The following is a 288,358-nucleotide window of genomic DNA, read 5'->3' as shown; positions in this document are numbered from 1 at the left end:
GAAGAAGAGAGGTATGTGAGGGATGATCAGCAGTCTATGGAGGAGGATGGAATAACGGGGACATTTATAGAGGAGGACACTCCTACAGAGATCAGCACAGGTGGGTCATTAACACTAAATACATTCCTCCACCCAAAACAAAATTCCTTCCTGATCCCCCCAACAGATATTTCCTGTATCAACTTTACCTATAAATATTATTATCCATATTATGTGTATTTAGGAAATAATCCAATATTTCTTTTAACCACTTCCCGAGCGCCGCACGACGATGTACGTCGACAGAATGGCACGGGCAGGCATAAGGGCTTACATGTACGTCCTTGCCTGCCCGCGGGTCGGGGGCCTGATCGGGCCCCCGCCCGGTGCCTGCGGCGGTCGGTATTCGTTCGGGAGCGATCCCGGACGAGGGGACGGCCATTCATTCATGGCCACCCCCTCGCGATCGCTCCCGACGAATGAAAATGTCCGGTGACATCACTTCCTCTCCTGTAATGTAAACACAGGAGAGGAAGTGATGTATTCTCTCCTCCGTGTCGGTATTTTTCGTTCCGGCACCGAGGAGAGAGCATCGGTGAGTTGCACAAGCACTACACTACACAGTAGAACATGCCAGGCACACTCACACCCCCCCTTTACCCCCCGATCACCCCCCAATTACCCCTGCCCCCCCAGTCACAGTGACACCAATTGCTTTTTTTTTTTTTTTTGCATTGGTGTCATTTGTGACTGTAATAACTGTTAGGGCGGTTAGGGTTAGCCCCCTTTAGTTCTAATGTGCCCCCCTAACCCCCCCAATAAAGGTTTAACCCCGTGATCACCCCCCGTCGCCAGTGTCACTAAGGCTGGGTTCACATTGCAGCGGTTTATGAGAACAAATGTGATTCGCACCGCACTGCAGTGCAAATCACATCCGATCTCTGTGCGATTCGAGTTCAGCCATACAGATAGTATGGCTGAATTCGTGTCGCACCCGCCGCAAATTCGCACGGGACCCTTTTTTTGGCCCGCAGCAGAATCGGATCGCATGGGTGTTCACACCATGCGATCCGAGTTTGCAGATCGCACTGCGATATGCGAACTGATCTGGGGGTGTCATTAACATTTCACTGACACTCCCAGCAGTTCGCATAGGGCAGTGTGAACTGCCGCCGGGAGGCATGCGATGCGGGAACCCGCCGCGGATTCGTGGCGTTCCCGCATCGCTCCAGTGTGAACCCAGCCTAATAAGCGATCATTTTTCTGATCGCTGTATTAGTGTCACAGGTGACGCTAGTTAGGCAGGTAGGTATTTAGGTTCGCCGCAGCTTTTTATAGCGCCAGTGACCCCCATATACTACCGCATAAAGCCCCCTGATTGCCCCCTAGTTAACCCTTTCACCAGTGATCACCATATAACTGTTACAGGTGACGCTGGTTGGTTAGTTATTTTTTTATAGTTTCAGGGCACCCGCCATTTATTACCTAATAAAGGTTTAACCCCCTGATCACCCGGCGGGTGTCATTTGTGACTGTAATAACTGTTAGGGCAGTTAGGGTTAGCCCCCTTTAGTTCTAAGGTACCCCCTAACCCCCCCAATAAAGGTTTAACCCCGTGATCACCCCCCGTCGCCAGTGTCACTAAGGCTGGGTTCACATTGCAGCGGTTTATGAGAACGAATGTGATTCGCACCGCACTGCAGTGCAAATCACATCCGATCTCTGTGCGATTCGAGTTCAGCCATACAGATAGTATGGCTGAATTCGTGTCGCACCCGCCGCAAACTCGCACGGGACCCTTTTTTTGGTCCGCAGCAGAATCGGATCGCATGGGTGTTCACACCATGCGATCCGAGTTTGCAGATCGCACTGCGATATGCGAACTGATCTGGGGGTGTCATTAACATTTCACTGACACTCCCAGCAGTTCGCAGAGGGCAGTGTGAACTGCCGCCGGGAGGCATGTGATGCGGGAACCCGCCGCGCATTCGTGGCGTTCCCACATCGCTCCAGTGTGAACCCAGCCTAATAAGCAATCGTTTTTCTGATCACTGTATTAGTGTCACAGGTGACGCTAGTTAGGCAGGTAGGTATTTAGGTTCGCCGCAGCTTTTTATAGCGCCAGGGACCCCCCATATACTACCGCATAAAGCCCCCTGATTGCCCCCTAGTTAACCCTTTCACCAGTGATCACCATATAACTGTTACAGGTGACGCTGGTTGGTTAGTTATTTTTTTTATAGTTTCAGGGCACCCGCCATTTATTACCTAGTCTCACTAGTGTACCCCTAAATTTAGGGGTGTCTACTTTCCAAAATGGGGTCATTTGGGGGGGGGGGGGTTTGTGCCATCTTGGCATTTTATGGCTTTCAAAACTGTAACGCCCTTAGAAATCCTGAAGGCAGTGCTTGGTTTTCGGGGCCCCGTACGCGGCTAGGCTCCCAAAAAGTCCCACATATGTGGTATCCCCGTACTCAGGAGAAGCAGCAAAATTTATTTTGGGGTGTCATTTCACATATGCCCATGGCATGCTTGAGCAATATATCATTTAGTGACAACTTTGTGAAAAAAAAAAAAAAAGTTTGTAATTTTCCCGCAACTTGTGGCAAAATATAAAATATTCCATGGACTCAACATGCCTCTCAGCAAATAGCTTGGGGTGTCTACTTTCTAAAATGGGGTCATTTGTGGGGGTTTTGTGCCATCTTGGCATTTTATGGCCTTCAAAACTGTAATAGGTAGTGAGGAGTGAAGTCAAATATTTACGCCCTTAGAAAACCTGAAGGCGGTTCTTGGATTTCGGGGCCCCGTACGCGGCTAGGCTCCCAAAAAGTCCCACATATGTGGTATCCCCGTACTCAGGAGAAGCAGCAGAATTTATTTTGGGGTGTCATTTCACATATGCCCATAGCATGTGTGAGCAATATATCATTTAGTGACAACTTTGTGAAAAAAAAAATTAAAAAAAATTATTTTTTGTCATTATTCAATCGCTTGAGGCAAAAAAATAAAATATTCAATGGGCTCAACATGCCACTTATCAATTTCCTTAGGGGGTCTACTTTCCAAAATGGGGTCATTTGGGGGGGTTTTGTACTGCCCTGCCATTTTAGCACCTCAAGAAATGAGATAGGCAGTCGTAAACTAAAAGCTGCGTAAATTCCAGAAAACGTACCTTAGTTTGTAGATGTGACAACTTTTGCGCAAACCAATAAATATACAATTATTGACTTTTTTTTACCAAAGACATGTGGCTGAATACATTTTGGCCTAAATGTATGACTAAAATTGAGTTTATTGGATTTTTCTAATAACAAAAAGTAGAAAATATCATTTTTTTTTCAAAATTTGCGGTCTTTTTACGTTTATATCGCAAAAAAAAAAAATCGCAGAGGCAATCAAATACCATCAAAAGAAAGCTCTATTTGTGGGAAGAAAAGGACGCAAATTTTGTTTGGGTACAACATTGCATGACCGCGCAATTACCAGTTAAAGCAGCGCAGTGCCAAATTGTAAAAAGACCTCTGGTCATTTACCAGCAAAATGGTCCGGTCTGAAGGTGGTTAAACAGTCTACTGAATTGGACAGAACCGGTGTTCTGGCAGATAGTGTCCTGCCATCATATAGTGTCCGCCCCGTACTGCACATGCGCAGTACGGAGCAGACGAAGCTTCGGAAAATCTCAGAAGATGAACGGCGCCTGCGCCGTGAGTGGAGGTGGTAGCCCCACCATGCAAGTGGACATAGGGTTGTGAAAATTAGAGGGCCCCTCACGGGCTCGGCCTCGATGCGCTTGGCTCTTTTATATTCCAACTCTATGTTCACTTGGATGGTGGGGATAGAACCTGGACTCACGGCCCAGGCGCCGTTCATCCTCGGCTATTTTCGGAATCTGTGTGTGCTGTGTACTGCGCATGCGCAGTACACAGCGGACACTATCCGATGGGGGACAGTATATGATAGGACACCGGCTCTTTAGAGAGTCTTTTCCACTTTTTTCATAGAGAAGAAGAAGCCTTTCTGTGTTTGGAGGTTAAATCTCTTTTCAGTTCACTATATGTATTTATACATGGAGATCATATCCCCCCCTTATGCATTTATACATGGATATCATATCCCCCTTATGTATTTATACATGGAGATCATATCCCCCCTTATGTATTTATACATGGAGATCATATCCCCCTTATGTATTTATACATGGATATCATATCCCCCTTATGTATTTATACATGGAGATCATATCCCCCTTATGTATTTATACATGGAGATCATATCCCCCCTTATGTATTTATACATGGAGATCATATCCCCCTTATGTATTTATACATGGATATCATATCCCCCTTATGTATTTATACATGGATATCATATCCCCCTTATGTATTTATACATGGAGATCATATCCCCCTTATGTATTTATACATGGAGATCATATCCCCCTTATGTATTTATACATGGAGATCATATCCCCCTTATGTATTTATACATGGTGATCATATCCCCCCTTATGTATTTATGCATGGAGATTATATCCCCCTTATGTATTTATACATGGAGATCATATCCCCCCCTTATGTATTTATACATGGAGATCATATCCCCCCCTTATGTATTTATACATGGAGATCATATCCCCCTTATGTATTTATACGTGGAGATCATATCCCCCTTATGCATTTATACGTGGAAATCATATCCCCTCTTATGTATTCATACATGGAGATCATATCCCCCTTATGTATTTATACATGGAGATCATATCCCCCCCTTATGTATTTATACATGGAGATCATATCCCCCCCTTATGTATTTATACATGGAGATCATATCCCCCTTATGTATTTATACGTGGAGATCATATCCCCCTTATGCATTTATACATGGAAATCATATCCCCTCTTATGTATTTATACATGGTGATCATATCCCCCCTTATGTATTCATACATGGAGATCATATCCCCCTTATGTATTTATACATGGAGATCATATCCCCCTTATGTATTTATACATGGAGATCATATCCCCTCTTATGTATTTATACATGGAGATCATATCCCCCTTATGTATTCATACATGATGATCATATCCCCTCTTATGTATTCATACATGGAGATCATATCCCCCCTTATGTATTCATACATGATGATCATATCCCCTCTTATATATTCATACATGGTGATCATATCCCCCCCCTTATGTATTTATACGTGGTGATCATAACCCCCCTTATGTATCTATACATGGTGATCATATCCCCCTTATGTATCTATACATGGTGATCATATCCCCCTTATGTATCTATACATGGTGATCATATCCCCCTTATGTATCTATACATGGTGATCATATCCCCCTTATGTATCTATACATGGTGATCATATCCCCCCTTATGTATCTGTACATGGTGATCCTATCCCCCCTTATGCATTTATATATGGAGATCATATCCCCTCTTATGTATTCATACATGGAGATCATATCCCCCCTTATGTATTCATAGATGATGATCATATCCCCTCTTATATATTCATACATGGTGATCATATCCCCCCCCCCCCTTATGTATTTATACGTGGTGATCATAACCCCCCTTATGTATCTATACATGGTGATCATATCCCCCTTATGTATCTATACATGGTGATCATATCCCCCTTATGTATCTATACATGGTGATCATATCCCCCTTATGTATCTATACATGGTGATCATATCCCCCCTTATGTATCTGTACATGGTGATCCTATCCCCCCTTATGCATTTATATATGGAGATCATATCCCCCTTATGTATTTATACATGGAGATCATATCCCCTTATGTATTTATACATGGAGATCATATCCCCTCTTATGTATTTATACATGGAGATCATATCCCCCTTATGTATTCATACATGATGATCATATCCCCTCTTATGTATTCATACATGGAGATCATATCCCCCCCTTATGTATTCATACATGATGATCATATCCCCTCTTATATATTCATACATGGTGATCATATCCCCCCCCCCCTTATGTATTTATACGTGGTGATCATAACCCCCCTTATGTATCTATACATGGTGATCATATCCCCCTTATGTATCTATACATGGTGATCATATCCCCCTTATGTATCTATACATGGTGATCATATCCCCCTTATGTATCTATACATGGTGATCATATCCCCCCTTATGTATCTGTACATGGTGATCCTATCCCCCCTTATACATTTATATATGGAGATCATATCCCCTCTTATGTATTCATACATGGAGATCATATCCCCCCTTATGTATTCATAGATGATGATCATATCCCCTCTTATATATTCATACATGGTGATCATATCCCCCCCCTTATGTATCTATACATGGTGATCATATCCCCCTTATGTATCTATACATGGTGATCATATCCCCCCTTATGTATCTGTACATGGTGATCATATCCCCCTTATGCATTTATATATGGAGATCATATCCCCCTTATGTATTTATACATGGAGATCATATCCCCTTATGTATTTGTACATGTTAATGATATCCCCCCCCCCTTAATCTCTTATTCTCAGGAGATAATAAATTCAGCCCCTCTAATCTTTCCTCATAGCTGAGCTCCTTGATATACTTTTTGTGAATTTGTACCCAAAACTGAACCGCATAATTAATTTAAACAGATTTTTCCAAACCTGTAGACTTTACCTTACACATTAGCCATGAGTAGCCATCGGAAATTGTGGGGCCCTTAAATACCCCCCCCCCCCCCATCACCCTCCAGTGCTTCTTCAGGCTCTCCTGGAGAAAGAATCCGCTGCCGTCGGATGAAAAGCGTAGAGATTTGCAGTGACCAGATGGTCAGCAGTCATCTCTTTGACCGTTGGAGGCCTGGGTGCGACATTATGACATCACGTCCAGGCCGCGATCTCAGCTGGAAAGCATGGGATCGTTCATTTATTTATTTTTATCTGATGCTTTTCAGCTTATAGACCCAATATCGCTCCATAAAGTGGACCTGTCAAACACCAGTCCTATTACAAAGGATGTTTACATTCCTTGTAATAGGTATAAAAGTGTTAAAAAAAAAATAGAGAGAAAGTGTAAAAAAATAAAATAATTTAAGTAAAATAAGCAACAAAAAAAAGTAATCTCCCCCTGTCCCCATGTGCACGCACATAGAAGCAAATGCACACGTAAGTCCCGCCCACATATGTGAACGCAGTTGAAACCACACGTGAGGTATCGCCACATGCGTTAGAGTGAGATTAATAATTCTAGCACTAGACCTCCTCTGTAACTCTAAACTGGTAACCTGTAAAAAAAAAACTAAAAGCATCACCTATGGAGTTTTTAAGTACCAAAATTTGGAGCCATTCCATGAGCGTGCAAAATTTTTAAGCGTGACATGTTGGGTATCTATTTACTCTGCGTAACGTCATCTTTCACATTATACAAAAAAATTGAATTAACTTTACTGTTATATTATTTTTAGAAAGAAACGTGTTTAAAAAAAATTGTTGCGCAAATACCGTGCAACATAAAAAGTTGCAATGACATTTTATTCCCTAGGGTGTCTGCTAAAACAACATATACAAGGCTACTTTCAGACTGGGGTATTGTGGGTGTTGGCGGTAAAGCGCCGTTAGATTTAGCACCGCTTTTCGGCCGCTAGCCGGTGGTTTTAACCCCCACTAGCAGCCAAAAAAGGGTTAAAACCACCCGCGCTAGCTGCCCCATTGTTTTCAATACACCTCTCGTACAGCGCTGCAAAGATACGGCTTGCAGGACTTTTTTGACTGTCCTGCAAGCGCACCGCTCGGCTTTCACACTGGAGACACAGGAGATGCTCTTTACAGGCGCTACACAAGCGCTATTTTTAGCGCTGTAGCACCTGTAAAACACCTCAGTTTGAAAGTGGCCTAATGTTTGGGGTTTCCGAGTAATTTTCAAGCAAAAAATGATGATGTACGAGAGAAGTGCCAGAATAGGTCTGGTATGGAAGTGGTTTTAAACACATTGCTAATTTTAAAGTTGGGGGAGGGCCTGATATAGGACCCCCCCTTGGTGTCAAATGCTCTAAGTACATTCCTGCACTTCACCCTACCCTTCCTTTACATGGCTGTTTCATTCCAATCCAGCAAAGAGGCAGCCCAATCCAGAAAAGAGACATTTCCATCCAGCAAAGAGACAGCCCATTCCGTCAAAGAGGCAGCCCAATGCAGCAAAGATACAGCCCAATGCAGCAAAGATACAGCCCAATGCAGCAAAGATACAGCCCAATGCAGCAAAGATACAGCCCAATGCAGCAAAGATACAGTCCAATCCAGCAAAGATACAGCCCAATCCAGCAAAGAGACAGCCCAATATAGCAAAGAGACATCCCCTCCAGAAATAAGACAGCTCAATCTAGCAAAGAAACAACCCAATTTAGCAAAGAGACATCCCCTTCAGCAAAGAAACAGCTCAATCCAGCAAAGAGACAGCCCAAAACATCAGCTCAGCTCATAGGCATAGTAATTGTGCAGCACCAGCAATGTAGCACCTACTCATTCAGTGGGTGGGTCGGTCCACAAAAGCTCCCCCCTTACTCTTCACTGTACACCAACTCTGATCCCGATACGAAATGCGGCCCTTTCCTCAGTTTGCCTGAAACGTGCTTCACCACTATTCACATGAACCCCAGCGCAACTGGTACTATTCCTATCAGAGACACAAAAAATGAGAAACAATGGCTTTGAAGTGACAGCTCAATTCTTTTAGAATCAATGGGTGGATGCCATCTGGTCCAGGTGCTTTATCCACCTTTATTCTGTCTAAATATTTCTGGACCATATCAATTTTGAGCCATTGTGGGTAATTTGGGGCTGTGTCACTACCAACCCCATTATAGCCATGAGCTCCCCCATTCTTTGTAACATTTAAATGATGATAGTGTTCCTTCAGTTTTATATTCTTTTAAACTCTTTCTTTTATAGCTTTTATAACTTTGGCCGTGAGCCAAATGTTTTATTTTTAGCCTTTTAAACGTATTGCCCATGGGAATATACCTTGTAGTGAGATCACATACAGTCTTTAGCAAGAATTCCCATTTCTGTTCTGTGTTCATGGATGCCAATATTCCCTCCCAGTCTTGGAGAGCAGCCCTCATCCTTGTGAAATTTGCTAACTTGAAGTTAAGTGTTTTCATCTTTCCCATATGTGTTTATTGCTTATAAAGAAAATAAACCGCGCTTGAGTAAAACAATAAAAAATGCACAATAATCTAAAATGAAGGCCGCAGTTATAAGTAAGATACACACACCCAAAAGCAATAGAAAAATTTCAAAAGCTGCGCCAAAAAAAATAAATAAAAAAAAACAATTTATATTAGCTACCCTAATAAAATATAAAAAATGAAAAATTTTGAAATTTATAAATAAATATCACATTCACTATACATTCAATGACAAAGACTAACGAATATTGTGATTTCCCAACTAAAGAGGAAGGAACGAACAAAGTTCATCAAAAGTCCATAAGAAATCCTCAGTTGCGATCCTTATCAGAACACCACGGTGATTCCACTCAAAAAATTGCACACAAGTGCCCATCACCAAGAAGTGAGTGCGCTTACCAGATGGAAGCTTAATCAAAGCCTTGTATGCAAATCCTCAGTATCCTCCTCCTTACAGCTTGTGTTCATAGATCAGCTAACCACAGTGAAAGGCAGCGTTCACACAAATATATGTCTCGTTCAGCGATCCCAAAAAAATGCTATCAGTGGCTCCAAAAAGAAGAGGAAACCCACATAGTATAACACAGTTTGGTAAATTTATTTTAAAACATAAATATTGCACTTACATGGGCATCCATTCAGATACAGCATGAAAAATAAAACATAGAAAGCCGGCCGGCATTCGGGAGCCCGTCCTCCCCTCCTACAACGTGATGGCGTCACTGCGTGCCTTCCCAGACGCGTTTCGTCACAAATGACGTTGTGAATGGGGAACGTTTCCATTTTTCTATGTTTTATTTTTCATGCTGTATCTGAATGGATGCCCGTGTAAGTGCAATATTTATGTTTTAAAATAAATTTACCAAAACGGTGTTATACTATGTGGGTTTCCTCTTCTTTTTGGAGCCACTGATAGCATTTTTTTGGGATCGCTGAACGAGACATATATTTGTGTGAACGCTGCCTTTCACTGTGGTTAGCTGATCTATGAACACAAGCTGTAAGGAGGAGGATACTGAGGATTTGCATACAAGGCTTTGATTAAGCTTCCATCTGGTAAGCGCACTCACTTCTTGGTGACGGGCACTTGTGTGCAATTTATTGAGTGGAATCACCGTGGTGTTCTGATAAGGATCGCAACTGAGGATTTCTTATGGACTTTTGATGAACTTTGTTCGTTCCTTCCTCTTTAGTTGGGAAATCACAATATTCGTTAGTCTTTGTCATTGAATGTATAGTGAATGTGATATTTATTTATAACTTTCACAATTTTTCATTTTTTATATTTTATTCGGGTAGCCAATATAAATTGTTTTTTTTTTGTTTTGTTTTTTGGCGCAGCTTTTGAAATTTTTCTATTGCTTTTGGGTGTGTTTATTGCTTACAGCTAACATTTAATGAAATCATGTTATGGTCACATCTACTCTAGATGTTCTTTTGTATGAATATTGGTAATAAGTTCCGCATGGTTTGAGACTACAAGGTCCAGAAGAGCGTCTTTCCTATTCAGGGGCCTCAATAGACTCCACTATAACATTGTTTTGTAATATGTTTGTACATTTGTGCCCTTTAACTGTTCCAGCAGTGCCATTACTCCAGTCAATATTTAGGTAGTTACCATCCCCCATTATGATCACTGTCCCAACCCTTGCAGCCATTTCTATCTGTGCAAGGACCTGGGACTCTACCTCCTCATTAACACCAGGTTGCCTATACCAAATTCCAATGATCACCTTTGTAGTACACAGCCCCATGTACAGTTCTACTCGTAATGCTTCAGACTCATCACACTCTCCATCAATTAGGTCCTCTTTTATACTCGCTTTGAGATGACTTCTCACATAGAAACAGACACCTCCACCCCTCCATTTTACCCTGTCTTTCCTGAAAGAGAGCATAGCCAGGAATATTAATAGTCCAGTGGTGAGAAGAATGAAGCCAAGATTCAACAATACCAAATTAAATCATTGTTCTCTTTGTGCACCAGAGCTTCAAACTCACCTGTTTTACCTGGCAGACTTCTGGCATTGGTGAACAAACACTTTATATTCATTGTCACATTTTGTACACTTATGTTGCATATTTTTCTTTTACTTTAGTAGAAATAGTACCACTTCCAATGGTTGTTTTAACGTGGAAACGTTTTTAATCACCTGTCACAGCCCCCCCCCAACCTTTCCCCATTCCACCCACCAATAGGGACTGAGTCCTGTCTGACCTGTCTGCACCATTATAATCTAATTCTCGCTCCCCTCAATCCTAGTTTAAATACTCCTCCAGCCCTCCCATACATTTCTCCCTCAGCACAGAAGACCCCATTCCATTTAGGTGCAAACCATCTTTAGCATATAGGTTGTACCCCAATGAAGAGTCAGCCCAGCGCTCTAGAAACCCAAATCCCTTTTTCTTACACCAGCTTTTTAGCCGTGCATTCAGCTCTCTAATCTCCCCCTGCCTTTTCTGTGTTGCGCATGGCACAGGCAATATTTCAGAGAATATCACCTTGGAGGTCCTTCCCTTCAACCTACAGCCTAGTTCTTTAAATTCATTCTTAAGGAACCTCCACCTTCTATGTATTCTGTCATTGGTTCCAACATGGACCAAGACAGTTGTGTCATGCCCAGCCCCTCCCAGTAATTTATCAATCTGGTCTAGCACATGCCGAACCCTGGCACCATGGAGACACCAAACCATTCAGTTGCGATGATCCTGGAAACACATTATTTTATCAGTCCTTCTGACTATAGAATCCCCTATTGCCACCAACTGTCTAGGCCTACCTGCACTCCTCTCACCACCCCTACTCAATGAGCTGCTCTCCCGGCTGTTAGGGGTAGCAGTGACATCTAGGGCTGCCAACTCTGAGCTTGCCATCCCCACATCTTCACCCAACTTGGCTTCAGGATCATTCCACTCTTCCTCACTCTCTGACTAAGGTCCATGAATAAAGAAATGATCTGGTAGGAGATCAGAGGACCCATTTACTAGTTACCTTGAGGGGGGAATTGTAAGATCCTCAGAGACAAAGCTGCCTGATGTGGGCGGGGTCCTGGTTTAGGGGAACCAATCAGCTCATGTCTAGTAATAATCTTTGTGTTTCTATTTTAGTAGATGGACGGGAGATGAGGAAAACCTCAGAGGATTGTCTCACTTTGTCTCCAGACTGTAAAGTAGAAGATGAGGACATCACACAGTATAGTCCAGGAGAAAACCCGACTACCTCAAATGTCCATCCGGCACCACACAGTGTAGATGGACCATCGTATTCCTCTTATCCTGAGGAACCTCAGACTGTGAGGGACGGTGCCGTCCTTCCAACAGAGAAGAGGTTTTCCTGTACTGAGTGCGGGAAGTGTTTTCATTATCAATCCAAACTTAATGTACATAAAAGATCTCACACAGGAGAGAAGCCGTATTCCTGTCCTGAGTGTGGGAAATGTTTCCATTTTCAATCCAAACTTAATGAGCATGAAAGAGCTCACACGGGGGAGAAACCGTATTCCTGTCCTGAATGTGGGAAATGTTTTTCACAGAAGGCCAGTCTTTACACACATCAGAAATTGCATACGGGGCAAAAGCTGTATTCTTGTTCTGAGTGCGGGAAATGTTTTTCACAGAAGTACAGTCTTTACACACATCTGAGATCTCACACAGGAGAGAAGCCATATTCCTGTTCTGAGTGTGGGAAATGTTTTTCAAGAAAATCCAGTCTTTGCACACATCAGAGATTGCACACGGGGGAGAAGCCGTATTCCTGTCCTGACTGCGGAAAACGTTTTTTACAGAAGTCCAATCTTTACACACATCAGAAATCTCATACAGGGGAGAAGCCGCATTCCTGTCCTGAGTGCGGAAAATGTTTTTCACTGAAGTCTGATCTTTACAGACATCAGAGATCTCATACAGGTGAGAAGCCATATTCCTGTGCTGAGTGCGGGAAATGTTTTTCACAGAAGTCGGATCTTTACAGACATCAGAGATCTCACAAGGGGGAGAAGCCACTTTCCTGTCCTGAGTGAGGGAATTGTTCCTCACTGAAGTCCTGTCTTCCTGTACATCAGGGATCCCACACAACCCTCGAGGTGTATTAGTGCCTTGAGTGTGGGAAATGTCTTCTATATGAATGTTGCTGGACATCACAGCTCTCATGTGGGGAAGAAGCACACCCTGATATACACCTCAGATATACTCCATGGCTGATCTTCATCATGTAAGAAACAGTTGATAAGGAGATCAGAGATCACCAAAGACATGGATGAAGTGTTGTACCGTGTTGGCCATTGATAGCAGGAGAAAAATAAAAACGAAGTCATTACTTTTCATTAGCCGAGTACATTTTGTGGTGTAACCTTTCACAAACACTTAGAGGTATAGTTTTTTTTTAAATTACTATTTGAACAAATGTGACCAGCATTCACCCAGCTGTGACGAGTTTTGGCCATATTTTATTTCATATGATCATTGACTCCATCTATTGGCCATAATTTCGTATTGCACTATTTTTACATATGGAGGTATTTCAGGAAAAATATCACATAATGTCCACTAGATGGAGCTAAGGCCTCATGTACACTGCTGCTGGTAAACATACTTTATTATAATTTAGGAGCAGTTGGGTATTTTTTTCAGCTGCTCCTGAACTCTCCTCTGTGTTATCTTATCAGTACATGTACATGGGGTCGTTTCTAGGCAGTTGAGTTTAGAGGCTTTTTTTGGAACCCCCAAAAAAAGGGTTCAGAAGCTGTGTTTAGAGGCATTTCAAGAGCTAAATGCGGCTACCCGCGTTTCGGCATATTTTCGTCTAGAAGCGCTTTTAAAGGGAAACAATTTATTTATTACTTTTGAGCCTGGAAAATGCTAAAAACACACCAAATACTCAATTATCACTGCCTGCAAGCTTGATATACCATGTGATAGTCCCCTCATCGGCCAATTATGCTGTACAATACATGACTTGCATTACTTGACGCTGAAGTTTAGAGTCACCAACAGACGTTCCCCTGGTAGCACGCTTTTCCTCATGTTGGTTTCCATGCGAACTAGATGGGGTCTAACCTTTTCCAAGAGAACGTCAAAGGTGGTCTGCCCTATATTCTCTGCAGAAATGGGGGCCTAAGGTGTTAGTGTTGCCACAACACTGTAAGCCCTCAAAGTGACTCTTGGTGGGCGCTGGAGCGCCCTGCTGTGAACAATTATATCAAGAATTGTAATTACATGCCATTGTTGAACAGTGGTAGAAAAATTGGGTCTTTGGTGGTTGTGGTGGTGGTGCTGGTGCCACAACACTATAAGTCCTCACAGTTACTCTTGGTGGGCACAGGAACAGGCCCTGCTGTAAAATATATCAAGAACTGTAATTACATGCCCCTGTTAAACAGGGGCTGAAAAATTGGGCCTTAGGCACTGCTTGCTGGTGCCACAACACTGCAACCTATCCCAGATACTCTAGTTGGAGTGCAGGAATGAGCCCTGCTGCAAAGCATTGCATCAAAAATTGTATTACATGCCCCTGTTAAACAGGGGCTGAAAAATTGGGCCTACACACTGCAACCTCTACCATATACTCTAGTTGGAGTGCAGGAATGAGCCCTGCTGCAAAGCATTGCATCACCCAGAACCAAAAATGTTCTTCCAAGATATCAGCGGAGGAGGAAGAGGATAGACAGTCAACATAACAGGACAGTCACTCAGCATAGGCAGTCTTGAAGGGATGTGATATTTCAAAAAAAATTATTTGGTTACATCAGCTTCAGGTGCTTGGTAGTTGGTGGTGATCCAAGACATTCATCTTTATGAAGGTCAGTCGATCAACTGAGTCGGTGGACAGGCACACCCTCTGATCAGTTACAAAGCCACCAGAAGTACTGAAGGTGCGTTCCGAAAGTATGCTGGATGCAGGACAGGCCAGTAGCTCAATTGCATACTGTGCAATCTCTGGCCAGTGATCCATCCTCAAGACCCAGTAAGCCGGAGGATTTTCGGTGGGAAAGGTGTCCAAGTCTGACCTTGCCCCTAGGTATTCCTGTGCCATGTAAATCAGACGCTGGCGATGGTTGCTGAAACCAATCATACCTTGGGGCTGCGGACTAAAAAATTGTCTGAACGCATCAGTCAGACGGCCACCACTCCTTTTGACCGAAGCCTCAGCAACACGTTGTCCAGGACCAGGAGTTTGTAATCTGGCAGTCTCTGGGAACGCGTTGCACAGACCTTTCTGCAAGGCCTCCCGGAGATGTCTCATCTTCTGCGACGGCAAGATAAGGTCCGCAACCTTACCCTTGTACAGTGGATCAAGGAGAGTGGCCAGCCAGTAATGGTCCCTCTCCTTGATCCAACGAATACGAGGATCCTTCCACAGGCTTTGCAGGATTAGGGAGGCCATGCAGCATAGGTTAGCTGAGGCACTCGGTCCGGAGTCCTCTGGGTCACTAAGGACAAAATGATCCGCAGCCACCTCCTCCCAGCCACATACAAGTCCACGGGTTTCTTGGGACTGTAAATCATCCCTACAAGACTGCTGATGCTGAGTGCCAGGCTCCACCTCCATGCTGACACAATCATCCTCCTCCTCGTCCTCTTCCTGTGTGATAGGTGGGACAGCAGGAACACTGGATAAAGGGGGTCTTGAGAAGCAAGGAAGTCCTCCTCTTTCTGCCTCAAGTGCCCTGTCCATTCCACGCAGCGTATGCTCCAACAGGTGGACAAGAGGTACAATGTCACTGATGCATGCACTGTCACTGCTCACCATCCTTGTGGCCTCCTCAAACGGTGACAGGACAGTGCATGCATCCCTGATCATGCCCCACTGGCGTGGTGAGAAAAAACCAAGCTCCCCTGACCCTGTCCTGGTGCCGTAGTCGCACAGGTACTCATTGATGGCCCTCTGCTGCGTGTGCAGCCGCTGCAGCATAGCCAACGTTGAGTTCCACCTGGTGGGCAAGTCACATATAAGGCGGTTGTTGGGCAGGTTCAACTCCTTTTGGAGCTCAGCCAGCCGAGCACTGGCATTAAATGATCGGCGGAAATGCACACAGCGGAGAGGAGGTTGCTGCCATTGTCACAAACCACCATTCCTGGCTTAAGCTGGCGTGGCATCAACCACCTCTCGGCCTGCCCCTGCAGAGCTGACAAAATATCTGCCCCAGTGTGGCTCCTGTCCCCCAAACAAACCAGCGCAAGCACGGCATGGCATCTTTTTGCCTGCGTACTTGCGTAGCCCCTTGAATGCCTACGGAGCACCACTGTTTCCGAGGACAGAGCACAGGAAGAGGCCATGGAGGAAGAAGAAAAGGAGGGGGTGGAGGAGAGAGGTGTGTCACAACCAGTAGTAGCATTTTGGAGGCGTGGTAGCAGAACAACCTCCAACACTACTGCACCTTGTCCTGCATCCATCCCAGCTGCCAGAAGAGTGACCCAATGGGCCGTGAAAGACAGGTGACGTCCCTGTCCATGCCTGCTGGACCATGAGTCAGCGGTAATATGCACCTTACCGCTGACCGCCCTGTCCAGCGAGGCAAGGACATTGCCTTCCATATGCCGGTAGAGAGCCAGAATCGCCTTTCGTGAGAAAAATTGGCTATGGGGACCTGCCACTGAGGAACCGCACATTTCACAAACCCACGGAAGGGGGCCGAGTCTACTAAGTGAAAAGTCAGCAGTTGAAGTGCTAGCAATTTAGCCAAGCTAGCATTCAACCCCTGGGCCTGTGGATGGCTGGAAGTGAACTTCTTTCTACGGTCCAGCAGCTGGGGCAGGGAAATTTGCCTGCTACAATCGGACGTGGGTGTACTGCTAGCAGAGTGCCCACAAGCAATTGGCTGTGACACACCTTATTCTACACCTTCATTCCTCTCAGTGCAGGTTTCAGAGAGGACTGAAGGTCTAGTGGGGTTTGAGATCCCAGCTCATGAGGAGCAAGGAGAGGTCCGCTTTGTTCTTTGGTGTGGGTCTTTAAGGTACGCTTGCCAATGAGATGCAGGTCAACATATGTCTGGTCAAGCATATGGTGCCCAAGCGGCTGATGTTTTGGCCACGTGAGATACGCTTGAGACATATGTTGCAAATAGCAGCGGTGCATTCTGATGCACTCATCTCAAAAAAGGCCCACACCAAAGGCCCACACAGGCGGAGCAATGCAGTGTGATTCAGTCGGTGTGCTGCTCCTAAGCTGGCCCCGTGGGCATTCTGCCTCGTTGGAGATGTGCCTCCTCCTCTCTCCTACCAGGCACCCACGTGGAGTCAGTGACCTCATCATCCCCTCCCTCTTCATCACTGGAGCAAATCTGGCAGTATGCTGCAGCTTGTGGAACATGACTGCCAGATTGCTGTCCTTCTTGAGCATCCCCTCTATCTGTGCTCATGCTACTGCCTTCCTCTAGCTGAGTATCATCATCAGAGCCTTCAAAACACTGGGCATCCTCCTGGAGCATGTACCCAACACTGTGCTCAAACAGTTCGGGGGACTCCTCAGGAGGACATGGTGGGTCTAGGGAAGGAGTGACTGATGATGACATTGAGACGAGGGAAGAGGATGCGTTGGCAGCTGCTTTGCTAGTACCCTGAGCCTGGGTGAGAGAGGATGAGGAGGATGAAGAGGGCTTGGTCATCCACTCTACCAAGTCTTCGGCAAGATGCGGTTCAACACGTCCAGCTGCCGAAAATAAGGACAAGCGTGTCCCGTGGCCACGTGCTGATGACTATGCACCGCTTCCATGACCAGCACTGTTGTCTCTAGACACAGAGCCTGCTTGGCCTCTTTTATTGGCTCGTGCCTGTCTGCCTCTCCTTGTTGGCCTTCCAGACATGGTAATGGCCTACAGGGAGATGGGAAAATCAGCAATTGGGTAGTGTATATTGTGCTGGAGGCACACAACACCCACTAACTACTGCAGATGCCTGTATGATAGAACACCAGCAATAAAGGCTAGATACAGGTGTATACTGTGCTGGAGGCACACAACACCCACTAACTACTGCAGATGCCTGTATGAGAGCACCAGCAATAAAGGGTAGATACGGGTGTATACTGTGCTGTGCTGGAGACACACAACACCCACTAACTCCTGCAGTTGGCTCTATTTGAGAACAGCAATAAAGGGTAGATACAGGTGTGTACTGCGCTGGAGGCACACAACACCCACCAACTCCTGCAGATGGCTGTATTAGAGAACACCAGCAATAAAGGGTAGATACAGGTACATATTTTGCTGTGCTGGAGGCACACAACACCCACTAACTCCTGCAGATGGCTGTATTAGCAAACACCAGCAATAAAGGGTAGATACAGGTGTATATTGTGCTGTGCTGGAGGCACACAGCACCCACTAACTCCTGCTGATGCCTTTATTATAGAACACCAGTAATTAAAGGGTAGATACAGGTGTATACTGTGCTGTGCTGGAGGCACACAACACCCACTAACTCCTGCAGATGGCTCGATTAGAGAACAGCAATAAAGGGTAGATACAGGTGTTTACTGCGCTGGAGGCACACAACACCCACTAACTCCTGCAGATGGCTCAATTAGATAACAGCAATAAAGGGTAGATACAGGTGTATATTGCGCTGGAAGCACACAACACCCACTAACTCCTGCAGACGCCGGAACACTACACAAGGCCGCTGAGCTGGCGGCCTTATATAGCGTGGGGCGTGTACTAAACAGCCTGTGGCCAATTATGGCTCTCCTCGCTGCCGGCACTGTGATTGGCCAAGCATGCGGGGTCACAGTGCATGCTTGACCAATCATGAGCCAGCAATGCACTGCGATGGTGCAGTGCATTGTGGGCCGTGAGCTGCACACAAATTTGGCGCGAACGGCCCACAGAGTTCTGGCTTCGCCGAACGGGCGAACAGCCGGTGTTCGAATCGAACATGCTTTCGACTCGAACACCAAGCTCATCCCTAATCAGGAGTATTTCCTCACACATCAGGAGCATTTCCTCACACATCAGGGGCATTTCCTCACACATCAGGAGCATTTCCTCACACATGCTCATCAGGGGTAGTGATGGACGAACTTCCGACAGGACGTTTCGCAAACACGGCCCGTAACGTTTGCGGCGGGCCCCATTGACTTCAATGGGAGGCGAACTTTGCAAACCTACAGGTCGAATTTGCAGCCACAAAATAATTACTAGCTGTGCAAACATAGTCCCACCACATGGCCAATGACATAACACATGTATGAGGGGAATCTGGGATCGACAACTACAAGCATTCTTTTTTTATATGTGAAATTGTTGTGACAATTCAGGACTGTGGAGCGCATGAAGGCAATGGAGGAGAGGGAAGGTCAGGGTAGGCAAAGAAGAGGGTGCAGGAGATGATCACCAGCAGCGTGACATACAGCAATGACACCTGCACCGTGATAGAGAGCACTGACATCAGCAGCGTGACATACAGCAATGACACCTGCACCGGGATTGAGTGATCTGACAACAGCACCGTGATAGAGAGCACTGACATCAGCAGCGTGACATAAAGCACTAACACCAGCACCGTGATATACAGCACTGACACCAGCACTATGATAGAGAGCACTGACATCAGCAGCGTGACATAAAGCACTGACACCAGCACCGTGATATACAGCACTGACAGCAGCACCGTGATAGAGAGTAGTGATGGCCGAACGGTTCGCCCGGCGGTCGTTTCGCGGCGAATTTCGCAGTCCGCCCGATCGGCGGACTATTGCCGCTGTTCGCCCGGCGGACTTCCGTGTTTACTGTGTAAAAGAACTTTGACCTATGATGACACATCCATCATGGGGTACAGGACAGCCAATTGAGACATTACAGCACATGGACACTTGGACATTCCCCCTAACTTATAAATAGACCCGATCCGGCGGCCATTTTACAGTCTTTCTTCTGTCACTATAGGGAGAGGTTGCTGTGTGGAGCAGGGAGAGATTGCAGTGACCCAAATCGCTAGCTATTTGGTACACAAAAGTTCTTTTCAGGACTGGTATAGGTGTTAGGTGTAGTTCAGGATATAGGTTTGCTGTGCTACTGATTGTTGCAGCAGCCTGAGTGTCTTTTGTCAGTTTAGAGAAAGGGACAGGATGGTGTGTGCTGCAGGGACAGTCAGTTTAGTCATTAGCTGTTACTATCAGGTCCACAAAAGTGCTATTCAAGTTATTTTTCCAGCAGCCTCTGTTTTGTCAGTTTATATAGGGACAGACAGGAAGCTGTGTGTGAGGCAGTGAGGGTCAGTTTAATCAGTAGCTGTTACTACTATTAGGTCCACAAAGGTTCTTTTCAAGACTGGTATGGTAATAGGCTTGTACACGTATAATATTCTTTCTTCCAAATATAGAAAGAATATTATACTTGACGGCTGCCCTTCTGCTGCAGTCTGCTAATCAGTCACAACCTACTTGTTCCACAAAGGTCCTTATAAGGACTGGTAAGGTCTAGGGTGCTACAGTACATAGGGTTGAGTGAGGTACAGTCTGCTATTCGTTAAGGACTGGTATAGGTCCACAATACATAGGGTTGAGGTGCACTACTGCTGACTGCTGCCCTATACTGCAGCAGTCCTTCATTAGTATAGGGACTGACGTACAGTCTGCTAATCAGTCACACACAACCTACTTGTCCCACAAAGGTCCTTATAAGGACTGGTAACTTGGTCTAGGGTGCTACAGTACATAGGGTTGAGTGTGGTACAGTCTGCTATTCTGTAAGGACTGGTATAGGTCCACAATACATAGGGTTTAGATGCACTACTGCTGACCACTGCCCTATACTGCAGCAGTCCTTTATCAGTATAGGGACTGACGTACAGTCTGCTAATCAGTCACACACAACCTACTTGTTCCACAAAGGTCCTTATAAGGACTGGTAACTTGGTCTAGGGTGCTACAGTACATAGGGTTGAGTGAGGTACAGTCTGCTATTCTATAAGGACTGGTATAGGTCCACAATACATAGGGTTGAGGTTCACTACTGCTGACCGCTGCCCTATACTGCAGCAGTCCTTTATCAGTATAGGGACTGACGTACAGTCTGCTAATCAGTCACACACAACCTACTTGTTCCACAAAGGTCCTTATAAGGACTGGTAACTTGGTCTAGGGTGCTACAGTACATAGGGTTGAGTGAGGTACAGTCTGCTATTCTATAAGAACTGGTATAGGTCCACAATACATAGGGTTGAGGTGTACTACTGCTGACCGCTGCCCTATACTGCAGCAATCCTTCATCAGTATAGGGACTGATGTACAGTCTGTTAATCAGTCACAACCTACTTGTTCCACAAAGGTCCTTATAAGGACTGGTAACTTGGTCTAGGGTGCTACAGTACATAGGGTTGAGTGAGGTACAGTCTGCTATTCTATAAGGACTGGTATAGGTCCACAATACATAGGGTTGAGGTGCACTACTGCTGACTGCTGCCCTATACTGCAGCAGTCCTTCATCAGTATAGGGACTGACGTACAGTCTGCTAATCAGTCACACACAACCTACTTGTTCCACAAAGGTCCTTATAAGGACTGGTAACTTGGTCTAGGGTGCTACATTACAGGGTCTAGGGTCTGGACTACTGGGTGGGCAGGCTTGACCTCTGGCCAGAGCGTGCCCAATTTGCAATCGAACTGTTGGCTTGCCCCTCATCCAGTGTCCTGTCCGAAAGGACGTTCAGCGCAGCAGAGGGGATCGTGACCGATAAGCGTACTCGCCTAGCTCACGACAGTGTTAACTACCTCACATTTCTAAAAATGAATGAGGCATGGATCTCGGAGGAATTCAACACATGTGACCAGTAGACCATGTATATGTCTATAAACAATTTTTTTCATCGAGCACACAGACCTTCTTTCTTCATTTGGCTCACTTCCTTGTCCAAAAAAAGCACACCGTACTATATGCCCGTACCCTACTCTTTGAAGAGGTTGAGCGGTGTCATATTTCTACTGGGGCTGCTTATTATGAGGGGCTCCCACCATCCCTGTGCTGTGCTGACTTCCTCCTGGGGCTGTACCTCTGCTGTGCATATTATGAGGGGCTCCCACCATCCCTGTGCTATGCTCATTATGAGGGGCTCCCTCCATCCCTATGCTGTGCTGACTTCCTCCTGGGGCTGCTTATTATGAGGGGCTCCCACCAGACCTGTGCTATGCTGACATCCTCCTGTGGCTGCTTATTATGAGGGGCTCCCACCATCCCTGTGCTGACTTCCTCCTGGGGTTGTACCTCTGCTGTGCATATTATGAGGGGCTCCCACCATCCCTGTGCTATGCTTATTATGAGGGGCTCCCACCATCCCTGTGCTATGCTGACTTCCTCCTGGGGCTGCTTACGGTGCAGGTGTCAGTGCTGTATATCACGGTGCTGGTGTCAGTGCTTTAGGTCACGCTGCTGATGTCAGTGCTCTCTATCACGGTGCTGGTGTCAGATCACTCTATCACGGTGCAGGTGTCATTGCTGTATGTCACGCTGCTGATGTCAGTGCTCTCTATCACGGTGCTGGTGTCAGTGCTGTATATCACGGTGCTGGTGTTAGTGCTTTATGTCACGCTGCTGATGTCAGTGCTCTCTATCACGGTGCTGGTGTCAGATGACTCTATCACAGTGCAGGTGTCATTGCTGTATGTCACGCTGCTGATGTCAGTGCTCTCTATCACGGTGCTGCTGTCAGTGCTATATATCACTGTGCTGGTGTTAGTGCTTTATGTCACGCTGCTGATGTCAGTGCTCTCTATCACAGTGCTGTTGTCAGATCACTCTATCACAGTGCAGGTGTCATTGCTGTATGTCACGCTGCTGATGTCAGTGCTCTCTATCACTGTGCTGGTGTCAGATGAATCTATCACGGTGCAGGTGTCATTGCTGTATGTCACGCTGCTGATGTCAGTGCTCTCTATCACGGTGCTGGTGTTAGTGCTTTATGTCACGCTGCTGATGTCAGTGCTCTTTATCACGGTGCTGCTGTCAGATGACTCTATCACGGTGCAGGTGTCATTGCTGTATGTCACGCTGCTGGTGATCATCTCCTGCACCCTCTTCTTTGCCTACCCTGACCTTCCCTCTCCTCCATTGCCTTCATGCGCTCCACAGTCCTGAATTGTCACAACAATTTCCCATATAAAAAAATAATGCTTGTAGTTGTCGATTCCAGATTCACCTCATACTTGTGTTATGTCATTGGCCATGTGGTGGGACTATGTTTGCACAGCTAGTAATTATTTTGTGGCTGCAAATTTGACCTGTAGGTTTGCAAAGTTCGCCTCCCATTGAAGTCAATGGGGCCCACCGCGAACGTTCCGGTTCGCAAACTATCGGCCGCGTTCGCGAAACGTCCTGTCGGAAGTTCATCCATTACTAATAGAGAGAACTGACATCAGCAGCGTGACATAAAGCACTGACACCAGCACCGTGATATACAGCAGTGACACCAGCACCGTGATAGAGAGCACTGACATCAGCAGCGTGACATACAGCAATGACACCTGCACCGTGATAGAGTCATCTGACACCAGCACCGTGATAGAGAGCACTGACATCAGCAGCATGACATAAAGCACTGACACCAGCACCGTGATATACAGCACTGACACCAGCACCGTGATAGAGAGCACTGACATCAGCAGCGTGACATACAGCAATGACACCTGCACCGTGATAGAGTGATCTGACACCAGCACCGTGATAGAGAGCACTGACATCAGCAGCGTGACCTAAAGCACTGACACCAGCACCGTGATATACAGCACTGACACCTGCACCGTAAGCAGCCCCAGGAGGAAGTCAGCATAGCACAGGGATGGTGGGAGCCCCTCATAATGAGCATAGCACAGGGATGGTGGGAGCCCCTCATAATATGCACAGCAGAGGTACAACCCCAGGAGGAAGTCAGCACAGGGATGGTGGGAGCCCCTCATAATAAGCAGCCACAGGAGGATGTCAGCATAGCACAGGTCTGGTGGGAGCCCCTCATAATAAGAAGGCATAAGGTACGCTCCATAAAGAAGGCATAAGGTACCATGTCACTGATGGCGCCATGGCTGCGACTGACCAGTTTGGTGATCTCCTCAAATGGCCGCAGAAGTCTGCATGCGTCGCGCATGAGCAGCCACTGGTGCGGTGAAAAAAACCCCAGCTCCCCAGAACCTGTTCTGCCGCAGAGTTCATACAGGTAGACGTTAACTGCACGTTTCTGCTGGAGCAGCCTATCAAGCATAAAGAAGGTTGAGTTCCATCGCGTCGGGCAATCGCAAATAAGACGACTGACCGGCAGATTGTGTCGCTGCAGAATGTCAGCAAGGCGAGCCATGGCCGTGTAAGATCTTCTGAAATGGGCCGAGATTTTCCTTGCCTGCCGCAAGATGTCCTGGACCCCAGGGTATTTGACAACGAATCGCTGCACGACCAAGTTTAAGACGTGTGCCATGCATGGCACGTGCGTGATTTTGCCCTGTTTCAATGTGCTAAGCAGATTGGCACCGTTGTCACACACCACTTTACCAACTGTCAAATTGAGCGGTGTTAGCCACTGATCTGCCTGTGAACGCAAAGCTGAAAGGAGTGCCGGGCCAGTGTGGCTCTTGGCTTCCAGGCACAACAGACGCAGCACGGCATGGCAACGTCTCACCTGGCATGTCAAATAGGTTCTGGGGAGCTTGGGCGGCGCAGCGGAAGAGATGCTAGCAGCGGAAAAGGAGGAGTCAGCCGAGGAGGAGAGGGAGGAGGATGGAGTAGGAGGAGGATGAGAAGAAGGGCCAGGCCTGCATGCAATCCGTGGTGGTAAAACCAAATCTACACGGGTGCCACGGGTTACATGCTTGACGGCCGTCAGAAGGTTCACCCAGTGGGCAGTAAAAGTGATATACCTTCCCTACCCATGTTTGCTAGACCACGTGTCTGTGGTCAGATGTATCTTGGCACCGACACTGTGTGCCAGAGATACATTCACTTGCCGCTGAACATGGCCATATAGCTCTGGGATGCCCTTCTGTGAGAAATACTTCCTTCCTGGGACCTTCCATTGTGGTGTTCCAATGGCCACAAATTTGCGAAAGGCCTCCGAGTCCACCAGTTTATATGGCAGTAGTTGGCGGGCTATGAGTTCTGACAAGCCAGCCGTCAACCATTAGGCAAGAGGGTTATCCAGCGTCATCATTTTTTTGCGCTCGAACATTAGGCCCACGGAAGCCTGCCTTTTTGCAGAAAAACATGAGCTTGGCGTGATGGAAGGTGGAGTGGAGGACAATTGTGAGGAGAAGGAGAAGACGAGGCTGGACGGTGAGAGCCTGGAGTGTGGCTTTGTGTGTTCCGTTGCTCCCACTGGGCTCGGTGATGGCTGCTCATGTGCCTTCTTAAGGCGGTCGTCCCTAGATGAGTGTTGGGCTTACCGCGACTAATGCGTTGACTGCAAAGATTGCAGATGGCAACACTATTGTCAGCAGCCTACACGTTAAAAAAAGCCCACACTGTGGAGCCATGTGCCGGTGTCCTGGGAGCGCCAGATGTGACCGTACATGGTCGATGACTCGCTCCTGATACATTTGCAGTCTGCTTTGTCCCTCCTGTGCAATGTAAGTTTTTCCTGCTTCTCCTCCCTATCTGCTGGTCCATATCTCCCTCTGAACTCCCCTCCTCTTCCTCTCTTGTGGGCACGCACGTGACATCACTAGACACGTCATCATCGACGTCACCTTCCCCACAGCTATAAGTAGAGAACTCGGAGTAGGCAGCAACACCGGGGACCAACCTCCTCCTTAGGCTGATCTGGGTACTGTCGTCAGACTGCTGAGTAGCGGTTGTTGCTACCTCCTCTTCCTGATCCAATACCAAGAGTGGCTGCGCATCAGAAATGTCTTGATATGGATCGTAAAATAATTCCTGTGACTCAAGCGGAAGGTATGTGGTGGTGGTGGTGGCGTTGTTGGTGGTAGTGTCTTTGGGGGTGCACATAGCAGAGAGTGAAGAAGAGGGTGCAGATCGAGAGGATGAGGAGGGTGCAGAAGAGTAAGGCTGAGTGAGCCACTCAATCAAGTCTGGTGCGTCCTTTAAATGAATTGAACGCACCTTATGCAACTTCCCACTTTGGCTCAAGCCTGTTGCTCCTGCCCTACCCCTACCACCCCTGCGGAAGGGCCTGCCTCTTCCTCTGCCTGTCATTTTTTAAATGACCCTGTGACAAAACTCTCAGTCCCTATACTGATAAAGGACTGCTGCAGTATAGGGCAGTGGTCAGCAGTAGTGCACCTCAACCCTATGTATTGTGGACCTATACCAGTCCTTACAGAATAGCAGACTGTACCTCACTCAACCCTATGTACTGTAGCACCCTAGACCAAGTTACCAGTCCTTATAAGGACCTTTGTGGAACAAGTAGGTTGTGACTGATTAGCAGACTGTACGTCAGTCCCTATACTGATGAAGGACTGCTGCAGTATAGGGCAGCGGTCAGCAGTAGTGCACCTCAACCCTATGTATTGTGGACCTATACCAGTCCTTACAGAATAGCAGACTGTACCTCACTCAACCCTATGTACTGTAGCACCCTAGACCAAGTTACCAGTCCTTATAAGGACCTTTGTGGAACAAGTAGGTTGTGACTGATTAGCAGACTGTACGTCAGTCCCTATACTGATGAAGGACTGCTGCAGTATAGGGCAGCGGTCAGCAGTAGTGCACCTCAACCCTATGTATTGTGGACCTATACCAGTCCTTACAGAATAGCAGACTGTACCTCATTCAACCCTATGTACTGTAGCAACCTAGACCAAGTTACCAGTTCTTATAAGGACCTTTGTGGAACAAGTAGGTTGTCACTGATTAGCAGACTGTACGTCAGTCCCTATACTGATGAAGGACTGCTGCAGTATAGGGCAGCAGTCAGCAGTAGTGCACCTCAACCCTATGTATTGTGGACCTATACCAGTCCTTACAGAATAGCAGACTGTACCTCACTCAACCCTATGTACTGTAGCACCCTAGACCAAGTTACCAGTCCTTATAAGGACCTTTGTGGAACAAGTAGGTTGTGACTGATTAGCAGACTGTACGTCAGTCCCTATACTGATGAAGGACTGCTGCAGTATAGGGCAGCGGTCAGCAGTAGTGCACCTCAACCCTATGTATTGTGGACCTATACCAGTCCTTACAGAATAGCAGACTGTACCTCACTCAACCCTATGTACTGTAGCACCCTAGACCAAGTTATCAGTCCTTATAAGGACCTTTGTGGAACAAGTAGGTTGTGTGTGACTGATTAGCAGACTGTACGCCAGTCCCTATACTGATGAAGGACTGCTGCAGTATAGGGCAGCGGTCAGCAGTAGTGCACCTCAACCCTATGTATTGTGGACCTATACCAGTCCTTACAGAATAGCAGACTGTACCTCATTCAACCCTATGTACTGTAGCAACCTAGACCAAGTTACCAGTTCTTATAAGGACCTTTGTGGAACAAGTAGGTTGTCACTGATTAGCAGACTGTACGTCAGTCCCTATACTGATGAAGGACTGCTGCAGTATAGGGCAGCGGTCAGCAGTAGTGCACCTCAACCCTATGTATTGTGGACCTATACCAGTCCTTACAGAATAGCAGACTGTACCTCACTCAACCCTATGTACTGTAGCACCCTAGACCAAGTTACCAGTCCTTATAAGGACCTTTGTGGAACAAGTAGGTTGTGACTGATTAGCAGACTGTACGTCAGTCCCTATACTGATGAAGGACTGCTGCAGTATAGGGCAGCGGTCAGCAGTAGTGCACCTCAACCCTATGTATTGTGGACCTATACCAGTCCTTACGGAATAGCAGACTGTACCTCACTCAACCCTATGTACTGTAGCACCCTAGACCAAGTTACCAGTCCTTATAAGGACCTTTGTGGAACAAGTAGGTTGTGTGTGACTGATTAGCAGACTGTACGCCAGTCCCTATACTGATGAAGGACTGCTGCAGTATAGGGCAGCGGTCAGCAGTAGTGCACCTCAACCCTATGTATTGTGGACCTATACCAGTCCTTACAGAATAGCAGACTATACCTCATTCAACCCTATGTACTGTAGCAACCTAGACCAAGTTACCAGTCCTTATAAGGACCTTTGTGGAACAAGTAGATTGTGACTGATCAGCAGACTGTACGTCAGTTCCTATACTGATGAAGGACTGCTGCAGTATAGGGCAGCGGTCAGCAGTAGTGCACCTCAACCCTATGTATTGTGGACCTATACCAGTCCTTACGGAATAGCAGACTGTACCTCACTCAACCCTATGTACTGTAGCACCCTAGACCAAGTTACCAGTCCTTATAAGGATCTTTGTGGAACAAGTAGGTTGTGACTGATTAGCAGACTGTACGTCAGTCCCTATACTGATGAAGGACTGCTGCAGTATAGGGCAGCGATCAGCAGTAGTGCACCTCAACCCTATGTATTGTGGACCTATACCAGTCCTTACGGAATAGCAGACTGTACCTCACTCAACCCTATGTACTGTAGCACCCTAGACCAAGTTACCAGTCCTTATAAGGACCTTTGTGGAACAAGTAGGTTGTGACTGATTAGCAGACTGTACGTCAGTCCCTATACTGATGAAGGACTGCTGCAGTATAGGGCAGCGGTCAGCAGTAGTGCACCTCAACCCTATGTATTGTGGACCTATACCAGTCCTTACAGAATAGCAGACTGTACCTCACTCAACCCTATGTACTGTAGCACCCTAGACCAAGTTACCAGTCCTTATAAGGACCTTTGTGGAACAAGTAGGTTGTGTGTGACTGATTAGCAAACTGTACGCCAGTCCCTATACTGATGAAGGACTGCTGCAGTATAGGGCAGCGGTCAGCAGTAGTGCACCTCAACCCTATGTATTGTGGACCTATACCAGTCCTTACAGAATAGCAGACTGTACCTCATTCAACCCTATGTACTGTAGCAACCTAGACCAAGTTACCAGTCCTTATAAGGACCTTTGTGGAACAAGTAGGTTGTGACTGATCAGCAGACTGTACGTCAGTTCCTATACTGATGAAGGACTGCTGCAGTATAGGGCAGCGGTCAGCAGTAGTGCACCTCAACCCTATGTATTGTGGACCTATACCAGTCCTTACGGAATAGCAGACTGTACCTCACTCAACCCTATGTACTGTAGCACCCTAGACCAAGTTACCAGTCCTTATAAGGATCTTTGTGGAACAAGTAGGTTGTGACTGATTAGCAGACTGTACGTCAGTCCCTATACTGATGAAGGACTGCTGCAGTATAGGGCAGCGATCAGCAGTAGTGCACCTCAACCCTATGTATTGTGGACCTATACCAGTCCTTACGGAATAGCAGACTGTACCTCACTCAACCCTATGTACTGTAGCACCCTAGACCAAGTTACCAGTCCTTATAAGGACCTTTGTGGAACAAGTAGGTTGTGACTGATCAGCAGACTGTACGTCAGTTCCTATACTGATGAAGGACTGCTGCAGTATAGGGCAGCGGTCAGCAGTAGTGCACCTCAACCCTATGTATTGTGGACCTATACCAGTCCTTACGGAATAGCAGACTGTACCTCACTCAACCCTATGTACTGTAGCACCCTAGACCAAGTTACCAGTCCTTATAAGGATCTTTGTGGAACAAGTAGGTTGTGACTGATTAGCAGACTGTACGTCAGTCCCTATACTGATGAAGGACTGCTGCAGTATAGGGCAGCGGTCAGCAGTAGTGCACCTCAACCCTATGTATTGTGGACCTATACCAGTCCTTACAGAATAGCAGACTGTACCTCACTCAACCCTATGTACTGTAGCACCCTAGACCAAGTTACCAGTCCTTATAAGGACCTTTGTGGAACAAGTAGGTTGTGACTGATCAGCAGACTGTACGTCAGTTCCTATACTGATGAAGGACTGCTGCAGTATAGGGCAGCGGTCAGCAGTAGTGCACCTCAACCCTATGTATTGTGGACCTGTCACGTACCTGGTGATGGAGCCTGATATGCAGAGGACGGCCTCTCTTACAGCTCTGACTTGGAGTCCCTGATAGAGCCGACAGGAAGCACCGAGATGCAGAGTCGCACGAGTGCCTGGTAGGATCGCTGAACCTGGAGCTGGATCGGAGCACTCGGCCGGGCTGTAGAGGTGTCTGTAGAAATCCCAGAGAAGTGGTAGGCAGGTAGCTGGAACAAGTAGACAACTGATCCCTCCAGGCAGGAGTGCAGATGCAGCAGAAGGGATGGTGGCACCCTCAAGGTTGAAGAGAAGGCAAGTACAGGCAGGCAGGGTCATACACAACGGGCACGTCAGGAACAGGGGCTGAAGCGAAAGCAGAATCAGATTACAAGCCGGGTCGTCAACAGGCTGGCAGCGGAGTGGCAGAAGGAGCAGGCAGGTGCGGAGTGGGGGACGAGCTGGGGTCAGATGCAGGCAGGAAACAGGAACGTCAGGAAGCAAGGCGGGTCACAACAGGAACAGAAGTCAGGTAGCTAATTGCAGGTTACACAGGGAACGCTGTAGAGCAGACAGCACTGAGCCTGGAAACTGGCTGAGTTTAAATAGCCCGTTTGGGCGGACCAAGCTGTCACATGGTGCATGCACACCAATGGCATCCTGACAGGGGCAGAGGTAATAGGTCATCTTCTTCTGCAGCCATCTTGGGTGCTGGAATGCCCTTCCTGACATGAAGAGGTAACAGGTCGTCTTCTTCGGCAGCCATTTTGGGTGCTGGCATGCCCTTCCTGACACTGCCCCCCCCAAAGGGCAGCCTCCGGATGCCCAACTTGGCCCACTTGTCAGGATGGGAGTTCTTAAAAGCCTGAACCAAATCTTGGGCATGAATATTACCTTCGGGTTCCCAGGAGTTGTCCTCTGGCCCATATCCTTTCCATTTTATCAGGAACTGGATCTGATTTCTTCTCTTCCTGCAGTCTAAGATTGTTTCTACCTCAAACTCTTCCTCCCCGTCAATAATTACAGGTTCAGGCGGGCCAGAACTTCGTCCTGGAAAGGGGTCAGGAATGGCAGGTTTCAACAAGGTTATGTGGAACACAGGGTGGATTCTAAATGACTCAGGCAACTCTAATTCATACGCAACCTCATTGATCCGTCTCTTCACCGGAAAGGGTCCTATAAATTTAGGGCCCAGTTTCTTCGAGGGACAGGCCAGTTTCAAATTAGTAGTTGCTAGCCACACTTGGTCACCAGGGTTCAAGATCAATTCTCCTCTTCTTTTCCTGTCGAAAACTTCCTTATTGTATGCCTGTGTCTTGGCCATTGTTTCCTGTAGTAGTCTGTTATTGGCGTTGAAGAAATTTATAGTTTCGGAAACAGCTGGTACAGGGGAATCTGGAATTGTATTAGACAAAAAAGAAGGGTGGAAACCGTAGTTTGCAAAAAATGGAGATTGCTTTGTAGCAGAGTGTACTGAATTGTTATAAGAAAACTCGGCCAGGGGAAGCAGAGAAGCCCAATCGTCTTGAGAAAATGAGGAGAAACATCATAGGTACTGTTCGAGGGTCTGATTAGTCCTCTCTGTTTGCCCATTTGTTTGTGGGTGATATGCAGAAGAAAATGAAAGTTCAATCCCGAGCGAATCACATAAGGCTCTCCAGAATCTGGATGTAAACTGCACCCCACGGTCGGACACAATATTGGCCGGAATCCCGTGAAGCCTTACGATCTCCTTGACAAAAATTTGAGCTGTTTCTCGCGCAGATGGTGTGCCCTTCATGGGCAGGAAGTGTGCCATCTTAGACAGCCTATCGACAACTACAAAAATGGTGTTGTGGCCCTCAGATTGGGGGAGTTCTACAATAAAATCTATTGAGATCATCTTCCAAGGTCTACTGGGAACTGGTAAGGGTTTTAGAAGACCCCAGGCTCTGGATCTGCTGGTTTTATTGCGGATGCAAGTGGTACAAGATTCTACATATTTCCTACAATCCTTCTCCACCCCCGGCCACCAAAATGTCCGTTGTACTAATTCAGTTGTCTTGCCAATGCCAAAGTGACCTGCCAGCACATGATCATGGCATCACCCCAGGATGGCCATTCGGAGGTCTTCTGGCACAAAGACCTTGTCTTCGTGCCAAAGTAGCCCATCCTTTGCCAGTAGAGAGACCCCAGCTGGTGAAGGGTTCCTTACTAGAGTTTGTTTAATTTTTTTTATTAACTCTCCTTGAAGCAACATGAAGTTCCCAGGGGATAGAATGGTATCAGGAGATGAGATTTCTTCAGGTTTGCTGAACATGCTTGATAGCGCATCGGGTTTTGTATTCTTTGATCCGGGCCTGAATGTTAAGTGGAAAGTGAATCTAGAAAAGAATAGTGCTCACCTGGCTTGTCGGGGTTTCAATCTTTTTGCTGTTCTTAAATACTCGAGGTTCTTATGATCTGTATAGATCAAGATTGGGTGTGCAGCCCCTTCTAGCAGGTACCTCCATTCCTCCAGAGCGGCTTTGATGGCCAAAAGTTCACGGTCCCCGACGTCATAGTTCCTTTCAGCATTAAACAGCTTGCGGGAAAAAAAAGCAACTGGATGCAGTAGAGCCTTAGCTCCATGCCTCTGAGATAATATTGCTCCGACCGCTGTTTCTGAGGCATCCACTTCCAAGACATAGGGTAGGGCTGGATCAGGGTGTTTCAGGACAGATGCAGATGTGAAAAGTCTTTTTAGGGTGTCAAAAGCTTTCTGAGCTTCCGGAGACCAAGAGAATCTTGTACCTTGCTTGGTTAAACTTGTAATGGGGGATATGATTGCGGAAAAATTTCTGATGAATTTTCGATAAAAATTTGCAAACCCCACGAAACGTTGGACACCCTTCCTATCACTGGGAGCAGGCCAATCCAGGATGGCTGTAACCTTCTGGGGATCCATCTGGATGCCTTCAGTGGAAATGATTAAACCCAGGAATTGGATGCTTTGGCGTTCAAATACGCATTTCTCTGGTTTTGCATAAAGTCCGTGTTGTCGAAGGCGACTCAATACATTTTTGACGTGACTACGGTGGTGATCTACAGAGGGAGAGAAGATTAGTATATCATCAAGATAAACGACAACAAAAAGATCCAGGAAATCTCGAAAGACATCGTTGATGAAGTGCTGAAAAGTAGCGGGAGCATTGCAAAGTCCAAAGGGCATTACGAGGTATTCGAAATGCCCAAACCGAGTGCGGAACGCCGTCTTCCATTCATCCCCCTCTCGTATGCGAACCAGGTTATAAGCACCCCGAAGATCCAATTTTGTGAAAATAGTGGCCGTACCGAGTCGCTGGAATAGTTCAGGCACAAGTGGAAGAGGGTAACGGTTTTTCACAGTGATCTTATTAAGTTCACGGTAGTCCACACAGGGGCGTAATGAGTGGTCCTTTTTTTCTACAAAGAAGATCCCCGCACCAGCAGGAGACGTGGAAGGGCGAATGAACCCCTTTTTAAGGTTCTCATCAATGTAGTCTTTCAAAGCAGCAAGTTCGGATTCAGATAGAGGAAAGATCCTGCCAAAAGGAACTTCAACCCCAGGGAGGAGCTCAATTGGACAGTCATAGGCCCTGTGGGGAGGAAGCGTTTCTGCCCCCTTTTGGCTGAAAACGTCCAAAAAGTCATGGTATGCCACTGGAACAACTTGGCGAGCTTCGGACTCCACATCGATGCACAGCAGGGGAGATTGGTTCTGATGATTCTCTTGCCAGCAATGCTGAAGGCAATAGGGGGAAAGAAACTTGATTTCTTCCGTAACCCAATTAATGTGAGGGTTATGAGCTTTTAACCACGGCATACCCAGAATGATTGGGAACAGAGGGGAGGCAATGGCATCTAGGCGTAAAAGCTCTTGATGGTTCTTGGCAATGGTGGTGGATAACGGGATGGTTTCATGAGTAACCAATCCAGATTTAATTGGTTACTCATGAAACTCATGAAACCCTACCTGCGGAAGGGCCTGCCTCTTCCTCTGCCTGTCATTTTTTAAATGACCCTGTGACAAAACTCTCAGTCCCTATACTGATAAAGGACTGCTGCAGTATAGGGCAGTGGTCAGCAGTAGTGCACCTCAACCCTATGTATTGTGGACCTATACCAGTCCTTACGGAATAGCAGACTGTACCTCACTCAACCCTATGTACTGTAGCACCCTAGACCAAGTTACCAGTCCTTATAAGGACCTTTGGGGAACAAGTAGGTTGTGACTGATTAGCAGACTGTACGTCAGTCCCTATACTGATGAAAGACTGCTGCAGTATAGGGCAGCGATCAGCAGTAGTGCACCTCAACCCTATGTATTGTGGACCTATACCAGTCCTTACAGAATAGCAGACTGTACCTCACTCAACCCTATGTACTGTAGCACCCTAGACCAAGTTACCAGTCCTTATAAGGACCTTTGTGGAACAAGTAGGTTGTGACTGATTAGCAGACTGTACGTCAGTCCCTATACTGATGAAGGACTGCTGCAGTATAGGGCAGCGGTCAGCAGTAGTGCACCTCAACCCTATGTATTGTGGACCTATACCAGTCCTTATGGAATAGCAGACTGTACCTCACTCAACCCTATGTACTGTAGCACCCTAGACCAAGTTACCAGTCCTTATAAGGACCTTTGTGGAACAAGTAGGTTGTGACTGATTAGCAGACTGCAGCAGAAGGGCAGCCGTCAAGTATAATATTCTTTCTATATTTGGAAGAAAGAATATTATACGTGTACAAGCCTATTACCATACCAGTCCTGAAAAGAACCTTTGTGGACCTAATAGTAGTAACAGCTACTGATTAAACTGACCCTCACTGCCTCACACACAGCTTCCTGCCTGTCCCTATATAAACTGACAAAACAGAGGCTGCTGGAACAAGAACGTGAATAGCACTTTTGTGGACCTGACAGTAACAGCTAATGATTAAACTGACTGTCTCTGCAGCACACAGCGTCCTGTCCCTTTCTCTTCACTGACAAAAGAAAGGGTGCTGCAACAATCATTAGCACAGCACTGCCTCAAACCTATATCCTGAACTACACCTAACACCTACAGTGGTGTGAAAAAGTGTTTGCCCCCTTCCTCATTTCCTGTTCCTTTGCATGTTTGTCACACTTAAGTGTTTCGGAACATCAAACCAATTTAAACAATAGTCAAGGACAACACAAGTAAACACAAAATGCAATTTGTAAATGAAGGTGTTTATTATTAAAGGTGAAAAAAAATCCAAACCATCATGGCCCTGTGTGAAAAAGTGATTGCCCCCTAAACCTAATAACTGGTTGGGCCACCCTTAGCAGCAACAACTGCAACCAAGCGTTTGCGATAACGTGCAATGAGGCTTTTATAGCGTCCTGGAGGAATTTTGGCCCACTCATCTTTGCAGAATTGTCCTAATTCAGTTACATTAGAGGGTTTTCGAGCATGAACGGCCTTTTTAAGGTCATACCACAACATCTCAATAGGATTCAGGTCAGGACTTTGGCTAGGCCACTCCAAAGTCTTCATTTTGTTTTTCTTCAGCCATTCGGTGGTGGACTTGCTGGTGTGTTTAGGATCATTGTCCTGCTGCAGAACCCAAGTTTGTTTCAGCTTGAGTACACGAACAGATGGTCGGACATTCTCCTTCAGGATCTCTTGGTAGACAGCAGAATTCATAGTTCCTTTTATCACGGCAAGTCTTCCAGGTCCTGAAGCAGCAAAACAGCCCCAGACCATCACACTACCACCACCATATTTTACTGTTGGTATAATGTTCTTTTTATGAAATGCAGTGTTCCTTCTACGCCAGATATACTTGGACACACACCTTCCAAAGAGTTCCACTTTTGTCTCATCGGTCCACAGAATGTTGTCCCAAAAGTCTTGGGGATCATCAAGATGTGTTGTGGAGAAATTGAGACGAGCTTTGATGTTCTTTTTGCTCAGCAGTGGTTTTCTCCTTGGAACTCTGCCATGCAGGCCATTTTTGCCCAGTCTTTTCCTGATGGTGGAGGCATGAACGCTGACCTTAACTGAGGCAAGTGAGGCCTGCAGTTCCTTGGACGTTGTTGTGGGGTCTTTTGTGACCTCTTGGATGAGTCGTCGCTGCGCTCTTGGGGTAATTTTGGGCGGCCGGCCACTCCTGGGAAGGTTCACCACTGTTCCATGTCTTCGCCATTTGTGGATAATGGCTCTCACTGTGGTTCGCTGGATTCCCAAAGCTTTGGAAATGGCTTTATAACCCTTTCCAGACTGATAGATCTCAATTACTTTCTTTCTCAATTGTTCCTGAATTTCTTTGGGTCTCGGCATGATGTGTAGCTTTTAAGGATCTTCTGGTGGACCTTACTGTGTCAAGCAGCTCCTATTTAAGTGATGCCTTGATTGTGAACAGGTGTGGCAATAATCAGGCCTGGGTGTGGCTATAGAAATTGAACTCAGGTGTGGACAACCACAGTTATAGTATGTTTTAACAAGGGGGGCAATCACTTTTTCACACAGGGCCATGATGGTTTGGATTTTTTTTCACCTTTAATAATAAACACCTTCATTTACAAATTGCATTTTGTGTTTACTTGTGTTGTCCTTGACTATTGTTTAAATTGGTTTGATTTTTCCCGAAACACTTAAGTGTGACAAACATGCAAAGGAACAGGAAATGAGGAAGGGGGCAAACACTTTTTCACACCACTGTATACCAGTCCTGAAAAGAACTTTTGTGTACCAAATAGCTAGCGATTTGGGTCACTGCAATCTCTCCCTGCTCCACACAGCAACCTCTCCCTAAAGTGACAGAAGAAAGAATGTAAAATGGCCGCCGGATTGGGTCTGTTTATAAGTTAGGGGGAATGTCCAAGTGTCCATGTGCTGTAATGTCTCAATTGGCTGTCCAGTACCCCATGATGGATGTGTCATCATAGGTCAAAGTTCTTTTACACAGTAAACACGGAAGTCCGCCGGGCGAACGGCGGCAATAGTCCGCCGATCGGGCGGACCGCGAACAGCCGAAATTTGCCGTGAAACGACCGCCGGGCGAACCGTTCGGCTATCACAACACACGAACGGATTTCTCGGCCCGGTGAAGTTCCGGTGGAAAAATGTAAAACATGTTCTATTTCTAAAGTCCGCCGGATTTTTGGCAAGCAAAGGTCCGATGGAGCCCACACAAGATCGAATTGTCCGACGGACTCGTTCCATCGGACCTTGGCTGTCAAAAAGTCCGGTCGCGTGTACGCGGCATTAGAAAATCATATGACCAACTGTAGCAGTAACTCGTTGAACAACCACAGTAAGCTAGAAGAACATGTAAATACTTTGGTTTCTACTCAGAATGTGTACATGTGAAAGGGAACTTATAAGATTCAGTTCCTACTAGACCTAGATTCTGAATACCAGTTTATGAATGGGCACAAGAGGATCTTAACGCTGGCAGGTCAAAGGGGGCTTCCTAGTCATATAACCACTGAGATTGGCTATTTAACAAGAAGTGGGGTGATAGTACAGATAGTTGATATGTGACATCACAGCGTAAAAGTTGCATAATACGAAGTGTGTCTATTAAGTAACGAGAGTGATTAAATAACTCACCTTTATTTATATGCATTACAAATGTAATGCTTGTCCGCTTCAACATATTCCCCATTTGCCCTAATACATTGCTGTAGTCTTGTTTTCCACTGCTCAAAGGTATGGAGAAAATCAGTTTCTGTCAGCTGTTTCAACACATCCATCGTTTTCTTCTTTACCGCATCAACTGACTCAAAGCGTGTCCCTTTAAGCACCGATTTAACTTTTGGTGAATTCATACTAGCGTCCCTCGCGGAATCTTTTGTGCCACTCAAACACACGCACGAGACAGGCCATCATTCCCATAACAATGTAATGCCGCGTACACACGACCGGACTTTTTGACAGCAAAGGTCCGACGGAATGAATCTGTCGGACAATTCGATCGTGTGTGGGCTCCATTGGACTTTTGCTTGCCAAAAATCCAACGGACTTTACAAATAGAACATGTTTTAAATTTTTGCCGCCGGAACTAGTTCCTAGTGGGAAACCCGTTTGTCTGTATGCTGGTCCGACGGACCAAATAAGACAAAAGGGCAGCTACAGCACCTGCCCGCGAGAATATTTCTCGCTGGTTCTCTGCGAAAGGGTACTGTACATCTCGCGCTGGCTGCAATAGGAAAAACACATTTTTTTAGAGGGAATGCCCCTCCAAGGGCATACTAGGCCCTTAGGTCTGGTATGGATTTTAAGCGGAAGCCCCTACGCTGAAGAAACGCCATGGGGTCCCCCCAAAATCCATACCAGACCCTTATGCAAGCATGCAGCCCGGCTGGTCAGGAAAGGGGGTGGGGACGAGTGAGCACCCCCGAACCATACCAGGCCACATACCCTCAACTTGGGGGGTGGGTGCTTTGGGGAAGGGGAGCGCTCTGCAGGCCCCTCACCCCAAAGCACCTTGTCCCCATGTTGATGAGGACAAGGGCCTATTCCCTGGGCGTTGGTTGTCGGGGTCTGCGGGCGATGGGCTTATCAGAATCCGGGAGCCCCCTTTAATAAGAGGGCCCCCAGATCCTGGCCCCCCACCCTATGTAAATAAGTATGGGGTACATCATAACCCTACCCATTCACCTGGGGGAAAGAAAGTCAATAAAAAAACACACTAGACAGGTTTTTAAAGTAGTTTGTTATGCAGCTCCAGGGGTTTTCTTCTGACTTCGGGAGTCTCTTCCGACTTCTCAGCGCTTTTCAGTTCTTCTCCCACTCTCTGGTCTCTTCTTCCGCTCTCTGGTTCTTCTTCGCGCTCTCCGGGTTCTTCTGCCGGGCACCTCCGCTATCTTCTTCCAGCTCTTTTACTAGCATTGGCCCGGTCTTCTCCTTCGTCGCCATCTTCTTCTTCCTCCTTCTGTTCTTCCAATGTTGACACAACGCTCTCTCCCGCTGTAATGCTGTGGACACGGTGCGCAACGACTTATATAGGCATAAGGGGTGTGGTCACTGGTGATGTCACCTGGTGACCCCACCCCTTATGACGTCACAGTCCCAGCATGCCCCGGGACTGTTGGCCTCATTATTACAATCTGGATGATTCTTACTGAAGGATATAGCCATCAACCATATCTGTGTGGAACTTACCATAAGTTTTGTCAGTTGGTATTATGACACCTTTGTTTGGAGAGCCCATTCCATAGAGAAGATTAAACTTATACTGTATACAGAACTTTTGACAATCACCATGGACTTTGTACTGCTAAATGCGTTCCCAACCAGTGTCGTATTGGGATATAAGATCAGAGGATTACCAGAAATATTGACTGCTCAATAAAGTGCAGGGAACACACATAAACAGCATCACCCTCAGGGGACAGATGTTTCTTCTTAGTAATCCTTGATATTTAGGACTCCAATCATAAATCCAAACAATAAACTAATATAGTGTAATACTGCTTTATAAGCGATAATCACACCCAGGTGAGTATAATGGACAATACATACAGATGAGTGTGCAGTCACCGGTCACCAGCCTTCACCCCCAAGTAATGCACCCTCACCGCCAACTGGATTTTTAAACAGCGGTATGGGTGAAGTAGGAACTGGTAGAAGGCAAACTCCTTCCCAGACTCTCTCCTTTCTCCGAGTAGTGCTCCATTCATATGACCCAAAGTACCATGAGCAATAAACAAAAAAGGTACTTCATAGTGTAGTATTTATTGCAATACTTGGAAATACAGTCAAAACATCAGGATAAAATCCAAATGCATAAAAACAACTAAAACAAATAAAATGGATGACCGATTAACTCACATCAAATGCCGCCACCTGGTACAATGTTGTGGTGGCCTGGCGTTCACGCTATAGGACCCTACCCTTTGCGATTCACACTAATGTGTGTCTTCCTCTAGGGCTCCATAGTTTGTAAGGTTGAATAAAGAAACTAGTCCATCCAGTGCAACCTGAGTGAGTGTCTACCCCTATCCCTGTACATTGCACACTCACATTGGCCCCTACCCTCAAGGAGCCCACAATCCAAGGTCCCCATTCATATACTAGGGCCAATTTTGGACAGAGGCCAATTAACCTACACGCATGTCTTTGGAGTGTGGGAGGAAACTGGAGTACCCGGAGGAAACCCATGCAGGCACAGGGAGAGCATGCAAACTCCAGGCAGGTAGTGTCGTGGTTGGGATTCGAACCAGCGACCCTTTTTACTAGGTGAGGTGAGAGTGCTAACCACTACACCACTGTGCTGCCCATATTCAACATGTTTCTTAGGCTTTTCATGGAATACCACCACCACTACCAATCATAGCTGCTTGCTTCTCTCCACATTCCTGTTTTAGGCTAAAGCCAATCCTGAGCTGCTCTAAAATGTATCCATGCAATGGGGTCCCCCCCTCACATACAACATGGATTAAATGCTAATTTGGCTAAGAAGGGAAGGAGTAGGTACAAGTACTTACCTTATTCCTTGTTCTTGTTATTTTCCTTCTCAATGTGTGACTTTGAAGCCACTTCTCTTTGCCACAATTTGGGCTTTAAACTTCACATGACATTAAAAATGTTTATGAAAACAGCAGTTGGTCATCAGCAGTTGGATTTGACAGCTGCTGAGAAGTAGATGAAGATGAAAACAGCAGTTGGTCATCAGCAGTTGGATTTGCCAACTCCTGAGAAGTGTGCCTATTTACATCGACATATCCATTCTTCTCCTCAATGACTCTCCTGCCGCGTACACACGATCGGAATTCTCGTCGGAAAAAGCTCTGATGGTTTTCCCGACGGAATTCCAACGGAATTCCACTAAAGCTGTCTTGCCTACACACGGTCACACCAAATTCCAAACGTTTGGAACGCGGTGACGTACAACACGTACGACGGGACTAGAAAAAGGAAGTTCAATAGCCAGTAGCCAATAGCTTCCGTCTCGTAGTTGAATCTGAGCATGCGTGATTTTTGGCGTGTCGGAATTGCATACATACGATCGGAATTTCCGTTAGAAAGTTTTTCTGTCTGGAAAATTGAGAACATGCTATAAACTTTTGGCTGGCGGAAATTCGGACAGCTAAATTCCGATGGAGCATACACACGGTCGCATTTTCCGATGAAAAGCTCTCATCAGTCTTTTTCTGGCCGGAATTCCGATCGTGTGTATGCAGCATTAGGGGTTCATTTACTAAAGGCAACTAGACTGTGCACTCTAAACGAGGTGAAGCTTCAATTTGCAAAGAACACCCAATCACATGCAAGGAAAAATAAAAAAAAAAGTTCTGAAGCACATGCATTTTGGATTTTTTTTAGTTCAATAAACCTAATATTTGGACTCTAATACCCCGTACACACGATCGGATTTTCCGCCAACAAAACCGTGGATTTTTATTCGAAGGTTGTTGGCTCAAACTTGTCTTGCACACACACGGTCATGCAAATGTTGGCCAACAATCACAAACGTGGGAACGTGGTGACGTACAAGACGTACGACGAGCCGAGAAAAGGGAAATTCAGTAGCCAGTGCGGCTCCTTCTGCTTGATTCCGAGCATGCGCAAACTTTTGTGCGACGGACTTGTGTACACACGATCAGACTTTCTGACAACAACAAAGTTTTGTTGGTGGAAAATTGGAGAACCTGCTAGCAAACATTTGTTGGCAGAAAGTCTGACAGCAAATGTTCTATGGAGCATACACACAGTCGGTCTTTTTCCGACAACAAGCTCACATCCAACATTTCCCGTCGGAAAATCTGACCGTGTGTATGCGGCATTATGTTGGGTGTGGTGCTACATTTTTATTCAAATTTCAATGTGAAGTGTTTCTGTAGAACAGGGGTCTCAAACTGGCGGCCCGCCAGCTGTTGCGGAACTACAAGTCCCATCGTGCATTTGCCTATGGGAGTCATGTGTTCAAACGGTCAGCCTTGCAATGCCTCACAGGAATTGTTGTTCTGCCGCAGCTGGTGGGCCGCCAGTTTGAGACCCCTACTGTAGAACCTTCGTTATATGTGAGCTGCCTACCCAGTGCTCATTGCACCTTGTTACCCCAAATTACACGCAAACCCCCGGGGGATGAAAAATCTACAATTGTGATCAACTTATCTTTTCATTGATACTTATTGCCAATGGCAACAATGAACAAAGACTGGTTTTGGTAATGATTTACCCGACATTGTGGACGAGATTCTTTGTGATATTGATGTGGACACTACGGCTCAATTCCACACAACCAAAACGTCCATGGAAATGTATTCTTGTTACTGACAGTGAACAGATGTGCATGCTCATGAAATGTTTCTTCTGATGCCGCGTACACACGACCGGACTTTTCGAGGGACTAGGTCCGACGGTATTCCGACTGACTTTTGGCGGAGTTCTGAAGGACTTTCCGAATGAACGGATTTGGCCACACACAATAACACCAAAGTCCGACGGATTCTAACGTGATGACGTACAACCGGACTAGAATAAGGAAGTTCATAGCCAGTAGCCAATAGCTGCCCTAGCGTCGGTTTTTGTCCGTCGGACTAGCATACACACGAACGGATTTCTCGGTCCGGTGGAAAAATTTAAAACATGTAAAACATGGCCTCTTCTCCCACTCTCTGGTTCTTCTCCGCGTTCTCCGGGCTCCTCCGCTATCTTCTTCCAGCTCTTTTACTAGCGTTGGCCCAGTCTTCTCCTTCATGGTCATCTTCTTCTTCCTTCTTCTGTTCTTCCAATGTTGACACAACGCTCTATCCCGCTGTAATGCTGTGGACACGGTGCGCAACGACTTATATAGGCATACGGGGCGGGGTCACGGGTGATGTCACCCCGGTGACCACGCCCCTTTTTATGTCAGTCCCAGCATGCCCCGGGATTGTTGGCCTCATTATTACAATCTGGATGATTCTTACTGAAGGATATAGCCATCAAACCTATCTGTGTGGAACTTACTATAAGTTTTGGCAGTTGGTATTGACACCTTTGTTTGGAGAGCCCATTCCATAGAGAAGATTAAACTTATACTGTATACAGAACTTTTGACAATCACCATGGACTTTGTACTGCTAAATGCGTTCCCAACCAGTGTCGTATTGGGATATGAGATCAGAGGCTTACCAGAAATATTGACTGCTCAATAAAGTGCAGGGAACACACATAAACAGCATCACCCTCAGGGGACAGATGTTTCTTCTTAGTAATCCTTGATATTTAGGACTCCAATCATAAATCCAAACAATAAACTAATATAGTGTAATACTGCTTTATAAGCGATAATCGCACCCAGGTGAGTATAATGGACAATACATACAGATGAGTGTGCAGTCACCGGTCACCAGCCTTCATCCCCAAGTAATGCACCCTCACCGCCAACTGGATTTTTAAACAGCGGTATGGGTGAAGTAGGTACTGGTAGAAGGCAAACTCCTTCCCAGACTCTCTCCTTTCTCCGAGTAGTGCTCCATTCATATGACCCAAAGTACCACGAGCAATAAACAAAAAAGGTACTTCATAGTGTAGTATTTATTGCAATATTTGGACATACAGTTAAAACATCAGGATAAAATCCAAATGCATAAAAACAACTAAAACAAATAAAATGGATGACCGATTAACTCACATCAAATGCCGCCACCTGGTACAATGTTGTGGTGGCCTGGGTTCACGCTATAGGACCCTACCCTTTGCGATTCACACTAATGTGCGTCTTCTAATGTTCAACTTCTGAAGGTACACATTAGTGCAAATCACAACGGTTAGCGAATAGCAAACCATATTATTCTGTCAGCCACTTGATCAGGGGGACAGATGTTACCCTCCCCCAGATGTTACATCTGGGGGAGGGTAACATCTGTCCGTTTAATGAACTGGCCGACAGAATCATATGATTATCTGCTCATATTCATCAACAATTGTTTTGTAATCGCGTCAACCATTTTAAACTTTGTATCATTTTAATTTGTTATAATAAAGCTTTATGGATATTTTATACATGTAGTTGTTGTTTATGCACTTCAAAGTCCTACTAAGACAGTGGTTGTCAACCTGGGGGTCGGGATCCCCTCGGCAGGGCTGGCGCTCCCACTAGGCGAACTAGGTAGCCGCTTAGGGTGCACTGCTGTCTAGCCGGGAGAATGCAGGCCAGCCCAGATAGATTATCATGTGAGCGTGGCATGTCAGTCCGCGGGGTCTGGCGGCATAGTGCTACCCCTGTGTGTCCTGATTCTGTGCATTGCTACTGACCGTCCAGTGTGCAGACATCATGGTCTGCCCAACCAGCGCTGTCTGTGTCTGCCAATTGGATAGGAGGTGACACCCCCGCCCGCCCGACCCCACCAATACCTATCACGATTACATTAAGGCTGCTTCCTGGCTGTGCCCGGGACAGGTGCCGTGACAGCCAATGAGGCGCTGAGCATGGGCGTGGTGCGCCGCACCACCTCATTGTGACATCATTCCCTCCTCCAGTCCAGTCCCACCCACAATGGAGAAGAGGAGCCCGTGCAGTGCCTTGGCTGGCTGTCCCACACGGTCTGCACTGTTTGGTGGAGGCTCATGCTGGAGCTGAGAAGAAGGTACAGTCTCAAACAGTCTGATGTGTAATAGTGTCAGTGTGGCCTGTAATTGGTACACACGGTGTGTCAGTCAGATAGTGTGTACTGCAATAATTGCTGCCTGGCACAAGCTGTAGACAGACAGTATTGCACACAGTCTGCAGCTGCAGAAATTATATTCAGAATTCACAGTGTACAGTATATAGAGAAGTCCGTAGCAAAAGACGCAGGAATAGGCGCAGGGCTGGCATGACAGGGTAGCAAGCCCAGCTAGTCAATTAAGGGTTAACTGGGTGTTTTTAAGTTGGTCAGAGTAGAGTAGAGGGGGTGGGCAGAATAGTATGCAGCATAGTTAGGGAAGGTCAGTGTCTGCTGGTCAGTTGGAGGTCACCGGAGGAAGAAACAGCTCCCACCCTCCCACCCTGTTGTCTGTATTATATCTGGAACATTTGGCATTTATTGTTGTAAGTTATAGCGGTTGAGATCTTTGGAGGCCTTCTAAATTAAGACCGGTATGGCATAGTGGGGAACCATCTTGCTATGGGATCCTCTGGAAGATGCCAGTTAACTGAGGTTTACCTGGGCATTTGGATACGGGTATCAGCGTTGGAAGTCGAAGAAGTGGTATTGTCCCCGAGACGGCGTGCTGTGACTGGGGGACCTGGTGTGTCACGCTGATACGATATAAATTTGGGGTCTTTTCAGTGCCTTCAAAGATCTACAGCATGGTTATGATTGATCTGAAAAAGTACTGTTTTTAAATGATGTGTTTATTGGTAATAAAATGGCTGGTACGGGCAAGTTTACTCCAAAAGGGTGTCGTCTGGTTATTTAGGATGGTAAACATAATAGTAGGGTATGTGCAAAGGTATCAGGCCAGCTTGTATCGGTCTTACCATAGTCATGGCATCATAGACATATTTATTATAGTATGGACAAATACTGGATACTGTATTGTGGGAAACATTGGCAAAACCCAAGGCATACTGCAAACAGATACAGATAGATAACATCAAGGGGACTTTAGTTACCATCTCTGCCACTGCCCAATGTCCTTGTTTTTGCTCCTAACAGTGGGACTATTGTGAAGGGCTTGGCAAAATGAATAATCCAGCCTTTGTGGGCACTTAACCCACCTAAGCGCAGAAAGTAGAAAAGATGATGATCTAGACGAGAGACGAGATGGGGACGGACCAGTGTGCAATGTCAGTAAATTATATAAGCAGCAGTCTTGTGTGCCATTCCCCATTATTTATTTTAGCATAAAAATATAATATATACAAAAGCAGCAGTCCTGTGTGAGCCCCAATATTATATTAATATATACCAGCAGTAAATATAATATTATAATAAAAGACTGACGCTTTTGTATATATCTGCTGCCAAACTGCCCCACACACATATACTGTCGCAGGGCAGCCCTTCAACACGAGATTATGTACCTGTATGTCTTTTTTTTTCCAGGACTATGGTGCCCATGCACGCCCCGCTGAACTGCTCCCATCGTGATTGGACACAGCAGGAGGCAATCAACAGGTCCAGTGGACCTGATGTCCGTTGGGACCCCCGATCGTTCCTGAGGCAGACAGAACAGCGGTCTACCTATATAAATAAGGCAGATCGCCATTCTGTGCGAGGGGAAGATGGAGATCTTTTGTTTCTGCTAAGCAGGAACAGGGATCTCTGTCTTCCCCCAGTAAAAGCACCTCCCCCACAAAGAAAGCACTCCCAGGGAACATATTTAACCCTTTGATCGCCCGTGATGTTAACCCCTTCCCTGCCAGTGTCATTAGTACAGTTTCAGTGCATAATATTTTTAACACTGATCGGTGTCACTGGTCCCAAAAAAAGTGTCAGATTTGTCCGTCACAATGTCGTTAAAAATCTCTGATCACCACCATTACTAGTAAAACATTTTTTTTTAATTCCATAAAAATATTCAATAGTTTGTAGACCCTTTGCACAAACCAATCAATGTACGCTTATTGGGATATTCTTGTACCAAAAACATGTAGCAGAATACATATTGGCCTAAATTGATAAAGAAATTCGATTTTTTAAATTTATTGGATGTTTTATAACAGAAAGTAAACAATATATCTATTATTTTTTCAAAATTGACGCATTGTTTTGTTTATAGCACAAAAAATAAAAACCACAGAGGTGATCAAATACCACTAAAAGAAATCTCTATTTGTGGGGGAAAAAAATACATCAATTTTATTTGAGTACAGCATCACAAGACCGCACAATTTTCAGTTAAAGTAACGCAGTGGCGTATCGAAAAAAATAAATAAATGGCCTGGTCAAGAAGGGAAGTAAACCTTCAGGATCTTAAGTGTAGTGCTGAAACAACTAATCGGCATAATCGATTACATTATTTTGCCTCCAAACTCCTTGAAAGTTTAGTCTACAACCGACTGAGCGACCCCCTCATTGAGAATAACCTTCTTGATTCCTTTATCAGTCTGGATTTCACCCTCAGCACGCCACAGAAGAAACTGCCCATCTAAAACTCACAAACGACTTACTAACAGCTAAAACCAATGGTCATTATTCCGTATTCTAATGCCGCGTACACACGACCGGAATTTCCGGCAGACTAGGTCCGACGGTCTTTCCGATGGACTTTCGGCGGAGTTCCAACGGACATTCCGAACAAACGGACTTGGCTACACATGAACGGACTGAGGCCGCGTACACACGGGCGGACTGTTCGCCCAACCTTGTCCGCTGAACAGTGTTTGGGCGGACAGTCCACCCGTGTGTGGGCTTTCAGCGGACAGTTTCAGCGGACAGTTGGACGGACAAAGTCTTTCGGAAATTCCGAAAAACTGTCCGCTGAAACTGTGTTTGAGCGAACAGTCCGCCCGTGTGTAGGCTACTTTCGAAATGAGCAAACTGTTCCCGCTCGGAAAGTCCGCCCATTTCGAGCGCGTGTACAGGTAGGCGGGGCCCGCGAAGGAGACGTCGCGGGCTCCGCCGCCTGGAATGGGCTTAAAGGGGAACCCCAACGCCGAAAAAATCGGCGTGGCGGTTCCCCCAAAGTCCACACCAAACCCTTGTCCGAGCACGCTACCCGGCCGGCCAGGAAAGGGGGGCGAGCGAGCGCGCCCCCCCTCCTGAGCCGTACCAGGCCGCGTGCCCTCAACATGGGGGGGGTGCCTTGGGGAAGGGGGGGCCGCGCGGCCCCCCCCCACCCCAAAGCACCTTGTCCCCATGTTGATGAGGACAAGGGCCTCTTCCCGACAACCCTGGCCGTTGGTTGTCGGGGTCTGCGGGCGGGGGGCTTATCGGAATCCGGGAGCCCCCTTTAAGAAGGGGGCCCCCGGATACTGGCCCCCCCACCCTATGTGAATGAGTATGGGGTACAATGTACCCCTACCCATTCACCTGTGAAATAAAGTACAAAAAAAAACACAACACAGGGAAAAAATATTTTATTGCACAGCTCCGGGGGTCTTCTCGCCGGACTCCTCCGCTATCTGTGTGTAGCTCTTTTACTAGCGGAGGAGTCCGGCTTTCTTCCTCCCCGCCGCCGGCCTCTTCTCCCGACTTCGGGGGTCTTGTCCCCCTCTTCGGTTCTTCTGCCGGACCACCGCGCCTTCTTGTAGCTCTTTTGCAGGCGGTGGCCCGGTCTTCTGTCGCCGCTGCCTTCCGTTCTTCTGTCGCCGCCTTCGGTTCTTCTGCCGGGCCACCGCGCCTTCTTGTAGCTCTTTTACAGGCGGTGGCCCGGTCTTCTGTCGCCGCTGTCGTCGCCGCCGCCTTCCGTTCTTGTTCTTCTTCTTGTTCTTCTTCTTCTTCTCCTGGAGATGTTGACTCGACGAGCTCTCCGGCCGGAATGCCAGAGCCGCGCTGTGCGGTCACTTATATAGTGACAATGGGGCGGTGTCACATGGTATATGTCACATGGGTTGGTCACATGGGTTGATGTCACATGGGGACTATGACATCGTAAGGGGGCGGGGTCACCATGTGACCAACCCATGTGACATATACCATGTGACACCGCCCCATTGTCACTATATAAGTGGCAGCGGAGCGTGTCCCTGGCATTCCGGCCGGAGAGCTCGTCGAGTCAACATCTCCAGGAGAAGAAGAAGAAGAACAAGAAGAAGAACAAGAACGGAAGGCGGCGGCGACGACAGAAGACCGGGCCATCGCCTGTAAAAGAGCTACAAGAAGGCGCGGTGGCCCGGCAGAAGAACCGAAGGCGGCGACAGAAGAACGGAAGGCAGCGGCGACAGAAGACCGGGCCACCGCCTGCAAAAGAGCTACAAGAAGGCGCGGTGGCCCGGCAGAAGAACCGAAGAGGGGGACAAGACCCCCGAAGTCGGGAGAAGAGGCCGGCGGCGGGGAGGAAGAAAGCCGGACTCCTCCGCTAGCAAAAGAGCTACACACAGATAGCGGAGGAGTCCGGCGAGAAGACCCCCGAAGACGGAAGACCCCCGGAGCTGTGCAATAAAATATTTTTTCCCTGTGTTGTGTTTTTTTTTGTACTTTATTTCACAGGTGAATGGGTAGGGGTACATTGTACCCCATACTCATTCACATAGGGTGGGGGGCCGGTATCCGGGGGCCCCCTTCTTAAAGGGGGCTCCCGGATTCCGATAAGCCCCCCGCCCGCAGACCCCGACAACCAACGGCCAGGGTTGTCGGGAAGAGGCCCTTGTCCTCATCAACATGGGGGCAAGGTGCTTTGGGGTGGGGGGGCCGCGCGGCCCCCCCTACCCCAAGGCACCCCCCCATGTTGAGGGCACGCGGCCTGGTACGGCTCAGGAGGGGGGGCGCGCTCGCTCGCCCCCCTTTCCTGGCCGGCCGGGTAGCGTGCTCGGACAAGGGTCTGGTGTGGACTTTGGGGGAACCCCCACGCCGATTTTTTTCGGCGTTGGGGTTCCCCTTTAAGCCCATTCCAGGCGGCGGAGCCCGCGACGTCTCCTTCGCGGGCCCCGCCTACCTGTACACGCGCTCGAAATGGGCGGATTTGCCTCCTCCTTACGTGGGCGAGTCCGTTCATTTCAAAAGTTGAGCGAACTGTTTGGCAAACAGTTCGCTGAAACAGTCCGCTCGTGTGTGGGCAAGTCCGCTCATGCAAATTTTGAGCGGACTGTTTGCCGAAACTGTTTGACGAACAAGGTTGGGCAAACAGTCCGCGCGTGTGTACGCGGTCTAAGTCCGTTCGTTCTTGAACGTGATGCCACCTCCTCCCTTGGTCACTTGATAATCGCCCATGGCTTCCAATACCACTTATTCGCCGATGACACCCAAATCTATCTGTCTACTCCTCACCTCATTCCTTCAGTCTCCTCTCGCATTACTAACTGACATATCAGCATGGATGTCGCACCACTTCCTTAAACAAAATCTCTCTAAAACTGAGCTATTAATATTCCCCCCGCCCCCCTCCATGACTTTTCCATCAAAATCAACAATGCAACCATCAGGCCCTCCCGTCACGCCAGGGTACTAGGTGTAATCCCAGACTCTGACTTGTCATTTCAGCCCCAAGTCCAATCGTTGTCAAAAGTTTGTAGAATTCACCTCCGTAATATCTCTAAAATTCGCCCCTTTTTAACAAATGAAACCAGCAAGTTCCTCATTCACTTCCTTGTTATCTCTCGCCTTGACTATTACAACTCCCTTCTCATTGGCCTACCTCTCCATAGGCTATCTCCTCTTCAGTCTATCATGAATGCTACTACCAGACTTATCCACCTTACCAACCGCTCAGTGTCTGCCAACCCTCTCCCCCAATCCCTACACTGGTTTCCAATCACCCAGCGAATTACTGCGAAATACTAACTGAAGGGATATTTAGCTTAACCGCTTTCATTCTTTAAGAAAATCGGTTTCCATTTTGTGTCTCTCTAACATCCACTTCACAAATAGAGATGCTCAAGTTTTGCTAATCTAGTTTTGTTTCTCATGTTACTGTTATCTTATTTAGTTGCTTTGTTTCTTGGAAAGCACATGATTTTGAGGAATCACTAGTTTCACTTTTGTTGTAGGCTGTTGAATAATCTGTATGACACGTTCAAAGGACGGTACTTTCTGAAAGCCCCCTTTAAATATTCACACCAAAGAATAAAAGATTAGATTTGCTCGGAGAGACTTTGTTGTTTTGTGTCATTGTCTCGATGGGCTAATCTCACAGGCCTGTGTGGGGATTGGACATCACACTTTAACAGACATCGAAGGGGTTAAAAAAACACCTCTAGACAATCTATGTTCCTTTCACTAACCACAACATACAAAGCCATTCACAACTCTGCCCCAAGCTACATCACCAATCTTGTCTCCAAATATCACCCAAACCATCCTCTCCGCTATTCTCAAGACCTCCTACTCTCAAGCTCTCTCGTCTCCTCCTCCCATGCTCGTCTCCTGGATTTCTCCAGAGCCTCTCCCGTCCTCTGGCACTCACTACATCCACTGGTCCAGCTATCCCCTACTCTTGCTACCTTCAGGCGATCCCTGAAAACTCATCTCTTCAGGGAAGCCTACCATATCTCCAACTAATCTCCTACCACTTCCATCAGCTCATTCCCGACAGTTATAACCTTTTGTACCACCGGCCCCACCCTATTAGATTTGTATTTTATTGTAACTGTATTGTCTTCTTCTATATTGTAAAGCTCTGTGTACACTGTTGGTTCTATATAAATCCTGTATAATAATAATGTACTTGGCCAATGAAAGGTAATAACATTTTTATTTTTCTCCTGCTATCAAAGGCCAACCCGGTACAACACTTCATCCATGTCTTTGGTGATCTCTGATATCCTTATCAACTGTTTCTTACATGACGAAGATCAGCCATGGAGTATATCTGAGGTGTATATCAGGGTGTGTTTCTTCCCCACATGAGAGCTGTGATGTCCAGCAACCTTCATATAGAAGACATTTCCCGCACTCAAGGCACTAATACACCTCGAGGGTTGTGTGGGATCCCTGATGTACAGGAAGACAGGACTTCAGTGAGGAACAATTCCCTCACTCAGGACAGGAAACTGGCTTCTCCCTGGTGTGAGATTTCTGATGTGTTTTAAGACTGGACTTATGCAAAAAACATTTCCCGCACTCAGGACAGGAATACGGCTTCTCCCCCATGTGAGATCTCTGATGTCTGTAAAGATGGGACTTCACAGAAAAACATTTCCCGCACTCAAGACAGGAATGTGGCTTCTCTCCTGTGTGAGATTTCTGATGTGTGTTAAGACTGGACTTATGCGAAAAACATTTACCACACTCAAGACAGGAATACGGCTTTTCCCCTGTGTGAGATCTCTGATGTCTGTAAAGATGGGACTTCACAGAAAAACATTTCCCACACTCAAGACAGGAATGTGGCTTCTCTCCTGTGTGAGATTTCTGATGTGTGTAAAGAATGGACTTCCTTGAAAAACATTTCCTGCACTCAGTACAGGCATAAGGTTTCTCCCCTGTGTGAGATCTCTGATGTTTGTAAAGAACAGACATCCGTGAAAAACATTTCCCACACTCAGAGCAGGAATATGGCTTCTCACCTGTGTGAGATCTCTGATGTGTGTAAAGATGGGACTTGAGTGAAAAACATTTCCCACACTCAGGACAGGAATACGGCTTCTCCCCTGTGTGAGTTCTCTGATGTCTGTAAAGATGGGACTTCTTTGAAAAACATTTCTCACACTCAACACAGGAATACGGCTTTTCCCCCGTGTGAGACCTCTGGTGTGCGTTAAGATGGGACTTGAGTGAAAAACATTTCCCACACTCAGAACAGGAATACGGCTTCTCCCCTGTGTGAGATTTCTGATGCACTGAAAAACTGAATTTCCTTGAAAAACATTTTCTGCACTCAGGACAGGAATATGGCTTTTCCCCAGTGTGAGATCTTTGATGTTGGATTAGACTTGACTTTTCTGAAAAACATTTCCCACACTCAGAACAGGAATACGGCTTCTCTCCTGTGTGGGATCTTTTATGCACGTTAAGGTTGGATTTAGAACGAAAACACTTCCCGCACTCAGTACAGGAAAACCTCCTATCTGTTGGACGGACGGCACCGTCCCTCACAGTCTGAGGTTCCTCAGGATAAGAGGAATACGATGGTCCATCTACACTGTGTGGTGCCGGATGGACATTTGAGGTAGTCGGGTTTTCTCCTGGACTATACTGTGTGATGTCCTCATCTTCTACTTTACAGTCTGGAGACAAAGTGAGACAATCCTCTGAGGTTTTCCTCATCTCCCGTCCATCTACTAAAATAGAAATAAAAAGATTATTACTAGACATGAGCTGATTGGTTCCCCTAAACCAGGACTCCGCCCACATCAGGCAGCTTTGTCTCTGAGGATCTTACAATTCCCCCCTCAAGGTAACCAGTAAATGGGTCCTCTGATCTCCTACCAGATCATTTCTTTATTCATGGACCTTAGTCAGAGAGTGAGGAAACAACGAGAACTGTCTTTTATAGGAGTGACAGTGATGAGGGGATTATAGGACGAGTGTCCCCTCCCCCTCTATCACTCATTGCCATCTTCCCAACACAAGAAGTCCTGCACTTCCTTATTTAGTCCATGATTTAGTCATGAATAACAGCGGGGCTGAGCCCCACCAGAGGTCAGAGAGTGAGGATGGGGGGAGAACAACCAAGATGAAGACTGGTGAAAAAGAGGGGGTAGTTACCCGGTATGGAAAAGGACCGGGCAAGAGGTTACTTTTAGCAACAAACATTAGATCAAACAACAATTATCAAAAAAAAGGTTACTGTGTTTATTTCATTAACAGATGTATATTAGTTCATGTATCAAAAGATTTTAAATAAGAAATGTGCAGTATCTTAAAAGCTAATTGAAGGTATATTTACCTTAACCGCTATCATTCTTTAAGAAATTCGGTATCCATTTTATATCTCTCTAACATCCACTTCACAAATATATATGTTCAAGTTTTGCTAAACTAGTTTAGTTTCTCATGTTGCTGTTATCTTCTTTCAGTTGTTTAGTTTCTTGGAAAGCACATGATTTTGAGGAATCACTAGTTTCACTTTTATTGTAGGCTGTACTTGTATATGATTGGATAATCTGTATGACACGGTCAAAGGGCGGTACTTTCTGAAAGCCCCCTTTAAATATTCACACCAAAGAATAAAGATTAGATTTGCTCGGAGAGACTTTGTTGTTTTGTGTCATTGTCTCAATGGGCTAATCTCCCAGGCCTGTGTGGGGATTGAACATCACACTTTAACAGACATGAAGAGGTTAAAAACCACCTCTAGACAATCTACATTCCCTTCACTAATCAAATCCAATGTTGGACAGTGGAGAAATTACCATAAACAAGATCATCAATGTCCAACATTGGATTTGATTAGCTTTTAAGATACTTTTTCTAATTTAAAATCTTTTGATACATGAATTCATATACATCTCTTAATGAAATAAACACGGTAACCTTTTTTTGATAATTGTTGTTTGATTTAATGTTTGTTGCTAAACGTAACCTCTTGCCCGGTCTTTTCCATACCAGGTATCTACCCCCTCTTTTTGTATATATGCTATATGGTTACAGCAACAACACCTATTAAGGTGAATGATCTAACTAGTCACGTATTATACCTGACGAATATTAGGTTATTGCTTGTCCCTTCCCCCCCCCCCCCCCCATTTTCCCTTCCCCCTTTTTTTCTATATACGATTAATGTGATCTTTTTATGGTCACTTCTTGCAAGCTCACCAATATGATTAATTATTGTAGTTTTCTATAGGGTCTTGTGTGTGCCCCCTTGGGGAATGGCTTTTACTGTATGTTGGGGGAGGATATCGACCTTGAAATTAGGACAGCCTTCCAGAGCGACACTCCCCAAACGTTTAATCAAGATGATAAAATTAAAAATAAATTCAAAGAACAAAAAAAACTCTTGATCCGGCATCTAAATAGAAAGTGGGATGTGTCGTCTCTGGAAACGTATATATATATCACATCGAATAGTCCCCAGAGGCTTACGGGATAGGATTATACCAGCCGAGCATCTGCATACTGATAGTTTTTTACCCAAGTGGAAAGAACTTTTGTATCAATCATGGATTAGTCGTGATGGGGTTAATTGTTGAAGAGGAAAAAACTTAATTGAGTGCAATACAAGAACTAATAGAGGAAAGTGCTCATGGTTTAGAGGCATTACAAGATCTAGAGGAAGAGAGGAGCATGCGTGGCAGCTCCTGAAATGGACGTGTAGTCAGGGAGCTCCGTCCCAATCCAGCCGTCCGAGGCACTGAGCGCCGCGAATAACCCTATTTTATGCCTGGATCACCCCCCCACAGGCAGCAGAAGTTCCAGGGACCCCCCGCAAGGAGGGTCCGCAAGGAGAAACCTAGGCACCGCATTTGGGACCGAAATATCGCGGCCTCCCCATCCCAAGATGGCGGCCGCTCCTCCACACACTGCCTGTGCACAGACCGCCGCTCCTTCTTCCTCACAGTTGATGGACATAAATGTGAGTACACCATCTCTATGTCCTGTATCCCCTGCCTCCACGGTGTCCCTGATTGATCAAACCCTGGAGGAACTGGGCATCTCCCCCATGGAAGCTAGTCCTCCTCAGCCACAGCTGGTACTACAGCCCGGGGATTTGGGCCTAGTCCTCCCAGTGACAGAGGCAGACATGTTCACTAAATTTGCTGAACTACTGGGCAGGGGCCTTCACAATACTGCCACCAGGATCACAAATGACATTAAAGCAGATAGGATCCCACATAGAGATCATTGAGAGCAATTTAGACACCACCATTGCAAGAATGAATCTATACTAGAATACTAACTGCAAGAAAAGAAGGGGCGGGGTTAGTAGGACTTTATATGAGGTAACGAATGGATAACTTCATCTACCTCCATCCCTGTTATATGCAAGGAATTTGCAACATTGGCAAAAAGAATGTTGGGACTTTATATGAAGCGCAGGTAAGAAAATAAAGATTAAAATAACGTAAACATTACGTAAAAAAACCCATAGTAGTATGGTTCGATAGAATCTGAGTAATTTAATTATACATGATAATGACATATTTCATAGCAAAAAATATAAAATAATAATACAGAATGGTAGTTATCGTAATATAAAATTCATGAACAACATGATTAAGTTGATAATGGTAAAATATAAAACCAGTCTATGGGTAATAGAAACATTGGTACATAATAATGTAATTATATTAATTCATAAACAACAATCATGTTATCAGTAAAAAAGATAGATAAATAAAGTAAATGAAAAATAAAAAATAAAAATAAAAAGTGATAATAAAATTATTAGAGTACACTCTTGCCTTTCTTTCCTTTTTGTCCAGCAAAGGTTCACCTTGTAATTTTCTACCTTTTATCATAGATCGTTGCACTTGTTTACTGCGCCTGATGAGTGGGAGTCCCCACGAAAAGCGTAGAGCCTTAGCCTTATGCTACATCTTCAACATCATGTGATCTTGAGACTGCAATTAGTGATATTAATTTTATTATCACTTTTTATTTTTATTTTTCATTTACTTTATTTATCTATCTTTTTTACTGATTACATGATTGTTGTTTATGAATTAATATAATTACATTACCGTGTACCAATGTTTCTATTACCCATAGACTGGTTTTATATATTTTACCATTATCAACTTAATCATGTTATTCATGAATTTTATATTATGATAACTACCATTCTGTATTCTTATTTTATATTTTTTGCTATGCAAGAAGAACTCGAGACTGCTAATGCGAAAATTGACGACCTCGAGAACAGGAACAGGCGCTATAATTTCAGGGTTAGAGGACTCACAGAATCTTATAAAGATGTTCCTGATGCAATCCGCACCTTTCATTAAAGATCTGATTTCTGATATCCCTCTCCACAGACTGGAGCTGGACCGTGCCCATAGAGCTCTGAGGCCACTGAGATCTGATGGCCTCCCAGGGGACATAGTGGTAAAGCACATTTCTATTCTGTCAAGGAAGAGGTGATGCGCAAATCACGAGCAATGTCTAAGCTATCGTCTCAGGGCCATGAGCTCGAAATTTTTCGCCGATCTGCTGCCTTCCATCACTCAAAAGAGGAGAGCCCTCAAACCACTGCTTAACATCTTAATAGAAAAAGAAATTAAATACTGGTGGCTTTTTCCTTTCCAACTCAAGCTCATCTTCAAGGGCAAGCCTCACTGCAGGAGGGTGAAAAACTTTTTCGCCTCGACTGAGGCAGACCCAAGAAAGTGTTGCCCCTAGAGGCTTACCAGTTTGATTTTTGCCCATTCGCACTGCCATTACCCACTGAGTGGCGGGGGGGTTAGTCCCCCCCTCTACAGCCTCCTTGTTCTAGACCACCTGTTGGAGTTGGCATGCTCCTCCATCTTCCCCAGCCCCCCCTCTTTCCCTCTCCTGTTTCTCCCTATCCCATTCCTGCTCTCCCGCCCCCACCTGACCCTTTCCATTTTCCCCTTTTTTTGTATTTTTTTCTTCTTCACAGGACCCAGAAGGTCGTGATGATCCAGGATATTGTTCAAGTTTTTGGTTATAATAATATGTTTATTAGGGGTGCTCGATCTGTTCGAGGGTACTAGGCCCTCTTTACCTACCTTTATCTGCATGTTAAATTGGCCTCACAGGTGGAGTGGTGCTCATGCTTCCTGACTAATGACACCACAAAGCAACTCATTCACTCCTTGATTATTTCCCGCTTTGACTACTGCAACTCTCTCCTTAACAACTGTCCCCGAACCCCCCCATCAAATCATTCTCTGCAGCTATTACCTTTTCTAGCACCACCCCCTCCCTTTAGAATGTAAGTTCTACGAGCAAGGCCCTTCCGTACCTTTTGTATTGTACTGTAATTGTGTTGTCCCCCTATACATTGTAAACTGTTGGCGCTATATAAATTGTGTAGAATAATAATTCTACTGCCAAGGAGATAGAATAGGATCTATGCTTGGGTAGGCTCACTCCGAGAATTCGATCCTTTGCTCTCCCCAAAATTTAAATTAGCGGCGGCACACTATCCCAGAACCCTCAACGCATTATGGAGGAATTCCAAACCTAAAATCTCTGTATAGTGGGGTCGATCACCCATCCCAAAACACGGTGGACTAATTCCTTGATAGTATCCAGATCCCCAGATTAGAAGATAGACACCGCCTGAAATTAGAAGCCCCTATATTGTCAGAAGAGGTATGCACGGGTATTAAAAACTTAACACCACACTCGGCCCCTGGCCTGGATGGATATTCTTTCCCATATAAAAAACCTTCTCCATAACACTTGCACCCTATATGGATCGCTTCTTTAACTCTCTATGACAGGGAGACCCACTAGAGAATGCGAGTAACTCAGCTTATATTTCTGTTAACCCTAAACCAGAATAAGACCCTAGTTCAGTAAGCAACTACCGACCGATATCGCTCATAAATAACGATCTGAAGATTCTGACTAAAATCCTTGCGGACCGCTTATCCTCTTTCATCAGTTTGTATGTCAATAAAGACCAAGTGGGCTTCATCCCTGGGATCCCTTCTCAACTCTAACTGGGATAATGACTCTCCACGACAAGGTTGTCTCCTCTCCCTAGACCTCCAAAAAGCCTTCGACTCTGTCTATTGGCCATATATTTTCACCACCCTGAAGCGTTGGGGATTTGGAGAATCCTTTATCAACATTATACATGCTCTATATTGAACCCCAGAGGCTCATGTGCGTCTGCAGGGATTTTACTCAGAATCCTTCCAAATTTCCAGGGACCAGACAGGGTTGTCCACTTTCACCCTTGATCTTCGCCATAGCCATCGAGACTCTAGCAATAGCTATTAGAAACAACTCGGATATTCACGGCATTAAATGTTACTCTCGGTCCCATAAATGTTCACTTTGACTTACTCCTCTTTGTCTCATCCCCTCTAATATCCCTCCCCAACATCTGCCAGCTTTTAGATGACTTTGGAAAAAAATCGAGACTACTGGTCAACTTCAATAAATCCCAGGCGCTCAACATTAATATCCCAGATACTCTGCTCACCAGGATTAGGGAGGACTTTAGATTTACCTGGAGCAACAAATTCATCACGTACCTGGGGATCAAGCTAACCTCCAAAATGTAACTCCTCTACCAGGCCAACTACCACCAGCTATACCAAAAACTAGAGGCAGACCTCTCCAATTGTTCGCAGTTTTCTCTATCTTGGTTGGGCAGAATTAATGCGATAAAAACAACATTACTCCTTTAGGGCACTTCCTATCCCCCTCTTCAAGGCCCATCTAAAACAATTCCAAAACAAAATTATTACATTTGTGTGGGGAGGAAGGGGTCACAGTCTTTCCAAACTGATCCTATTCTGGTCAAGGGAGGAGGGAGGCCTGTGCCTCCCGAACTTACTTCGGTATTTTCTAGCGGAACAACTTGCCCAGATCTCGGTGGTCTACTCCCATTGGGAACTACCTGACTGGATACACATTGAATTTATTTTGGTGGTATTTATTCACGACTCACTTTTTGTGATATAAGCGAAAAAGGAGTGGAAATTTGGAAAAAAAAACTATATTTTCTTATTTCTATTTTATAAGAAATCCAATAAAATCTAATTTTGTCATAAATTTAAGCCAAAATGTATTCTGCTACATGTCTTTGATAAAAAAAAAAAAAAATCAGTTAAGTGTATAATTATTGGTTTGTGTGATCACGGACATATGTACGCAAATGATTATGTACAGATGTGTGCAGGTGATAACGGACATATGTGTGCAGATAATCAACGGACATGTGATTTCAGTGGGACATATGTGGAGGGCATGTGTTTTTATTATTTGGGGACATGTGTGGGGACATGTGTGTGTTTACACTAGGTTGGTGATCAGTGAGTAAAAAGCTGTAAAAACAGCTCATACCCACTGATCACCAGCCGGCTGCAGCGATCTGCTCCCCTCTCCTCAGCGACAACTTCCGTGTGAGGAGAGGAGAGCTGATTGCCTAGCAACCGGCTGTTTGTTTACATCACATGACGGCTGTGATTAGGAGGGCCAATCACAGAGCGTCCAGGTGACACGAGCACGTCGGGATCGCGCCGCTGTGCAGGCGCACGTGCGCGCGTGTTCCCCCTTCCTTCTGAAGGATGTTCCTGAACATCCACTCAGAAGAAGAGAGCTCCCACCCGGCCGTATATGTACATTGGCCGGGTGCGAAGTGGTTAAGGGACAACAAGCAGCTGACATAGCCCATTACTCCTCTAAAACACTTATTCCAGAACCCGGCGTTCCCTCCACGATTAAACACGAGGGCCTTCAGATGGTGGCTTGATAAAGGTTTGTACAGAATAGGGCACTTCCTCAGACCCATGGGCCCACACCCTAAAACATATTACATTAACGACCTGGACATGCCACCATCGGAGCTCTTTCGCTATACCCAGATTTCCAACTTCCTCCACATTTTATGGAAAGCACATCCTGATAGTCCCCAAATCACATCATATGAACAATGGTGCGGTCAGGCCGATAAGCGGGGGGGGGAATCACAGTAATCTACAGGGCACTATCCTCCACTTGCTCCAAAACATCCTTTATGCTGGCTTGGGAGGAGGATCTTTCACAACAGTGGAAAATGGAGACTTGGAATAGAAACTTTTTGCAGTCATACAAAGGTATACTCAATTCTAGCCTTGCGGAGGCAAGTATAAAAATAATCTCCCAATGGTATTTAGTTCCCACGAGACTGGCCAAGCTATACCCGGCTACATCCCCACTGTGTTTTCTGGGGTGTGGCCTTAGAGGAGACATGTTATATGTATGGTGGGGTTGCCCCAGAATACGGAGATTTTGGAACAAAATTTTCTCCTGGATACGCAAGATTACCAAAGCCCCCATTCTGACTTTTCCCCTAATTGCTCTCCTTAACTTTCTGGTGAGGGCGGTGTCCAAGAGTACACAACGCTTGATTTTCTTTATCCTCCTAGGAGCCAAGCTAACTTTAGCTAGAGCTTGGAAAAAGCCAGCTGTTTCCGCCCTACTAGCAAAGAAAAAGATTTCCTGGATTATGACGCAAGAGAAAATAGCAAGTGTACTCCTGGACCGCTCAGAGAAATTTGACCAAATTTGGGATCCATGGGCCACCTTTATTAAAGTCTCGTTACACCCCGACCCCAACCCATCCTCTCTATCTCCAGCTCTTCCCTAGTCGTTCTCTTTCTCTATCACCTCCACTATCTTCTCTTCTTTTTTCTTCTTTCCTATTCTTTCTATTCCTCTTCTCCAAGGGTTGTGGACTTAGGCCCACATCCTCACTGACCCAGCCAATCCCGATGGTGGGTCAACTAGCAATAATTACCATGAAGTGTCCACATATGTTGTTTTGTTTTACTGATACTTCGGCAGGTACAACTTCTCACCTATCCATCTAAATGATGCTGTGTGCCTTGACATAACCTCTGAGTTAACTCAATTGGACTGCTTTGGACCCAATTACACCTCAGAGCCCTCGAAATAGGGGGGTAAGATCTACAGCCACAGCGTGATCCCTTTTGGGGTGGCAGGAAGGCTCTGTGGAACCCCTGAATCAGACTATTTCTTTAAAATTTTACAGGATGCATGGCTCTTAGTTTTCGCACCACAAGCTACCGTATATAATTTTACCACAAAAAAATGGGAAAACTAATTGACGAGTATAAGACTAGGGTTAGAAATGCGCAGCTACTGTAAGTGGAAAAGAGGGTCAACAATGCTCATTTGCAGCCTCACTGTGTCCATTTGCAGCCATAGGTCCCCCAAACATCAAACTTGGTAGTTAAGGGTTTCTAGATCCCCCCTAGTTGCAGCCACAATTTGGGGTCTCTGAAATGACATTGCTGCAGATGGAGACAGTTGACTGACTTTGGGGCCATGTATCTCGGGGCCACTTTGTGCTAGGAACCCCAGCTATGGATATGTTGTAGTGCTAGTTCCACTGGATTTGCACACCAAATTTAGGGTTCCTAGTACCAAGTGGCCCGGAGATACGAGGCCCCAAAGTCGGTTTGGAAAATGTCAAGCACTTTTCTGCAGCAGAGAATGACATTTTCCAAACCGACTTCGGGGCCCCGTATCTCGGGGCCACTTGGTGCTAGGAACCCCAGCTATGGATATTCCTAACACCAAGTGGCCCAGAGATACAAGGCCCTAAAATCGGTTCGGAAAATGTAATTCTCTGCTGCAGAAAAGTGCTTGACTCCAGTATAAGCCGAGGGGGGCATTTTCAGCACACAAAAAAAACATGCTGAAAAACTCGGCTTATACTCGTGTGTGTATATATATATATATATATATATATATATATCATTAACAATATATATATTGGTGATGGTATATTCCCGTTTCCTTCTTTCTCTTTAAATTAATCCCATTGTATTTTTCAACTGATGGTTTAATCCCTCTTTTAGCCACGTTGGCTTTCGCAGGACAAATGCTCCTACATTTGCTTTTGTAATGTGTATTCTCTCTTTAAACCAATAAAAATGTATTGAAATATAAGATGTAGAGGAGTTCACTAAACAAAATCACATTTAGAAAAAAAGAAATTGAAAAAGTTCAATTGAATTTAAAAATAACCAAACAAAAGCAAATTTAGACGGGATATAGCCGATTTAGAGAAGGACGAGGTATTTGACTTGACTATCCGACGAGGACGGAGCAAATCACAGGGAAGGGGACAACGTCAACAATCGAGATAACCTCAAACTAAATCCCATAGCAACTCAGATGACGAAATAGCAAAGACCGTCATTTTTTTTTAGCTCAGGAGGGGGTGGAGCCGATTATCGATCAGGCAACACCTCCAAAAATAAAAAACAAAAACTAGACCAAAAAACAAGAAACAACTAAAATCCACCAACAAACGAACCTACACGAGGAGTAAAAAAAAAAAAAAAGACATTGACAGCCTTGTCCTCTATGCATGTTGCCCAGAGAATAGACAACTTGAAGTGGTTACCGTAATTTGTCCGATCTTGACCTTACCCCGGATCAGGGCCATTTTTAAGGCAGGGCAAAAGGGGCAGCTGCCCTGGGCCCTGTAATTGTTGTGGGGCCCAAAGCAGGTGCCTCATACTTGCCAACTGTCCCAGTTTAAATTCCCTGGACCCTTGAAGTTTTAGCCATGTGCTGTGTCCCGATATCTCAGTGTGAAGTGCTGCTACTAATGCTGCCCAGCTCTGCCCTATTAGTACAGATGACTCACCTGCAGACCCTGTGTTTACATGTAAATAGCAGTGGTATTCATATGTAAATACCGGCGGCATTGATATGTATATCATGCCCCCCTGAGGTTATATTCACAGTAATCTCCAGTAACCAATCAACAAGCAGAAATCATGTGCTGTAACCTCTAGTAAGTAATCAGCGAGCTGTAATGTGTGCTGTAACCTCTAGCAACCAATCAGTGAGCGGTAATGATACACTGTAACCTCTGGCAACCAATTGCAATTGCTGCCTGATCTGATTCAGTAAACTGATTTTGAGTCTAGCTGCTATTTATTGTATGTCTCAGAGCAGGTGGAGAGCGAAACTGCATGGGGGGGGGGGGGCGCCCAAGAAAACTTTTGCCCAGGGTCCAATCAATATTAAAGACGGCCCTGCCCTGGATCATGTGAGACAATCCTGTCTGGTCCATGGTATACGTTAATCATATGTTTTGTTGATTCGGATTTAGTTCCTTCATGAACTCATGTAACTTGACAGGAGTACCCCTCCAGATCATAAGAACATCGTCGATGTACCTTAACCACGTATGTACGTGGTCACATCTTATTATTTATTATTTTATTAAAAAGATTTAAAACTACTCACAAGCGAAGTACATAAGACAGACAGCATAAAGTTTAAACCGGATATGGGCGTCACTTCCGGGTTCCTACGCGTTACGTCGTGGAGACTTCAAGTGCTTCCTGTCATGGTTATGCAATAGAGTTGTTCTGCTTACCTGTCTGCATGTGTTCATTTCTAGAGACCAGCCGAGCTTCACCTGACTGCTTTTATTTCCTTCCTCTGGCATGGCTCCCAGTTGAAGTCTCCACGACGTAACGCGTAGGAACCCGGAAGTGACGCCCATATCCGGTTTAAACTTTATGCTGTCTGTCTTATGTACTTCGCTTGTGAGTAGTTTTAAATCTTTTTAATAAAATTTATACATGTTTGAAATACTACACTATGGCGGTCCTCTTTAATCCATTTCCTTGAGTCTACCTGCCATTCATGAGGAAGTTAGAGAAGTCTCCCAAAGATTGTGTTACACAGCCGTTTCTGCAATCATCTTGATGTCCATTACTTATTTTGCTGTTTACCCACAGCAGTGAGGTAATTACATAGCATTTGCACTTTCTGCACGGACCATCACGGATGGATTGACTACCCAGCACGTTGCACGTTTTATTTAGTGTGTCTACCGAATTGCACGATTTGATCTGATTGTGTATGGGACATTTTAATCACGTTGGTCACTTGGATTTAATATTTTATATATATTTTTTCCTTCTTTTTTTGTACCTGTTTTTTTGCTCCATTTTATACCTTGCAACAAGTCTCACCCACTTTATATATATGTATTTTAGTCTATATGATAAACTTGCGCCTGTTTGCACATAAAGTCACTTTATGGTTTATGCACTAGTTATCACCTTAACTTATGCACAGATATCTGTCTTTGCTCCACTTTGTACATATTGTAATAAGTTTACACACTCTATATATGGATTTTAGTCTATATGACAAATTTGCGTCTTTTTGCACATAGAGTTATCTTATACACCAGTTATTACTATAAATATATGCACAGGGGCATTTTTTGATTTATTTATGCACAGTTGCACTTTATATGATTTTATAATCGCAGATTTGTGGCTTACTGCGATTATTGTATGGTTTGAAATTAGCGCATCACATTTTTTATTCTAATGTACAATATAAATTACTGTATATAGTGTAAGGGTCAGGACTCATAATATTGGTATTCAGTAATCAGTGGAAGATGAAATGTTTACATGAGACAAGTTGCAGAGGTCCCACACCGCTGCCTCCCATCTCCTGAGACTGCACTCAGTGACTTGGGTCTGAGACTATACAGACATATCCCTCCACCCGGCACAGCCAGCAGACAACAGAGCAAGTAACCCTAGGATAATTGCTCTGTCAGACATCATGCTAGACCTGGGCATGATGCAGAAGACCCACAGCACATGCCCAAGGTGCCTAGGTAGCGCAAAATGTATGGTGAAAAATCAAAACTTTGCCTCCAGCTGAACCCCAGAACCTCCATGAACCCAGTCTAGATACATAAATTGTGTCTGCAGCACAGAGAAGGAAGATTATCGGAGAGAAATCCAGGAATACAGGACGGGGAACACAGCTCAGGAAAGTGACCAGGGGATTACAGGCTGATATCACCCAGTCCTCACCCTACTCTGGACCAATCAGTGAGCAGTATGGGTGGAGGAATGTATTTAGTGTTAATGACCCACCTGTGCTGATCTCTGTAGGAGTGTCCTCCTCTATAAATGTCCCCGTTATTCCATCCTCCTCCATAGACTGCTGATCATCCCTCACATACCTCTCTTCTTCTTCTGATTTCACCTCAAATTCTATATCGATTGGATCTCCACTCTAAATCAAGAAAATGAGAGAGAATATCATCTGTAAATTATAAGATTTATTATTATGACATCACTTAAAAAATACACACATCATCTCTAGCAGTCCATGTTCTAGATGCTCCACCCCACCAACCTTGCAATAGTGAGGGATGGTGTGATCTTCCTGTGTGGAATCCCGGGAATACAGAGGACGGGGACATCTCTCTGGTGGGTTCCTGGTATTAGGTGGCTCCATCATATCCTTGTGTCCTTCTGAAAACTCCTCCATCACTCCATACTCCTCATCCTCCTCTTTATACTCTTCTTTAACATCAATATTATAATCCCTGAGGTTTCCACTCTGAATATATAATAAAACATTCATTGTAACAATCATGCTGTATATAAATCAGAACTACCAATAATTGTCAATCACCTACCTGATGATGGTGGGGGATGGTGTGATCTTCCTGTGTGGAATCCCGGGAATACAGAGGACGGGGACATCTCTCTGGTGGGTTTCTGTAGCTGGATGTCTCCACCATGGTGTCCTGGTACAGATCTTTGTGTTCTTTTAGAGACTCCTCATCCTCATCATCCTCCTCTTTTATCTCTTTTTTACCCTCAACTTTAGAATCTCTCAGGTTTCCACTCTGAATATATAATAAAAATGACATCAATGGTAACAATGCAGATAATGTACAGATCCTAATGATACTATCAGTGATTGTTCCTCATCTACCTGATGATGGTGGGGGATGGTGTGATCTTCCTGTGTGGAATCCCGGGAATACAGAGGACGGGGACATCTCTCTGGTGGGTTCTCCTTACTGGATCCATCTGTAGGAAACACACACACTGACTGAATACATTGTTTCTATGTGTTTATCAGATGATGGGGGATCTAGGTGGAGCCTCCGTACTGCTCTCTCCTTTACAATAAAGTCTCCTCTTACCCGGTGATGTGAGGGGCGGCTGATTGTCCATCATGACGTCCTTGTAGAGATCCTTGTGTCCTTCTAAATACTCCCACTCCTCCATGGAGAAATAGACAGTGACATCCTGACACCTTATAGGAACCTGACACACACAATGATACAGTCACCATCCAGACACATCCCTTGTCTGTTACTGGATAATGTCCCAGAATTCCCAGAATCCTCCTCACCTCTCCTCCATCATCTCTCTGGTGACTTCTAGAATCTTCTTTGTATTTCTCTATTCTATCAGGGAGGGAGGTGGAGGCAATGTGATGGTCATATGATCTCCAGACTTCACAGGAGGAAAACTCTAGATCTGAACACAAATAGCAAAATCAAATGATATTCCCAGAATCCTCCTCACCTCATCATTCAGGTTTGCATTATATTAAGGCCCCACTTCAGACTGAGGTATAATTTACCCACACAGGACCCCCACACTATGCAGGATAAAAGCTTGTTGCAGACATTCTGACATCATTACATACAATGCAGGACCAACAGTCCTACTTTGCTAGTGAGGATGCCAAGGGTCCGCCCACATCCTAAGAGCACAAGGAAAAAAAACAAAACAAACAGGTAGAGAACATTAGGAGGAGGAGTTGTGAGGTCAGTGTGATGTCATAGTGACATATAGACTCTGGATCAGGGAGGATACAAAATCAATGATTTTTTTTTTTAAATAATCAGATTTGTTTTATTTAAATCATTTTTTTAATGCTTATAAAATGTATTTTAATAAAATGCATTTGGTGTAAAAATCTAAAGATAGTTTTCCATATAAGATACATTTAAAATGTTGTTTATTTAGCATGGAATGGAGCTTAGTTAGGTAGCATGAGGCTGTATATTCTGCAATATTTTCATTTTTGGTGAACTCATTCAATGAATCCAATTTCTGCAAGCTGAGATAACATGCACTGCATCAATGCATTCACACAAATTCACAGTAACCATGAAATAAAACAACGTTCAGGAACATTACTTCATCCCATTGTTTTACAAATCTATGTACACTACAAACTGTATGATTGAATCGGTTCTGATATCACCATTTTACTAACCCGACAGCTTATTATTCTAAATGGGAAACTTTCTTTTTGTTTGCAAATATTAAAGAGCCCCTGTCACTTCAGATCCATCATGGCGGCGCCTGTTAGCGGCATCCACTCACCTGCTGCCTCCACGTCCCTCACCTTGTTGTGTCACTGCCCCATCACCAGCCATCCCATTAAAGTGAATGGAACTGTCGTGAGCCAACAGCAGGTCAGAGGAGGAGCCACTGCGGGACGGAGATGACAGTTACTTTTTAAAAATTATGATTTAAATCAAATCCCCCTGCTCTGGATGGAGGAACATTGGGAGGAGTAGCTGTGAGGTCAGTGTGATGTCATAGGACATATAGACTCTGGATGGAGGGACATTTGGATGGGGAGATTTGAGGTGTCCTCTGTATGAGGTTCCCATGCAAACCAAATCATTGTTCCTGGGTGTGTCCTTCCTCTCCTAAACTGAAGAGTGAACTCTGACCTTTACCATACAGAAATCTGTCAGGAATGTGTGAAAGTAAGCTCTCATGTGATCAGGTGACGTGCGGAGGAATGGAGTGTAAATAGCAGACAATTTTCTCCAGAGATCCTAATGGTGGGGATGGATTTTGCGGAGTTCTGGTGCCAAGTTTTCACCCCCCAGGATCACTGCAGGTGTGGAGAAAAGCTGTGTAAGAGGATATGGAGGAGAGATGTGTGGATGGGGGAATCACTTAAGTTTTTTCTTCTCATCCCACTGACTCAACCACGTATGGCCAGATTTGGAAGGAAGATATATTAATCATTATCTGATCCCCATGAAGGGGTTAATTTAAGTATTACCTCCTCTGCCTCCAGATCCAGCAGTATCTTCTCTCTACGTCCTTCCAAATGGGATGTCTGCCAGTACCTGACATCACTTCCTGTCTGTATTCCATAGAGACTTCCTGTCTGGGTAGAGGTGAGATCACCATCTTGTGGAGCTCAGAGGAACTGCAGCTCAAGAAACATCTCATAGTGTGAACATGGCCTTGTGCTGTGTGTATGTACTGTATATCCTTCCCCTTCCTCTCCTCCCTGAGTGTGTTTGAAGAGGTGGAGCTCTGAGTGTGTATGAAGAGGCGGAGCTCTGAGTGTGTATGAAGAGGCGGAGCTCTGAGTGTGTATGAAGAGGCAGAGCCCTGAGTGTGTATGGAGAGGAGGAGCTCTGACTGTGTATGAAGAGGCGGATCCCTGAGTGTGTATGAAGAGGCGGAGCTCCTGCTGGAACAGCGGTCAGAGGAGGAGGAGCTCCTGCTGGAACAGCGGTCGGAGGAGGAAGAGTCTAGGAGGGAGATGAGAGAATGCGCAGCAGACTTGCAGGAGTGAGCGAGGAGGATCCGGTTCCTTTGCCATCGGAGGTGAGGAGAGTGTGAAGGATGTTGGTGATTTTGGTAGATGAAAAGCTACCAGAGTCACCAACTCTGCCAGCTTAGTGTATTTGTGATGATTTATGTGCACACACAATAGGACAGCGCTGTGACACATAATGCTCTTCTAGTTGATAAAGGGAATACTTACCTTTGTTACAGCAGCAGTCTGGTATAAGTTATTTCTGTAGGTATTTGAGTTGTTACACATAGCGCGGGTTTTATTCTATTTATATTGGGGACATAATTGGCCAAATTTGGGGATCAGGAGCCATTTCCACCCTTTACTCTCAGTTGGGGCTCTTTGTATCCATATAACAGATGTTCTACATGACTAAATCTGACATCAATTTTACTGCAAAATCAAAGGGGCCAAAATGTCTCCCCCGAGCAGTAATACATTTCTATTCCCCTTGGTGGGAGTGGAGATGACCCATCTATAAGGATATACAGTACATACACACAGCAGAGATTTTTTTTTCCGGGGGGGGGGGGGGATTGCAGTTCCTCTGAACTCCACAAGGTGGTGATCTCACACCTGCCCAGACAGAAAGTCTCTATGGAAGACAGGAAGTGATGTCAGGTACAGACAGGAAGTTCCGAGTGAGAGGTGAGTCGGGAGAAAGTAGAGAGGAGACATTACTGGAAGTGGCAGCAGAGGAGGTAAAAGGATCTTATTTTCTGTTTACACCCAGTAACCCCCGTCATGTCCGTCCTCTTCCTCCATAGTCACTGTGATGTCTTTTATCTCCAGCAGATGATGATACACACATATATAGTGTGAAAATGTAGACTAACCCCTTCAGGGGGAATCAGTTGATGATGAATATATCTTCCTTCCAAATCTGGCCATACATGGTTCAGTTTTATCGTTCATCCAGCGGGATGAGAGGAAAAAACTGAAGTGATTCCCCCATCCACACATTGGAGGGCGATGGGGGAATCCTCCCCGCTGCACTATTGTATTCTGACAATGGGGGGCGCTCCTCCGCTCTCAGAATACACAGATCAGTGATGAAGCTATTGGCTGCAGCCGCTGATGGAGTGACTTTTATCCGGCAGTGACCACACATGGATGGAAATGTGACCGATCCCTGCTGAACCAGCTGAATTTCCATGTCTCTATGATCACCATAAGCAACTTCCTCCCCTCCCCCTGATCTCCTTCCTTATTTAAGTCATGCTGAGATCATCTCCCATTGGCTGAGCAATATTCTCATTTGTCTCTGAGCTCCTTCTTGCTATTCCTCGTCCTGCCTGTTGTTTCCTTGGATCGATTTTCTGTGTAGTGACCCCGGCTTCATCTCTTGGATGCGCTCGTCTGTTGCTTGTCCTGACCTTTATCCTGATTCCTGGATCTCCTCCTCATCTCTCCTCCATATCCTCTTACACAGCTTTTCTCCACACCTGCAGTGATCCTGGGGGGTGGAAACTTGGCACCAGCACTCCGCAAAATCCATCCCCACCATTAGGAGCTCTGGAGAAAATTGTCTGCTATTTACACTGCGTTCCTCCGCACGTCACCTGATCACATGAGAGCTTACTTTCACACATTCCTGACAGATTTCTGTATGGTAAAGGTCAAAGTTCACTCTTCAGTTTAGGAGAGGAAGGACACACCCAGGAACAATGATTTGGTTTGCACAGGAGCCTCATATAGAGGACTCCTCAAATCTCCCCATCCAAATGTCCCTCCATCCAGAGTCTATATGTCCTTTGACATCACACTGACCTCACAGCTCCTCCTCCCAATGTCCCTCCATCCAGAGTCTGTGTCCTATGACATCACACTGACCTCACAGCTCCTCCCAATGTCCCTCCTTCCAGAGTCTATATGTCCTATGACATCACACTAACCTCACAGCTCCTCCTCCCAATGTCCCTCCGTTGGGCTTTTTTTTACTGATGCAGTCTGACTGGAGATAACTACTGTTCTGCTCTTTTAAAGATTGCCTTTAAGTCTATCGTTGCTGGGGAGCACGTTGCTGGGGTTCTCACCTTTAGTGTTTCTTTCTCCAAGTGAATCTTTATACTTTGATTGATATGCACTTCAAGCTCTGCCTCATCTGAATGTTTAATCTGAAGATTTCTTATTTTTCCCTCCACAGGTATGTCCCAGCTGAGTCACATCCACCCATAACTGGAAAACTGGAAACTTTGCTGTCACTGTGTCTGTGTGTATTTTGTTCTGTCGCCTTCACCATCTGTTCCCTGTCTGCATCATTATGATGTTTGTGTTGCTCTGTCGTGTCTTACCGAAGTTTTATGTGCTGATCTTATCTTTACATCGCTGCTGGTCTGACTTTAGGATGTTGAAGGCCTGCTCTGATTGTCAGCCATCCTTATGTTATCTCGTGATCTATTAATTAACAAAAAAAACACCCCAACCTTAACAGTATAAAACTAGAGCACCCTTATGGGGTCAGCACATTGCTGGGGGTAATGTTGTTGTGGTTCTTTCCTTTAGTGGTTCTTTCTCTAAGTCAGTGATTCTCAACCAGGGTTCCTCCAAAGGTTGTTAGGGGTTCCTTCAGAATTGGACAATTTCTGCCTCTCAGATTAGTTCCCACCGACACCATTGATCTTTTTAGCTATCTGTAAAGAGGTAACTCTTCCCAATGACTGCAAGTGTAAGGACCATTCTTCCCAGTGACCATCACACTAATGTATCACGAGTTAAGCCCTTGTACACACGGTCGGAAATTCCGACGGAAACTGCCCGATCGGACCATGTTGTCGGATAATCCGACCGTGTGTGGGCTCCATCTGACTTTTTCAGTCGGAATGTCCGACCAACAACGTTTGAGAGCTGGATATAAAATTTTCAGACAACATGATCCGATCGGACTTTGTTCGATCGTTTGTAGAGAATTCTAATCGGACAAAGTGCCACGCGTGCTCAGATCAAATTACGAGACCAAAGCTATTGGCTACTAGCCTGAGCGTAGTCCCGTCGTAATGAACGAACGTCATCACGTTCTGAACGATCGGATTTTCCAACAACTTTGCAAAGCTATTGGCTACTAGCCTGAACATAGTCCCGTCGTAATGAACGAACGTCATCACGCTTCGAACGATCGGATTTTCCGACAACTTTGTCCGACCGTGTGTATGCAAGACAAGTTTCGGAAAAAATCCATCGGATTTTGTTGTCGGAAGGTGAGACCGTGTGTACAAGGGCCTATAGATTTCAAATTTTTAGCAGGGGTTCCCCTGAGACCGACAAACCATTTCAAGGGTTCCTCTGTGTTGAAGAGGTTGAGAAAGGCTGCTCTAAGTGATTCTTTATACAAGTGAGATGCATTTGAAGCTCTGCACTTCAGTGATTGCACAAAGCGAACATACATAGCAAACTGCGCTGAAAAGCACCAAACAGGCTGTGGGTGACCCGTCTCTCTATTAAACGCTCCTTCCACTCTGTAACATGTGTTCTCTACCACTTCTGTCCTCCTTTCCTCCACCCCTCTGCTTATAAATATATATATATATATATATATATATATATATATATATATATATATATATATATATATATATATATATATATATATATATAATCTCACCCTCCTTTCTGCCCTCTCCCTATTACTGCACTCACCAACTCTTGCTCATTCTACACCCACATGCTGATAAAGCCTCCAGGACGCTGGGGCATGTCCCTTCATATAAATCACACTCCCGCATTACTTCTCTCACCCTTCTGCTTCTCCTAATCTCTGGTAACCTATCCCCAAACCCTGGGCCTCCATTTAACTGTGCCCAACGCTCCCATCACCCCACACCCTCTGGCAGCAGCCGCAATCCACAGAACTTGGTTTCCATTTCTATTCTTCCTAAACCAGCCTCCCTTCTCCTGTAACAAAACAACTGGCCACTGCCCACACCTATAACTGACTTTTACAGTGAGGAGCACATGGAGGGCATATACATATCTTCTCCTGCGCCCTCTGGAATGCCCGCTCTGTCTGTCACAAACACACCTCCCTCCACAACCTCTTTATCACAAATTTCTTTACCCTACTTGATATTACCGAAAAACTGGCTTCATGAATCTGACACTGCTTCTCCTGCCTCCCTCTCCCATGGTGGCCTTCTCTGGACTCACTCCCCCAGACCCAGTGGATGGAAGAGAGGTGGAGTGGGAATCCTTTTAGCCCCTCGTCTACACATCCACCCTGGGTCAGGTGATAGCCTCCCATGGCTTCCACTACCATTTATATGCTGATGACACCCAAATCTATCTCTCTACCCCTCAGCTCACCCCATCAGTCTCCCCACACATCACTGATTTACTAACAGACATATCAGCCTGGCTGTCAAACAATTTCCTCAAACTGAATCTATCTAAAACTGAGCTCTTAATATTTCCTCCCCCATGTGCCCCTCCCCTGACTTCTCTGTCAAGATCAATGGCACATCTACCAGTCTGTCCCCACATGCCAGGTTGCGGCTCCCTGGTTAGTGCTTGCCTCGACTACTGCAACTGCCTCCTCATTGGATTACCTTTACATAGAATATCCCCCCTTCAGTCCATAATGAATAAGTTTTTTTTTTTACCTTGCTATTGGGGCACTTGGAAAGGCAGGAGGAGGCAGAAGGGTCGGTGGGGGATCAGAGGAGGATCAGGGCTGCTCTGCCCAAAACTGTTACACAGAGCAGGTAAGTATAACATGTTTGTTTAAATATAAAAAAATCCAATGTTTACAATGACTTTAAGGGATCTGTGCAGGGAAGATCATATATATGAGCAGGGCTGTCCCAGGAGCCCCCAGCCGCCCATTCAGTTCACGGGATGGGTGGGGGGGCAGAGACTAGAGGTCAGCTGACTGTTGAGGAATGTGAAGTGGGAGGGGCTGGAGGAGACCCTATCTCCTGATTTCGGCATAGGTGTCACTGCTGCGAGACACCACGAAGTCTGAGACACAGTGAAGCCTGAAACACAGTGACCCCCCCCCCACCAGCACTGCCGCTGATCCCATCTCCCTCCGCCCCCCCCACCAAGTAAGAGAAAGAATAAGAGAAAGAACAAGAAAGAGGGATGGGAAAAAAGAAATTAGGATAGAGAGAAATAAAAGGGAAAAAAAGGAGAACAAAGAGAAAGAGTGGTACCTCCTAAAATGTACCATAAGGGGTTTTAACCACTTAAGCCCCAGACTATTTGGCTGTCAAAAGACCAGAGCACTTTTTGTGATTCGGCACTGCCTCACTTTAACCAACAATTGCGCGGCCGTGCAACGTGGCTCCCAAACAAAATTGACATTCTTTTTTTTTACCACAAATAGAGCTGTCTTTTGGTGGTATTTGATCACCTTTACGGTTTTATTTTTTGTGCTAGAAACAAAAAATAGCAATTTTGAAAAAAAAAAGCAATATTTTTTACTTTTTGCTATAATAAATATCCCCAAAAAATATAAAAAAAACATGTCTTTTCCTCAGTTTAGGCTGATATGTATTCTTCTACATATTTTTGGTAAAAAAAAAATCACAATAAGCGTTTATTGATTGCTTTGTGCAAAATTTATAGCGTTTACAAAAATAGGGGATAGTTTTATGGCATTTTTATCAATATTTTTTTTTTTATTAGTCATTGCGGCGATCAGCGATTTTTATCGTGACTGTGACATGGCGGACACATCAGACACTTTTGGCACGATTTTGGGACCATTCACATTTATACAGCGATCAGTGCGATTAAAAATGCGACTGTCAGTGAAGGGGTTAACCACTAGGGGCTGCTTTAGGGGTTAAGTGTGTCCTAGGGAGTGATTCTAGCTGTGGGGGGAGGGACTATGTGTGACACGAAACTGATCACCGCTCCCGATCACAGGGAGTTGTGATCAGTGTCCTGTCACTAGGAAGGATGGGGAAATGCTTGTTTACATCAGCATTTCCCTGTTCTTCCTCTCCGTGAGATGATTGCGGGTATCCCAGTGGAAATCGAGTCCGCGGGACCCGCGATCACTCTCATGGAGCTTGTGGCGGTGCGCCGGTAAATCGCTTCTTAAAGGGCAACGTTCAGGTATGTTAAAGCGGAGGTCCACCCTAAAGTGGACCTTCCGCTCATCGGAACCCTCCCCCCCTCCGGCGCCACAATTGGCACCTTTCAGGGGGGAGGGGGGTGCAGATACCTGTACAGTACGGGTATCTGTACCCACTTCCGGGATAGCTCTCTGCGGAAAGGGGCGTATATTACGCCCCTTTCCGCAAGTGCCTGCCCCTTCCCGCAAGTGCCCCGCTGCCTGCTGGGAAAACACACAGATCCCAGAGGCAGCGGGGACCGTCCTTATTGCGCAGCGCGGCTCGCGCATGCGCAGTAGGGAACCGGGAAATGAAGCCGAAAGGCTCCATTTCCTGATTCCCATACCCAAGATGGCGGCGGCAGCACCCGAGATACGATCTACAGATCGGCTTCGGGTGCCGCCATCGCGGGCGCGCTGGACAGGTAAGTGTCACTATTTTAAAAGTCAGCAGCTGCAGTATTTGTAGCTGCTGGCTTTTAAAAAAAAAAAAAACGCGGAGTCCTGGCAGACTCCCGCTTTAATATGCCTGTACATGCCCTTCTGCCAACGTATACTGGCGTGAGCCAATCGGCAAGTTTACTGTTTCTTTTTTTTTTTTTCATTCATTGAAGTGTATTTTTCCCCAAGAATTGCGTTTGAAAGACAGCTGGGCAAATACAGTGTGACATAAAATATTGCAGCAATTGACATTTTATTCCCTAGGGTCCCTGCTAAAATATATATAATGATGTTTGGGGGTTCCAAGTAATTTTCGAGCAACAAAATTGGATTTTTTTGTATTGTACCGTAAATCCCTTTCTCTGTAATTCACCGACCGACACAGCTCCTCTCTGTAACAAAATGGGTTGTTAGCCCTATCACTAGGAGATACTAGGCCAGTGAAGGCGAACCTTGGCACCCCAGATGTTTTGGAACTACATTTCCCATGATGCTCCACTACATTGCAGAGTGTAAGAGCATCATGGGAAATGTAGTTCCAAAACATCTGGGGTGCCAAGGTTCACCATCACTGTACTAGGCAAAGTTGTAATACACCACTTCAGAACTCTTAGTTCCGCCCAGGGGGGAGGTCCCTCAGGCTACAATCCCCCACACTCTGCACCAGCAGCCTCAGTACGTCAACAAGTAGTATAAAGTAAAGAGAAAAAGGAGGGGCGGGTGCTGTGTCGGTCTGTGAATTACAGAGAAAATGATTTTACGGTGAGTATAAAAAAATCCTATTTTCTCTTATATTCACTGACCGACACAGCTCCTCTCTGTAACAAAATGGGATGTCCCCAAGCAGTGCTAAACGAGAGGTGGGGAAAAAAAACAGCATAAAAATCCACCATGGCAAGTGGGAACTAGTGAAACTATACCCACAAAAAAACACAGCAGTGCATGAAAAAATCATCATGCACAATGGGGTATCCTCAACAGGCGTGATCCCCAAGACCGCAGCGAATGCGGAAGTAATGCAAACAGTGCATTCATTTAACAGTACTGCGTTTTTATCGAAAAGCCAGGAAAAAAACATGGATTGCATAGTCAATTGCAACTACACGGCCGCCTGCAAAACTTTGCGGCCAAAACAGGCATCAGCCGATGCACTGACGCCTACCTTGTGGAACTTGGTAAACGTATGGACAGACGACCAGGTCGCCGCTTTACTCACCTGAGCGACAGACGTTTGGTGTCGGAAAGCCCAAGACGTTCCTATTGCCCTCGTAAAGTGGGCCGTGACCGGAAAGGGAGGCACCTGCCCCTTCAAGGCGTAGGCTTGGACTACAATCTGTCTGATCCACCTGGAAATGGTGGCCGACGAGACCGCCATACCCTTCTTTGGACCAGCCACCGAAACAAACAATGAGTCTGACTTCCGAAAGGGAGCCATGGCAGAAAAATACACTTTCAGAGCCCTAACAACATCTAGAGTGTGAAGGGCCACCTCCTTAGGGTGCTTCAGCTTAGGACACAGAGAAGGTAATACAATGTCCTCATTGATATGAAAAGCCGATAACACTTTCGGTAAAAAGGACGGTTGCGGACGCAACAACACCTTATCCCTATGGATAACCAGATAGGGCGACTTGCAGGACAAGGCCGCCAGTTCTGAAACCCTCCTGGCCGATGTGATTGCCACTAGGAAGACCACTTTCTGGGAAAGAGTCAACAAGGGAATCTCGCTGATATTTTCAAACGGTGGTCTTTCAAGCGCCGACCAGGTTCAAATCCCAGGGGGGTAACGGTGGACGCACCGGAGGGACTACATGTCGTACCCCCTGGACAAAGGTACTCACTAAGGAGTACGAAGCCAGGGGTCGTTGAAAAAAGACAGCTAAGGCTGAAATTTGTCCTTTGATGGTGCTTAACCTCCCAGGCGGTATGATTCAGTCTGGAATTAGGTGCTGAAAGCGGTACAATTATTTTGCATGGAAATCTGGCGTTTTTATTTTGTAGTCCTGTAATTCTTAGGAATAACGCTCTTAAATCTCTTCAAACCAGAGTCTAGCAGACATCCCGGGTATGATAAAGTTTATAATATAATAAAGAATAATAAAAATGATTCAATAATGTAATCAAATCCTAAAACACTGAAAAAGGGACACTTTTTGGTTGCTATGGACAATCTCCAAATTCCAGGCAGAAAAAACTGTATTTATAATATAAAAGTGCATGCAGGGCATTGCACAGACCACTAGGGACAAAGGGGGTGTGTAATTTTTAATACAGCACTGTAATCTGTAAGATTACAGTGCTGTGTGTGTTTTGTGTCTTTTTACTTTTTTGAATTTGCCGCCGTTCTCCGCTCCAGTGCGCTGTAACGCCGCAGGGAACGGAGCTCGGCGGCATTCGGCACTGTGAATCAAGCGGAGGACAGCTTGATCACACAGCGCGGGGGACATCGCTGGATCCAGGGAACAAGGTAAGTAACTCTCACTGTGTCCTCCTCTGCATCCAGCAAAGCGATCCCAAGTCTGGCTCGGGGGTTACCGCTCCTGTTAGTAAATTCCCAACCTGAGCCAGACTCGGGATTACCGCCAGGGAGGTTAATGACAATCTCTGGCCAACTCCTTGCTGGAGAAACAGCAGGATCCTGGATATGGCAAAGGAGCGCGGATGCCATCCTTTCTCCTCACACATGGAGATGTAGGCCTTCCAGGTACGATGGTATATCTTCCGAGAAGATGATTTCCGTGCCCTCAGCATAGTTGGAATCACCGAGTCTGACAGACCCCGGTTCCTCAACACCTGGCTCTCAATAGCCATGGCGTTAAAGCCAGCGATGGTAGGCAGGATGGAGAATTGGACCTTGAGATAGGAGGTCCTCTCGCAACGGCAGTCACCAGGGAGTGTCTGCCACCAGGCGCACCAGGTCTGCGTACCAAGGACGCTGGGGCAACTAGTATTACTGGGATCCCCTCGGCTTCCACTCTGCGAAGCAGACCTGGCAACAGTTTCAGTGGAGAAAAGGCATAGATCAGCTGGTACTGATCCCACAGAGCCACCAGCGCGTCTGACGTGTCTGCCCGTGGATCTCTTGTCTCCTGTACATGAACCTCGGCACCTTCCAATTGAGACGGGTAGATCCACATCTGTTGTGCCTCACTTCAGGCACAGCAGCCTGACTATCTCTGGATGCAATGCCCATTCTCCTGGGTCCAGCATCTGTCGACTCAGATAGTCCGCCTGCCAGTTCTCCACTCCTGGGATGTAAATAGCCAACAGGGCCAGTACGTGTGGCTCTGCCCACCGAAGTATGTGAGCAACCTCCCGTCCAGCGGCTGAGCTTCTTGTTCCCCCTTGGTGATTTACGTACGCCACAGCCGCGGCATTGTCTGACTGTATCCTTATTGGACGCCCTTGAAGTCTCATTGACCATGTGTGGAGACACAGCCTGATTGCTCTCAATTCGAGCAGATTGATCGGCAGCTCGGATTCTTCCGTCGACCAGAGGCCCTGAGCCGACTGAACCCCCATCACTCCACCCCAGCCGGATAGACTGGCGTCCATAGTGATCACTGTCCTTTTCAGAGGAAGGAACGATTTTCCGGACTGAATCACCGGGGACCTCAACCACCAGATCAGTGAGTCCCTGACTGGCTGGCTCCCCTGGATCTGTCGATCTAGGGACAACTGAGATTTGTCCCATTTTGACAAGATCTCCTGCAGAACTCTGGTGTGGAACTCGGCATAAGGTACTGCCTCGAAGGAGGCTACCATGAGTCCCAGTACTCGTATGCAAAACCAGAGCGACTACCACTTGCGGTTCATCAGTAGTTTGACCGCGGATATGAGAGTCTGCAACTTGTCTGAAGGGAGAAAAACTCTCGCTTCCCTGGAGTCCAACAGCAAACCTAGGTACTCCAGACACTGGGTTGGCACAAGCACTGGCTTCTTTAGGTTCAACAGCCATCCAAATTCTTGCAGGGTCTGAATGGTGATTGCCACATCCTCCTCTAATCCTGAGGCGGAAGATGCCCTCAGGAGGAGATCGTCTAAGTATCCCACGATCGCGATCCCACGTTGTCGCAGCAACGCCAAAACGGGAGCCAGTACCTTGGTAAAGACTCGGGGGGCTGATGCCAGACCAAAGGGAAGAACCACAAATTGGTAATGACGCAGAAACTTTTGATGCCAAAGGCATATGGGTATGTGCAGGTACGCATCCTGGATGTCTAAGGATGCCAGGGAGTTCCCGTGATGGAGCGCAGCAACTACTGAGTGAACTGATTTCATTCTGAACCTCTGCACTTTTACAAAGTGATTGAGGGCTTTTAAGTCAAAGATTGGACATACTCCTTCTTGGCAACCACAAACAGATTTGACTAGAACCCCTGGAAGCGTTCCGAGTCAAGAAACGGTACAATCACCCCGTGATTCAGCAAATCCCTTACCGCCCCCAACAGGGCCTCCTGGCAAACCGGGGATACAGGTATGCTGGAGGGGAAGAATCTGCTTGGCGGCCAAGGGAGAAACTCTATCTTGTAGCCTGTGGAAATCAGATTGCAGACCCATTGGTCGGATAACCGGGAGGACCACCGGGCTGCAAACTCCCGAAGGCAATGTCTCGGGTGGGGGCAAACCTTCATGCGGTAGCACTTTTGTTCGCAGGCTTATTAGGCTTGCGGTTCCAGGGACGTTTTTGAAAGTCCATGGGCATCCTGTCGTGCTGGGGACGTTTTGTCGAAACTCCTGTTGGACGAAAAAGCAGTTTGTGAGCGGAAAAAGAGGGCCCTTGCATACGGCGTGGCTCCCTAGCTTTCCTGGCCTGTGGGAGCAGTGTACTCTTACCACCTATGGCATTTTTAATAATGTCATCTAGAGAGGCTCCAGAGAGCCGGTCACCAAGGAAAGGAAGATCCATCAGGTCTTTTTTGGATGCCTGGTCAGCCGATCAGCATTTTAGCCAAATTAGGCACCTCAGCACCACAGCTGACACTGAAGCTCTGGATAACAGGGGGAGAGTAAGCAGGGCCACGTCACAGACGTACTTAAGGCCTTGCACTAGTTGGTCTGCTAGTTGCACGCAGACAGGGGAAGTCTGTTGCTCTCCCAATTTGAGGTGCAAAAGTTTTGCCGACTCAGTCAGTTTCTGCGACACAAGTGTGGATGCCAGTACAGGTCGCACGGCTGACCCCACAACCGTAAACGAGGAACGAGCCACCACCTCGGCCTTGCTGTCCGTGGGATCCTTGAATGCAGGAGTCCCCTCAACCGGGATCGTGGTTACTTTATTTAACCTGGGTACTGGGGGGTCCACTGCCGGAGGAGCCGACCATTTCTCGAGAAGGCTTTCCTCAAAGGGGTAACTCACCGCCAGGTATTTGGGGACCGGAAAGGTCCGTTGCGGGTGACCCCATTCCTTGTAAACGAACTTATCACAATAAGTCAGATACAGGAACACCTTAGGTGAACGTGCTGGCTTGCGGGACCCAAAAGGGGCCGGTACATCAACAGAGGGATCCGCTGGCTCCTGAATCTTCAGGGTATCACACACAGCTGTGATAAGTGCTCCAATAAGCGCTTTGTCGCGCACGGACCCAGACATGGACTCATCCTCAGTGTTCGAACGGCCCTGGTCAGCTTCATCTGACAAGACAGAGCAGAGGTCACCAGCCTCAGCAGGACCCAAGTCTGCGTCAGAGCTCTCCCCAGAGGATGGGGGGCAGGGGCCGCTTTTTAGCACCTTTTTTCCCACGCACCGCCTCCATCTTGGCAATGAACGAATTGAGGACCGCCGTCAGGGTGTCCATGGGGACTGCACCATCCACAGGTGACCCGGTTGCAATTGCCTGGATTTCGGGGGAAGAAACACGAGTTTCTGAAGCCATGCTGACTCTACCCTGTCTGCCCCCAAAGGGGACTTAGGATAGTGACAGTCCCACTCTCCTTGCTACCGCTGACTGAGGGGTTCTAACCCGCCGGACTCACTGCCCTGAGGAGTTCCGCACTGTTTACAGCAGTGCCTGTAGATCCCTAGCGCTCCCAGATGCAGAGGAACCAAAACTGTGTCTGTGGCAGTCTGTCAGAACGATCGCTGAGCGATCTGAGAAACGTGCTCAGACTACCTAGAAGGCTGTCCAGCACTCAGTAATGACAAACAGGAAGCTGAGGACACATGAAGCTGCTGCTACAGCACAAAAACATGGTCCGACTTCAAGAAAATGGCCGCCAGTGTCCTGAATAGGGAATCACCAGGAAAATGGGCGCTTAAAGCCCAGAAGCATGCTGTCCTTTGCCCACACTGAAAATGGGCACCAGCCAGCGCCATGAGAGACAGAAACAAACATGTGGCAGAGACACAGCGCAGCACCGCCTCACAGGCACCTCCTGGGAGTTTAAGAACTCAGGATCCAGGCACCCCAATCAGCCAGAACCCAGGTGAGAGCCCAGGGGCACACACACACTGCTCAGTACCCATGCACAGCCTCCCCGTGAGGGGGGGAAGGAGGGGAGATAGGGACAGAGGAGAGAAGAGAGGGGGGTGAGGGGCCCCCGAATCGACCTCCCAGGGAATGCCCAGCTGCTCAACCCTGCCAAGACAGGGAGAGCTGTACTTGCCAGTCCTGAAGAGCTGGGAGACATTCCATTGTAGCCAACTCCTGATCAGTACAGGGAAGGTTACTGGCCCGGCATACTGTGACGCAGACATCAGTAGCCCGGTCATATGTATGCCCCGGAGCATAAAAGCTCACCGACCACCTCTCGTGGCCTGCCGAGCCGTAGATGTGACCTGCACACGCTCGATGGCCGGACAGGGGAGACTACAAGGATAAGTGAACCAGCCTGTCATCCAGCCGGCTGTTGATTGAAGATCACAGGATCATTCATGTTGCGAAAAAAGCCAAGCTTCTGCATCAAAAAACACGGACCTATGGGCCCGCAGGGTTCCTAGGTCTATCTCCTTCACTAGGCAAAATAAAACTGAGGCTGCTGGTGCAGAGTGTGGGGGATTGTAGCCTGAGGGACCGCCCCCCCCCCCCCAGGCGGAACTAAGAGTTCTGAAGTGTTGTATTAAAACTTTGCCTAGTATCTCCTAGTGATAGGGCTAACAACCCATGTTGTTACAGAGAGAAGCTGTGTCGGTCGGTGAATATAAGAGAAATATTGATTTTAACTTAAGAGAGAAGTGTCAGAAAAAGATTTAGACTTTAAGTGGTTACACTTCCTGCATTTACATGTTTAAAAACTTGGCTGACCGCCTGAATTATTTTCTTTACACGCAGAAGTTTATCCCTTTGATCTGAAGGAAGTGTTAGTTACAATGTTTCATTTTAAAAACTTGGCAGACTGCCCGGATGTTTTCTTTTGACAGAGTGAGGAGATAAGTCTCTCCACTTTTTATATGAAAGAATCGGCAAACTCTACAATAGAGATCGTCAGGGGGGTTGAATCATGCTCATGATTTTTTAATGATTAATTGTGCAGCTCTACTACGAACATAATTTTACTGTTCCCCCCACAACTTGGGAAATTTTATCAAGGGTCACGGCCCTAGAAAGGTTGAGAACCACTGATTTAAGAAGTTTGTTTGGTTTAGTGGTCTGTATTTAGGGATGTGGTCATGCACTCTTCCCCTTTTACGATAATTGTCCTGTATATTTTTTCCAACTTGGGACTTGGGAACGGTACTAAAATCTCGATTGCAGCCCGCATTTTGGTCCCGCTACATCTGGCCCACTCTGGTTTCTGACAATCAAATTAGTCTTTCTTACAGCCATTACAACAGCAAGGAGGGTGTCAGAGTTGGCACCTCTATCCTGCAGAGAGCCATTGTGCATCATTTATCCAGATAGGGGGATCCTGTGTCCCTCATCGGCCTTGGCCACTAAAGTAATCTCCAAATTTCACATAGACTGGGAGGCGGTGTTAGCCACCAGAAAAGACGAACCAAAGAGTAATATGGTGCACTCTGGATATGGCCAAAGCAATATAAAAATGGGGGGATTGGGTTATTTAGTAAGGCAATGATTCAAGTCCATGACAATTAGTCCATATAAAAATAGTGATAGCTAATGCTGTCCTTGGAAGGCCACCCAGCTGTAAAGCTAGAAGGAACTCTGGAACATACAAAGGAACAAAAGCAGCGCCTTCTATGTGTAGCCACAAGATTTTTAATAAATAAATTATAATCGGATGCACTCACAAACAAGCGATAAAATTCCAGCATGCCGTTATGTAAATCAATCAGCCACGCTGTCCCGGGGAGAGGGGAGGTGTTGTTTGGTCTCACTGGCTGGATGCAGTGATTCGTAAACCGGCCGCACTGGTGGTGTCCAGCACTTCCGGAACGATGGGATGACGATCAGTGGTACACAGGGACACTCCAAGATGACGTCACGTCTGGGTACAGGGTCAGTGGGCGGTACCATCTAGATCTTAGACCACTGGATATGGTCAGCCTAATGCAAATATATCTACAGCGGGCTTAGCAGACACGTAAGTCTGAGAACCTATTTATCCTCCCTTGTAGGCCTAGAAAAGGGGAGGCAGCTTCATTAAGAGTTCTGGCTACCTGGATCACAAAGGTAATTTTCTTGGCTTACAAAGAACAGGTCCTTGCTCATCCGCAGTGTATAAGAACTTGCTCGACTAGAGCCTCGTGGGCATCTGTGGCAAAAGTACTGGTTGAAGACATATGCAGGACCTCTAGCTGGAGACTTTTGCTCATCACTTTAAAGTAGACATACAGTATCTTAAAAAGTGAGTACACCCCTCACATTTTTGTAAATATTTTATTCTATCTTTTCATGTGACAATTCTGAAGAAATTACACTTTGCTAAAATGTAAAGTAATGAGTGTACAGCTTGTATAACAGTGTACATTTGCTGTCCCCTCAAAATAATTCAACACACAACCATTAATGCTTAAACCGCTGGCATTTCCCAGCACTTTCTTAACCCTCTTGATCACAGAGTTCACCAGAGCTTCACAGGTTGCCACTGAAGTTCTCTTCCGCTCCTCCATGACGACATCACAGAGCTGGTGAATGTTAGAGACATTGTGCTCCCCCACCTTCCGTTTGAGGATGCCCCACAGATACTCAATAGGGTTTAGGTTTGGAGACATGCTTGGCCTGTCCATTACCTTTTACCTTCAGTTTCTTTAGCAAGGCAGTGGTCGTCTTGGAGGGGTGTTTGGGGTCGTTATCATGTTGGAATACTGCCCTGCGGCCCAGTCTCTGAAGGGAGGGGATCATGCTCTCCTTCAGTATGTAACGGTTGGCATTCATGGTTCCACTCATGCAGCCCCAGACCATGACACTCCCACCACCATGCTTGACTGTAGGCAAGACACACTTGTCTTTGTACTCCTCACCTGGTTGCCGCCACACACGCTTGTCACCATCTGACCCAAATACGTTTATCTTGGTCTCATCAGACCACAGGATATGGTTTCAGTAACCAATGTTCTTAGCCTGCTTGTCTTCAGCAAACTGTTAGTGGGCTTTCTTGTGCATTTTTAGAAGAGGCTTGATGCAGTGTGTGGCCTATGGTCTGAGCACTGACAGGCTGACCCCCCCCACCCCTTCAACCTCTGCAGCATTGCTGGCAGCACTCATATATCTATTTCCCAAAGACAACCTCTGGATATGACGCTGAGCACTTGCACTCAACTTCTTTGGTTGACCATGGCGAGACCTGTTCTGAGTGGAACCTGTCCTGTTAAACCACTGTATGGTCTTGGTCACCGTGCTGCAGCTCAGTTTCAGGGTCTTGGCAATCTTCTTATAGCCTAGGCCATCTTTATGTAGAGCAACAATTCTTTTTTTTCAGATCCTCAGAGAGTTCTTTGCCATAAGGTGCCATGTTGTACTTCCAGTGACCAGTGTGAGAGAGTGAGAGTGATAACACCAAATTGAACACACCTGCTCCCCATTCACACCTGAGACCTTGTAACACTAACAAGCCACATGACACCGGGGAGGGAAAATGGATAATTAGGCCCGATTTGGACATTTTCACTTAGGGGTGTACTCACTTTTGTTGCCAACGGTTTAGACATTAATGGCTGTGTGTTGAGTTATTTTGAGGGGACAGCAAATTTACACTGTTATACAAGCTGTACACTCACTACTTTACATTGTAGACAAGTGTCATTTCTTCAGTGTTGTCACATGAAAAGATATAATAAAAGATTTACAAAAATGTGAGGGGTGTACTCACTTTTGTGAGATACTGTACGTTATGCTAGTTCTTCTTTATTTGGAATGATTGGTGGTATCAGCTTCTTTGTTAAGGTAATTTAAAGTATGGAAGCATGGAATCTGGCAAATTTTGTCTTTTATTTCCCACCTATATTGGCTAGGGTTTATCCCATAGTGTACCGACAGGAGCACAAGTAGGAAAGAAGAAAACTGTTGTCAATACTCACCTTAATTTTCCTTTCCTGGTCAGGCCTTACGTCAGCACAATTTGCCTTCCCTCTTTAAGTTGGCTCTCACCGCTACACAAAGAACAAGAGGGGGAGGGGAGGACCTAACTTTACTAAATTGGGAGAAGGTGGTCCTAGAGGTTAAAAGGAGGATGATCCTTCACCCCTCTCTGCCAATCCCTCCACTGACCTTCATTCAGTATCCTCCACCCCTCTCTGCCAATCCCTCCACTGACCTTCATTCAGTATCCTCCACCCCTCTCTGCCAATCCCTCCACTGACCTTCATTCAGTATCCTCCACCCCTCTCTGCCAATCCCTCCACTGACCTTCATTCAGTATCCTCCACCCCTATCTGCCAATCCCTCCACTGACCTTCATTCAGTATCCTCCACCCCTCTCTGCCAATCCCTCCACTGACCTTCATTCAGTATCCTCCACCCCTCTCTGCCAATCCCTCCACTGACCTTCATTCAGTATCCTCCACCCCTCTCTGCCAATCCCTCCACTGGCCTTCATTCAGTATCCTCCACCCCCCTCTGGAAATACCTCTACTGGCTTTCTATTGCCCAGGAAATACAATTCAATACACTAACAATAACATAGCCATTTACAACTCTGCCCGGAGCTACATCTCCAAATATAAAAAAAAACTGGCCACTGCCCACACCTATAACTGGCCTTCACAGTGAAGAGCACATGGAGGGCATATACATGTAAGACAAAAACAATTCCATAGCTCAACTCACCAACCAGTCTGCTGACCAACCAAATTAACCTGTCTAACCTTCTATTAAAGTGATTGTAAACCCTTACAACACACTTTCATTTACAGGTAAGCCTAGATTAAGGCTTACCTGTAGATGCTGTAAATATTTCCTAAACCTACATGGTTTAGGAGATATTTACAATTCCCCTTACGAGGATTCCTTCTGAGCATGCGCCAATGTATTTGGCGCATGCACACTTTAGAAGGGTCACGGCATGCCGTTTTCATTAAAGGACATGCCGTGACTGGCGGCTCACGCGCAGGAGTGACGTCACGCCACTCCGGCCAGTCACAGAGCCGGAGTCCGTGACCCCGCAAAGAAGATGGACGCTTCCAGCCGGCAAGGAAATCGTGGACATCGCAAGCTCCTATGTGGGCTATTATGCGATGCATAATAGCCCATTATGCTTTACCTTTGCAGGGAAACAAAGAGGAAGTAAACTCATCAGGGTTTACTTCCTCTTTAAAAGCAGGGGTTTAGTTGCAGGGTGTCCAGTGTGCTTCTGTTCCTTTAAGGGGGCTTGGGCAGCCTCCAGGCTCACCTGTCCCACATCTATCCATTCCATGCATGTGCTTCCACTGTGGAGACACTTATAAATTTGTAGTTAGGACTGAAAGCAACGCATGGTGCCGTGACAAGGCCTTGCAGCTTTCACATGCGTTTGCAAATGTGTGCTAACTAAACCCCTGCTTTTAACAGACGGTATCTGAATTCCGTCCAGAAAAAGACTGATGAGAGCTTTTCATCGGAAAATGCGACCGTGTGTATGCTCCATCGGAATTTAGCTGTCCGAATTTCCGGCATCCAAAAATTGATAGCATGTTCTCTATTTTCCCAACGGAAAAACGCGCCAAAAATCACACATGCTCAGATTCAACTACGAGATGGAAGCTATTGGCTACTGGCTATTGAACTTCCTTTTTCTAGTCCCGTCGTACGTGTTGTACGTCACTGTGTTCTAAATGATCGGAATTTGATGTGACCGTGTGTAGGCAAGACAGCTTGAGCCGAATTCTGTCAGGAAAACCATCAGAGCTTTTTCCGACGAGAATTCCGGTCGTGTGTAAGCGGCATTAGACAGGCTAATTTGGTTGGTCAGCAGACTGGTTGGTGAGTTGAGCTATGGAGTTGTCTTTGTCTTATACATCTCCAAATATCACCCAAACTGTCCTGTCTGCTCCTCCCAAGACTTCCTGCTCTCTATTTCCCTTGTCTCCTCCTCCCATGCTAATCTCCAGAGCCTATCTCATCCTCTGGAACTCGCTACCCTAATCTGTCTGGTTATCTCCTACTCTGTCCACTTTTAGACAATCCCTGAAAGTGTATCTCTTCAGGGAAGGCCTATCCTGCCTTCAGCTAACAACCAAATCTTCTACTTCCCTCATCAGTTCATCCCTCACAGTTACTACCTTTTGTTTCACCAGCACCTCCCTATTAGATTGTAAGCTCCCAGGAGCAGGGCCCTCCTAACCCTCTTGTTTCGAATTATATTTTTGCCCTTTATATTGTAAAGTGCTGCACAAACTGTCGGCGCTATATAAATCCTGTACAATAATAATAGATTGGGATTAGCTGCAAATTCTGCTGCCGGTGGGGAATTGGTGGGTGGGGCAGGGGGTAAAACAAAAGAATGCAGATGGGGGAGTAAGGAAATGCCACACAGTCCCGATCTCTCATGTAAATAGAAGCTGGTAGCTGTGTGTACAGACACTGACAGGAGGGAGGAGCTATAGGGAGCGAGAACTCCGCCCCACCCCATCTCATCTCTCTCTTCCTCTCATTCTCCAGCACTGGACTGTGGCGGTTGTGCTCACCCCTCTTTCCAGTACAGCTCCTGTATTCCTGTGATTATCGCTGCTGGCTTCTGAACATGGGAGGGGAAAAGAGAGAGCACAGGCTCCCGGATCTCTGCTGCTCTGCCTGCTACTCTAAGCACTTGGCTGACAGGAGTGTTGATGCTACTGTCACTACTCCTGTCAGCCACATAGTCAGAATGGTGGTACCCTGCAGTATAAAAATGCACCCAGAGCAGTCCCCACTCCTGCCCACCCCTGACTACAACAGATGTTAAACTCACTGGCTTGGATTTGCCAGCTTCTACCTTGCTGCCCTTCTTGTGGATAGCTACGATATTAGGTGTCTGACAATCATGGGGACTTCTTCTGTTAGAGAGAAATTGATTAAAAAGAGCTGTTAATGGTCCAGCAACTATATCTCGCCAGTTAAAGTAGTGCAGCGCTGAATAACAATAAATTATTTTGTCATGAAGGGCGTAAAACCTTTCTGAAGCTGAAGTGAATAATTAACAAATTAATTTTCCAAGATTGTCAGTGCCATCTATTGCCCATATTGTAGATTTTTTCCTGAAATACCTCCATATGTAAAAATAGTGCAATACAACATTATGGCCACTAGGTGGAGCCAATCATCACAGGAAATAAAATATAGCCAAAACTCATCACAGCTGGATGAATGCTAGTTCATGAATAGTTCATTCAACTATTTAAAAAAAAAAATAGATCTCTAAGTGTTTACACCACAAAATGTGCTCAGCCAATGAAAGTCAATGACTCAATTTTTATTTTTCTACTACTGTCAATGGCCAAAATGGTACAACACTTCCTCCATGTCTTTGGTGATCTCTGATCTCCTTACAAACTGTTTCTTACATGATGAAGATCAGCCATGGAGTATATCTGAGGTGTATATCAGGGTGTGCTTCTTCCCCACATGAGAGCTGTGATGTCCAACAACATTCATATAGAAGACATTTCCCGCACTCAAGGCACTAATACATCTCGAGGGTTGTGTGGGATCCCTGATTTACAGGAAGACAGGACTTCAGTGAGGAACATTTCCCTCACTCAGGACAGGAAAGTGGCTTTGTGTGAGATTTTCGATGTGTGTTAAGACTGGACTTCTGTGAAAAACATTTCCCGCACTCAATACAGGAATATGGCTTCTCCCCTGTGTGAGATCTCTGATGTCTGTAAAGAATGGACTTCCTTGAAAAACATTTCCCGCACTCAGTACAGGCATAAGGTTTCTCCCCTGTGTGGGATCTCTGATGTTTGTAAAGAACAGACATCCGTGAAAAAGAATTCCCGCACTCAGAACAGGAATATGGCTTCTCCCCCGTGTGTGATCTCTGATGTGTGTAAAGATGGGACTTGAGTGAAAAACATTTCCCACACTCAGAACAGGAATATGGCTTCTCCCCTGTGTGAGATCTCTGATGTCTGTAAAGATGGGACTTCTTTGAAAAACATTTCTCGCACTCAAGACAGGAATATGGCTTCTCTCCTGTGTGAGATCTCTGATGTGCGTTAAGATTGGACTTGAGTGAAAAACATTTCCCGCACTCAGGACAGGAATACGGCTTCTCCCCCGTGTGAGATCTCTGATGCATGGAAAGACTGGATTTCCTTGAAAAACGTTTTCTGCACTCAGGACAGGAATACGGCTTTTCCCCAGTGTGAGATCTTTGATGTTGGTTTAGACTGGACTTTTCTGAAAAACATTTCCCACACTCAGGACAGAAATATGGCTTCTCACCTGTGTGAGATCTTTTATGAACATTAAGATTGGATTTAGAACGGAAACACCTCCCGCACTCAGTACAGGAAAACCTCCTATCTGTTGGACGGATGGCACCGTCCCGCACAGTCTGAGGTTCCTCAGGATAAGAGGAATACGATGGTCCATCTACACTGTGTGGTGCCGGATGGACATTTGAGGTAGTCGGGTTTTCTCCTGGACTATACTGTGTGATGTCCTCATCTTCTACTTTACAGTCTGGAGACAAAGTGAGACAATCCTCTGAGGTTTTCCTCATCTCCCGTCCATCTACTAAAATAGAAATACAAAGATTATTACTAGACATGAGCTGATTGGTTCCCCTAAACCAGGACTCCGCCCACATCAGGCAGCTTTGCCTCTGAGGATCTTACAATTCCCCCCTCAAGGTAACTAGTAAATAGGTCCTCTGATCTCCTACCAGATCATTTCTTTATTCATGGACCTTAGTCAGAGAGTGAGGAAACAACGAGAACTGTCTTTTATAGGAGTGACAGTGATGAGGGGATTATAGGACGAGTGTCCCCTCCCCCTCTATCACTCATTGCCATCTTCCCAACACAAGAAGTCCTGCACTTCCTTATTTAGTCCATGATTTAGTCATGAATAACAGCGGGGCTGAGCCCCACCAGAGGTCAGAGAGTGAGGATGGGGGGAGAACAACCAAGATGAAGACTGGACTGATCCTGAAGACCCCCGTCATTGGGTTATTGACTCCTCCCTCATTATCACTTTCTGTTTAAGGTTCTAAAGTTTGATGATGCTATCACATTATTATCAACAAGTAAAAGTCTGTGCTCCAACCAAATCATCAGATATAAAATGTCCAGCTGGTAGGAAATGAGTGTAACAAAAGAGAATACATATTGTGTGTATATATAGCAGTGGGGGGAGGGGAGAGAGCAGAAGTCAGGACTATGTAATGTACAACATATTGTATAAGATACAACAGATAGGACTATATAGTATCAGAATGATGTAATGTACAACATAGAGTATATAGTGCAGGGGTCAGGAGTATGTAATGTAGAATATAAAATATATAGTGTAAGGGTCAGGACTCATAATATTGGTATTCAGTAATCAGTGGAAGATGAAATGATTACATGAGACAAGTTGCAGAGGTCCCACACTGCTGCCTCCCATCTCCTGAGACTGCACTCAGTGACTTGGGTCTGAGACTATACAGACATATCCCTCCACCCAACACAGACAACAGAGCGAGTAACTCTGGGAGGAGCAAGTGAGATGGGCATTCCAATCTATGCCACATTTCAAATGAATGAGCTACCAACCACTGGAAATCATTCACAATGGGCATGAGTGTGGACGTGTGAGCAAGTCTCTTGCCCGAGCTCCCATGAGGCCTTAAGTATACTAGGCATAGCAAGCTGAGACCGCCAATGGATTTGGGGCAACGTTATCAATAATCAGCTAGGTGATCAGCCTTCAGCTGAACTTACTAGCAGACTTAAAGATAGAGTGTAATATGCAAACAAAGGGAAAATGGCGCTGTTCACAAAAGAATACACTAAAGCCCCATACACACTATCAGTTTTTCTGCAGAGTTTTTCCTTCAGATTTACCAAAACCATATAATATGAGGTCAAACCTTAGGAGTTTCAATGTGTATGCAATCAGGCAGGCCCTCACACTACATGGTTTTGGTAAACCTGAAGGAAAAACTCAGCAGTAAAACTGATAGTGTGTATGGGACTTTACACTACATGCACCATGTGCAAACAAGAAATATAGTCAGCCCACACCTGTGTATAAAAATAATTATATATCTCTATAGTGTTAGTGCACAATATAAAAAAAACAAAAAGCAGATCAAGTGCAGAAGAATGCATAAAAAGACCAATGGTGTGTAAACAACAAAAAATAAATTAAATAAATACTTTATAAATAAATACCTATATATCTTCCTACAGTGCACATGAATTTATGAAATTTTAAGTTTTAAAGAATGAAATAAAAGTGCCTAAAAATGTAAACTTACATCCACAAATATAATTATAAAGTGCAAATAAATATGAAACTGTCCAAAATAAATAAAGTGTCCAAATATATGAAACTCCAGATACTAATAAAAAAAAAATTGACCAAGAGGGGTATGGAAATAGAGACAGAGATGTGCAAACAGCAGATACCCTGACATTAGAACATAGCCCCCCTGAACTCACAAATAGAACAGCACTGGATGTTCTATCTCTAAAGGGGAATCCAGAGACAGTAGAGAAAGGAGCCCCACTACCGAAGGAGGAACTAGCAGTGAGGGAGAAGAACCAATCAAGGGCGGGTCCTAGCTATGGCCCTTGGATACAAGGAGAAAACCTAAACCCACAGGCCAGAAGCCCCACAAACCCATTATTGGAAGAGGGGGAGAAATGGATTTCGATGTTAGAGGGAATGCAGAGATGGAAATCAGGGAACTTTTGAGGGCCTTTCCTACAAAGACTGACATCTAGCAGCTAATTAGTGCGGTGGAGCAGGCTTGCCAGCAAGCAGTAGAGGACTTAAGAGAAGACACATGGGCACTGGGACATAGGGTGGAAAGTGTGGAAGAGAGTCAGGAGGTAATGGTACAGGCAGTGGCGGAGGTTCAAGACTCGATTAAATATCACGAGGATGTCCTAAACTTGTATAAAGACCAATTGGATGACTATGAAAATAGAGACAGACGGCAGAATATTCATATAAAAGGGCTCCCTAAACAATTCAGACACCCGAATTAGCCTTAGTTGTCCAAAAAGTGTTTGGTCAGATTATGGGGGCCTCTGCACCTGAATGTATTGAGATAGATCGGGTACACCAGGTACCCACATACACTACTCAAAATATGGAGAAACCCAGGGATGTTATATGTTGAGTACATATATATACAGTAAAGGAAACCATCAAGAAAATGGCCCGTAGTAGGCCTGAAATCTCCTTTGAGGTCACAAATCTATCACTGTACTCAGACTTAACACGCAGGAACCTGTACCAACGCCTAGCAGTTTGGCCCCTGTTGAAAGCCCTGCGCTCAAAGGAGGTTAATTATCGTTGGGGGTTTTCATTTAGTCTGACGGCCTCTAGGAATGGCAGAACAGCAACTTTACGTACTAAAGACGATCTGCAGCTTTTTGTTGAAACATTGGATCTTCCATTAGTAGACTTTACAGACTGGAGGACACAAAGTAGGGACCTCCCTACAGCGGCCTGAACAGTGGCAACAAGTTTCCCCTAAGGGCCAACGCAGACATCGTCAAGGGAGGCATAAACCCACATAAGAGATTAGACGGCCTAACAAATGGTTTACTGAATGAGGAGGAAGAGGAGTTTTTCCAAAGCTCCTAAGGATGGGGCCTTTTTCTCTCTCTTGGTTTTTGGTATATGTTATGTGTGTTATATATGTACAGTAAATATGTGCACGTGGAAGAAACTATTTGTTGCTGCAGGGGGAAATATGTATTTAGGCCATTATTATAAGTTACAGTACAGGAGGGAGGATATAGAGGGAATCTTAGAAAAAGGGTTTCTGGATATTACAGCTAGAAGACTCAGATACTTGGAGAATATAAGAAAATAGCACATGGGGAGGAGGGAACTAGAGTGGGGTATTTTGAGCTACCCTGTCTTTTTAGGAAGGTCCCGATATAATGGGATTGGCTGAACTGGTATCAGTGAGGGGGTGGAGAGGACCGGGTACAGAGTGTGTGCGCGGACCCCTCTACCAGTTAGTTGGGATGCTCCGAGGGGGAGATATATTTGGCGTATCTTCGGGGGGGGCGGGTGTTATAGAGTTTTTTTCCTGGGGGTTCTTTTCTTTTGGTCAAGGGCAAAGAGTACAAGATATGGTTGGCATTTTGAGAGATGGCTACACTATTAAAAATTGTATCATATAATGCGAGCATAAAAAGGGGCCTTTGGCATGAATTGCACCATTATTCAGCGGACATAGCTTTTTCTACAAGAAACGCATTTCAGGGAGAGGTCTATACCTAATATGCCTGGACACATGTTCAACCATTGGTACCATGCAACATTGCCTATTGCAAGAATAAGGGGGGGGGGGGGGGGGGTTACAATTGCTTTTAAGAAAACTTGCCCATGGGTATTGATGTCTGTACAAGCAGACAGAGAAGGTCGCTTCCTGTTTGTTAAAGGTATAATACATAGCCAGCGATATACATTTGCTGCAATTTACGCACCAGACACAGGGACAATTCATTTTCTCGCTAAAATGTTGAAGATGCTGGAGAAATTTAGGGAAAGTTGTTTGATCTTGGGCGGAGATTTCAATACTGTGCTGGACCCAAGTGTGGACACAACATCAGGGAAATCATCTCTATCCTTCAGAGCTTTAAAGCACTTAAAACAACTTATATGCACCCAACACCTGGTAGACAGCTGGTGGGTAATGCACAATGGCGTAAAGGAGTACAGTTATTACTCTAAAATACATAAAATCTACTCACGTATCGATGTATTCATGGTGGATCAATTTTATTTATAAAAGGTCTGAAAAACTGTACCATTGAGTCCATAACTATCTCAGATCATCCCTCAATAACTTTGACACTCTCTCCGATCCAGGCAGGTTACATAGAACAGACTTGGCGACTGAACAAATCCATATTAGATAACAAAAGTATAGCCGAGGAACTGTTAGTTAAAGTAAGGGATTATTTTGAGAGGAATACATCAGGCGAGGTGTCAGACCAGGCAGTGTGGGAGGCCCATAAAATGGTCATAAGAGAAGAATTAATAGCCTATGGTTCCCACATCAAGAAAGAAAGAAGGAAGGAAGTGAGAGAGTTATTAGAGAAAATGAATGCACTGGAGATCAAACATAAAAAAAATCTCGACCCTTAATATATCCAACAACTAGGGAATCTTCAAGCAGAACTCGCACAACGTCTCGATCGAAAAATTTATAATAAATGTAGATACTTTGCTCATAGGTTCTACGAGCAAGGGAACAAATGTCCAGACCCTCCTCCATTAGTACAGGCCCCCCAGGACAGACCCCCCCCCACCATTAGTACAGACCCCCCAGGACAGACCCCCTCCATTTGTAAAGACGCCCACTCCATTAGGTTACATAAACCCTGGCAGCAGCTGGAGAGGACAGTGTGCAGCCACACCGCCTGGGTGGAGAACAGTTCACAGCAGGCAGGAGTGAGAGACAGAGAGGAGAAGGAGAAAGTGTCAGGCATGGAACCCCCCCCCCAGTGACGTCACTGCACGGCTGGTCTCTCTCCACATAGAGACCAGCTGCTCCACCTCTGATCTCATCTCCAGCTGCTCTCCTTCTCTGACAGGAGGAGGGAGGGGCTTGAGCAGGAACCACAGCGCCGCCTTTCTCGTCAGAACACCGGCGGAGAGAGCCGCCTCTGGACACGAACAAGAGGAGGAGGGAAGGGGGCACTCTGGCGCTTCAGTGCCCCCATTTCTCTGGCACCCAGGTGCACTGCACCCCGAACACCTGCCTGGGATCGGCCTTGTTTTACGCAGAAGCAAGGCAGAGGGAGGAATGGGGCTGCCAGATATATCAGTGTACTATGAGCGGCACAGTGGTGTAGTGGGTAGCACTTGCACCTAGCAGTAAGAAGGATCACTGGTTCGAATCCCAACCACGACACTACCTGCCTGGAGATTGCATGTTCTCCCTGTGCCTGCGTGGGTTTCCTCCGTGTACTCTGGTTTCCTCCCACACTCCAAAGACATGCTGGTAGGTTAATTGGATCCTGTCTAAATTGTTCCTAGTATGTATGAATGTGAGTTGGGGACCTGAGATTGTAAGCTCCTTGAGGGTAGGGACTGATGTGAATGTACAATGTATATGTAAAGCGCTGCGTAAATTGATGGCGCTATACAAGTACCTGAAATTAAATAAATAAAAATAAAAATACTATAAGGCAATGTCGCTGGTTCGAATTTTGAACTGGTGCCATGACTCCTCTAGTAAAATGTGGGTCCCACTAGAAAAAACAATGGCGGGGAGGAACTTAGCAGGGGCCCCTTGGATCCCGAGTACATCAAGAGGACTCTCGAAATGGACATCTCCCCTGACATGGAACTCTTTGTCAATATGGGACAATCTGAATAAAACAGGAGGGTACTGGTTCCCCTTAGCTCCGCTGGAGGGATTCCCATGGTTCCCACCGGGGGAGAGAGGGGGATTTGACGTGTGGTAAATTTTCCCCACGGGGGACCTTAGCAACCTACTCGGAATTGATAACAACTCTAGGGAATATACCCACATCAGGATGGAGATACTATCAAATGACAGGCTTCTTTAACCACTTGCCGACCGCCGCACGACGATATACGTCGGCAGAATGGCACGGGCAGGCATATGGGCGTATATATAAGTCCCTGCCTGCCCGCGGGTGGGGGGCCCGATCGGGCCCCCCCCGGTGCCTGCGGCGGTCGGCATTCCTTCGAGAGCGATCCGGGATGAGGGGGCGGCCATTCATTCATGGCCACCCCCTCGCGATCGCTCTCTACGAATGGAAATCCTCTGTGACATCACTTCCTCTCCTGTAATGTAAACACAGGAGAGGAAGTGATGTATTCTCTCCTCCGTGTCGGTATTTTTCGTTCCGGCACCGAGGAGAGAGGTTCGGTGAGTTGCACCAACACACCACACATACAGTAGAACATGCCAGGCACACTCACACCCCCCCTTTACCCCCCGATCACCCCCCCAATTACCCCTGCCCCCCCAGTCACAGTGACACCAATTGCTTTTTTTTTTTTTTTTTTTTGCATTGGTGTCATTTGTGACTGTAATAACTGTTAGGGCAGTTAGGGTTAGCCCCCTTTAGTTCTAATGTACCCCCCTAACCCCCCCAATAAAGGTTTAACCCCGTGATCACCCCCCGTCGCCAGTGTCACTAAGGCTGGGTTCACATTGCAGCGGTTTGAGAACGGATGTGATTCGCACCGCACTGCAGTGCAAATCACATCCGATCTCTGTGCGATTCGAGTTCAGCCATACAGATAGTATGGCTGAATTAGTGTCGCACCCGCCGCACCCGCCGCAAACTCGCACGGGACCCTTTTTTTGGTCCGCAGCAGAATCGGATCGCATGGGTGTTCACACCATGCGATCCGAGTTTGCAGATCGCACTGCGATATGCGAACTGATCTGGGGGTGTCATTAACATTTCACTGACACTCCCAGCAGTTCGCATAGGGCAGTGTGAACTGCCGCCGGGAGGCATGCGATGCGGGAACCCGCCGCGGATTCATGGCGTTCCCGCATCGCTCCAGTGTGAACCCAGCCTAATAAGCGATCATTTTTCTGATCGCTGTATTAGTGTCTCAGGTGACGCTAGTTAGGCAGGTAGGTATTTAGGTTCGCCGCAACTTTTTATAGCGCCAGGGACCCCCATATACTACCGCATAAAGCCCCCTGATTGCCCCCTAGTTAACCCTTTCACCAGTGATCACCATATAACTGTTACAGGTGACGCTGGTTGGTTAGTTATTTTTTTATAGTTTCAGGGCACCCGCTATTTATTACCTAATAAAGGTTTAACCCCCTGATCACCCGGCGGGTGTCATTTGTGACTGTAATAACTGTTAGGGCAGTTAGGGTTAGCCCCCTTTAGTTCTAAGGTACCCCCCTAACCCCCCCCCGTCGCCAGTGTCACTAAGGCTGGGTTCACATTGAAGCGGTTTATGAGAACGAATGTGATTCGCACCGCACTGCAGTGTAAATCACATCCGATCTCTGTGCGATTCGAGTTCAGCCATACAGATAGTATGGCTGAATTCGTGTCGCACCCGCCGCACCCGCCGCAAACTCGCGCGGGACCCTTTTTTTGGTCCGCAGCAGAATCGGATCGCATGGGTGTTCACACCATGCGATCCGAGTTTGCAGATCGCACTGCTATTTGCGAACTGATCTGGGGGTGTCATTAACATTTCACTGACACTCCCAGCAGTTCGCATAGGGCAGTGTGAACTGCCGCTGGGAGGCATGTGATGCGGGAACCCGCCGCGCATTCGTGGCGTTCCCACATCGCTCCAGTGTGAACCCAGCCTAATAAGCGATCGTTTTTCTGATCGCTGTATTAGTGTCACAGGTGACGCTAGTTAGGCAGGTAGGTATTTAGGTTCGCTGCAGCTTTTTATAGCGCCAGGGACCCCCATATACTACCGCATAAAGCCCCCTGATTGCCCCCTAGTTAGCCCTTTCACCAGTGATCACCATATAACTGTTACAGGTGACGCTGGTTGGTTAGTTATTTTTTTTATAGTTTCAGGGCACCCGCCATTTATTACCTAGTCTCACTAGTGTACCCCTAAATTTAGGGGTGTCTACTTTCCAAAATGGGGTCATTTGGGGGGGGTTTGTGCCATCTTGGCATTTTATGGCCTTCAAAACTGTAACGCCCTTAGAAAGCCTGAAGGCGGTGCTTGGTTTTCGGGGCCCCGTACGCGGCTAGGCTCCCAAAAAGTCCCACATATGTGGTATCCCCGTACTCAGGAGAAGCAGCAGAATTTATTTTGGGGTGTCATTTCACATATGCCCATGGCATGCGTGAGCAATATATCATTTAGTGACAACTTTGTGAAAAAAAAAAAAAAAAAAAAAGTTTGTAATTTTCCCGCAACTTGTGGCAAAATATAAAATATTCCATGGACTCAACATGCCTCTCAGCAAATAGCTTGGGGTGTCTACTTTCTAAAATGGGGTCATTTGTGGGGGTTTTGTGCCATCTTGGCATTTTATGGCCTTCAAAACTGTAATAGGTAGTGAGGAGTGAAGTCAAATATTTACGCCCTTAGAAAACCTGAAGGCGGTTCTTGGTTTTCGGGGCCCCGTACGTGGCTAGGCTCCCAAAAAGTCCCACATATGTGGTATCCCCGTACTCAGGAGAAGCAGCAGAATTTATTTTGGGGTGTCATTTCACATATGCCCATAGCATGTGTGAGCAATATATCATTTAGTGACAACTTTGTGTAAAAAAAAAAAAAAAAATTATTTTTTTGTCATTATTCAATCGCTTGAGGCAAAAAAATAAAATATTCGATGGGCTCAACATGCCACTTATCAATTTCCTTAGGGGGTCTACTTTCCAAAATGGGGTCATTTGGGGGGGTTATGTACTGCCCTGCCATTTTAGCAACTCAAGAACTGAGATAGGCAGTCGTAAACTAAAAGCTGCGTAAATTCCAGAAAACGTACCTTAGTTTGTAGATGTGACAACTTTTGCGCAAACCAATAAATATACAGTTATTGACTTTTTTTTTACCAAAGACATGTGGCTGAATACATTTTGGCCTAAATGTATGACTAAAATTGAATTTATTGGATTTTTCTAATAACAAAAAGTAGAAAATATCATTTTTTTTCAAAATTTGCGGTCTTTTTCTATTTATATCGCAAAAAATAAAAATCGCAGAGGCAATCAAATACCATCAAAAGAAAGCTCTATTTGTGGGAAGAAAAGGACGCAAATTTTGTTTGGGTACAACATTGCATGACCGCGCAATTACCAGTTAAAGCAGCGCAGTGCCAAATTGTAAAAAGACCTCTGGTCATTTACCAGCAAAATGGTCCGGTCTGAAAGTGGTTAATAAGATGAAACCCTTATGAGGAGACCATTAAACTCAATTACGGTGTTTGAGGGCCAGTGTGTGCATTTAAGGGACGTTAGACATCTGTTGTCTCAGATGTACAGACTGATACTCGGCGCCCAAAAGAGTACAGTTTCATACTTTAAATGGGAAAGAGAATTAAATAAGGAGCTGTCAGATGAACAAATAAAAAAAAAAAAGATTAAATCAACATACTCAACATCCATAAGTTCATATGTTCAGGAAATGGCAAGGTGGTATAGGACACCAGTAAGATTAACTCAGATGTATCCAGCAGCAGATGCCCGGTGTTGGAGAGGGTATGAGCAAAGGGGTACATTTCTCCACTTGTGGTGGGAATACCCCAAGATTAAAGCATTTTGGGTAGCAATTACACCATGGATTGAAAAGCGGACACCTAGACCTATGGAGTTCACACCTCTTTGCTTCTTATGCCATGGAATGCCCGGTTCCATTGAAACCTACAGGAAAAGCATCAGACCACACTTATTGAACGCAGCTAAACTATTAATCCCCAGATATTGGAAACAGCGGAGTAAGTTAGGAGGGTTGTTTACATGTAAATACAGTTGATAATATTTCATCACATGATATAATTATTTTATTTTTGACAACATGGCCATTAGTGGCCTCTTATATTATATGAGGTTTTGGTAGAGGGGGAATCCAAAAACACGTGGAAGTAGGAGAGGGGATTACCCCTCCCCCCCCTTTTTTTTTTCTTCTCTTGGTTTGTTATTTAACCGGTTCCCAACCGGTGCACGCCGATGTACATCGGCAGAATGGCATGGCTGGGCAAATGGGCATACCTGTACATCACTTTAAAATTTGCCGCCGTGCCATCTCGTCCGAGCTGCTGGCGGCACGTGAGTCAGGTCGCAGGTCCTGGTATCACTGCGGGGATACCGGTGATCCACTCACAGAGAGGAAGAACAGGGAAATGCTAATGTAAACAAGCATCTCCCCGTTCTGCCTACTGACAGTGTGATCGGGAGCAAAGATCAGTGACGTGTCACACGTAGCCACGCCCCCCCCCCACAGTTAGAAACACGCCCCTAGGACACACTTAACCCCTATACTGCCCCCTAGTGGTTAACCCCTTCACTGCCAGTGTCATTTACACAGGAATCAGTGCATTTGTATAGCACTGATTGCTGTATAAATGACAATGGCCCCAAAAAATGTGTCAAAAATGTCCGATGTGTCCTCCATAATAAAAATTGTTGATCGCCACCATTACTAGTAAAAAAAAAAAAATATATTAATAAAAATGCCATAAAACTATCCCCTATTTTGTAAATACTATAACTTTTACGCAAACCAATCAATAAACGCTTCTTTTTTTTTTAACCAAAAATATGTAGAAGAATACAGAAGAATATAGATAGAAGAATATCCCCAAACTGAGGAAAAAAAATATTTTTTTAATATATTTTTTGGGAGATATTTATTATAGCAAAATGTAAAAAATGTGTTTTTTTTTTCAAAATTGTCGCTCTTTTTTTGTTTATAGTGCAAAAAAATAAAAACCGCCAGGGTGATCAAATACCACCAAAAGAAAGCTCTATTTGTGGGGAAAAAAAGAACGTCGATTTTGTTTGGGAGCCACGCTGTATGACCGCGCAATTGTCAGTTAAAGCGACGCAGTGCCGAATCAAAAAAAAAAAAAAAAAAAGTGCTCTGGTCAGGAAGGGGGTAAAATCTTCTGGGGCTAAAGCGGTTAAAGAGTTTTTTTTTTTTTGACACAGAAGGACACAGTAGGAGAAAACATGATTCAAAGTAGAAGGAATGGAATGGGAAGGGGGAAGGAGTGAGGAGGAGAGGAGGGGAGGGGTGAGGAAGGGAGGAGAGAGGTGAGGAGGGGAGGGGTGAGGAGGGGAGGGGTGAGGAAGGGAGGAGAGAGGTGAGGAGGGGAGGGGAGACAAGAGGAGGGGTGAGGAAGGGAGGAGAGGGGTGAGGAAGGGAGGGGTAAGGAAGGGAGGAGAAGGGTGAGGAGGGGAGGAGGAGGGGGAGAGAATTAAAATTTTTCTTTTTTTTTCTTTTTTGAGGGGGGAGGTAGTTTAATTGGTATAAATTTTCGACAAGATAATTTTGCACTCAGGTCCTTCTTGTAAGGTTTATTTTGGTGTTTTTAATGTAAAACTATGGAATACAAGAATGTAAAATGTTGACTGGAAATGTTGAAGTTTATAATAAAATTAAAATTTGATTGTAAAAAAAAAAAAAAAAAGGGAACTCTGGGAGAATTGCTCTGCCAGACATCATGCTAGACCTGGGCATGATGCAGAAGACCCAAAGCACGTGCCCAAGGTAGAGCAAAATGTATGGTGAAAAAAAAAAAGAACATTTTTCTTCCAGGTGATCCCCAGAATCTCCATAAATCCAGTCTAGATACATAAATTGTGTCGGCAGCACAGAGAAGGAAGATTATCGGAGAGAAATACAGGAATACAGGACGGGGAACACAGCTCAGGAAAGTGACCAGGGGATTACAGGCTGATATCACCCAGTCCCCGCCCTACTCTGGACCAATCAGTGAGCAGTATGGGGGGAGGAATGTATTTAGTGTTAATGACCCGAGATATAAATGGACAAATGTGCAGCACTACACACTAATGATCAATATCAAAAATAAAATTGACATATGAAAAAAAAATGCAATATAAATAGTGACGCGTTCCATGAGAAATTAATGTCCAAGGTGTAAACAAAACAAAAAAAAAAAAAAAAAACAAGACAAAAGACAAGTCCCAAATTTATTCCAAAGGAGTGAAGTTCAAAACATAAATGGGTAACAGTCACAAAAATCCTGAATGACCATCCCAGATGATGCCTATTTTGGTGAAACGTGTATTATTTTTGATATTGATCATTATTTGCTTAGCGCTGCACATTTTTCATATATATCTCTGTTTATTTTACACTTTTGTCCCAGCTGCTATTGTGTAGACAGCGCTGTATATTTTGTTATTTACGTAACATTTTCGAGTGTTAATGACCCACCTGTGCTTATCTCTGTAGGAGTGTCCTCCTCTATAAATGTCCCCGTTATTCCATCCTCCTCCATAGACTGCTGATCATCCCTCACATACCTCTCTTCTTCTTCTGATTTCACCTCAAATTCTATATCGATTGGATCTCCACTCTAAACCAAGAAAATGAGAGAGAATATCATCTGTAAGATATAAGCTTTGATATTGTGACATCACATAGAAAATCCACACATCATCTCTAGCAGTCCATGTTCTAGATGCACCATTCCACCAACCTTGTAATAGTGAGGGATGGTGTGATCTTCCTGTGTGGAATCCCGGGAATACAGAGGACAGGGACATCTCTCTGGTAGGTTCCTGGTATTAGGTGACTCCATCATATCCTTGTGTCTTTCTGAAAACTCCTCCATCACTCCATACTCCTCATCCTCCTCTTTATACTCTTCTTTAACAACAATATTACCATCCCTGAGGTTTCCACTCTGAATATATAATAAAACATTCATTGTAACAATCATGCTGTGTATAAATCAGAACAACCAATAATTGTCACTCATCTACCTGATGATGGTGGGGGATGGTGTGACCTTCCTGTGTGGAATCCCGGGAATACAGAGGACGGGGACATCTCTCTGGTGGGTTTCTGTAGCTGGATGACTCCACCAAGGTGTCCTGGTACAGATCTTTGTGTCCTTTTAGAGACTCTGATTCCTCCATCACCCCATCCTCATCATCCTCCTCTTTTATCTCTTCTTTACCCTCAACTTTAGACTCTCTCAGGTTTCCACTCTGAATATATAATAAAAATGACATCAATGGTAACAATGCAGATAATGTACAGATCCTAATGATACTATCAGTGATTGTTCCTCATCTACCTGATGATGGTGGGGGATGGTGTGACCTTCCTGTGTGGAATCCCGGGAATACAGAGGACGGGGACATCTCTCTGGTGGGTTCCCATTACTGGATCCATCTGTAGGAAACACACACACTGACTGAATACATTGTTTCTATGTGTTTATCAGATGATGGGGGATCTAGGTGGAGCCTCCGTACTGCTCTCTCCTTTACAATAAAGTCTCCTCTTACCCGGTGATGTGAGGGGCGGCTGATTGTCCATCATGACGTCCTTGTAGAGATCCTTGTGTCCTTCTAAATACTCCCACTCCTCCATGGAGAAATAGACAGTGACATCCTGACACCTTATAGGAACCTGACACACACAATGATACAGTCACCATCCAGACACATCCCTTGTCTGTTACTGGATAATGTCCCAGAATTCCCAGAATCCTCCTCACCTCTCCTCCATCATCTCTCTGGTGACTTCTAGAATCTTCTTTGTATTTCTCTATTCTATCAGGGAGGGAGGTGGAGGCAATGTGATGTCATATGATCTCCAGACTTCACAGGAGGAAAACTCTAGATCTGAACACAAATAGCAAAATCAAATGATATTCCCAGAATCCTCCTCACCTCATCATTCAGGTTTGCATTATATTAAGGCCCCACTTCAGACAGAGATACAATTTACCCACACAGGACCCCCCACACTATGCAGGATAAAAGCTTGTTGCAGACATTCTGACGTCATTACATACAATGCAGGACCAACAGTCCTACTTTGCTAGTGAGGATGCCAAGGGTCCGCCCACATCCTAAGAGCACAAGTAAAAAAAAAAAAAAAAAAAACAGGTAGAGAACATTAGGAGGAGGAGCTGTGAGGTCAGTGTGATGTCATAGTGACATATAGACTCTGGATCAGGGAGGATACAAATCAATGATTTTTTTTTTAAATAATCAGATTTGTTTTATTTAAATAATTTTTTTTATGCTTATAAAATGTATTTTAACCCCCCTAGCGGTAATCCCGAGTCTGGCTCGGGTTGGGATTTTAATTACAGGAGCGGTAACCCCGAGCCAGACTCGGGATCGCATCGCTCGATGCAGGGGTGGACACAGGGAGAGTTACTTACCTTGTCCCCTGGATCCAGCGATGTCCGCCGCGCTGTGTGATCGAGCTGTCCTCCGCTCGATTCACAGTGCCGAATGCCGCCGAGCTCCGTTCCCTGCGACGTTACGGCGCACGGGAGCGGAGAACGGCAGCAAATTCAAAAAAGTAAAAGTACACAAAACACGCACAGTACTGTAATCTTACAGATTATAGTGCTGTATTACAAAATTACACACCCCCTTTGTCCCTAGTGGTCTGTGCAATGCCCTGCATGCACTTTTATATTATAAATACAGTTTTTTCTGCCTGGAATTTGGAGATTGTCCATAGCAACCAAAAAGTGTCCCTTTTTCAGTGTTTTAGGATTTGATTACATTATTGAATATTTTTTATTATTCTTTATTATATTATAAACTTTATCATACCTGGGATGTCTGCTAGACTCTGGTTTGAACAGATTTAAGAGCGTTATTCCTAAGAATTACAGGACTACAAAATAAAAGCCAGATTTCCATGCAAAATAATTGTACCGCTTTCAGCACCTAATTCCAGACTGAATCATACCGCCAGGGAGGTTAATAAAATGCATTTGGTGTAAAAATCTAAAGATAGTTTTCCATATAAGATACATTTAAAATGTTGTTTATTTAGCATGGAATAGAGCTTAGTTAGGTAGCATGACTCTGTATATTCTGCAATATTTTCATTTTTGGTGAACTCATTCAATGAATCCAATTTCTGCAAGCTGAGATAACATGCACTGCATCGATGCATTCACACAAATTCACAGTAACCATGAAATAAAACAACGTTCAGGAACATTACTTCATCCCATTGTTTTACAAATCTATGTACACTACAAACTGTATGATTGAATCGGTTCTGATATCACCATTTTACTAACCCGACAGCTTATTATTCTAAATGGGAAACTTTCTTTTTGTTTGCAAATATTAACCACTTGACCACTGGGCACTTAAACACCCTTAATAACCAGACCAATTTTCAGCTTTCGGTGCTCTCAAATTTTGAATGACAATTACTCCGTCATGCAACACTGGACCTATATGAAATTTTTGTCCTTTTTTTTCACACAAATAGAGCTTTCTTTTGGTGGTATTTAATCACCGCTCGGTTATTTATTTTTTGTGCTATAAAAGAAAAAAGACAGAAAATTCTGTAAAAAAATGAATTTTTCTTTGTTTCTGTTATAAAATTTAGCAGATTAGTAATTTTTTCTTCATAAATTTTGGCCAAAATTTATACCACTACATATCTTTGGTAAAAATAAGTACAAATTGGTGGATATTATTTGGTCTTTGTGAAAGTTATAGAGTCCACAAGCTATGGTGCCAATATCTGAAAATTGATCACACCTGAAGTACTGACGGCCTATTTCAATTCTTGAGACCCCAACATGCCAGAAAAGTACAAATACCCCCCAAATGACCCCTTTTTGGAAAGAAGACATTCCAAGGTATTTAGTAAGAGGCATGATGAGTTTTTTGAAGTTGTCATTTTTTCCCACAATTCTTTGCAAAATCAAGATTTTTTTTCCACAAAATTGTCATATTATCAGTTTATTTCTCACACACAGCATATGCATACCACAAATTACACCCCAAAACACATTCTGCTATTACTCCCGAGTACGGCGATACCACATGTGTGAGATTTTTACACAGCGTGGCCACATACAGAGGCCCAACATGCAGGGAGCGCCATCAGGCGTTCTGGAGCACCCAGGACAATTCTGACATTTCTCTCCTACATGTAAGAATCATCATTTATTTGCTAGAAAATTACACAGAACCCCAAAACATTATATATGTTTTTTAAGCAAAGACCCTGGAGAATACAATGGTGGTCATTGCAAATTTTTATCTCACACGGTATTCGCGCAGCAATTTTTCGAATGTGTTTTTTTGAGGGAAAAAACAGTTTTGTGCTTAAAAAAAAAAAAAAAAAAAGTAAAGTTAGCCCAATTTTTGCATAAAGTGAAAGATGAAGTTATGCTGAGTAAATAGATACCTAACATGTCACTCTTCAAAATTGCACACGCTCGTGGAATGGCGCCAAACTTCGCTACTTAAAAATCCCCATAGGCGACGCTTTAATTTTTTTTTACTGGTTACATGTTTTGAGTTAGCTCTAACGATCACGGCGATATCTCACATGTGTGGTTTGAACACCGTTTTCATATGTGGGCGGGGCTTACTTATGCGTTCGCTTCTGCATGCGAGCACATGGGGACAGGGGCGCTTTAATTTTTTTCCCCAAAAATAAATTTTTGATCACTTTTATTCCTATTACAAGGAATGTAAACATCCCTTGTAATAGGAATATGGGATGACAGGTCCTCTTTACAGTGAGATATGGGGTCAATAAGACCCCGCATCTCACCTCTAGGCTGGGAAGCCTGAAATAAAAATAAAAATAAAATAAAAAGATTCTGGCATTGATCGTATTGGCGAGTCGGTAGAAGCACCGGAGGGCGGCGAGGGGGGGGGTGTCTATGGCTGGGTATTGCAGGGTATCACCGAGTATGGCTGGGTATTGCAGGGTATCTCCAAGTATGACTGGGTATGGCAATTTATGGCAGGGTATTTCAGAGTATTGGCGGGTATTGCAGAGTATTGACGGGTATTGCAGAGTATTGGCGGGTATTGCAGAGTATTGGCTAGTATTGCAGAGTATTGGCTAGTATTGCAGAGTATTGGCTAGTATTGCAGAGTATTGGCGGGTATTGGAGAGTATTGGCGGGTATTGCACAGTATTGGAGGGTATTGGCAGGTATTGGCGAGTCGGTAGAAGCACCGGAGGGCGGCGAGGGGGGGGGGGGGGCGTCTATGGCTGGGTATTGCAGGGTATCACCGAGTATTGGCAGGCATTGCAAAGTATTGGCGAGCATTGCAGAGTATTGGCGGGCATTGCAGAGTATTAGCTGGCATTGCACAGTATTGGCGGGTATTGCACAGTATTGGCGGGTATTGGCGGGCATTGCAGAGTATTGCCTGGTATTGCAGAGTATTAGCTGGCATTGCAGAGTATTGCCAGGGTATGGAGGGGTTAAATTCGGTGAGCAGTGATGTGGGCACTGCAGATGCACCCCACAGCGCTGCTGACACCGATCTCTTTCCCCTCCGCTGTACCGATCGGTACAGAGAGGGGGAGGGAGGAACCATTAACTGCCTCTCAGAGTTAAACAACCGCCCTGAAGCCGTTAATCGGCTATGGGTGGTTGTTTAGTGGTTAAAGAGCCCCTGTCACTTCAGATCCATCATGGCAGCGTCTGTTAGCGGCATCCACTCACCTGCTGCCTCCACGTCCCTCACCTTGTTGTGTCACTGCCCCATCACCAGCCGTCCCATTAAAATGAATGGGACTTTCGGTGAGCCAACAGCAGGTCAGAGGAGGAGCCACTGCAGGACGGAGATGACAGTTACTATTTAAAAATTATGATTTAAATCAAATCCCCCTGCTCTGGATGGAGGAACATTGGGAGGAGTAGCTGTGAGGTCAGTGTGATGTCATAGGACATATAGACTCTGGATGGAGGGACATTTGGATGGGGAGATTTGAGGTGTCCTCTGTATGAGGTTCCCATGCAAACCAAATCATTGTTCCTGGGTGTGTCCTTCCTCTCCTAAACTGAAGAGTGAACTCTGACCTTTACCATACAGAAATCTGTCAGGAATGTGTGAAAGTAAGCTCTCATGTGATCAGGTGACGTGCGGAGGAACGGAGTGTAAATAGCAGACAATTTTCTCCAGAGCTCCTAATGGTGGGGATGGATTTTGCTGAGTGCTGGTGCCAAGTTTCCACCCCCCAGGATCACTGCAGGTGTGGAGAAAAGCTGTGTAAGAGGATATGGAGGAGAGATGTGTGGATGGGGGAATCACTTCAGTTTGTTCTTCTCATCCCGCTGACTGAACCATGTATGGCCAGATTTGGAAGGAAAATATATTAATCATCAACTGATCCTCCATGAAGGGGTTAATTTAAGTATTACCTCCTCTGCCGCCAGATCCAGCAGTATCTTCTCTCTACGTCCTTCCAAATGGGATGTCTGCCAGTACCTGACATCACTTCCTGTCTGTATTCCATAGAGACTTCCTGTCTAGGTAGAGGTGAGATCACCACCTTGTGGAGCTCAGGGGAACTGCAGCTCAAGAAACATCTTGTAGTGTGAACACGGCCTTGTGCTGTGTGTATGTACTGTATATCATTCCCCTTTCTCTCCTCCCTGAGTGTGTATGAAGAGGCGGAGCTCTGAGTGTGTATGAAGAGGCGGAGCTCTGAGTGTGTATGAAGAGGCGGAGCGTTGAGTATGTATGAAGAGGCAGAGCTTTGAGCATGTATAAGGAGGCGGAACTCTGAGTGTGTATGAAGAGGCGGAGCCCTGAGTGTGTATGAAGAGGCAGAGCCCTGAGTGTGTATGAAGAGGTGGAGCTCTGAGTGTGTATGAAGAGGCAGAGCCCTGAGTGTGTATGAAGAGGCGGAGCTCTGAGTGTGTATGAAGAGGCGAAGCGCTGAGTATGTATAAAGAGGCGGAGCTCTGAGTGTGTATGAAGAGGCGAAGCGCTGAGTATGTATAAAGAGGCGGAGCTCTGAGTGTGTATGAAGAGGCGGAGCTCTGAGTGTGTATGAAGAGGAGGAGCTCTGAGTGTGTATGAAGAGGAGGAGCTCTGAGTGTGTATGAAGAGGAGGAGCTCTGAGTGTGTATGAAGAGGAGGAGCGCTGAGTGTGTATGAAGAGGTGGAGCTCTGAGTGTGTATGAAGAGGCGGAGCTCTGAGTGTGTATGAAGAGGCGGAGCTCTGAGTGTGTATGAAGAGGCGGAACGCTGAGTATGTATGTTGTTTTAAATATTGTTTATTTCGTTTTCCACATTTACAAAAAGAACAGTACAAAATATTCCTTATACATACTTTTAAAAATCACTTTAGTTAACATTCATGTTATTTCAGTATTTTCAACATTCACATAAAAACAGACAGTAAAAAAAAAAAAAAGTACACATTGGGTGTCCGACCGGATCGATCTTAAATATCCCAAGAGGGAAGAAGAAGAAGAAGAGAGAGAGGGAAAAAAATAAAAAAAATAAAAAAAAAACACCCCCTCCTCCTCTCCTCATGTGTTTAAAATTATCCTTTTGTGATTTTATCTTACCCATATTTGTTACCCCTCCCACGTGACGCTTTTTCTTAATTCCAATTTGTGATTTGTGTAAGGTGGGGATTCCTCTCCTTCCATCCCCACTCCCTTCTACAAAAAAAAAAAAAAAAAAAAATAAAAGGGAAAAGAGACAAAAAAGGCACCAAAACAACAAAAAAACCCCAGACAAACCCCCTAAAGGACCCTAGGACAAGGGGTCCCCCCATCTCCTCCCCCACACAAAAAAAAAAAAAAAAAAAGGGGGAAAGGGATCTTTTCCCTTTCTCTTCCTTCCTCCCCCTTCTCCTCTTCCCTCCTTTATATAAAAAAAAAAAAATTTATAAGGGGTTATGAAGTATATGCATCCTGCCTCCCTCCCCTAGACGCCCTCTCCATCCCCCATAATTCCAAGATATATTGAGGATTTTCTAAATTCCATCCAGTTCCTCCAAGTCGCCTGGAATCTAATTTCGGCTCCCCGTTGAAGGTATATTAGTTCTTCCATAATCCTCAATCTATCTATTTCCCTAAACCAATCTCTTATCCCTGGTGTTTCCTTTACTTTCCAATATCTCGGGATCAGTACTTTCGCTGCATTTAGCAAAAATGGAGTTAATGCTCTTCTATATTTTTCCCTAGGGCCCTCGGCCGCGTGAAACAAACATTTCCAGGGATCCAGTTCTATTTCCTTCCCATCGATCTCTTTAATTAAGCCCACCACTTTTTCCCAATATAACTGGATTGCACTGCATTGCCACCATATATGGGCGTGGGTTCCCTCCCTCCCACACTCCCTCCAACAGAGGGGTGATAAGTCTTTGTTAATCTTATGCATTTTCGATGGAACATAATACCATCTAACCAATAATTTATAGTTCATTTCTTGGATCTTCGTATCTATTGAAGTGGAGTGGGTATAGTCTATAACTTTCCCTTTCAGTTTTTCTGGGATTGATTGATTCAATTCCCCTTCCCACCTCCCAAAAGCAGGTATCGCCTCATCCTCCATTAAAGATATTAAGGTCCTATATATCTTAGAGATCCCCTGTCTGCCCGCTCCTCCTCGGTCAATCAATTTCTCCCAAGGGTTTAAATTGTCACCAGAGCGGAGAGGTTTTGGAAGGGACTCAACAAAATGTTGGAGTTGTCTGTATCTCCATCCATCCCATGGTGTTCTTCCATATTTCTCTCGTATCTCCTCCAATGAGCATAAGCTATTTACTTTTAACACATCCCTTAACCTTAATATGTCCCTATGCGCCCACTTCTGAAACATTTTGTTTTCTTTCCCCGGAGGAAAATAGTTATTTCCTGACAGGGGCATTAGAGGGCTATTGTTATTTTGTCCTTCTGTACCTTTGAGTACCCCATCCCATGTTCTTAATGTTTCCATTGTAATCGGGGATATTCTTCTAGAGAGACCCCTAAACTTCATTGGAATCCAAATGGTCTGACTCAGGGCAACATTACTCATATTATCTTCCAGTGATACCCACTTTTTATATGGAGCGTTGTAAACCCAATCCAAAATTCTCCTCATTACCGCTGCTGAATGATATTTTTGAAAATCTGGGAGAGATACCCCTCCCTTATCCTTAGGCCTATTCATTACCTTATAAGAAACGCGACTTCCTCTTTTGTTCCATATAAATTTCTGAATCAGGGATTTAATAATTTTAAAATAGGCCCCTGGGATATTTATCGGGAGGCTCTGAAAGATATATAGAGCCTTTGGCAGAATCATCATTTTAATTACATTTATCCTGCCAAACCATGACAGTCTGTGTGCAGGGTAACCTTTAAGATCTTGTTTAATTTTATTTAAAAGAGGGAGATAATTATCTTGATATAAATCTGTAACTGATGTCGATAAGTATATTCCTAAGTATTTCAGGCCCCTCTCTTTCCACACAAAGGGGAAAAGAGCTCTAAGTTCTCTTCTCTCCTCTGGGGGAGAATAGACATTTAATATCTCAGTTTTCTCTCTATTGATCTTAAAGTTCGAAACATTCCCGTATTCCTCCAGCTCCTGCAGAATCCTAGGAAGGGACTGTTTGGGGTTCGTTATATAGAGCATAATATCATCTGCAAATGCAGATATCTTATGCTCATTCTCTGATACTTTTATTCCCTCAATACCTTGGTTCGCTCTTATAGAAACCAAGAGAGGTTCTAAAGAGAATACGAAAAGTAAGGGAGATAGTGGGCATCCCTGACGTGTGCCATTATAAAGCCCAAAAGAGTTTGATAGGGTCCCATTCACCTGAATCTGAGCTGTAGGGTTAGAGTATAAGGCCTCTATCCACCGCAGCATTCTTGGGCCTAAACCAAATTTATATAATGTCTGCTGAGTATGTATGAAGAGGCGGAACGCTGAGTATGTATGAAGAGGCAGAGCCCTGAGTGTGTATGAAGAGGCAGAGCCCTGAGTGTGTATGAAGAGGCAAAGCTCTGAGTGTGTATGAAGAGGCGGAGCCCTGAGTGTGTATGAAGAGGCGGAGCCCTGAGTGTGTATGAAGAGGCGGAGCTCTGAGTGTGTATGAAGGGGCGAAGCTCTGTGTATAAAGAGGCGGAGCTCCTGCTGGAAAAGCGGTCAGAGGAGGAGGAGTCTAGGAGGGAGACGACAGAAAGCGCAGAATACTTGCAGGAGTGAGCGAGGAGGATCCGGTTCCTTTGCCATTGGAGGTGAGGAGAGTGTGAAGGATGTTGGTGACTTTGGTAGATGAAAAGCTACCAGAGTCACCAACACTGGTAGCTTAGTGTATTTGTGATGATTTATGTGCACACACAATAGGACAGCGCTGTGACACATAATGCTCTTCTAGTTGATAAAGGGAACACTTACCTTTGTTACAGCAGCAGTCTGGTATAAGTTATTTCTGTAGGTATTTGAGTTGTTACACATAGCGCGGGTTTTATTCTATTTATATTGGGGACATAATTGCCCAAATCTGGGGATCAGGAGCCATTTCCACCCTTTACTCTCGGCTGGGGCTCTTTGTATCCATATAACAGATGTTCTACATGACTAAATCTGACATCAATTTTACTGCAAAATCAAAGGGGCCAAAATGTCTCCCCCCCGAGCAGTAATATATTTCTATTCCCCTTGGTGGGAGTGGAGATGACCCATCTATAAGGATATACAGTACATACACACAGCAGAGATTTTTTTCGAGAGGGGGGGTTGCAGTTCCTCTGAGCTCCACAAGGTGGTGATCTCACACCTGCCCAGACAGAAAGTCTCTATGGAAGACAGGAAGTGATGTCAGGTACAGGCAGGAAGTTCCGAGTGAGAGGTGAGTTGAGAGGAAGTAGAGAGAAGACATTACTGGACGAAGCAGCAGAGGAGGTAATAAGATCTTATTTTCTATTTACACCCAGTAACCCCCCCCCCCCCCGTCATGTCAGTCCTCTTCCTCCATAGTCACTGTGATGTCTTTTATCTCCAGCAGATGATGATACACACATATACAGTGTGGAAACCTAGATTAACCCCTTCAGGGGAATCAGTTGATGATGAATATATCTTCCTTCCAACTCTGGCCATACATGGTTCAGTTTTATCGTTCAGCCAGCGGGATGAGAGGAAAAAAACGGAAGTAATTCCCCAATCCACACTTTGGAGGGGGATGGGGGGATCCTCCCCACTGCACTATTGTATTCCGACAATGGGGGGCGCTCCTCCGCTCTCAGAATACACAGATCAGTGATGAAGCTATTGGCTGCAGCCGCTGATGGAGTGACTTTTATCCGGCAGTGACCACACATGGATGGAAATGTGACCGATCCCTGCTGAACCAGCTGAATTTCCATGTTTCTATCGTCACCATAAGTGACTTCCTACCCTCCCCCTCATCTCCTTCATTATGTAAGTCATGCTGAGATCATCTCCCATTGGCTGAGCAATATTCTCATTTGTCTCTGAGCTCCTTCTTGCTATTCCTCGTCCTGCCTGTTGTTTCCTTGGATTGATTTTCTGTGTAGTGACCCCGGCTTCATCTCTTGGATGCGCTCGTCTGTTGCTTGTCCTGACCTTTATCCTGATTCCTGGATCTCCTCCTCATCTCTCCTCCATATCCTCTTACACAGCTTTTCTCCACACCTGCAGTGATCCCGGGGGGTGGAAACTTGGCACCAACACTCAGCAAAATCCATCCCCACCATTAGGAGCTCTGGAGAAAATTGTCTGCTATTTACACTCCGTTCCTCCGCACGTCACCTGATCACATGAGAGCTTACTTTCACACATTCCTGACAGATTTCTGTATGGTAAAGGTCAAAGTACACGCTTCAGTTTAGGAGAGGTAGGACACACCCAGGAACAATGATTTGGTTTACACAGGAGCCTCATATAGAGGGCCCCTCAAATCTCCCCATCCAAATGTCCCTCCATCCAGAGTCTATATGTCCTATGACATCACACTGACCTCCCAGCTCCTCCTCCCAATGTCCCTCCGTTGGGCTTTTTTTTACTGATGCAGTCTGACTGGAGATAACTACTGTTCTGCTCTTTTAAAGATAGCCTTTAAGGCTATCGTTGCTGGGGAGCACGTTGCTGGGGTTCTCACCTTTAGTGTTTCTTTCTCCAAGTGAATCTTTATACTTTGATTGATATGCACTTCAAGCTCTGCCTCATCTGAATGTCTAATCTGAAGATTTCTTCTTTTTCCCTCCACAGGTATGTCCCAGCTGAGTCACATCCACCCATAACTGGAAAACTGGAAACTTTGCTGTCACTGTGTCTGTGTGTATTTTGTTCTGTCGCCTTCACCATCTGTTCCCTGTCTGCATCATTATGATGTTTGTGTTGCTCTGTCGTGTCTTACCAAAGTTTTATGTGCTGATCTTATCTTTACATCGCTGCTGGTCTGACTTTAGGATGTTGAAGGCCTGCTCTGATTGTCAGCCATCCTTATGTTATCTCGTGATCTATTAATTAACAAAAAAACACCCCAACCTTAACAGTATAAAACTAGAGCACCCTTATGGGGTCAGCACATTGCTGGGGGTAATGTTGTTGCAGTTCTTTCCTTTAGTGATTCTTTCTCTAAGTCAGTGATTCTCAACCAGGGTTCCTCCAGAGGTTGCTAGGGGTTCCTTCAGAATTGGGCAATTTCCGCCTCTCAGATAAGTTCCCACTGACACCATTGATCTTCCCAATGACCACAAATGTAAGGACCATTCTTCCCAGTGACCATCACACTAATGTATCACGAGTTAAGCCCTTGTACACACGGTCGGAAATTCAGACGGAAACTGTCCGATCGGACCGTGTTGTCGGATAATCCGACCGTGTGTGGGCTCCATCTGGCTTTTTCCGTTGGAATGTCCGAACAACAAAGTTTGAGAGCTGGATATAAAATTTTCCGACAACATGATCCGATCGGACTTTGTCCGATCGTTTGTAGAGAATTCTGATCGGACAAAGTGCCACGTGTGCTCAGATCAAATTACGAGACCAAAGCTATTGGCTACAAGCCTCAACGTAGTCCCGTCGTAATGAACAAACGTCATCACGTTCCGAACGATCGGATTTTCCAACAACTTTGCTATTGGCTACTAGCCTGAACGTAGACCCATCATAACAAACGAATGTCATCACGCTCCGAACTATCGTATTTTCCGACAACTTTGTCCGACCGTGTGTATGCAACCCCAGTTTCGGACAATGTCCGTCGGATTTTGTTGTCGGAATGTCCGACCGTGTGTACAAGGGCTTACAGATTTAAAATTTTTAGCAGGGGTTCCCCCGAGACCGACAAACCATTTCAAGGGTTCCTCTGTGTTGAAGAGGTTGAGAAAGGCTGCTCTAAGTGATTTTTTATACAAGTGAGATGCATTTCAAGCTCTGCACTTCAGTGATTGCATGAAGCGAACATACATAGCAAACTGCGCTGAAAAGCACCAAACAGGCTGTGGGTGACCCGTCTCTCTATTAAGCACTCCTTCCACTCTGTAACGTGTGTTCTCTACCACTTCTGTCCTCTTTCCTCCACCCCTCTGCTTATATATATATATATATATATATATATATATATATATATATATATATATATATAATCTCACCCTCCTTTCTGCCCTTTCCCTATTACTGCACTCGCCAACTCCTGCTCATTCTACACCCACATGCTGATAAAGCCTCCAGGATGCTGGGGCATGTCCCTTCATATAAATCACACTCCCGCATTACTTCTCTCACCCTTCTGCTTCTCCTAATCTCTGGTAACCTATCCCCAAACCCTGGGTCTCCATTATTTAACTGTGCCCAACGCTCCCATCACCCTACACCCTCTGGCAGCAGCTGCAATCCACAGAACTCGGTTTCCATTTCTATTCTTCCCAAACCAGCCTCCCCTTCTCCTGTAACAAAAAAACTAGCCACTGCCCACACCTATAACTGACTTTCACAGTGAGGAGCACATGGAGGGCATATACATATCTTCTCCTGTGCCCTCTGGAATGAACGCTCTGTCTGTCACAAACTCACCTCCCTCCACAACCTCTTTATCACGAATTTCTTTACTCTACTTGCCATTACCGAAAAACTGACTTCATGAATCTGACACTGCTTCTCCTGCCTTCCTCTCCCTTGGTGGCCTTCTCTGGACTCACTCCCCCAGACCCAGTGGATGGAAGAGAGGTGGAGTGGGAATCCTTTTAGCCCCTCGTCTACACATCCACCCTGGGTCAGGTGATAGCCTCCCATGGCTTCCACTACCATTTATATGCTGATGACACCCAAATCTATCTCTACCCCTCAGCTCACTCCATCAGTCTCCCCACACATCACTGATTTAAAACAGACATATCAGCCTGGCTGTCAAACCATTTCCTCAAACTGAATCTATCTAAAACTGAGCTCTTAATATTTCCTCCCCCACATGCCCCTCCCCTGACTTCTCTATCAAGATCAATGGCACATCTACCAGTCTGTCCCCACATGCCAGGTTGCGGCTCCCTGGTTAGTGCTTGGCTCGACTACTGCAACTCCCTCCTCATTGGATTACCTTTACATAGAATATCCCCCCTTCAGTCCATAATGAATGCCGCTGCCAGATTCATCCACCTTACCAACCATTCAGTGTCCTCCACCCCTCTCTGCCAATCCCTCCACTGGCTTCCACTCACCCAACAAATAAAATTCAAAGTACTAACAATAATTTACAAAGCCATCCATAACTCTGTCCCAAAAATACCAACCAAGCCACTCTCTTCGGTCCTCCCAGGACCTCCTGCTCTCTAGCTCCCTTGTTACCTCCTCCCATGCTCGCCACCAGGATTTCTCCAGAGCTTCTCCCATCCTTTGGAACTCCCTACCCCAATCTGTCCGACTGTTCCCTAATCTATCCATCTTTAGACGATCCCTGAAAACCCTTCTCTTTAACCACTACAGATCCGCGCTATTGCGACGGCATTAGCGCGGACCTACATTTCCGGGACTACGTCTATTGACGTCGTCCCGGATACGAGCGGCCTGCGCGCCCCCTGAGGGGCGCGCGCGGCGCGCTCTGTGATCGGCGAGTCCGTGAGACTCGCCTGATCACCGATCTGAGCAAGGGGTCGATCCCGACCCCTTATCACGTGATCAGCTGTCAGCCAATGACAGCTGATCATGTGATAAAACGGAGCCGGTAATCGGCTATTATTCCTCCTCGCGCTGACAGCGCGAGGAGAGAAAAAAAAAGCCGATCACGGCCAGCAATACAGCTGACCACCTGCCCGCTGCCAGTGCCCACCTGCCCACCGCCGTGCCATCCTGAATAAAAGTAAGTGCCCCCCATCAGTGCCCCCCATCAGTGCCCATAGTGCCCACAGTGCCACCTACAGTGCCACCCACAATGCCACCCACAGTGCCATCCAGCAGTGCCACCCACAGTGCCCACAATCTGCCTCAAAGGTGCTGCGACCCAGTGCCGCCCATCAGTGCCCAGCAGTGCCGCCCATCAGTGCCCAGCAGTGCCGCCCATCAGTGCCCAGCAGTGCCACCTATCAGTGCCCATCAGTCCCATCTATCAGTGGTACCTATCTGTGCCCATCTTTGCCCATCAGTGCCGCCTTATCTGTGCCCATCGGTGCCGCCTTATCTGTGCCTATTAGTGCCGCCTTAACTATGCCTATCAGTGCCCACCAGTGCAGCCTATCAGTGCCCACCAATGCAGCCCATCAGTGCCCACCAATGCAGCCCATCAGTGCCCACCAATGCAGCCATCAGTGCCGCCTAATCAGCGCACTTCAATGAAGGAGAAAAATGACCCGTTTGCAAAATTTTATAACAAACTATTAAAACATGATTTTTTTTTTTTTGCATCTTTTTTTGTTTGTTTAGCAAAAAATAAAACTCCGAGCTGTAACTAAATACCACCAAAAGAAAGCTCTATTTGTGGGAAAAAAATGATAAAAATTTCATTTGGGTACAGTGTTGTATGACCGCGCAATTGTCATTCAAAGTGCATCAGCGCTGAAAGCTGAAAATTGGTCTGGGACTGAGGGGGGTTTAAGTGCCCAGTAAGCAAGTGGTTAAAGAAGCCTATCCTGCTTCTAACTAACACTTTTACTTTCTACCTGAAAAAATATATTTTTACCTGAAAACCTTTCTTGCTTCTAACTAACCCTTTTTTACTTCCTCCATCAGCTCATCCCCCATAGCTATTGCCTTTTGTATCAATTGACCCTTCCTTTTTTAGATTGTAAGCTCTAATGAGCAGGGCCCTCTGATTCCTCTTGTACCAAATTGTAATGTAACTGTAATGTCTTCCTTTACCTTGTTAAGCGCTACACAAACTGTTGGCGCTATATAAATCCTGTATAATAATAATAATGATAGATTATGAAAATATAGTTGTCAACTATTTTCATAATTGATTAGTTGGTCAGCTCAGTACACCGTCCATACATGTCAGTAAGTGCCTGAGAACTTGTGAATGTGGGAGGAGCAATGCATTATGGGACACGTAGTCCTGGGCAGGAGAAGGGAGTAAGTGATTCTAAAAGCAGAAGTTTTTTTTTTTTTTTTTACCTTGCTATTGGGGCACTTGGAAAGGCAGGAGGAGGCAGAAGCTTCGGTGGAGGAGCCCAGAAGAGGAGAATCGGGGCTGCTCTGCACAAAACTGTTACACAGAGCCGGTAAGTATAACACGTTTGTTGATTAATTGTAAAAAAATCCAACTTTCTCTTATATTCACCGACCGACACAGCTGCTCTCTGTAACAAAATGGGTTGTCAGCCCTATCACTGGAGATTCTAGGCAAGTTGTAATACAACACTTCAGAACTTTTAGTTTCGCCCAGGGGGCGGTCCCTAGGCTACAACCCCACAGCCTGCTCTAGCAGAACTCAGTATGTCAACAAGCAGTATAACGTAAAGAGAAAAAGGAGGGGCGGGTGCTGTGTCAGTGGGTGAATTACAGAGAAAAGGATTTTACGGTGAGTACAAAAATCCTATTTTCTCTTATATTCACCGACCGACACAGCTCCTCTCTGTAACTAAATGGGATGTCCCCAAGCAGTGCCAAATGAGGGGTGGTAAAACAGAATAAAACTTCATCCACCATGGCAAGTGGGAACTAGTGAAACTAAACCCACCAAAAAAAACAGCAGTGTGTAGAAAAAACACCACCATATAACCGGGTATCCTCAACAGGAGTAATCCCCAAGACTGCAACCAATTGTGGAAGTAATCAACAGTGCATTAACATAACAGTACTGCGTTTTTATCGAAAAACCAGGAAAAAATAAAGATTGCATATTTAATTGCAACTACACGGCTGCCTGCAAAACTTTGTGGCCAAAACAGGCATCTCCAGTGATAGGGCTGACAACCCATTTTGTTACAGAGAGGAGCTGTGTCGGTCGGTGAATTACAGAAAAAAAGATTCTAGGGTGAGTACAAAAATCCTATTTTTACAATGACTATAAGGGCTCTGTGCAGGGAAGATCATATATGTGTGTGTGTATGGCATTACATTTAAAGTAAAAGTTTACCAGTATTGTGTATTATATTTAAAATGATCATATCCGTGAAAAAAAAAGTCTCAGCTTTTAGTACTACTTTAATATAAAAGGTTTATATTTCCCCTCAGCCCTTCATATAGCTTCATGGCCGACTCCTAGTTATAATGCCCATATATCCTACTTCTGGATGTATTTATTATTAGAAATATGAAATAACTTGCAACAAAATTTCCAAAGGAAAAGGCCCGCAGAGTGAAATTTTAATGTGAAATTGAACTGATGGTAAGAGAAACCTTTTTTTTGGGGGGGCACAAGTAGCTGGTCTTGCCTAGGGTGTAAAATAGTCTAGCATGGGCCCTGCCCCTCAGGGGTTGAATGATGATTTGCCAGGGGTATACCAAATCCTGGGCTGTTCCTGAAGCCCGCACTGTTCTCCCAGCCTTTTCCTGGCTGACCAGCAGGGCTGTCCCTGGAGCCTGCGACCGCCCACTAAGCCTCTTCGCAGCTGCCCATTCAGTTCATGGCCTGGGTGGGGCAGAGACTTGAGGCCGGCTGACTGGTGAGGAATGTGAAGTAGGAGGGGCTGGAGGAGACCCTATCTCCTGATTTCGGCATAGGTGTCACTGCTACGAGACACCATGAAGTCTGAGACACAGTGAAGCCAGAAACACAGTGACCGTCCACCAACACTGCCGCTCATTCCATCTCCCCCCACCAAGGAGTAAGAAAAGGAATAACAAGAATAAAAATAGAGAATACATGGAAGGGAGAGGAAAGAGGGGGAGGAACAAAGAAAAAGGAACAGAAAGCACAAGAAAGATGGCAAGAGAGAGGGATGGGGGAAACAAAAAAATTAGGATAGAGAGAGATAAAAGGGAGAGAAAGGAGAACAAAAAGAAAGAGTGGTACCTCCTAAAATGTACCATAAGGGGTTTTAACCACTTAAGCCCTGGACCATTTGGCTGGCAAAAGACCAGAGCACTTTTTGAGATTCTGCACTGCGCCGCTTTAACTGACAATTGCGACATGGCTCCCAAACAAAATTGATGTCCTTTTTTTCCCCACAAATAGAGCTTTCTTTTGGTGATATTTGATCACCTCTACATTTTATATTTATAATAAATCCTCAAAAAAAATATTTAAAAAAATAAAATTTCCTCAGTTTAGGCCGATATGTATTCTTGGTAAAAAAAATTACAATAAGCATTTATTGATTGGTTTGCACAAAAGTTATAGCGTCTACAAAAAATATGATTTTTGTAGTCACCGTAAAATCCTTTTCTCTGTAATTCACAGACCGACACAGCTCCTCTCTGTAACTAAATGGGTTGTTTAGCCTGCTATTAGGAGAACTAGGCAAAATTGTTACACAATACACAGAACTTTTAGTCCCACCCCAGGGGGCGGACCCTGTGCTAGACAACCCTCCCCGCTGCTCCCAGCAGACTCAGTATGTCAACAAGCAGTATAACTTAGAGAAAGGAGGGGCGGGTGCTGTGTCAGTAGGTGAATTACAGATAAAAGGATTTTACAGTGAGTACAAAAATCCTATTTTCTCTTATATTCACCGACCGACACAGCTCCTCTCTGTAACTAAATGGGACGTCCCCACGCAGTGCCAAACGAGGGGTGGGAAAAGACAGCATTAAAACTTCATCCACCATGGCAAGTGGGAACTAGTGAAACTAAACCCACAAAAAAACAGCAGTGTACGGAAAAACACACCGCCATATAACCGGGTATTCTCAACAGGAGAAATTCCCCACACTGCAAACATCTTGCGGAAGTAATGCAACAGTGTATTAACAAACAGTACTGCGTTTTTGTCGGAAAAAAAACAGGAAAAAAAATCGCAATTGCAACTACATGGCCGCCTGCAAAACTTTGCGGCCAAAACAGGCATCGGCCGATGCACTGACGTCTACATTGTAGAACTTGGTAAAGGTATGGACAGAACCAGGTCAGGCCTTACACACCTGAGCGATGGATGCTTGGTGCCGGAAGGCCCAAGATGTTCTGATTGCTTTCGTAGAGTGGGCCATGACTGTAAAGGGGGGCACCTGCCCCTTCAGAGCGTAGGCTTGGACTACAATCTGTCTGATCCACCTGGAAATGGTGGCCGACGAGACCGCCATACCCTTCATTGGACCAGCCACCGAAACAAACAGTGAGTCCAACTTCCAAAAGGGAGCTGTGGCAGACAAGTACACCCTTAGAGCCCTAACCACGTCGAGAGCATGAAGGGCCACCTCTTTGGGGTGCTTCGGCTTAGGACACAACAATACAATGTCCTCATTGATATGAAAAGCCGAGACCACCTTCGGCAGAAAAGACGGTTGCGGACGCAATACCACCTTATCCCTGTGGATGACCAGATAAGGTGACTTGCATGACAAGGCCGTCAATTCCGAAACCCTCCTGGCCGATTTGATGGCCACTAGAAAAAACACTTTCTGTGAAAGGGTCAACAAGGGAATCTCCCTGATATTCTCAAACGACGGCTTCTGAAGCGCCAACAACACCAAGTTCAAATCCCATGGAGGTGACGGCAGACGCACCGGAGGGACTACATGCCGCACCCCCTGAACAAAGGTACTCACTAAGGAGTGAGACAGCCAGGGCTGAAATTTGCCCCTTAATGGTGCTCAATGCCAATTTCTGGTCTACTCCTAGCCAAAGAAACAGCAGGATCCTGGATATAGAAAAGGAGCGTGGATGACACCCTTTCTCCTCACACATGGAGATGTAGACCTTCGAGTGGAGGAAAGGCGTAAATTAGCTGGTACTGATCCCACTGAGCCACTGGCGCGTCTGCCAACGGATCTCTTGTCCTGGACACGAATCGTGGCACCTTCCGATTGAGCCAGGAGGCCAATAGATCCACATCTGGTGTGCCCCATTTCAGGCACAGCAGCCTGAATATCTCTGGATGCAACGCCTATTCTCCTGGGTCCAGCATCTGACGACTCAGATAATCCACCTGCCAATTTTCCACTCCCAGGATGTAAGAAGCTGACAGGGCCAGAGCTTGTCGCTCTGCCCACCGAAGTATGTGAGTGACCTCTCGAGCAGCGGCTGAGCTTCTTGTTCCCCCTTGGTGATTTTTGTACGTCACAGCCATGGTGTTGTCTGACTGTATCCTGATCGGACGCCCTTGAAGACTCATCGACCAAGTGTGGAGGCATAGCCTGATCACTCTCAATTCGAGCAGATTGATCGGCAACTTGGATTCCTCCATCAACCAGATGCCCTGAGCCAACTGAATCCCCATCACTCCACCTCAGTCGGACAGACTGGCATCCGTAGTGATCACCGTCCATGTCAGAGGAAGGAACGATTTTCTGGACTGAATCACCGGGGACCTCAACCACCAGATCAGGGAGTCCCTGATTGGTTGGCTCAACTGGATCTGCCGATCCAGGGACAATGGAGATTTGTCCCATTTTGTCAAAATCTCCTTCTGCAGGACTCTGGTGTGGAACTGGGCATAAGGTACTGCCTCGAAGGAGGCCACCATGAGCCCCAGCACCCGCATACAAAAGCGGAGCGACGACCACTTGCGGCTCATCAGTAGATTGACTGCAGATCTGAGAGTCAGCAATTTGTCTGAGGGGAGAAAAACCCTTGCTGCCCTGGAGTCCAATAGCAAACCCAGGTACTCCAGACGCTGAGTTGGCACAACCACCGACTCCTTTAGGTTCAACAGCCACCCAAATTCTTGTAGGGTCTGCATGGTGATCGCCACATCCTCCTCTAATTCTGAGGCGGAAGATGCTCTCAGGAGGAGATCGTCTAGGTAACCCACGATCACGATCATGCGCTGCCTCAGCAACGCCAATACTGGAGTCAGTACCTTGGTAAAGACCCGGGGGGCCGATGCCAGGCTAAAAGGAAGAGCCCCAAACTGGTAGTGGGCTTCCCCAACTGCCAAACGCAGAATTTTTTTTATGCTGAAGGCATATGAGAATGTGCAGGTACGCATCCTGGACGTCCAGGGATGCCAGGTAGTCCCCTTGATGGAGTGCAGCGACTACTGAGCAAACTGATTCCATTCTGAATCTCTGCACTTTCACAAAGTGATTGAGGGATTTCAAGTCCAAGATTCGACGTACCCCTTCCTTCTTGGTAACCACAAACAGATTCGAGTAGAACCCCTGGAATCATTCCGATTCCAGGACTGGGATAATCACCCCCTGATTCAGCAAGTCCCTTACCGCCCCTAACAGGGCCTCCCAGCGAACCGGGGACGCGGGTATGCTGGAGGGGAAGAATCTGTTTGGCAGCCAAGAGAGAAACTCTATCTTGTAGCCTGTGGAAATCAGATCGCAGACCCATTGGTCGGATAACCGGGAGGTCCATCGGGCTGAAAACTCCCAAAGATGACCCTCCCCCACCCGATATGTGGGTGGGGGCAAACCTTCATGCAGTAGCACTTTTGTTCACAGGCTTGTTAGGCTTGCGGTTCCAGGGACGCTTCTGACCGTCAGTGGGCATCCTGTCGGGCTGGGGGCGTTTCAGGCGAAGCACCGGGCGGACGAAAAAGCTGCTTGTGAGCGGAAAAGGAGGGCCCTTGTCTGTGGCTTGGCTCCTTAGCCTTCCTGGCCTGTGGGAGTAGGGTACTCTTACCACCAGTGGCATTTTTAATAATGTCATCCAACAAGGCTCCAAAGAGCCGGTCGCCAAGGAAGGGAAGATCCGTCAGGGCTTTTTTGGATGCCTGGTCAGCAGACCAGCATTTTTGCCAAATCAGGCGCCTCAGCACCACAGCTGACACTGAAGCCTTGGTTAACAGAGGGAGAGTATCCAGAGCCGCGTCACAAACGTACTTAAGGCCTTGCACTAGTTGGTCTGCTAGTTCCACACAGACAGGGGAGGCGTTTTGCTCTCCCAATTCGCGGTGCAAAAGTTTTGCCCCCTCAGTCAGTGTCTGCGACACCAGTGCGGATGCCAGTACAGGTCGCACAGCTGACCCCACAACCGTAAACAAGAAACGAGCCACCGCCTTGGCTTTCCTGTCCGTGGGATCCTTGAATACAGGAGTCCCCTCAACCGGGATTGTGGTTATTTTATTTAACCTGGATACTGGGGGGTCCACGACCAGAGGAACCGACCATTTTTTGAGAAGGCTGTCCTCAAAAGGGTAATGCACCGGCAAATTTTTGGGGACCGAAAAGGTCCGTTGCGGGCGATCCCATTCCCTGTAGATGAATTTGTCAAAATAAGTCAAATACGGGAACACCCTAGGTGAACATGCTGGCTTGCGGGACCCAAAAGGGGCCGGTACGTCAGCAGAGGGATCTGCTGGCTCCTGAATCTTCAGGGTATCACGCACAGCTGTGATAACTGCTCCAACTAGCGCTTTGTCGCGAACGGACCCGGACGGGGACTCATCCTCACTGACCGAACGGTCCTGGTCAGCCACGTCTGATAGGTCAGAGCAAGGGTCACCAGCCGCAGCAGAGCCCAAGTCTGCCTCAGAGCTCTCCCCAGAGGACGAGGGGCAGGGGCCTCTTATGTGCACCTTTCCTACCACGCACCGCCCCTATCTTTGCAACAAAAGAGTTAAGGACTGCCGTCAGGGTGTCCATGGGCACAGCGCCATCCGCAGGTGACCCGGTTGCAATAGCCTGGATTTTGGGGGAAGAAACACCAGTTTCTGAAGCCATGCTGACCCTAGCCTGTCTGCCACCTGCAAGGGGACTTAGGACAGTGAAGGTCCCACCCTCCTGCTTCCGCCGCATGGGGGGTAGGGGTACTTAGCACCAGACTCACCACCCTGGGGCGTTCTGTGAATGCCACTAGCTGTGCCTGTAGTCCCTAGGAGGTTCCCAGTTGCAGAGTGGAAAAAACTGTCGGCAGCAGCTGTCTATAACAGCAGTGAAACGTTCTGCAGAGCTTGCTCCAGCGTTCAGCAAAGAGACATCCAGCGTCCTGTACACACAGTGGACACAGGAAACAGCATGTGAGAGCACATGTAAGGCTGTCACAAGACCCTGCGATGAAAAGAGCGCTCAGGCTTCAAGAAAATGGTTGCCAATGTAACTAATAGGAGATCCTATAGAAGATGGCTGCTGGGGCTCACAAGGGGAATTCAGCATTTCCCACAGTCAAGGTGGCAGCCGGACAGCGCAATGCGGTGACAGAACAGTGCTGCCTGCTTACAGCCATAAAAACCTCCACAGACACCTTTTGGAACCCCCCCCCAGACTGGGACCAGGACCAACGATTGCCGCACAGAGCTCCCACAGGTGAGAAACCCAGCGAACCCATACACACTCACCGCCCGCAGCGCATGTAGCCACCCCCCTCAGAGGGGGGAAGGAGGGGAGGGACTTGGGATAGAAGATGAGGAGGTGAGGTGGCCCCCGAATCGACCCCCCAGGGAATGCCCAGCTGCTCACCCCACGAAGCAGGGAGAGCCGTTCTTACCAGTCCTGAAGAGCTGGGAGACATTCGATCACAGACCTACTCCTGCGCAGTTACAGGGTAGCTGCTGGCCCGGTATACTGTGATCCAGACAGCAGTAGCCCGGTCATATGTATACCCCAGAGCATTGAAGCTCACCGACCACCTCTGGAGCTGAGGAATGTCGTAGCCTGCTGAGCCTTAGCTGCGGCCTGCACACACTCGATGGCCGGACTGGGGAGACTACAAGGATATCATTAACCATGCTGTCACCCAGCCGGTAGTTGATAGAAGATCCCAGGATCTTTCATCTTGCGCAAAAAAAAACATCAAACCTGCATCAAAAAAATGGACCAAAAGGGCCTGCAGGGTTCCTAGGTCATTCTCCTTACTAGGCAAAATAAAAACTAAGTCTGCTGGGAGCAGCGGGGAGGGTTGTCTAGCACAGGGTCCGCCCCCTGGGGTAGGACTAAAATTTCTGTGTATTGTGTAACAATTTTGCCTAGTTCTCCTAATGGCAGGCCAAACAACCCATTTAGTTACAGAGAGGAGCTGTGTCGGTCGGTGAATATAAGAGAAATAGGGGATAGTTTTATGGCATTTTTTTCATTAGTCATGGCGGCGATCAGCGATTTTTATTGTGACTGCGACACTATGGTGGACAGATCGGACACTTTTGGCAGGATTTTGGGACCATTCACATTTATACAGCGATCAGTGCGATTAAAAATGCATTGATTACTGTGTAAATGTGACTGTCAGTGAAGGGGTTAACCACTAGGGGGCGGTGTAGGGGTTAAGTGTGTCCTAGGGCAGTGATGGTGAACCTCGGCACCCCTGATGTTTTGGAACTACATTTCCCATGATGCTCAACTACACTGCAGAGTGCCAGAGCATCATGGGAAATGTAGTTCCAAAACATCTGGGGTGCCAAGGTTTGCCATCACTGTCCTAGGGAGTGATTCTAGCTGTAGGGGGGGGGGGCTATGTGTGACACGACACTGATCACCCCTCCCGATTACAGGGAGCTGTGATCAGTGCCACTAGGCAGAAGGGGGAAATGCATGTTTACGTAATTTCCCTGTTCTTCCTCTCCTTGAGACGATCGCGGGTATTGCTACAGACATCGAGTCCACGGGACCCGTGATCACACACCTGGAGCTTGCGGCTGCACGCGCCCGCAAATCGCTTCTTAAAGGGCAACGCACAGGTACATTAATATGCCTGTACATGCCCTTCTGCCGACATATATCGGTGTGAGCCGATCGGCAAGCGGTTTATACTGTACGAGTGGAAGGGACTGAGGGAGCGCTAAATGTCCGTGGGTTAGGGGTGCAAATTACTTGTCTTTCCTTGGGAGAACCCAAGCTATGAACTAGAGCTGCACTATTCTGGCTAAAATGAGAATCACTATTTTTTTGCTTACAAGGTAGATCACGATTCTCGTGAAGTAACATCATCTTTCACATTAAAACAAAAAAAATTGGGCTAAGTTTACTGTTTCTTTTTTTTTTATTATTCATTGAAGTGTATTTTTCCCAAAAAATTGCGTTTGAAAGACCGCTGGGCAAACAGCGTGACAAAATATTGCAGCAATTAACATTTTATTCCCTAGGGTCCCTACTAAAATATATATATATATATATATAATGTTTGAGGGTTCTAAGTAATTTTCTAGCAAAAAATACTGATTTTAACTTAAGAAAGAAGTGTCAGAAAAAGATTTAGACTTTAAGTGGTTACACTTCCTGCATTTACATGTTGTTTAAAAACTTGGCAGACTGCCTGGATTTTTTTCTTTACACACAGAAGTTTATCCCTTTTGATCTGAAGGAAGTGTTATGCCGCGTACACACGATCAAATTGTCCGCTGTACTTAGTCCGCCGAAATGCATTTCACCGGACAATTTGATCGTGTGTGGGCTTCAGCGGACTTTCTCAGCGTAAAGTCCGGCGGACTTGGAAAGTATTTTTGCAGTCCAATCTTTCCGCCGGACCTGGGTTTCAGCGGACAATACGTTCGTCAGTATGCTAGTTCGGCGGACTAAGAATGACGCATGCTCAGAAGCAAGTACGAAAAGCAAGCTATTGGCTACTGGCTCTTGAACTTCCTTTTTCTAGTCCCGTCGTACGTGCTGTACGTCATTGCGCTAGCAAACGCCGGACTTTCTGTGTGTCCGTGTGTGGCCAAGTCAGTTCGGTAGAAAGTCTGCCGGACTATCCGCCGGATTGTTTGCCGGATTAAGTACGCCGGACAATTCGATCGTGTGTACGCGGCATTAGTTACAATGTTTCATTTTAAAAACTTGGCAGACTGCCCGGATGTTTTCTTTTGACAGCTGAGTGAGGAGATAAGTGTCCCCTCTTGTTATATGAAAGAATCTGCAAACTCTGCAATAGAGATCTTCAGGGGGGTTGAATCGAGATCACAATTTTTTAATGATTAATTGTGCAGCTCTACTACGAACATAATTTTACTGTTAGGGATCCCCACAACTTGGGAAATTTTATCAAGGGTCACGGCCCTAGAAAGGTTGAGAACCACTGATTTAAGAAGTTGGTTTGGTTTAGTGGGCGTGCACTCTTCCCCTTTTACGATAATTGTCCTGTATACTTTTTCCAACCTGGGACTAAAATCTCGATTGCAGCCCGCATTTTGTCCCGCTACATATGGCCCACTCCGGTTTCTGACAATCAAGTTAGTCTTTCTTACAGATATTACAACAGCAAGGATGGTGTCAGAGTTGGCACCTCTATCCTGCAGAGAGCCATTGTGCATCATTTATCCAGATAGGGGGATCCTGTGTCCCTCATCGGCCTTGGCCACTAAAGTAATCTCAAAATTTCACATAGACTGGGAGGCGGTGCTAGCCACTAGAACAGACAAACCAAACGAAGAGTAATATGGCGCACTCTGGATATGGCCAAAACAATATAAAAATGGGGGGGGATAGGGTTACTTAGTGGGGCAATGATTCAAGTCCATGACAATTAGTCCATATAAAAATAGTGATAGCTAATGCTGTCCTTGGAAGGCCACCCAGCTGTAAAGCTAGAAGGAAATCTGGAATACACAAAGGAACAAAAGCAGCGCCATCTATGTGTAGCTACAAGATTTTTATGCAGCCCCGGACCATGACACTCCCACCACCATGCTTAACTGTAGGAAAGACAAACTTTTCTTTGTACTCCTCACCTGTTTGTCACCACACACACTTGACACCATCTGGATCACCAAGTTTATCTTGGTCTCATCAGACTACAGGGCATGGTTCCAGTAACCAATGTTCTTAGTCTGCTTGTCTTCAGAAAACTGTTAGCGGGTTTTCTTGTGCATCTTTAGACGAGGCTTCCTTCTGGGACGACAGCCATGCAAACCAATTTGATGCAGTGTGCGGCGTATGGTCTGAGCAATGACAGGCTGACCCCCCACCCCTACAACCTCTGCAGCAATGCTGGCAGCACTCATACTTCTATTTCCCAAAGCCAACCTCTGGATATGACGCTGAGCATGTGCACTCAACTTCTTTGGTCGACCATGGCGAGGCCTGTTCTGAGTGGAACCTGTGCTGTTAAACTGCTGTATGGTCTTGGCCACCGTGCTGCAGCTCAGTTTCAGGGTCTTGGCAATCTTCTTATAGCCTTTGCCATCTTTATGTAGAGCAACAATTCTTTTTTTTCAGATCCTCAGAGAGTTCTTTGCCATGAGGTGCCATGTTGTACTTCCAGTGACCAGTGTGAGAGCGATAACACCAAATTTAACACACCTCCCCATTCACACCTTATAACACTAATGAGTCACATGACACTGAGGAGAGAAAATGGCTAATTGGGCCCAATTTGGAAATTTTCACTTAGGGGTGTACTCACTTTTGTTTCCAGCAGTTTAGACATTAATGGTTGTGTGTTGACTTATTTTGAGGGGACAGCAAATTTATACTGTTATATAACCTGTACACTCACCACTTTACATTGTAGCAAAGTGTCATTTCGTGTTGTCACATGAAAAGATAGAATAAAATATTTACAAAAATGTGAGGGGTGTACTCACTTTTGTGAGATACTGTACTTTATGCTAGTTCTTTTTTTGGAACGGTAGTGGCATCAGCTTCTTTGTTAAGGTAATTAAAGTGTGGAAGCATGGAATCTGGCAAATTTGTCTTTCATTTTTCCGCCCTATATTGGCTAGGGATTATCCCATAGTGTGCTGACGGGAGGACAAGTAGAAAAACAGAAAACTTATCAATACTCACCGTAATTTTCCTTTCCTGGTCAGTCCACGTCAGCACAATTTACCTTCCCTCTCTACGTTGCCTGTCGCCGCTACACAAAGAACAAGAGGGGAGGGGAGGACCTAACTTTACTAAACTGGGAGAAGGTGGTCCTGGGGGTTAAAAGGAGGATTATCCTCCACCCCTCTCTGCCAATCCCTCCACTGGCCTTCATTCAGTATCCTCCACCCCTATCTGCCAATCTTTCCACTGGCCTTCATTCAGTATCCTCCACCCCTCTGCCAATCCCTCCACTGGCATTCATTCAGTATCCTCCACCCCTCTGCCAATCCCTCCACTGACCTTCATTCAGTATCCTCCACCCCTCTCTGCCAATCCCTCCACTGACCTTCATTCAGTATCCTCCACCCCTCTCTGCCAATCCCTCCACTGACCTTCATTCAGTATCCTCCACCCCTCTGCCTATCCCTCCACTGGCCTTCATTCAGTATCCTCCACCCCTCTCTGCCAATTCCTCTACTGGCATTCATTGAGTATCCTCCACCCTCTCTGACAATCCCTTCACTGGCCTTCATTCAGTATCCTCCACCCTCTCTGACAATCCCTTCACTGGCCTTCATTCAGTATCCTCCACCCCTCTCTGTCAATCCCTCCACTGGCCTTCATTCAGTATCCTCCACCCTCTCTGCCAATCCCTCCACTGACCTTCATTCAGTATCCTCCACCCCTCTCTGCCAATCCCTCCACTGGCCTTCATTCAGTATCCTCCACCCCTCTCTGCCAATCCCACTGACCTTCATTCAGTATCCTTCATCCCTCTCTGCTAATCCTTCCACTTGCCTTCATTCAGTATCCTCCACCCTCTCTGACAATCCCTTCACTGGCCTTCATTCAGTATCCTCCACCCTCTCTGACAATCCCTTCACTGGCCTTCATTCAGTATCCTCCACCCCTCTCTGTCAATCCCTCCACTGGCCTTCATTCAGTATCCTCCACCCTCTCTGCCAATCCCTCCACTGACCTTCATTCAGTATCCTTCACCCCTCTCTGCCAATCCCTCCACTGGCCTTCATTCAGTATCCTCCACCCCTCTCTGCCAATCCCACTGACCTTCATTCAGTATCCTTCATCCCTCTCTGCTAATCCTTCCACTTGCCTTCATTCAGTATCCTCCACGCCTCTCTGCCAATCCCTCCACTGACCTTCATTCAGTATCCTCCACCCCTCTCTGCCAATCCCTCCACTGGCCTTCATTCAGTATCCTTCACCCATCTCTGCCAATCCCTCCACTGGCCTTCATTCAGTATCCTCCACCCTCTCTGCCAATCCCTCCACTGACCTTCATTCAGTATCCTTCACCCCCTCTGGCAATCCCTCTATTGGCTTTCTATTGTCCATCAAAATTCAATACACTAACAATAACATAGAAAGCCATTTACAACTCTGCCCGGAGCTACATCTCCAAATATCACCCAAACTGTCCTGCCCGCTCCTCCCAAGACCTCCTGCTCTCTATCTCCCTTGTCTCCTCCTCCCATGTTTATCTCCAGAGCCTCTCCCATCCTCTGGAACTCACTACCCCAATCTGTCCTGTTATCTCCTACTCTGTCCACTTTTAGACAATCCCTGAAAATGTATCTCTTCAGAGAGGCCTACCCTGCCTTCAGCTAACAACCAAATCTTCTACTTCCCTCATCAGTTCATCTCTCACAGTTACTACCTTTTGTTTCACCAGCACCTCCCTATTAGATTATAAGCTCCCAGGAGCAGGGCCCTCCTAACCCTCTTGTATTGAATTGTATTGTTGCCCTTTATATTGTAAAGGGCTGCGCAAACTGTCGGCGCTATATAAATCCTGTATAATAATAGATTGGGATTCACTGCAAATTCTGCTGCCGGTGGATAATTGGTGGGTGGGGCAGGAGGTAAAACAGAAGAATGCAGGTTTGGGGAGTAAGCAAATGCCACACAGTCCCGATCTCTCATGTAAATAGAAGCTGTCAGTTGTGTGTACAGACACTAACAGGAGGGAGGAGCTAGAGGCCCCACCCCATCTCGTCTCTCTCCTCCAGCACTGGACTGTAGCGGCTGTGCTCACCCCTCCTTCCAGTACAGCTCCTGTATTCTTGTGATTATCACTGCTGGCTTCTGAATATAGGAGGGGAGGAGAGAGAGAGAGCACAGCCTCCCGGATCTCTGCTGCTCTCCCTGCTACTCTAAGCACTTGGCTGACAGGAGTGTTGATGCCGCTGTCACTACTCCTGTCAGCCACATAGTCAGAATGGTGGCACCCTGCAATATAAAAATGCACCCAGAGCAGTCCCCCATCCTGCCCACCCCTTGTCCCGACCCCGACTACAACAGATGTTAAACTCACTGGCTTGGAATTGCCAGCTTCTACCTTGCTGTCCTTCTTGTGGATAGCTACGATATTAGGTGTCTGACAATCATGGGGAACTTGTTAGAAGAGATTGATTAAAAAGAGCTGTTAATGGTCCAACAACTATATCTCACCAGTTAAAGTAGTCCAGTGCTGAATAAAAAAAATTATTTGGTCATGAAGGGGGTAAAACCTTTCCGGAGCTGAGGTGGATAGTTAAAAAATAGATTTTCTAAAATTGTCAGCAACATCTATTGCCCATAATGTATAATTTTTTTCTGAAATACCTCCATATGTAAAAAAATAGTGCAATACAACATTATAGCCACTAGGTGGAGCCAATCATCATAGGAAATAAAATATGGTCAAAACTCATCACAGCTTGATGAATGCTGGTCACATTCATTCAACTATTTTTATTTTATTTTTTAAATAGACCTCTAAGTGTTTACACCACAAAATGTACTCGGCCAATGAAAGGCAATGACTCCATTTTTATTTTTATACTCCTATCAATGGCCAACACGGTACAACACTTCATCCATGTCTTTAGTGATCTCTGATCTCCTTACGAACAGTTTTTTTACATGATGATGATCAGCCATGGAGTATATCTGAGGTGTATATCAGGGTGTGCTTCTTCCCCACATGAGAGCTGTGATGTCCAGCAACATTCATATAGAAGACATTTCCCACACTCAAGACACTAATACACCTCGAGGGTTGTGTGGGATCCCTGATGTTCAGGAAGACAGGACTTCAGTGAGGAACAATTCCCTCACTCAGGACAGGGAAGTGGCTTCTTCCCTGTGTGAGATCTCTGATGTTTGGTAAGACTGGACTTCTGTGAAAAACATTTCCCACACTCAGTACAGGCATAAGGTTTCTCCCCTGTGTGGGATCTCTGATGTGTGTAAAGATGGGACTTGAGTGAAAAACATTTCCCGCACTCAGGACAGGAATACGGCTTCTCCCCCGTGTGAGATGTCTGATGTCTGTAAAGATGGGACTTGAGTGAAAAACATTTCCCGCACTCAGGACAGGAATACGGCTTCTCCCCTGTGTGAGATCTCTGATGCATGGAAAGATTGGATTTCCTTGAAAAACATTTCTCACACTCAGGACAGGAATACGGCTTCTCCCCCGTGTGAAATCTCTGATGTTCGTTAAGATTGGACTTGACTGAAAAACTTTTCCCACACTCAGGACAGGAATACGGCTTCTCCCCTGTGTGAGATCTCTGATGCATGGAAAGATTGGATTTCCTTGAAAAACATTTTTTGCACTCAGGACAGGAATATGGCTTTTCCCTCGTGTGAGATCTTTGATGTTGGTTTAGACTTGACTTTTCCGAAAAACATTTCCCACACTCAGGACAGAAATACGGCTTCTCACCTGTGTGAGATCTTTTATGAACATTAAGATCGGATTTAGAACGGAAACACCTCCCGCACTCAGTACAGGAAAACCGCTTCTCTGTTGGAAGGACGGCCCCGTCCCACACAGTCTGAGGTTCCTCAGGATAAGAGGAATACGATGGTCCATCTACACTGTGTGGTGCCGGATGGACATTTGAGGTAGTCGGGTTTTCTCCTGGACTATACTGTGTGATGTCCTCATCTTCTACTTTACAGTCTGGAGACAAAGTGAGACAATCCTCTGAGGTTTTCCTCATCTCCCGTCCATCTACTAAAATAGAAATACAAAGATTATTACTAGACATGAGCTGATTGGTTCCCCTAAACCAGGACTCCGCCCACATCAGGCAGCTTTGTCTCTGAGGATCTTACAATTCCCCCCTCAAGGTAACTAGTAAATGGGTCCTCTGATCTCCTACCAGATCATTTCTTTATTCATGGACCTTAGTCAGAGAGAGAGGAAACAACGAGAACTGTCTTTTATAGGAGTGACAGTGATGAGGGGATTATAGGAAGTGTCCCCTCCCCCTCTATCACTCATTGCCATCTTCCCAACACAAGAAGTCCTGCACTTCCTTATTTAGTCCATGATTTAGTCATGAATAACAGCGGGGCTGAGCCCCACCAGAGGTCAGAGAGTGAGGATGGGGGGAAAACAACCAAGATGGAGACTGGACTGATCCTGAAGACCCCCATCATTGGGTTATTGACTCCTCCCTCATTATCACTTTCTGTTTAAGGTTCTAAAGTTTGAAGATTTTAGCACATGATTATCAACATGTAAAAGTCTGTTCTCCAATCAAATCATTGTATATAGAATGTCCAGCTGGTAGAAAATGGGTGTAAGAAAAGAGAATACATATTATGTGTATATATAGCAGTGGGTAGAGGGGAGAGCAGAAGTCAGGACTATGTAATGTACAACATATTGTATAGGATACAACAGATAGGACTATATAGTATCAGAATTATGTAATGTACAACAGAGTATATAGTGCAGGGGTCAGGAGTGTGTAATGTACAATATAAAGTATAAGGGTCAGGACTCATAATATTGGTATTCAGTAATCAGTGGAAGATGAAATGTTTACATGAGACAAGTTGCAGAGGTCCCACACCGCTGCCTCCCATCTCCTGAGACTGCACTCAGTGACTTGTGTCGGAGATTATACAGACATATCCCTCCACCCGGCACAGACAACAGAGCAAGTAAGTCTGAGAGGAGCAAGTGAGATGGACATTCCAATCTATGTCAGATTCAAATAAATGAGCTACCAACCACCGGAAATCATTCACAATGGGCGTGAGTGTGGACGTGTGAGCAAGTCTCTTGCCGGAGCTCCCATGCGGCCTTAAGTATACTAGGCATATCAAGCTGAGACCGCCAATGGATTTGGGGCAACGTTATCAATAATCAGCTAGCTGATCAGCCTTCTGCTGAACTTACTAGCAGACTTAAAGATAGAGTGTACTGGAATGTGCTGGAGCTGGGACCGACGTGTATCTAGTGGCATTTTGAACATAACCTGACCGGATCTTTTTTGGATACAGAGCTGTATTATCTTGAAAATATAGAGGGCCTCTTGCTGTCCCCCGCAGCAGCTCGATTTCAGCTGTATGCAGAAGCCCTCTATTAAAGCATAGTAGAGTAACGCTGTGGCCGGGATTAGCGGGGGTGCCTGGAGTGACCAACTTGGAGGAGGAGCTGTTTGATACTCTGTGTGTGCTACACTGAGCAGTGCTGCATCCTGGTGCAGAATGGGGTGGGCTCCTGGAGTCACGGAATCATTGAATCATCAGAGCGACCGGAGCTGTTGGGGCCAAGCAGGAGTTGGGACGGTGACAGATACAGAAGCCTGGGTCAACCCTGAGGGGGCTATCTGTGCCCCCCCCCCCCCCCCAGGACTCCGGTTCATAGAGGGAGGAGCGAAGGTGCATAAAGGCTAGTGGAGCTGCATAACGCTGCCAGACTAGTTAAACTGCAGGACTGTAGGATCGAAAGCTTGGGATGGAGATTTATTTATTTATTATTTACCTACCTACGAAAAGTGAAAGTGCTTTTTAGGCCTCTAACTGCACCCGTGGATCGTATGCTTTTCCACCCATCTCTGTATTATACGCAGAAGCTGAAAAATTCCCTATCAGCCCGGTGGAATAGGTCTGCTAATGTTAATGTGCTAGACTACTTGATTGCTAAGCTACTGGCCATTTATCTGCAGAAATCCCCAAGGGGAAAAAAAAATCAATTACAAACCCACAGATATCACTACCAAACCTTATAAAGGAAGTGCAGAACTACGGTGCTCTGTCGAATTTCAAGATAAATTATAGCAAGTCGGAGGCGATGGGGGTGCCCCTGGAGCGCCCCTCACAAAAGAGCCTAGAAAATAGCTTTAAGCTCAGGTGGACAATCAAGTGCATTAAAATATTTAGGAATACAGATTCCACCTAAGTTATCTATGCCCTCATTTTTCACCCCTACTTAGAGAAGTTAGAGTATTGTTAGAAAGATGGAGTATAGCCAGACATTCTTGGTTCGGGAGATGTAACATACTGAAAATGAACATAGTACCAAAATTCCAGTGTAGGTTCCACTGTCCTTCTTTAGTCAAATTGGAGCTGTTTTTACAAAATTTATTTGGGCCAGTAGGCTTCCAAGGATCAATAGAAATCTGTTGACCCTACTCAAAGAAGCAGGAGGAATAGCGGCTCCGGACTTGTATAAATATTATTAAGCTGTTCAATTAGGTAGAATAATCGTCTGGTGCCGACATGGAGAGAGTAAACTGTGGATCACCACTGAACAACAAATAAGTCCAATCCCATTAAATAGAGCTATATGGCGTTACGCTGCTATACCCTTTGCAATAAAATGACATCCTTTGATAGGTCCCACACTTTGGATGGGTTCAAAGCTTATTCAGAATCCTAAATTCTCATCTTTAAACTCACCCCTGTTTGCTATCTTGGGTAACCCAGATTTCCCACCTGGCCTAGAGCCAGGAGTATTCAAGAAACTGAAAGAGAAAGGTTGCTTCCAAGCTTCGCATTTTTTAGGTCTAATAACTGGCCAACAATAGATCTTCTTGCGCTTTCGGGGGGACAATTTGAAATACCCCTCTGGCAGGCACGACAGATTAGACATTTCCTGGAAACATTGGGGCCATAGGAAAGCTATGGTCAACCATGTACAAAATTTGGGAAGTATTGTGAGGAGAAGGGGCCTCTCTCTCACATTATTTCCAAGATATATGCCTAGTTGACCGCCCCTCTGGAGGACTTTAGAATGTTAAGTCTGGGAAAGTGGGAGAAAGATCCGGGACAAATCTTTACAATAGACCAACAGAAAATAATACATCTAACTCTAAAATCATCTAGATGTACTAAGATACAGGAGTTTAATTATAAATTACTAACGCATTGGTACTATACTCCCTCATTAATGAATAAATTCTCCCAAGAAGCATCGGACAGGTGCTGGAGGGGCTGCCAAGAGAGGCACTATGGTACATATTTTCTGGACATGCCCAGTAATTAGACAGTTTTGGCAAGAAGTTAAGAGAATTACTCAATTATTTACAGAATGCCGGATCCCTGAGGACCCGGCGTTCTTTCTTGTGCAATCCTCAAATTCCAACGGAGAGATATAAAAACTCGATCATAAGTCACTTAGTGAATGCTGCCAAAATCTGCATCACTACGTGTTTGAAGGACCCAAGAACACCCCTGATATCTACGTGGCTTAATAAAGTAAGAAATATTGGGATTATGCAAAATTTGATATCCACGACCATGGACATAAGAGAACAAATATCTCAATTATGGGCACCCTGGGAGACTTTCATGCAAACAGAGGAGGGGAAGACGCTGATTGGAGAGGAAAATAGAGAGTAGCATAGGGAGGAACGTTAATAGGAGGATATAATAAGCATACAAGTAGGAACTTATCCAGACTGGGGGGCCACTGAGGGTTTATTTTTTTTGTTTTGTTTTGTTTGGGGATTTAGACTGGGTTAAAAAGGGGAATTTAAGAGGGATAGATTTGTATAAAAATAACAGGATTACAGATCATAAATTTGAAAATTATACTTTGTTATGAAATATGAATGTAAAATGATGAAATTAGGAAGCAGTGTGTAACTGCTATTATTGATTTATTTCTGTTTTCCTGTAAAGAAATAAAGAATAAAAAAAAAATTCCCTGTCAGCCCAGTGGAATAGGTCTGTAATGTGCTAGACTACTTGATTGCTAAGCTACTGGCCATTTATATGCAGAAATTCCCCAAGGGGAAAAAAAATTACCTACGCCACCACACTCTTTGTATACCCCACAGGTCCTACTTTTGATCTGACCTACCCCCCCCTTAAGAAGTTGAAGGAGAAACTATATTGGTTTCCGTGAATGTTTGTTCCTTTTTTTCCTTTTTATTTAAAATAGCTGCTTGAACAAATTGGAAGATTAACTATAAATTGGAAAATACTTATAGACCACCTGTACAGGCCAGTAACCGCATTTCATGTCCTAAGGTAAAGCTAAGAAGAGGGAAGAACATGATGTGAAACAGGACTGTAAGGGTACAGTAGAGCTGACCTATTTGTTCACTGTTCTACTACCTGCCTATATATATAATCCCATTATCCTTGGGGAATATTGATGCCCCTTGTACTGGGCTTCCCAAGAATTACTTATGAAACACTGACACTAGCAATGACCACATGCCGACAAGCTGCGCAGCAGCCAACTAAGGGTAGCCGAAACGAGACAGGAGGGATACGAGCTTACCTCTCTCCTCATGCAAAGCAGGGTCATTGTGTAGGAAGACAGGAAGAGAGGAGATGCGGGACTATGCAAGCTAATGGAGATGATGGGAACCAAATGGACCATAAGTCCCTGACATCAAGTTGTGGTGTCCAAGCAGCTGGACGGGCCCGTGGTAGGGGATTGCTGACAATAGGACGGGGGAGGAAGCTTCCAGAGCGAGATATCCCTAATATAGAACAATACCCCCCGAGTATAGGAAAAGATACAGCAGTGCGGGGGCAAGGCTGCTTGAAGGGGGGGGGCAATATGGAAGGTGTGGAAATTGGTCAAGAGGGGTATGGAAATAGAGACAGAGATGTGCAAACAGCAGATACCCTGACATTAGAATATAGCCCCCCCCCTGAACTCACTAATAGAACAGCACTGGATGTTCTATCTCTAAAGAGGAATCTGGGGATAGTAGAGAAAGGAGCCCCGCTACTGAAGGAGGAACTAGCAGCGAGGGAGAAGAACCAAGCAATGGCGGGTCCTAGCTATGGCCCTAGGATACAAGGAGAAAACCTAAATCCACAGGCCAGAAGCCCCACAAACCCATTATTGGAAGAGGGGGAGAAACTAATTCCGGTGTGTTAGAGGGGATGCAGAGATGGAAATCGGGGAACTTTTGAGGGCCTTTCCTACAAGACTGACATCCAGCAGCTAATTAGTGCAGTGGAGCAGGCTTGCCAGCAAGCAGTAGAGGACTTGAGAGAAGACACATGGGCACTGGGCATAGGGTGGAAAGTGTGGATGAGAGTCAGGAGGTAATGGTGCAGGCAGTGGCGGAGGTTCAAGACTCGATTAAAGATCATGAGGATGCCCTAAACTCATATAAAGACCAATTGGATGACTATGAAAATAGAGGCAGATGGCAGAATATTCATATAAAAGGGTTACTAAACAATTCAAACACCCGAATTCGCCTTAGTTGTCCAAAAAGTATTTGGTCAGATTATGGGGGCCTCTGCACCTGAATGTATTGAGATAGATCGAGTACACCAAGTTCCCACATACACTACTCAAAATATGGAGAAACCCAGGGATGTTATATGTAAAGTACATGAATACACAGTAAAGGAAGCCTGAAATCTCCTTTGAGGGTCACGAATCTATCACTGTACTCAGACTTAACACGCAGGACCCTGTACCAACGCTGAGCAGTTCGGCCCCTGTTGGAAGCCCTGTGCTCAAAGGAGGTTAATTATCGTTGGTGGTTTCCATTTAGTCTGATGGCCTCTAGGAATGGCAGAACAGCAACTTTACGTACTAAAGACGATCTGCAGTTTTTTTTTGAAACATTGGATCTTCCATTAGTAGACTTTACAGATTGGAGGACACAAAGTAGGGACCTCCCTACAGCGGCCTGAACAGTGGCAACAAGTTTCCCCTAGGGGCCAACACAGACATCGTCAAGGAAGGCATAAACCCACATAAAAGATTAGACGGCCTAACAAATGGTTTACTGAATGAGGAGGAAGAGGTGTTTTTCAAAAGTGCCTAAGGATGGGGCCTTTTTTTGTATATGTTATGTGTGTTATATATGTAAATATGTGCACGTGGAAGAAACTATTTGTTGCTGCAGGGGGAAATATGTATTTAGGCCATTATTATAAGCTACAGTACGGGAGGGAGGATATAAGGGGCATCTTATTCTAAAAAAAAGGGTTTCTCGATATTACAGCTAGAAGACTCAGATACTGGGAGAATATAAGAGAATAGCGCATGGGGAGGAAGGAACTAGATTGGGGTATTTAGGGCTACCCTGTCTTTTTAGGACGGTCCCGATATAATGGGATTGGCTGAACTGGTATCAGTGAGGGGGTGGAGAGGACCGGGTACAGGGTGTGTGCGGACCCCTCTACCAGTTAGTTGGGATGCTCCGAGGAGGAGATATATTTGGCGTATCTTTGGGGGTTGGTATAGAGTTTTTTCTGGGTGTTTCTTTTTTTTTTTGGTCAAGGGCAGACAGTACAAGATATGGTTGGCATTTTGAGAGATGGTTACACCATTAAAATTGTATCATATAATGTGAGCATAAAAGGGGCCATCTTTGGCATGAATTGCACCATTATGCAGCAGACATAGCTTTTTGTACAAGAAAGCATTTCAAGGAGAGGTCTATACCTAATATGCCTGGAGACATGTTCAACCATTGGTACCATGCAACATCGCCTATTGCAAAAGCAAGGGGGGTTACAATCGCTTTTAAGAAAACTTGCCCATTGGTATTGATGTCTGTACAAGCAGACAGAGAAGGTCGCTTCCTGTTTGTTAAAGGTACAATAGATAGCCAGCAATATACATTTGCTGCAGTTTAAGCACCAAACACAGTGACAATTAATTTTCTTGCTAAAATGTTGAAGATGCTGGAGAAATTTAGGGAAGGTTCTTTGATCTTCAGCAGAGATTTCAATACTGTGCTGGACCCAAGCGTGGACACAACATCAGGGAAATCATCTCTATCCTTCAGAGCTTTAAAGCACTTAAAACAACTTTTATGCACCCAACACCTGGTAGATAGCTGGTGGGTAATGCACAATGGAGTAAAGGAGTACAGTTATTACTCTAAAATACATAAAATGTACTCACGAATCTGTGTATTCATGGTAGATCAATTTTATTTATAAAAGGTCCGAAAAACTGTACCATTGAGCATAACTATCTCAGATCATTCCCCAATAATGTTGACACTCTCTACGATCCAGGCAGGTGACATAGAATGGACTTGGCGACTGAACAAATCCATATTCGACCCTTAAGATATCAAACTAGGGAATCTTCGAGCAGAACTCGCACAACGTCTAGATCGAAAAATGTATAATAAATGTAGATACTTTGCTCATAGGTTCTACGAGCAAGGGAACAAATGCGGGCGGTTTGCTGGCTAAACAACAAGAATCTAGACCTGTCCATAACCTATTAATAAGAAATAAAAAGCTAGTGGAAACCCAGGCTATAGTGACAGAATTTCACAGATTCTATGAAACCTTATATAATATCCAGACATCTGAGCCCTCACAATTAGAAGACAGGGAGGACCAAAGAAGGGAAGAGATACGAGATTATATTAGGGAATCATCAATGCCCACCCTATCGGAGACAGTGACAGTAGAAATGGAACATCCAATTACAGTAGAAGAGTTGAGCAGAGCAATAGCAGCCTTACCGACAGGAAAAAGTCCTGGTCCAGATGGCCTGACAAATATTTACTATAAAAAATGTTCTTCTGAAATTGATAGGACCGCTATGTAATTACTTTAATACAATTAATGCACCTAATCCGTTGCCTCCAGAAGCCCCGTTGGTGTATGTGACGGACCCCGTACTCAAGATGTCCACTATAAATGCTTCCTCTGTCCAGTACCTCACAATCCAAGACCCCTTAGCTTTTCCATTCACTAGTCATAGCTCAGTGTAGGGTAAAACATCAGACCACACCAGTCTTGGAGTACATCAGGAATATATCCTTTTATTTGAGATTTCACACAGATTTCACACAAATATATACAGCAGGATGACAAACTGTAACCAGAAACCTAATTAACATGAGCTAATTATCTAATCCTTTAGACAGCCTAAGTGACTAAGAGACGTGACCTTTAGGCCAGACTCATTTACATTATAGAAGACAACAGATAGGTAGCTGGAGTTGATGACATTAGCATCTAACAGTATGTAATCCAACCCTATGAATCAGTCACTATTTGTAATATGGCAAATACAGGGTTCCCAGAGTCTGTGTCTCTTGGGGGGATATGGACATGAATTCAAAGTAACACCACCTCAAGGATCCCCAGGCATACAGCTAACAAAGAGCACCATTCCCCCAAATGGCAGGTCCCATGATCGGTAGGCTAGCGGCTAGAGGCTAGCATTCAATCCCCTCCAAAAGCCTCTGTCCTGGCTAGGTCTGTCACAGCATACATTACTGTACTCCCAAAGGAAGGGAAAGATCATCAGTACTGTGCCAACTACAAGCCTATTTCCCTGCTCAACTCGGATACTAAACTGCTGGCCAAAAGCCTAGTTCTGTGACTGCAAGAACATAACAGACAGGTTTTATGAAAGGATGTGAGGCAAGGGACAACACTATCCGGGCACTTCACCTTCTTCATTGGATGCAGCATAGACCAGAGAGAACCCCAAAAATTATACTATCAATGGACGCTGAAAAAGCCTTCAATAAAGGTGAACTGGGGCTATATGAGTGAAGTCTTGAGGGAGTGGGTCTGGGTGACCGCATGATCGGATGGGTAATGGCTCTTTATGTGGGCCCAAGAGCAAGGGTTAAAGTAAATGGTACAGTATCGGACTACCTAAATATACGAAATGGAACAAGGCAGAGGTGCCCACTTTCACCATTAATATTCGCTATAATATTAGAGCCATTTCTTTGTAAGATCAGAAGCAATGGGAAGATATTAGGGACATATATTGGGGCTGTGGAACACACCCTACGCTGACGATTTATTATTTTATCTATCACCCTACACTGACGATGTATTATTTTATCTATCGACACCACAGATATCTTTAATAGCTCTTATGCAGGAAGTGGATAGATATGGGTATTTATCCAACTTTAAAATTAACTTTGAAAAAGCAATACTTCTACCCACCCATATCCTTCAAGAGATGGCGAGGATGCTGAGGAGGGCGTACCCCTTTGTATGGAAGAAGGACTCCTTGTTCTACTATGGGGTATATATTACCTCAGATCAAAAAATGTTATATGGCCTTAAGAAACATAAATGGGCGGCTGTGCGGGCAAGCGCCGCTCACTAGTACAGCAGCGTGCATGAGGAGGGGAGGGAGGAGAGGGAGGGGGAAAGAAGAGGCCCGCAGTTGCACTGGCATCACTAGGGTTGGGGGTCACCCCCCTTCCACCAACTATAGTCGCCCCTCAATACAGACCCCCCTCCACTATAGACCACCCTCCGTTAGTGTAGAACCTGCACTAAGTATAAACCCCTCCCTCAGTACAGACCCCCCCTCCATTAGTACAGACCCCCCCAGGACAAACCCCCCCTCCATTAGTGCAGGCCCCCAGGACAAACCCCCCCCTCCATTAGTACAGACCCCCCAGGACAGACCCCCTTCCATTAGGGTACATAAAAACACCTGGGCAGCAGCTGGAGAGGAGAACAGTTCACAGCAGGCAGGTGCGACGTCACTTCATGGCTGGTCTCTCTCCACACAGAGACCAGCCGATCCACCTCCGATCTTATCTGCGGCTGCTCTCCTTCTCTGACAGGAGGGGGGAGGGGCTTGAGAAGGAACCACAGCGCCGCCTTTCTCGTCAGAACACCGGCGGAGAGAGCCGCCTCTGGACACAAACAAGAGGAGGAGGAGGAGGGAAGGGAGCACTCTGGAGCTTCAGTGCCCCCATTTCTCTGGCACCCGAACACCTGTCTGGGATCGGCCCTGTTCTACGCAGAAGCAAGGCAGAGGGAGGAATGGGGGCTGCCAGATATATCAGTGTACTATAAGGCAATGTCGCTGGTTTAAATTTTGAACTCGTGCCACGTGGGCCCCACTAAAATGTGAGTCCCACTAGAAAAAACAATGGCGGGAGGAACTTAGCAGAGGCCCCTTGGATCCCGAGTACGTCAAGAGGACTCTCGAAATGGACATCTCCCCTGACATGGAACTCTTTGTCAATATGGGACACTCTGAATAAAACAGGAGGGTACTCCCCCCAGGTGTCCCCCTTAGCTCTGCTGGAGTGATTCCCATGGTTCCCACCGGGGGAGAGAGGGGGATTTTTGGGGGCATGGGGGCGGGATGGAGATATGACGTAAATTTTGCCCCACGGGGTACCCTAGCAACCTACTCGGAATTGATAACTCTAGGGAATATACCCACCTCAGGATGGAGATACTATCAAATGACAGGCTTCTTTAAAACGATGAAACCATAGAAGAATAAAGAGTCGAATTATGAACCTTGACTACAATTGACCAACTTATTCTCTCTCTGTCTCTCTCTCTGTCTCTCTCTCTCCTTTTTTTGCCATCTCAACAGCGTGGAGCAAGATGCCTTCCCCTAACTAGAGAAGAGAGAGAAGTGAGTCAAGTCACGTTGAAGTAGTGAGCGGAGGGATGGGAAGGGGAGGATGAGGATAAGGAGAAGGGAGATCACAGGAGAAGAGAGATTTAAAATTTAAAGTGGAATTAGGATAGAGACTGTATATGGTCACCACAAAGATATCACAATTTTTTTTCCCTCATTTATTTTGTGGAGTTATGGGTTGTTACTTAAAGGGGGGGGGGGGGGTGGAGTAAGTTAGGAGGGTTGTTTACATGTAAATACAGTTGATAATATTTAATTACATGATATAATTATTTTATTTTTGACAACATGGCCATTAGTGGCCTCTTATATTATATGAGGTTTTGGTAGAGGGGGGAATCCAAAAACGCGTGGAAGTAGGAGAGGGCATTACCCCTTCCCCCCCCTTTTTTCTCTTCTCTTGGTTTATGTAACCGGGTTCCCGACCGGCACACACTGATGTACGTCGGCAGAATGGCACGGCTGGGCAAATGGGCGTACCTGTACGTTCCTTTAAAATTTGCCACCGTGCCATCGCGTGCGCACTGCCGGTGGCACGTGAGTCGGGTCGCGGGTCCCGCGGACTCAATCGCCATGGGCATACCCACGATCGTCTCACAGGGAGATGATAATGTAAACAAGCATCTCCCCGTTCTGCCTAGTGACACTGTCACTGATCTCCCCACAGCTAGAACCACTCCCCAGGACACACTTAACCCTTACCCTGCCCCCTAGAGGTTAACCCCTTCACTGCCAGTGTCATTTACACAGGAATCAGTCCATTTGTATAGCACCGATTGCTGTAGAAATGACAATGGTCCCAAAAATGTACGATGTGTCCACCATAATAAAAATTTGTTGATCACCGCCATTACTAGTAAAAAAATAAAAAAAAATATGCTCTGGTCAGGAAGGGGGTAAAATCTTCCGGGGCTGAAGTGGTTAAAGAGTTGGGGAATTAGGCCAGGAAGGTCACTACATGTAACTCATGGGTAATTAATACTTAAAGGGGTTGTAAAGGTAAATTTTTTATTTGCTACATAGGTTCCTTTAAGCTAGTGCATTGTTGGTTCTCTTACCTTTTCCTTTGATTTCCCTTCTAAATGTTTTTTTGCTTTGTCTGAATATCTCACTTCCTGTTTCTCCCCAGTAAACTTCTCACCATCATCCGAGCTGGTGGTTAGTCAGCCAGAACAGCTTACTGAACAGCTTACTGAGGAGGAACAGGAAGTGAGAAATTCAGACAAAGACAACAAAGAAAAAAAACATTTAGAAGGGAAATCGAAGGAAAAGATAAGTGAACCAACAATGCACTAGCTTAAAGGAACCTATGTAGAAAATAAAAAAAATTACCTTTACAACCCCTTTAACCACATGCTACAATCTTTTTTTTTTTTTTTTGGCACAGAAGGACACAGTAAGAGAAAACATGATTCAAAGAAGAAGTAGAAGGAATGAAAGTAGACTTACTCAAGGGATGGTGGGAAGGAGGGGGGGGGGGGGGGGTAGGGGTGAGAAGGGAATTAATATATATATTTTTTTCTTTTTGAGGGGAGAAGGTAGTTTAATTGGTAAATTTTTGACAAAATTATTTTGCTCCGCCCTCAATCAACCCACAGGACCACCCAACTATAAAAAAAAAAAAAAAAAGAGTTACTCCCCCCTTTGTATTCTTTGTAACTAGTCTTCAGAACATTAAGGATTATTGAAGGGAGGGTGTATGCTGCCATGCGTAGGCACCAGGAAAGGAAAATTACGGAAAGATGAGTATTCAATTTTCAATTTTCCTGGTGCCTCCATGGCAGCATACCAATGGTAAATAACTCGCTTACAGGGAGGGTACTGCAATAATGATGAGATGATAATTCTAAGTTTTTTTTGGTGAGGACTGCCGGATCTTGGCTATAGTGCAACATGAAGGTGTAGAAGGATGACCAACTAGCCGCTCTGCAAATTGTCTCAGGGGAGACCCGTGCCATAGCTGCCCAGGAAGAGGCCATTCCCTGCGTCGAATGAGCATTCACCGCAACTGGGACTAGGAGCTCATTAACCCGATATGCCCTCTGAATTCGTTTTACGATCCAGCTGGCTAAGGTCATCTTGGAGGCCGCTATTCCTTTCCTTGCACCCTTGGGAATAATAAACAGACGTTGATCCTTGCGTAATTGCTGTGTCAACTCTAAATAATGCCTCAGGGACCTGGCCACATCCAATTCATGTCGTTTTGAAGAGGTTGGATCTTCTCCGAAGGCCGGGAGAACCCATTCTTGATTAAGGTGGTAAACTGATGGTACCTTCGGGACAAACTGATGAATAGGCTGCAGAACCACCCTATCTGGAAAAAACGTGACGTAGGGTTCTCTAGCTCCCAAAGCTTGAATTTCCGACACCCTGCGCCCTGATGTGATGGCGATCAGAAATGTCGTTTTCCAGGTAATATCTTCCAGTGTACACTTTTCAGTGGGTGCAAAGGGTGGACTGGCTAAGATGTTGAGGACAACTGTCAGATCCCACTTGGGGTAAAGAGTTCTCCTAGGAGGACGCAACCTTAGTACCGCTTTTAGGAAGCGTCTACGAGGGGCTCCAGTGCCCAGCGTGTGTCTGTTAAGGCTGATAAGGCCGAAACCTGAACTTTCAGCGTGTTAAGACATAAGCCTAAGTCCAGGCCCGACTGCAAGAAGAGTAGAACATTATGAACTCCAGGATCCAGCGGATTGAAATGGCTGGATTCTGCCAGCTGGGTGAATTTTTTCCATACTCTGTAGTAGGTGGCATTGGTAGATGACTTCCTTGCTTGCAACAAAGTTTGTATAACTTCATGTGAGCACCCTAGGATGCCCAGTCTCTTCCGCTCAAATTTCCAGGCCCTCAAGTCCAGGATCTCCAGATGCGGGTGGAAGAAGTCGCCTTGCGATAGGAGGTTGTCGGAGTGGGAAAGCGGAAGTGGATTGCACAAAGCCATCTTGATTAGAAGCGGAAACCATGGTCTCCTCGGCCAGTATGGGATGACCACCAAGATAGTGACCTTCTCTGATGTCAGCCGCTGGAGGAACCTCAGTATCAGGGGAACCGGAGGAAATGCATACCCCTTCTGGAAATTCCAGGGCTGGATTAGGGCATCCACCCCGGCTGACCTCGAAGATGGGAACCTTGAAAAAAAAACAGAGTTTTGGAATTGAGCTGGGAGGCAAAAAGATCTATCTGGGGAGTACCCCACTGTTGGCATATCCAGCGGAAAACTTGTGGACTCAGTGACCACTCGATATTGTTGTTGAAAGACCTCGAGAGACGATTGGCTAGTTGATTCTTAGGGGTTGGGATGTAAGGGGCCCGAAGGTCGATCATGTTGTTCTTGGCCCAAGATATAATTGGGGCTACCTCACTGGCTAGGGACCTGCTGCGTGTCCCCCCTTGGTTTCAAACATAGGCCACTGCCACTCTGTTGTCCATCTGGAGCAATATGGCCTTGCCCCTGAGCAGTGGAGCCAGATGTAAGATTGCCATCCATGCTGCCCTTAGCTCTAGGATGTTGGAAATCATCCCTTCTGCATTGAATCGCCACCTCCCTTGCACTAGCTGGTTTTGGAAGTGTGCCCCCCATCCTAGCTGGCTTGCATCCGAAGTAAGGACTGACCATAAGATGGGTCCCAGGGAACGGTGAGCCAGAAGGTTGGGTGGTCTTGTTCACCACCAGAGGCTGGACTTCATTGACAAGGTGATGACTATTAATTGCCTCAGGTGCTTCATTCTCCACTACGCTAGAAAGCCCGACTGGAAGTCTCGCAGATGCCACCTGGCCCACTTCACCATTGGTATACAGGATGAAAGGACCCTAGGAGGCTCAGACAACCTGATGCTGGCATGGAGCGACTCCCTAACGCCTGCTTCACCTTCTGGATCAATATCGGAATCTTTTCTGGTGGGAGTGACGCGGCTTTCTCTGGGGTGTTGAATAAAGCTCCCAGGTATGTCATTTTCTGGGTAGGTGTCAATTGACTCTTTGCATAGTTGATAAGCCACCCGAATCTGGTCAAAGTGTTCAGGACTAGCTGCACCTGTACCTCCAGAGTTTCTCTGTGTTGAGACAGGATTAGTATGTCATCCAGGTAGTGCAGGACCCTGACCCCTTTTTCCCGGAGGGGAGCTAGGATGGCCACTAAAACTTTGGTGAAAGTCCTGGGAGCTGATGAGATTCCAAATGGGAGACATTGGAACTGGAGGCGCAGATTGCCCACTTTGGAACGGAGAAAAGACTGAAAATGATGGTGGATGGGGATGCGGAGGTACGCATCCTGAAGATCTATAGAGACCATCCAATCCCCTGGCTGTACCGACAGAATTACTCTATTCAGGGATTCCATCTTGAAATGCTTTACCCGTATGTGACATTTTAGCCTCTTTAGGTCCAGAACAGTCCTCCAACCTCCTGATTTCTTGGGAACTAAAAAGATTGGGGAATAGAACCCAGAGTGAACTTCCGCGTCGGGAACTGGCCGAACCGCTTGTTGGTGAAGGAGTAATTGGATATATTGAAAGAGAACTTGTCTCTTTTCTCCAGAGGTTGGAATCTTGGTGGGTTGGAATGAAAAAGGTGGAGGACGGCTTTTGAATCTCCAGAAATGTCCTTGCCGGACCATGGAGACTGCCCATGGATCCGTGCAACTTTCCACCCAAACCTGGGCAAAAGACCAGAGTCTTGCTCCTACTGGACTGGGTGGGTAAGGAGTCAAAAAGACTTCTGGCTCTCAACCGTTGAAGCTGAAGCCTTAGGCTTTCCCAACTTAAGGAAAGTGGCTTGTTAGCCCTTCCAACCTCTTTTGTATTCCTTACCGGGATGGTGTGATCTGGCATCCCTAGATCTTTGCTGGGTGGCTGGTCGCGAAGTGAACCTTCTTTTCCTATTCCTATCCTGAGGGATAAGGCCACTTTTGCCGCCTGTGACTCGGGTAATGGCTGTATCCATCTTTTCGCCGAACAGGGCCTTACCATCGTATGAGAATGGACACCATGACTGCTTTGAAGATGGGTCCACCGACCATGGCTTTAGCCATAATGCCCTTCTGGCTGTGAAAGAGTAAAGCATAGTCCTGGAGGAGCTCCTCAGGATATCGATGGGCACTTCTGCCATAAAATCAGAGGCCAGTTTTAATTCATCCAGAGCTTTGATGATTTCGTTTGGATCCAGGCCTCGCCTGAGGGCTGTCTCAATATTGTCCGCCCATACTTTTGTAGCTCTGGAGACCGAAGACAGTGCCACTGCTGGTTTGCAGGCTTCCCCTGCCACCTGATAAACTTTTTTAAGATCTGAGTCGATCCTGTGATCCAGGGGGTCCCTGAAAGAGACTGCATCTTCTAAAGGCAGCGTTGTGTTCCTGGCTAATTGCATGACTGAAGCATCCACAGTTGGTAAGGAGTCAAAGAGCTGGGCGTCTGCCTCTGCCAGCGGGTAAAGCTTGAGAAACCGGTTGTAGGCGATGGGTCTCGTCCACTTTCCGCCACTCCTCTGTCACCACTTCCTTAATTTCATCCATTAGAGGGAAATTTGCAACCTTTCTGGTCAGGTGAGGAAAGTATTTTTTAGTTTTGGACGGAGGCTCCGAGTTTTCTTCCCACTGAATCGCATCCTTAACTGTGGTAATAAATGGATTCACTAAGGGAAAATCAAATGCTGATGAACTTTCCTCAGCTGTACCTGATTCGTCCTCTGAGTTAGCCTCCGAACTGGGTTGGTGAGAGGGCCCCTCCCCCACTCTTTCTTCCACAGGTAGAACTAATTGATATTGAGACAGGGCTAATTCCCAGGTGGACTCTTTGATTAAATCTTTAATTGAATCCATGGATCCCTGCTTATCCGCTGTGGCTTCCAAGAGGCACTGACTGCATGCCAATTTATCCGGGAGAACTTGCTTCCCACAGACCCAGCAGGCCTTCTACCCTGGATGTGCCGACCTGCCCTGGGAATTATGTCTGCTTGAGACTTGTTGGGGTGATCTCCGACTGCTGCGGGAAGCATGCGCAGAAGATGAGTGCGAATGTCCAGAGCTTCTGTGACCGCTTGACCTATCGGCAGAATCTCTGTGGGAATATCTGCGGGATGATTCTCGGTGAGGGCTGTGGAAATAAAAGAACAACGAGATATTTCCAAATGCCCAGAGAAAGATCTTTTTTTTTCTGAGACTTACCTAAATCTTGCAGCCCTTACCTAGTGGGATGTTGAGGATCTTTTTTATTATGCGGCATGATAATTTCAGGGGCAGCTAGGAATGGGGAGATAAAATAATTATAAAAACTGGAGTTAGTACTTACCGGTAACTCCTTTTCCGGTGGTCTTCCAGGACAGCCCTTGAGAGATGGAGCTCCTCCCATCGACACAGGAAACACATTGCCACAGTTCAAAAGGCGGTCCCTCAGGTCCCTGGCCAGTCATTTACCAAGAACCGAAGGATGGAACTGCAAAACATATAAACCATAACAGGTAATAACATTAGTACATCACTATAATCAAATAAAGGGTGGGATCGTGCTGTCCTGGAAGACCACCGGAAAAGGAGTTACCGGTAAGTACTAACTCCAGTTTTTTCCAAGTGTTCTTCCAGGACAGCCCTTGAGAGGATCCCCAAGTACTTAACAGATTAGGGGGGACCACAGCCTGGAGGACTTTCCTCCCAAAGGCCTGATCTTGACTAGACATTAGGTCCAGTCGGTAATGCCTTGTAAAGGTGGAAAAGCTTGACCATGTGGCTGCTTTACATACCTGCTACGGGGTGGCACCAGCTCTTTCTGCCCAGGATGCAGACAACGCCCTTGTTGAGTGAGCTTTAACACCCTCAGGAGGATCTCTAATCAAGGCTTTATACCCCTCTGCTATAGCTAGCCTAATCCATCTAGCTATGGTTACTTTTGAAGCTTTTTGCCCCCTACGCTGCCCGGAAAAAAGGACAAAAAGGGAGTCAGAGATTCTGAAAGGATTTGTTACTTTTAGATATTCTAGAATACACCTCCTCACATCCAATAAATAAAAACGTTCTTCTTTCTCATTTGCTGCATTTTGACAAAATGAAGGGAGGACAATATCTTGGGACCTATGGAAGCTAGATGCTACCTTTGGTAAGAACCCAGGGTCTGTCTTTAGGATGACTCTGTCTTCTAGGATCTGTAGAAATGGTTCCCTGATGGAAAGGGCTTGGATTTCACTGACCCTACGGGCTGAAGCGATTGCCACCAGGAGTTGTCTTAAATGTAATAAGCCTTAGGGAAGCCTCTGAGATAGGCTCAAAGGGTGACCCCAAGAAAGCTTTTAGTACAACTGCTAAATCCCAGGATGGGACTTTGCTGACTCTGACCGGCTTACGTCTAGCGACTGCCTTACAGAACCTAGCGACAAAGGGATTTTCCTATAAGCGTTCATCTAGGTACACACTTACGGCAGCTATCTGTACCTTAATGGTACTTAGGGTTAATCCTTTGTTTACACCTTCCTGTAAAAACTGTAGAATATTAGCCGTATTTATGTCACGGCTATTCAGCCAGCTATTAAATTTTTTCCAGACTTTTTTGTAAATAGCCCTCGTGACTGGTTTGCGACTCTGTAGTAAGGTCGCAATTACCTCATCTGTCAGGCCCTTACTCCTTAAGATTTCCTCCTCAGTAACCACGCTGAAGCTTTCAGCGTGGCCACCTGTGAATGATAAAGAGGTCCCTGTGACAGGAGGTCCTGTCTGCAGGGAAGCTTTAGAGGCGGACAGTCTGTCAATTGTAGCAACGTTGTGAACCATGGTCTCCTGGGCCAGAGTGGTGCCACTAGAATCAAACAGGTTTTTTCCGTGAGGAATCTTGCTAGGACCCTCGGAATGAGATGAAGAGGGGGAAATGCATACGCCAGACTGAAAGTCCATGGAGTTTGCAAGCCATCTACAGCCAGGGGCTGATCTCCTGGGTTTAGCGAGCAAAAATTGGGAACCTTTGCATTCTCTTTGCTCGCAAAAAGGTCTACTTCTGGTTTTCCCCAGTGAGTTGTTATGAGATTGAATGCCTCTGGGTGTAAGGACCATTCTTGGTTCAAAACTTTTTCCGCCGTGTCGCCGTGTCGACGAAGTCCGCCATGCTGTTCAGTTCCCCTTTCAGGTGTACTGCAGAAATGGATTCCAGATTGGCTTCTGCCCACTGAAAAATGCATCTGGCTACCAACATCAAACGAGGACTCCTGGTACCTCCTTGTTTATGTATGCTACAGCCGTCATATTGTCTGAACGGACTTGTAGATGGTGACCCTGTATTGTGGGGTGAAAGGCTAAAATAGCTCTCAGGATCGCTGTTAGCTCCTTACAATTGGAAGAGAAACATTTCTCTTCCGGGGTCCACTTGTCCTGGACCCAGCTTGAGCCGAGGTGGGCTCCCCAGCCCCAACTGCTCGCATCCGTTGTTAGTGTTGAAGTGATAGGAAGGACCCAATGAACCCCTTTGTTTAGGTTCTCCCTGTCCTTCCACCACCAGAGGGAGCGTTTTATCTTTGAGGGGATCGATACCTCCTCCTCCAGATGTCTGCCCTTTAATTGTTCCAACAGAAATCCCTGAAGGTCTCTTTGGTGGAACCTGGCCCATTGTAGGGCTGGAATGGCTGCCGTCATAAGACCTAAGACCGACATTACTTCCCTCACCATACATTTGGGGCTGCATTGAAGAAAAGATGTTCTCTGCCACAGATTCAAAATCTTTTCTTCCGGCAGTATAATTTTCTGATCTACAGACTTAATCCAGTAACCCAAATACAGGATCTCCTGTGTTGGGGTTGTCTTGGATTTCTCCTGACTGACAATCCACCCTAATCGATTCAGGCTGAGTTGAGTCAACTCCAGATCCTGAGAAAGACGACTCTCCGAGTGTGCTGTTAGGAGCAGGTCGTCTAGATAGGGAATAATTGAGACTGATTGAAGCCTCAGTGGAACTAAAGCCTCTCTGAGAACCTTGGTAAAGATTCTTGGGGAGGATGATAGACCGAAGGGAAGTGCTCTGCACTGAAAGTGGTAAACCTTTGTGTCTATCTGCACTGCCATCCGAAGGAATTTCTGGCATTCCTCCCTTATTGGAATATGCAGATAAGCATCCCTTAGATCCAGGGTGGCCATAAATATCTCTTTCTGGAGAAGGTTCTTTATGGAATAAATGGACTCCATCCGAAATCTCTTGTAACGGATGGAGCGATTCAGTGGTCGGAGGTTCATAATTAGTCTGAACCTCCCTGACGGCTTTTTTACCACGAAAATGTGCGAGTAAAAACCGTCTCCTTGTTCCTGAATAGGGACTGGTGTCAATACCTCTTGATCCACCATTTCCCCTATTAGTAAAGGTAAGGCCCTGGCCTTTTCTGAGTGACTTGGAAGTTTTGTCACCAAAAACTTTGAGGGAGGGCTGCTGTGGAATTCCAGCGCGTGACCCCTTTTTATTATATTTAAGACAAACTCGTTCGAGGTTGTCTCTTACCATTGTGGAAGAAATTTGCTTAATCTTCCTCCCACAGGAACCCTGACGTCACTGGGGTTTGGGGTCCTGATTGGGGCGGCTAAACAGTATGCCCCCTTTCCCTTTATGTCCCGACCAATGTTTTTTGGGGGTTGAACTCTTCTCTGGTTTAGAGGGTTCCTTAAAGGGACGAAAAATTTTTCTTTGAAAATTTTTCTTTTTTGCGGGAAAGGTTTTCTTTTTATCCGCCGTCCTTTCTAAGGCGGAATCTAATTCAGGCCCGAAGACTAAGTCTCCTGTAAAAGGGACGCTGCACAGGCGGGTTTTAGACGCCGTGTCTCCCCCCCAAGTTTTCATCCATACTGACCTCCTTGCTGCCACTGAAAGTGCTGCTGACTTAGCCGTAAATTTTACGGAGTCCGTGGAGGCGTCAGAGATGAAACTGGTGGCCTTAAAAAGCATAGGGAAGGATTTCAAAAGCTCCCCCCTAGGAGTGCCTGCTTTTAGATGTTCCTGCAGTTGTGACAACCAGAACTCCAGGTTTCTAGCTACACAAGAAGTGGCTAGAGCTGGTTTTAAGCCTGCCATAGAGGCATCCCAGGCCCTCTTTAAGACAATGTCTGTTCTCCTGTCCATGGGATCTTTCAGATGACCCATATCCTCAAAGGCCAGATCAGCCTGCTTTGAGACTTTGGACAGAGGGGCGTCTAGTTTAGGATTTTTATTCCAGACCGCCTCTGGGCTCTCATCAAAAGGGAACCTTCTCTTAAGGGAATTAGGAAAGAAAACCTTTTTATCTGGTTCAGACCACTCCTTAAGGACAAGGTCAGAAAGCACCTTATGTATAGGGAAAACCCTTGCTTTCTTTTTCCCCAGAGCCTCATACATCATATCATGTCTGGATAACTGAGTTTCTTCCTCCTCAATTTCCAGTGTATCATAGATAGCACCCATTAGCTCATCTACTTCCTCAAGAGACAATCTATACTTTGAGGCTTCAGATGTTGCTTGATCCTCTTCCTGATCAGAATCTGTGTCAGAGGAATCGGGGCTAATCAACGTGGGGCTAGGCTCCCTGACCATACGGGGCTCCCCTGAGCTGGGTGTTGTAAGGCTTGGTGAGGAGGAGATTGCAGTTGTTTTATTAGTGGAGGCAGCTGATCCTACGTCAGTGATTAACTCCCGGAGGGACTTAAAGGTCGACGCCATTTCCTCTTTAACCACTTGCAGACCGGACCATTTTGCTGGTCAAAGACCAGACCACTTTTTGGGATTCGGCACTGCGTCGCTTTAACTGACAATTGCGCGGTCGTGCGACATGGCTCCCAAACAAAATTGACATCCTTTTTTTCCCACAAATAGAGCTTTCTTTTGGTGGTATTTGATCACCTCTGCGGTTTTCATTTTTTGCGCTATAAACAAAAATAGAGCGACAATTTTGAAAAAAACGCACTATTTTTTACTTTTTGTTATAATAAATATCCCCCAAAAATATATAAAAAAACATTTTTTTCCCTCAGTTTAGGCCGATACGTATTCTTCTACATATTTTTGGTAAAAAAAAATCGCAATAAGCGATTATTGATTGGTTTGCGCAAAAGTTATAGTGTTTACAAAATAGGGATCGTTTTATAGCATTTTTATTAATAATTTTTTATTATTTTTTTTTTTACTAGTAATGGCGGCGATCTGCGATTTATTATTGTGACTGCGACATTGTGGGGGACCCATCGGACATTTTTGACACATTTTTGGGACCATTGTCATTTATACAGTAATCACTGCTATATAAATGCAGTGATTCCTGTGTAAATGACACTGGCAGTGAAAGGGTTAACCAGTGGGTGGCAGTGTAGGGGTTAAGTGTTCCTAGGGGTGTGTTACTAACTGTGGGGGGGCTGGGCTTGTGATTGGAGCAGAGATCAGCGTCACTAGTTGCTAGGCAGAATGGAGAAATGTTGTTTATACAGCATTTCCTCCATTCGGCTGCTCCGTGAGACGATCGCGGGGATGCCCGCGGCGATCGAGTCCGCGGGTCCCGCGACCGGACTCACGGGGGTCCCGACCAGCGCGGGAGCGCGCCGCCGGCAGCGCGCTCCCGATGGCAGGGCGGCATTGAATATTGGACGTACCTGTACGCCAATATGCCTGCCTGTGCCATTCTGTCGACGTACATCGTCGTGCGCTGGTCGGGAAGTGGTTAAAGGAGCCCAGAAATTTTGCTAAGGGGGAATCTGCCTCAGATTTAAGCAAGCTTGCAATGCATTGCTTGCATAGGGCTTTGTTAGAGCCAGAGGACAACCTATTCCCACAATTAGGGCACTTTTTGCGGCCTGCCTTGTCTTCCTTTGGTAGCTCTTTAGCCTGAAAATAAGAAGACAAAGAGTTTTTTAGCGTCAGCTCCATGTCCCTCCTTAGAATCACCACCAACTGCATACATCTTTAACTGTGAGTTAACCACCACCGTGGGGCACTACAGATCCCAGCCTACAAACACCACCACTCCTTAAACCACCAGAGTAATAGCATGCCCAGCAGCCTACCTGGGATTGGCTGGTGCCTGCCTCCGCCAGAGTGTCCTGGGGAATAGCCTCCATGGTCCCCCTCTGCCGCTCTGGATCCCGCTGCTAGTCCGGTATTGCTGGACGCTGGTCGGGACTGCACAGGCACAGCGCTGGCTCTCCCTCTCCTCCTTGTACCCTAGAGACCCGGAACCGGAAGTCTCGGCACACAGTGATGATGCAGTTCTGCCGGAAATGACGCTCGGCGTCTCCGACCCCACCTCAACAAGGGGTAGAGATGGAAGGTTCCACTCACCGCTCCTGGGGGAAACCAGCGTCATTCTGCCCCTGGCCACCTCGGCACTTGAAGGAGGAGGGTAATGGGTCTGCTCCGATTCAGCTGGACGGTACCCGAGCCACAAACAAACAGGTATGGACCCTCTGCAGCCAAAAAACAGGACCCGGTCCCTTATGGCTTACAGGTTCTCAGGCAGCCCCTGAGAGGGGCCTCCAGGTTCCTGGCAACATGTTCCTCCGACGGAGGAAACACAAATGACTGGCCAGGGACCTGAGGGACCGCCTTTTGAACTGTGGCAATGTGTTTCCTGTGTCGATGGGAGGAGCTCCATCTCTCAAGGGCTGTCCTGGAAGAACACTTGGGAAAAATAAATATATGCATGCGCACATATATACACATACACATCAAGACTCTACCTTGACCAGGGTCCATCTAGAGAGAGAAGGTGGATAAGACACTCAGAGATGCCTTCCCACTGACAGCCTGGCTAAAATGATACTTCAGGCTTTTTAAATAGGAAATGTTAGCTTGGTACCAAGATTGCCACTGCCTGACTTCAGCAGGCTACTGGGCATGCTCCGAGTGTTCCGCTGTAGCCCAGCCCCCCTTGGGGGAAGCAGGAAGAGCACTGTGATGGCTGCTGGCCATCCCAGGGAGCCAGCCACGAGGAGGAAAAAAAGCAGCATATTGTCCTGGCTGATTAGAAACAGGTATCTTGTGCTAAAGGCTCCCCCGCCAGGGGAACTCTGTGATAGGCAGCTGGGAGACTGAGGAGAAGACATGCTCCTGGATCTCTCTTCCCCAAAAAGATCCACAGAAAAACAGGCTCCCATACTTATCTGGTGCATTTAGCAACCCAAGTAATGAGATAGGGTTGTGATCCTGCAGGGATGAGGACAGGAAAAAGAATACCTGAGGTGGGGAGTAACTCTTTTTTATAGAGTTACGTGGTCCTGTGGGTTGATCGAGGGCGGAGCCATCAACCATTGGTATGCTGCCATGGAGGCACCAGGAAACAAGAATGTAAAATGTTGAATGGAAATGTTGAAGTTTATGATAAAATTTAAATTTGATTCTAAAAAAAACAAAAAGTAACTCTGGGAGAATTGCTCTCCCAGACATCATGCTAGACTGGGCATGATGCAGAAGACCCAAAGCACGTGCCTAGGTAGAGAAAAACGTATTGCGAAAAAAATGAACATTTTGCTGCCAGCTGATCCCCAGAATCTCCATAAATCCAGTCTAGATACATAAATTGTGTCGGCAGCACAGAGAAGGAAGATTATCGGAGAGAAATCCAGGAATACAGGATGGGGAACACAGCTCAGGAAAGTGACCAGGGGATTACAGGCTGATATCACCCAGCCCCCGCCCTACTCTGGACCAATCAGTGAGCAGTATGGTTGGAGGAATGTATTTAGTGTTAATGACCCACCTGTGCTGATCTCTGTAGGAGTGTCCTCCTCTATAAATGTCCCCGTTATTCCATCCTCCTCCATAGACTGCTGATCATCCCTCACATACCTCTCTTCTTCTTCTGATTTACCATCAGCATCAACTTTAGAATCTCTCAGGTTTCCACTCTGAATATATAATAAAAAATGACATCAATGGTAACAATGCAGATAATGTACAGATCCTAATGATACTATCAGTGATTGTTCCTCATCTACCTTATAACAGTGAGGGTTGGTGTGATCTTCCTGTGTGGAATCCCGGGAATACAGAGAACGGGGACATCTCTCTGGTGGGTTCCTGGTATTAGGTGGCTCCATCATATCCTTGTGTCCTTCTGATAACTCCTCCATCAATCCATACTCCTCATCCTCCTCTTTATACTCTTCTTTAACAACAATATTATAATCCCCGAGGTTTCCACTCTAAATATATAATAAAACATTCAATGTAACAAACATGCTGTGTATAAATCAGAACTACCAATAATTGTCAATCATCTACCTGATGATGGTGGGGGATGGTGTGACCTTCCTGTGTGGAATCCCGGGAATACAGAGGACGGGGACATCTCTCTGGTGGGTTCCCATTACTGGATCCATCTGTAGGAAACACACACACTGACTGAATACATTGTTTCTATGTGTTTATCAGATGATGGGGGATCTAGGTGGAGCCTCCGTACTGCTCTCTCCTTTACAATAAAGTCTCCTCTTACCCGGTGATGTGAGGGGCGGCTGATTGTCCATCATGACGTCCTTGTAGAGATCCTTGTGTCCTTCTAAATACTCCCACTCCTCCATGGAGAAATAGACAGTGACATCCTGACACCTTATAGGAACCTGACACACACAATGATACAGTCACCATCCAGACACATCCCTTGTCTGTTACTGGATAATGTCCCAGAATTCCCAGAATCCTCCTCACCTCTCCTCCATCATCTCTCTGGTGACTTCTAGAATCTTCTTTGTATTTCTCTATTCTATCAGGGAGGGAGGTGGAGGCAATGTGATGGTCATATGATCTCCAGACTTCACAGAAGGTAAACTCTAGATCTGAACACAAATAGTAAAATCAAATGATATTCCCAGAATCCTCCTCACCTCATCATTCAGGTCTCCATTTTATTAAAGCCCCACTTCAGACTGAGGTATAATTTACCCACACAGGACCCCCCCCCCCGCCCCCCACACACACACACACTATGCAGGTATTCAGATGTCATTAGATACATCACGGACCAACAGTCCGACTTTGCTAGTGAGGATGCCAAGGTTCCACTAACATACTAAGAGCATCAGAGAAAAAAAAAACAGATAGAGGTACATTAGGAGGAGGAGTTGTGAGTTCAGTGTGACATCATAGTGACATATGGACTCTGGATCAGGGTGGATACAAATCAATGATTTTTTTTTTTTAAATAATCAAAATAATCAGATTTGTTTTATTTAAATCATTTCTTTTATGTTTATAAAATTTATTTTAATAAAATGCTTTTGGAAAAGAACAGAAGAACTCTGGATAGCCGCACTCCGGATCAAGTAAAATAAATTGCGCCTTTATTATTTCCACTAAAAAAATCTTCACATCGTACAAGTCACAACAGCAAAGGAAAAAAGAATATAGAGCAAAAAAATGTTGACGCGTTTCACGCTGAAATTAGTGCTTATTCATAGCTAGTTTTCTATTTAAGATACATTAATCATTTAGTTTATTCAGCATGAAATGGAGCTTAGTTATGCATCATGAGGCTGTATATTCTACAATATTTACATTTTTGGTAAACTCATTCAATGAATCCAAGCTCTGCAAGCTGAGATAACATGCACTGCATCGATGCATTCACACAAATTCATAGTAACCATGAGTTAAAGCAATTTCAGGAATATTACTTCATCCCATTGTTTTGCAAAGTTAGGTACACTACAAACTGTATGATTGAATCGGTTCTGATATCGGCCGTTTTACTAATCTGACAGATTATTATTCTAAATAGGAAACCTTCAATTTGTTTGCAAATATTAAAGATTCTAACTACCGGCAAGAATAAGTCCTTACAATTAAAGAGCACCTGTCATTTCACATCCATCATGGCAGCGCCTGTTAGCGGGCATCCACTCACCTGCTGCCGCCACGTCCCTCACCTTGTTGTGTCACAGCCCCATCACCAGCCGTCCCATTAAAGTGAATGGAACTGTCGTTGAGCCAACAGCGGATCAGAGGAGGAGCCACTGCGGGACGGAGATGACAGTTACTCTTTAACCACTTACAGACCGCCCACCACAGTTTTACGTTGGCTGTTTGAAGGAGCATATCATTGTTATGGCATAATTTTAAATGACAACTTTTTTTTTCATTTTTTTTTTTTTTGCATTTTAGTGTAAATATGAGATCTGAGGTCTTTTTGACCCCAAATCTTGCATTTAAGAGGTCCTGTCATGCTTTTCTTCTATTACAAGGAATCGTTATAGTCCTTCTAATAGGAATAAAAATTAAAATTTTTATTTACATTTTTTTTTTTAGAAAGTGTAAAAATAAAATCTAAAATAAATAGGAAAAAAAAATAGCAGACAATTTTCTCCAGAGCCCCTAATGGTGGGGATGGATTTTGCTGAGTGCCGGTGCCAAGTTTCCACCCCCCAGGATCACTGCAGGTGTGGAGAAAAGCTGTGTAAGAGGATATGGAGGAGAGATGAGGAGGAGATCCAGGAATCAGGATAAAGGTCAGGACAAGCAACAGGCGAGCGCATCCAAGAGATGAAGCCGGGGTCACTACACAGAAAATCAATCCAAGGAAACAACAGGCAGGACGAGGAATAGCAAGAAGGAGCTCAGAGACAAATGAGAATATTGCTCAGCCAATGGGAGATGATCTCAGCATGACTTACATAATGAAGGAGATGAGGGGGAGGGGAGGAAGTCACTTATGGTGACCATAGAGACATGGAAATTCAGCTGGTTCAGCAGGGATCGGTCACATTTCCATCCATGTGTGGTCACTGCCGGATAAAAGTCACTCCATCAGCGGCTGCAGCCAATAGCTTCATCACTGATCTGTGTATTCTGAGAGCGGAGGAGCGCCCCCCATTGTCAGAATACAATAGTGCAGCGGGGAGGATTCCCCCATCCCCCTCCAATGTGTGGATGGGGGAATCACTTCCGTTTTTTCCTCTTATCCCGCTGGATGAACAATAAAACTGAACCATGTATGGCCAGATTTGGAAGGAAGATATATTCATCATCAACTGATTCCTCTGAAGGGGTTAATCTACATATTACCTCCTCTGCTGCCAGATCCAGCAACGTCTTCTCACTATGGCCTTCCAAATGGAATGTCTGCCAGTACCCGACATCACTTCCTGTCTGTAGCTGACATCACTTCCTGTCTTCCATAGAGACTTCCTGTCTGGGTAGAGGTGAGATCACCACCTTGTGGAGATCAGAGGAACTGCAGCCCTGAGAACCGTCTCGGTAGTGTAAACACGGCCTTGTGCTGTGTGTGTATGTACTGTATATCCTTATAGATGGGTCATCTCCACTCCCACCAAGGGTGATAGAAATATATAACTGCTCGGGGGGGGAGACATTTTGGCCCCTTTGATTTTGTAGTAAAATTGATGTCAGATTTAGTCATGTAGAACATCTGTTATATGGATACAAAGAGCCCCAGCCGAGAGTAAAGGGTGGAAATGGCTCCTGATCCCCAGACATCAATTTTACTGCAAAATCAAAGGGGCCAAAATGTCTCCCCCCGAGCAGTAATATATTTCTATCCCCCTTGGTGGGAGTGGAGATGACCCATCTATAACCACTACAATACAGGGCACTTTCACCCCCTTCCTTCCCAGCCCAATTTTCAGCTCTCTTCGCTCTCGCAATTTCAGTGACAATTGCGCGGTCATGCTACGCTGTACCCAAATGAAATTTTTATCATTTTGTTTGCACAAATAGAGCTTTATTTTGGTGGTATTTATTCACGACTCCGTTTTTTATTTTTTGCGATATAAGCGCAGAAAAAGCGGAAATTTGGAAAAAAAAACAATATTTTCTTTTTTCTATTTTAAAAGAAATCCAATAAAATCTAATTTTGTCATAAATTTAAGCCAAAATGTATTCTGCTACATGTTTTTGGTAAAAAAAAAATTCCGTTAAGTGTATAATATTTGGTTTGTGTGATCACGGACATATGTACGCAAATGATCATGTACATATGTGTGCAGGTGATCACGTACATATGTGTGCAGATAATCATTGGGACATGTGATTTTAGTGGGACATACGTTTTTTTATTTGGGAACATGTCTTTTTATTATTTGGGGACATGTGTGGGGACATGTGTGTTTACACTAGACTAGTGATCAGTGAGTGGGGATGAGCCGAACACCCCCCGGTTCGGTTCGCACCAGAACTTTCGAACGGACCGCAAATTCGTACGAACGTTAGAACCCCATTCAAGTCTATGGGACTTGAACGTTTGAAATAAAACGTGCTAATTTTAATGGCTAATATGCAAGATACTGGCCTAAAAATGGTTTGGGGACATGGTTCAATGCCTAAAATGTTTTTACAAATGGCCGTTTTGGCAGGAGCACTGATTTTAATGACGATTAAAGTGAAAAAAATATGAAATATTCCTTTAAATATTGTGCCTGGGGGGTGTCTATAGTATGCCTGTGAAGTGCCACGTGTTTCCCGTGTTTAGAACAGTCCCTGCACAAAATGACATTTAACGGAAAAAAAAGTCATTTCAAACTGCTTGCATTTTTAATGTAATATCTGGTTCCGGCAATATGGATGAAAATCATTGAGAAAAATGGCATGGGTAGCCCCCCCTGCCCATTACCAGCCCCTTTGGGTCTTGTACGGATATTAAGGGGAACCCCGTACCCATATTAAAAAAAGGAAATGCGTGTGGCCCCCAGGCCCTATATACTCAGAACAGCAGTATACAGGCGGTGCAAACAAGACAGGGACTGTGTAGGTTTGTTGTGTTAAGTAGAATCTGTGTGTAATTTTGAACTGGTACATTTTTAAAGTGTAGCTCCAGTCAAAAAATCTATTTTTAAGCTTTTTGGAAAACATAGGGAAGGGTTATCACCCCTGTATAATTTGTTTTGCTGTCTATCTTTTTTCATCTCACTTCCTGTTGTCTCCTTCCGTTTGCAAGTAGGTGATGTTTGTAAGTTGGATGTTTGAAAGTAGGGGCCTACCCTATATGCTCTGCAGAAATGGCGGAACAAGGTGTTGGTGTTGCCACAACATTGTAAGCCCACAAAGTGACTCTTGGTGGGCGCTGGAGCGCCCTGCTGTGAACGATTATATCAAGAATTGTAATTACATGGCATTGTTGAACAGTGGTAGACAAATTGGGCCTTTGGTGGTTGTGGTGCTGGTGCCACAACACTAAAAGTCCTCACAGTTACTCTCGGTGGGCACAGGAACGGGCCCTGCTGTGAAATATTATATCAAGAATTGTAATTACATGCCCCTGTTAAACAGGGGCTGAAAAATTGGGCCTTAGGCACTGGTGCTGGTGCCACGACACTGCAACCTCTCCCATATACTCTAGTTGTAGTGCAGGAATGAGCCCTGCTGCAAAGCATTGCATCAAAAATTGTAATTAAAAACCCCTGTTAAACAGGGGCTGAAAAATTGGGCTGGTGGCATCACCCAGAACCAAAAATGTCCTTCCAACATATCAGCGGAGGAGGAAGAGGATAGACAATCAACATAACAGGACAGTCACTCAGCATAGGCAGTCTTGAAGGGATGTGATATTTAAAAAAAAAATTATTCGGTTACATCAGCTTCAGGTGCTTTGTAGCTGTGGGTGATCCAAGACTGATTCATCTTGATGAAGGTCAGTCGATCAACTGCATCGGTGGACAGGCGCACCCTGTGATCGGTAACAAAGCCACCAGCAGCACTGAAGGTGCGTTCCGAAAGAACGCTGAATGTAGGACAGGCCAGTAGCTCAATTGCATACTGTGCAAGCTCTGGCCAGTGATCCATCCTCAAGACCCAGTAAGCCAGAGGATTTTCGGTTGGAAAGGTGTCCAAGTCTGATCTTGTCCCTAGGTATTCCTGCACCATGTAAATCAGACGCTGCCGATGGTTGGTGGAACCGATCATACCTTAGGGGCTGCGGACTAAAAAATTGTCTAAACGCATTGGTCAGACGGCCACCTTCTCCACCGCTCTTTCTGACCGATGCCTCAGCAACACGTTGTCCAGGACCAGGAGTTTGTAACCTCCCGCGTTGCACAGACCTTTCTGCAAGGCCTTCCGGAGATGTCTCATCCTCCACTCCCTCTGCGATGGCAAGATAAGGTCGGCAACCTTACCCTTGTACCGTAGATCAAGAAGAGTGGCCAGCCAGTAATTATCCCTCTCCTTGATCCGAAGAATACGAGGAGTCTTCCGCAGGCTTTGCAGGATCAGGGAGGCCATGCAGCATAGGTTAGCTGAGGCATTTGGTCCGGAGTCCTCTGGGTCACTAAGGACAACATGATCCACAGCTAACTCCTCCCAGCCACGTACAAGTCCACAGGTTTCTTGGGACTGTAAATCATCCCTACAAGACTGCTGCTGCTGCTGATGCTGACACAAACATCCTCCTCCTCCTCTTCCTGTGTGATGGGTGGGACAGCAGGAACACTGTCTGGATAAAGGGGGCCTTGAGAGGCAAGGAAGTCCTCCTCTTCCTGCCTCAAGTGTCCTATCCATTATTCCACGCAGTGTATGCTCCAACAGGTGGACAAGAGGTACAGGGTCACTGATGCATGCACTGTCACTGCTCACCATCCTTGTGGCCTCCTCAAACGGTGACAGGACAGTGCATGCATCCCTGATCATGCCCCACTGACGTGGTGAGAAAAAAACAAGCTCCCCTGACCCTGTCCTGGTGCCGTAGTCACACAGGTACTCATTGATGGCCCTCTGCTGCGTGTGCAGCCGCTGCAGCATGGCCAACGTTGAGTTCCAACTGGTGGGCATGTCACATATAAGGCGGTTCTTGGGCAGGTTCAACTCCTTTTGAAGCTCAGCCAGCCGAGCACAGGCATTAAATGATCGGCGGAAATGCACACAGACTTTCCTGGCCTGCTTCAGGACATCCTGTAAGCCGGGGTACCTGCCCAAGAACCGCTGCACCACCAGGTTAAGGACGTGAGCTACACAGAGCACATGGGTCAGTTGTCCCTGTCGGAGGGCGGAGAGGAGGTTGGTGCCATTTTCGCAAACAACCATTCCTGGCTTAAGCTGGCGTGGTGTCAACCACCTCTCGGCCTGCCCTTGCAGAGCTGACACAATATATGCCCCAGTGTGGCTCCTGTCCCCCAAACAAAGCAGCGCAAGCACGGCATCGTTTTTGCCTGCGTGTACTTGCATAGCCCCTGGAACGCCTACGGAGCACCGCTGGTTCTGAAGAAAGAGCACTGGAAGAGGCCATGGAGGAAGAAGAAGAGGAGGGGGTGGAGGAGAGAGGTGTGTCACAACCAGTAGTAGCATTTTGGAGGCATGGTGGCGGAACAACCTCTAACACTACTGCACCTTGTCCTGCATCCTTCCCAGCTGCCAGAAGAGTGACCCAATGGGCCGTGAAAGACAGGCAACGTCCTTGTCCATGCCTGCTGGACCATGAGTCAGCGTTATAAGCACCTTACCGCTGACCGCCCTGTCCAGCGCGGCAAGGACATTGCCTTCCACATGCCGGTAGAGGGCCGGAATCGCCTTCCATAAGAAAAAGTGGCGTTTGGGGACCTGCCACTGAGGAACCGCACATTGTACAAACTCACGGAAGGGGGCAGAGTCTACCAACTGAAAAGGCAGCAGCTGAAGTGCTAGCAATTTAGCCAAGCTAGCATTCAACCGCTGGGCATGTGGATGGCTGGGAGTGAACTTCTTTTGACGGTCCAGCAGCTGGGGCAGGGAAATTTGCCTGCTATAATCGGACGTGGGTGTACTGCTAGCAGAGTGCCCGGAAGCACTTGGCTGTGACACACCTAATTCTACACCTTCATTCCTCTCAGAGCAGGTTTCAGAGAGGACTGAAGGTCTAGTGGGGTTGGAGATCCCAGCTGATGAGGAGCAAGGAAAGGTCCGCTTTGTTCTTTGGTGTGGGTCTTTGAGGTATGCTTGCCAACGAGCTGTATGGCAGGTCAACATATGTCTGGTCAAGCATGTGGTGCCCAAGCGGCTGATGTTTTGGCCACGCGAGATACGCCTGAGCCATATGTTTCAAATACTGTAGCAGCAGTGCGATCTGATGCACTCGTCTCAAAAAAGGCCCACACCAAAGAACTTTTAGAATAACGCGCAGAGGCAGCGCCCTGCACAGGTGGAGCTCTGGGGTGTGATTCAGTCGGTGTGCTGCCCCTAAGCTGGCCCCCGGAGGGCATCCTGCCTCATTGGACATGTGCCACCTCCTCCTCCTCTCTCCTACCAGGCACCCACGTGGAGTCAGTGCTCTCATCATCCCCTCCCTCTTCATCGCTGGAGCAAACCTGGCAGTATGCTGCAGCTTGTGGAACATGACTGCCAGATTGCTGTCCTTCTTGAGCATCCCCTCTCTCTGCGCTCACGCTACTGCCTTCCTCTAGCTGAGTATCATCATCAGAGCCTACAAAACACTGGGCATCCTCCTGGAGCATGTACCCAACACTGTGCTCAAAGAGTTCAGGGGACTCCTCAGGAGGACGTGGTGGGTCTAGGGAAGGAGTCACTGATGATGACATTGAGATGAGGGAAGACGATGCATTAGCAGCTACTTTGCTAGTACCCTGAGCCTGGGTGAGAGAGGATGAGGAGGATGAAGAGGGCTTGGTCATCCACTCTACCAAGTCTTCGGCATGATGCGGCTCAAAACGTCCAGCTGCCGAAAAGAAGGACAAGCGTGTCCCATGGCCAAGTGCTGATGATGACGATGCACCGCATCCACGACCAGCACTGTTGTCTCTAGACACAGAGCCTGCTTGCCCTCTTTTATCGGCTCGCGCCTGTCTGACTCTCCTTGTTGGCCTTCCAGACATGGTAATGGCCTAAAGGGAGATGGGAAAACCAGCAATTGGGCAGTGCATATTGTGCTGGACACACACAACACCCACTAACTTCTGCAGATGGCTCAATTAGAGAAGAGCTATATAGGTGGATATAATGGTGTATAGTGCAGTCAGGGCACGCAGACAACAGGCACAATCTCCTACAACTGACTGCAAGCTCTATTACAAAAGAGCAATATAGCTAGCTATATAGGTGGATATAACGGTGTATACTGTGGTCAGGGCACGCAGACAACAGGCACAATCTCCTACAACTGACTGCAAGCTCTATTACAAAAGAGCAATATAGCTAGTGTGACATTGGGGTGTTTAGCTCAAGTGGTTAGATGCATTTTTAGTCCACATCAGACAGGCATTTCTAGTTAAGGGCCTGGTAGCCCACGTTTATTAAAAGAAAAACAAAGCAATAGTCCATCCAGGAATCCCACGCAGGGGTCCAAGCTTAAATTAAATACACAAAATCCAAATGAAAATGCTAGCCCACCTGGCTACTCTTCAGCTGTAGTGCTGCTATAGGTACTTGCCCCTCAAACGAGCTGCTTGGATGCACACAGTCTTAGGCTCCTTGGACGCACACAGCTTCAAACCCTTCAACACACAGCTTTGGGCTCCTTGGACGCACACAGCTTCAAGCCTTTCAACACGCAGCTTTGGACTCCTTGGACGCACACAGCTTCAACCCTTCAACACACATAGCTTTGGGCTCCTTGGACATGCACAGCTTCAAGCAGCAGCAAGCTGCTCACACTCCACCATCCTCCACACTCTGCTCCCAACAGCCCTTCGTTATATGGGCTGTGTGCAGCTGGGCACACACCCTGCTCGTTATCCTCAAGACCCGGACACAGGGCTGGAGATCCTATCCCACCCATTACTCTCAGGGATCTCCAAACTACAGAATCCCATCCAAAACTAGAAAAACCTGGAGAAAACTGACAGAGCAGTTTCTCCATTTAAACGCTAGACTCTGTAGTCTTGCAGTCCACAGATATGCAAACTCTGTCTCTTTTTCCTCCGATTTCATAAGGACAGAGCCTCGCTCTGTCACATATCCCCCCCCCCCCCCCCTTTGTTTCGATCCGGAGGGAGGAACACCAGCACCCATCATGATGGTTGGGACACCTCTGTGCTGGCTGTCAGCGGCCCCCATCCCCTTGTGCTCACGCGCAGAAGCGAACGCATACGTAAGTTGCTCCCACACAGGTAAACAGCGTTCAAGCCACACATGTGAGGTATCTCTTCGATCATTAGAGTGAGAACAATAATTCTAGTACCAGACCCACTCTGTAATTCTAAACAGGTAATAATGACTGGTGTGGTGATCAGGGTGTCACCAGTACAGTAAAGTGTCATCATATGACTGGTGTGGGGGTGATCAGGGTGTCACCAGTACAGTAAAGTGTCATCATATGACTGGTGTGGGAATGATCAGAGTGTCACCAGTGCAGTAAAGTGTCATCATATGACTGGTGTGAGGTGATCAGAGTGTCACCAGTGCAGTAAAGTGTCATCATATGACTGGTGTGGGAATGATCAGAGTGTCACCAGTGCAGTAAAGTGTCATCATATGACTGGTGTGGGAATGATCAGAGTGTCACCAGTGCAGTAAAGTGTCATCATATGACTGGTGTGAGGTGATCAGAGTGTCACCAGTGCAGTACAGTGTCATTATATGACTGATGTATCGAGAACCAGGGATACTGACTGGTGACAGTAATATTTAAAAAAAACAAAAGCATTTTTGGATTCAATTTTTTAAACATTTTTCTTTTTTTAACCATCCTGTCATTTCAATGTCACCGTAGTGACACTATACTACCCTGAGTGAGTGATCAGGATACAATATTGTTTCTGATGATCACTGTTATAATGGCTTTCCATTTATGACAGCTTGCTTACTGTTGGGATGCTATGATTGGCTACAGCTAATCAGATGGTACAGATTGCCAGGTACCATGTGATAGCTGTGGGACAATTGCACAGTTAGCAAGCTGTTCATGAATGAAAGCCACTTATGATGGTTAGCTTACATATCATGTGATTGCTATGGCTGGTCATAGTGATCACATGATACCTCGGGTGCTCACAGCAACTGGGCACTGAGCCCCATGATCAGCTGTCCGCCAGACACAGCAGTCACGGGGGAGCGCTAATGCGCATGTGCTAGGTGATGTACAGGAATGTCACCTAGCCTGGCTGTGCTACCTGTCCTCATTGGATGTACTATGGGCAGGTGACACGCGGTTAAATAAATATTTCCTGACACTTAGGAGTCTATTCATAAAAGATTTGCATAGCAATTCACACAGTGATAGGCCATGTACATTCTGTGAATGGGGTAAAATAAAATGCTATTAGGCTATTTGTGCCGAGCTGGACGAAAAGTTTCTGATCATTTAAAATGAAAAATTATTTTTCAGCTACTAGATGGAGCCAATTCCAGTGATACCTCATCATCATCATCAATGTATTATACAAAATACAACCAATATTTGTCATGGCTGGAAAATGATTGTCACCTTTTATCCAATAAATTGTTAAAATTAGACCTCTAAGTGCTTGTGAACGTTTACACCACAAAATGTACTCAGCCAATGAAAGGTAATGACTCCATTTTTATTTTTCTCCTGCTATCAATGGCCAACACGGTACAACACTTCATCCATGTCTTTGGCGATCTCTGATCTCCTTATCAACTGTTTCTTCCATGAGGAAGATCAGCCATGGAGTATATCTGAGGTGTATATCAGGGTGTGCTTCTTCCCCACATGAGAGCTGTGATGTCCAGCAACATTCATATAGAAGACATTTCCCGCACTCAAGGCTCTAATACACCTTGAGGGTTGTGTGGGATCCCCGATGTACAGGAAGACAGGACTTCAGTGAGGAACAATTCCCTCACTCAGGACAGGAATACGGCTTCTCCCCCGTGTGAGATCTCTGATGTCTGTTAAGATCAGACTTCTGTGAAAAACATTTCCCACACTCAGGACAGGAATACGGCTTCTCCCCTGTGTGAGATCTCTGATGCTTGTAAAGATAGGACTTCTCTGAAAAACATTTCCTGCACTCAGGACAGGAATACGGCTTCTCCCCTGTGTGCAATCTCTGATGTGTGTAAAGACTGGACTTGTCTGAAAAACATTTCCCACACTCACGACAGGAATACGGCTTCTCCCCAGTGTGAGATCTCTGATGTTTGTAAAGATCGGACTTCTGTGAAAAACATTTCCCACACTCAGGACAGGAATATGGCTTCTCCCCCGTGTGAGACCTTTGATGTGTAACAAGGGTTGATTTGTCTACAAAACGTTTCCCACACTCAGAACAGGAATGCAGCTTTTCCCCCATGTGATGTTTCTGATGCCTGGAAAGGCTAAAGCGAACTGAAAAACATTTCCCGCACTCAGAACAAGAATAAGGCTTCTCCCCAGTATGAGATCTCTGATGTATGACAAGTTGTCCTTTTACTACAAAACATTTATCACACTCAGGACAGGAATACGGCTTCTCACCTTTGTGCATTCTTTTATGTGTGTGATAATTGGAATTATTCGAAAAACATTTCCCGCACTCAGAACAGGAGTATGGTTTTTCCCCCGTGTGAGATGTTTTGTGACGATCAAAAGCAGATTTAAAACAGAAACACTTCCCGCACTCAGTACAGGAAAACCTCTTATCTGTTGGAAGGACGGCACCGTCCCTCACAGTCTGAGGTTCCTCAGGATAAGAGGAATACGATGGTCCATCTACACTGTGTGGTGCCGGATGGACATTTGAGGTAGTCGGGTTTTCTCCTGGACTATACTGTGTGATGTCCTCATCTTCTACTTTACAGTCTGGAGACAAAGTGAGACAATCCTCTGAGGTTTTCCTCATCTCCCGTCCATCTACTAAAATAGAAATAAAAAGATTATTACTAGACATGAGCTGATTGGTTCCCCTAAACCAGGACTCCGCCCACATCAGGCAGCTTTGTCTCTGAGAATCTTACAATTCCCCCCTCAAGGTAACTAGTAAATGGGTCCTCTGATCTCCTACCAGATCATTTTATTCATGGAAACAACGAGAACTGTCTTTTATAGGAGTGACAGTGATGAGGGGATTATAGGACGAGTGTCCCCTCCCCCTCTATCACTCATTGCCATCTTCCCAACACAAGACGTACCGCACCTCCTTATTTACAGAGGGGACTCTCTAATTAGACAAATTAGACAGTCACCTAAGGCTTTGTGCTTACAGGGGCCTTGTGGCCACCTAATTTGCCTACCATGCGTGTGGGAGAGAATTGTCCCCTGGTTAGTGTCCCCAGGCTGAACGCCGGGGCAGCATGTTCTAACAAAAATTGCCTTCCCAAGCTGCCCTTTCACTCACTGTGTACGGCTGCTTAAACACTGCCCCATCCACCACACACTCTGCCAATCAGAGGTTACATTATCCAATGAGGGTGCTGCAGACATCTCCCTCCTCACCCACCACGTGTGCCTGGATCCCCGTATTGTGTATGCAGCGAGTGCTCAGAGGAGCATGAAGATGCCCGCAGGAGACCCGTAGAGGACATTGCTGCTCATTATCATAGTGGCTCTGTACAGCATTGTCTATGGGAGCTGTATAGTGTGTGCCGGAGGCAGACTCAATCTGTATTAGGACAGACCTCAAGTGTGGATATGGGGTGGGCACTTCAACCTACTGCTCGCTCATCTATTAGGTGTGTGAGGCATCAGGAGTTATGTACAGCTTGGGGCCCCCCACCACACCATTTACTTGCCACAGTGATGAAAAAAATGTGCAAGCTCCAGCTCATGCCAAGAGTTTCAACAGAGCAAAAGGACTCTCTAATTACCCCCACATGAAGGAAAGGCGAGTATAAGCACAGTGGGAGAGTCATGTCCACACAGTCTCTGATTATCTCCTGCATCATGTCTGCACAGTCTCTGTCCATCTACTGTATCATGTCCGCACAGTCTCTGACCATCTCCTGTATCATGTCCGCACAGTCTCTGACCATCTCCTGTATCATGTCTGCACAGTCTCTGACCATCTCCTGTATCATGTCTGCACAGTCTCTGACCATCTCCTGTATCATGTCTGCACAGTCTCTGACCATCTACTGTATCATGTCCGCACAGTCCCTGACTATCTCCTGTATCATGTCCACACAGTCTCTGACTATCTCCTGCATCATGTCTGCACAGTATCTGTCCATCTACTGTATCATGTCCGCACAGTCTCTGACCATCTCCTGTATCATGTCCGCACAGTCTCTGACCATCTCCTGTATCATGTCTGCACAGTCTCTGACCATCTACTGTATCATGTCCGCACAGTCCCTGACTATCTCCTGTATCATGTCCACACAGTCCCTGACTATCTCCTGTATCATGTCCACACAGTCCCTGACTATCTCCTGTATCATGTCCGCACAGTCTCTGACCATCTCCTGTATCATGTCCGCACAGTCTCCGACCATCTCCTGTATAATGTCTGCACAGTCTCTGACCATTCTCCTGTATCATGTCTGCACATTCTGTGACCATCTCTTGTATTGTGTCTGTAGTGTCTGGGGGGGCTACAGAGGAGTTAAGAGCAGGAGCGCTGCCAGGACAGGGGTCACGAGAGGAGTCAGATGTGTGTGGACTGTGGAGAGGAGAATAAAAAGATGAAACCAGAACCTCCAAGCTGAAGCCCAGAGAAGGCCATCTGACTGAGCCCTTCACGGTGCACCAGAGAGGAGATCAGTGACAGCCCTGCAAGGCCAGTCTGAGGGGGGGGTCATTGATGTAAAGGGGAGTGAATACAGTAAGGTAAGGGAAAACTGATATAAAAGGTTCCCCCTTATATTAGTAACCCCCCTCTACCTTAGTGCATTAACTCTGTGGAACGTGGTCTGTGGTTACCAGAGCCCCCCCCCCACATCAGAGTTCCCGTTTGAACTCTGTGGACCCTGATGTTAAGGGGAACTCTAATGTAAAGGGGAATGCTGTGCACTCTGATATAAGGTGATCTGTGGTCACCAGAGCCCCCCCCCCCCCCCACATCAGAGTTCCCCTTTACAAGAAAGTCTGCAGCATTCCCCTTTAAATGAAAGGACCCCAAGCACTGTATGGAGGAATGCTGTAGACTCTGATTTAAGGGGAACTCTGAGCTGGCTGAGTTATATTGCCTGACCTTCATGTAAATGGAGAAATATGGGTTTTAACTTGCTAGTTGCAGCCGCACACATTTTTTTTTTAAAACAACGAGTTTATTGGTATACAAGCCAGTAGACAGGAAAAAAGAAGGAAAAATTCGACATCATAGGTACATCCAGCAGGACAGGACAACAAACTTCAAAATCAGTACAGTGATGTATAGAAATACAGATCAGATCCAGTAGAACGGCAGCAGAATAACAGAACACTTACACTGTATGGCATATTGTATCAATAAAACAGTAACTCGTAGAAACACATCCAGAGTACCCGCCCATCCCTGGTGCTAATCATGAGACAGACCGCATAGAGTCAATCCGCTCAATACAAATAGGGTAATAGGCTCCTCTAGTATCCCATCTTGGTCATACCCAGTATCTGCTGCGACGTTGATGAGCACCACATCCAGTCCCTTAAACCAGGCCAAGAGAACACACCTCACCCCGCACCACTCCGCCCAGGGGGAGCTAGTCCACACAAGTGTCTGGGTTAGTAAGCCAGCGATCCCATATCTTATTAAATTTGTTGGGGCACCCCCTATGCGCGTAAATGACTTTTTTCATGGGCAACGTTAAATTTACCTCAGCTACCCAAGCCCCAAACGTCGGGGCCTCGGACCGCATTCAACACCTGGCAATTACCTTTCTAGCGCTGAATAGAGTTTCCTGTACAAAAACCGCATGGGAAGGGTCGGTCATAGGGACTAGCAGCAAACCCAGGATGCAGGTTTTAGGGTCCACCTGAAGCGGGGAACCCATACGATCATGAAGGAATTGAATAACTTGCTGCCAGAAAGTCTGAACATGTGGACATGACCACAGCAAGTGATAGAAGGAGCATGGGACAGTCCTACAGCGCGGGCACCCCGGGTCTTGAGTAGGTTTATATCTACAAATACGCACGGGAGTAAGATAGGATTTGTGCACAATGTACAATTGAGTCAGCCTGTCAGACATCTTGGGGGAAGTCAGTTTAACATTATCCAACACCTCCTCCCATTCCTCAGTCTCGAGCGGGCCCAGTTCCTCTTCCCACCTGTGTTTAGCTACCTCAGCCAGCCTGGACTCAGAGCGGCGTCGAAGTGAACTATATAAAGTGGAGATCAGTTTGGAGGACTCCTCACCAATAAGAATGCCCACCAGTGACAGTTCCTGAGGAACAGGGAAACCCTCCCCGAATTGGGCCCCGAGGGCGTGAGACAGCTGCGCATATCGAAACACCATATGCGAAGGGATCCCAAACTCCCCCTGCAACGCCTGAAAACTGTGCACCCCCCGCGGGGTGACGACCTGGTACAGGTACACCACCCCCCTGGCGGCCCAGAGACCCGCCCCGGGTAGTTCCCGAAGCTCCCCCAGGCAAGGATTGCGCCACAAGGGCGTGTGGGAATGTACCCAATCCGCCCCCACCATCCTAAGGGCAATCCCCCACACCCGCCGGTGCTGAAGAAGCAGAGGGCCGCCCCCCCCCCACACGCCTAGTAGTCTCCCTACCCCGAAACAGAACCTGCAGGGGGGAGTGAGCATGGCCATGAGGCACTCTGCAAATCAAAGTACTATATCTGGGGGCATCTGTTTTATGAAGGTGAAAGAAATGGGAAAGTTGGGCAGCAATATAGTATGCATGGAAGTCAGGCAGTGCGGCTCCCCCCAGGTTAGTTGGGTTTTTCAATGTATTCCAGGCTAATTTGTGTCGTCCAGAGCCCCAGACGAAGGAATTAAGGATAGAATCCAAGGTTTTAAAATACTTAAGAGGGATTAAAAAGGAGGAGTGCCAGAATTTGTATAAAAATTTGGGTAGCAGAATCATTTTGATTAGATTAATCCTGCCCATCACCCCAAGGGGGAGCCTTGCCCAGGATTGGGTTTTACTCTTCAAATATGAAATCAGGGGTTCAATATTATGGGCTATATAGTCGGAGGGCTCCCTCGTGATCTGGATTCCCAAGTACTGAATAGAGGATACTCTGCTCAGCGGAAGGGAGACCGCGTCATGCATCGGAGGAGACGCATCAATAGGGAGGATCTGCGACTTAGCCCAGTTAATAGTAAGACCTGAATGTTCCAAATTCCTCGATAGTACAAAGTGCTGCCCTCAGCGATGGCCCCTCATCTTCAAGGTATAGGAGCATGTCGTCAGCGTATAAGCTAACTGTTTCCACTAACGTACCTATCCTAAGGCCCCTGATGTGGACATTAGTTCTAAGGGATATAGCCAGCGGCTCCGCCGCCAAGGCATAGAGGAGCGGGGACAGCGGGCATCCCTGCCTGGTCCCCCGCCCCAAAGGAAGGGGACCCGAAAGCCACCCGTTCACCGCCACCCACGCCTCCGGGGAACAGTATAAAATTTGAACCCACTTCAAAAAATTAGGGCCAAACCCGAACCGTCGAAGGCACTCCCACAAATATTCCCACTCCACCGAGTCAAATGCCCTAGCCGCATCCAACGCCACCACAACTCTAGTACCCACGTGCTCATGGGAAGCCTGCAGATTCATGTGGAGCCTACGAAGGTTCATCGCCGTGTTCTTGCCAGGCATGAATCCCGTCTGATCCGGATGGATAAGGGACAAAATGTAAGAGTTCAAGCGGGTTGCTAACATCTTGGCTAAAATTTTGACATCCGCCTGAAGCAGCGAGATCGGGCGGTATGACTCAGGGCGGTGTGGGTTTTTACCCGGTTTCGGAATAACCACTATCGTCGCTTGGCGTAGAGTGTCTGGGAGAGTGGCAGAGTCAAAAAAGGAAGTATACAGATTTAGCAGTTCGGGGGCTAGCACCTCGGAGTACTTGTGGTAAAAATCTAGAGGCAGGCCATCCTGTCCCGGGGCCTTGGACGCGGCCAGGGAGGAGAGCGCCAACACAACCTCATCCAGAGTGAACGGGGCCTCTAAGTCAGCAACCTGTGACACAGAAAGGTGCGGGAAGAGGACCTCTTGTAAGAACGTCTGGGTCTCCCGTGAGGTGGCCTCCACCCGGGAAGCATAAACATCCTCATAGTAGGACCTAAACATTTCGGCTACCGTCGCAGGGTCTGAAATAAGTGCCCCCCTCTCGTCCATTAAGGACACCACCACCGGCGGCCTCGCGTCCTGATGGGCGAGGAACGCCAGCAGTTTGCCCGCCCTCTCGCCCTGCTCGAAGATGCGCTGCCGCGAGAAAAAATGTTTGCGTCTGGCCTGTTCGTAGCGCAAGTGATCTAGGACCCTAGTCTGGAGCCTAAGCGCCGAGGCAGCTTCTGCCGTGGGGTTCTCCACAAATCGACGGGTAGCAGCTTCCAGCTGCTCGACTGCCTGATCAGCTAGTAATTTGGAAGAGCCCTTCAAGGTATTGATACGCCGAATCAAAGTAGAGCGCGCATAGATCTTAAAGGTCTCCCATACAATACCACCCGACGCTGTCCCTTTATTCACAGCAAAAAAGCGACGCCATTCCTCCGCTAAGTCATCCTGCTCCCCCAGTGCCTTCAGCCAAAAGGGGTTGAGGCGCCAGGCGCGAGGAACCACCTGCTGGGTCACAGAAAAGGTAGCCCAGCATGGAGCATGATCTGATAGAGGTCTTGCGTGAAACCCCGCATCCTCCAGCTGGGGAAGGAGAATGTCCGACGCAAGAATGTAGTCAATGCGAGACATAGTGGAATGTGTGGCCGAGAAACACGTAAAGGCTCGGGCCGTGGGGTGTCTATGTCGCCACACGTCAGACAGTGAGAAGTCCCCAAGGGTGCGACTCAGCCTAGATCCCATCTGGGCCGCGGGGGCCGAACCTCCGTGCAGCCTGTCTATACTCGGGTCAAGGGCAAGGTTGAAGTCCCCAAGCCAAATGGCAGGGGTGCCCGGATATTGGGCCATAAAGGCTAATCCCTCAGTCACCAGGCCAGCAGAGTACGGAGGTGGTATGTACAGGGCCAGGAGAAGGTAACGTCTACCATGCACAGTACAATGCAAAAAAATAAATCTCCCCTGGGGATCAGTATGCATATCAATCAGGTGAAATGGCAGTGTTTTGGCAATCAGCAGTGACACACCCCGGGAGTAGGGAGTGTGGGTCGCGTGATACGCTAATCCAACCCAGGGTCGCCTAAGAGCCAACTGAAGCTGGCCAGTAACATGTGTTTCTATCAGCGCTATTATGTCGGCCCTATATGTCTTAAGACAAGTAAAAACTGCCGTGCGCTTAAGCTTATCCCGGAGTCCCCTGACGTTCCAAGTCAAGAATTTAACTGGAGCCATACAGCAATAAGGAACAGTCTATTCACTGGGAGGGGCAGGCTAAGTACCAATAGCGGTCCCACCCCACACCCCCCCCCCACAATAATAAGTGCGTTCCTAGCAATGCATGAAGTGACATTTTTTGTTGTACCATAAACTCAATTACCATAAACTCACAACAGAGCTCAAACTCAGAATCCCCCCCAAACCCCCCGCCCCCCACCCAGCTCTCAGCACCCCCAACTTTGCCGGAGCATTCACCCCCAACTAGCCATGCAGATGTCCGCACCCCCTGCAGCAACAGCGTCCAGTGCAGCCTCACTCCGCCGCCCGGATCAGCTGTCTCTCCAGGAGGGCAGACATGACACGGCGCAACACACAAGGCGAACACTCGCTGTATCAGGCCCCAGGAGCAGCCGCAAAAACCAGAGCTGCGGTCCCCGCCCCCGGTGCCAGGAAAACAGGCAAACAAGCATCTGCGAGCAGCAGTAGAAACAGCAGTAATAATAATAATAATAAATTGATTAAAGAAAAAATTGGGAAAGTACATGAGGAAGAAGAAAAAAAAAAAAAAAAAAAAAAAATTTTTTAAAACAGAAGGCAGAAACATTCGTCCCAGCAAAGTACACCGCAGTAAAGGGAGATCAGAGTGCAAAAGGGCTGGAGTCCGCCATCACAGGGGAGGAAGGCCAACAGGAACAGAACTACACGTGCCAGGGTGGACCAAGTCAGGGTCAGCATGCAAAATGGGGGGGCAGACAGGTGAGCACCGTGACACCCGAGGGCAAAGCGGACAGTACCAGCCCCCCGGAAAGTATCTTCAGTAGAAGGCAGGCAGGGTTGTAGGGACCATCAGTTCACAGCAAGCAGAGCCACTATAGTAACAAACAGCCAATAAATTGCGGTCCAAGCAGAAACCGTAATCCGGTGTATCACCACAGAGAGCCCACTCCAGTCCGCACACTAGGCCCGGCGGTTCCGGTCAGCCTCTTGCCGGTCTAGCCACTCCATCGCCTGCGCCGGGTCATCAAAAAAGTGAGCGCGGTCCTCTCCCAAAACACGCAGCTTCGCCGGATACATCCTGGCATACTTCAGGTGATTAACCCTCAGCCTCCGCTTGACCTCAATAAAGCGAGCCCGTTGCTTCTGGACCTCCGCAGAGAAGTCCGGGAAAGCCATAACGTGTCCTGCACGGTAAGGGATGTTACCCTTCTCCCTGCTCAGGCGCAAGACGGCATCACGATCTCTAAAATTCAGCAGTTTGGAAAATTAGTGTCCGGGGCGGTGCACCCTCCGGCGGGCGCCTCGCCGGCATACGATGTGCCCGTTCCACGACAAAAGTAGTAGAGAAAGCTTCCCTACCTTAGGTCTGGGCCAGGAGGTTCTCGAGAAAAGCAGGTGGATCAAAGCCCTCCGCTCCCTCCGGAAGGCCGATGAAACGAAGGTTCGACCTGCGGGATCGATTCTCGAGGTCGTCGTGCTTCTGAGAGAGAAGATGAAGTTGGCGCCTCAGCTCTTCATGGGAGTGCTGTAACGGATGGAGCACGTCCTCCGCCTGGCTAATCCTGTCCTCCGTCTCCTTCACACGATCCTTAAGCTTGGACATGTCCTGCCTGATGAGGGACACGTCCACCCGAATCTCCTCGATTTTAGTAGTAAGGGAGGACTGGCAAGCCGAGATAGCCTCCAGTACCTTCTCAGTGTCGTTCGTCGCTGGCGGAGGAGAGGATGCCGTGGAGGCGCCATCTTGAGCTGCCTCCCGCTCCTGTCTGCGGTATTTGTCCAAGGAGGACATCGCCGTGCTGTTCTTCTTGGAAGGAGACATGGCAGACTGGATGCTGGGGTCTCAATCCAACGATTCCCGTTAGTATTTAGCTGTCGCTGATGCACAGGATAGATATGCAGGATAGACCGAGAGCGGAGCACAACTCACGTGCGACCTACTCCATCACCGTCCAGGCCACGCCCCCGCAGCCGCACACATTTTACCTATATTTGTGTGTGTAATATTTATATATACCCATATATACACATATTTAAAGACTATGTTTAATGGTCCTTGATTAAAGAATAATTGGTTAGATAAAATTCTAGAAGCAGTAAATTCATAGTTCAAAGGATTTAAAGCTCCTAATAAATGCAATTTATACAGTTCATTTTATCCCTTGAATTATTTTTCCCATTATGGGTGCGAGTACGGCCTCATGTCCAAGTTTTGCATTAGGCCTCACAGAAGCCTAGAGCCACCTCTGCTCATTTATTCCATGATTTAGTCATGAATAACAGCGGGGCTGAGCCCCACCAGAGGTCAGAGAGTGAGGATGGGGGAGAACAACCAAGATGAAGACTGGACTGATCCTGAAGACCCCCATCATTGGGTTATTGTCTCCTCCCTCATTATCACTTTCTGTTTAAGGTTCCAAAGTTTGAGGATGTTATCACATTATTATCAACATATAAAAGTCTGTGCTCCAATCACATCATCAGATATAAAATGTCCATCTGGTAGAAAATGGGTGCAAAAGAAGTCAGGATTATCTAATGTACAACTTATTATATAGAATACAAAAGGTAGGTCTATATGTATCAGAATGGTGTACTGTACAACATAGAGCAGCGATGGCGAACCTTGGCACCCCAGATGATGCTCATGCACTCTACAGTGTAGTTGAGCATCATGGGAAATGTAGTTCTAAAACATCTGGGGTGCCAAGGTTCGCCATCACTGACAGAGTATATAGTGCAGGGGTCAGGGGTATGTAATGTACACTATAAATTACACTGAGCAAAGTTATAAACGCAACACTTTTGTGTTTGCCCCCATTTATCATGAGCTGAACTCAAAGGTCTATGGCTTTTTCTATGTACACAAAAGGCCTATTTCTCTCAAATATGGTTCACAAATCTGTCTAAATCTGTGTTAGTGAGCACTTCTCCTTTGCCAAGTAAGCCATCTACTTCATAGGTGTGGCATAGCAAGATGCTGATTAGACAGCATGATTATTGCACAGGTGTGCCCTAGGCTGGCCACAATAAAAGGCCACTCTAAAATGTGCAGTTTTCTCACACAGTACAATGCCACAAAAGATCGCAAGTTTTGAGGGAGCGTGCAGTTGGCATGCTGACTGCAGAAATGTCCACCGGAGCTGTTGCACTTGAATTGAATGTTAATCTCTCTACCATAAGCCGTCTCCAAAAGGCGTTTCAGAGAATTCGGCAGTACATGAAACCGGGCCACACAACTGCAGACCACATGTAACCACACCAGCCCAGGACCTCCACATCCGGCATCTTCACCTCCAAGATCGTATGAGACCAGTCACCCGGACAGCTGCTGCAACAAACGGTTTGCATAACCAAAGAATTTCTGCACAAACTGTCAGAAACCGTCTCAGGGAAGCTCATTTGCATGCTCTTCATCCTCATCGGGGGGCTCGACCTGACTGCAGTTCCTTGTCGTAACCGACTTGAGTGAGCAAATGCTCACATTCAATGGCGTTTGGCACTTTGGAGAGTTGTTCTCTGCACAGATGAATCCCGGTTTTCACTGCAGATGGCAGACAGCATGTATGGCGTTGTGTGGGTGAGTGGTTTTCTGATGTCAATGTTGTGGATGGAGTGGCCCAAGGTGGTGGTGGGGTTTAGAGTATGGGCAGGCGTATGCTATGGACAACGAACACAGATGCATTTTATTGATGGAGATACCGTGACGAGATTCTGAGGCCAATTGTTGACCCATTCATCCACAACCAATGACCCCAGACGATATCTTTGTTGATGAAATGCGTCGGGTTGAGCCAACTGTTCCCATTGTGTCACCTTATTGCAGGGATATGCAATTAGCGGACCTCCAGCTGTTGCAGAACTACAAGTTCCATGAGGCATAGCAAGACTCCGATAGCCACAAGCATGACACCCATAGGCAGAGGCATGATGGGAATTGTAATTTTGCAACAGCTGGAGGTGCGCTAATTGCCTATCCCTGCCTTATTGGATAGACAAGCGCTTGTTTTACTTCTCAAAATGTGAGTGTAACTATTCATTTTTTATAACTAAATCTCTTTTGTTATGTGGATTCATGCTGTTTGTGCTTTTTATTCCTTTTTGGCTATTTACACATGAGTTCACACCACAATATATACCCCTGGAGCCTCCTTTTCTCTTGTTGATTGTGACCATTGTGAGGAGAGTGGGATTTCTACATATCCAATTGTTCCATCGTCCATATCCGCTGAGGTGCTTCGATCATTGGTGTGTAATCACCGACAAGCCTGAACGATTCATGGGGTTGTAGGTCCTATTGAATTCATATACTCTGGTAAGCCTCAGTGTTATCAGTGGTGGTGTTCCATTTTTCACTCCTTATGCACTTAGTGGTGGTCTGAAAATCAACGTTTGGGCCAGCAAGATTTATATACCTTAAGATATATTCATCTCTCAACAATTTATGTTTGTTTTATTTCACGGCATTCTTGTTTTTTTTTTTTTTTATAGTTCATTCTTAGTTGCTTTGTTGCATTCTTACTTTTTAAGTACTGTGATAGTATTGTATTTTTACAGTTTCACCTTTTGGAATTTTTTTTTTCACTTGGATATTCATTTATTATTATCGTGATTTAATGTCATTATCACTATGGGTTTTTATTTATTCTAAAATAACTAGATTTTCATTTGATTCACTAAACAATATCAGTGCTGCACCATTGTTTTTTCATTTACACCATTTGCAACTGTCATCTGCGGTGTTAGCAGCTGCCTTTGACAGCGTGGTATTTTATCACATCTATCCACAACCATCTCCTCATGTTGCAGCATAATGCACGGCATTGTACAAGGATCTGTACACAATTCCTGGAAGCTGAAAACATCCCAGTTCTTGCATGGCCAGCATACTCACCGGACATGTCACCTATTGAGCATGTTTGGGGTGCTCTGGATCGGCGTATACGACAGTGTATCCAGCAACTTCGCACAGCCATTGAAGAGGAATGGACCAACATTCCACAGGCCACAATCAACAACCTGATCAACTCTATGCCAAGGAGATGTGCTGCACTGTGTGAGGCAAATGGTGGTCACACCAGATTACCCCAATACAGTAAGGCCAGGTTCACACTTGTGCTACAAACGGTGGAGCTGGTGCGACAAACGCTCAGACATTGGGAGCTCATGTCGCATGGCATGTGAAAATCAATGTTTCCCTATGGGAGTCATCTTATCTGGTCGGTCCGACTTCGAAAATGCTCCCTACACTACTTTGTTCCGTCTTTGATCCTACTTCAGCTCATTGAATATCATTGAAGTTGGATCAAAGTCAGATCGCCTTCTTGCCTGATCCGACTTTGGCATGCCACTTGTGCTCTGATGATCTTGAAGGGGAACAACACAGCAAATTTTAAATAAAAAACCGGCATTTGTTCCCCCTCCAAGAGCACACCAGGCCCTTCGGTCTGACATGGATTTTAAAAGGGAACCCCCACGCCGAGGGGCGTGGGGGTCTACCCAAAGTCCATACCAGATCCTTATCCGAGCATGCATGCCCCGGGCGTTGACGTCATAAGGATCGGGGTCACCGGGTGACATCACTCGGTGATCACGCCCCATGCCTATATAAGTCGTTGCATGCCGCGCACACAGCATTACAGTGGGAGAGAGCAGTGGGTCAACATCGGAAGAAGACCGGAGGGAAGAAGACGGCGGAGAAGACCGGGCCAACACTAGCAAAAGAGCGGGCAAAAGAGCAGGAAATAGCGGAGGAGCCCGGGCGAAGACACTGGAGAGCGGGAGAAGAACCGGAGACCGGGAGAATAGGTCGGAGAGTAGAAGATAGCGGAGGAGCCCGGACGAAGACACTGGAGAGCGGGAGAAGAACCGGAGACAGGGAGAATAGGTCGGAGAGCGTGGAGAAGTCGGAAGAGACCCCCGGAGCTGCCTAATAAATTACTTTAAAAACCTGTCTAGTGTTTTTTTTTTTTGTGACACTTTTTCCCCCAGGTGAATGGGTAGGGGTACGATGTACCCCATACTCATTCACATAGGGTGGGGTGCCGGGATCTGGGGGCCTGCTTATTAAAGGGGGCTCCCGGATTCTGATAAGCCCCCTGCCTGCAGACCCCAACGGCCAGGGTTGTTGGGAAGAAGCCCTTGTCCTCATGAACATGGTACGCCCCTGCCCCAAAGCACTTACCCCATATGTTGAGAGCATGTGGCCTGTTACGGCTCCGGGGGGGGGGGGGGGGCGCTTGCTCATCCCCACCCCCTTTCCTGACCGATCGGGGTACGTGCCCGGATAAGGGTCAGGTATGGATGGGGGGGGGGGGGGACGACGACTCCCGTGCTGTTTCTTCGGCGTAGGGGGTTCCCCTTAAAATCCATACCAGACCGAAGGGCCTGGTATGCTCCTGGAGGGGGGACCCATGCCGTTTTTTTATTTAAAATTTGGCGTGGCGTTCCCCTTCAAGATTCATACCAAACACAGTGCCTGGTATTGGCAGGGATCCAAGTCAGATCCCCGTTCATTGAAGTCAGACGCGTCTCTGACATCAAGTCGCAGGGCAAAGTCAGATCCAAAGTAGGACGAGTGTCGTGTCGCACCAGTGTAAACCCGGCCTAAAACTGCACATTTTAGAGTGGCCTTTTATTGTGGCCAGCCTAAGGCACACCTGTGCAACAATCATGCTGTCTAATCAGCATTTGATATGCCACACCTGTGAGGTGGATGGATTATCTCTGCAAAGGAGAAGTGCTCACCAACACAGATTTAGACAGATTTGTGAACAATATTTGAGAGAAATAGGCCTTTTGTGTACATAGAAAAAGTCGTAGATCTTGGAGTTCAGCTTATGATAAATAGGGGCAAACACAAAAGTGTTGCATTTATAATTTTGCTCAGTGTATACAGTGTAAGGGTCAGGAGTATGTAATGTACAATATAAATTATACAGTGTAAGGGTCAGGACTCATAATATTGGTATTCAGTAATCAGTGGAAGATTAAATGTTTACATGAGACAAGTTGCAGAGGTCCCACACCGCTGCCTCCCATCTCCTGAGACTGCACTCAGTGACTTGGGTCTGAGACTATACAGATATATCCTGGGCCGCTGATAAAAATCATGGGGCCCCCTTCAGCCCCACCCCTGACCCCTCCTTCAGCGCCCCTGGCCCCTCCCCAGACCCTGCCTTGAAACAAATTGCAAGTTATAGCATCTACAAACTATGGATATGTATTTATGTATTTTTAATTTATTTTTACTCGTAATGGTGGCGATCAGCAACATGACAGCGGGACATGCCCATGCAATGTGCTGCAGACAGTGCCACCCATGCTGCCAATGCCATAACACATGTGCTGCCTGCAGAGACAGTGCCACCAGTAGCGTACCAAGAGCATCCTATATCTGGCATCCCCCCCCACACTAAAATGTAAAAACACCCCACTGTGCTCCCTGCCAACCTCTGCATCCTTCAATATCTCTTTGTCACTACTGTGTACCCCCCTCTCCACAACTGCACCTCTGGACGCCTTTACATTACACAGCCCCCTGCACCTCTGGACCCCTTTACATTACACAGCCCACCTGCACCCCTTTACATTACACAGCACCCTGCACCTCTGGAACTCTTTACATTATACAGCCCCTATAGCTCTGGACCCTCTGCATGTTACACAGACCCATCTTCAGTGCAGACCCCCCCCCATTCAGTGCAGAACCCCCCCCCCTTCAGTACTGGCCCTTCATTCAGTACTGGCCCTCCATTCAGTGCAGAACTCCCCCCTTCAGTACTGGCCCTCCATTCAGTGCAGATGCATTTATTATCTCAGATCAGCGCAGCACATGCACAGCAGGTCCCCTCTCCCTGTGTACCCATAACAGAGAGGTGGGGGGAGGCGGCTTCACTTTGCTCGGCTGTGCGTGTGTGAGACATCCGGAACCACTCAGACAGGCCGCGGCCGTGAGAAGGGGATCATTGGTGCAGTGATGTCACCCCGCAACCCCCCCCCCCTTGCAACACCACTGCAGCTCGCCTCTCCCTGCTCTAACCTGCCCTGTCACCGTGCAGCTGCCTAAGCCCTTCCTGCAGTGCTGTCACTGCTTCTGTCACAGGGGTGGGGGTGGGGGTGGTGCCGGCCTGGCACGGCCCCCAGGGTGGCCCACCACTCACCCATGCTGCCAATGCCATAATGTGTAGATGCTGTAGACAGATACAGTGTGTAATCATCATATAGATCTTGAATCACCCCCAAGCAAGCACACACCTGTGTAGCCCCACAAGCCACTTCCCCTCTGATCCTGCTGCTGCCTGGAGTCAGTCATTTCAAATGTCACCCGCTTCCTCTGCCACTGCTGTTCGTCTCACTGCTTCTTCTCCAGTCTCACTGTCTCAGGCCGAGTGGAGAGCAGAGCACCATGAGCAGGGGGAGATGAATCCCTTCACCAGGGAAGGTGTTATGCAGGCCAGGACTTGAACCAGTGTGTGGAGTGGGCACGGAAGTAGAAATAGTAGAAATAGTCTCTTCCACACACCCACAAGAACATCAATATGGAGTTATCCAAAAAGAAGAAAAAACCCTCAGATAATTCGGAGAGGAGCCAAGAGTGGGAGAGCAGGGTGCTGGCTGAGTGACTATTTCATATTCTGCATTTGTTCATTCTCTTTCCAGATTGCCTGGGCCCACTACAAAAGGGCCAGTTGTACTGGCTTATCAGCAGCCCTGGACACATCCCTCCACCCAGAACAGCCAGCAAGTAATCCTTAGAGAATTGTTTTGTCAGAGATCTTCCTAAACTCAGGTATGGGACAGAAGACTCAAAGTACATGCCCCAGGTGACTAGGTTGAGTAACAAGTATGGTAAAAATAAACATTTCCTCCAGCTGAACCCCAGCATCTCCATAAAGCCAGTCTGCAGCATAGAGAAGGAAGATTATCCAAGAAAAATACAGGAATACAGGACGGGGAACACAGCTCAGGAAAATGACCAGGGGATTACAGGCTGATATTACCCAGTCCCCACCCCCTACATTGGACCAATCAGTGAGCAGTATGGCTGGGGGAATGTATTTAGTGTTATTGACCCACCTGTGCTGATCTCTGTAGGAGTGTCCTCCTCTATAAATGTCCCCGTTATTCCATCCTCCTCCATAGACTGCTGATCATCCCTCACATAATTCTCTTCTTCTTCTGCTTTAACCTCAAATTCTATATCGATTGGATCTCCACTCTAAATCAAGAAAATTTGAGAAAATATCATCCAAAAGCTATAAGGTCACATAAAAAATCCAATGTTCTAGATGCTCCGTCCCACCAACCTTGTAACTATGAGGGTTGGTGTGACCTTCCTGTGTGGAATCCCGAGAATACAGAGGACGGGGACATCTCTCTGGTGGGTTCCTGGTATTAGGTGGCTCCATCATATCCTTGTGTCCTTCTGATAACTCCTCCATCACTCCATACTTCTCATCCTCCTCTTTATACTCTTCTTTAACAACAATATTATCATCCCCGAGGTTTCCACTCTAAATATATAATAAAACATTCATTGCAACAAACATGCTGTGTATAAATCAGAACTACCAATAATTGTCAATCATCTACCTGATGATGGTGAGGGATGGTGTGATCTTCCTGTGTGGAATCCCGGGAATACAGAGGACGGGGACATCTCTCTGGTGGGTTTCTGTGGCTGGATGACTCCACCATGGTGTCCTGGTACAGATCTTTGTGTTCTTTTAAAAACTCTGACTCCTCCATCACCCCATCCTCATCATCCTCCTCTTTTATCTCCTCTTTAATCTCAACTTTAGAATCTCTCAGGTTTCCACTCTGCAATATATAATAAAAATGACATCAATGGTAACAATGCAGATAATGTACAGATCCTAATGATATTATCAGTGATTGTTCCTCATCTACCTGATGATGGTGGGGGATGGTGTGACCTTCCTGTGTGGAATCCCGGGAACACAGAGGACGGGGACATCTCTCTGGTGGGTTCCCATTACTGGATCCATCTGTAGGAAACACACACACTGACTGAATACATTGTTTCTATGTGTTTATCAGATGATGGGGGATCTAGGTGGAGCCTCCGTACTGCTCTCTCCTTTACAATAAAGTCTCCTCTTACCCGGTGATGTGAGGGGCGGCTGATTGTCCATCATGACGTCCTTGTAGAGATCCTTGTGTCCTTCTAAATACTCCCACTCCTCCATGGAGAAATAGACAGTGACATCCTGACACCTTATAGGAACCTGACACACACAATGATACAGTCACCATCCAGACACATCCCTTGTCTGTTACTGGATAATGTCCCAGAATTCCCAGAATCCTCCTCACCTCTCCTCCATCATCTCTCTGGTGACTTCTAGAATCTTCTTTGTATTTCTCTATTCTATCAGGGAGGGAGGTGGAGGCAATGTGATGGTCATTTGATCTCCAGACTTCACAGGAGGGAAACTCTAGATCTGAACACAAATAGTAAAATCAAATGATATTCCCAGAATCCTCCTCACCTCATTATTCAGGAGTCCATTTTATTAAAGCCACACTTCAGGCTGAGGTATAATTTAACCACACAGGGCCCCCACACTATGCTGGTTAAAAGCTTTTAGCGGGCATTCTGCCATCATTACATACAACACAGGACCAACAGTCTTGCTTACTAGTGAGGATGCGAAGGGTCCGTCCACATCCTGAGAGCATCAGAAAAAAAAGATGGAGGGACATTGGGAGGAGGAGCTGTGAGGTCAGTGTGATGTCATAGGACATATAGACTCTGGATGGAGGGACATTTGGATGGGGAGATTTGAGGGGTTCTCTATATGAGGCTCCTGTACAAACCAAATCATTGTTCCTGGGTGCGTCCTTCCTCTCCTAAACTGAAGAGTGAACTTTGGCCTTTACCATACAGAAATCTGTCAGGAATGTGTGAAAGTAAGCTCTCATGTGATCAGGTGACGTGCGGAGGAACGGAGTGTAAATAGCAGACAATTTTCTCTAGAGCTCCTAATGGTGGGGATGGATTTTGCTGAGTGCTGGTGCCAAGTTTCCACCCCCCAGGATCACTGCAGGTGTGGAGAAAAGCTGTGTAAGAGGATATGGAGGAGAGATGAGGAGGAGATCCAGGAATCAGGATAAAGGTCAGGACAAGCAACAGACGAGCGCATCCAAGAGATGAAGCCGGGGTCACTACACAGAAAATCAATCCAAGGAAACAACAGGCAGGACGAGGAATAGCAAGAAGGAGCTCAGAGACCAATGAGAATATTGCTCAGCCAATGGGAGATGATCTCAGCATGACTTACATAATGAAGGAGATGAGGGGGAGGGGAGGAAGTCACTTAAGGCAGGGCTTGACAAATTTGGTTGAATCTGGGAGCCAGCTAAAAAAAATTAGGAGACAGCGAGTTTTTTTAAGGGAAGTGTGGGTTATCAGCACCAGGGGCATGGCAAGTAATTTGTGAGGTGCAGAATGCAGGACTTTGGGTGCAAGGTGCAGTAGGGTGCAGGACATGTTGTACTGTGTGCAGAATGCAGGAGATGGGGTGCAGGGTACAAGAGAAGGGTGTAGGTCATGCAGGACTTGAGATGCAGGAATAGGGTGCAGGACATGGTGTGCAGGGTAACAAAGAAGGGTGTAGGTCACTGCAAGACATGGGATGCAGGAGAAGGGTCTAGAACACAGGACATGGGGTACAGAGGAAGGGTACAGTGTGCAGAATGCAGGACATAGGAAGCAGGGTGTAGAACTTCGAACAAGGGTTGCATGGTGCAGGACATGTGATGCAGGGCGCAGAACACAGGACATGGGGTAAAGGGTAAAATGCAGGATATGGGGTACAGGGTACCAGAGAAGGGTGCAGGTTATTGCAGGACATGGGGTGCAGGAGAAGGATGCAGAACACAGGACATGGGGTGAAGAGTGCAGGACAGTAATACAATCCCCCCTCCCCTGTGTCCTCCTGCATGTCCTGTACATCTCCCCCAGCAGTGTGTGAGAGCAGAGTGGATGGAGAGGACATCTTGTGTACATAAAGCAGCATGTCCCTCCCTGGCTGGTCTCTTAGCTGGCTGCTTTGCGGGCTTGTCCTGGTTCCTCCTGTAAGGACTCTGTAGTCCTGTTTCTCAGCACCTTGTGGGGATCTTTGTGGCAGTGCCGAGGTGGCGCCATGTTGGAGATTTGGTCCTGCTCCTTCCTCTCTGTTCTGCCGGAGGGCTCTGCAGGGACACAGGCAGCTGTGGGGGGGAAGCAGGAGCCGATGGTGACAGTAATGCGGCCGACAGATGAATCCTCCCATACCGCTGTCCTGTCCAGTCCACCCCTGACTTCACAGGTCGGGTGCCATCATCTCCCTCCTCCTCCCCCCTCCCACCCTCCTGGCCCCACTCCGAGCCACATTCCTGTCCGAATAATGTGTCCGGGTTTCAGGAAAAACATTATTCAGACCAACAGTGAGAATGGGCTGACAAGAGCCCAGGGGCCAGGATGCCATTTCTAGTCACCATGGGGACATGGGATTTGTCGAACCCTGACTTATACATGAAAATACAGCTGGTTCAGCAGGGATCGGTCACATTTCCATCCATGTGTGGTCACTGCCGCACAAAAGTCACTCCATCAGCGGCTGCAGCCAATAGCTTCATCACTGATCTGTGTATTCTGAGAGCAGAGGAGCGCTCCCCATTGTCAGAATACAATAGTGCAGCGGGGAGGATTCCCCCATCCCCCTCCAATGTGTGGATGGGGGAATAATTTCCAGTTTTTCCTCTCATCCCGCTGGATGAACGATAAAACTGAACCATGTATGGCCAGATTTGGAAGGAAGATATATTCATCATCAACTGATCCCCCTGAAGGGGTTAATCTACATATTACCTCCTCTGCCGCCAGATCCAGCAGTGTCTTCTCTTTACGACTATGTCCTAACAAATGCAGCTTCAGGCCAAAATCTGACATCACATCCTGTCTGTATCTGACATCACTTCCTGTCTTCCATAGAGACTTCCTGTCTGGGTAGTGGTGAGATGACCATCTTGTGGAGCTCAGAGGAACTGCAGCCCTGAGAAACATCCCATAGTGTGAACACTTGTGCTCTGTGCTGTGTATGTATGTACTGTATATCCTTATAGATGGGTCATCTCCACTCCCACCAAGGGGGATAGAAATATATTACTGCTCGGGGGGGGGGGGAGGGGGAGACATTTTGGCCCCTTTGATTTTGCAGTAAAATTGATGTCAGATTTAGTCATGTAGAACATCTGTTATATGGATACAAAGAGCCCCAGCCGAGAGTAAAGGGTAGAAATGGCTCCTGATCCCCAGATTTGGGCAATTATGTCCCCAATGTAAATAGAATAAAACCCGCGCTATGTGTAACAACTCAAATACCTACAGAAATAACTTATACCGGACTGCTGCTGTAACAAAGGTAAGTATTCCCTTTATCAACTAGAAGAGCATTATGTGTCACAGCGCTGTCCTATTGTGTGTGCACATAAATCATCACAAATACACAAAAATATGTGGAGACATGCATATATAAAGTGCTAGGGGTTTAAATAATATTCTCTGTGGATCTACTGCTTCCACTTTACACCTACTTCATTGATCTTATGGTGTTTATCAATAAATTAAATAAACAGAACCATGTGCAAATTCATATACAACATAAAGTGCTTTGTGCTTAAGATGATGTTCCCTGCAGATCCACTGCTTCCACTTTGCATCTACTTCTTTAATCTTATAATATTTGTGCTATATTAATTGTAGCAACACCCCCTTTAAGCCTTGATTTCTTTCACGGTGGTGGCAATCACGCAATTGATATATTGTGCACGTTTTTGGACTCCTTGATGGACTCTTTTCATTCACTTTCCATGTAAAAAGAGTAAAAGAAGGAATTGTAGTTGTTCACTCTTTTCACGGACAACATCAGAAGGACTTTCTTATTTTTAGTATATTATTTATATGTACACATAGAAGTATTATGGATGTCACATATATCACATATTTTGTATATATGTTTGTATGATTACCATATTCAGCACGGCACTTTTCTTTATTATTTGATTTCACTAAGTTTTCCACGTTTAGTGTGTCAGCTGCTAATGTGGGATAGCGCAGTGTCTCTGTGGATTTTGTATATTTTTCAACCAAGGCCTGTGTAAGTAGCCAGGACTGTTTAAAAAAAAGAAACAGTAACACTATGAAACAAATAAAGGGTAAATAACAATGTACACAGATTAGGCTCCCCCAAACACGCTATTGATGTATGTAGAATGCTATGGCTAAAGGGGAATCCCAGGCCAGCCTATAATACTTCCAATACACACAATGAAGTAATTTAAACACCTGTGGCGTGTCCCCTTTAAGAACAACAACAGTAATGTTCTATGAGCAAAGCTTTGCATTTGTTCTCTTCACTGGTGCTGTGATGTAGCACTCCTCTAAGTGATCCAGATAATAGGTGTCGGTGCACAGTGTTCAGGTGTAGTATCTTATGGAATGCAATAAGGTTCCTGGGCAAAGCCCTCTCACCAATCCTATATGAAATCAGTGGTGCTTCACAGAGCGATCGACCGACTCTCCTGGCTGAAGGTGGGTTACGATGGCGTTCAGTCTCTGTACTGTTGAAACGGCCTCTTCCGTGACATTCCGTGCGGCTGCAGAGCGTTCTTCTGGAAGCATACAGGTTCTGTTCCTCTGGACTGGAGCTGCAGACTGTGTGGCCCTTGGTAGGCCGCAACCCCCCCTCACACACAACACACAACAGAGGGGTTGCTCTCCTGATGGGATCCAGGAACAAGGCCTTTTGGCCTAGTCCGCTCTGTGTCTTTTATAGTCTCTCCCACAATCCTCCTGACTCTGAGCAGTGCAGCCTGGGATTTGCAGTCCTGTCCCCTTACACAGTCAATCAGGCTGCCCTATGTTTAGACTTCATATTCCACACTTCTCTGCTGGTGTTTCTTGGTAATTGGCTCTCAGTCTCTTCCAATAGGGAGGCTACAAAGCAAGCAGTTCTTTGTGTCTCTGTGTGTGTGAGAAGAGGGGAGGGGGGGTGAAAAAGCTCACGCAGCTGCTAGCACGCAGCTCTCTCCCTCATGGATTCAATCAGCCTGGATCTGTACCTTCTATACATACCCCCACCAAAGAACCTTTGGTCCCCAAAGGAAGTAAAAAGTCTGTGACCTATTACATGCTTTTTATATACAAGCGGAGAAAGCAAATTAATGTTCACAGGAAATCAAACCGTTTGCATCTGCATAAAAACCTGGCAGAGGAACCTCCCACCAATTAGCATGGGAGGGGAGGTTGTCTTGCCTACAAGCCACCTGAATTGGGATGGCCCAGCTAGATGTGCCAGGGGTGAGTTGGGGTTGTCCTCCACTAAATGTGTGGTGGAAGGACCAGGCACCCCAAGAGTCCATTTTGAGGTGAGAACAACTTCCTCTGAGCTTTCACCCAGCATATTATAAGTCAGTCTCTTAGGTGGGTGAATAGCTCTTCGCTCTCTCTGTTCTTTGGGATCTGGCGTTACAGGCACATTGGTCTTTGCTTCCTCCACAGCTTCTTCATCTTCCTGCATATCAGCCTCAGTTCCCTCTTCAATGAAGGATTGGAAATCTTCAGCATCTGCTGTCAGCGAGGAAGATTGAGTGTCTTTCAACTCTTAAGAAGGTGGACTTTGAGGCACAAACTCAGGAGCCTCTGGTCTGAGAATCTTAGCACCTGTCACTTTAGGAGATGAAGGGGGGGTTGGCAAACCCTGGTATTTGAGGTGGCCCCAACCAGTCTATCCCCATCTCTTCATCTTTGCTGTCCTCATCATCTACAGCGAGAGGTACAGACTGAGATTTAGTGACCGGGCGGGATCTCTGAGAGGCCGTGGGTGTGGACTGTGAATCTGGCTGTGGTGGCAAACTGCTTCAGATAGGGGCAGTAGATGGTCGGATTTGATACACTGGGAGTCCTAGCAGCTGCTTACAAATTATATAGGGCTGTAACTACCAGCGGTCAGCTAACTTGTCCTTTCCAGGGACATCCAGATTCCTCAGCAACACCTTGTCACCTGGTTGCAAAGGCTGCTTTTCAAAATCTCTACCTTGATCAGATTGGATAAGTTAGGGCAGGCCATAGTGTACAAAGAACTTCTCCACTAAGATCTTGGCCACCGTGGATGCTTCTTGATCCTTTGTGGGAAATGCCTAGTGAAGTGGTCAGTCACTAGGAGGATATTTCCGTGTCCACTCAGATCAGGCTCCAAGCACAGAAAGTCAATGCACACCAGCTCCATGGGTCCCTGACCCTGAAGATGGCCCATTGGGGTGGCTCATGAGGCAAGGTTTTTCTTTAGATACATCTGATGCAGGAGTGGCAATAACCCTCGACTTCAGCCCACATGCAGGGCCAGTAGAATCGGTCCCTCACCAGGTGTAAAGTCCTCTCGGGCCCTTGGTGGCCATGGTTGTCATGAAGAGAAGTTAATATTGTCTCCCTGTGTTTTTCTGGTAGAAAGAGCTGCCATATTTCTTTGAGGTAATCAGAGGGGCCCCTTTGGTAGACCACTCAGTTGCAGTTGCAACCGAGTTCAATCACATTAGTGGGCTTTGGCCAGGAGGTGACGGCTTCCAGCTTCTGGGGGTTAGTGGCCACTCCGTTGCCAGACATGATATGACCAAGGTAGTTGACCGATGGTGATAAAACTGGCACTTCTCCAGGGACAGCTTCAACCCCTCATCATAGAGTCTTTTCAGAACCTTCTCCAGGCACTCTTCATGCTCTTCCAAGGTCTTCCCAAAGATGATGATGTCATCTAAGTACACCAACACCTCTATCAGGATCATGTCACCCACGTTCTTCTCCATGAGCCCTTGGAGAGTGGCTGGGGCACGGGACAAACCCTAAGGCATGCGGTCGAGCTCAAAAAACCCCACCGGGGTAATAAAGGCGGTCTTCTACCTATCCTCAGGATGCATGGGGATTTGATAGTACCCACTCATTAGGTCCAGTATGCTGAACTATTTGGTCCCTGACAGACTCTGCAAAGCATATTCTTTCCGTAGGGTGGTGTACTGGTCAGGAATGGTCCTTCTGTTCAGCGTTCTGTAGTCGATACAAAGCCTCAGTGACCCATTCTTTTTCCGTACCACCACTATTGGGGAAGCATATGGACTTCGGGACTCTTGGATGATAACTGCACTCTTCAATCCTACCAATTGTTCACTTGGGTCTTCCAAGTCCCCTAAAGGAATCCGTCGGACCCTCTCTCTGAGTGGCTCTGAGTATTCTTGCAGACGGATCTAGTTTTGGGCGCTCTTTGTACACCCCACATCAAATTCACTCCTCGAGAATGCAGCCTGCCATCTCAGGAGCTGAGTCTTGGCTCTTTCTTTCCATTCAGGAGAGAGGGGAGTGTTCTTCGGATAGAACTCCTTGACAGGGATCCCATCCTTTTCTCCCCTCACCAAATCAGATGGTGAGACTAGGGTAGCCGGATTCACTTGTCCCAACAACATTCAAGCGGGCATCTTCACTGGCGAGGCCGTTATGTTGCAGACACTGACCAAGATCCTCCCGTGGCTTCTTTGCAATGCTTTGACTGAAATCAATTCGGGAATAATCTCCACTCCAATGTCTTCTTTCTGTCTGTCTGCTTCAAGGACAATGAAAGGGCCTGGTTGTTTCCAGTTAAGCTTGACAGCTGCCTGTAAACAGGTCACTTCACCAAGCCGTAATACCTTCTCACTCTGGTCCAAATGCCAAATCATTCCCACTTCTTCAGCTGGGGCCTTCTGTTCTTGCACCATGGGGTGCACACTTGTAGTCGGAGTGTCCTGTTCTTGGACAAGAGGTGTCAACAGTCTTCTGACAAGATCAGTATTAGTCCCTATGATGAGAGAACTTTTTCTGGCTCCCGGTGGGCGAGGGCAGACCACTGCCAATGTGTCAAAGGTCTCAAATTTCCCAGCTACGGAGGGATCGAAGGTAAGCTTGACTGGTAGATATCCATCATAAGGGAAGTTCTGAGTCCCAATGCAGCATATCAAGCTCCTCTAACTTCTGTAATGACAGGTGTTTGAGGTGCCTGTCATAAAAGTCTCTGTAGAGGAGGGTCACTTGAGCTCCGGTATCCAGGAGGGCCTTGGTATAGATTCCCTCTACTTGGATGGAGACAACTGGAGAGGGCCCCACCAGCTTAGCACGTAATTTGTGGGAAGTGGCAGACTTGCTCTGTTCAGTAGTTTGAATCCACATGTGGAAGTTCCGATCTGGCTTTAGTTTTTCTTTAGTCTGGTGTGCACTGACTCTTCAACGCTGGGTAGCGTGGGTCAAAGGAAGTGGGACACTGGGTCACTCTGAGGCAACAACGGGAGCCCTCTTCAGGGGTTCGGACTCCCGCTGCGGTCTCCTTGTGTTATTGGTTTTTCTGGAGCTAGCTAATGTAGATGGGCACCTGGTTGACTCCTTCACCGGGGGACCTCTGGGGTTTCCCGCTGGCTTTCGGTATTGTATTTCAGGCTTCACTAGGCTTGGGCATACTTGTCAATAATGTCTGACTCCTCCACAGTTGAAGCAGACCCCTTGGTTTGCTGGCTTCTCCACCTGAGCAACCGTACAGCTTAAAGACTTCTTGGGCACTGAAACTTCATCACTGGATAGAACAATTTGCTTGGCAGTCAACAGGGCCATCATCTCTATCAGCTGTGACACTTGAGTTTTAAGAAGCTCGACCTGGGGGTCGCCATCAGTTGCACTGGCTACCCTGGCTTCAACAATAGATTCTGGCCTCTGACTTTTTTTTGTTTTCCAGCATGGCCTCCACTTCCCGCACAATCTGGATCAGGTCTAGATACTTCAAGATGCCACCATCTTGGTGGGTTCTCCACAGGAGGGTGATGGGATCCAAGGACTGGCCACCCCTCAAGACTTGGTGGGCTCGGACTTCATCCACTTTCCCGGGGGTCTAGACCCTTCTTCGGCAAGATCTGGTGTATAACTTTGTCCAAACGTTGCATGTACTCCGACAGCTTCTCTCTCTCTCATTTTGGTAAGTGTGCTCCAACTGGTAAATAAGATTGGAAACTTTCTATGTGTACCCAAACATATCCTGCAGAATGTTCAGGTGTCCTGGGCAACACAATCTCGCTTGCTGAGCTTCAAATTGTGGATTGGCTTCTGAGGCAGGCCCTTTTAAGCTCTCTGTAATTTTCTGTTTCTTGTAGGTCTCAGGAATGTCCCATTCATCCTAGGCTTGTGTGGTCTGGCCCAGCCACTCTTCAAAGTTGTCCTCCCCTGTAGGCACGGGTTGTCTTCCAGAGAAGGCCCTGAGCTTCTGATACCCAGTTCCAGAGTATGGTGGAGTGTCTTTCTGGCATTTTGACACAAAGTCTCCCAAGGTAGCAAAGAATTTTGGTCCAATCGTGGTCAGAGGTGATGGGGAGGGAACCTCTACTGTAGTTGACTCGGCTTGACTGGAGCTCTTAGGAGCCTCCTCTGGAACCTTCAGATGGATTATACAAAGCTCTGTCTTGTTGGCCAATTGCACACTGGCATTTTTGGAACTGTCAGGGACTCCTTGTTTCCTCTCTCATAGTGCATAGGTGTGGGAGGTCCCACAGTCTGTTTTGACAGCAATCACCCACACCTTCCTGTCTGGGGACAGCTTCTTCACAGCTTGGGTGCTTTGTTCCTCAGCCCAGGCCTCCACAGGGAGTTCGATCACCATGCTTGACTCTGAGCCGGCACCTTTTTCCTCACACTGGATAGCAGTGGCAAGGTCCATCCTAGCGCTTGTAGGTAAGTTGATTGCAGAGAACTGAAAATCCTGGATGCGAGCCCCCACGTGTAGCAACACCCCGCAAGGAGCTGATTTTATTGGTTCAGTCCGTTACTCTGCATCCCAGCCCCTCTGGCACACCTAGCAAGATGGTTAATGGAATAACCCGATAATGATACACAGCACAGTTCTGTTCTTCAAGTTTTTCTTGGAGCAGAATAAAGTTTAGATTAACATTTGCAAACCAAGGCATGTGTAAGTAGCCAGGACTTGGTTGAAATAGTTAAAAAAAAAAGAAACAGTCAGTAAAACTATGCAACAAGTAAAGGGTAAATAACAATGTACACAAATTAGGCTCCCCAAACACACTATTGATGTATGCAGAATGCTATGGGGAATCCCAGGCTGGCCTATAATACTTCCAATACACACAATGAAGTAATTTAAACACTCGTGACGTGTCCCCTTTAAAACAACAACAGCAATGTTCTATGAGCAAAGCTTTGCGTTTGTTCTCTTCATTGGCATGTAGGAGCTTTGTGAACAAGGGTCCCTCAATATAACAGGGTGATAAAGAGGAATGTAAAATAGCTGGAACTATGATGTAGCACTCCTCTATGTGATCCAGATAATAGGTGTCTGTGCACAGTGTTCAGGTGTGGTATCTTATGGAATGTTCCTGGGCAAAGCCCTCTCACCAATCCTATGTGCAATCAGCAGTCCTTCACAGAACGATCAATCGACTCTCCTGGCTGCAGGTGTGTCGCAATGGCATTCAGTCTCTGTACTGTTGAAACGACCTCTTCCGTGATATTCCGTGCGGCTGCACAGCGTTCTTCTGGAAGCATACAGGTTCTGTTCCTCTGGGCTGGAGCTGCAGACTGTGTGGCCCTTGGTAGGCCGCAACTTCCCCTCACACACAGTAACAGAGGGGTTGCTCTCCTGATGGGATCCAGGAACAAGGCCTTTTGGCCTAGTCCGCTCTGTGTCTTTTATAGTCTCTCCCACAATCCTCCTGACTCTGAGCAGTGCAGCCTGGGATTTGCAGTCCTGTCCCCTTACACAGTCAATCAGGCTGCCCTATGTTTAGACTTCATATTCCACACTTCTCTGCTGGTGTTTCTTGGTAATTGGCTCTCAGTCTCTTCCAATAGGCAGACTACAAAGCAAGCAGTTCTGTGTGTCTCTGTGTGTGTGAGAAGAGAGGGGGGGGGGTGAAAAAGCTCACTCAGCTGCTAGCAGGCAGCTCCCTCCCTCATGGATTCAATCAGCCTGGAGCGGTACCTGCTACATAAATAAATATAAAAAAAATAAAAATAAATATAGTGTTCTCTGCAAGTCCACTGGTTCCACTTTGCATCTACTTCAATTAACTTATTTTTCCAAGAAGAAAAAGTCCACCAATCAGTGAAAAGTTGATAAGGTGTAAAGTTCTCGTTGCTCCAAACTGTAGCAGCTGTAGTGTAGCCACGCCTTCTTCCACCTCTTACACACGTGATGGTGAGGGCGCCCCCTTAGTGATGCTTCCCCACTCACCAGAGCAATATGACTCCAAGCTTTTCATCTACCAGAGTCACCAACATCCTTCACACTCTCCTCACCTCTGATGGCAAAGGAGCCGGATCCTCCTCGCTCACTCCTGCAAGTCTGCTGTGCTTTCTGTCATCTCCCTCCTAGACTCCTCCTCCTCCGACCGCTGTTCCAGCAGGACCCCCGCCTCTTCATACAAGCTCAGGGCTCTGCCTCTTCATGCACACTCAGAGCTCCGCCTCTTCATGCACACTCAGAGCTCCACCTCTTCATACACACTCAGAGCTCCGCCTCTTCATACACACTCAGAGCTCCGCTTCTTCATACACACTCAGAGCTCCGCTTCTTCATACACACTCAGAGCTCCGCCTCTTCATACACACTCAGACCCCCGCCTCTTCATACACACTCAGAGCCCCGCCTCTTCATACACACTCAGAGCTCCGCCTCTTCATACACACTCAGAGCCCTGCCTCTTCATACACACTCAGAGCCCCGCCTCTTCATACACACTCAGAGCTCCGCCTCTTCATACACACTCAGAGCCCTGCCTCTTCATACACACTCAGAGCTCCGCCTCTTCATACACACTCAGAGCTCCGCCTCTTCATACACACTCAGAGCCCCGCCTCTTCATACACACTCAGAGCCCCGCCTCTTCATACACACTCAGAGCTCCACCTCTTCATACACACTCAGAGCTCCGCCTCTTCATACACACTCAGAGCTCCGCCTCTTCATACACACTCAGGGAGGAGAGAAAGGGGAAGGATATACAGTACATACACACAGCACAAGGCCGTGTTCACACTACGAGATGTTTCGAGATGTTTCTCAGGGCTGCAGTTCCTCTGATCTCCACAAGATGGTGATTTCACCTCTACCCAGACAGGAAGTCTCTATGGAATACAGACAGGAAGTGATGTCAGATACAGACAGGAAGTTCCATTTGGAAGGACGTAGTGAGAAGACACTGCAGGAAATGGAGGTAGAGGAGGTAATATGTAGATTAACCCCTTCAGGGGGATCAGTTGATGATGAATATATTTTGCTTCCAAATCTGGCCATACATGGTTCAGTTTTATCGTTCAGCCAGCGGGATGAGTGAAAAAAACATAAGCAATCCCCCCATCCACACATTGGAGGGCTATGGGGGAATCCTCCCTGCTGCACTATTGTATTCTGACAATGGGGGGCGCTCCTCCGCTCTCAGAATACACAGATCAGTGATGAAGCTATTGGCTGCAGCCGCTGATGGAGTGACTTTTATCCGGCAGTGACCACACATGGATGGAAATGTGACCGATCCCTGCTGAACCAGCTGAATTTCCATGTCTCTATGGTCACCGTAAGTGCAATATTCTCATTGGTCTCTGAGCTCCTTCTTGCTATTCCTCGTCCTGCCTGTTGTTTCCTTGGATTGATTTTCTGTGTAGTGACCCCGGCTTCATCTCTTGGATGCGCTCGTCTGTTGCTTGTCCTGACCTTTATCCTGATTCCTGGATCTCCTCCTCATCTCTCCTCCATATCCTCTTACACAGCTTTTCTCCACACCTGCAGTGATCCTGGGGGGTGGAAACTTGGCACCAGCACTCAGCAAAATCCATCCCCACCATTAGGAGCTCTGGAGAAAATTGTCTGCTATTTACACTCCGTTCCTCCGCACGTCACCTGATCACATGAGAGCTTACTTTCACACATTCCTGACAGATTTCTGTATGGTAAAGGTCAAAGTTCACTCTTCAGTTTAGGAGAGGAAGGACGCACCCAGGAACAATGATTCAATTCTCCCCATCCAAATGTCCCTCCATCCAGAGTCAATATGTCCTATGACATCACACTGACCTCACAGCTCCTCTCACCAATATCCCTCCAGCTGGCTTTTTTTGTACTGTTGCTCTTAGGATGTGGGAAGACCCTTGGCATCCTCACTAGCAAAGTGAGACTGTTGGTCCTACATTGTAGGTAAAGACATCATAATACCTGCTTCAAGCTTTTAACCTGCATAGTGTGGGGGGTTCTGTGTGGGGTAAATTATATCTCAGTCTGAAGTGGAGCTTTAATAAAATGGAAATCTGAATGGTGAGGTGAGGAGGATTCTGGGAATATCATTTGATTTTGTTATTTGTGTTCAGATCTAGAGTTTTCATCCTGTGAAGTCTGCAGATCATATGACATCACATTGCCTCCACCTCCCTCCCTGATAGAATAGAGAAATACAAAGAAGATTCTAGAAGTCACCAGAGAGATGATGGAGGAGAGGTGAGGAGGATTCTGGGAATTCTGGGACATTATCCAGTAACAGACAAGGGATGTGTCTGGATGGTGACTGTATCATTGTGTGTGTCAGGTTCCTATAAGGTGTCAGGATGTCACTGTCTATTTCTCCATGGAGGAGTGGGAGTATTTAGAAGGACACAAGGATCTCTACAAGGACGTCATGATGGACAATCAGCCGCCCCTCACATCACCGGGTAAGAGGAGACTTTATTGTAAAGGAGAGAGCAGTACGGAGGCTCCACCTAGATCCCCCATCATCTGATAAACACATAGAAACAATGTATTCAGTCAGTGTGTGTGTTTCCTACAGATGGATCCAGTAATGGGAACCCACCAGAGAGATGTCCCCGTCCTCTGTATTCCCGGGATTCCACACAGGAAGATCACACCATCCCCCACAATCATCAGGTAGATGAGTGACAATTATTGGTAGTTCTGATTTATACACAGCATGTTTGTTACAATGAATGTTTTATTATATATTCAGAGTGGAAACCTCGGGGATGATAATATTGATGTTAAAGAAGAGTATAAAGAGGAGGATGAGGAGTATGGAGTGATGGAGGAGTTATCAGAAGGACACAAGGATAAGATGGAGCCACCAAATACCAGGAACCCACCCGAGAGATGTCCCCGTCCTCTGTATTCCCGGGATTCCACGCAGGAAGATCACACCATCCCTCGCTGTTACCTCAAGGTTCGTGGGACGGAGGTTATAAAACACACTTATAGAGATGATGTGTGGATTTTCTATGTGATGTCACAATATCAAAGCTTATATTTTACAGATGATATTCTCTCTCATTTTCTTGATTTAGAGTGGAGATCCAATCGATATAGAATTTGAGGTTAAAGGAGAAGAAGAAGAAGAGAGGTATGTGAGGGATGATCAGCAGTCTATGGAGGAGGATGGAATAACGGGGACATTTATAGAGGAGGACACTCCTACAGAGATCAGCACAGGTGGGTCATTAACACTAAATACATTCCTCCACCCATACTGCTCAGAGTAGGGATGAGCTTCGAGTTAGAGTCGAACTCATGTTCGACTCGAACATTGCCTGTTCGCCTGTTCAGCGAACAGTGAACAATTTGGGCTGTTCGTGGCAAATTCAAAAAGCCGGAACACCCTATACAAGTCTATGGGAGAAATCTAAAGTGCAAATTTTAAATGCTAATATACAAGTTACTGTCATAAAAAGTGTTTGGGGACCCGGGTCCTGCCCCAGGGGACATGTATCAATGCAAAAAAAGTTTTAAAAACTAACGTTTTTTTCGGGAGCAGTGATTTTAATAATGATTAAAGTGAAACAATAAAAGTCTAATATTCCTTTAAATTTTCATACCTGGGGAGTGCCTATAGTATGCCTGTGAAGGGGCGCATGTTTCCCGTGCTTAGAACTGTCCCTGCACAAAGTGTCATTTCTGCAGGAAAAAAAGTATTTTAAAATCACTTGCGGCTATAATGAATTGTCAGCTCCCGTAATACAGAGAACGCTCATTAAGTCCCTTTTTAAAACTTTTTTTTTGCATTGATCCATGTCCCCTGGGGCAGGACCCAGGTCCCCAAACACTTTTTAGGACAGTAACTTGCATATTAGCCTTTAAAATTAGCACTTTAGATTTTGAACGTTCGAGTCCCATAGACTTTAATAGGGTTCTAAAGTTCACACGAAATTTAGGTCTGTTCGCAGGTTCTGGTGCGAACCGAACAGGGGGATTTTTTGGCTCATCCTTAGTCCAGAGTAGGGGGGGGACTGGGTGATATCAGCCTGTAATCCCCTGGTCACTTTCCTGAGCTGTGTTCCCCGTCCTGTATTCCTGTATTTCTCTCAGATTATCTTCCTTCTCTGTGCTGCCGACACAATTTATGTATCTAGACTGGATTTATGGAGATTCTGGGGTTCAGCTGGCAGCAAAATCTTGATTTCATTAAATGGAACAGGAAACACCCATACAAAAAAATAAAGTAGAACGTCTTTATTGAAACATGTAAATAATAATAAAAGCAATGGATGGGTACAGGCAGGGGAAATGCAGGTAGGTTGACGCGTTTCACACTATAGAAGTGCTTTGTCAAAACCACAAGTTTTCAAAAAGCCACAGTCTCTCTTATAACACATAAGTCACATGACATTCACAGGTGAAAATCATCAGATTAAACGTAGCAATTGCAAAATACAAACCAATAAAATCTCCTGTTGAAAAAAGGATATTTTAAAAACACAGAAAATATTCTATTCAATATAGCAACCTCACAAAATAAAAATATTTCCCTTTAATCTAAAGAGGTTACACACTACATCTTGCGGACATTCTTTAAGCAACTGATTAAAGAAAGGAAGAGCCATGTGAAAAGATGACATGAAGTGAAACAATTGTGATTGTAACCTCTTTAGATGAAAGAGAAATATAATTGTTTCCCTTTTTTTTAGGTTACTATATTGAATAGAAAGGTTTCTGTGTAGTGCCGGGCTCCTGAAGAAAAATGCGATATGTTTTGTAAATTTAGTTTTTCCTAAGACCATAGTTGGGTTTTAGGGTTAATTTCAGTAAATTATGCTTTCGGCATCAGTTTGGCTGGACTGTACTATGTTCTGCCTGGTCATAGGTGTCACCTTTGACAGGCATTAGAACGCAGTCTGGTTGGAAGCATTGGGTACCAATCTCACTCTCTGAACCATTCAGCGGGTGCATTGTCTCGCTGTGTATTCCGGGAGAGGTTACTTAAGGTGCTGCGATCACATGGTTCTGGGTTCCAGTCCAGAAGTATGTTCTGACTGTCATGGTTATGCAGTAATCTTCCTCTGTTTGCTTACCTCCCCTCATGTGTTCAGACTAAGAGGCCAGCCACTTCCACCTGGTGGTTTTTATAACCTCTCCTCTAAGCATGGCTCCACCCCAGGCCCTATCAGGAAAACCTATATTAACCTGTGCACTGCAAGCCAGCGGTGCTGATCAACCATTGTGTATCCATTGTGTGTTTGGCTTCCTATTTCCTGCTTGCCATGTGCTCTAAGTTTGACTCTGTTACCGACCTTGGCGTGTTCTCAACGATTCCTGTCTGTTTGTGACCTTGACCTTTTTGCATGTCCCTGACCATCCCTGTCTGCCTGTGACCCTGAATCTTTGGCGTGTACTCTATTGTTCCTGTCTGCTAGTTGCCCTGACCTCTGCCTCATCCCTTTACTATCCTTGTCGTCCCAGCCTGCTGCTTCTTTCTCCTGTAGTCTACTGTGAGTGTGAGCTGTGAGACCCTAGGGGCCGTGACCTGGAGCCAGACTGTAGCGAAGTCCATCCTCACCACTGGAGGCTCTGGCGAACACCCGCTGGCTCTTAGACACCGCACCCTGTGGAATCTATGCTCCAGCTCCCATTGGGAGCTGTGTTAGTGATCCTGTAGACCTGTGTCCTGAATCTCCCTGGGTACAATCCGCAGCAGTCAGTCCTAAGGTCCACTACCTAGCGGTGCACTTCCGACTCCTACAGAGTGCATCTGTCTCCTGGTTTCAGGTGACCTGACACTGACTCTATGGTTCTGGTCCTCCTGACCAGCCCCCAGAGTCCATCATGGCCTGAGGTGCGGATCCATTTCCGAGTCTCGAGGCTGGCTAGTCCGAGGCACAGTAACTGAAAGGAGGCTTCTGAGGTGGTCCGGTGCCGTCTCAGGTTTGGAAAGGCTCAGCAACTGGAAAAGCAACCAGGGGAGGACTCTTCAGAAGAGAGCCATGCATGAGGATGGCTGCTCGGTAAGAGCCTGGAAGCTATGCTGAAAGGACACCAAGTGAATCCGCATTCTTACGGTAATGCCGGCCTGGCTGCAAGATACTGGTACCGTAAGAGAGTTCCTAATTTCCTCCTTCAATTACAAATAAGTTCTGTGAGAGACTTTCTGATCTGTTCTACAGTTCTACAACTAAGTCTGTGGCAGAGACTTTGCTAAACTTAAATCACCTGTCGGCTGCTAAATTCACTAAAAGGGGAATTATCTAATGGATGAAATATCCAGTTGTGAATGGCTATTCCCTGGATCATCTATAGAGAGACATTTCAAGTGTCAGCAGTTCCAAGAGTACCTGAGCTTTACTACCCATACCCTCTATTCCCTACTGAGAGACTGAATTCTGTTTAACGTTTTTGCAAATAAAGATTCCTAAAGGGATTCAAGTGTTGGTCTCTACAGTTTTTTTGGGCCATCAACCTCGGGAAACCCCTAGACGAACAATGAGGTGGAGAAGGTAACGGTAAGCCCAAACAAAACCAGCCGCTCCTTCGGGGATCAGTGCTACACGTGTGGGCTTGCAGTCTGGGATTTGCCGTTACCTCTCGCAATGGAAAGAACTGTACATGTGAGTTTATGAAATAGATGGTGGAAAGTTTTTTTTGGACTGCGCCATTTTGAGAAAGGCAAAAGGCATTCACTGTTGGTGCGTAAGCGTGGGAGGAGCCCTGTAAAAAAGCCAGTGAGTTGCGCAACCAGAGGAACCAGTGGGAGGAGTTTTGCCTGTTTCGTTTCCCTACACGACGCACCGTGTGAGTGTGTTGTAAGAGGAGAGTGAAACCAGTTGTGTTTACTGTGCAGAGAAAACGTTTTTCGGAAGTGAAGATGTTCTGAGTTCCAGGTACATCATCTGTCCCAGGACCCAGGGTGCCAATGGTGAGGGGTCCCACGAGTGTGCAGATGCCTGGTACCGTGCTGACTGACACGGGGATCTGCCTGCTGCAGCAGGGGCGGTTTATCCTTTACACCTCTGGGGACATCAAGGCCCTCGGCATGCTTTGTGGAGGATGTGAGGGACTGGTCACAAGCCCCCAACCGTTTGTCTGGTGTCGGAGATGCGGAGATTACCTCTTCAAGGTGGAGCAGCCTACAGAGTCGCCTCAGGCCTACCACATGGACTGGGCCACGGGCATGGCCACCGAGGAATCCATCGTTTACGCTCCGGCTGTGAGGCCTACAGTTTCGGCATCATCCACTGTAGCCGCTGCTTTGGAAAAGGACTTTTATTTCTTCCTGGGTTAGAGAATCTACCCCTGAGGTTATGGACACAGCTTCCTCCACCACTAAGCCCTTGTACACACGGTCAGAGATTCCGACGGAATGTGTCCTATCGGACCATTTTATCGAAAATTCCGACTGTGTGTGGTCTCCATCGGACTGTTTCTGTCGGAATATCCGACGGACCAACTTTTCCAACTTGCCGGTAACATTTTCAGACAAAATGCTCCGATCGGACATACTCCGATCATGTGTAGCCTACTCCGACGGACACGCATGCTCTGATCAAATTCCTAGACCAAAGCTATTGGCTACTAGCCTGAACGTAGTCCCGTCGTAACGAAATAACGTCATCACGTTATGTACAATCGGATTTTCCGACAACTTAGTCCGACCGTGTGTATGCAACATCACTTCCGGACCTCTTCCGGAATTAATCCGTTGGAATTACTCAGACGCATTTGGTTGTCGGAATCTCCGACCGTGTGTACAAGGGCTAATGCTCCTGCTATGCCTGCTCTGGAAAATATGGAGCGTGACCGCAGAAAAGGACCACCTCCCAGTCCGGTTGAATTTCATCGGAAAAAGGCGATTGCCCTGGAGGAGCCAACACAATCTACCGGTGAGAAACCTGGGGAAACTGTGGAGAGAGGGACCGTGAAAGGTTATTTGTTAGCAGAAGTACGGGACTCAGATTCAGACTTTTCTTCTAACACTGGGGATGTTGATGAGTTGTTTGATACAATGTCCCAAGAGTTGCTGTGGGCCTGTGAGGATGATGTGGCCGCTACCTGTGCTGACATTTCGGTCTGGCTAGCCCTTACTTCAGAGAGCGAAACCCCATGGGCAAAAACCCCAACCACTGTTAATATGACATAACCCGTGAACTTGTCAACGCTTAAAAGAGACTCTGCTGCTTTGGTGCATAAATCCCCACATTCCACCCCCTGGGGATGGAACTGTCCATAATCTACCAAGACTCGCAAGGTCTCAGAGACTTTTGAACAAACGGGTGGCAACTGAGTATGGACTAGAGTTTCCATATGTGCCCAGGGAAATAATGGACATAATAGAGTAAAATCGTGAGAAGTGGTACGCAGGGGACGTCTGGACCTACCTTAAAGTTCCAAAGCCACTTCGCAAGAAGGCATTTTGTCCGGAGATGTATGAGCGCTTTCTGGGGTGTCTACAACACTGGAGCTATGGCCGGCATATCTACGCAGATAAAGTTATTTGCAGGCCAGACAAAGACAGTGCGGTGTACTTCATAACAACCGTGGATGAGAATGGGAGAGACTTGACCTTGCCAGACCCACGGTTTTATTGGTGAAGAGTTACTTGAACTAAGTGTTTTTTTTTTTTTAAACAAAAGAAGAGTTTTCTTCGCATTTCTACCTTTCTTGAAAATACAAGGACTGCGGGGTAGATAGGTTAGCTGCTAGAGAGCTACGTGTCAAGACTACCCACTGGACACCAGTACTTGCTTTCGGGGAAAAGACTTGTAGTTACAGTGACTCTGACCACTAGGTGGCATGGGTCGGCAACAAAAACAAAAGTTGGTTTTACTGTTTTAGGGGGAAAAAAAAGCAATAAGTTGTTTTAGGAAAAAGAGAGAAGTTTTAAGTTTAGAAGAGAGGACTTCATTGAGACTGGGATGGAGTCTTGCCTTCTAAGATTGTAATATATTTTGTATTGCTGTTTGTGTGTTTCCTTTTCAGGATTCACCAAGATTGTCTGTCAAGCCGCTGGAGAGTGGGTGGTGTAGATAGACAGGAATTGGGTGGCATGTGTATAGTCTGCTAATGTTAACGGTTTTCATGTGACAAAATCTTAAATGTGTTTGATATTTCCTTTCCTTTCCCCAAACCCCAAAAAGTTCAGGTACTCACATTTTTGTAGTGTAAAGAGGTTTTTTAGCTAGACGATGAGGGCATTGTCTAAATAACCTGGGGGAGTGTGTAGCTCCTAAAGAGCATGCGCTATGTTTTGTAAATTTAGTTTTTCCTAAGACCATAGTTGGGTTTTAGGGTTAATTTCAGTAAATTAAGATTTCGGCATCTGTTTGGCTGGACTGTACTTTGTTCTGCCTGGTCATAGGTGTAGGTGTCACCTTTGGCAGGCATTGGAACGCTGTCTGGTTGGACGCATTGGGTATCAATCTCTCTCTTGGAGCCAGTCAGTGGGTGCGTTGTCTCACTGTGTATTCCGGGAGAGGGTACTTAAGGTGCTGAGATCACGTGGTTCGGGGTTCTGGTCCAGAAGTATGTGCTGACTCCTTGGTCCTGGTCCTCCTGACCAGCCCCCAGAGGCCCTCATGGCCTGGGGTGCGGATCTATCCATTTCCGAATCTCGAGGCTGGCTAGCCCAAGGCACAGTAACTGGAAGGAGGATTCCGAGGTGGTCCGGTGCCGTCACAGGTTTGGAGAACTGGAAACGCAACCAGGGGAGGACTCTTCAGAAGAGAGCTATGCACGTGGCTGGCTTCTCGGTAAGCCCTTGTACACACGATCGGAGATTCCGACGGAATGTGTCCGATCGGACCGCTTTGTCGGATAATCCGACTGTGTGTGGTCTCAATCGGACTGTTTCCGTCGGAGTATCTGACGGACCAAGTTTTCCAACTTGTCGGTAAAATTTTCCGACAACATGATCCGATCGGACTTTTGTCCGATCATGTGTAGAGAATTTCTGATCGGACAAAGTGCCACGCATGCTCAGATCAAATTCCTACACCAAAGCTATTGGCTACTAGCCTGAACGTAGTCCCGTCGTAACGCAATTACGTCATCACGTTCTGAACTATTGGATTTTCCGACAGCTTTGTCCGACCGTGTGTATGCAACAGTTTCAGACAAAATCCGTCTGAAAAAATCAGACGGATTTGGTTGTCGGAATCTCCGACCGTGTGTACAAGGGCTAAGAGCCTGGAAGCTAAGCTGAAAGTACACCAAGTGAATCCGCCTGGCTGCAAGATACTGGTACCGTAAGAGAGTTCCTAATTTCATCCTTCAGTTACCACTAAGTTCTGGGAGAAACTTTCTGATCTGTTCTAAAGTTCAAAATATAAATTAAATATTCAGCGCTAATATATATATACAATAAATGCCAATGCAAGCAGACACTCAAGGTAAATTCAATCAATCCCTCAAATAACTAAAAACATATAAACAGTGCTGCGCAAAAAAAATATTAAATGTCCATAATCTATGGGAGACAATCCGAAAAGGTGCAAGCGGATAGATGTAGATTAAAGGGTCTGATATTCAGTGATCCCTTCACCACATAAATGGATGGCCTCTCACCTCCAACCTTTGACCTATTAACCACTTGAGATCCGCGCTATAGCCAAATGACGGCTACAGCGCGGATCTCCTTTTCCGGGACGACGTCAATAGACGTAGTCCCGTGTACGAGTGGCCTGCGCGCCCCCTGAGGGGCGCACGCGGCGCGCTCTGTGATCGGTGAGTCCATGAGACTCGCCTGATCACCGATCCGTGCAAGGGGTCGATCCCGACCCCTTATCACGTGATCAGCTGTCAGCCAATGACAGCTGATCATGTGATATAACGGAGCCGGTAATCGGCTATTATTCCTCCTCGCGCTGACAGCGCGAGGAAAAAAAAAAAGCCGATCACCGGCGGCCGTGATTGGGACATCAGTCCCGATCACGGCCAGCCCTGCTAGCGCCCACCTGCCCCCTGCAGTGCCACACTTATTAAAAGTAAGTGCCCCCCGTCAGTGCCACCCAGCAGTGTCAATAGTGCCACCCAGCAGTGCCCACAGTGCCACCCAACAGTGCCCACAGTGCCACCCAGCAGTGCCACCCACAGTGTCACCCACAGTGCCCACAATCTGCCTCAAAGGTGCTGCACCCCAGTGCCACATATCCGTGCCCATCAGTGTCCTCTACCAGTGCCCAGCAGTGCCGCCCATCAGTGCCCAGCAGTGCCACCTATCAGAGCCACCTATCAGTGCCACCTATCAGTGCCCATCAGTCCCATCTATCAGTGGTACCTATCAGTGCCCATCCGTGCCATCTTATCTGTGCCCATCAGTGCCGCCTTATCTGTGCCCATCGGTGCCGCCTTATCTGTGCCTATTAGTGCCGCCCTAACTATGCCTATCAGTGCCCACCAGTGCAGCCTATCAGTGCCCACCAATGCAGCCTATCAGTGCCCACCAATGCAGCCCATCAGTGCCCACCAGTGCAGCCTATCAGTGCCGCCTAATCAGCGCACTTCAATGAAGGAGAAAAATTACCCGTTTGCAAAATTTTATAACAAACTATTAAAACATGATTTTTTTTTTTTTTTTTTGCATCTTTTTTTGTTTGTTTAGCAAAAAATAAAACTCCGAGCTGTAACTAAATACCACCAAAAGAAAGCTCTATTTGTGGGAAAAAAATGATAAAAATTTCATTTGGGTACAGTGTTGTATGCCCGCGCAATTGTCATTCAAAGTGCATCAGCGCTGAAAGCTGAAAATTGGTCTGGGACTGAGGGGGGTTTAAGTGCCCAGTAAGCAAGTGGTTAAAGGTCACTATGCAGTAAACGAATGGTAAAACCCACAAATCTTGCAACCTTCTGTCTAGTGCCAATCACTATGCAGTGAGCGAACGGTGAAGCCACCAGGTCCTCGTATCATAGTAATATAGGGATCCTGTCAGGAACCATGAAACAGAGACAGAAGTACAATCAAATCACACTTGTTTATTAATAAAAATAAAAAGGTAAATAGAAAAAAGCGTAGTCAAGCATAGCCAGAGTTCAGTAGCCAGATTGGGTAATCAGCCAGTCCAGACGTCAGGGATCCAAGGAGAGCAACTGCAAGCAGGATAGAAGCCAGGAGGGATGACAGCAAGCCAGCCTTGAAACAAACAGCAGGAGATGGTTCCTAGTGATGTGACCCACGTGAAGGCAATGGAGAAATGAGCTGGAAGGCTTTAAATAGGCAGGTTAGACGAGCATCATCGGGAACAGCTGGTAACTGTAGAAAGAGAAGAGAGCTGGCAATTAGCCAACAGCTGAGCAGCCAGCCCAGAGGAGGAAGGGCTAAGCCAGCCCTGACAGATCCGAAGTTTCAACAAGCCATATGTAAAAAAGAACATACGATCTAATGCTCTCTGCGTTGCATCTTTAAAGCGGGAGTCCGCCGGGACTCCGCGTTTTTTTTTTTTTTTTTAAAGTCAGCAGCTACAAATACTACAGCTGCTGACTTTTAAAATAGTGACACTTACCTGTCCAGCGCGCCCACGATGTCGGCACCCGAAGCCGATCTCTAGATCGTCACTCGAGTGCTGCCGCCGCCATCTTGGGTATGGGAATCAGGAAATGGAGCCTTTCGGCTTCATTTCCCGGTTCCCTACTGCGCATGCGCGAGCCGCGCTGCGCAATGAGGACGGTCCCCGCTGCCTCTGGGATCTGTGTGTTTCCCAGCAGGCAGCGGGGCACTTGCGGAAGGGGGCGGGCACTTGCGGAAAGGGGCGTAATCTACGCCCCTTTCCGCAGAGAGCTAGCCCGGAAGTGGGTGCAGTTACCTGGATTATCCAGGTAACTGCACCCCCCTCCCCCCTGAAAGGTGCCAATTGTGGCGCCGGAGGGGGGGAGGAATCCGATGAGCGGAAGGTCCATTTTAGGGTGGACCTCCGCTTTAATAGTATAAAACGAACGGAATTGCACTTACAAAATATCGCACTCCAAGCCGAGTGCTAAGCATCCAGGTTACAGTGTGTATCAAACCGATGTGATGGCCGCGGGTGGCGTCATGCGTAACACCTGACTCCTCGTACGCATTACGTCCGTAGGCGGGACTTCCTCATCGCAGGGCAGGTTGTACGCAGATGGCCCGCAATTGTGTATAAGTAACCATAGAAACCCACAGTCTGCCAATCAGTGAACCCGGAAGCCGCGGCCTAATCACCGCTATTAATAAATGACAGGCTCCAATTTCGTGCTGTACACTGGTGACAAGGGTAAAATATAGATACCAAAAACAGTGTCCCTCATCGATCCTTTAGTGTGATTTATATTACATTAATTACTAGGACAACCAATTCCTTAAAATGTAATATTTAAGAGAGGAACCCAAACGCCTAAAGGGTCTGTATGGCTTGTTGAAACTTCGGATCCCGATATTACTATGATACGAGGACCTGTTGGCTTCACCGTTCGCTTGCACCTTTTCAGATTGTTTCCCATAGATTATGGACATTTAATATTTTTTGCGCAGCACTGTTTATATGTTTTTTGTTCTAAAGTTCTACAACCCAAATCTGTGGTAGAGACTTTGCTAAACTTAAATCACCTGTCGGCTGCTAAATTCACTAAAGGGGGATTTATCCGATGGATGAAATATCTAGTTGCGAATGGCTATTCCCTGGATCATCTATAGAGAGACATTTCAAGTGTCAGCAGTTCCAAGAGTACCTGAGCTTTCCTACCCATACCCTCTATTCCCTACTGAGAGGCTGAGTTCTGTTTAACGTTTTTACAAATAAAAATTCCTAAAGGGATTCAAGTGTCGGTCTCTGCAGTTATTGGGCCATCGACCTCGGGAAACCCCTAGACCAAGGATATGCAATTAGCGGCCCTCCAGCTGTTGCAGAACTACAAGTCCCATGAGGCATAGCAAGACTCTGACAGCCACAAGCATGACACCCAGAGGCAGAGGCATGATGGGAGTTGTAGTTTTGCAACAGTTGGAGGTCCACTAATTGCATATCCCTGCCCTAGAGGAACAATGGTGAGAGATTTTATTGGTTCGTGTTTGCAATCGCTTAATCTGATGGTTTTCATCTGTGAATGTCATGTGACTTATGTTACACAGTTAGTAAGGTTGAATAAAGACACCAGTCCTTCCAGAGTGAATGTCAATTGTCCATTGTACACTACATCGTGTCTCATTAAGATGCTCACTTATTATATTATTGTTTTTATTTAAGCTACCCATATAGCGGTGTCAATTTACGCAGCGCTCCACACACACATTGCACAATCACACCAGTTCCTACCCACAATCCAAGGTCCCCAACTCACATTCATATACTAGGGCCAGTTTTGGACAGAAGCCAATTAACCTACCAGCATGTCTTTAGCGTGTGGGAGGAAACCCACGCAGGCACAGGGAGAATATGCAACCTCCAGGCAGGTAGTGTCGTGGTTGGGATTTGAACCAGTGACCCAGTAACTGATAGGCAAGAGTGCTAACCACTACACCACTGTGTTATACGAGAGACTGTAGGTTTTTGCAAACTTGTGGTTTTGACAAAGCACTTCTTTAGTGTGAAACGCGTAAGCCTACCTGCATTTTCTCTGCCTGTACCCATCCATTGCTTTTATTAATGTTTCAATAAAGACTTTCTACTTTATTTCTTGTGTGGGTGTGCTGCCGATCCGAAGTTTCCTGTTCCATGTTTTCTGCTGCAGTGACAGGATCTGCGCCCCACCTCCCAGAAGAAACCGTGGCATGTAACTGATTGTATCACCTGTGAGCAGCGGCCTCTTTCTTTCATTTCATTATAGTTGGTACTAGACCTAGGCACCTGGGGTATGTGCTTTGGGTCTTCTGCCCCATAACTGGGTCTAGTAAGATCTCTGACAGTTGTCTGCTGGCTGTGCCGGGTGAAGGGATATGTCTGTATAATGTCAGACACAAGTCACTGAGTGCAGTCTCAGGAGATGGGAGGCAGCGGTGTGGGACCTCTGCAACTTGTCTCATGTAATCATTTCATCTTCCACTGATTACTGAATACCAATATTATGAGTCCTGACCCTTTCACTATATAATTTATATTGTACATTACATACTCCTGACCCCTGCACTATAAACTCTATGTTGTACATTACATCATTCTGATACTATAAAATTCTAATTGTATCCTATATAATAAGTTGTACATTACATAGTCCTGACTTATTTTGCACCCGTTTCTTACCAGCTGGACATTTTATATCTGATGATTTGATTGGAGCACAGACTTTTACATGGTGATAATAATGTGATAACATCCTCAAACTTTTCAAACTTAAACAGAAAGTGATAATGGGGGAGGAGTCAATAACCCAATGATGGGGGTCTTCAGGGTCAGTCCAGTCTTCATCTTGGTTGTTCTCCCCCCGTCCTCACTCTCTGACCTCTGGTGGGGCTCAGCCCCGCTGTTATTCATGACTAAATCATGGACTAAATAAGGAAGTGCAGGACTTCTTGTGTTGGGAAGATGGCAATGAGTGATAGAGGGGGAGGGGACACTCGTCCTATAATCCCCTCATCACTGTCACTCCTATAAAAGACAGTTCTCGTTGTTTCCTCGCTCTCTGACTAAGGTCCATGAATAAAGAAATGATCTGGTAGGAGATCAGAGGACCCATTTACTAGTTACCTTGAGGGGGGAATTGTAGGATCCTCAGAGACAAAGCTGCCTGATGTGGGCGGAGTCCTGGTTTAGGGGAACCAATCAGCTGATGTCTAGTAATAATCTTTGTATTTCTATTTTAGTAGATGGACGGGAGATGAGGAAAACCTCAGAGGATTGTCTCACTTTGTCTCCAGACTGTAAAGTAGAAGATGAGGACATCACACAGTATAGTCCAGGAGAAAACCCGACTACCTCAAATGTCCATCCGGCACCACACAGTGTAGATGGACCATCGTATTCCTCTTATCCTGAGGAACCTCAGACTGTGCGGGACGGTGCCGTCCTTCCAACAGAGAAGAGCTTTTCCTGTACTGAGTGCGGGAAGTGTTTCCGTTATAAATGCTATCTAAATGAACACATTAGATCTCACACAGGGGAGAAGCCGTATTCCTGTCCTGAGTGCGGGAAATCTTTTTCACTGAAGTCCAGTCTTTCCACACATCAGAGATCTCACACGGGGGAGAAGCCCCATTCCTGTCCTGAGTGTGGGAAATGTTTTGCACAGACATCCCATCTTTACACACATCAGAGATCTCACACAGGGGAGAAGCCGTATTCCTGTCCTGAGTGCGGGAAATGTTTTTCAGAGAAGTCCAATCTTTGCAGACATCAGAGATCTCACACCGGGGAGAAGCCATATTCCTGTACTGAGTGTGGGAAATGTTTTGCACAGACATCCCATCTTTACACACATCAGAGATCTCACACGGGGGAGAAGCCGCATTCCTGCTCTGAGTGCGGGAAATGTTTTTCAGAGAAGTCCAATCTTTACAAACATCAGAGATCTCACACGGGGGAGAAGCCACTTTCCGGTCCTGAGTGAGGGAATTGTTCCTCACTGAAGTCCTGTCTTCCTGTACATCGGGGATCCCACACAACCCTCGAGGTGTATTAGTGCCTTGAGTGCGGGAAATGTCTTCTATATGAATGTTGCTGGACATCACAGCTCTCATGTGGGGAAGAAGCACACCCTGATATACACCTCAGATATACTCCATGGCTGATCTTCATCATGTAAGAAACAGTTCTTACATGATGAAGACATATACCTAATTTCCGCTTGTTGAAACGGCATACCTGCATGCTTTTTGATTCGGGAAAAGTGTTTTTATTATGTTTTATGCCGATGCCTCTTATGGAATAAAGGGATTTTTTATACTACGCTTCTTCTTCTTAGCTTTTAAACACATGACCAATCGTTGAGGTTTATCGGGTCGTGGACCAGTCTCCCTTTAGAAGGCACACTTCCATTGGTATCTGCGCTTGATCTGATCACCTGTAATGGGTGTCGATCTTCTCTGATCGATCATTGGATTATATCGGGATGTGGACCAGTATCCCTTCATAAGGCATACTTCCATTGGTATCTGCGCCTGGTTTGACTACCTGTAATGGATGTCAACTCCCTCTGGTGAGTAGATTGTTCTCCTGGTGGTGGTGGAAGAGGTTTTCTCACCCAGATCACAGGGATTCCCATCACTCACATTGACAGAAGATTCATGGTGGTGGTTCATTTGATTTCAGATTTCTTTGGAAATGATATGGCCATTTATTTTTGTGCTTTGACATATATGTTTTTTATGATTTTCAGGTATGATTTTTTTGCATATGTATATTTGAGTACTTAGAGCGCGGTACAAAATGTATTTGATTTCTTTAACACTCCTTGTCCCTTATGACGATCTCCTTGTTCCTCATCTACCAGAGAGCTCAGCAGAGGTGCGGGAGTTCATTGAAAACTGTGAAAACTACAAACATCGGCAAAGGACGGGACTCTGCATGAATGGCACGGCTGCGCTCTTTTCATAAAGTGACAGCCGGTACGGGGAACTTCTCCCTGCACTGCTGTCACACAGAGGACTCGGATCACTGAGCCGCTGCAGGAACATGTAACATCTTCCCGAAGGTGAACGTTTCCTTTAACCCTTTCACTGCTAGAGACATTTTTACTTTTTTTTTTTTTGCCCACACATTTAACCCCTTCAATACTGGACACTTTCACCCCCTTCGTTCCCAGGCCAATTTTCAACTTTTAGCGCTCTCATATTTTGAATGACAATTACTCAGTCATGTAAGACTGTACCCATATGACATTTTTATCTTTTTTTCCCCACACATAGAGATTTCTTTTGGTGGTATTTGATCATCACTGGAGTTTTTATTTTTTGTGCTACAAATAAAAAAAGAGAACATTTAAAAAAAAAAAAAAAGGTTTTATTTGTTTCTGTTATACAATTTTGTAAATGAATAAAGCCGCGTACACACGGGCGGACTGTATGGCCAACTTAGTCCGTCAGACAATCCGACGGACAGTCCGTCCTACTTTCGAATGAACGGACTTGACCACACACGGATGCAAAACAGTCCGTCGAAAGTTTGCGCGATGACGTGTACAGCACGTACGACGGGACTAGAAATAGGAAGTCCAATACACAGCAATGCAACCTTTCGCCGTGTAAATCCTTTCTGAGCATGCGCCATTCTTAGTCCGTCAAACTAGCCTACTCACGAGCGGACTGTCCGCTGAAACCAAAGTCTGACGGACAATATTACGGAAATTCCGAAATACTTAGTCCGCCAGACTGCACGCTGAAAAAGTCCACTGAAGCCCACACACGAGCGGACTGTCCGCTGAAATGTGTTTCGACGGACTAAGTTGGCCAGACAGTCCGCCCGTGTGTACGCGGCTTAAGTTTTCTCCTTACTGAGGAGGCACTAATATGCAGCACTTATGAGGTGGTACTGACAAGCATCCCTGATGGGCACTGATTGGCATCACTGGTGGTCATCGCTGATAGGCCTGTAGTGATAATCAATGCTGAATATCAGTACAGATACCCCCTGTCAGGAGAGATGCTGATTGGCTCTCCTCTACTCGCTCTTTGCTTCTTGCTTGCCCGCAGAAGGGCTAAATGTTTAAAAAAACGACCTCTCTGGCCCTCAGAACTGCATGTCTCGGGTGTCAGGCGATAGGAATTGTCCATCACTGAGTTCATAAGGAGATCAGAGATTACCAAAGACACGGATGAAGTGTTGTACCGTGTTGCCCATTGATAGCAGTAGAAAAATAAAAATGGAGTCATTACCTTTCATTGGCTGAGTACATTTTGTGGTGTAAGATTTCACAAACACTTAGAGGTATATTAAAAAAAAAAAAAAAAAAAAAATGAGTTGAACAATTATGACCGGCATTCACCCAGCTGTTGTGAATATTGGATGTATTTCATTTCATACACTGGATTTCCCTGGCTCCATAATGCAGTATTGCGCTATTTTTACTAATGAAGGTATGTCAAGAAAAATACCCCATTAATGTCATTAGATGGAGCTGACTATCATAGGAAATCTCTTTGCTACATTATGGCCAGAATATGTAATGGCTGGATGAGTGATTGTCACATTCATCCAATGAATTTTCTATAAGTAGACCCCTTAGTTTATTTCATCAGACATGTCTTCATACTAATACCTGAGGTCATACTTATAATTAGGGATGAGCCGAACACCCCCCGGTTCGGTTCGCACCAGAACTTTAGAACGGACCCCAAATTCGAACGAACTTTAGAACCCCATTGAAGTCTATGGGACTCGAACGTTCGAAATTAAAAGTGCTAATTTTAACGGCTAATATGCAAGATACTGTCCTAAAAGGGGTTTGGGGACCTGACTCCTGCCCCAGGGGACATGGGTCAATGCCTAAAATGTTTTTAAAAATGGCCGTTTTGGCGGGAGCACTGATTTTAATGACGATTAAAGTGAAAAAAAAAAAAGTGAAATATTCCTTTAAATATGGTGCCTGGGGGGTGTCTGTAGTATGCCTGTGAAGTGCCACGTGTTTCCCGTGTTTAGAACAGTCCCTGCACAAAATGACATTAAACGGAAATAACACCATTTAACCACTTTCAGACCGGACCATTTTGCTGGTCAATGACCAGAGGTCTTTTTACAATTTGGCACTGCGCTGCTTTAACTGGTAATTGCGCGGTCATGCAATGTTGTACCCAAACAAAATTTGCGTCCTTTTTTTCCCACAAATAGAGCTTTCTTTTAAAGGTATTTGACTGACTCTGCGATTTTTATTTTTTGCGATATAAACGTAAAAAGACCGCAAATTTAGAAAAAAAATGATATTTTCTACTTTTTGTTATTAGAAAAATCCAATAAACTCAATTTTAGTCATACATTTAGGCCAAAATTTATTCAGCCACATGTCTTTGGTAAAAAAAAAGTCAATAACTGTATATTTATTGGTTTGCGCAAAAGTTGTCACATCTACAAACTAAGGTAAATTTTCTGGAATTTACGCAGCTTTTAGTTTATGACTGCCTATCTCATTTCTTGAGGTGCTAAAATGGCAGGGCAGTACAAAACCCCCCCAAATGACCCCATTTTGGAAAGTAGACACCCTAAGGAAATTGATAAGTGGCATGTTGAGCCCATTAAATATTTTTTTTTTTTGCCTCAAGCAATTGAATAATGACAAAAAATAATTTTTTTTTTTTTTTTACACAAAGTTGTCACTAAATGATATATTGCTCACACATGCCATGGTTATATGTGGAATTGTACCCCAAAATACATTCTGCTGCTTCTCCTGAGTACGGGGATACCACATGTGGTCGACTTTTTGGAAGCCTAGCCGCGTACGGGGCCCCAAAAGCCAAGCACCGCCTTCAGGATTTCTAAGGGCATACATTTGTAATTTCACTCCTCACTACCTATCACAGTTTTGAAGGCCATAAAATGCCAAGATGGCACAAAACCCCCACAAATGACCCCATTTTAGAAAGTAGACACCCCAAGCTATTTGCTGAGAGGCATGTTGAGTCCATGGAATATTTTATATTTTGCCACAAGTTGCGGGAAAATTACAAACTTTTTATTTTTTTTATTTTTTTTCACAAAGTTGTCACTAAATGATATATTGCTCACGCATGCCATGGGCATATGTGAAATGACACCCCAAAATAAATTCTGCTGCTTCTCCTGAGTACGGGGATACCACATGTGTGGGATTTTTTGGGAGCCTAGCCGCGTACGGGGCCCCGAAAGCCAAGAACCGCCTTCAGGCTTTCTAAGGGCGTAAATATTTGACTTCACTCCTCACTACCTATTACAGTTTTGAAGGCCATAAAATGCCAAGATGGCACAAAACCCCCACAAATGACCCCATTTTAGAAAGTAGACACCCCAAGCTATTTGCTGAGAGGCATGTTGAGTCCATGGAATATTTTATATTTGGCACAAGTTGCGGGAAAATTACAAACTTTTATTTATTTTTATTTTTTTTTCACAAAGTTGTCACTAAATGATATATTGCTCACACATGCTATGGGCATATGTGAAATGACACCCCAAAATAAGTTCTGCTGCTTCTCCTGAGTACGGGGATACCACATATGTGGGACTTTTTGGGAGCCTAGCCGCGTACGGGGCCCCGAAAACCAAGCACCGCCTTCAGGCTTTCTAAGGGCGTAAATTTTTGACTTCACTCCTCACTACCTATTACAGATTTGAAGGCCATAAAATGCCAAGATGGCACAAACCCCCCCCCCCCCCCCAAATGACCCCATTTTGGAAAGTAGACACCCCTAAATTTAGGGGTACACTAGTGAGACTCACAGGTAAAAAAGCACCTAGGCTGTCAGCGACTGTATCAAAACACTACAAGAAAAACTGTTAGCGATCGCAGGGATCAGGCCTGACTCTGCGAACGCTGCAGTTATGTGTGTTGTGTTTTGTAAGTGACAGTGATCGATCGATACTGCACTTGGGTGGGCTGGTCTGGGCTTGGCGGAGGGGCTAAACGCAGGTGCTAGCAGGTATCTGGGCTGATCCCGCTAACAATGCGTTTTGGGAAACCTAAACTGCTGGCGACGCTAATATAGATCTGATCAGATACTATATTACTAAGGGAGGTGTATGCTTTGTGCGTGGGTGTTAGCGGTACTGGCACTAACCTGACGCTGCCTGGGGTGACGCAGACCTTATCTGACCCTCAAACCGCTGGGTGATCAGGGGGTTAAACCTTTATTAGGTAATAAATGGCGGGTGCCCTGAAACTATAAAAAAATAACTAACCAACCAGCGTCACCTGTAACAGTTATATGGTGATCACTGGTGAAAGGGTTAACTAGGGGGCAATCAGGGGGCTTTATGCGGTAGTATATGGGGGTCCCTGGCGCTATAAAAAGCTGCGGCGAACCTAAATACCTACCTGCCTAACTAGCGTCACCTGTGACACTAATACAGCGATCAGAAAAACGATCGCTTATTAGGCTGGGTTCACACTGGAGCGATGCGGGAACGCCACGAATCCGCGGCGGGTTCCCGCATCGCATGCCTCCCGGCGGCAGTTCACACTGCCCTATGCGAACTGCTGGGAGTGTCAGTGAAATGTTAATGACACCCCAGATCAGTTCGCATATCGCAGTGCGATCTGCAAACTCGGATCGCATGGTGTGAACACCCATGCGATCCGATTCTGCTGCGGACCAAAAAAAGGGTCCCGTGCGAGTTTGCGGCGGGTGCGACGCAAATTCAGCCATACTATCTGTATGGCTGAACTCGAATCGCACAGAGATCGGATGTGATTTGCACTGCAGTGCGGTGCGAATCACATCCGTTCTCATAAACCGCTGCAATGTGAACCCAGCCTTAGTGACACTGGCGACGGGGGGTGATCACGGGGTTAAACCTTTATTGGGGGGGTTAGGGGGGTACCTTAGAACTAAAGGGGGCTAACCCTAACTGCCCTAACAGTTATTACAGTCACAAATGACACCAATGCAAAAAAACAAAAATGCAATTGGTGTCACTGTGACTGGGGGGCAGGGGTGATTGGGGGGGTGATCGGGGGGTGAAGGGGGGGTGAGAGTGTGCCTGGCATGTTCTACTGTGTAGTGTCGTGTTGGTGCAACTCACCGATCCTCTCTCCTCGGTGCCGGAATGAAAAATACCGACACGGAGGAGAGATTACATCACTTCCTCTGCCTGTGTTTACATTACAGGAGAGGAAGTGATGTCATGCTTCACTTCCATTCGTCAGGAGCGATCGAGAGGGGGTGGCCATGAATGAATGGCCGCCCCCTCATCCCGGATCGCTTCTGAACGGATACCGACCGCCGCTGGCACCGGGGTGGGTCCGATCGGGCCCCCCACCTGCGGGAAGGCAGGGACGTACAGGTACGCCCATATGCCTGCCCGTGCCATTCTGTCGACGTATATCGTCGTGCGGCGGTCGGCAAGTGGTTAAAACTGCTTGCGGTTTTAATGTTATATCTGGTTCCTGCAATATGGTTGAAAATCATTGGGAAAAATGGCATGGGTAGCCCTCCCTGCCCATTACCAGCCTATTTGGGTCTTGTACGCATATCAAGGGGAACCCTGTACCCATATTAAAAAAAGGTAATGCGTGTGGCCCCCAGGCCCTATATACTCAGTATACAGGCGGTGCAAAAAAGACAGGGACTGTGTAGGTTTGTTGTGTTAAGTTGAATGTTTGTAATTTTCAACTGGTACATTTTTAAAGTGTAGCTCTAGTCCAAAAAACGATTTTTAAGCTTTTTGGAAAACATAGGGAAGGGTTATCACCCCTGTATAATTTGTTTTGTCGTCCATCTTTTTTCATCTCACTTGCTGTTGTCTCCTTCCGTTTGCAAGTAGGAGATGTTTGTAAGTTGGATGTTTGAAAGTAGGGGCCTGCCCTATATGCTCTGCAGAAATGGCGGAACAAGGTGTTGGTTTTGCCACAACATTGTAAGCCCTCAAAGTGACTCTTGGTGGGCGCTGGAGCGCCCTGCTGTGAACGATTATATCAAGAATTGTAATTACATGCCATTGTTGAACAGTGGTAGAAAAATTGACCTTTGGTGGTTGTGGTGCTGGTGCCACAACACTATAAGTCCTCACCGTTACTCTGGGTGCGCACAGGAAGGGGCCCTCCTGTGAAATATTATATCAAGAATTGTAATTACATGTCCCTGTTAAACAGGGGCAGAAAAATTTGGCCTTAGGCACTGGTGCTGGTGCCCTCACACTGCAACCTTTGCCATATACTCTAGTTTTATTGCAGGAATTGGCCCTGCTGCAAAGCATTGCATCAAAAATTGTACTTAAACGCCCCTGTTAAGCAGGGGCAGAAAAATTGGGCCTTAGGCACTGGTGCTGGTGCCACAACACTGCAACCTCTCCCATATACTCTTGTTTGATTGCAGGAATTAGCCCTGCTGCAAAGCATTGCATCAAAAATTGTACTTAAACGCCCCTGTTAAACAGGGGCAGAAAAATTGGGCTGATGGCATCACCCAGAACCAGAAATGTTCTTCCAACATATCAGCAGAGGAGGAAGAGGATAGACAATCAACATAACAGGACAGTCACTCAGCATCAGCATAGGCAGTCTTGAAGGGATGTGATATTTAAAAAAAAATGATTCTGTTACATCAGCTTCAGGTGCTTGGTAGCTGTGGGTGATCCAAGACTGATTCATCTTGATGAAGGTCAGTCGATCAACTGATTCGGTGGACAGGCGCACCCTGTGATCGGTAACAAAGCCACCAGCAGCACTGAAGGTGCGTTCCGAAAGAACGCTGGATGCAGGACAGGCCAGTAGCTCAATTGCATACTGTGCAAGCTCTGGCCAGTGATCCATCCTCAAGACCCAGTAAGCCAGAGGATTTTCGGTGGGAAAGGTGTCCAAGTCTGACCTTGCCCCTAGGTATTCCTGCACCATGTAAATCAGACGCTGGCGATGGGTGCTGGAACCAATCATACCTTGGGGCTGCGGACTAAAAAATTGTCTGAAAGCATCAGTCAGACGGCCACCTTCTCCACCGCTCCTTCTGACCGATGCCTCAGCAACACGTTGTCCAGGACCAGGAGTTTGTAACCTCCCAGTCTCTGGGAACGCGTTGCACAGACCTTTCTGCAAGGTCTCCCGGAGATGTCTCATCCTCTGCTCCCTCTGCGATGGCAAGATAAGGTCGGCAACCTTACCCTTGTACCGTGGATCAAGGAGAGTGGCCAGCCAGTAATGGTCCCTCTCCTTGATCCGAAGAATACGAGGATCCTTCCGCAGGCTTTGCAGGATCAGGGAGGCCATGCAGCGTAGGTTAGCTGAGGCATTCGGTCCAGAGTCCTCTGGGTCACTAAGGACAACATGATCCGCAGCTACCTCCTCCCAGCCACGTACAAGTCCACGTGTTTCTTGGGACTGTAAATCATCCCTACAAGACTGCTGCTGCTGCTGCTGATGCTGATGCTGAGTGCCAGCCTCCACCTCCATGCTGACACAATCATCCTCCTCCTCCTCTTCCTCCTCCTCATCCTCTTCCTGTGTGATTGGTGGCACAGCAGGAACACTGTCTGGATAAAGGGGGCCTTGAGAGGCAAGGAAGTCCTCCTCTTCCTGCCTCAAGTGCCCTGTCCATTATTCCACGCAGCGTATGCTCCAAGAGGTGGACAAGAGGTACAGTGTCACTGATGCATGCACTGTCACTGCTCACCATCCTTGTGGCCTCCTCAAACGGTGACAGGACAGTGCATGCATCCCTGATCATGCCCCACTGGCGTGGTGAGAAAAAACCGAGCTCCCCTGACCCTGTCCTGGTGCCGTAGTCGCACAGGTACTCATTGATGGCCCTCTGCTGCGCGTGCAGCCGCTGCAGCATGGCCAACGTTGAGTTCCATCTGGTGGGCATGTCACATATAAGGTGGTTCTTGGGCAGGTTCAACTCCTTTTGGAGCTCAGCCAGCCGAGCACAGGCATTAAATGATCGGCGGAAATGCACACAGACTTTCCTGGCCTGCTTCAGGACATCCTGTAAGCCAGGGTACCTGCCCAAGAACCGCTGCACCACCAGGTTAAGGACGTGAGCTACACACCTGCACCTGTTGCTTCCCTAGAAACCAGTGACAGCCAGGAGCCATCACATTCATCCAAACCAAATGACGTAAACGTTGGATGTTCAGAAGAATGTGGGAGGAGCCAGTGTTCATCCAATCTTCTGTTCAGACACGGAGCTCCTCCCTAATGCAGATTATTGTCAGTGTGTGGAAGTGATTGTATCTGGCAGACAGGGATCTGTATGTGTGTGTGTGTGTATCACTGCCCGGCACATCCATCATTGGTGTCAATGAGATAGAAAGAAAGTCTCATCGTTGGTGTCAGTGCGATAAAATAAGTCCTGACGTTGGTGTCCGTGGGATAGAAGCCAATCTTTGGCTTCAGTAAGATAAAGTAAGCCGTGTCATTGGTTTCAGTGAGCTAAAAAAAAAATTCCATCATTGGTGACAGTAGGAAAATAAGACCCATTGTTGGTGTCAGTGAGATAAAATAATCCCCATTGTTGGTGTCAGTGAGATAAAATAAGTTCCATTCTTGGTGTCAGTGATTTCGAAAAGACAAAGACATGGGGGCACACCCTAACAATGCATTACATTAAAGATGGTGCTGGTATAAGTCCATACAAACAGAGAGGCACGGAACTAAGCCAGAGGCTGGGAGGAGGGCCGGACATGACGAAGGCTGAGGGGAAGAGCGGAAAGGGTTAAGGTAAGGAGGTGAGGTAAGGGGGGTGGGGCCGGAGAAAAAAGAATGGAAGGGGGGCGGAGTGTTATTTAAAGGAAGGGGAGGAGCTGACACGGCAGCGCGGCGCAGAAGAGGAAAAGAGTTGCAGAGTGAGGACCGGCTCCGTGATCAGGTGCTAGTGCGGAGGCGCGAAGCGGCAAAGGGTGGGTGGGTACTCGGTGGACTGTCCGGTACGGCGGGTGGGTTTTTGTGCCACGAGGCGGGGGAGGAATCCAGGTCGGGATGGAGGGTTTGGACGCTATATTCGATCGGCTGCGGGCCGCAGCGGCATCACGTGGGACAGATTGGCTGCAGAGTCAGGTGGCGGCCATCACGGATTCGGCGGTGGGGGGGCCGGGAGCAGGGGGGGAGACTACTCCACGCGCTCGGCGGTCTCGGCCGCCGGAACGCTTTTCCCCTGGCCCCTCTACTAGAGCCCAGCGCCACCCTAGGAGCCCGGTGACGGACCCGCCGGCCCCCCCGGCGAAACGTTTGGGCACCTCAAGGCCAGGGGGATCCGGGCGGAATCCTCCTCATTGGCGGGGCTCGGGGAGTCGGGCTGGAGGGTCGGAAGTGGCCAGCTCCCCGCCAGCGAGGGCAGTGCAGGAGGGGACGGCGGTCCCTCAAGGAAGCGTGGCGCCTTCGCCACATGGGGGGACTCAGCGGAGGAGGAGCAGCGTAACGCCTGTGCGCCAGCTACCAGACGCTGCGGGCAGGTCCGGACGGTCGGTTGGGAGAAGAGTGGCGGAGGATGTGCGGGGGAGGGATGTCGGACCGGTGAGGAGACCGATGGCGGCGGCGGCCACGCGGAGCGGAGCCAGGGGGAGGACCGATGACGGCGAGCGGGCTACGACGAGCAGTGGTCGATCTGCGGCCGCTGGGGTGGAGCCGCCCAGCGGGCTGACGGCGCCTCTGCTACCCACGGCAGGTGAGCGATCCGAAGGTGAGCTGTCGGGCTCAGAGGAGGAGATCCGGGACGGCGTTGCGGCGGCTGGAGCATCCGGGGAGGCGGCTGACGGGAGCAGACCCAGGCAGCCAGGTAAGGCTTTCACTCTCTCTCCTATGACTGTTAATGCTGATTTGTGTGGGATTGATGGGGGAGATGTGCGGGTTTCTGGGGGTGGCGTTGCGCGGGACACAGTGGGCCCGTTGGGGACGGGCTGTAGGCCCGACGCCGGCGGGTCACAGGATCCACTGCACTCCTTATTGGGGGGGCTGCAGGTGCTGCTTCAACGGTTTGCGGCCGGGGCCGCGGGGGTTCACCAGGGGGCGGCTCCGTGGGTTGGGGGCCCGGGGGGGCACTTGGGGCTGGGGTCACTGACACCGGGGGGCGGTTTGGGAAGTCCCGGGCTGAGTGGGGTGCTGGGGTCCCCAGGGGGACTGGAGGCCCCGGGGGGGCAGGGTGCGCGGCAAGAAGCGCCGCGAACAGTGGGAACTCCGCTGGAGGAAGGCTCCACGCCCGTTACAACGGCCCCGCCGGTGGTAGTGCCGGTGGCGGTATCGACGACGGGGGACGCTGCGGTAAGTACGGCTGGGGCAGAAAAGAAGGGGGAGGCAGCGGCGCCCAGGGTTGATGTGGTCAGGATAGCGGACGCTGCGAAGTGCGAGGTGTATGTGTGCTATGAAGGGCCACTGGGCGCGCATCTGAAACAGGAAGTGCGGGATAAGATCGTCAAGGGTGAGTATGTGGAGATATTTTCCTTGCTTCCCCTCGAAAAGTTTAATTTGGATAGGGTGAAGCCGGACGACTCTAAGAAGGACGACGAGGAGAAGAGGCGGTATAGGCTTATACCGCGGACGTTCGCAAACTGGCTGCAGGCGTTCGCCATCATGGCCAGCGTTATAGGGGAAAAATCTCCGGAACACTGCTCGGCTCTCTTCTGCTACATGGACGCCATTGGGGAGGCACATAGGGTATACGGGGGCTCGGCGTGGCTGCGGTACGACGAGCAATTTAGGCAGAGGAGGGCGGTTCGGCCGGATATCAGGTGGGATCACAAGGATATCAGCCTGTGGATGCGGTTGATGTCGTCGGCACGGGCTCCGTCGCAGTTTTTTCAGGGGGGGGGCGGGGGTACCCCCGCCTCTGGACAGCAAGCCGGTAAGAAGTTTGGAGTGTGCTGGCAATTCAACGAAGGGTCTTGCAAGTTTGGCGGGTCCTGTCGTTTCCGGCATGAATGTTCCGGCTGTGGCGGGAGCCACGCCCTGTCCCGGTGCTTTAAACGGGGTAAGCGCGGGGCTGACGCTGCATTTAAGAGGGACAACGCCGGTGAGGGTGGAAAGGATGCAACCTTTCCTAAATAGGTACCCGAATAGGGAGGCGGCGAGAGTGTTGGGGGAGGGGTTTTCTGTGGGTTTCAAAATTCCGTGCTCCATGGCTGGGGTGCCGCCGATGGCGCGGAACTTGCGTTCCGCGCTGTTGCATCCGGGGGTAGTTTCCGCGAAATTGGATAAGGAGGTTGCGCTGGGGAGGATGAGTGGCCCTTTCCTAGATCGCCCGTTGGCGGATCTGGTGGTGTCCCCGTTGGGGGTGGTGCCTAAGAAGGAACCCAACAAGTTTCGGCTTATTCACCACCTTTCGTTCCCGAAAGGCGGCTCCGTGAATGACGCGATTGACCCGGAGGCTTGCACGGTGTCCTATACTTCCTTTGACGCGGCGGTGGGTTGGGTGCGCCATTTTGGGAGGGGGGCGCTCATGGCCAAATCGGACATTGAGTCAGCCTTTCGGTTGTTGCCGGTGCATCCGGATTGTTTCCGTTTGCTGGGGTGCTGTTGGCGGGATCGTTTTTACGTGGATAGATGCCTGCCCATGGGATGCTCCATTTCCTGTGCCCTGTTTGAGCTTTTTAGCTCTTTCCTGGAATGGGTAGTGCGGGATTTATCCGGGTGGGGTTCAGTTATCCATTATTTGGATGACTTCCTGGTGGTGGGTCCTCCGGCTTCCAATGTGTGTGCGATCCTTTTGGCCACGTTGCAGCACGTTGCGGAGAAGTTCGGGGTCCCGCTTGCACCGGACAAGACGGAAGGGCCGGTGACGGTGTTGAGTTTTTTGGGCATCGAGCTGGATACGGTCGCCATGGAGTGCCGGCTACCGAGGGACAAGGTGGAGGGACTCCGGCTAGAGGTTAGGGAGCTGCTGGGGGTGCGTAAAGTGCAGCTCCGGAGGCTGCAGTCGGTTTTGGGCAAGCTCAATTTCGCTTGCCGCATCATCCCCATGGGGAGGGTTTTTTGCCGACGGCTGTCGGCGGCCACGGCGGGAGTCTCAAGTCCGACTCACTTCGTGCGGTTGACGGGGGAACATAGGGAGGATTTGCGGGTCTGGCACACGTTTTTGGAGGACTACAATGGACGTTCCGTGTGGATGGATGGGCCGGTGAGTAATTTCGACCTGGAGCTGGTGACGGATGCGGCGGGGTCGACGGGCTATGGGGCGTATTTTCAGGGTCAGTGGAGTGCCACGGCCTGGCCACAGACTTGGGTTGAGGAAGGGTTGACTAAGAACCTGGTGCTGCTGGAACTGTTTCCGGTGGTAGTGGCATTAGAATTGTGGGGTGGGTCCTGCCGGAATCTGAAGATTCGGTTGAATTGTGACAATATGGGAGTCGTGCAGGTGGTTAATCGGATGTCGGGTTCTTCTCCTCCGGTGATTAGGTTGCTGCGTCATCTGGTGCTGCGGTGCCTGCAGATGAACATATTGTTGTATGCCGTGCACGTCCCGGGGGTGGATAATAACCTGGCCGATGCCTTGTCTCGCTTTCAGTGGCAGAGGTTTCGGGACTTGGCGCCGGGAGCGGCAGAAGAGGGGGTCCCCTGCCCGGAGCGGCTTTGGACCATTGCTTCGGGATCGCCGCGGGATGGATCAGGAGGTCGGTGAGCGACTCGACTTGGGCAGCATATAGTCGAGTTTGGGGTGAGTGGCTGGAATTTTCACGGCTGGCGGATGCCGAGCTGGGGGACGTGGGGGCGGACAGTGGTTTGTTAGTTTTGTACTTTGTGGTCAGACAGATGGAAGGGTTGGGGTCAGTTTCTGGGATTGAACGGAAGCTGGCGGCTCTGGCTTTCTGGTTTAAGTTGCGGGGCGAAATGGATGCGACAAAAGGTTTTTGGGTGCGTCAGGCGCTGAAGGGGTACCGGAAGGGTAATCAGAAGAAGGACGGGCGGAGGCCGGTGACTTTTGCGATTTTGGGCGTGATTAGCCGGCAGTTGGGGGGTCTGTGTACGTCAGGTTATGAAGCGCACCTGTTTCGTACGGCTTTTTCATTGGCCTTTTTCGGGGCCTTCCGGGTGGGTGAGTTGGTCAGCCCGGCAAAAAATGTTGGGGGGGGTTTGTTGGGACAGGATGTTACAGTGGGGGAGGGTTACCTGTGTTTGAAACTACGCCGGTCTAAAACGGATCAGTCGGGTAAGGGGGTGGACGTTTGGTTATATGCATTGCCGGGTTCGGAGATCTGTCCGGTGGCGGCGGTGACGGAGTTCGTAAAAATGCGACCGCAAGGGGAGGGCCCGCTGCTGGTGCATCGGGACGGGAGTTTTCTGTCCAAATTTCAATTTATTACGGTGTTTCGCAAATGTTTGAAGGCAGGGGGGTTTGACGGGGCGCAGTTTGCTTCGCACTCCTTCCGCATCGGGGCAGCCACAGAGGCTGCCAGATGCGGGTTGGACGAGACTGCGGTAAAACGGATAGGGCGATGGGAGTCCAAACGTTTTAGGTCCTATGTGCGGCCGCACTTGGTGTAGGCTGTTTCTTATGGGTCGGGGTGGGCTTCAGGCTGGTGTGATGGGGTGTTGATTTTTGTCTGTGTCTTTTCAGATGGAGGTTTACCACGCCTCGTCTGGATTCTCGGACACTCTTATGTTTTTTGGGGGGCTCGGCGCGCAGATGTCAGACCGGAAGGAAGACAGCTGGGGATCCCACGTAGAGAAGCTTGCATCAGGTGGTTGGGTATCCCGGGGATGAAGTGGGGTAGGGTCATTCCTGAAGTTCACAGGTACGCGAGGCTTGATAGGCCCCCGGATGTGCTGGTAATCCATGCTGGGGGGAATGATTTGGGGCTTAGGTCTACCCGGGATATCATAACGGATGTGAAGTGCGATTTTTTGACACTTCGGAGGGATTTCCCTGACATGGTCATAGTCTGGTCGGACATTGTAGCGCGTACGGCATGGCGGATGGCACGGTCTGTAGTCAGACTCAATAAGGCCAGAATAAAAGTTAACAAGGTGTTGGGGAGGTTTGTAACACGGAATGGGGGTTTAGTGGCGCGCCACATGGAGTTGGAGGTTAATGTTGGGATGTACCTTCGTGGGGATGGGGTCCATTTGACGGCAGTGGGCATTGATCTATGGGCGTTGGGATTGCAAGATGGGATTGAACGGGCCCTGCGGGTGTGGAGGTGCCCTTAAGGATAAGGGGGGTCATCCTTGCGGGCTGTGGCGGTGTCTCTTGGTCTTTGATGGGGCAAAAAAGGAAGCAGATGATGGAAATGTGGGGGGGGAGCTCATAGGGATATGGCCCCTCCCCTTTTTTGGTGTATCACAGCGGAAGGGTAGGCTGGATACGGGATTTGGTGGCATTGCGGGTAGGTGGTTGTCTCCAGGCTTATAAACGGCCGGAGGCCTAGTATGGTTAAAAGGTGGTCCCGCAGTGTAATGGTAAAAGGTTATGTTTAAAAGGTGGAGCGTGGTACCGTCAAAGACCAACTGACTGGGAGTTCGTTAAAATTGCCGTTACCAAAAAGTGTTATATATATATATATAGATATTTAATAAAGTTATTTAAGTTATTGGTTTGAAGAGTGTTAATAAAAGGCTGCTATGGCCAGTTATACTCCAAACTCCTGTGTGGCATGTTTATTGGGATAAGGGAAAATGTATAGAATAACGGTTATTGGGATTATGTAAAGTAAAAGAAGGTTAATTACCTGGGGTAGAAAGTATGGAGAGATATGTCCCTAATGCATTGGTCAAGAGAGGCACGGAACTAAGCCAGAGGCTGGGAGGAGGGCCGGACATGACGAAGGCTGAGGGGAAGAGCGGAAAGGGTTAAGGTAAGGAGGTGAGGTAAGGGGGGTGGGGCCGGAGAAAAAAGAATGGAAGGGGGGCGGAGTGTTATTTAAAGGAAGGGGAGGAGCTGACACGGCAGCGCGGCGCAGAAGAGGAAAAGAGTTGCCCACCCACCCGTCCCATAATTTAAAAAAAAAAAAAAAAAAAAAAAAGTGATGAGGTGTCATTGGTGTTGTGGTCGTTCTGTTGTTTGTGTTTTCTTTCTTGCAGGTTCGGTGCTGAAGGTCGTCATAGCAGCTGTAGCGGCGGTGTCTCTTGGTCTTTGATGGGGCAAAAAAGGAAGCAGATGATGGAAATGTGGGGGGGGAGCTCATAGGGATATGGCCCCTCCCCTTTTTTGGTGTATCACAGCGGAAGGGTAGGCTGGATACGGGATTTGGTGGCATTGCGGGTAGGTGGTTGTCTCCAGGCTTATAAACGGCCGGAGGCCTAGTATGGTTAAAAGGTGGTCCCGCAGTGTAATGGTAAAAGGTTATGTTTAAAAGGTGGAGCGTGGTACCGTCAAAGACCAACTGACTGGGAGTTCGTTAAAATTGCCGTTACCAAAAAGTGTTATATATATATATATAGATATTTAATAAAGTTATTTAAGTTATTGGTTTGAAGAGTGTTAATAAAAGGCTGCTATGGCCAGTTATACTCCAAACTCCTGTGTGGCATGTTTATTGGGATAAGGGAAAATGTATAGAATAACGGTTATTGGGATTATGTAAAGTAAAAGAAGGTTAATTACCTGGGGTAGAAAGTATGGAGAGATATGTCCCTAATGCATTGGTCAAGAACGAGAGAGATTACAGCACACACATACAATAATGTCATTGAATCCTGTAAGGCTATTTAAAGTGGTTGTAAACCCTTACAACCAACTTTGACCTACAGGTAAGCCTAGATTAAGGCTTACCTGTAGGTCCAAGAAATATCTCCTAAACCTACACGGTTTAGGAGATATTTGCCGAAAGACAGGCACCGCTGTCTACGACGCATGCGCCGTAGACAGCGGCGCACTGAGCGCGCCGCGGTCAACGGCGATATGCCGCGAGTGGTGGCTCCCGTGCACATGTGCGGGAGTGACGTCATCGCGGCTTCGCTGAATGACAGCGACGGAGCAGGAGACCCACCGAGAAGATGGATGCGCCGGACTACAGGGGACAGCGGTGACTTCGCTGGCTCCTGTGTCAGGTAAGTGACACATAATGGGCTCCTATGCGATGCATAGTAGTCCATTATGCTTTACCTTTGCAGGGAATCAAAGAGGAAGTAAACCCATTAGGGTTTACTTCCTCTTTAAAGCACCTGAACATATTAAGCAAAAATATGGGGATTTGGTCACATTGTATGGCCATATAGTGTTAAGCCCACTACATGTGGCTTTGTTGGACAACCGTTCCGAAACTTACCTGCTTGGGTGTATTTTTAGTATGTTCTGGTCACTTGTAACCTCTCTATTAAAGGTATGATCACTGATGATCACTGCATAAATGCTGATACAATATAGTATGGCCATATACATTTTTAGTTTCTTTGTATGTAAAAATATTTTAATGTTATATGTTTCATGATTTACATGTCCTTATCCCCCCTGAAGGAAGATTTGAACTCATATATATCGAAAGGTTGTTGGGGTTTTTGAGCAGTATATCAAGTTTGGAAAACGTCACGTATATCCTGTTTAACCACATAGGCCCCGGACCATTTTGCTGGCCAAAGACCAGAGCACATTTTGCGATTCGGCACTGCGTCGCTTTAACTGACAATTGCGCGGTCACGCGACGTGGCTCCCAAACAAAATTAACGTCCTTTTTTCCCCACAAATAGAGCTTTTTTTGGTGGCATTTGATCACCCCTGCGTTTTTTATTTTTGACGTATATTGTAAACAAAAAAAGTGCTAAAATTTTGGAAAAAAAAAGCATTTTTTTACATTTTGCTATAATAAATATCCCCTAAAAATATATTTAAAAAAAACATTTTTTTTCCTCCGTTTAGGCCGATATGTATTCTTCTACATATTTTTGGTAAAAAAAAAAAAATCACATTAAGCTTTTATTGATTGGTTTGAGCAAAAGTTATAGTGTTTACAAAATAAAGGATAGATTTATGGCATTTTTATTAATATTTTTTTTTTACTAGTAACGGCAGCGATCATCGATTTATTTATTTTTTATCGTGACTGCGGCATTATGGCGGACACATCGGACATTTTTGACACATTTTTGGGAACATTGTCATTTATACAGCAATCAGTGCTATACAAATGCACTGATTCCTGTGTAAATGCCACTGGCAGTAAAGGGGTTAGGCACTAGGGGGAAGTTAAGGGGTTAAGTGTGTCCTGGGGAGTGTTTCTAACTGTGGGTGGGCGTGGCTACGTGTGGCATGTCACTGATCACCGCTCCCGATCACAGGGAGCAGAGATCAGTGACACTGTCACTAGGCAGAACGGGGGGGAGATGCTTGTTTACATTAGCATCTCCCTGTTCTTCCTCTCCGTGATCGAGTCCGCGGGACCCACGATCCGACTCAGGGAGCTTGCCACGCGTGCCGCAGGCCGCCTCTTAAAGGGTAACGTACAGGTACGTTAGTTTGCCTGTACGTGCCATTCTGCCGCAGTATATCTGCGTGAGCCTGTCAGCAAGAGGTTAATATAGAGGGTACTCATACCAGAGATCGTGTTTTTTATAATGCACTTTTTTTAAACTTTATACAATTTTGTATGAATAAAAATATTTTTCTATATACACAATTCATTTATTTTGTATGTGTAGCACTAACCCCCGAAGGAGCTGCTAGTTATTTTTGGGCTTACCGTTACCTTCTGTTCTCCTTGTTGTACGTCTAGGGGTTGTTCCGTGGTAGATGGCCCAGTAACTTGAGACTGACAATAGATCCACTTGAATGGATTTTATTTGCAAAACTCAGACAATTAAACAGTCTTTCAACTTGGGATCAGAGGGTTGGAAAGAGGGTTCAGGTACTCTTAGCCCTTGTACACACGGTCGGAGAATCTGTCGGAATGAGTCTTATCGGACCGTGTTGTCAGATGATCCGACTGTGTGTGGTATGCATCGGACTGATTCCGTCTGAATCTCCGTCCGACCCAATTTTCCAACATGTTGGAAATATTTCCCGACCAACTGGGCCGGACGGACCTAATCCGATCATGTGTAGAGCATTTTCATCGGACCAAGTGCCACGCATGCTCAGATCAAATTCCTACATCAAAGCTATTGGCTACTAGCCTGAATGTAGTCCCATCGTAACGTTACGTCATCACGTTCTGAAAGATCGGATTTTTCGCCAACTTGGCCCGACCGTGTGTATGCAACAGTTTCGGACACAATCCGTCGGACTAAATCCGACTGGCAAAATCCGACGGATTTGGTTGGCAAATTCTCCGACCGTGTGTAAGTGGGCTTAGTGTCAAAGCATCCAGAGAATAGCCATTCGCAACTGGATGGTCACTCAGGTTGGACAGTTCCTCTCTCACAAGGCCTAGCAGCCAACTTGGTACTTACTCAGAAACAAGTCTCAGCCACAGACATTGTAGAATGTACAAAATAATGTTTCTGCCACAGACGTTGTAGAACCCGTAGGAAAACTAAGCTTGAGAACACTTGTGGGATAACTGGATCTCTCAGCCTGCTTGGCGATATCCACAAGACCGGATTCTCTTGGTTACTTCAGCCCTTCCAGGCTCTTGCTAAGAAAACCAACCCATACGTGGTGTTCTTATGAAGAGTCCTCCCCTGGAATGCTGGATGTACACTGGGTCTCTCCCGAACCGGAGACGCCACCCAACCACCTCAGAATCCTTCCTTAGTTTCCTTGCCTCAGGCTAGCCAGCCCCGAGACATTAAAGTCAGGTGGATCCGCACCCCAGGCCATAGCCTTCCTGGGGGCTGGTCAGGAGGACCAGGACCATGAAATCAGCACATCATTCTGGACCGGAACCCCGAACCACGTGACCTCCGCATCTTAAATGCCCTCTCCCAGAAAGCACAGAGTGCCACTCCCACTGGGCAGGCTCCGAGAGAGAGTAATTTAAGCACCTGACCAGACCATAATTCCATGCCTGCCAGAAGAGACAGTGCCCCCTGTGGCCAGGCTGAACATCTCACAGTCCAATCAGACTGATGCTGAGGCCCAATTTAGATAATTATACCCAAACCAAGCTGCAGTTTAGGCAACTTTAACTTTAGAAAAAGCATAGCGCGTGCTCTTCAGGAGCTGCCGCTACATATGTTTTTGCTGCCTAAAAGCCCCTGATAGCTTTCTTCTTTTTCTGCTTTTGTTGTATATTTAGGGTGAGCAGCCTTTATTTCACCCATATGGATGGGCTCTTTTTTTCTAAGAAAATAAGCTTTGCCATCTTCTGTAACGATATCATGTCTGAGCCAGGATATATTGTAACTAGTCGCCATGTTGTTTGGAACGCAGCCATGACAGCTTGGCTACCTTGTAAACTTACAGAAGAATCTGAACTCCCCCCTCCCTGTCTTAGGAATTCCAAAGCTTTTAACATCTTCAAAAGGAAAGAAAGGTTATCTTAGCAGAGAAAACAGAACCAGGCTAGGTCAATAAACAAGGCTCAAGTTGCCTGGCAAGATATTCCGGCCTGTCGTAAAACTGTCACCCTCTCCATGCAGAGAACCAACAGATACCCGTCGTAAATACTTCCAACCACAGACTGCAGAAAGATTAGTAAAGTTTTTGAAACTTCAACATTTTTTATAACTTTCAAAGCCATCATAGCACAGCTATAATATGGATATATTTAGTTTCCTCGGATAATTTCTAACATTTCAAGTCTAGACACCCCTATGTCAGGTCATATGGGAAGCCACTGGGACCCCTTACTCCTCCTAGGTAACCCTGGAATGGGAAACCTGTCATGTGTGGACTTGTTTTGAAGCAAATATCATGCTGATAATTGCAAGTATTCTTCCTTCCAAATTCTACCTTATTTCTTTGTGGCTGTATATTGTCTTTATTTTTTGAAACATCCTTTTTCTGTAAATGTTTTATTCGCACCAACCTTGACCTTTTCATAATAAACCCTTATGTTGAAAAGTGTTAACCTTGTCTTTAAAGCTCTTGATGCAAACTATAAACGAACCTGTCTCTTAAAAGGGCACTACTGTGGTAGAGTAAGGCACTGAGCAGACCTGTCTGTGGTGGCAGTGTGTGTTGCAGGCGCTTATTCTAAACTTATAATTGGTATTGCTAAAATTACGAGTCCCCCCGGCTCTGTCTTTAAATGGGGGTGGTGGCAGTTAAAGGATTAATTGTGTAATTAGCCCAGTGACACTCGCTCTCAGGCTGCCTGCACCTAGATTGTGGTCCCGCAAGCTGGAAAATCTTTGTGCTGGGTGCAGCTGAGTGTGGCATTGTTACGTAAGTGACAGCGGGGTGTGAGGTTGGCCGGTCCTCTGTCGCCAGTTAGCGAGGAGGGCGGGGATCTGACACCCGCGTTCGTCACATATTGGCTGGCAGCGTAGCGGGATAGTTTTGCATTAAGAGCATTCAGTGCATTGTTAGGAATTAGCTCTGCACTGAAGGAGTGTAACCTTTGTGGAAACTGTCCTTAGAGACAAGCTGGTGCACATTATTTTTTTTTGTTTACTTTTTTTAAAAAGAGATATACAGCAACAGCTCCTTTCTACACCTTCTTCCTATCTCTGCTTTCTGTTCTATCTTTTCTGCTTGCAACATGTCTGGGTTATCAGCATATAAAAAGATGAACAAAAATGGACTGGCTGCTGAGTGCACAGAAAGAGGAATTGATGTCAGTGGCAAAAACCGTGATGGCTTGATACATGCCCTACATGAGTTTGATATCCGTGCAGACCACAACCTGGGGGAAACTGGACCAGAAAGGGTTTCCGCTACTCCAGAGCCCAGTGGTTCAGAGGCGGCCTCACCAGATGGGCATGCAGAGACTGACACTGGACTATCACGGATTGTTACCTCCAAGCCATCGCCGGAGCAGGCCAGCATCAGATTGCCTGGAACCAGAATAGACTGTCCTCAAATGCAGGAAACACTACAACACCTCAGGGAGACGGATCCTGTGGTGTACCTGCAGTTTCTCGAGCGCCAAGCTGCGGCTGAGAGAGAGGCTGCGGAACACAGGGCTGAAAGAGAGGCTGCAGAACGCAGGGCTGAAAGAGAGGCTGCAGAACGCAGGGCTGAAAGAGAGGCTGCAGAACGCAGGGCTGCAGAACGCCAGGCTGAGAGGGAGGCTGATCGTCGCCACGAACTGGAGATGGCTAGGCTCCAGCAGCAGCGACAGGTTCAGAACCTCGGATCCCTAAAGTACAGGGATGACTCTCTGCCAGTGACCCCGGCAGCCAAATTTCCAGTTATGGAAAAGGACAGTGACATTGATGTGTATCTACTGTCGTTTGAAAAAACTTGCCGTCAGTACCATCTGCCCCCAGCACAATGGGCCTGGTACCTGACGCCAGGGCTACGAGGCAAGGCCCTGGATGCTTATGTAGAACTGTCAAAAGAGCAAGGAGGTGATTATGAGGCCCTAAAGGCTGCAATCATCCAAAAGTTTCAGCTAACCCCGGAAGTGTACCGGAAGCGTTTTAGGTCCTTGCAAAAGGGGCCTGGGGACTCATACCTGGATGTGGTAAGTCGCTTACACACCACATTCCGGCAGTGGACTAAAGGCTTGAAAGCCGATTCTTTTGAGTCCTTGGAAGATCTTATGATTGAAGATCAACTTTTGCACATCTGTCCTACAGACGTCAGACAGTTTGTGCTGGAGCGAAAGCCAACCTCTGCCAAAGCAGCAGCAGAACTGGCAGATACCTATATCCACTCTCGGGTATCTGACCATCGCAAGGCTCCTCCAAATGGCTGGAAAGGAGGGAAATCACACCTGGCAACCCCTCCTCTACCTACCAACCAAGTTCCTCAGCGGCCGGAATCTGCAGCTCCTGGAGCCAAAGCCTTTGTGACTGACAACCGCAAATGCTATAACTGTGGGAAAGGCGGACATCTCCGGACACAGTGCCCTGAGCAGAAGAAGACGACGACGCCTGGCCATGCGGCCAGCAACCCTTCTGCTGTGCTGCTCGTCGGTGGAAAACCTCCAGGAACCAATGCCAACTTGCAGCCAGTCATTGTAGGCCACCGAACTGTAACAGGCTTTCGTGACACCGGAGCCGAAGTCACTTTGGTCAGACCAGAGGTGATAGAAAAAACAGACATCATCCCAGAGAAGTACCTTACCCTGACCGGAGTTGGGGAAACCTGTTCCCATGTACCCCATGCCTATGTTTTCCTGGATTGGGGTGCTGGAAGTGGGATGAGAGAGGTGGGTGTCTCGGAGGAGATCCCCACTGCTGTGTTGTTGGGTTCTGATTTAGGTACCCTTGTTTCTTACTATGCCCCTGCTAAGAGCACCCCGGATGCTCCCACGGAACTCTCTGGACCTACCAAGGTACTGTTTACAGATGTTGGGGTAATATCTGGGCAACCTGTGGATGGACAGAGGGAGGGGGAGGGTGGAGTTGAAGGGCAAGGTCCTCCTTCTTCAGAGACAGGAGAGGAGGCCCCCTTGCTAGTGAAGGTACCTGATGTATGTTCCAATGTTGCTGAACTGATAAAGGTTAAATGTGATGATGATGATCAAAGGCAGCCGAGGTGCAGGCACTGATCGCAGAACAGCAGGAGGAGGTCTCAGGGCCCTCTCCCTGTTCTGACCCAGTGGACTCCACCTCTGTTGAGCCTCAGCAGCCGTCCTTGTTTGCCACAGGACTGCTGGCTGAGAGTTGTGGTCCCGCCTTTGAAACAGCACTGCAGACAGACCAAACACTAGCACAGCTCAGAAGTCTAGCTGATCACCCCCCTGCAGAGAATGACAAACAAAAGGTCTACTGGGACAAAGAGAAACTGTATAAAGAAAATTTGCCTGCAGAGGGGAATGAGGCTGACATAGGTGACAGACAGCTAGTGGAACCCAGTCAATTTAGGGGACAGCTGCTAAAAGTGGCCCATGAGATTCCCCTCGCAGGTCACTTGGGGATCACTAAGACCCGAGGGCAGTTGGTACATAACTTTTATTGGCCCAGGATGCTTGCTGACTAGGGATGAGCCGAACACCCCCCGGTTCGGTTCGCACCAGAACTTGCGAACGACCCCCGCGTTCGAAACGAACATTAGAACCCCATTGAAGTCTATGGGACTCGAACGTTCGAATTGGAAAGTGCTAATTTTAACGGCTAATATGCAAGATAGTGTCCTAAAAAGGGTTTGGGGACCTGCCTCCTGCCTCAGGGGACATGGGTCACTGCAAAAAAAAGTTTTAAAAACTGCCGTTTTGGCGGGAGCACTGATTTTAATGACGATTAAAGTGAAAAAAAAAAGTGAAATATTCCTTTAAATATGGTACCTGGGGGGTGTCTGTAGTATGCCTGTGAAGTGCCACGTGTTTCCCGTGTTTAGAACAGTCCCTGCACAAAATGACATTAAACGGAAATAACACCATTTAAAACTGCTTGCGGTTTTAATGTTATATCTGGTTCCTGCAATATGGTTGAAAATCATTCAGAAAAATGGCATGGGTAGCCCTCCCTGCCCATTACCAGCCTATTTGGGTCTTGTACGCATATTAAGGGGAACCCCGTACCCATATTAAAAAAAGGAAATGCGTGTGGCCCCCAGGCCCTATATACTCAGAACAGCAGTATACAGGCGGTGCAAACAAGACAGGGACTGTGTAGGTTTGTTGTGTTAAGTTGAATCTGTTTGTCATTTTCAACTGGTACATTTTTAAAGTGTAGCTCCAGTCAAAAAAACTATTTTTAAGCTTTTTGGAAAACATAGGGAAGGGTTATCACCCCTGTATAATTTGTTTTGTCGTCCATCTTTTTTCATCTCACTTGCTGCTGTCTCCTTGCGTTTGCAAGTAGGAGATGTTTGTAAGTTGGATGTTTGAAAGTAGGGGCCTGCCCTATATTATAGCGGTATGTACTGGGTACAGAGCACGCAGACGCACGCACTATCTCCTAACACTACTGACTGCAAGCTCTATTATTAACCACTTGTTAGCCCAATGTTTGCATAAAGTGAAAGATGAAGTTATGCTGAGTAAATAGATATCAAACATGTCACTCTTCAAAATTGCACATGCCCGTGGAATGGCGCCAAACGTCGCTACTTAAAAAATCCCCATAGGCGACGCTTCAAATTTTTTTTTACTGGTTACATGTTTTGAGTTGCAGAGGAGGTCTAGGACTAGAATTATTGCTCTCGCTCTAACATTCTCGGCGATACCTCACATGTGTGGCACATGCGAGCACATGGGGACATGGGCGCTTTAATTTTTATTTTATTTTTTTATTGTTCATTTTACTTTATTTATTTTAGTTTGACATTTTTTTCCCCAAAAATATATTTTTGATCACTTTTATTCCTATTACAAGAAATGTAAACATCCCTTGTAATAGGAATATGGGGTGACAGGTCCTCTTTACAGTGAAATCTGGGGGTCAATATGACCCCACATCTCACCTCTAGGCTGGGAAGCCTGAAATAAAAAATAAAAAAAAGATTCTGGCTTTGATCGTACTGGCGAGTTGGTAGATGCACCGGAGGGCGGTGAGGGGTGGGCGGCATCTATGGCTGGGTATTTCAGGGTATCACCGAGTATGGCTGGGTATCACCGAGTATGGCTGGGTATCTCTGTGTATGGCTGGGTATGGCAATTTATGGCAGGGTATTACAGAGTATTGGCGGGGTACTACAGAGTAATAGCAGGGTACTGCAGAGTATTGGGGGGTACTACAGAGTAATGGCAGGGTACTGCAGAGTATTGGGGGTACTGCAGAGTAATGGCGGGTACTGCAGAGTAATGGCGGGTACTGCAGAGTATTGGGGGGTACTGCAGAGTAATGGGGGTTACTGCAGAGTATTGGGGGGTACTACAGAGTAATGGCAGGGTACTGCAGAGTATTGGGGGTACTGCAGAGTAATGGCGGGTACTGCAGAGTAATGGTGGGTACTGCAGAGTATTGGGGGGTACTGCAGAGTAATGGAGGTTACTGCAGAGTATTGGGGGGTACTACAGAGTAATGGCAGGGTACTGCAGAGTAATGGCAGGGTACTGCAGAGTATTGGCAGGGAATTGAGGGGTTAAATTAGGTGAGCAGCGATGTGGGCACTGCAGATGCAGCCCACATCGCTGCTGACACCGATCTCTTTCCCCTCCGCTGTACCGATCGGTACAGAGAGGGGAGGGAGGAACAGGCGTCATAACATGACGCCGGTTTGTTTACAAGTGATCACTCCGTCATTTGACGGAGCAATCACGTGGTAAACGGCCGCTATGAGCGGCCGTTTACCGTGATCCGTGATGCAGGACCCGGCGGTCACGGATGCTCTCGAGTGCGCACACCTCGGGGCACGCGAGAGCAGAATTCTGGGAGGCCGTTAATTAACGGCCTCTCAGAGTTAAACAACCGCCCTGAAGCCGTTAATCGGCAATGGGCAGTTGTTAAGTGGTTAAAGCTAGATCACTAGCTATATAGGTGAGGTGAATATAGTGGTGTATACTGCAGTCAGGGCACAGACAACAACCACTACACAGCAGCAAGATAGGAAATCAGCCAAAAACGATTGGTGTGTACTGTGTTGAAGGTACACAGAACACCCACTGCTTCAGATGCTAGGTAACACACTACACGAGGCCGCCTCAAAGGCGGCCTTATATAGTGTGGGGCGTGCACTACACAGCCTGAGCTATGATTGGCCACAGGCAGGATGCCTGTGGCCAATCATGGCTCTCCTCGCTGCCGGCGCTACGATTGGCCAAGCATGCGGGGTCACAGTGCATGCTTGGCCAATCATCGGGCAGCAATGCACTGCTCCAACGCAGTGCATTGTGGTCCGCGCGCGCGTCACTTGAATTTTGACGCGAACGGCCAAAACGTTCGGAATTCGCCGAACGCACGAACAGCCAATGTTCGAGTCGAACGTACGTTCGACTCGAACACGAAGCTCATCCCTATTGCTGACATAGCTGACTACTGTCGGTCCTGTGTTACCTGCCAGCGTGTTGGCAAGGTAGGGGATGTCCACAGGGCTCCACTAAAACCTTTGCCTGTGATTGACGAACCTTTTAAGAGGGTGGCAGTGGATATCGTTGGGCCTTTGGCCATCCCTAGCAGTTCAGGCAAACGTTATATCCTTACAGTTGTCGACTATGCCACGCGTTATCCAGAGGTGGTGGCTCTCTCCTGCCTCCGGACAGACAAGGTCGCTGATGCTCTGTTGGGAATCTTCACAAGAGTGGGATTCCCAGCCAAGCTCATTAGCGATCAAGGCCTTCAGTTTGTGTCTGACTTGATGCAAGCTCTTTGTCAGCAAATACAGATGACGCATATCATGGCCAGTCCTTATCACCCACAAACAAACGGCTTGTGCGAGCGCTTCAATGGCACCTTGAAACAAATGTTGCAAACCTTTGTGCACTCCCAGGGCAAGGACTGGGAATGGTATCTGCCTCATCTGCTGTTTGCTTACAGAAAGGTGCCTCAGGAGTCCACAGGCTTTTCACCATTTGAACTTCTGTATGGAAGGAGGGTAAGAGGGCCCCGGACCTAATCCGTGAGACCTGGGAGGGCAAGATTGCCGACCCAGAGGTCTCTGTTGTGGATTACGTCCTAAAATTCAGGGATAAAATGGAGGCGCTGGTGGAAATTGTGCGGGAAAATATGACCCAGGCCCAGACCAGGCAGAAAGAGTGGTATGACCGTAATGCTAGGGAGTGGACCTATGACATTGGTCAGAAGGTGTATGTTCTGCTTCCCCTGCGGCAGAACAAACTCCAAGCAGCATGGGAAGGCCCGTACACCATCACCCAGCGTCTGAATGATGTCACCTAATTGGTCAGGTTGGGAGAAGGGAGTAGATGGCAGAAGGCCATTCATGTGAACATGATCAAAGCCCATCATGAACGCACGGCCTATGTCATGCCAGTCTGCAGCAGGCCAGAGCCTGAGGAGGCTGATCCACTTCTAGACCTGCTAGCTGACACCAGGAAGGTAGACTCTGAACTCCTGATAAACTCCAATCTTACCCCCAACCAGGTACCTGGACTGAAGCAAGTGCTTGCAGTGCATGGTAGCAGGTTTACGGGAAAACCTGGGAGGACGCATCTCGTTGTCCACCAGGTGGACACTGGGGCCCATCCTCCCATTAAACAGTCGGCCTATCGCGTCTCCCTGGAGGTGCTGGCTGACATGAAAAGGGAGGTGGAGGAAATGCTACAGCTGGGGGTGATTCAGAAGTCCCACAGTGCCTGGGCTGGAAACCTTTGCAGTAGCCTACCTGGATGACATCGCCGTGTTCAGCCCTACCTGGGAAGAACACCTGGTGCACCTGTCACAGGTCCTGGACCAACTGACAGCTGCCAATCTGACCGTCAAACCCAGTAAGTGTCAGATTGCCATGACCGATGTGCAGTACTTGGGACACCGGGTAGGAGGGGGCACCCTGAAATCCGAGACAGGGAAGGTTGATGCCATCCTGGCATGGCCTACCCCCCAAACCAAAAAGCAGGTTATGTCTTTCTTGGGGACCGCTGGCTATTATAGGAAGTTTGTATGTAACTATAGTAGCCTGGCTAAACCTCTGACTGACCTAACCAAAAAGAAACTGCCCAAGGTGGTGTCTTGGACACCCGAATGTGAGCAGGCATTTCAGGCCTTAAAGGAGGCGCTGGCCCACGCCCCTGTGCTACAGGCTCCAGACTTCACCCGCCGTTTCCTAGTGCAGACTGATGCCTCTGCCTATGGATTGGGTGCAGTCCTGAGCCAGGTGGATGATGCCGGAGAGGAGCATCCCATCCTCTACCTGAGCCGGAAGCTGCTTCCCAGGGAAGTAGCATACGCCACGATTGAAAAGGAGTGTCTTGCGATCGTGTGGGCTCTCCAGAAGTTACAAACGTACCTTGAGCTGGCTAAATCGTGTGGCTGGGGGAATGGCAAACTAGTTTGGTGGAGCTTAATTCTACAGCAATATGATTTCACCATCCCGCATAAGAAAGGCAGCACCCATGGTAATGCTGATGGGCTGTCGCGACAAGCCGAGCCTGCAAGAGTCGGTTGCGTCAGGAGGGAAATTGTAGTTCCCTCCCATGCAACCACCTAAGGAGGGAGGTGTAACGATATCACGTCTGAGCCAGGATATATTGTAACTAGTCGCCATTTTGTGTGGAACGCAGCCATGACAGCTTGGCTACCTTGTAAACTTACAGAAGAATCTGAACTCCCCCCTCCCTGTCTTAGGAATTCCACAGCTTTTAACATCTTCAAAAGGAAAGAAAGGTTATCTTAGCAGAGAAAACAGAAGCAGGCTAGGTCAATAAACAAGGCTCAAGTTGCCTGGCAAGATATTCCGGCCTGTCTTAAAACTGTCACCCTCTCCATGCAGAGAACCAACAGATACCCATCGTAAATACTTCCAACCACAGACTGCAGAAAGATTAGTAAAGTTTTGAAAATTCAACATTTTTTATAACTTTCAAAGCCATCGTAGCACAGCCATAATATGGATATATTTAGTTTCCTCGGATCATTTCTAACATTTCAAGTCTAGACACCCCTATGTCAGGTCATATGGGAATCCACTGGGACCCCTTACTTCTCCTAGGTAACCCTGAAATGGGAAACCTGTCATGTGTGGACTTGTTTTGAAGCAAATATCATGCTGATCACTAAAATGGATATCTGCAGTCTATAGACAGTAGAGAGGCAGATATATGAATATGTATCATAAAGTGTACCTGGGACAGGGTCATGAGTGTAGACACCTCCCAGCAACCAACCCCTAAACAAGATGACCAGACGATTGATCACTGGTCGCTGTCAACACCCCCTTTGATTTGACAGAAAAGAGGAGAGGCCAAGGCAATGGGCAGTTCTCCTTTTCACCATCCAAGAAAGAACATCTGCCAAGTTTGAGAACCGATTACCTTCGCTCATCGATTGAACTCTGATCAACTCTCGGACATTAATTGCAAGTATTCTTCCTTCTCAATTCTACCTTATTTCTTTGTGGCTGTATATTGTCTTTATTTTTTGAAACATCCTTTTTCTGTAAATGTTTTATTCGCACCAACCTTGACCTTTTCATAATAAATCCTTATGTTGAAAAGTGTTAACCTTGTCTTTAAAGCTCTTGATGCAAACTATAAACGAACCTGTCTCTAAAAAGGGCGCTACTGTGGTAGAGTAAGGCACTGAGCAGACCTGTCTGTGGTGGCCGTGTGTGTTGCAGGCGCTTATTCTAAACTTATAATTGGTATTGCTAAAATTACGAGTCCCCCCGGCTCTGTCTTTAAATGGGGGTGGTGGCAGTTAAAGGGTTAATTGTGTAATTAGCCCAGTGACAATCGCTCTCAGGCTGCCTGCACCTAGATTGTGGTCCTGCAAGCTGGAAAATCTTTGTGCTGGGTGCAGCTGAGTGTGGCATTGTTACGTAAGTGACAGCGTGGTGTGAGGTTGGCCGGTCCTTTGTCGCCAGTTAGCGAGGATGGCAGGGATCTGACACCCGCGTTCGTCACATATTGGCTGGCAGCGTAGCGGGATAGTTTCGCATTAAGAGCATTCAGTGCATTGTTAGGAATTAGCTCTGCACTGAAGGAGTGTAACCTTTGTGGAAACAGTCCTTAGAGACAAGCTGGTGCACATTATTTTTTTTTGTTTACTTTTTTTAACCACTACAGCCCCGGACCAATAAACACCTTAAGGACCAGAGGTCTTTTTCCAATTTCGCACTGCGCTGCTTTAACTGTTAATTGCGCAGTCATGCAATGTTGCACCCAAACGAAATTTGCGTCCTTTTCTTCTCACAAATAGAGCTTTCTTTTGATGGTATTTGATTGCCTCTGCGATTTTTATTTTTTGCGATATAAATGGAAAAAGAGCGAAAATTTTGAAAAAAAAAATATTTTCTGTTATAAGAAAAATCGAATAAACTAAATTTTAGTCATACATTGAGGGCAAAATTTATTCAGCCACATGTCTTTAGTAAAAAAAATGTCAGTAAGCGTATATTTTTTGGTTTGCGCAAAAGTTATAGCGTCTACAAACTAGAGTACATTTTCTGGAATTTACACAGCTTTTAATTTATGACTGCCTATCTCATTTCTTGAGGTGCTAAAATGGCAGGGCAGTACAAACCCCCCCCAAATGACCCCATTTTGGAAAGTAGACACCCCAAGGAAATTGCTGATGGGTATGTTGAGCCCATTGAATATTTATTTTTATTGTCCTAAGGGATTGAATAATGACAAAAAAAAAAAATTTTTACAAAAAGCTGTCACTAAATGATATATTGCTCACACATGCCATGGTTATATGTGGAATTGCACCCCAAAATATATTCCGCTACTTCTCCCGAGTATGGGGATACCACATGTGTGGGACTTTTTGGGAGTCTAGTCGTGCACGGCGCCCCGAAAACCAATCACCACCTTCAGGATTTCTAAGGGTGCAAATTTTTGATTTGACTCTTCACTACCTATCACAGTTTCGAAGGCCATAAAATGCCAAAATAGCACAAAACCCCCCAAAATGACCCCATTTTGGAAAGTAGACACCCCAAGCTATTTACTGAGAGGCATGTTGAGTCCATGGAATATTTTATATTTTGCCACAAGTTGCGGGAATATTACAAACTTTTTTTTTTTGGCACAAAGTTGTCACTAAATGATATATTGCTCACACATGCTATGGGCATAAGTCAAATTACACCCCAAAATAAATTCTGCTGCTTCTCCCGAGTACGAGGATACCACATGTGGGGGACTTTTTGGGAGCCTAGCCATGTACGGGACCCCAAAAACCAAGCACCGCCTTCCGGATTTAAATATAAAATGCTACCAAAAAAACTGTTAGCGATGGCAGGGATCAGGCCTGACTCTGCGATCACTGCAGTTATGTGTTTAGTGTTTTGTAAGTGACAGTGATCGATCGATACTGCACTTGGGTGGGCTGGGCAGAGGGGCAAAACGCAGGTGCTAGCAGGTATCTGGGCTGATCCCGCTAACAATGCGTTTTTTTGGGACGCTAGTATAGATCTGATCAGATTTGTGTACCTATGTGTCAGTGTAGTGTTTTGGTGCACTTACTATTAGTCTTCTCCTCGTAGTCCGGTCAAAAAGACCGCCCTGAGGAGAATGACATCACTTCCTCCTTCCTGTGTAAACAATACACAGTGGGAGGAAGTTCGTCATTGGTCAGGAGCGATCCAGAGGGGGTGGCCAGAAACCAACGGCCATCCCCTCATCACGGATCGCTCCTGGAGGGAAACGGACTGCCGTATCCAGCGGGAGGGGGTCCGATCGGACCCCCCACCTGCTGGAAGGCAGCCACGTACATCTACGTGCTTGTGCCTGCCTGTGCCATTGCGATGACGTACAATGGCAATACGGCGGTCCTTAAGTGGTTAAAAAGAGATATACAGCAACAGCTCCTTTCTACACCTTCTTCCTATCTCTGCTTTCTGTTCTATCTTTTCTGCTTGCAACATGTCTGGGTTATCAGCATATAAAAAGATGAACAAAAATGAACTGGCTGCTGAGTGCACAGAAAGAGGAATTGATGTCGGTGGCAAAAACCGTGATGGCTTGATACATGCCCTACATGAGTTTGATATCCGTGCAGACCACAACCTGGGGGAAACTGGACCAGAAAGGGTTTCCGCTACTCCAGAGCCCAGTGGTTCAGAGGCGGCCTCATCAGATGGGCATGCAGAGACTGACACTGGACTACCACGGATTGTTACCTCCAAGCCATCGCTGGAGCAGGCCAGCATCAGATTGCCTGGAACCAGAATAGACTGTCCTCAAATGCAGGAAACACTACAACACCTCAGGGAGACGGATCCTGTGGTGCACCTGCAGTTTCTCGAGCGCCAAGCTGTGGCTGAGAGAGAGGCTGTGGAATGCAGGGCTGAAAGAGAGGCTGCAGAATGCAGGGCTGCAGAACGCCAGGCTGAGAGGGAGGCTGATCGTCGGCATGAACTGGAGATGGCTAGGCTCCAGCAGCAGCAACATGCTCAGAACCTCAGATCCCTAGAGCACAGGGATGACTCTCTGCCAGTGACCCCGGCAGCCAAATTTCCAGTTATGGAAAAGGACAGTGACATTGACGTGTATCTACTGTCGTTTGAAAAAACTTGCCGTCAGTACCATCTGCCCCCAGCACAATGGGCCCGGTACCTGACGCCAGGGCTACGAGGCAAGGCCCTGGATGCTTATGTAGAACTGTCAGAAGAGCAAGGCGGTGATTATGAGGCCCTAAAGGCTGCAATCATCCAAAAGTTTCAGCTAACCCCGGAAGTGTACCGGAAGCGTTTTAGGTCCTTGCAAAAGGGGCCTGGGGACTCATACCTGGATGTGGTAAGTCGCTTACGCACCACATTCCGGCAGTGGACTAAAGGCTTGAAAGCCGATTCTTTTGAGTCCTTGGAAGATCTTATGATTGAAGATCAACTTTTGCACATCTGTCCTACAGACGTCAGACAGTTTGTGCTGGAGCGAAAGCCAACCTCTGCCAAAGCAGCAGCAGAACTGGCAGATACCTATATCCACTCTCGGGTATCTGACCATCGCAAGGCTCCTCCAAATGGCTGGAAAGGAGGGAAATCACACCTGGCAACCCCTCCTCTACCTACCAACCAAGTTCCTCAGAGGCCGGAACCTGCAGCTCCTGGAGCCAAAGCCTTTGTGACTGACAACCGCAAATGCTATAACTGTGGGAAAGGCGGACATCTCCGGACACAGTGCCCTGAGCAGAAGAAGACGACGACGCCTGGCCATGCGGCCAGCAACCCTTCTGCTGTGCTGCTCGTCGGTGGAAAACCTCCAGGAACCAATGCCAACTTGCAGCCAGTCATTGTAGGCCACCGAACTGTAACAGGCTTTCGTGACACCGGAGCCGAAGTCACTTTGGTCAGACCAGAGGTGATAGAAAAAACAGACATCATCCCAGAGAAGTACCTTACCCTGACCGGAGTTGGGGGAACCTGTTCCCATGTAGCCCGTGCCTATGTTTTCCTGGATTGGGGAGATGGAAGTGGGATGAGAGGTGGGTGTCTCGGAGGAGATCCCCACTGCTGTGTTGTTGGGTTCTGATTTAGGTACCCTTGTTTCTTACTATGCCCCTGCTAAGAGCACCCTGGATGCTCCCACGGAACTCTCTGGACCTACCAAGGTACTGTTTACAGATGTTGGGGTAATATCTGGGCAACCTGTGGATGGACAGAGGGAGGGGGAGGGTGGAGTTGAAGGGCAAGGTCCTCCTTCTTCAGAGACAGGAGAGGAGGCCCCTTTGCTAGTGAAGGTACCTGATGTATGTTCCAATGTTGCTGAACTGATAAAGGTTAAATGTGATGATGACGATGACGATGATGATGATGATGATGCATTGCCAGTCTTGGTGGTCACTCGCAGTGCTGCAAAGGCAGCCGAGGTGCAGGCACTGATCGCAGAACAGCAGGAGGAGGTCTCGGGGCCCTCTCCCTGTTCTGACCCAGTGGACTCCACCTCTGTTGAGCCTCAGCAGCCGTCCTTGTTTGCCACAGGACTGCTGGCTGAGGCCGCGTACACACGCGCGGACTGTTGGCCCAACTTTGTCCGTCCAACAGTTTGAGCGAACAGTCCGCTCAAACTTAGCATGGACGGACATGGCCACACACGACGGACGAACAGTTTGCTGAAACCGTGCGCGATGACGTGAACGGCGCGTACGACGGGACGAAAAATACGACGTCCTATACACTGCAATGCAACCTTCCGACGTGGAAATCCTTTCTGAGCATGCGCGAGACTTAGTTGGCCGAACAAGCCTACACACGAGCGAACAGTCCGCTGAAACCTTGTTTCAGCGGACAGTTTTTCGGAATTTCCGTAAGACCTTGTTCGGACAACTGTCCGCTGAAACTGTCCGCTGAAGCCCCACACACGAGCGGACTGTCCGCCCAAACACTGTTCAGCGGACAAGGTTGGGCGAACAGTCCGCGCGTGTGTACGCGGCCTAAGAGTTGTGGTCCCGCCTTTGAAACAGCACTGCAGACAGACCAAACACTAGCACAGCTCAGAAGTCTAGCTGATCGCCCCCCTGCAGAGAATGACAAACAAAAGGTCTACTGGGACAAAGGGAAACTGTATAGAGAAAATTTGCCTGCAGAGGGGAATGAGGCTGATATAGGTAGCAGACAGCTAGTGGTACCCAGTCAATTTAGGGGACAGCTGCTAAAAGTGGCCCATGAGATTCCCCTCGCAGGGCACTTGGGGATCACTAAGACCCGAGGGCAGTTGGTACATAACTTTTATTGGCCCAGGATGCTTGCTGACATAGCTGACTACTGTCGGTCCTGTGTTACCTGCCAGCGTGTTGGCAAGGTAGGGGATGTCCACAGGGCTCCACTAAAACCTTTGCCTGTGATTGACAAACCTTTTAAGAGGGTGGCAGTGGATATTGTTGGGCCTTTGGCCATCCCTAGCAGTTCAGGCAAATGTTATATCCTTACAGTTGTCGACTATGCCACACGTTATCCAGAGGCGGTGGCTCTCTCCTGCCTCCGGACAGACAAGGTCGCTGATGCTCTGCTGGGAATCTTCACAAGAGTGGGATTCCCAGCCAAGCTCATTAGCGATCAAGGCCCTCAGTTTGTGTCTGACTTGATGCAAGCTCTCTGTCAGCAAATACAGATGACGCATACCATGGCCAGTCCTTATCACCCACAAACAAACGGCTTGTGTGAGCACTTCAATGGCACCTTGAAACAAATGTTGCAAACCTTTGTGCACTCCCGGGGCAAGGACTGGGAACGGTATCTGCCTCATCTGCTGTTTGCTTACAGAGAGGTGCCTCAGGAGTCCACAGGCTTTTCGCCATTTGAACTTCTGTATGGAAGGAGGGTAAGAGGGCCCCTGGACCTAATCCGTGAGACCTGGGAGGGCAAGATTGCCGACCCAGAGGTCTCTGTTGTGGATTAAGTCCTAAAATTCAGGGATAAAATGGAGACGCTGGTGGAAATTGTGCGGGAAAATATGACCCAGGCCCAGACCAGGCAGAAAGAGTGGTATGACCGTAATGCTAGGGAGCGGACCTATGACATTGGTCAGAAGGTGTATGTTCTGCTTCCCCTGCGGCAGAACAAACTCCAAGCAGCATGGGAAGGCCCGTACACCATCACCCATTGTCTGAATGATGTCACCTACTTGGTCAGGTTGGGAGAAGGGAGTAGACGGCAGAAGGCCATTCATGTGAACATGATCAAAGCCCATCATGAACGCACGGCCTATGTCATGCCAGTCTGCAGCAGGCCAGAGCCTGAGGAGGCTGATCCACTTCTAGACCTGCTAGCTGACACCAGGGAGGTAGAATCTGAACTCCTGATAAACTCCAATCTTACCCCCAACCAGGTACCTGGACTGAAGCAAGTGCTTGCAGTGCATGGTAGCAGGTTTACGGGAAAACCTGGAAGGACGCATCTCGCTGTCCACCAGGTGGACACTGGGGCCCATCCTCCCATTAAACAGTCAGCCTATCGCGTCTCCCTGGAGGTGCTGGCTGACATGAAAAGGGAGGTGGAGGAAATGCTACAGCTGGGGGTGATTCAGAAGTCCCACAGTGCCTGGGCGTCCCCAGTAGTCTTGGTCCCCAAAAAGGACCAGACGACCAGGTTCTGTGTGGACTACCGGAAACTGAATGCCATCACCACTGCAGATGCCTATCCCATGCCCCGGATTGATGAGTTGTTAGATAGGCTGGCGGCTGCCCGCTATATCACAATCATGGATCTGAGCAGGGGGTACTGGCAAATTCCTTTGGCCCCTGAGGCTCGAGAAAAGTCGGCTTTTATCACCCCATTTGGCTTGTTTGAATTTACCGTCATGCCGTTTGGGATGAAGAACGCCCCAGCTACCTTCCAGAGAGTCATGAATGACTTACTGGAGGGGCTGGAAACCTTTGCAGTAGCCTACCTGGATGACATCGCCGTGTTCAGCCCTACCTGGGAAGAACACCTGGTGCACCTGTCACAGGTCCTGGACCAACTGACAGCTGCCAATCTGACCGTCAAACCCAGTAAGTGTCAGATTGCCTTGACCGATGTGCAGTACTTGGGACACCGGGTAGGAGGGGGCACCCTGAAACCCGAGACAGGGAAGGTTGATGCCATCCTGGCATGGCCTACCCCCCAAACCAAAAAGCAGGTTATGTCTTTCTTGGGGACCGCTGGCTATTATAGGAAGTTTGTATGTAACTATAGTAGCCTGGCTAAACCTCTGACTGACCTAACCAAAAAGAAACTGCCCAAGGTGGTGTCTTGGACACCCAAATGTGAGCAGGCATTTCAGGCCTTAAAGGAGGTGCTGGCCCGCGTCCCTGTGCTACAGGCTCCAGACTTCACCCGCCGTTTCCTAGTGCAGACTGATGCCTCTGCCTATGGATTGGGTGCAGTCCTGAGCCAGGTGGATGATGCTGGAGAGGAGCATCCCATCCTCTACCTGAGCCGGAAGCTGCTTTCCAGGGAAGTAGCATACGCCACGATTGAAAAGAAATGTCTTGCGATCGTGTGGGCTCTCCAGAAGTTACAAACGTACCTTTATGGAAGGCACTTCACTGTGATCACAGATCACAATCCCTTGAGCTGGCTAAATCGTGTGGCTGGGGGGAATGTCAAACTACTTCGGTGGAGCTTAATTCTACAGCAATACGATTTCACCATCCCGCATAAGAAAGGCAGCACCCATGGCAATGCTGATGGGCTGTAGCGACAAGCCGAGCCTGCAAGAGTCGGTTGCGTCAGGAGGGAAATTGTAGTTCCCTCCCATGCAACCACCTAAGGAGGGAGGTGTAACGATATCACGTCTGAGCCAGGATATATTGTAACTAGTTGCCATTTTGTGTGGAACGCAGCCATGACAGCTTGGCTACCTTGTAAACTTACAGAAGAATCTGAACTCCCTCCTCCCCTGTCTTAGGAATTCCAAAGCTTTTAACATCTTCAAAAGGAAATAAAGGTTATCTTAGCAGAGAAAACAGAAGCAGGCTAGGTCAATAAACAAGGCTCAAGTTGCCTGGCAAGATATTCCGGCCTGTCGTAAAACTGTCACCCTCTCCATGCAGAGAACCAACAGATACCCGTCGTAAATACTTCCAACCACAGACTGCAGAAAGATTAGTAAAGTTTTTGAAACTTCAACATTTTTTATAACTTTCAAAGCCATCATAGCACAGCCATAATATGGATATATTTAGTTTCCTCGGATAATTTCTAACATTTCAAGTCTAGACACCCCTATGTCAGGTCATATGGGAAGCCACTGGGACCCCTTACTGCTCCTAGGGAACCCTGAAATGGGAAACCTGTCATGTGTGGACTTGTTTTGAATTAAATATCATGCTGATCACTAAAATGGACATCTGCAGTCTATAAACAGTAGAGAGGCAGAGATATGAATATGTATCATAAAGTGTACCTGGGACAGGGTCATGAGTGTAGACACCTCCCAGCAACCAACCCCTAAACAAGATGACCAGACGATTGGTCACTGGTCGCTGTCAACACCCCCTTTCATTTGACAGAAAAGAGGAGAGGCAAAGGCAATGGTCAGTTCTCCTTTTCACCATCCAAGAAAGAACATCTGCCAAGTTTGAGAACCGATTACCTTTGCTCATCGATCGAACTCTGATCAACTCTCGGACATTAATTGCAAGTATTCTTCCTTCTCAATTCTACCTTATTTCTTTGTGGCTGTATATTGTCTTTATTTTTTGAAACATCCTTTTTCTGTAAATGTTTTATTCGCACCAACCTTGACCTTTTCATAATAAACCCTTATGTTGAAAAGTGTTAACCTTGTCTTTAAAGCTCTTGATGCAAACTATAAACGAACCTGTCTCTAAAAAGGGCGCTACTTTGGTAGAGTAAGGCACTGAGCAGACCCGTCTGTGGTGGCCGTGTGTGTTGCAGGCGCTTATTCTAAACTTATAATTGGTATTGCTAAAATTACGAGTCCCCCCGGCTCTGTCTTTAAATGGGGGTGGTGGCAGTTAAAGAGTTAATTGTGTAATTAGCCCAGTGACAATCGCTCTCAGGCTGCCTGCACCTAGATTGTGGTCCCGCAAGCTGGAAAATCTTTGTGCTGGGTGCAGCTAAGTGTGGCATTGTTACGTAAGTGACAGCGGGGTGTGAGGTTGGCCGGTCATTTGTCGCCAGTTAGCGAGGAGGGCAGGGATCTGACACCCGCGTTCGTCACATCTTCCAGCAACCCCACCAGAGACTCCATCTGAGGAATACTAAAGAGAGGAGTGACATCATCATGGCCATAAGATATACTGTCCCATACAGATGTAGCCGTCCTGTAACCTGTCCCTTGGTAATCCTGCCACTGCTGCTGGACACAAACAGCGGCACTGATACACAGGCAGGCTCTGAGGAGAGACAAAGCCCGTCAGCAGCTGTAGGGGAATTTCTCCCCTCCTTCTCTTGACATAGAAGAGAGAAGGGTGGCTTGAGACTGCCCCCTGCTTTATTCCTGTGCAGATTGGTCATTGCCAGACCAAATCAAGGACTGCAGCAACAGAGGATTATGGAACATGTAGTCCCGGTCACCAGTGGCCCCATTGCAATTCCCTGGGGGCAGACTACACACCCCAGCAGGGGGAGAGGCAGAGGTAGCACCCCAGGTCATCACAAGGAGCATCTGTACAGGTGCCATGGGGAGTTCCATTCACCAGGTTCACCGGCGATCAGCGATTTTTATTGTGACTGCGGCATTGTGGGGGACCCATCGGACATTTTTGACACATTTTTGGGACCGTTGTCATTTATACAGTAATCACTGCTATATAAATGCAGTGATTCCTGTGTAAATGACACTGGCAGTGAAGGGGTTAACCAGTGGGTGGCAGTGTAGGGGTTAAGTGTTCCTAGGGGCGTGTTACTAACTGTGGGGGGGTTGGGCTTTCATTTAGTGAACACTGATCTCTGCTCCAATCACTTGGAGCAGAGATCAGCGTCACTAGTTGCTAGGCAGAATGGAGAAATGTTGTTTACAACGGCACTTCTCCATTCGGCCGCTCATTGAGACGATCGCGGGGATGCCCACGGCGATCGAGTCCGCGGGTCCCGCGACCGGACTCACGGGGGTCCCGACCAGCGGCGCGCTCCCGATGGCAGGACGGCAAATTTAAAGGGACGTACATGTACGCCCATTTGCCTGTCCGTGCCATTCTGTCGACGTACATCGTCGTGCGCTGGTTGGCAAGTGGTTAAGGAGGGACTTTACCTCCTATCATAAAGTTGGTATTGTTTGCCTATGGAATCATGCTGATGCAGTCAGGGTCTGTGAGTTCAGGATTTCAGGGAGACAGATTGGCCTGCAATAAGTCCCCTCTGTTCCCCCCTTTATGCCTGAGCACATAGGCCACATTTGTGCCATTTGAATTGGTTTAACTGTGTTATCTATAACTTGCATGTGTCTGAGATATATTGTTCTATATCTATATCTATATAACTACTTGGTTATATTATTACTGCTGTTTTATGACAAAAGCCTCTTAGTAAAATACTTTCTAGTTTATTACGGTTGTCTGAAGTGATATTGTTAACTAGATGTGCCAGAGGGGCTGTGACTGTTCTTGGCAGGGCCGGATTAACATAGGGGCTATTGGAGCTGCAGCTCCAGGCCCCTTTCTCAAGATAGGTCCATTTGCCCCAAAAAACAAAAAAAAAAAAAAAAACATAGACTTCGAGGATTGTAGCTCGGTCATCAGGAGTCACAGAGACCCCAAATTTGGGGGGTAGGTAGCTAAATACCAACTCCAACACTGGTTAAAATATGGGGCTGCTATCATCTATGGTTCCGGAGATACGGGGCTCCTTGCGTTGCCTGTCAGAAGCTACATACAGAGCGGCAGTATAAATAGAAGCTGGAACACTCTGCAGCAGACTGAGAGGATGACCTCACAGAGCTTATAATAATTATTTGTATATTACTTATGATAATTAACCCCTTGCCACCCAGGCCCATTCTGAGACTTCTCTCCTACATGTAAAAATCATCATTTTTTTTTATGCTAGAAAATTACTCAGAACCCCCAAGCATTATATATTGTTTTAGCAGACCCCCTATGGAATAAAATGGTGGTCTTTGCAACTTTTTATGTTACACGATATTTGCGCAGCAATTTCTCAAACTTTTTTTTTTTGGAAAGAAACTGTTTCATTCATAAAAAAACACTAAAGTTAGCACGATTGTTTGTTGTGTACTAAGCGATGCTTTACATTTTTTTTACAGGTTACATGTTTAGAGTTACAGAGGAGGTCTAGTGCTAGAATTATTGCTCTCGCTCTAACGATCATAGCGTATGTAACCTGTGTGTATCTGGCTCTGATACTAACCAGTGCCTACCCAGGGACTAACTAGTATCTCTCCCCAGCCTGTCCCCACACACCCTCTCACCTGCTGGCCTGTGAATGGGGCAATCACTCCCGCAGTGTTATTGTGTTCTGCCAGTGAATACAATGATTAGTGTTGCTAACTATAGCTGGCAGCACTGATTGTTTTGGGGTAAACCTGACAGGCTGGTTGTACTCAAGTCGGTTAATAGGTTGACTTGTGTAAAACCAGCTAGCCCATACATAGATCGACTATGGCTGGTCTCTGCTTAATTGGTGTAATTTCAATCCATGTATGGCCCGCTTAACCACTACGCAGTCCCTAAACATCCTTCCACAAACCTTTACATTTTTCCTTTCCAGATTACTTCATCCTCCTCTCCTATACAAGTGCCCACTGTCATACTCTCCACACTTCTCTCCTATATATAGTGCCCACTGTCATATCCTCCACACTCCTCTCCTATACATAGTGCCCACTGTCATACCTCCAACACTTCCCTCCTATACATAACGCCCGCTGTCATACCCTCCACACTCCTCTCCTGTACATACTACTCACTGTCATACCCTCCACACTCCTCTCCTATACATAGTGCCCACTGTCATACCCTCCACACTCCTCTCCTGTACATACTACTCACTGTCATACCCTCCAAACTCCTCTCCTATACATAGTGCCCACTGTCATACCTCCAACACTCCTCTCCTGTACATACTACTCACTGTCATACCCTCCACACTCCTCTCCTATACATAGTGCCCAATGTCATATCCTCTACACTCCTCTGCTGTGCATACTGCCCACTGTCATACCCCTCACACTCCTCTCCTGTACATAGTGCCTTCTGCCATACCCACCACACTCCTCTCCTGTACATAGTGCCCACTGTTAGACCCTCCACATTCCTCTCCCTCACCTGCACATACTTCACACTTTTATACCATCCATACTCCTCACCTATGCCTCTCACCCACAAAAACTGTTCTTTAAAATTATACTGAATATCCTCAATGTTACCAGCTCTAGAATGGACACACTTTTGTCAGTTCAACTAAAGGAAATCTCACAGTCCTCATATTTGTTCTGCCCCATTATTAGTACTTATTTAATTTTGTAATTACTATTGTGATATATAGAGGAACACGGGGGATGTCAGCTACTCTAAATATAGCACTTGTAGAAAAAAGTGTCCCTGAAATTATTTTTCAAATGTTGACAACTATGCACTTAGGCACTGCCCAAGGGCCACAGGGTAAGTAGGGGCCCCATGAGAGGCTCCTGTGATATTAAAGCAGTAGTAAACTTTTCTAAAATTACTACTTTTTAGAGGCCCTGGGGTAGGTTATGCTATGATGTACAAGTATGCCCAGCATATTAGCACATTAGGGCACACTTAAATTGTCAGATTGAGCCCTCCAGTGCTGTGCTGTGATCAATCTGGCGGCACTTCCATCTTCACCCGGTCTTCCTTCTGGGTTCTGTGCCTTCGGTCACTTGCCTTGGCCAGGCTGTGTTGATGTCATTCCCACACATGCTCATGTGCATCCTCTTTCTCTCATCCCCCCTTTCTCTCTCATCCTCCCTCCCTTACCCCTCACACCTCTTTCACCCCCTTTCTCTCTCTCTGTCTTTCTCTCTCTCTCTCTCATCCTCCTTCTCTCTCTTTAATTGAATTTGTTATAACAAAAAATAGTTAGCATTTTTATTTATTTATTGTTTATAAAAGGCCCCACCAAAATCCTCAGCACCAGGCCCATGATGTTCTTAATCTGGCCCTGGTTCTTGGGGTTGAGAGGCAGAACAAAGAACCTAATATATTCAAGTGGCTCCTCCAGGTTTGGCTCTACACAAAGCTAACTCAGAACAAATCTGTTCCAAAGGCCGTACCTCACAACCTGCCCCGATCATCTAAGGTGTGCACCACCTGAATGTTCTCCAGCAGCTTTTTACTAGTGAGACTCCTTTATTGCCAGTAAGGATGAGCCAAACACACCCCCCCCCCCCCCGGTTCGCTTCGCACCAGAACCTGCGAACAGACCTAAACTTTGTGTGAACTGTAGAACCCTATTAAAGTCTATGGGACTCGAACGTTCAAAATCTAAAGTGCTAATTTTAAAGGCTAATATGCAAGTTACTGTCCTAAAAAGTGTTTGGGGACCCGGCTCCTGCACCAGGGGACATGTATCAATGCAAAAAAAAGTTTTAAAAACTGCCATTTTTTTGGGAGCAGTGATTTTAATAATGCTTAAAGTGAAACAATAAAAGTGTAATATTCCTTTAAATTTCATACCTGGGGGGTTTCTATAGTATTCCTGTAAAGGGGCGCATGTTTCCTGTGCTTAGAACTGTCCCTGCACAAAGTGTAATTTCTGCAGGAAAAAAAGTTATTTAAAATCACTCCCGTCTATAATGAATTGTCAGCTCCCCGTAATACAGAGAACACTCATTGAAAGTCATTGATAAAAAAAATTTAAAAAAGCGTGGGGATCCCCCAAATTCAATTACCAGGCCCTTCAGGTCTGGTATGGATATTAAGGGGAACCCCACGTCAATTTTTTTTTTTTAATGGCATGGAGTTACCCCCAAAAATCCATACCAGACCCTTTAGCCGAGCACGCAACTTGGCTGTTGGTGTACACAGTACACAATACAGTGTAGTGTTGTGTTGCAAAACAAAATATACATCATGTCTGGAAGGGCACTGCCATGGCCGAGATACATGCTCTCAGATGCACTGCTGAGATATTTTGTAAGAGGGGATCTTACCACATTACAGAACATACTGGTGATTGTATTTGCATATTTATTGTGAAAGATATCTTTTGCATAATAATGAGGCAGGTAGTGATAATGAATCAAATTCATCTAGAAACAGCTGGGATGGTAATACCGCCCCAGCTGTAGCTACCTCAACTCATTGGTGCCACCTCATCGGTGCCCATCAGTGCCGCCTTATCAGTGCCCATCAGTGCAGCCATATCAGTGCCCATCATTGAAGGAGAAAACTTATTTACAAAAAAATTACAAGAAAAAAAGAAATTTTTTAAAAAATTTAGCAGGGGGCACAGTGGGGTGTTTTAACATTTTAAAGTTGGGGGGTGCCAGATATAGGCTCCACCCCGGGTGCCAAATGTTCTAGGTACACCCCTGTATCAGGGAAAAAAAAAGGCCAAACTTTAAAGTTGAACTAATTACAGTAATACAAACACAACACTCAATACTTTAAATATATTTCCCATAAACTCATAAGGCAACACACCGCTAACACTGCGTTTTTGGGAATCCTAAACTGCTGGGAACGCTAATATAGATCTGATCAGATCAGATATTGATCCATTCAGATACTATACAACTAAGGGAGGTGTATGCTGCGTGCGTGGGTGTTAGCAGTACTGGCACTAACCTGATGCTGCCTGGGGCGACGCAGACCCTATCTGACCCTAAAACCTAACTTATATCACCCGCCGGGTGATCAAGGGGTTAAACCCTTATTGGGTAATAAATGGCGGGTATAAAGAACAAACGAACTAACCAGCGCCACCCGTAACAGTTATACGGTGATTACTGGTGAAAAGGTTAACTAGGGGGCAATCAGGGGTTAAAACCTTTACTAGGTAGTATATGGGGTACCCGACACTATAAAAAGCTGACGGTGAACCTAAATACTTACCTGGCTACCTAGCGTCACTTGTGACACTAATCAGAAAATAGATCGCTTAGTGACACTGGTGACCGGGTGATTGTTCAGTCTCAAGGACATATAGCTAACCTTCTTGTCCCAATAACTTCAGATACCATATTTCTTTGATCTCAGTTTTATTAGAACAAGCCAGGTGAAATTTTAAGTTCTCTAAGAGGTGATGGCGATGGATAGAGAAAGACATGTTTTGCTTCCTGCAATGTCTTGTAAAAAAATGGTGACTGGTTCACTTCCTGTGAAATTTCTACCCAGAAGTCCCTGCTTATTGACAACTTCCTTAACTACACATAGTAACTCTAAATAAACAGAACAACTGCAGCAATACCAAAAAGGAACGCTAAATGGAGCCTGCATACCACTTATGATTTTCTTATATAAATTACATTCACACGTAAATTTAACAACACGGGTACAAATAGTATAAACCTCTGATGGACAAAACAGTGATCAAGGGGTTTAACCTTTATTAGGGGGGTTAGAGGGTTACCTTAGACCTAAAGGGGCCTACCACTAACTGCCCTAACACTTACTGCGGTCAAAAATGACACCAAATGCAGTGATCAGTAAAATAAATGAACACTGCAATCAGTGACACTGTGACTGGGGGTGTGGGGTGTGATTGAGGGGTGATTTGTGTGCCTGCATGTTCTACTGTTAGTGTAGTGTTGGTGCAGACTTACTTGGATGTCTTCTCTCCTCGGGCGCCGGAACGAAAAGACCGACACGAGGCATGATGACATCACTTCCTCTGTTTCTGTTTACATTACAGAAGCAGAGGAAGCACCTTAACCCCTTGCCGACTGTCTCACACAGATATACTGCGGCAGAATGGCACGGGCAGGCCAATAAATGTACCTGTACGTTACTCCCCACTCGTGGGTAGGGGGCAATCGCCCGAGGTAGTCGGCATTGTTTCAGGAGCGATCCGTCCTGAGGGGGAGGCCTCTCCCTCACGATAGCTCAGTGGCCTACCCCTCAGGACTAATCACTCCTGAAATGATGCCAACCGCCTTGGGCACCGGGGAGGGGGGGCACACGATTGCGTCCCCCACCCGCGGGAGGGGAGTAACATACAGGTACGTTACTTTACCTACCCGTGCCATTCTGCCGCAGTATATCTGCATGAGACGGTCGGCAAATGGTTAAGGTGAAAAAACACCTGTCAGTCACCACCCCCCCCCAGTTTTACTTACCTGAGCCTCTTCATCTCCTTGGCTGGGACACGCTGTCCCTCTCTCCCCTGGGTCCCTGCTCTTGATTGGATAGATTGATAGCAGAGCAACCATTGGCTCCCGGTGCTGTCAATCAAATCCAATGACGCGGGCGCTGGGGCCGAGTCCAGGAATCCGTGTCTGTGGGTGCCGAATGTTGGACTCGGGAGCGCGCCCGCATGGTAACCCCCCTGGGAGAGCTCTTCCCCTAGGGGGTTATAGGATGTGTGGAGCTGTGAGAGCCGCCGAGGGACCCCAGAAGAGGAGGTTCGGGGCCACTCTGTGCAAAAGGAGCTGCACAGTGAGGGTAAGTATGACATGTTTGTTATTTTTAAAAAAAGATCCTTTACTATCACTTTAACCCCGCAGGCTATACCCAGCTTCTGTGATGTAATTGGGCAGTGGCCTGGGATGAGCTGTCTCACCCGGGGTTGGAGCAGATGACCCCCCCAAAAGATCTAATAGGGACCAAGGGGGGCAGCGGCCGAGAAACTTGCCAGACCAGTCACGACATAGATCCCCAGGTGTACTATGTGTGCACGCAAAAAATAAATAAAATGTGTGAAAAAAAGCCAAACCAAAAAGCAGCAAAAACGAAAAAAAAAAGTTCTGTCAGATTAGCAAACCTGTGAGGTCAGGAGGTTTGCCGCCGCTTTTAAAATTCAACAGTCTGTCAGATTTCTAAATACTGTATTTCACTATATAATCTCTGTTTACTGTTAAAGTTAAGTGTGACATGCAAAACTCCGGTGAGTGTAACAAAATGTCCGCTTTCCCCCTTACTATGGAGGAGTGCGGGGTGTAGCAAGATGGTGGCAAAGCCAAAACCTCACTTCCGTTGCACATTCTGATGGGTCACCATATCTGACGGAACACCGGATGCAGAGTGGAAGCACGTGGTCACCACTTTTTTTTATTTTTATTGAACTTTATTGTAACAAACAATGAATGGCATGCTTCCTGTCAATCATGGAGCTCCACTCTGCACTCCTTCCGAGAGTGGTCTGGCTGGGGAGTGGAGCTCCAAGTTTGACAGAAAGCATGTGACCACCACTTTTTTTTTTTTTATTGAACTTTATTTTAACAAACAATGAATGTTTTTTTTTTTTTTTGTCACGAAGGAGGTCTGGTGATAGAATTATCACTCTCATTCCAGCGTGCGCAGCGATATGCAACATGTGTATCGCAATAAATGTTTTCAAGCATAGGCGCTCCCAACGCTTGTGTTTACATGTGTGTATATGTGGGGGTGGGGAGGCCTCAAAAAATTTTGGGGGGGGGGATTTTGTGCACTTGGGTGTAACTTCTTTTGTTAAACCTGTTCACCTCTGGAAGATTTACCCCCCTCCATGAGCAGGCCACTTTTTGCGATATGGAACGGTATTAATTTACTGACAACTGGGCGGCCGTGTGATCCTGTACCCAAATAAAATTGATGTCCTTTTGTTTCCCACAAATAGAGCTTTCGCTTGGTGTTTTTTAAATTTTTTTATCACCTCTGCGTTTTTGTTTTTTTCTTGCGCTATAAAACAAAAAAAAGCCGACAATTTTGAAATAAAATTAAAAAAATGACTTTCTGCTATAAATCATACAATAGAAAATGTAAAAAAAAACAAAAAAAAAACAAAAAAATTTCTTCATCAATTTAACCACTTGACCACTGGGCACCCTTAATAACCAGACCAAATTTCAGCTTTCGGTGCTCTCACATTTTGAATGACAATTACTCAGTCATGCAACACTGTACCCATATGAAATTTTTGTCCTTTTTTTTTACACAAATAGAGCTTTCTTTTGGTGGTATTTAATCACCGCTCGGTTATTTATTTTTTGTGCTATAAAAGAAAAAAGACCGAAAATTCTGTAACAAAAAAATGAATTTTTCTTTGTTTCTGTTATAAAATTTAGCAGATTAGTAATTTTTCTTCATAAATTTTGGCCAAAATTTATACCACTACATATCTTTGGTAAAAATAAGTACAAATTGGTGGATATTATTTGGTCTTTGTGAAAGTTATAGAGTCCACAAGCTATGGTGCCAATATCTGAAAATTGATCACACCTGAAATACTGATGCCTATCTCATTTCTTGAGACCCTAACATGCCAGAAAAGTACAAATACCCCCAAATGACCCCTTTTTGGAAAGAAGACATTCCAAGGTATTTAGTAAGAGGCATGATGAGTTTTTTGAAGTTGTCATTTTCTGACAGACTCCATGGCAGCCTACGTATGGGTTAATCCCGCCTCTCATACCTCATAGGACCCCACTCCCATAAATCTTTGCTTCTGTACAGAGACTGTGTTCCTTTTTTGTCCTCCTCCTAGGACCAAGGTGTTTGCTTACCTTATGAAGAGTAGTTCCGGTCCAGTCCTGTTTGCACGAAGATTATGATGGTGGTTATGGATTCAAGCAGTCCCAGCTATTAGCCGGGTGGAAACGGGTGACATATGCGATGCCACGAAGAGCTTACTAACCTGCCATTGGCAGGCAAGCGGCAATTTGGCCTTACATCCTTTCCTATTAGCAGGAGGCCTCTGTTTTGATGTCCCGTTCGTGCAGTGGGTGTAGTACCCCCAGTCAGGATGGATCGGAATCGTGCCGTGGCGGTATCGTATTGGCTTAATTATTTCTAATTATGGCAGCCTGTTTTTGTGTGTTGTTTGTCCTTTCCTTTGCCTTTTTCTAGTATGTATGGCGGCTGGAGTGCATCTGCGTTCCAGTCCGCCACCTCTTCCGTTCGTTTTACGCAGGTGTGGGCCTCGTTCGGTTCGAGGCTTGGTTTGAACGTGCGCAGTTTTCAGAAGATGGCGGCGGTCGCGCATGCGTGCAAACTCCTCTGGCCGACGCGGGGGGCGTGGTGACGTCACTATCAGCGCTAACATTCAAATAGCTGTCAGATACAGCTATGGTTGGGATTGTTCTGCATGAGAACGGTGGCTTCCCGGTGTGCTGTGTGTCTTGCTTGGAGGTATGTTCTGTTCGCCAGTAAGCTCTACTATTGATTCCCTTTGGATGCTTATGGTGTTTCCAAATCTCTCCAGCATACAGACTTTTCATTATGGACATATCATCGCCCCCCAGTGGCCAACCCTTACGCTGCAGGTAGGAATATTATTTCCTTCTGCTGGTTTTATTTTTGGTAACTACTTTTGTTTCTCTTGCTGTAGTCTTTTTCTTCTCTATTTAGCCCTTCTAGGTCTGAACGTCAATTGTCGGCACGCAAAGATACTGACCAGTCTAGGTTACAACATCGTCATTCTACGTCAAGTTCTAGACGATCTAGATCACCTTCCAGACACCGTAAAGATATGTCAAGATCTGGATCTGGTCGTCATTCAACCCACCATTCCAGCCGCTCAGAGAGGAAAGCCTGCTGGGGTTGTAAAGCTCATGTTCCAGAGGGTAAATCTCTCTGTGAGTCTTGTTATTCTAGAGCTATGAAGGAAAGGGGAGCCGGAGACCAGCAAGTGGAAGCATTGGTCAGGAAGGTGGTTCAAGAATCTCTGAACAAAGCAGAGTCTGATCGGATGTTTAATCCTCCCTCTGTTACAGCTCTAGTTGATGTAGACGCAGACCCAGTAATTCCGGGTCCCTCTCCAAGCGAGTCTTCGGACAGTGAGATTGATGAATCGGCTGCAGGTTTCGATTTTTTTCTTGTTTCGCAGTTGGCAGAACAGTCAAGGATGCTCTAAAATGGGAAGATCCAGTGGAACTGAAGTTAGCATCAGTCTTTTTGGATGAAGCATCACTTGATATTATCCGCCTAGTGGCACGTGTCATGCTCTCCTCGGTTACTGCGAATAGCGCCTTGTGGCTTCGTCCATGGGTTGCAGATCCTGCAGATCAGGCCAAAAATCCTCTAAGTCAACCACATCAGGGGGATGAGAGGCTTCTAAGTCCTTTTGATATGGGGCCTGTCCAGACGGAGCAAGTAGGGGCTCGACTACTCCATTTCCGGCATGTCTGGGCAGCTTCGATTCAAGACTATTGGACTGTCAAGATGGTCTCCTCAGGTCATGATTGGGTGTTCAACAGTCCGCCCATTCATCAGTTTGTTCCTACAATCCTACCACTTGTGGAAGATAAAAGAAAGGTACTCCTGTCTTACACAGACTCTCTGTTGGCCCAAGGTGCTGCCATTCCGGTCCCAACCAAGGAGAGATTTCAAGAGGTCTACTCCCCCTTTTTATGGTCCTCAAAAAGACTGGCTCTTGGAGACCAGTCATCGACTTGACGCATCTGAATTCCTTCATCAAGAAGGAAAAATTCAAGATGGAGACATTACTAACAATACGTCAGTCAATACAACCAGGCGACTGGTTGATTTCCATAGACCTGAAAGATGCTTATTTTCATGTTCCGATCGCAAAAGAGTTTCAGAAGTACCTTCGGTTCGCGGTGGGCCAATTACATCTTTAATTTGTATGTCTCCCGTTCGGGCTTACAACATCGCCTCGAGTGTTTTTGAAGCTCTTACTGGCTGTAGTAGCGCTAATCAGAATCAAAGGTATACGATTACACCATTACCTGGACGATTTACTTTTGCTTTCCCAAGACAGAGAACAGCTGCTGATACATCGAACTCAGGTCATCTCTACACTCACGGAATTCGGTTGGCTGTTGAACGGGGAAAAAAGTCATTTGGAGCCAACTCAGTCTCTGATTTTCCTCGGAGCCCAGTTCAACACGGTAAAGAGTACTATTTCCCTGCCTGTGGAGAAAATTCCAGTGATCCAAGGCAGGATTCAGCTTGCATTCTCCTCTTCTCAGAGCCTCGCAGTGCCTCAAGATAATTGGCATCATGGTGTCCACAGCCCCCATGATAAAGTGGGCACAATGGAGGATGCGTCCCTTGCAGAAGGGTTTTCTTCTACAGTGGCACCCAGGGTCTTGGGACCATCTTGTCAGAATAACCCCCTCCATGCGGTAGAGTCTCTTCTGGTGGCTACAACGAAAGAACCTCCTCAATTGCCATTCCATAGCCCCCGTCTCTTGGATCATGGTAACGACGGACGCCAGCAACAGGGCCTGGGGCGCCCTGTGTCTGTCAGAAATAGCCCAAGGCGTATGGGATTTTCCAGCCCGAGACGTAGTCTCTAATGTTCTAGAGCTTCGTGCTGCTCTCCGCCCTCACCTGATTTCAGGGGGCCTCGGTTCTTTTAAGGCTGGACAACACAACAGCAGTATCTTATATCAAGAGACAAGGGGGCACCCGCAGTTTCTCTCTGCTGAAGGAAGTAAGCCCGATCATGTCCTGGGCTCAGATGAACTTGGCAAATCTGACGGCGGTTTACCTCCCCGGAATTCAGAATGTCCAGGCGGACTTCCTCTCGAGGTTCTCCCTGGACAACAACGAGTGGTCTCTCCATCCCGAGGTATTCACATGGATTCTGTCTCTGGGGATCTTGCCAAAAGTGGACCTGTTTGCCTCCCCGTGCAATTTCAAGCTGGAGAAATATTATACGAGGTGTCATTGTCCCCAGGCCTTTGGTATGGATGCACTGACGGATCAATGGAGGTTTCGCACAGCTTATGCCTTTCCCCCAGTTCCGGTCATCCTGCGATTCCTTTCAAGACTCAGGTGGGAGAAAGCCGAGGTGGTGACAGTTGCTCCATTTTGGCCCAACAGGCCGTGGTTTCCACTCCTAATGCAGCCGAGTTTTCGGGATCCAGTTCCTCTCCCTTCCAGGGCAGATCTCCTGCTGCAGGGAACATCTCTTCATCCATGCCCGTCCCATCTTCATCTGATGGTCTGGTTCTTGAAAGGGGAAGGTTGGAAGCATTAGGGTGTCCAAGTACCGCTATCGCTACTCTACTGAACGCTAGAAGGCCGGGTACAAATAAGGTCTATCAAAGAATTTGGGCGAAGTTTGCTGATTATATTTCTTCCACTGGCGGTTCCTGTAGTAATCCGAAGATTCAAGACATTTTGGGTTTCCTACAGACAGGACTAGACCTATCTTTATCCGTGAGTTCCTTACGTGTTCAAATTTCGGGAATTTCGGCATTTACTGGTGTCTCCTGGGCCAAACACCGTCTTATCAGACAGTTTTTCAGAGGAGCAATAAGACTCAGACCCAGAAAAAAACAAGATTCTCCAAGTGGGATCTTCCTTTTGTCCTGGATTTCTTTTCAGAGGAAAGGCCTGAGCATATGCATCACTTATCTATTAAGGATCTTTCTCTCAAAGCTGCCTTCCTGGTGGCCATAACATCGGCCAATAGGGTCTCCGAGATCAGTTCTCTGGGTTGCAAAGAACCCTTTCTGACGTTCTTTCCGGATCGTGTGGTCTTGGTTCCCATGTTAGGGTCAAATCCTAAGGTCACATCTGTATTTCATGAGAACCAGGAGATTGTTCTTCCAACTTTTCGGACTTCCGAAGATTCTAACATTCATCCTTTAGATGTTGGAGAAGTTCTAAAACAATACTTAGAAACCACAGCTCCCTTTCGGATTTCTGAACATCTTTTTGTTTACTTTCATGGAAAGAATAAAGGATTGCATGCTTCTTCAAGAACCATTGCAGCTTGGGTTGTTCAGGCTATTCAAGGGGCTTATAAAGCTAAGGGTTTTGCTCCTCTGGAGGTGGTGACAGCTCATTCTACCAGGAGCGTTTCCACATCATGGGCGGCTGCTCGTCATGTTTCTCCGGAAGTGATCTGTAAAGCGGCCTCATGGTCATCAATTAATACCTTGATGGCACATTATTGTGTTGAGCCGGCTTCTTTATCTTCGGTTAATTTTGGTTTACATGTCTTATCTGTTGACGGTGGCAATTAAACCTTTTTTTCATTAACCAACAATTTCCCACCCGGGTGTGTATGGCTAGTTATTTCCCATACGTAGGCTGCCATGGAGTCTGTCAGGAAAACAGAAAATTTATATCAAATACTTACCGTAATTTTCCTTTCCTGATGGACTCCATGGCAGCAGGAGTTCCCTCCCATTTGCTGGAGTAGGCTAGATTATGGAACACAGTCTCTGTCCAGAAGCAAAGATTTATGGGAGTGGGGTCCTATGAGGTATGAGAGGCGGGATTAACCCATACGTAGGCTGCCATGGAGTCCATCAGGAAAGGAAAATTACGGTAAGTATTTGATATAAATTTCCATTTTTTCCCACAATTCTTTGCAAAACAAGATTTTTTTTTTCCTTTTTTTTTCACAAAATTGTCATATTATCAGTTTATTTCTCACACACAGCATATGCATACCACAAATTACACCCCAAAACACATTCTGCTATTACTTCCGAGTATGGCGATACCACATGTGTGAGACTTTTACACAGTGTGGCCACATACAGAGGCCCAACATGTAGGGAGCACCATCAGGCGTTCTGGAGCACCCAGGCCAATTCTGACATTTCTCTCCTACATGTAAAAATCATCATTTATTTTCTAGAAAATTACATAGTACCCCAAAACATTATATATGTTTTTTTAGCAAAGACCCTGGAGAATACAATGGTGGTCGTTGCAACTTTTTATCTCACACGGTATTTGCGCAGCAATTTTTCGAACGCTTTTTTTTGGAAAAAAAACTGTTTTGTGCTTAAAAAAACAAAAACAGTAAGTTAGCCCAATTTTTGTTTTTTTAATTTTAATTGCATAATGTGAAAGATGAAGTTACGCCGAGTAAATAGATACCTAATATGTCACTCTTCAAAATTGCACACGCTCGTGGAATGGCGCCAAACGTCGCTACTTAAAAATCCCCATAGGCGACGCTTTACATTTTTTTTACTGGTTACATTTTTTGAGTTACAGAGGAGGTCTAGGGCTAGAATTATTGCTCTCCCTCTAATGCCTTGTACACATGATCAAACAATCCGGTGGAATCCCCCCGTGTGTAGGCTCCGGCGGACTTTTTTTTACCCAATCTGTCCGCCGGACTCGCATTTCGGCGGACAATCCGGCCGTGTGTGTGCCAGTTCGCCGTACTTTTGAAATGAACGGACTATTCCCGCCCGGAGAAAAGTCCGCTCATTTTGAGCGCGTCTCCAGGTAGCCGGGGCCAGTGAAGGAGACGTCGCTGGCCCCGTCACCTGCTATGGACTTAAAGGGGAATCCCTATGCCGAAAAATCGGTGTGGGGGTCCCCCCCCAGGTCCACATCAGATCCTTATGCGAGCATGCTACCCGGCCGGCCAGGAAAGGGGATGGGGACGAGCGAGCGCCCCGTCCCTCCTGAGCCATACCAGGCCGCGTGCCCTCAACATGGGGGGTGCCTTGGAGGAAGGGGGGGGCGTGCGGCCCCCCACCCCAAAGCACCTTGTCCCCATGTTGATGAGGACAAGGGCCTCTTCCCGACAACCCTGGCCGTTGGTTGTCGGGATCTGCGGGCGGGCGGCTTATCGGAATCCGGGAGCCCCTTTTAATAAGGGGGCCCCCGGATACCGGCCCCCCACCCTATGTGAATGAGTAGGGGGTACAATGTACCCCCTACCCATTCACCTGTGAAAAAAAGTTAAAAAAACACACAAGGGTTAAAATAGTTTATTGCACAGCTCCGGGGGTCTTCTGTCCCTCTTAGGGGGTCTTCTCGCCGGACCTCCACTATCTTCTGCTAGCTCTTTTACTAGCGAAGGAGCCCGGCTTTCTTCTTCGCCGCCACCCTCTTCTTCTGACTTCGGGGGTCTTGTCCCCCTCTTTGGTTCTTCTTGCCGAGCCTCCACACCTTCTTCTAGCTCTTTTACAGGCGGTGGCCCGGTCTACTGTCGCCGTTGTCGCCGTCTTCTGCTCTTCTCTTCAGATGTTGCCTCATCGCTGCCTCCGCTCACAATGGCAGGGACGCGGCGCACGGCGACTTATATAGGGACATCGCCGGATGATGTCCCCGCCCATTATGATGTCACAGTCCCAGCATCCTCTGGATACATTGTACCCCATACTCACTCACATAGGGTGGGGTGCCGGTATCCGGGGGCTCCCTTATTAAAGGGGGCTCCCGGATTCCGATAAGCCCCCCGCCCGCAGACTCCGACAACCAACGGCCAGGGTTGTCGGGAAGAGGCCCTTGTCCTCATCAACATGGGGACAAGGTGCTTTGGGGTGGGGGGGCCTGGTACGGCTCAGGAGGGGGGCCACTCGCTCGTCCCCAACCCTTTCATGGCCGGCCGGGTAGCGTGCTCGGATAAGGGTCTGATATGGACCTAGGGGGGACCCCCACGCCGATTTTTTTCGGCGTAGGGGTTCCCCTTTAAGTCCATATAAGGAGGCGTTGCTGGCCCCGGCTACCTGGAGACGCGCTCAAAATGAGCGGACTTTCCTCCGCATGTGTGGACGAGTCCATTCATTTCAAAAGTACGGCGGATAGTCCGGCGAATTTAGTGCGCCGTATTAGTCCGCTGAAAAAGTGTCATGTGTGGGCAAGTAGCTCGTTAGGAAAGTCTGGCGGACAGTCTGGCGGGAAGTCCGCCAGACTAAGTCCACCGGATAGTCCGCCAGACTAAGTCCGCCGGATAGTCGGCTACGTCGGCTACATAACGTTCGCAGCGATACCTCACATGTGTGGTTTGAACACCGTTTTCATATGTGGGTGGGACTTACGTATGCGTTCACTTCTGCATGCGAGCACATGGGGACAGGGGCGCTTTAAAAAAAAAAAAATTATTGTTCATTTTAGTTTATTTATTTTAGTTTGACATTTATTTCCCCAAAAATACATTTTTTGATCACTTTTATTCCTATTGCAAGGAATGTAAACATCCCTTGTAATAGGAATATGGCATGACAGGTCCTCTTTACAGTGAGATATGGGGTCAATAAGACGCCGCATCTCACCTCTAAGCTGGGAAGCCTGAAATAAAAAATAAAATAAAAAAAATAAAGATTCTGGCTTTGATCGTATTGGTGAGCCAGTAGAAGCACTGGAGGGCTGCGGGAGGAGGGGCGTCTATGGCTGGGTATTGCAGGGTATCACTGAGTATGGCTGGGTATTGCAGAGTATCAACGAGTATGGCTGGGTATGGCAATTTATGGCATAGTATTGGCAGGGTATTGCATAGTATTGGCGGGTATTGCAGAGTATTGGCGGTTATTGCAGAGTATTGCCTGGTATTGCAGAGTATTGGCGTGTATTGCAGAGTATTGGCTGTTATTGCAGAGTATTGGCAGGGAATTGAGGGGTTAAATTCGGTGTGCAGCGATGTGGGCACTGCAGATGCAGCCCACAGCGCTGCTCACACCAATCTCTTCCCCCTCCGCTGTACCGATCGGTACAGAGAGGGGGAGGGAGGAACCGGTGTCATAACATGATGCCGGTTGTTTACAAGTGATCACTCCGTCATTTGGTAAATGGCCGTGATGAGCGGCCGTTTACCGTGATCCGTGATGCAACCCGGCGGTCACGGATGCTCTTAAGTGCACGCCCTAGGGGGCGCGCGAGAGCGGAATTCTGGGAGGACGTCATATGACGGCCTCTCAGAGTTAAGAAACTGCCCTGTAGCCGTCATTCGGCTATGGGGCGAATGTTAAGTGGTTAAGCCAATATGTATTCTGTTACTTTTTTTTTTTTTTTATCCCAATAATCGTATATTGATTGGTTTCTGCAAAAGTTATATCGTCTACAAACTATGAGATCGATTTATGGACTTTTTTGTTTACTTGTAATGGCAGCGATCAGTGATTTTTAGCAGGACTGCGACATTGCGGCGGACAAATGTGACACTAAGTGACGCTTTTTGGGGACCAGTGACATCAATACAGTGGTCAGTGCTAAAAAAAATAATGCACTATCACTGTACTAATGACACTGGTAGGGAAGGGGTTAACATCAGGGGTGATCAAGGGGTTAAATGTGCTCCTAGGGAGTGCTTACTTTCTGTGTGGGGGAGGTGCTTCAACTGTATGAAGACAGAGATCCATGTTCCTGCTTAGCAGAAACACAGGATCTCCATCTTCCCCTCTGACAGATTGGTGATCTGCATTGTTCACATAGGCAGACCACCCTTCTGCCTCTCTCAGAATGATCACTGGGCCTGCCAGACCCGCTGACTTTCTCCCGCTGTGTCCAATCACAGTGGGAGCTGGTCACAGTGGTGCGCATGCGCGCCCCAGAGTCCAGACCTATTGCACGAAATGATGTACATGTATGTGATTTCAGGAAATAGAGCCGCCGCCCTGCAGTACATGCATGTGGGGCGGTCATCAAGTGGTTAAGAGGATAGACACTCTGATATGGAAAGAGAAGCAGCCTAGGATCCACTTACCTATTTTACAACTGTCCAAAGATGGTGGAGGTTTGGCTGTCCCCTCTGCTGGTTATACTTCCTGGCTTCTCATCTGCAACATTTTGCTGGGTGGGGGGACTATTGATGATAGGGACCCCATTCAAGCTCTACTGCTGTCTAGGTCTAATAAATATTGCTGTCTAGGTCTAATAAATATCCTCTGCTGGCCCAATTGGAGGCTGGGGGGGGTTTGGGATCGTTCCACATATCCTACTTTCATCCTTATGGCTAAGGTCTGGGATGAGATGTGACGTATTATGGGCTACAAAGGCATTTCCAGATTTCATCCTATCTGGGAAAGGGGGTGACTAGAGGAGATTGGGAAACTATGGGGCTTTTCTGCCTGGTATACATTTCCTGTATCAATTATATATATATTTTCAATAAATGATGGGACCCGTGGTTACAGGTACCTGGCTTGGCTCCATTGACCCTCTAAAACGATGATATTGATCCATTCAGATACTATACCACTGAGGGAGGTGTATGGTGCGTGCATGGCTGTTAGTGGGACTGGCACTAACCTGATGCTACCTGGGGCGACGCAGACCCTATCTGACCCTAAAACCTAACTGGTATCACCCACCGGGCGATCAGGGGGTTAAACCTTTATTGGGTAATAAAGGCGGGTATAAAAAACAAACTAACTAACCAGCGCCACCCACAACAGTTATACGGCGATCACTGGTGAAAAGGTTAACTAGGGGGCAATCAGGGGGTTAAAACCTTTACTAGGTAGTATATGGGGGTACCTGATGCTATAAAAAGATGGAGGCAAACCTAAATACTTACCTGCCTACCTAGCGTCACCTGTGACACTTATCAGAAAAAAGATCACTTAGTGACACTAGTGACGGGGTGATTGTTCTGTCTCAAGGACATATAGCTAACCTTTTTGTCCCAATAACTTCAGATACCATATTTCTTTGAACAAGCCAGATGAAATTTTTAATTCTCTAAGGGGTGGTGGCGATGGATTGAGAAAGACATTGCTTCCTGCAATGTCTTGTAAAAAAAAATGGTGACTGGTTCACTTCCTGTGAAATTTCTGCCCAGAAGTCCCTGCTTATTGACAACTTCCTTAACAACTACACATAGTAACTCTAAATAAACAGAACAACTGCAGCAATACCAAAAAGGAACAATAGATGGAGCCTGCATACCACTTATGATTGTCTTTTATAAATTACACACTATACATGTAAATTTAACAACACAGGTACAAATAGTCAGTATAAACCTCTGATGGACAAAACAGTGATCAAGGGGTTAAACCTTTATTGGGGGGTTAGGGGGTTACCCTAGACCTAAATGGGCCTACAACTAACTGCCCTAAAACTTATTGCGGTTACAAATGACACCAGATGCAGTGATAAGTAAAATAAATGAACACTGCAATCAGTGACGCTGTGACTGGAGGTGCAGAGGGTGTTTGGAGGGTGATTTGTGTGTATGCGTGTTCTACTATTAGTGTAGTGTTGGGGCAGACTTACTTGGATGTCTTCTCTCCTCGGGCACCGGAACGAAAAGACCGACACAAGGAGAGATGACATCACTTCCTCTGCTTCTGTTTACATTACAGAAGCAGAGGAAGCTTCTCATTCGCCAGGAGCGATTGTGAGGGAGAGGCCATGAATCAGTGGCCTCCCCCTCTGGATGGATCGCTCCTGAAACGATTCCAACCACCTTGGGCACAGGGGAGGGGGGGCACGATCGCACCCCCCACCCACAGGAGGGGAGTAATGTACAGGTATGTTACTTTGTCTGCCGTGCCATTCTGCCGCAGTATATCTGCATGAGACGGTCGGCAAGTGTTTAAGGTGAAAAAAAACACCTGTCAGTCACCACCCCCCCCCCAGTTTTACTTACCTGAGCCCCTTCATCTCCTCGGTGGGGACGTGCTGTCCCTCTCTCCACGGGGTCCCTGCTGTTGATTGATAGAAGCGCAGCCATTGGCTCCTGGTGCTGTCAATCAAATCCAATGACACTGTCGCGGGGGCAGAGTCAAGGAATTTGTGTCTGTGGATGCCCAATGCTGGACTCAGGAGCGCGCCTGCAAGGTAACCCTCCCGGGAGAGCGATGCCCCTAGGGAGTTATCAGATGTGGGGAGGAGCCGTGAGAGCCACCGGGGGACCCCAGAAGATGTTGGGGGCCACTCTATGCAAAACGAGCTGCACAGTGGAGGTAAGTTTGACATGTATGACATGTTTGTTATTTAAAACCCTCATTGACCCTCGCTTCTTTACAACTCCTACAGTGCTAAAATGATGGTAAAGCGGTGCTAAAAATAGTGAAACGCTTTACCACTGACGCCCGGGGCAGCGTGGTGTGAAAGGGGTCTCAGGGAGGAGAGAAAGGGGAAGGATATACAGTACATACACACAGCACAAGGCCGTGTTCACACTACGAGATGTTTCTCTGGGCTGCAGTTCCTATGAGCTCCACAAGGTGGTGATCTCACCTCTACCCAGACAGGAAGTCTCTATGGAATACAGACAGGAAGTGATGTCAGATACAGACAGGCAGCTCCATTTTATAGGACATAGAGAGAAGACACTGCAGAATCAGAGGAGGTAATATGTAGATTAACCCCTTCTGGGGGATCAGTTGATGATTAATATATCTTCCTTCCAAATCTGGCCATACATGGTTCAGTTTTATCGTTCATCCAGCGGCATGAGAGGAAAAAACGTTGGAGGGGGATGGGGGAATCCTCCCCACTGCACTATTGTATTCTGACAATGGGGGGCGCTCCTCCGCTCTCAGAATACACAGATCAGTGATGAAGCTATTGGCTGCAGTCGCTGATGGAGTGACTTTTATCCGGCAGTGACCACACATGGATGGAAATGTGACCGATCCCTGCTGAACCAGCTGAATTTCCATGTCTCTATGGTCACCATAAGTGACTTCCTCCCCTCCCCCCTCAGTCATGCTGAGATCATCTCCCATTGGCTGAGCAATATTCTCATTGGTCTCTGAGCTCCTTCTTGCTATTCCTCGTCCTGCCTGTTGTTTCCTTGGATTGATTTTCTGTGTATCCTGATTCCTGGATCTCCTCCATATCCTCTTACACAGCTTTTCTCCACACCTGCAGTGATCCTGGGGGGTGGAAACTTGGCACCAGCATTCAGCAAAATCCATCCCCACCATTAGGAGCTCTGGAGAAAATTGTCTGCTATTTACACTCTGTTCCTCCGCACCTCACCTGATCACATGAGAGCTTACTTTCACACATTCCTGACAGATTTCTGTATGGTAAAGGTCAAAGTTCACTCTTCAGTTTAGGAGAGGAAGGACACACCCAGGAACAATGATTTGGTTTCCATTGGAGCCTCATATAGAGGACCCCTCAAATCTCCCCATCCAAATGTCCCTTCATCCAGAGCCTATATGTCCTATGACATCACATTGACAGCTCCTCCCACCAATATACCTCCACCTGGCTTTTTTTCTGATGCTCTTAGGATGTGGGCGGACCCTTGGCATCCTCACTAGCAAAGTGGGACTGTTGGTCCTGCATTGTATGTAATGACATTGAAATGCCTGCAACAAGCTTTTTCCATGCATAGTGTGTGTGTGTGTGGGGGGGGGGGGGTCCTGTGTGGGTAAATTATACCTCAGTCTGAAGTGGGGCTTTAATAAAATGGAGAACTGAATGGAGAGGTGAGGAGGATTCTGGGAATATCATTTGATTTGCTCTTTGTTTTCAGATCTAGAGTTTTCCTCCTGTGAAGTCTGGAGATCATATGACCATCACATTGCCTCCACCTCCCTCCCTGATAGAATAGAGAAATACAAAGAAGATTCTAGAAGTCACCAGAGAGATGATGGAGGAGAGGTGAGGAGGATTCTGGGAATTCTGGGACATTATCCAGTAACAGACAAGGGATGTGTCTGGATGGTGACTGTATCATTGTGTGTGTCAGGTTCCTATAAGGTGTCAGGATGTCACTGTCTATTTCTCCATGGAGGAGTGGGAGTATTTAGAAGGACACAAGGATCTCTACAAGGACGTCATGATGGACAATCAGCCGCCCCTCACATCACCGGGTAAGAGGAGACTTTATTGTAAAGGAGAGAGCAGTACGGAGGCTCCACCTAGATCCCCCATCATCTGATAAACACATAGAAACAATGTATTCAGTCAGTGTGTGTGTTTCCTACAGATGGATCCAGTAATGGGAACCCACCAGAGAGATGTCCCCGTCCTCTGTATTCCCGGGATTCCACACAGGAAGGTCACACCATCCCTCATCATCATCAGGTAGATGAGGAACAATCACTGATAGTATCATTAGGATCTGTACATTATCTGCATTGTTACCATTGATGTCATTTTTATTATATATTCAGAGTGGAAACCTGAGAGATTCTAAAATTGAAGTTAAAGAAGAGATAAAAGAGGAGGATGATGAGGATGGGGTGTTGGAGGAGTTTCTAAAAGAACAACATGATCTGTACCAGGACACCATGGTGGAGTCATCCAGCTACAGAAACCCACCAGAGAGATGTCCCCGTCCTCTGTATTCCCGGGATTCCTCACAGGAAGGTCACACCATCCCTCACTGTTACAAGGTTGGTGCAACGGAGCTTATAAAACACAGACTCCTAGAGATGATGTGTAGATTTGTTATGTGATGTCACAATGATAAAGCTTATATCTTACAGATGATATTCTCTCTCATTTTCTTGGTTTAGAGTGGAGATCCAATTGATATAGAATTTGAGGTGAAATCAGAAGAAGAAGAGAGGTATGTGAGGGATGATCAGCAGTCTATGGAGGAGGATGGAATAACGGGGACATTTATAGAGGAGGACACTCCTACAGAGATCAGCACAGGTGGGTCATTAACACTAAATACATTCCTCCACCCATACTGCTCACTGATTGGTCCAGAGTAGGGCGGGGGCTGGGTGATATCAGCCTGTAATCCCCTGGTCACTTTCCTGAGCTGTGTTCCCCGTCCTGTATTCCTGTATTCCTCTCGGATAATCTTCCTTCTCTGTGCTGCCGACACAATTTATGTATCTAGACTGGATTTATGGAGATTGTTAATTTTCACCATAGACGTTACTCGACTTAGGCACCTGGGGTATGTGCTTTGAGTCTTCTGCCCCATACACGGGTATGGCAAGATCTCTGACAGAACAATCCCCCCAGGATTACTTGCTCTGTTGTCTGCTGGCTGTGCCGGGTGGAGGGATATGTCTGTATAGTCTCAGACCCCAAGTCACTGAGTGCAGTCTCAGGAGATGGGAGTGAGGGGTGTGGGACCTCTGCAACTTGTGTCATGTAAACATTTTGGTTACCACTGATTACTGAATACCAATATTATCCACTTGCCAATTGCTCATAGTAAATATACGTCATTACTTTGAAGTTAAATAGAGGTGTTCTGTCAGCAGCTAGCTGCCATAAGCCCTGTATGTTTATTTACTGTGGGTGATTCTCTACAAGATAAAAGTGGATTTGCCCGCAGAATCCCTTTTTATAGACGATGAGAGAGGTCCCCCGCCTCTTTCCAGTCTTTTCTAGACATGTGCAGAGTAAAATATTTTGTTTCGTAATTTCGTTTTCGTCCGAAAACTTAATTTATTTAGTTACTCCCGAAATTCGTTTTTATTTATTTCGTTTTTCGTTCAAAAATTGCATTCGTCCGAAAATCCACATGAATTACGATTGAATCTGTCTTTGAAGGCTTATGGTGTCTGTCGAATGTATAAAGAAGATTCGATGGAGCTAATATACAGCATACTTTAGAATCCTATTAAAGTCTATGGGACTCCAACGTTCAAAATCTAAAGTGCTAATTGTAAAGACTAATTTGCAAGTTACTGTCCTAAAAAGTGTTTGGGGACCCGGGTCCTGCCCCAGGGGACATGTATCAATGCAAAAAAAAGTTTTAAAAACGGCCGTTTTTTCGGGAGCAGTGATTTTAATAATGATTAAAGTGAAACAATAAAAGTGTAATATTCCTTTAAATTTCGTAGGGGGGGTGTCTATAGTATGCCTGTGAAGGGGCTCATGTTTCTGGTGCTTAGAACTGTCCCTGCACAAAGTGTCATTTATGCAGGAAAAAAAGTCCTTTAAAATCACTCGCAGCTATTATGAATTGTCGGCTTCATAATACAGAGAACACTCATTGAAAGTCATTGATAAAAAAATAAATAAATAAATAAAAAAGCATGGGGGTCCCCCAAATTCAATTACCAGGCCCTTCAGGTCTGGTATGGATATTAAGGGGAACCCTGCGTCAAATGTAAAAAAAAATTGACGTGGGGGTCCCCCTAAAAATCCATACCAGACCCTTTATCCGAGCACGCAACCTGACAGGCCGCAGGAAAAGAGGGGGGGACGAGAGAGCGGCCCCCCCTCCCTCCTGAACCGTACCAGGCCACATGCCCTCAACATTGGGAGGATGCTTTGGGGGTCTGTGACCCCTCAAAGCACCTTGTCCCCATGTTGATGAGGACAAGGGCCTCATCCTCACAACCCTGGCCGGTGGTTGTGAGGGTCTGCGGGCGGGGGGCTTATCAGAATCTGGAAGCCCCCTTTAACAAGGGGACCCCCAGATCCCGGCCCCCCCTGTTTGAAATGGTAAGGGGGTACAAAAGTACCCCTACCATTTCACAAAGAAAGTGTAAAAAATATTTAAATAAGACAAAAACACTTTTGAAAAATTCCTTTATTAAAAATAAAAAAAATAAAAAAAAGATTCCAGCGGTGGTAATCCACTCTTGCTATCCAGCGACGGACGGTCATCTCTCCAGCGATGGCTCATCTCATCCAGCGCAGTGTATCCATCCTTCTTCTGTCTCCGCGGTGGAGACACTGCAAGGATTCCGGCGGCCTGACGTTTCTTATATACGGAGGGCGGGGCCACCCATCACCTGACCCCGCCCCCCTCTGACGCAAGGGGAAACCCGGGGTTCCCCGTGACGTATGGGTGACCCCGCCCCCTCTGATGTAACGGAAACCTGCCTGTGTTACATCAGAGGGGTGCGGGGTCACCCATACGTCACAGGGAACCCCGGGTTTCCCCTTGCGTCAGAGGGGGGCGGGGTCAGGTGACGGGTGGCCCCGCCCTCCGTATATAAGAAACGTCAGGCCGACGGAATCCTTGCAGTGTCTCCACCGCGGAGACAGAAGAAGGATGGATACGCTGCGCTGGATGAGATGAGCCATCGCTGGATAGCAAGAGTGGATTACCGCCGCTGGAATCTTTTTTTTATTTTTAATAAAGATATTTTTCAAAAGAGTGTTTGTCTTATTTAACAGTTTTTTACACTTTCTTTGTGAAATGGTAGGTGTACCCCCTTACCATTTCAAACAGGGGGGGCCGGGATCTGGGGGTCCCCTTGTTAAAGGGGCTTCCAGATTCTGATAAGCCCCCCGCCCGCAGACCCTCACAACCACCAGCCAGGGTTGTGAGGATGAGGCCCTTGTCCTCATCAACATGGGGAAAAGGTGCTTTGAGGGGTCACAGACCCCCAAAGCATCCTCCCAATGTTGAGGGCATGTGGCCTGGTACGGTTCAGGAGGGAGGGGGGGCCACTCTCTCGTCCCCCCCTCTTTTCCTGCGGCCTGCCAGGTTGCGTGCTCGGATAAAGGGTCTGGTATGGATTTTTAGGGGGACCCCCACGTCAATTTTTTTTTACATTTGACGCGGGGTTCCCCTTAATATCCATACCAGACCTGAAGGGCCTGGTAATTGAATTTGGGGGACCCTCACGCTTTTTTATTTATTTATTTTTTATCAATGACTTTCAATGAGTGTTCTCTGTATTACGGGAGCTGACAATTCATAATAGCTGCGAGTGATTTTAAAGGACTTTTTTTCCTGCATAAATGGCACTTTGTGCAGGGACAGTTCTAAGCACCAGAAACATGCGCCCCTTCACAGGCATACTATAGACAACCCCCAGCTACAAAATATAAAGGGATATTACACTTTTATTGTTTCACTTTAATCATTATTAAAATCACTGCTCCCGAAAAAACGGCCATTTTTAAAACTTTTTTTTTGCATTGATACATGTCCCCTGGGGCAGGACCCGGGTCCCCAAACACTTTTTAGGACAGTAACTTGCAGAATCTTTTCTCTCTGTCAACTCTTTTTTCTCTGTCGAATATTTTCTCTATATAATCTTGGACTAATAGAGGTAAGGTTAGGCACATTCGACCACAGGTTCTATGGACAATTATTGTCAGTCACGTCGAATCTCCTATTCTATATCGAACTGTTGTAACAATGAAAACGAAAATAAAGCATTTATTTATGTCGGATCTTTCGTTTTTCGGATTCTGTGCTTTCGTTATCGTTTGTCAAAACGAAAACGAAAATAGCTGAAATTCGGACGAAAATGCATTTGGACGAAAACAAATGCACATGTCTAGTCTTTTCTGAGTTTACCGGATCCTTCAGTTTACCCAGACGTGATCTGATTCAGCTGTTTGGTAGGTAGGAAGTCAAGTGAGGACAAGATGGTCCCCACACGGCTCTATGCCCTTGGAGGACCGAAGCGACCTCTGACGTCACCTTCAGTTCTTTTTTATTTTCTTAAAGTCAAAATGTTTTTTTTTTTTTTTTTTGCTTTTAAAGGTGAATGAGAGGTCTGGGATCATGCTTACTTCTATTATAAGGGATGTTATCATTCCTTGTATTAGGAATAAAAGTGAAAAAAAAGAGACAGTGTAAAATTAATAATAATAAAAACAATTAAAGCACCCAATGCCTCCGTGCTCATGCGCAGAAGCGAATGCATACATAAGTCACACCCACATATGTAAACAGTGTTTAACCACTTGATGACCGAGCCATAGCCGAATGACGGTTACAGCGTGGCCAGCTTATTCTGGGAGGGCGTACAATGACATCCTCCCAGAATTGATCACGGCAATGACGGAGTGATCACTTGTCAACAAACCAGCATCATATCCGGGTTCAGCTCCTCCCCTCTTCTCACACCAATTGGTACAGTGTGTGAGGAGAGGAGGGAACTGGTGCAGCAACACTTGCTGGCTAGATTTGAAGTGTCCACTGCGCTCATCTGTGCCCTTTCATGCTCATGCATGCCTCATTGATGCTTATTCATTCTCATCCATGCCTCATTCATAGTCATCCATGCCACATCAGTCCTCATCCGTCCCACATCAGTGATCATCTGTGCCACATCCATTCCATCACAGTGCCCATCAGTGCCACTACAATGAATTACAAGTGTGTAATAAGAAGTCAAATTAGATTTGAAATGTATGTCCCAAGAACACCTGATGGTACTCCCTGCATGTTGGGCCTCTGTATGTGGTTAGGCTATGGAAAAACTCTCACACATGTGGTATCGCCATACTCAGGAGGAGTAGCAGAATGTATTTTGGGATGTAATTTTTGCTATGTACATGATATGTGTTAGAAATATGTTATATATATATATATATATGGACAACTTTGTGTAAAAATAATGTTTTCATTTTATTTTCAAATTTTACAAAAATTTGTGGAAAAAAATGACATGTTCAAAAGACTCATTATGCCTCATAGAATATAAGTTGGGGTGTTTACTTTCCGAAATTAGCATTTTTTTTGGGTTGTTTCCGCAGTCCTGGTGCTCCAGGGCCTTCAACCGTGTAATAGGTAGTCAGGAAATCAGTAGGGATGCCCCGAAATTTCAGCTGCCGAAACATATAGTCCGAAAATGCCCTTTTCGGCAATTCGCCGAAAGAGAAAAACGGCCGATAATGGAGCCGAAAATGGGGCGTGGCCTGGATGGGGGCGGGGCTCTGCCCCCCACCCCTGGTGCCGCCCATCATGGGGGTGTCCTATAGTGCAGGAGAGCCACCTCCGCCGCCGCCTGTTTGATCACAGCGCCGGGAACATCACAGCTTTCATTTCAATAGCTGTGTGTTCCCGGCCGCGCCGTCACACACAGCCCCTCCCCCTTGTCCCGCAGGATTGGACGGATGATCTGTCTATCAAAGTGCCTGGACAAGGGGGAGGGGCTGTGTGTGACAGCGCGGCCAGGAACACACAGCTATCGAAAATGAAAGCTGTGATGTTCCCGGCGCTGTGATCAAACAGGCGGCGGAGGCGGCTCTCTTCCCTTCACAGGCTGGCTGCAATGGGGCACTCTGGTCTGGCTGCAATGGGGGACACTGGCTACAATGGGGGACACTGGCTACAATGGGGGACACCTCCTGTACCACTTCCCCTGTCTCTGACCATCTCCTGTACCATGTCCCCTGTCTCTGACCATCTCCTGTACCATGTCCACAGTCTCTGACCATCTCCTGTACCATGTCTCCAGTCTCTGACCATCTCCTGTACCATGTCCCCAGTCTCTGACCATCTCCTGTACCATGTCCCCTGTCTCTGACCATCTCCTGTACCATTTCCCCAGTCTCTGACCATCTCCTGTACCACGTCCCCAGTCTCTGACCATCTCCTGTACCACGTCCCCAGTCTCTGACCATCTCCTGTACCATGTCCGCAGTCTCTGACCATCTCCTGTACCATGTCCGCAGTCTCTGACCATCTCCTGTATAAAAATACCTTTTTTAAAATATGTTTCAGTATCAGTGTTGTTTTTTCGGTATCGGTTTTTGGCCTAGTGTATTTTTCATTTTCGGTATCGGTTTCGGCACCAAAAAACCCATTCGGTGCACCCCTAGAAATTAGATATGTCATTTATGTCCCTAGAACGCCTGACGGTGCTCTTTGGATGTTGGGCCTCTGTATGTGGCTAGGCTGTGAAAAAGTTTTACAAATGTAGTATTGCCATACTTGGCAGGAGTAGCAGAATGTGTTTTGTAGTTGCAGGTATGCATATGCCATGTGAGAGAAATAACCCGTTGATATGAAAAATGGGCGGAAAATTAACAACAAATCTTCATTTTGACAACTTCTAAAAACTCACCATGCCTCTTACTAAATACCTTGGACTGTCTACTTTCCAAAAACGGGTCATTTGGGGGTATTTGTACTTTCCTGGCTTGTTAGTGTCTCAAGAAATGAGATAGGCCGTCAGTAAACCAGATGTGATCAATTTTCAGAGATTGGCACCATAGCTTGTAAACTCTAACTATAACTTTCACAAAGACCAAATAACCGCTTCAGCTCCGGAAGATTTTACCCACTTCCTGACCAGACCACTTTTTGTGAATCGGCACTGCATTTCTTTAACTGACAATTGGGTGGTCATGCGACGTGGCTCCCAAACAAAATTGTCGTCTTTTTTTTCCCACAAATAGAGCTTTCCTTTGATGGTATTTGATCACCTCTGCATTTTTTTTTTTGCCCTATAAACAAAAAAAGAGCGACAATTTTGAAAGAAATACATTATTTTTTACATTTTGCTATTATAAATATCCACAAAAAATATGTAAAAAACATTTTTTTTCCTCAGTTTAGGCTGATATGTATTCTTCTACATATTCTTGTAAAAAAAAATCACAATAAGCGTTTATTGATAGGTTTGCGCCAAAGTTATAGCATTTACAAAATAGAGGCTAGTTTTATGGCATTTTTATTAATATTTTTTTTTTTTTACTAGTAATGGCGGCGATCAGAGATTTTTATCATGACTGCGACATTATGGCGGACACATCGGACATTTTTTACACCATTGTCATTTATACAGCAATCAGTGCTGTACAAATGCACTGATTCCTGTGTAAATGCCACTGGCAGTGAAGGGGTTAACCACTAGGGGGCAGGGTAAGGGTTAAGTGTGTCCTGGGGAGTGTTTCCAACTGGAGGGGAGGGCGTGGCTACATGTGACACGTCACGGATCTCTGCTCCTGATCACAGGGAGCAGAGATCAGTGACACCGTCACTACGCAGAACGGGGAGATGCTTGTTTACATTAGCATCTCCCCATTCTTCCTCTCCGTGAGGCGATCGCGGGTATCCCTGCGGCGATCGTGTCCGCGAGACCCTTGACTCCACTCACGGAGGTCCCGCTGGTGGGTGCACACGATGGCACGTGGCAAATTTAAAGGGTCGTACAGGTACGCCCATTTGCTCAGCTGTGCCATTCTTCCGACATACATCGGCATGCGCTGGTTGGGAACAAGATAATATACACTGATTTCAGTTATTTTTTTTACCACAGAGATGTAGCAGTATGAATTTTGGCCAAAATTTATGACGAAAAAATTACTAATTTGCACATTTCTATAACGGAAACAAAGAAAAATGCATTTTTTACAAAATTTTCGGTCTTTTTTCAATAAAAAGCCTAGTGATGATTAAATACCACTAAACGAAATCTCTATTTGAGTAAAAAAAATCATATGGTTACAGTATTACATGACTGAGTAATTGTCATTCAAAAATTGCGTTTGAAGGACCGCTGCGATATTGTACATTACACACTCCTGACCCCTACACTATATATTCTGTGTCGTACATTATATACTCCTGACTCTATATTATACATTACATACTCCTGACCCCTGCACTATATATTCTATGCTGTGTGTATTACATAATTCTGATACTATCTAGTCCTATCGGCTGTATTTTATGTTGTCAATTACATAGTCCTGACTTCTGCTCTCTCCCCTCTACCCACTGCTATATATAAACATAATATATATTCTCTTTTATTACACCCATTTTCTACCAGCTGGACATTTTATATCTGATGATGTGATTGGAGCACAGACTTTTACATGTGGATAATAATGTGATAACATCCTCAGACTTTGGAACCTTAAACAGAAAGTGATAATGAGGGAGGAGTCAATAACCCAATGATGGGGGTCTTCAGGATCAGTCCAGTCTTCATCTTGGTTGTTCTCCCCCCATCCTCACTCTCTGACCTCTGGTGGGGCTCAGCCCCGCTGTTATTCATGACTAAATCATGGACTAAATAAGGAAGTGCAGGACTTCTTGTGTTGGGAAGATGGCAATGAGTGATAGAGGGGGAGGGGACACTCGTCCTATAATCCCCTCATCACTGTCACTCCTATAAAAGACAGTTCTCGTTGTTTCCTCACTCTCTGACTAAGGTCCATGAATAAAGAAATGATCTGGTAGGAGATCAGAGGACCCATTTACTAGTTACCTTGAGGGGGGGAATTGTAAGATCCTCAGAGACAAAGCTGCCTGATGTGGGCGGAGTCCTGGTTTAGGGGAACCAATCAGCTCATGTCTAGTAATAATCTTTGTATTTCTATTTTAGTAGATGGACGGGAGATGAGGAAAACCTCAGAGGATTGTCTCACTTTGTCTCCAGACTGTAAAGTAGAAGATGAGGACATCACACAGTATAGTCCAGGAGAAAACCCGACTACCTCAAATGTCCATCCGGCACCACACAGTGTAGATGGACCATCGTATTCCTCTTATCCTGAGGAACCTCAGACTGTGAGGGACGGGGCCGTCCTTCCAACAGAGAAGAGCTTTTCCTGTACTGAGTGCGGGAAGTGTTTTTCACTGAAGTGCCATCTTTACAGACATCAGCAGACACATGGAGGAAAGAAGCCATATTCTTGTCTTGAGTGTGGGAAATGTTTTTCACAAAAATCCCATCTTCAAATGCATTATACAGCTCTGCACACGGGGGAGAAGCCATATTCTTGTCCTGAATGTGGGAAATGTTTTTCACAGAAGTCCACTCTTTACACACATCAGAGATCTCACACGGGGGAGAAGCCGTATTGTTGTTCTGAGTGCGGAAAATGTTTTGTAATGAAATCACATCTTGCCACACATCAAAGGATTCACACAGGGGAAAAACCGTACTCCTGTTCTGAGTGCGGGAAATGTTTTTCAGACCAAGCATTTTATCACAGACATCAGAGATTTCACATGGGGGAGAAGCAATATTCCTGTCCTGAGTGCGGGAAATGTTTTTCACAGAAGTCCCATCTTTGCACACATCAGAGATCTCACACAGGAGAGAAGCCGTATTCCTGTCCTCAGTGTGGGAAATGTTTTTCATTCAAGTGCAGTCTTTCCACACATCAGAGATCTCACACGGGGGAGAAGCCGTATTTCTGTCCTGAGTGCGGGAAATGTTTTTCAGCGAAGTCCAGGCTTTCCACACATCAGAGATCTCACACAGGGGAGAAGCCGTTTTTCTGTCCTGAGTGCGGGAAATGTTTTTCACATAAATCCAATCTAAACAAACATCAGAAATGTCACACAGGGGAGAAGCCGTATTCCTGTCCTGAGTGTGAGAAATGTTTTTCACAGAAGTCCAATCTTTACAATCATCAGAGATCTCACACGGGGGAGAAGCCATATTCCTGTCCTGAGTGTGAGAAATGTTTTTCACAGAAGTCCAATCTTTACACACATCAGAAATTGCATACGCGGGAGAAGCCACGTCCCAGTCCTGAGTGAGGGAATTGTTCCTCACTGAAGTCCTGTCTTCCTGTACATCAGGGATCCCACACAACCCTCGAGGTGTATTAGTGCCTTGAGTGCGGGAAATGTCTTCTATATGAATGTTGCTGGACATCACAGCTCTCATGTGGGGAAGAAACACACCCTGATATACACCTCAGATATACTCCATGGCTGATCTTCATCATGGAAGAAACAGTTGATAAGGAGATCAGAGATCACCAAAGACATGGATGAAGTGTCGTACCGTGTTGCCCATTGATAGCAGTAGAAAAATAAAAATGGAGTCATTACCTTTTAATTCATTTTGTTGCTTTTGTAAATATTTTGTGGTCTATTAAAAAAAAAATAGTTAAATGAACGTTGCACGCATTCCTCCAGCTGTGAGAAATATTGGTAATTTTTTTTAATTTCCGCAAATATTTTATTAGAAAAGAAGTGACGTTAGATGGGCCCAAGGGCCTAGAAATACACAAAGGGGCAGTGAATACAATTATCAGTAATGTCCGATTGTAGAAACAATATTCAGCATAATAAAGACATGTAAAATCTGTTGTTATTCAAAGACGGGGCGAGCGTCTTGTCTCTATGACCAACATTTCAAAGCTCATCATGGAAACTACACCAAGAAATAATTGTAGGAAGTGTGTACTGAGATGTAGTCTTGGAACAAAAGAGAGGCAGCAGAACAAGCCCCAGAAACAAAAGCATGATTTCCTATTACCATTGGTACCATCTAGAGGCAATAATGTGGTATTGCTCTAACTTTCCGGATGGAGGTATTTCATAAAAAAACTACACATCACTGTAGCG

At 46.6% G+C, this 288,358-nt stretch overlaps 5 protein-coding genes across 8 annotated transcripts in view; 3 read left to right on the top strand and 2 right to left on the bottom strand.

Moving 5' to 3' along the window:
• LOC143989685 (oocyte zinc finger protein XlCOF8.4-like) overlaps window positions 1–13,511 on the top strand; it is a 55,029-nt gene extending 41,518 nt beyond the window's left edge. Inside the window, exons 6-7 of the mRNA XM_077489954.1 lie at window positions 1–100; window positions 12,295–13,511. The exon at window positions 1–100 is cut by the window's left edge and continues 42 nt beyond it. Coding sequence (XP_077346080.1) covers window positions 1–100; window positions 12,295–13,205 — 1,011 coding nt within the window. The 3' untranslated portion in view covers window positions 13,206–13,511. The remainder of the gene's footprint in view (window positions 101–12,294) is intronic.
• Window positions 13,512–51,308: 37,797 nt separating this feature from the next.
• LOC143989592 (uncharacterized) lies at window positions 51,309–161,881 on the bottom strand. Of its 4 annotated transcripts, none has more exons than XM_077489800.1 (8): window positions 161,793–161,881; window positions 66,378–66,505; window positions 66,166–66,289; window positions 65,952–66,049; window positions 65,650–65,862; window positions 65,364–65,570; window positions 65,099–65,240; window positions 51,309–52,855 (listed from the first exon to the last, which is right to left on the bottom strand). In XM_077489800.1, exons 3-8 carry the CDS (start codon window positions 66,248–66,250, stop codon window positions 51,609–51,611), a joined length of 1,992 nt encoding a protein of 663 aa, XP_077345926.1. In that variant the 5' UTR covers window positions 66,251–66,289; window positions 66,378–66,505; window positions 161,793–161,881; the 3' UTR covers window positions 51,309–51,608. The 4 variants fall into 4 exon arrangements, with proteins under 4 accessions (XP_077345926.1, XP_077345924.1, XP_077345925.1 ...); XM_077489798.1 differs by lacking the exon at window positions 161,793–161,881 and adding an exon at window positions 108,415–108,492; XM_077489799.1 differs by lacking the exon at window positions 161,793–161,881 and adding an exon at window positions 68,061–68,133.
• On the bottom strand, window positions 88,831–188,446 carry LOC143986888 (uncharacterized). The gene is made up of 17 exons (XM_077485292.1): window positions 188,312–188,446; window positions 188,100–188,223; window positions 187,886–187,983; window positions 187,568–187,795; window positions 187,282–187,488; window positions 187,052–187,193; window positions 170,480–171,465; window positions 159,441–159,563; window positions 159,229–159,352; window positions 159,015–159,112; window positions 158,729–158,935; window positions 158,491–158,638; window positions 133,309–134,216; window positions 132,525–132,587; window positions 102,721–102,972; window positions 102,456–102,597; window positions 88,831–90,122 (listed from the first exon to the last, which is right to left on the bottom strand). Exons 2-17 carry the CDS (start codon window positions 188,182–188,184, stop codon window positions 89,134–89,136), a joined length of 4,800 nt encoding a protein of 1,599 aa, XP_077341418.1. The 5' UTR covers window positions 188,185–188,223; window positions 188,312–188,446; the 3' UTR covers window positions 88,831–89,133.
• Window positions 188,447–200,221: 11,775 nt separating this feature from the next.
• Window positions 200,222–287,846, top strand: LOC143989923 (uncharacterized). Its single transcript, XM_077490195.1, has 8 exons — window positions 200,222–200,278; window positions 201,417–201,543; window positions 201,632–201,755; window positions 201,872–201,969; window positions 202,049–202,258; window positions 202,380–202,524; window positions 215,054–215,785; window positions 286,590–287,846. Exons 3-8 carry the CDS (start codon window positions 201,671–201,673, stop codon window positions 287,540–287,542), a joined length of 2,223 nt encoding a protein of 740 aa, XP_077346321.1. The 5' UTR covers window positions 200,222–200,278; window positions 201,417–201,543; window positions 201,632–201,670; the 3' UTR covers window positions 287,543–287,846.
• On the top strand, window positions 237,636–243,501 carry LOC143989986 (uncharacterized). Its single transcript, XM_077490228.1, has 2 exons — window positions 237,636–239,057; window positions 243,196–243,501. The coding sequence occupies exons 1-2, from the start codon at window positions 237,636–237,638 to the stop codon at window positions 243,499–243,501; spliced, it is 1,728 nt and encodes a 575-aa protein (XP_077346354.1).
• Window positions 287,847–288,358: the final 512 nt, after the last annotated feature.

The sequence above is a fragment of the Lithobates pipiens genome, unplaced genomic scaffold (assembly GCF_037356315.1).
Source record: "Lithobates pipiens isolate NorthernLeopardFrog02 unplaced genomic scaffold, aLitPip1_a1.2 Scaffold_18, whole genome shotgun sequence".
Taxonomy (NCBI): domain Eukaryota; kingdom Metazoa; phylum Chordata; class Amphibia; order Anura; family Ranidae; genus Lithobates; species Lithobates pipiens.
The sequence above is the reverse complement of the archived record's forward strand: the minus strand, read 5'-3'. Positions and strand labels throughout refer to the sequence as shown.

Bases quoted from the DNA above. Each gene is read 5' to 3' on its own strand.
- LOC143989592 (XM_077489800.1), bottom strand. From the start codon at position 66,250: ATGGAGGAGTGGGAGTATTTAGAAGGACACAAGGATCTCTACAAGGAC. The intron at 65,241-65,363 runs GTTGGTGGGGTG...TTCTTGATTTAG, and splicing joins CCATCCCTCACTATTGCAAG to AGTGGAGATCCAATCGATAT. The intron at 52,856-65,098 runs GTGGGTCATTAA...TTTCTATTTTAG, and splicing joins TCCTACAGAGATCAGCACAG to TAGATGGACGGGAGATGAGG.
- LOC143986888 (XM_077485292.1), bottom strand. From the start codon at position 188,184: ATGGAGGAGTGGGAGTATTTAGAAGGACACAAGGATCTCTACAAGGAC. The intron at 159,113-159,228 runs GTAAGAGGAGAC...TGTTTCCTACAG, and splicing joins GCCGCCCCTCACATCACCGG to ATGGATCCAGTAATGGGAAC. The intron at 132,588-133,308 runs TGAGGGAATTGT...CATGATTGTCAG, and splicing joins AGCCACTTCCCTGTCCTGAG to ACACCTAATATCGTAGCTAT.
- LOC143989923 (XM_077490195.1), top strand. From the start codon at position 201,671: ATGGAGGAGTGGGAGTATTTAGAAGGACACAAGGATCTCTACAAGGAC. The intron at 201,756-201,871 runs GTAAGAGGAGAC...TGTTTCCTACAG, and splicing joins GCCGCCCCTCACATCACCGG to ATGGATCCAGTAATGGGAAC. The intron at 202,259-202,379 runs GTTCGTGGGACG...TTCTTGATTTAG, and splicing joins TCCCTCGCTGTTACCTCAAG to AGTGGAGATCCAATCGATAT.
- LOC143989986 (XM_077490228.1), top strand. From the start codon at position 237,636: ATGCAGGAAACACTACAACACCTCAGGGAGACGGATCCTGTGGTGTAC. The intron at 239,058-243,195 runs GTACTGTTTACA...TCTGTATGGAAG, and splicing joins AACTCTCTGGACCTACCAAG to GAGGGTAAGAGGGCCCCGGA.